Here is a 288,358-nt window from a genome sequence, read left to right as displayed (position 1 = left end):
AACCTGTCCAACCCCAGGCAGAAACGTGATTAAGGATGTTGGCAAGGAGCAAGCATATTTTTCTTTAGGAAGTTCCAATTTTGCTCCCAATCTCCGTCCGGAAGGTTCACACTGAGTACATTTCCAAAGACGTCAGATATTAGAACTTGGAGACAAGACTGATGCTTAAGAACCTAGTAATACTACAGTGAAGCCTGAATTCACCTTTTGTACATCAGCTGATAGAATTTCAGGCTTTCCCATTTCCCAAACTGGTTTCCTCACCTCCTCCCAAGGCCTAAATAAGATGGCAAGGATATACTGGATCAGAGAGCAGGCAGGCTCATGGAAAAGTCAGGACACACTCCTAGAGAAGCAGCATAATGCAGTGGATAGAGCCCGGACCTAAGAGTCAGAAAAACCCGGGTTCTAATCCCTGCTCCACCACATATCTGCTGTGTGACCTTGGGCAAGTCATTTCACCTCTCTGTGCCTCATTTACCTCATCTGTAAAATGGGTATTGAGACTGTGAGCCCCACATGGGACAAGGACTTTGTCCAATTCAATTTGCATGTATCACCCCTGCTTAGTACAGTACTCGGCACTTAGTAAGTGCTCAACAAATGCCATGATCATTATTACTCATGACATTACAATGTACACATCCCCAAACTACTGCTTTGCAGCCCTTTGGTACTACACTTTGTTTTTCCCCTCTGTCCACTTTGTTTACTGGCTGATGAAGAAGCCTGCTCTCAACTGATCAATCAGTGGCATTTATTGAGTGCTTATTATATACAGAGTTTTACACTAACACGGTGAAAAAACAAATAGTTACCATAATTCTTTTGGATTCTGATTTGCCTCTGATGCACATAAGCTAAAGGGTCCTGGGCTTTTCATGAAGGTTGTGATATTTGTAGGGGTGGAGGGCACTTTGCCATTCATCTGGGATTATCTGGAGTCATAAATAGCCTCCTTATAATGTCATTCCCAGAAATACCACAACCAGAAGTCAGTGCTTCAGGGAATTAAGTTACTACAGAGTCCAGTAACTTCTCTAACTCTAGAGAGATAAATCCAGGAAGTATCACTTTCGGAGTCAGGATTTGAAGGAATGTCATCTTGAATGGTGGAACCAAACATACCTCTTAGATCTCCTCGAGTACAAAATGTGACTAATTTATCTGTCCTTTTCAGATAAAAAAGAGTAATAATCTATGTCTTCTTTTCCAAGGGATTTCAAATTCCTTCATAGAATATCTATAACCACCAGGTGACTCAATGTAGCCACTCGCCTCTACTCAGACACAGATCTGGGTTTGGCCCTCCAGGATTCACAGCTTCTGAGAATTTTGCCATCCTCAGTGAAACTTCTTTTTCACTGCATAGCAGGGAGCACCTAACCATAAATGTAATTCTAAATTATAGAACCCCTCTCAGGTTCGCACCCGGAGAGTGTCCGCTATTCTACCAATCTCAACTATGGGAGGAAGAGTCAAGCAGAGGGCTACCCATTCCATTCCTAGCTTGGACAGCGGCTAGCGAGTGGAAGGCAACCTAATACAAGTCAAAACTCACCTGTGTGAGGCAACAGTGGCATGAGAGAGAGTTGAGGGCAAAGACTCAAGTTTACTGCAGATAAGGAGGCAATGGTTAACCACTTCTGTATTTTTACCAAGAAAACTCTATGGATACACTACCGGAACGATTGCAGGTGGAAGCGGGGTGTTCTGGGAGAGATGTCTCCATGGAGTCGCCACGGGTCGGAGACGACTCAAAGGCATAAGACAGTACAATTTATAGAAAGGAACTTTCTAGAGAAGCAGCATGGCTCAGCGGAAAAGAGCACGGGCTTGGGAGTCAGAGGTGATGGGTTCAAATCCCGGATCCGCCACCTGTCAGCTGCGTGACTGTGGGCAAGTCGCTTTACTTCTCGGTGCCTCAGTTACCTCATCTGTAAAATGGGGATTAAGACTGTGAGCCTCATGTGGGACAACATGATTTCCCTGTATCTACCCCAGCACTCAGAACAGTGCTCGGCACATAGTAAGCACTTAACAAATACCAACATTAACTTTCTGGGAAAACAGTGCATTATTTACAGGGCATTATTTGGCAAGCAGCATGGCCTAGTGGAAAGAGCATGGGTCTGGAGTCAAAAGACCTGCGTTCTAGTCGTGGCTCTGCCGCTCACCTGCTGGCTCACTTTGGGCCAGTCCCTAACTTCTCTGTGCCTTCATTCATCACCTGCAAGATGGGGATTCAGTACCTGATCTACTCCTACTTACTCTGTGAGCTCCAAATGGGACCTGACTATACTATATCTACTCCAGGGCTCAGGACAGTGCTTGGCATATAGTAAGCACTTAATGTATCACAATTATTATCATTATTAGTTAGTCAATTGTATTTATTGGGCACTTACTGTGTGTAGAGCACTGCACTAAGCACTTGGGAGAGTTCATTAGAACAGTAGCACAGACATATTCTCTGCTCACAGTGAACTTACAGTTAAGAGGGGGAGGCTGACAATAATATATATAAATAAAATTACAGATATGTTTGTAAGTGCTGAAGGTTATGGGGCAGGGGGACCAATAAAGGGAACAAATCAGTGTTGTGCAGAAGGGAATGGGAGAAGGTGAAAAGAGGGCTTTATCAGGGAAGGTCTCTGGAGGAAAAACATAAGAAAGCATCCTGGATGTGGCTCAAATATCTATTTTGTTGGGATGAGGTGCGTTTTAGCAGGAGACAAGAGTGGGTAAGTAGGAGAGGGAGTGTGGACTGAGGAACTCAAAGTGAATGGTCAGGAGTTTCTGCTTGATGCAGTGGGATTAGATAACAAGTAGAGGTGTGGAGATGTGCAAAAAATCTTTTGGAAAAGAATGCTCTGGACAGCAGCATGAAGTATGTACCTAAAAAAGGGAGAGACTGGAGGCAGGGAAGATCAGGGAGGAGGCTGAAGTGATAGTCAAATTGGGATATGACAAGATAAATGAATCTTGGAAGATTAGGGAGAGAATAAACAATAGTAACTGTGGTATTTGTTAAGTGCTTACTATGTGCCAGGCACTGGACAAAGCTCTGGGATAGATACAAAATAATCTGGTTGGATACAGTCCCTGTCCCACACAGGGCTCACAGTCTTAATCCCCATTTTACCGATGAGGGAACTGAGGCACAGAGAAGTTTAAGTGAGTTGCCCGAGGTCCCACAGCAGACAAGTGTCAGAGGTAGAATTAGAACCCTTGACCATCTGACTCCCAAGCTCGTGCTCTATCCACGACCTCATGCTGCTTCTGTAAACACCTTGAGGTCAGGGATCATGTTTGCTTCTGCAGTGTACTCCTAAGCACTCAGCCCAGTGCTCTGCACTCCTTTAGGCACTCAATAAATGCTATCTATTGACAAATGCAGTCATTTGTCTTATACCGCATGTTTTCACCGCACATTTTGGGTCCGAAGATAAATAAAATCCAAGTGCATACCTGAGTAGAGCTCACTGTAGTGTTGGAAGAATCCATTGAGTGTGTACCTATATATGACATGCGAGTATCAGAATCTTTCAGAATATATACCCCTGATTCATTGATAGATTTCCTTATCAATCAGTGAGTGCTATTTACTGAGTGCCTATGGAGCACTGCACCATGTTCTTGGGAGACTACAAGCAGTGTGCCTTAGAGGAAAAATTATGGATCTTGGAGCCTGAAAACTTAGGTTTTAATCCTGGTTCTAATGTGAGCCTGCTGTGGGCAGGGATTGTCTCTATTTGTTGCTTTCCAAGCACTTAGTACTGGCTCTGCACACAGTAAGTGCTCGACTGACTGACTGACTGACTGACTGAATGAATGAATCCTGCCACTTGCTTGCTGTGCAACTCTGGGCAAATCACTTCCCTTCTCTTTGCCTTAGTTTTCTCATTTGGAAAATAGGGATTCAATAACTGTTCTCCCTCCCTTTTAGTCTCTGAAGGCCTTGTGGCTTAGGGATTGTATCCCACCTCTTTATCGTGTATCTATTCTAATGCTTAGAACAGTGGTTGGCAGACAGTACATGCTCAACAAAGACCACAATTATAGTACAGTAGAGTAGATGGACATAATCCTTTCGTTCATTCATTCAGTAGTATTTATCGAGAGCTTACTATGTGCAGAGCACTGTACTAAGTGCTTGGAATGTACCAATCGGTAACAGATAGAGACAGTCCCTGCCCTTTGACGGGCTTACGGTCTAATCGGGGGAGACGGACAGACGAGAACAACAGCAGTAAATAGAATCAAGGGGATGAACATCTCATTAAAACAATAGCAAATAAATAGAATCAAGGCGATGTACATTTCATTAACAAAATAAATAGGGTGATGAAAATATATACAGTTGAGCGGACGAGTACAGTGCTGAGGGGATGGGAAGGGAGGGGGGAGGAGCAGAGGGAGATGGGGGAAAAGAGGGTTTAGTTGCAGAGAGGTGAAGGGGAGCGGTAGAGGGAGTAGAGGGAGAAGGGGAGCTCCTACTAGGAGCTTATAACTGAGTGAGAGAGATAGTTACTGATGCAGGGTTCACTGAGGGAGTGACCCCCCCCCCAAATCATAGCAGAACTAACATTAGCCCTGTAAGAGCAGTAACATCCTTTAAGAGCAATAGCAGACTGAGTTGTATTCCTAGCTAATAAGGGTCTTGTATACATCCGTGGAGTTGAAAGAGGAGAAGCAGCATGGCCTAGTGGAAAGACCATAGGCCTAGGAATCAGAGGACCTGGCTTCTAATCCCGATTCCAACATTTTGCTGGGTCACCTTGGGTAAGTCACTTAACTTCTCTGGGACTCAGTTACCTCATCTATAAAATGAGGATTAAGACTGTGAGCCCTCTGAAGGGCAGGGACTGTGTCCAACCCGATTACGTCTACCCTAGCGCTTAGTACAGTGACTGGCACATACCGAGCGCTTAAAAAATACCAATAAAAATAAAGTGGTTTGGGACTGGTATGCAAATTCCAGTATGCCCGCTTGACCTTCTGTTATCACCTGCCTCTTCTCAGTTCTCTCCGCATCACGTTCTCATCTTGGAAGCCCAAATACCTTCCAAACTGCCGCTCTTTGCTGCTGCTGTGGTTTGACACTTTAGTGAATGCCAATCTTCTGGAAGAGCTTGCCAGAATATTTACAGTATTCTATATTTGAAGACACTCTTTGGCCTTCCACTCTGGCAGAGAGAAATGTTCCCAACATGCTTTGAGGAGATAGTCTGAACCTGGATCCCGATCATCGGTAATGACCTTTGCTGTGACTCTTTAAAATGTCTCCAAGCCAAAAAGAAGGATATGTTACTTCATGTGATTTGTTAGTGCTCCACTACATACTTGGTAGAAGGTTATTTCCAATGGAAACAAGACAAGTCCTACCTCCTAATGAATATGTAATTCAATGTAACCGGTTAAAACATATTTGTCATTACTTGTGTATTAGAAATGTCAAAGAACTGTGTATTAATTTAGTTGCTCATTTTGTGAGGAAGTAGTCTACAGATAAAGTAAATGTAAGAGAGAAGACATTTAATTTGGGAGACTTGGACAAAAGTATTCCTCTCTTTGCTTGTTTACTAAAATCCTATCATGGAATAAGCTCATACCATGATGTGGCAATATACTTGTTAATGTCATAATCTGTCAACTACTAATTTTTTTCAGAAAACCACATTTTATTATATGTAATCCATTAAAATCGCAAGGCAAGACAGTAGGGATAATCGATTAGTGTCTACACAATGAAAATAAAGTTCAAATGAACGGAAGCGGTTACGTGCTCAATGGAAACAGATTCTCTTGAGAACTCGAGGCAAAAATTCAGGTTTCTGCTTGGCGCCTCAAAGACTGTTTCTCCTCCATTTTAGATATTCTGTGTGGATAGAAACGTAATTACGTCTCTGGTTATCTCACCCCTAGAGTTTAGCACAGCGCCTGACACGTCGTGAGCACTTCATAAAATACGAATTCAGCTATAAATAAAAACTATATTACAAGAAGTAGAGTAGCAAGTCTAGGTGAGGTAGCTCTATTTTTGTTCCAAGGTTTTCAAGAGAAGGGCGGGGGGGCACACAGGAAATCAGATCCTCAGAACTGAAGTGAAAAGAGGGTGGGTGGTAGTACTACACCAGATGAGAGCGGAGGCAGACACCATTAGTTCCACCTCTGAGTCTGTTCAAGTTATCCTCACATCACCGCTTCTCTCTGACTGAATGGGAGCACTTGGATTGCCCTCCCTTCACCCCTGCTCTCTGGGGGTGACTTCCAGACAGACCTAAGTGTCCGGAAGGAGAGACAGTTTTGGGGGGGATTCTTTCATTCAATTCTATTTATTAAGGGCTTACTGTGTGCAGAGCACTGTACTAAGCACTTGGAAAAGTACAATATAACAACAAACAGTGACATTCACATCCTAGAAGATATATAGGCTTGGATGATTTTCTTCCCAAATTAGCAGTTGTTAAGGGCACCTATAACTAGGTCTTTTTTTTTTTTGGTATTTATTAAGCACTTACTATGGGCCAAGATACTGTACTAAATACTGGGGTAGATTCATTCATTTATTCAATCATATTTATTGAGCACTTACTGAGCTCAATTTTGGGAGAGTACAACATAACAATAAACGGACACATTCCCTGCCCACAATGAGTTTAGAGTCTGGGGGGGAGGCAGACATCAATACAAATTAACCAATTATAGATACGTATATACGTGCTGTGGTGCTGGGAAGGGGGAAGAACAAAGAGAACAAGTCAGGATGATGAAGAAGGGAGTGAGAGGAGAGGAAAGGAGGGGTTAGTCTGGGAAGGCCTCTTGAAGGAGACGCACCCTCAATAAGGCTTCGAAGGGGAGAGAATAACTGTCAGACTTGATGAGGGAGGGCGTTCCTGGCCTAAGACAGGATTTGGAGTAGGGGTCGGTGGCGAGATAGGTGAGACATTCATTTATTATTTATTTATGTATTTCTTTTATTGAGCACTTACTGGGTGCAAAGCACCGTACTAAGTGCTTGAGAGAGTACAATATAACAATAAGCACATTCGCCGCCTGCAACGAGCTACAGGCTAGTCACGTTGGATTCAGTCCCTGTCCCATAAGGAGCTTACAGACAGATGAGGGAACCTGGGTACAGAGAAGTTAAGTGACTTGCCCAAGGCCCCAAAGCAGACAAGTGCAGGAGCTGACTCCCAGATCTGTGCTCTATCCACTAGACCATGATGCTTCTTTTAGCAGGAGAGGGACACAAACAAATGTCACGACAGACCCATCCTCTTGCTTCCATCAGCCTTAACTTGAATTGATTTTAAATGAAATAAAAACCACCAGCTGTCAATCTTCCATTTGTTATATTGGAAACGAGGCTTAGGTAGGAAAGACTGTGAAGGAGCAGACAGGATTCCAATTTCTTTAACTGCTGCACAGCTTATTTGTTATTCTACCTTATTCAGGTGAAACTGACAGACCTTTCTTCTGCACAATTTCGTGCTGTAAAGGAAATTTCTTGTTCAGTCAATAGCACTGTTATGTGTCTGTGTTACCTCTCTTCTCCAAAAGGTGCTTGCCCGTGTTTTGATAAGTTTTCTGAGATTAAATTGAAATATTCCAAGTAGGTTGAAAATTTCAAAAAAAGATGTTAAGAGATTTAATAGTATTGTATTCCCCCAAGTGCTTAGTTGACTGCTATTCACACAATAAGCACTTCATAAAATACTACTGATTGATTTAACAGTTACATAACTAGTTACATGGTCTCTGAACAAGTCCTATTAAAATCACATTCCTCCCAAAGGACTTCCCTAACTAACGCCTCATCTCCTTCTCCCTCTCCCTTCTATGTTGCCTATGCACTTCGATCCGTATCCCTTAAGCACTTCTGCACTTATTCACCCCACACTCTTCCCTTCAGGACTTCTGTACTTACCCATATTTTATTTTAATGTCTGTCTCCCTGTCTACCCTGTTAGGTCCTTAAAGGCAGGGAATGTGTCTACCAAGTCTTGTATTGTACTCTTCGGAGCTCTTTGTATAGTGCTGTGCACATTGTAAGCGCTCAATAAATATAATTGGTTGATTAAGTATAATAGGTTCATCTTTACAATATTCCACAGATCCACATTTTGTAAATGCTTTCCATCCTTGGATCGTGAAGCTTAATTGCTTAGTAACTTCCATTTCCTTGTGATACATTGTTAAAACTATAAAGCGAGCTGATTTGGAAACGTGGAAACGTTTTTCTATTTGATTTCACTAATGACAGTATTTTAATTGTAGAATCCTTAGCACTGGAGATTTGTGCAGAAACAATCATCTACCCTGAAAGAATCACACACCTTAACCAAATGCTAGTTGACATTTTCTTTATTTATAGTGGAACTTTCAAATTTTCTCATCTTTTGAAGATATCCACACAAAAATACTGTTTTGGGTTTACATTAGAAAGATGCATTTCACATATATATGCATATATATATGTATATTTATACGCATATATATAGTACATATATATATGTATAAAGAGCAAAATATATAGCATTAGGCAGTTTCATTCTCTTAACAGAGTTAAACCCGAAGGATTTAAGGAAGCAGAAGTTAAAAAGATGTAAAGTCCCCGTAACTTATTTCTTCACTGTTCTCGAGATTTGAAGACTAAAATGCAGAAAGAGTCACCAGAAGAAACAAATTTGCCAAAAATATAACTTAAACATTGAAAAAAGCTACGTTTAACACCTTTCTGTCAAAAATGGTATCATAAACATCAAAAGCAAAAAGCGATCGTTAATGCGACGATGAGTTTTAGTTAAATACGTTTTCTCGTAAAGTGGCAAAAGAGTGTTCAGAAATATACAATTCCGATGAAATCTTTATATACAGATTGCCCGAACTTTAGCCATCTGCCTCCCCGTTTGAAAGATCTTGCTATCAGGCAGCTGGGGCGGGAGGGTGTGTGGGAAAGCAGTAGCTGGATTTGGACTCCACAGTTCATAGCACGTGATAGATGAGCCTGGAGTTAGGGGCTCCCGGTGTTCCTGGCTGGGAATCAGTGCTTGCAATTGGAGAGAGGGAGGCATGGTCCGGGAGAGGAAGCCCAGGCTGATCACATGAGGAGATTCGATCCACTATGCTGGATAAACAGTCCAAGCTGGATAATGCGGAACTTTTGTCTATGGAGTAGACTGCAGAGAGGCAGAGAGATAGACAATGTAATGTTTGTCACAATAGATCTTGGTCGCTGCCTCTTGAACTCTCTGCCCCCTCTTCTGATGCTCAAATGCTATATTTCTATGGCAAGGTCTTTGAGTTGATTTAGAGCAAAACAACAACAACAGAGCAAACTTTGGTGACTCAGGAAAAGATTTGTTATTTTATTCCCTAAATTTCAGAAACACTCTCTTTGAGTCACATGGTCATCATGGGGAAAGAAACACAGTACAGAAAGGTGATAATTGGTCTGCACGTTTTCAATCTGTTAAACTTTGGACAGCTTCATGACAGATCAGTCGACAGAGACCAGGTGAAGTATCCTGCTATTTGCTGATACAGCGTAGCAAGGGACCCACATAGCAGAGGTTATGTGATTCAGGTAATCCACTCGGAAATTGAGAAGCAGGGTGGTCTAGTGGATAGAGCACAGGACTGGGACTCCAAAGGCCTGGGTTCTAGACCCGGCTCTGCCACTAATCTGCTGCGTGACCTTGGGCAAGTCATTTCACTTCTCTGTGCTTCAGTTACCTCATCCGTAAAATGGGCATTAAAACTGTCAGTCCCACGTGGAACACGAACTGTGTTTGATTTGATTAGCTTGTATCTACCTTAGTGCTAAGTACAGTGCCTGGCACGTAGTGTGAGACACAAAGACCCCAAAAAATCAGATTCAGGATATTCACTATTGAAGTTTTTTCCAGAGAGCTCCAACTTAATTCAATTGCGCAAGAGGAAAAGAGACATAGCACAGAAGGGAGGTGGGCATAGACGATCGGCGCAAGATGAGAAGAAGCCAGCTGATTTTCTCCAAGGCCCAGGCGGCTCAAAGAAAGGACATCATCAGGCCTTGGTTGAAGAGCCAGAGAGAGAAGAGAAAGGAACGAGGAGATGTAATTCAAATAAAGGTTGAAAAGGGATTAAAAAGAAATAGAAAGGAAGAGAAGAAGGGGTGTATCAAGGAGCTACATAAGCAATGACAGTGGGAAAACAGAGCTCTGGTTTTGAAGGGAGAAGAGAAAAGAGGAGGTGCAGAATGCGAGATCCTAAAAGCCTTGACAAACAAGCGGTGCATAAAGAGGGTCAGAGAGGGAAAGAGAAGAGGAGAAGAGAGGGAGGGGGACAGGAGCCGGGCAAGGAGAGGGTGCAATTAATAAGACAAATACTTTCAAAATAGAAAATATAACTCAAATGCCTTAGAGCAGAATAGATTGAGGAACTGATTTGTTGAGGGTCACCACCAGAGTAAGGTATACACTCAGAGGCGTTGCTCTCAGCAAAAGGTCTTTCTCCCCCCAAAATCTTTGTAAACAAGCAAATCCGCAAAGAAAAACAGAGAGGGAAACAAGGACGCTGTCCCCAAAAGCCTTTGCAAACAAACTAGCGGGGCATGCTAGTGCTAATGCTGATGGGCTCTTGGAGTCACTGGGCTCACAGCTGAATGCTGCCGCCTCCCTGCACCTCCCCCCAAACCCCATCTCCCCGACTCCTGCCTTTTTGAAAGTGTTTTCGTTCCTCCCTCCTCCTCCTCCTCCCGCTGAGTATGATCAACGCCTCCTCCCCCCCCACCCCCCAGTTTGCTTTAGCTTTGTTTACTGTGGGCCTTGAAACAAGAGTGTGGTCCTCTGAGCTACTTACCCTACGACCTTTTGTGGAGGCCCTACCTGGGATCGGATGCCTTCCTCTGGCCCTTCCCGGCATAAACAACTCTGTATGCGTTGTGATCCTAGAAGGTTTTAACTGTATTTTTCCATTCTGAAGAACTCTCTTTATTAGCAGCAGCATCCTCTCCCTCTCCTCATTTCTGAGAATGAGCACACCCTCCATCCCCCAGCTTTGCCAAGATGTTGCAGTTTTCCAGACAAATGTCGGGATTAGTTTCCTTAAGCATAACCGACCTCAGTGGTTCTTACCGTTAGGAATTTCTGGGCAGTAGGAACTGTCAAAGCTGCTGTTTCTCCTGGACCAGACGGGACTGTTGCATTCAGTCTGAAACAAACGAGGGCAAAAGTTTGCATCTGTCGGTCACAATGGGGTACACTGAACTGGTTCCCTGAGCCTTCCACATTCTCAACCCCCTGATTAAACATCTTCTATTCAGGTCTCCCAGGCCCAGGGTAGGCCTGGCTCTGAGATGGGCTCGGTTTCAGTGATATAGAACATGATGTGAGAGAGTCAAAGAAGCAGAGAGGAGAGAAAGAAAGGTGAAGCCCGCAGCTCCACGCACCAATTAACCACAAAGAATGGATTGGAGCCCGGAGGAGCCCACATTAATTTAACAGTTCTGCACTTTCTCAGGGCAAAAATAGTGTGAAAAACTGGCACCGAAGGAGCCAGCATGTTGAGGAAATAATTCATTCAATCGCATTTATTGAGCGCTTTCTGTGCGCACAGCACTGTACTAAGAACTTAAGAATGAATCCGCTGTCCCTTCTCGGCCGGGATACTGCAGCGCAGGGGCTGGGGGTAAAATGAGGATGTATTTTTTTTTTCCATTTCTTCATCAGACTATAAAATGTGGGCATTCGAAGTGACATTTCCCCTTCCCTCATTCTCCATGGGTGGCAGGGCAGGTGACTATTTTGGAAACGAACCGTAGTGGAGAAAATATCTAATTACTCTCGGAAAGCCACCTGGAGTTCGGTAACTTAAGCGACTTTCCTTCTCGGCAGTGGCTTCACGGAGTTGCACCGTTTGATCGAAAAGCTCTCCCTGCCCTCCTCTCCCCACACCACAGCATAAGCTGCCACTTCATCAAGTCCGTGGCAACTTCCCCTTTGGAAGCCGGCTGCAGTCTGTGCAGATTCCTGGAAATATCACTAAGTTCGGGGCCGCCGGACCAGTCGAAACTGCTCAGTGGTCTTAAAAGGGAAGGGGGACGAGGACCGAAGATTTGCCCCATCCCTCTCCCATTCCTTACCATCCCGTCGGAGCAATTGGAGGTGGGGCTGGTGGGTTCGGAGCAGCTCTGCCCCGGGAGGCTGTAGTAGTTTTCGACCTGTTCTCTCAGCAGGTCCTGCAGGCTCTCGATGTACCGGATGGCATTTCTGAGGATCTCCACCTTGGGCAGTCTCTGGTTGGGGTTGGCCGTGGTGCATCGCTTCAGCATCTCAAATGCCTGGTTCACTTTCTTCAGCCTCCTCCTTTCCCGCATGGTGGCCGCCTTCCTCCTGTCCATGGTGGTGGACTTCCTCTTACACGCTTTGCAAGCCCACATCAGGCAGTGGCCCGCCTGGTGGTGGCCCACGGGGGCCCTTACGTGCTCCTCTTCATCCGAGCCTTGGAGGTCCACTTTGTGGGCTTCGAACGTGGACATTCTGGGTTCAAACCTGTCCCCAAACTCACCCTCGGGGGAAGGGATGCAGGATCTGTCATAGAAGAACTCAGAGGGAGAGAACTGGCAGCCATCCATCATCTCCATTCTGGCCCAGGAGAGATATGGTTTGCGCCTGAACCGGAGAGAGCGAGTCTAAAGGGAAAATCACACCGGCGTTCCAACTGGGCAATTTCCTCAGTAATTAGTGAGCCGGGAGGGCTAGTGTCCCAAGCACAGATGCACGGGTTCCTTATATATTCATGGAGGGGTAGGCTGGTCCACAGTGGCTACTCATTATTAGCATATCCCACTGCAACCCCTACTGGGGACTGTCTGGGTAAACCTCAACCTCCAGCCCCAGGAGACGGTTTGCTGTTTACTGCTCCTTTTGACTACTTAATGATTTTACTGCATTGCTTTTGAGTGGAAGGGGATTTTTGCTTTCTTTTCCTCAGTTCCTCTAATCTCTCACAGGTTAACCCAGACAAGAGATTAATGCCGGGTGAAAATCTGAACAAAGAAACTTTATGAACTGGAAAGTTTAGGCAATTTTCCACCTCCATGAAACTGGCTACTTTTACAAGCACCGATGGAAAAACTAGATATTCAGGGGGCCTGAATGTCTCGAGACACGTGCTAAATACCTAAACTGGGATGTTTCTTTTTCCCGGTTTCCTCAGTTCTAGGGAAATAGATTGAATAACTTGGGTTCCATCAATGGACATTGATTAGGGGTTTTCCCTTTCCTTATGTGGGTTTGGATGAGCCAGATTCTACTATGTCATACTGGGAAATGTATTCCTTTCTGAATGAGAAGAAAGGGACAGTATTCAATGTCAAAAGGAGCGGTAGGTAGGGAAAAGGGAGCAGAGTGGGATGGAAGAAAGTAGAGGACTATTAACTTCTTATCTGAAATCCAGGGAATCAAGCAAAAAAAAAGTGTGCTCCCATAAAAGCCCCCCACTTCTAGCTTCTCGCCCCTTTACTGCTCTGACCTGGTATTTCTACAGACAAAACAGTGGAGCTGTGCTTAGAGTTGGCTAATTTTCTGCTTTCAGGCAAACTTGCACCGTTACAGATGTGTCCCAGCTGCCAGAGAAAGCCCTCCTGCTAGTGTAAAATTTCTAACCCCACAATCCCTGAGTAACTTCACACACTTCGGTGACAAAAGCCTGCCAGAAAGCTAGCCGCAGACCACTGAAACTGTGTTGAGGAGAGAGGTTCTTGGAGAAGGAGGGCACGTCATTAAAGTGGTAATGAAACCATTAACAAGCATTTGTCAGAGCACAAGACCCTTTGACTACATTCATTTACGTTTTGGGCTTTTTTGTATTTTTTTATTACTTTGAGACTAATGAGTATTTGAGGGTAAAAATTAATTATGGGCACTATATGCCAGAAGTCCAGTTTCCCGGGTTGCTCTGCAAACCTAGAAGAAGCGGGGATGACTCGCTTAACAGCCATCCTGTCCAGTAAGTGTTCCTTCAAGAAGTTTTGTTTGGAGGATTTTGTTTTTGTTTTCTCAAACTCTGTTTTCCTAAAAGTGCCTGGGCCTTGGGGGGGCTCCTTCATCAGAAATATCGAACTACTGTTTTGTTCTGGTTTTCTTTTTTTTCTTTGAGAGTCAAATCTGTGAGGGCGGTACACGTTGCCAGAGAAGAGGTTATCCAATTCCAAGTTATTGTCAACCTCAGGGCTTCCACTAGCCCAAGCGAAGCAGCTCCTTGCCCAAGAGAGAGCCACTCCAAGGGTCATGCAATCCTCTGGCTTGTTGGGACTACATCTGCCGTTTATTTAGGGCTGTAAAAAGGGACTGGGCCTTTGAAATGAATCCTGTATTGGGGGAGCATAAATCCGATAAAGGAATAAAGTTACAGAAAACCAAGCGTTCGAGTTCAGCCTGTTCCCTAGAAGTCAAGAAGAGCAAGAAATGGGCTCCACGATGTTTGAAGTCCTCGAATGAAGTTCCCGGCATTTCCCAACTGGGGATCATTGAGCCCCCCCCAAAGTGATTCTGACTTGGCTGCTCTGCTGGATTGTGGATCCCAGAAACACTGATTTAGCACGTGCGACTGAGCTGCCTATAATTTATGCTGTGGGAACTAACTGGCTTGATCGTTTAGCTTTAAGCCTGGGCCACAGTTCAGGCTTCCGGCTTAGTCACCTTTCAGCAGGCTCCTCCTACCAAGTGGCTGTATTGAGCACAACACTAAAATCTCAAGATTCAGAATGTTTTCTGTGTCTTCTTTCATTTGGAATGTGAATGTCCTGTCTGCAGGTGAGAGAGCCGTTTAGATGGGCAGTCACTTTAGAGATTTGGGAGATCTTTCTTATTCTTCCTCCTCCTCACCCTCCTTGCCCTTTTCCTCCTCCTCCTCCTTTTCCTTCTTCTCCCTCTGTTTCCTCCTTCCCCTTCTCCTCACTCTCTCCTCTCCCTCTTCCTCTCCCTCCTCCTCTTCTTCTGCTTTCTTCCCCTCCTTTTCCTCCTCTTCCTTTCCTTTTTCCTCATGTTCCTCCTCTCCCTCTCCTCCTCTTCCTTCCTTTCGTCCTCCTCCTCTTTTCCTTCTCTTCTCCTCTTCTCACTCTCTCCTGCTCCTTCCCTTTCTCTTCCTGCTCCTTCTCCTCATCGCTCACTCTCCTGCTCCTTCCCTTTCTCTTCTTTCTCTTTCTCCTCTATCCTGCCTGCTCTTGGGGTTGAGAACCCAGGGTGGGTGTGAGGTTGGGGGAAGGGAATTGGGGAGGGGAGTTGGGGAGGGCTGAGACACTGTCACTCAGAGGTTGTGTCATTAGTAACCCTCAGAGAGTACAGCTCTTTGGTAAAATGATCCCACAACAAATTTGCCAAGAGTACAGTGGGTGAGGGAAACTCAAGGAACAGAGCAAACACGAACCCCAGCCTGGTTAATGGGACTTGGGAGCTTTGGAAGGGGAAACAGAGTCTGAGGCTGCAGGACTCCAGAGACCCAAGTGCTGAAAATGGGATGGCAGGACACCAAAACAAGCCCTAGACAAAACTTTAAACTGCTGTCGAAAGCGAGTAGAGAAAGAGATCAAAAAATAGGAGGAAATCTTCAAAGGAGAAAAGAAGCCAGAATTTCAAAGACAGAGGGGCTTTGCAGCATTTTGCCTCTCAAGGGATACATTAAAAAGGAAGAAAAAAAATGGGGGAGTTGTAGGTTGAGCAGAGTTTATTTTTTAAGTGTATTATATGAACCATCTCTTTATTCCAGACCTTGTTCTTGTTTCTTGTGAAATTGTATGGTGCTTTCTCTCACTAAAAAGAAAGTGTTATTTGGATGAAGCTGACATTCATTCAATCAAGTCAATCTTTTCCTGTAGGAAAACAGCAAAAGAGTCCTGCCACTGAGTTAATCGAAAAATGAAAAGCTCAAATGCATCAAAACTGCTACTTTTGAGTAGGAGAGAACAGGTCATGTGGCGAAGGAGGCACGAAAAATGACTGTTGTTTTATTTTGATGGCCTGATACTTTTTTTAAAAAAATAAGGCATTTGGGCAATTTTTTAATTTCTAAAAAGTACATGATTAAAAGAAATCTGATTCCAATAAGAACCCTAGAGCTGTATACTATGAGGGTACCTACGTGTCTAGAATATATTAAAAAGTCTCAACTTTCACTAGTAGACTTTGGGCTTCAACATTAAGAAATATATCTCCCTGTGCTAGCTCGGATATTGTTTACAACTAATTTTTGGTGATGTTTGGGAATACTTCCAATGCCTTCTATTCCAAAAAGCCCCCACAAAATTTGGTAACCGGAGAGAAGATTAGTCCCCTGATTCTTGTAAAGGAAAATGTCAAAATGTCAAAAAAAAAAAAAAGCTACCGAAAGCTTTGGTTGGTTAGGTTGGTTAGGGACAAAGGTCACTTCAACCCCTAAAAGCAGAGTGACAGCCCTCAGAAATATAGAGAAGGAACAACAGAACAGGAAAAATAGATCTGTTCAAAACTCACTAGAAACTCCACCTACTGAGTCAAACCTTATTGGGGGAAAAAGAAATATGCATCATTTTGATGGTATTAGAGAATTTCAAAATGCCAAATTGTGCTAAACTTTTGGCTCCTTCAGGCTCTGGGAACCAGAGACACCTATGTAAACACATTAGTACCTGCAGGAGCTGCTGGAAGAATTTGTGGAGAAGACAGCTGAAGAAGGCATTGGCCTCTGCTTGGATACTGGGACTCCCAAGAGAGATCAAAAGAATTAGGACACTTAGCAGCCTTGAGAATGGAGAGAGTAGCTAGTTTCTGCTGAAGAATCTTGCGTAAGCACATGGCACAGTATTCAGTCTCTTCCCAAAGCACCAGAATCTGGATTCATTCATTCAATCATATTTATTGAACGCTTAATGTGTACAGAGCACTATACTAAGTGCTTGGAATGTACAATTCGGCAACAGATAGAGACAATCCCTGACCAAAAACGGGATTCAAACTAGACAAATCTTCAACTGTAACCGAATTATCAAGGAAAAAAATAACAGCATTTGATCTCTTGCCACTTTGTGGGGGCTAAGAAAAAAAAAGAATCTCAGTCTTTTTGGGGAGTATTACTTGTCAACCTAAAACATTCTAGAATGTGAATTAATGAATGTGGAATGTACAGAAATGAATTGAGCTCCTTATTCCGACACAGGCAGAAATGAGTTCGCAGAACAATCCCAACTCCACCACTTGTCTGCTGTGTGACCTTGGACAAGTCACATACTTATCTGTGTCTCAGTTACCTCATCTGTAAAATGGGGATTAAGACTGTGAGTTCCATGTGGGACAGGGACTGTGTCCAATCTTGTATCTACTTCGACGCTCAGTACAGTGTCGGATACAGAGTAAGCGCTTAACAAATGCCATTAAAAAAAAAAAAGAAGCTACCGAACCTTAGTTGGGTGGGTTCGCTAGGGACGAAGGTCACTTCAGCCCCTTAAAACCAGAGTGACAGCCCTCAGGACTATAGAATGTCATCAGGGAATGAAAGCCGAGTAAAAGTGTCAACCTGGAAGCTGAATAGGGATCGGATTTGTTCAAGTGATAGAGAAAGAGGCAGCTGGGAATGGATTCAAGAAGCTGGGGTTCATCTATTTGTTTTTTTGAAGTTATTGATCTAGAGCAGAAAGAAAATCCCTTCCACTGCTTTAAACTTGATAACTTTGCACCTCATCCCCTCTGGAAAGAGACTGAGATTAAATCACAAACTTCTTATCTTTATCGAGTGATATTACTTCTTGATTTTCATCTTCCAGAGCCCAGTTTGCTTTGGTTTGGATTTGGTAAAGATTATCATTATTAATATCAAGCAAAAACATTTAAATTGCAACCACACTGAGAACTCTCACTAGAAAGCCTTATATGTCAGCTACAGCCATGGGGGTCATTTAAGAGTCTTTGGGAAATATTTGCTTTATTTAATGAAGAACCTTCTATAAAGAAACTTAGTCCAAACAATTTCTCATGTTGCTCTGCTCCTGGAGAAAGAGTGGATTTAATTTGCAAACGTAGAACCAGAAGACCAACTTAAATCCAGTAGCAATAATAGCTCTCTTACACGGGACAGCATAAGAGCCCTTTCACGTGTTAGACTTACAAAAACTTTGGAGAGTAATCTCAAGAAAGAATTCTTATCCGTTTGAACTGCTAGCCTTCATTTACAAAATAGGGTGTCTCGTCTTAGATGTAGGCCAGCAAGGTGAGTCCACTCTATTTCCAAAGGAAGAAATAAAAATATATGCATTTAGATATATGGTTTGTACATTCCCTTTGCTTCTTTTACTGCAAAGACTGATGCATTAAAGAGACCCTTGCCATTTGCCCTCTAGTTGGCAGCTTGCAAACTTCTCACTCTTGTAAGTTTGATAAAGTGCTTTATGGAAGCACTTATCAGGGAGAGAAAAGTTCTCACATATTCTCTTGTCAAATGACTATTCCCCTACATGAAGGGGGGGGGGGGGGAAAGTGTTTTTGAATTTCTTCCCTTCCACAGAGAGATTACGAGTATCACCATGTGTCCCAAACCACCTTAATTCAGTTTGTTTTTCATGAGGCTGGTCTTTAGTACTTCTGCTTTTACTGCCTCTAACACTCTGAAGCACTGTAGGGTTGGATGAGATGACCCTCAATATTTTCTGAAAGGGAGCTTTCTGGTTTTATCGCTAAGACTTTGAATTTTTACTGCAGGATATGGATCCTGAAATGTTCTCCTTCATGAAATTATAAGCAATCTGGTGCAAAGCATTATATTTTGAAAGATGAGAATGTTGGTGACAGAGGATTTGAGGAGGCAGCTGACAGGGGGCAATGAAGACCACCACATCCACACTTCTCCTTAGAACTACAAGCAGAGGAAAATGGAATCCAGAGCCCTAGATTTCTCAATCTCTCTCCTTATTGCTGAATTGTACCTTCCAAAGCTTAGGACAGTCCTCTGCACACAGTAGGGGCTCAATAAATATGACTGAATGAATGAATTAGCAGATGCACCTCACAAGATGATGTGCTGACAGGAGAATATAAATATAATGATAATAATAATAGTTATGGTATTTGTAAGCACTGTGTGCCAGGCACTGTACTAAGTGCTGGTTTGGATACATACATAAAAGAGCTGAAATTGCTGGTATTTCTCCCTGCATTATGAGCAAGTATTTTTCTGGTAAGGGAGTCGGGGAGTGACAGTAACAATCTAAGGAGACAAGGATGTCACAAAATGGCAAAGACGATCCCTACATCTTCACTCCCTCATTACCCCAGTTTATTGGTGGTCATTTTTTCCTGAGATTATAAACATATCTGACCCACACTATTAAATCCTTACAGAGAAAAGTTCCTGCAGTTTCCAATCCTCACTCAGGCTTTGTAGTTTGGACCCGCTGAAGGGCTTCATGTGTTGATGCTTTTGTTGTTGCTCTTTCCTTTCAACAATTAACTCTTTCTTCTCCTTAAGATGTCTCTAAGAAGCAACATTCCCCCCAGCCCTCTAATTTCCTTTTCCTTTCCCTGCAGCCTGGAGAGGCTGACTTCTCAGATCCTTTGATTTCAATTGTATTAGGAACTAAAATGTGTCAGACTTTGGCTGGGTTCAAGTTCTCTAAGAGTCTAGCTGAATTCAAGAATAATAATAATAATGGCATTTGTTAAGCATTTACTATGTGCCCAAGCACTGTTCTAAGCACTGGGCTAGATACGAGGTAATCAGGTTGCCCCACATGGGGCTCACAGTCTTAATCCCCATTTTACAGATGAGGTAACTGAGGCACAGAGAAGTTAACTGGCTTGCCCAAGGTCACACAGCTGACAAGTGGCTGAGCTGGGATTAGAACCCACGACCTCTGACTTCCAAGTCCCAGCTCTTTCCACTAAGCCATGCTCTTCTCTTAAAACCTAAAAAACCTACAAAAAAAACCTGAAAAGGAAAAGAAAAAGAACACCTAAAAGAGACCTAAAAAAACCATAAAAGAGGAGGCAGGGAGGTGGGGCAGATATTGAAAAGTGACGGGTAAATAAGACTGGTCAGTTGTTCTGTAAAAGTGTAATCATCTAAGAAATACAACTACAGAGAGTTCAGTTAAAGGGTTGGCTAAGGAATCGTGCAAGCGAAAACCGGTGAGACAGTTTGTGGCTGGTGGAGCTGTGAATTCCTTGATCATTAAGGCATATTGGCCTTACCAGAGGCAGTATATGTTGTAACACCATGTACGAGGCATGCTTCAACTTTGGCTCGGGGTAACAACCATAGCATAATAACTGTGGTATTTGTTAAGAACTTACGAGACACCAAGCACTATGCTAAGTACTAGGGTAGATACCAGATTATCAGGTCAGACACAGGTAACAGGAATTGAATTCCCATTTTACAAATGAGGAAACTGAGGAATTGACAAGTTAAGTGGCTTGCCCAGGGTCATGCAGCAGGCAAGGAGTGGAAATTAGTGGAACCCAGAACTCCTAACTCCTAGGTCTGGGTTCTTTCTGTTAGGCCAGGAAAATCCAGGAAGATATAGATTCCCAATTTTTCTCGCTGCAGTTCTAAGCAGGAAATCATCATATTCCTGAGGAAATTTATCAAACATTGAACTAATTCCATTACGTAGGTTTATTCAGAGCCCCTCAAGTCACTGTGATCTAGGAACCAGACTGAATCATGGTGGAAGAGGCAAATCTTAGTAATGGAAATCCATTTAATTTCAAAACACAAGAATCCTCTAGCATTGTACGTTCAATCCCACATTGCACATTTTCAATGTATTTCTCGTGCTTACAAAAAAAGTACTAAAATTATTTACAAAAATACAAAGCCATTAAATAACACTAACATTGAAATATAACTTTTCCACTTCAGTTTATTCAGGAATGAATTTATCTTTGTATATGAGACAAAAATATATTATCATGACAAAAGTAAATATATCAAATAAAAAAGACGTTAAGGATAGTCTATGCGAATGAGGTTCCAAAGATAAAAATCGGAGGCGTCGATCTGAATGCTCACAAATGTTTGAGGAAATTTTCTCTTCATAGGACATTTCAGATCTATTCAGCTTTTTGTCAAATTTTGCGGACAATTTCCTAAACGTTGGCTTAGTACTTCAGAGTAGGAAAAAGCAACCTGTCTTCTGCATTCAAAATAGGACCAGAGCCCAAGCAGATTTACTTCTCCACCACATCCTCCATGCTAGGTAACTTAGGGTCTTCAGAGGAAATACTGTCCACTATCGAAGAGAGGCAGCGGAGGCTGCTGGAGCCCGAGGATTCAACCACAGAGCCTCCTGATATAAGGAAGAACAATATTAAAGTGAGGCAACAAGTCCCACTGAACTGAACAACAGGCTAAGCAAGTGAAAGAGATCTCGATAACTCCACACTCCAGGGCCTTATTAGATTAGGAAGTTTTAAATTAAGGGGACGTGAAATATTTCACCCATTTAATAATGATGATAATGAGCCTGAATCCTGGCTCTGCCACTCGTCAGCTGTGTGACTGTGGGCAAGTCACTTAACTTCTCTGTGCCTCAGTTCTCTCATCTGTAAAATGGGGATTAACTGTGAGCCTCACGTGGGACAATGTGATTACCCTGTATCTACCCCAGTGCTCAGAACAGTGCTCTGCACATAGTAAGCGCTTAACAAATACCAATATTATTATTATTATTTTTAAGCACTCACTATGTGCCTAGCACTGTTCTGAGCACTGGGGTAGATACAAGGTAATCAGATTGTCCCATGTGGGCCTCAAAGTCTTAATCCCCAGTTTTACAGATGAGGTAACTGAGGCACAGTGAAGTTAAGTGACTTACCCAAGGTCACACAGCAGACAAGTGGCAGATCCGGGATTAGAACCCACATCCTCTGACTCCCAAGCTCATGCTCTTGCTACTAGGCAATTTCTCTTCCCTTACCGATCCCCCGTCCCCAGATACGTGAACATACACGTGCGCGCGCGCACACACACACAAACACACACACACAGAGTTTTACTTTACCTTCCTTGGGCCTGACTGCTAGTACTCTGGAATGATCCGAAGCATTTTGCCAATCAGAGTTGCAGGTACTCAGGAAATCAGAGCCAGAGAGCTGGAGTAATAATCATAATATTGCTAATTAGTAATTATGGTATTTGTTTAGCATGTATCAAGCACTGTTCTAAGCACTGTAGTCGATGCAAGTTAATCCACAGTCCCTGTCCCAAAGGGGCTCAAAGTTCAAGTGGGAAGGTGATCAGGTATTGGATCCCCATTTTACAGATGAGGACAAGGAGGTACAGAGAAGTAAAGTGACTTGCCCAAGGTAACACACACAGCAGGAAAGTGGCAGAAATGGAATTAGAAACCAGGGCCTCTGGTTCCCATGCCTGTGTTCTTTCCATTAGATCACACTCCTAAACGAAAAACGCAAAAATCAGGGACACAGTCCCTGTCACAAATGGGGCTCACAGTCTAAGTGGGAAGGTGATTAGATATTAGACCTTATTTTAGAAATGAGGAAAATGAGGCATAGAGGAGTGAAGTGACTTCCCCAAGGCCATTCATAAAGCCGGGAATTGGCAGAGCTGGGATTAGAACCCAGGTCCTCTGGTTCTCATGCCTGTACTCTTTCCATTAGTTCCTAAAATAGAAAGCACACACACAAAAAAAAACAACCACCCCAGACCAGTGATTAGACACGTGGGGCTCAACAGTTTTAATCTCCATTTTACAGATGAGGTAACTGAGGCACAGAGAAGTGGCTTGCCCAAGGTCACACAGCAGACAAGTAGCAGAACAGGGATTAGAACCCACGTCCTCTGACTCCCAAGTCAGGGCTCTTGCCACTAAGCCATTGTGGATGATGGCAAAAGTAGCCCTGCTCTCTAAATGGGAGGTTCCTTTCCCCATTTCCGAGACTAAGGAGCCCTTCCATTTGTCATTATCATTCCCTCCTGGGAACGGGCGGGAAGGGGAGGCAAGTGGAAGGAGAGTGGCCTGAGCGGCCAAATTTAAGCACAAGGCAGGGACGCGGCAAGAGCGTGGTCTTACGTTTCCGAGCTTGGGGCTGCAGTTGAAGGGATCTCCCCCGGCCTCCTGCATCTTTTCCTGCTGATCGAGCCGGTGGAGCAGGTCCTGCAGCCGCTCGATGTAGTTGATGGCGCTCCTGAGGATCTCCACCTTGGGAAGCCTCTGGTTGGGGTTCGCCACGGTCCGTCGCTTCAGGGCCTCGAAGGCCTCGTTGATCTTCTTCAGCCTCCTCCGCTCACGCAAGGTGGCCGCTTTGCGTCGGTCCGTGGGGGCAGACTTCCTCTTGCACGTCTTGCAAGCCCAGATCAGACACTGGCCAGGGCAGTGAGGGGTCTGCAGGCCAGGAGGGGCCAGGACGTGCTCCTCTCCCCCGCTATCGCTCCCGACCTCGGGGGGCATTTGGTCCTGGCAAGGGGACAGGGGCCCATCGCTCCCCGGGTACAAGGGCGAGCCCTCTGCCATCTCCAGCTGCTGCAGAGCTCCATTTTCTCCATCCAAGTAGAAGAAATAGGAACCCGTTTCGAAAAGGTCCATCATCATGCTCTCCCCGCTCGCCTGTAGGTCTGTCTGAGTTGGGTGCTGGGCTCAAAAACCCAGAGGAACCACCCAGATGGCATTTAATTAGTGCGGTGACATAAGTCCCCTAGCTTTATATATAGTAGCGGCTGAAACTCAATCCAGCTTTTAGCTGTTGCAGTGTATCACCCCTTCCCAGCCTGATCCACGACCCTTGTCTCCCCGGCGCTCGCCCCGGGAAGGAAACTAGGACTCTTCGTCGACCAGAACTAGAAGCAAATCTCCACCACTGAAATTCCAAAGCCTGACAAGCCACCGGATGGATCCGCTCCCAATTCCAAAGGATTTGAGCACACTTGCTTTGCTGAGCGACCCTAAAACAGTCAGGCCTCGAGCCCTGTCCCTCTCAGCCCCATCCCCCGTGTGCCTGCTAAGTATAGGTCAACACAGAGAGGTTTCAAAGGCAATAACCATTACTTCAAATAGACCCAGATAATATTTTCAGAATGGTTCCATCTATCTTCTCCCTCCCCCTCCCTTTGAAAGATGCCATTCCTGTGATTAAAATCATTAGGCTCCTCCCAAGGTTAGAAATTTTGTTCCGATTTCGGCCCCATTAACAGAAAATAAGTCGCTCCTCTCTCTTCCTAATAACTGTGGTGTCTGTTAAGCGCTTACTATGTGCCAGGCACTGTAATAAGCACTGGCATTGATAACCGAGTTGGACGCAGTCCCCGGCCAACATGGGGTTCAGACTTTGCCTCAGTTGCCTCATCAAGGGATCCAAAGAGAAGTGCCTTGCCAAAGGTCACACAACAGCACATATGTATAAAACTATAGGTAACGTATGTATATAGGTTCCTTATTTATATGTTTATTTATATTAACGTCTGTCTTCCCTTCTGGACTGTGAGCTTGTATGGGCAGGAATGAGTCTGCTGTTATATTGTACTCTCCCAAGCTCTTAGTACAGTGCTTTGCACGGGGTAAGCCCTCAGTAAATATGATTGAATGAACGGCAGACACGTGGCAGATGTGGGATTGGAACACGGGTCCATCTGAATCCCAGACCCATACTCTATCCACTAGGCCACACTGCTTCCTAGGATTGGTAAATGACTTAAGGACTCTGTCGTCCGTAGAATTCCATTCATTCAGTAGTATTTATTGAGCGCTCACTATGTGCAGAGCACTGGACTAAGCGCTTGGAATGTACAAATCGGCGACAGATAGAGACAGTCCCCGCCCGTTGACGGGCTTACAGTCTAGTGTGACGTGTCTTCTTGACACCTACAAGTGAGGTGAGTATAGGAAGTGGTAGTTATGGGAGAATTAGGAAGAGACTAGGAAGAGGGGAATCAGCTACATTTCTGTTTATTCATGTCCAAAATGCTTCGGAGTCTTGTACCCGGTGGCTGGGGCAGGCAAGAAGGGGCTCTCGAGCAGGTGTCAAGATGGATATCCTCAACAGCTGAGTAGAATCTATTTTTCAAATGTCTGTAGGGATTTCACCTTAGTAGCTACCTTTACACAAATGCGGGAGGGCAGGAAGAATGTGAGTTGTCCGAGATGCTCAGTGGCTAAATGACAGACTAAAAACTCAGGTAACTGGGAATCTAATATACACTCTGCTATTAATATCCTTTGTGACCTACAACTAATAATCTGCCTTCCCTTTTGATTTATCAGTTGAATAAAAATCTCTGAAGCAGCATGGCTTAGTGGAAAAAGTACAGGTCTGGGAGTCAGAGGACCTGGGTTCTATTTCTGGCTCTGCCACTGGTCTCCTCTGTAACTCTGGGTATGGTGTACTGGATAGACCAAGGGTCAGAATGAATCAGAAGGTCATAGGTTCTAATCCCAGCTCCGCCACTCGTCTCCTGTGTAACCTTGGGCAAGTCACTTTACTTCTCTGTGCCTCACTTATCTCATCTGTAAAATGGGGATCGAGACTGGGACCCCCATATGGACAGGCACTGTGTCCAACCTGACTTGCTTGTAAGTACCCCATCACTTAGTACGATGTCTGGTAAATGGTAAGCGCTGAACAAAACCCATTATTATTATTATTATTATTAACTTCTCTATTTTGCTATTTTGTTAATGAGATGTACATCACCTTGATTCTATTTATTTGCTACTGTTTTAATATGTTCTTCCCCTTGACTATTTATTGCCATTGTTCTTGTCCTTCTGTCTCCCCCGATTAGACTGTAAGCCCATCAAAGGGCAGGGACTGTCTCTGTTACCGATTTGTATGTTCCAAGCGCTTAGTACAGTGCTCTGCACATAGTAAGCGCTCAATAAATACTATTGAATAAATACTATTGAATGAATGCCTCAGGTTCCTCATCTGTAAAATGGGACTGTGAACCCCAGGTGGGACAGGGACTGAGTCCAACTTGATTATCTCATATCCACACCAGCACTTTGAACAGGGATTGACATATAGTAATAATAGTGATGTCGGTATTTGTTAAGCGCTTACTATATGCAGAGCACTGTCCTAAGTGCTAGGGTAGATACAGGGCCATCAGGTTGCCCCACGTGAGGCTCACAGTTAATCCCCATTTTACAGATGAGGTAACTGAGGCACAGAGAAGTTAAGCGACTTGCCCATAGTCACACAGCTGACAAGTGGCAGACCCGAGAGTCGAACCCAAGATCTCTGACTCTGAAGCCCAGGCTCGTTCCACTGAGCCATGCTGCTTCTCTAGTAGCAGTGCTGGGATTAGAACCCAGGTCCTTTTGACTTCCAGGCCCACTCTCTGTCCATTAGAATGAAACAAATACCATAATAATTATTATTATTTTGAAAGGCTCACCTAATCTAAGCGCCCAAGAACCGTGGAACCCAGAAACCTAGACACAGTCATCTTTGGCAATGGCGGAGCTCCATTAACCTCTCTCGATGGCTTTCTAGATTTTGCTTGTCTTTCATTATACTTTTCCGGAGGTCTAACGGTTGGAATTCTTCCACTTCCTCCTGTGATGTTTGAGGAATTTTCTTTTCATAAGATTCCACCTCCTCCACTAGACGTTTCTTGAAACAGTTCAAATAAGTACTGCCCTGTTATCACTAACACCCGAACGCTGAAACACTACAAAATGGGATCCGAATTACCAAGCCATTGTTTTGGTATTTCGATGACGCTCAGAGGAGTGACACATTATAAAAGAGTCTCAGTGTGGACATGCCTACAATGGTTGCGTGTGGCAACGTCAGCCCCTTTCACCTCCTTCCCCTCTCTCCCAGCTAAGGAGGCCAGAGAAACATCTGGCTTTCTGATACAACCTGCTTTGTACTTTGTTGTAATTGTTTATTGGGTTCACTCCCATTTTGGATGGTCTCAAGCAGCTGAAATGCTGGAATGGGAACAATCTGTAGAAACATCTAAACTTGACTGTACTGGGGCAAGCATGAGTCAAATTAGTTTCAACTGACCTAGAATAAACAAAATAGAATTCCACCTAGGAAAGAAAAAAACAAAAATAAAAAGGAATTCAATTTGAATGGAATTGGCAGATTTATTTGACGCTAGTCTTCTCAGGATCTCAAATAACTCTAAGGATAGGATTGATTTATTCTCCATCAGCGGTCTGAGTAAGGATTATATACAGCTATTCCTCCTTTTGCATTATGGGCAGAGAACGTTTCTACCAATTCTGTGATATTGTACTCTCTCAGGCATCTAGGAAGTGCTCAATAATTAAGATTGATTGATTGATTTCATATGGGAAAACTAAGACGCAGTTAGTGACTCGTTCAATACCACATAGGACTCGGGTAATAGAGTAAGACGAGGAATCGGATTTCTTCAAAGAGGAATCGTGAAAATGGAATAAATTGATTTGGCGGGGTACAGTAAGGATCATTAAATTATTTTAAGTTCCTACATTTCATTCATTAAAAAGCAATCGAGACCAAATCAGTAATTAAATTGAGCTGCTATAGTTTTAAAATATCTATAGCCATATTATTCTAACTTTAGGTTTAGATTTGGAAAATGCGCTTTTCCAACATGTCGAAGGCAACAGCTTCAGTGAAACTAACCAGGACTCATTAAAATTTTGTTTTTCATTTGAGTGAAAAAAATAACAGTAGGACACCATTCTTTTCACACTTTCTAAAAACGAACTTTTCTGTGTTTAAGAATACAGAGAAATTTCAGACCAAGAGGATTTTTCCAAGGGGTTATATTTTTCCACCTGGAAAAATGCTAGAGGAACTTTAATCTCTTCATAAATAATAATAATATGCATAGCGCAAAATATATAGCCCCCTCCATGACTAGCTTTTTACAACTTTAGCTGAGTTCAGAAATCTTATACCTTTATACGATGAATGTTTTCCTTATAGTTATGACCTTCTATGTTTACATGTGCACTTACTTAGTAATTACAAAAAGTATGCATTTGTTTTCAGTGGTTTCTGTTAGGTGTGTATATAGCTATCTGAATCTTTATATTTATTCAGGAGAATTCTTATTGGAAGATGTTAAATCATCATAGAAGTTCATCTTTGGAAAGATTGGCACATTTGAAAATAAGGTTATCGTAGATTCTTGTTAAATATATCAGAATTTTTTTTTCTTTATTGCTTTTACATTTATGCCTTTACGAACTTCATTTAATTTACAGGTTCTAGTCGTTGACTAGAGGTGCTGCCATTGAAGTGAAGTAGATGTCTCCAGTCTGGAATGATGAGTATTTCATTACCTCTCTTTGTTTGGGTAGTTATGACATATAGAGTCCTCAGTGGCAGATGCTATACTATCTGTCAAGGCTGCAATGGCAAATAGTCACCCCTGAAAAAACACATTTATTTCCCTAAAGTTTTTCTTTTGGGAATCATGTATCCCATCAGACACAGAGAGCAATCCCACTGCCTGTTACAGAAGGCAGATCTTTTTTTCTTATGCTGAATGCACTATTTTGGCAAGTTGAAGGTAGCGATTAGTTTTATTTTCTTTAGAAAGGGATGTATACAGGACGCTAAAGATATTTTACACATGTTCAATAAAAACCTGCACCACATATGCTGACAGGGGATAAAACAGAAAATCTTGTTGACTTTGTCCTTTTCTGATGCCTGTTATCAGTCTTAAGAGCTACTGTTAGTTTTTCCGAATAAATACAATTTTGTTATTTATTTAAACTCAAATAAAACAATGTGAAATATTAAAGGACAAATGTAATGCCCTCACTAAATGATTCAGATCCATTTTTCTACCCAAGGCACTTATTTAAAACCTGAAATTTTGCTTAAAAAAAGAACTTAAAGTGATTTTTTTCTATGATATTTTACAAAACTGAGGGAATTCTGAATTTTGACAGGTGGTTCTTTTCATAAAAATACCCGTATGCTGTTTTCCACAGGAGTAATTGTCATACATTACTCAGCTCAAGAACTATGCACTGTGGCTTTTTTATGACTTTGCAGTGTGGCGCTCTAATTCAGAAGAGAAACAAATTTAAGTTCATAAAAATCACTTTAATCATCTTGGTATAGATGCAGCATGGTTTAGTGGGTAGAGTACAGGCCCCGGGAGTCACAGGACCTAGGTTCTAATCCCAGTTCTGCTGCTTGCCTGCTGCGGGACCTAGGGCAAGTCACTTCACTTCTCATGGCCTTGGTGTCCTCATCTGTAAATGGGGATTCAATATCCGTTCTCCCTCCTGCTTAGACGGTGAACCTCATGTAGGGCAGGGATGGTTTCCAATCTGATTATCTTGTATCCAGTACTTAGTACAGTGTTTGGCACATGATAGAGTCTTAACAAATACCATTATCATTATGATATATCAACATATAAAATATACCTATGTAGTATGATACTAATACTAATAATTATTATAATGCTTTGATTTATGCTGTTAGCAAAATTCCATGTTAGATATTAATTTGGGTTGACCCTTTATAATAATGATTGTGGTATTTGTTAAGCACTTACTACGTGCAAGGCACTGTGTAAGTGCTGGGGTAGATACAAGCTAATCAGATTGGACAGTTCCTGTCCCACATGGGGCTCACTGTTTGAATCCTCATTTTAGAGATGAGGAAAATAAGCCACAGAGAAGTGAAGTGACTTGCCCAAGATCGCACAGCAGATAAGCAGAAGGGGAATTAGAACCCAGGTCCTTCTGACTCCCAAGCCACTGCTGTATTCATTAGGCCTTGCTGCTTCTCATAATTCACTGTAGAAACTAACTTAGAATATGGGCTGTAACCCTAAGTTTATGCTTAGCACAATAAAACACGTTTTGCCATGACTTTTTCAAAACAGAGTGGTCTTTCTGTTTTTTATTTTCCTGGAGACTGTGGTGTAACCACCCCCAACACCTCTGTAACTCGTGTTTACCTTTCTATTGCCTGTAATTTATTATAAAGCTATCACACTTAGATTTTAAATTCCTCCGAGGGCAGCAGATCCTGTCTGCTTAACTAATTCAAACGCATTTATTTACTGAACACTTACCTTGTGCAGAGCACTATACTATACTAAGCACCTAAGCACTAAGCAATATAACAATAATCAGACACAATCCCTGCCCACCATGAGTTTACAGTCTAGAGGGGAAGGAAGACATTAATATAAATAAATAAATTAATTACAGGTATGTATATACGCGCTCTGAGGTTGGGAGTGGAGGTGAATAACGTACACCTCCCCATGTGTGCACAAGAAGCTGCTCAATAGGCCGCACTGATTGATTGAGTGATTATTCTCCTAAGCAACTAATAATCACAGTATTTATCGAGCATCCAATCACTGGTGTGAAAAGCACTATACTAAGCACTTGGAAAGTAAAAGATAAAGAAGTGAGTTCTCTGTCTGTACTCTCACTGAGGAAATGAGACCCTGATAGAGTCACCGCTCACCTGCCCCTCACCTCCTTACCCATATGCCAACACTACAGGCCTTCCCTTTACCACTTCATAGCCAGAGATGGGCAAGAAGGCAATTGCTGTGGATGAGAAAGGGGACACAAAGAGAATGCTGCAAAAGCAACTGTTCTAAATCAAATACAACCCTTGAGCTGATTCAGCTTCTTTTCTTTCGATGTTCTCCTTAGTGTCAGTTTCAGTACTGACCAATTCATCAGTTGTTTTCCTGCAAAAATCTCCTAAAATAACGAGGTGCATTTTGCTGTTTCCTCTGCTGGCACAGATTGTTAGGGGTTTGTTAAGAAATCAGTATGATGATATGGAAGCATCAATCTTCAGCAGTAACTCCACTTTGCTGGTTTGGAAACAGCATGTATTAATCATAATTTTGAACAGACATATATGCGTATAATTATAGTATGATTTACACCTATGTTTTGTTATGTTGATTAGGTTTTTTTCCTCACTCTTATTTTATTCATTATAGCTCAACAAGCCAATAGTATTATATCGCAGGCCAAGTAAGTGACGATCCCTCTCTCAAGCACACACATGAGATCATATAATACTGTGGAGGCAGATTAAGGTCCTAGTGGCCCCAAGTTAGTGAAAGCTAAAAAAGCCCACCAGGCTAAAATGTTTTATTAAAATATAATTATTTTGAATTCAGACAAGCAGTCATCCACTTGAGCAGTTTCTCAAATCTTGCCCTTAAATGCTTTCTGCTTAAACCTTCTTCATTCTTTCAATCCCTTTTGCCTGACTCTTTGCTTTCCTATCCCTCCCTGTTATCAGTCAATTAATCAATCAGTAGTATGAATCGAGCACATTCTGTGGGCTGGGAACTGTACTAAGGAAGCACTAGAATTAGTACATATGATCTCCGCTCATATGGAGTCACAATCAATAAATTACAGATAAGAGGGAGAAATACATACAAAAATGCTGTAGGGGATTGTGAGTATTTAAGGGCATGGAAGGGCTAAAGAAACAAGCATGGCCTAGCGGATCGAGCACAGGACTGGGAATCAGAAATATGTGGGGTCTAATTCCGGCCCCGCCACCTATTTGCTGTGTGACCTTGGACAAGTCACTTCACTTCTCTGGGCCTCAGTTATCTCATCTGTAAAATGGGGATTAAGACTATGAGTCCTTGAGAGACCACTGTTGGGCAAGGTTTGTCTCTATCTGTTGCCGAATTGTACATTCCAAGTGCTTAGTACAGCGTTCTGCACATAGTAAGCGCTCAATAAATACGACTGATGAATGAATATGGGAAAGGGACTGTGTCCAACCTGATCAGGTTATATCTACCACACTGCTTAGTATAATGCCTGGCACTTTGGAAGCACTTAATAAATACCATAAAAAAATTGGTTGTATCTCTTCTACATATTTTTGGCAATAAACGAACACACCAGCACAGCACTGCTATTTTTAAGTGAATATGTTTGGGGAACTTACATGAGACAAGAGTATGATCTTTAGGAAGAGTGCTGAAAGGCAAGAAGGAAGATAGAAAGTAAAGGCAGCAAGAACTAACAGAGGAACAAGGATAGAAGGAGAGAGGTAGGAACTAGGAGACCAAAGCAGTGGAGACAGTGGGTCGGGGAGAGAAAATGGTACCGAGAGGGGACAGTGAAAAGGAGAGGAGCAGAAAGATGGACACACACGCGCACAAACATACACAGGGAGACATTCACTAATATGCATCCTTATGGGACATGGACTGTATCCAACCTGATTATCTTGTATCTCTCACAGTGTTTAGAGCAGTACCTGGCACATAGTAAGCACTTAACAAATACCATAAAATAAAATGGGGATTGCCTACCTCTTTTCCCTTCTACTTAGACTGGGCCACATGGGGTACCTGATTACCTTGTATTTACTTCAGCTCTTAGTACTTGGCACATAGTAAGCACTTTCGTATTCTTGTTACGTGAGGCTCACAGCCAGGGGCAAAGGGAGGACAAGTATTGAATCCCCAGTTTACAGATGTAGAAACAGAGGCACAAAGACATTTAAGTGAGATACCCTAAGTCACACAATAGGCTAGGGGCAGAGCCTGGATTAGAACTCAGGTCCTTTGACTTCTATACCCGTATTCTTTCCACTAGACCACGCCGGTTCCTCTAGAAGCCTTCTTGGACCACTTGACCATAATGGATGTGGCCATATTTCTGGGCTCGAATGGCCTCTGTGATGAGAAGAGGAGCCAGTTCCAAGTGTTTGTTCTAGAGAAGGGCAAATCTTAGCCTGGAGGGCTTTTTTAGCTTTCACTAACCTGGGGCCACTAGGACCTTAATCTGCCTCCACAGTATTATATGATCCCATGTGCGTGCTTGAGAGAGGTACTATCACTTACTCGGCCTGTGATATAATGCTATCGGCCTGTTGAGATTTTGCATCACGTTACAAACTCAGATATGATTTACTGCTCGCTAACACCGCTAGGTTTCTTTCAGCGTTTCTCCTTTTCATGTTTCCTTGGCTCACCAAATGTTTCAGGTTACTTGCCTGGGAGGGCGTTAGATTTTTATTTTTCCAAGGTGAATTTCATTCTGCCGCTTCTTTAAAACACTTATTTTCTCTAGTTCTCAGATGACACCAGGATCATCCTTCAATTGAGTTTCCCATTTTATCTGTAAAATTCTGTGTGTTTGACATTGGAATGCTGGTGAAATTTGTCAGCAGGAGAAGTAAGAAGAAGTGGTCTGAAGAGACATTGAATTTCTTAGGAAGTACTTAGGAAGACATGTGATCTGAATACTGCCTTAGAAGGGATCCATTTGGAAAGGATCACTCTATACGCGGTGTTTGTCTCCCTGATTTGTAGTTCACCTCATTGTTGAAACGAATTAGAAGGGAAAATATTTTCCCCGATAACCCAAACAATCTTTCTGAGGTTGCATGGTCCTGTCTTGTTCAAGAAAACCAAGGAAAATGAACTCTAGCTATTTGAACGTTTGTTATAATGACTTTCACGATTTGAAATGTCTTGAGGGAGATATAAGAGCTGAAAATGATATTCCAAATTTAAGCTTTGAATAAAAGCACCTATTATAATCCCGATTCTCTTTCGTAATGACTCTCTGAGACACAACAAGACCAGCACAAAAGGTTAGACCGATTTTAATGCTGTGACAAGAGAACACTGCTTTTAAATCCAAAGGTTTTACAGACAAGAATCAGGAAACACTGAACTCTACATTTATCTTTCGCTAGTGTGGAAATAGAAAATGCAACCTTTTGTAGGTTTTGGGGGGAGAAAGCAGGGTGAAGGCTAAGCTTTCTCTCCATACGCAGGTCAGATGGCTGTTTTTTCTGACTTCAATCCAGGTTTCAGCCGATCCACCTCCTGGAAATGGCAGCTGGGATCTGAGGATGCTGTGGGGGTGGAAACGGGACTTTGGAGTGGCCACCCTATGCACAGTGCGTGCTGCTGGGCCACGGGCAAATCTTTGGGCAAAGCTCCATGTGGGCATAGAGACCCCAGAGACCCTGACCTCTGGGGCGAATGGCAAGAACTTAAAGGGTGCAGATCTAATTGCATAGGTGAGACAGAAGGAAGAGGAAGTAGGGGAAATGAAGGCTTAGTTGGGGAAAGCTTCTAGGAGAAGATCTGATTTTATTAAGTCTTTTAATCTTCAAAGAGCACTGGTCTGTCACATATGAAGGGTCGCTGTCACACATGGGGTTCACAGTCTAAAGTGGAAGGAAACAATGGGATTTAATCCCCATTTTACAGAAGAGGAATGTGAGGCACTGAAAACTTAAACCAGCATTAGAACACAGGTCTCCTGACTCAATCAATCAATCAATGGTATTTATTGGGCGCTTACTATGTGCAGAGGACTATATTAAGCTCTTGGCAGGTACAATACAAGAGAAATTAGCACATTCCCTGCTAATAATAATAATGTTCGTATTTGTTAACACTTACTATGCGCAGAGCACTGTCCTAAGCGCTGGGGGAGATACAGGGTAATCAGGTCGTCCCACGTGAGGCTCACGGTTAATCCCCCTTTTACAGATGAGGTAACTGAGGCACAGAGAAGTTAAGTGACTTGCCCACAGTCACACAGCTGACAAGTGGCAGAGCCGGGAGTCGAACCCAAGACCTCTGACTCCGAAGCCCAGTGCTCATTTCACTAGGTCACACTGCTTCTCAAGAAAAGGGACAAGAACTATGCTCTATCCTCCCAGACTCGTGGCTGATCTAGTAATAATAATAATTGAGGTATTTGTTAAGCACTTACTATGTGCCAGACACTGTACTAAGCACTGGGGTGGGTACAAGCAAAATCAGGTTGGACACGATCCCTGTCCCGCATAAGGCTCACAGTCTTTATCCCCATTTTGCAGATGAGGTAGCTGAGGCACAGAGAAGTGAAGTGATTTGCCCGAGGCCACGCAGCAGATAAGTGGCAGAACCGGGATTAGAATCCATGACCTTCGGACTCCCAGCTCTGCGCTCTATCCACTAGGCCATGCTGCAAAGTCTATGTCAGGCTCATGTCCTTAGTTGGAGAGAGCTCACACGTTCTCTACATCTCCTTGAGAGACTCCCGGGCCAGTATTTTCATCGACTTGGTTTATGGATTCATTAGAATCACTAGTTCAGCATAGAAAAACATGTCCAGTATTTGATCTTCACCAAACCGAAAACAATCCTATGCCCTCCACTTCTTACAACTACAAAATTCTCAGCCAAATGTCTGGGCTGTACTACTTTGTGATGTTAAAACATTAGACAGAATTCAAAAGGTTTTCTCCATTTTCTTCAAGACACACTTGGATCGAAGAATCAGTAATGCCTCTGAGGGGGGAGCTACTTTATGAATTCAGTTCAAAGAAAAAAAGAACGGATTCTCCGCCGTCGGATACCAACAAAATCGGGGCCTGGTGCAGCCCATTAATACAGCATTCTTTTCCACTAAGCACGTTAATGCACACTGTGACAAGCATGACGCCTATGATGGATTTTTGGGGTAAAGTATGAGACTTTTTTCATCGAGACAGGGGCTCTATTAACATGGTTTCCTCAAGTCCGCTTCTAACTTTCAAATCCTCCAGGCATTGACACCAACTGTCCACTCTGACACTTGCTCATTATTTTGCTTTCAATGGGCCTATTCTCCTTTTCTCAGCTGTTGCCGAAATGTTATGTTTTACAACGCCTCCCGATAAGACTCTCTGTTGACCGTCCTTTCATTTTTCAGACACCCAAATAACCCAAAGCCTAAAGTATTTCCCAGATTCATTAGAGCAGTTTACCTCTTGTTCCAAGCCAGCCCTCACAAAGGAAAACTTCCGCTCGAACCCTTGAAAAGTGAAAAAAAAACCCAAATCAATTAGTTCTATAGATCAAGGCTTAATGGTTCCGACAAGAGTAAATCCATGTCATATTTCCTTTCCCAACCTGTATCCTATCACACCCGACTCCAGAGAACTGAATAGATTTGTGGAATTTGTTAATCCTGGCACATAGTAAGTGCCTAATAAATGTCATTTTAAAAAAGCACTTACTTTGTATCAAGCACTATAATAAGTGCTGGGAAAGATACAAGACCATCAGGTTGGACACAGTCCATTGTCCCGCATGGGGCTCAGAGTCTTAATCCCCATCTTACAGATGAGGTAATGGAGACACAGAGAAGTTAAAAGACTTGCCCAAAGTCACACAGCAGACAAGTGGCAGAGCAGGGATTAGAACCCAGGTCCTTCTGACTCCCAAGAGCCTCTATCCACGAGGCCACTTTGCTTCTTAATAGATTTTCAGTTCTAAAGCGTCCACAGAAAACCCTTGTTTCTTTGGGGATAGTTGTGCATGTGGGGACATGAGATCACTTGACAACATCCCTTGGGTGAATGAATATGTCTTTGAGCAAACAAAGAGTTGTCATTTCATTCCTGTTTGATCAGCCAGCCTTACTCATTTTGCCCTCATGATTGTGAAGCCCTGTGCATTTTGAAGTGTGCAAGCATGAAAACTGATCATTCTGCTTAGAAAAATGTCAATAAACTTTTTTTTAGATAATAAAAAGTTTAATAAGAGATAGAAAGCAAAGTGATCCTTTTGTGCGGAATAAAGGTGATCATTATGGCATTTATGAAGCACTTACTAGCTGCCAATAACTGTGCTAGCTAGAGGCTGGTGTAGCTGCAGAATAACTAGAATGAAACATAGCGCCTGTCCTTCAAGGGACTCAATTCTAAAAAGTAGCTTGAGAAGCACTGTAATGAAGTGGGTAGAGCATGGGCCTGAGAGTGGGAAGGACCTGGGTTCTAATCCTGGCTCCTCCACTTTTCTCCTAGAAACTTCTCTGTGCCTCAGTTATCACATCTGTAAAGTGGGGATTAGGATTGAGAGACCCATGTGGGACAGGAACTGTGCCTTGTATCTACCCCAGTGCTTAGTAAGCACTTAAAAAAATATCATTAAAAGAAAAAAAACGGCAGGGGTAACAGGAATCAAAGACCGCCTGACTCCTGAAGTCACATCTCCTCCAGGAAGCCTTTTGTGATTTGTTTTTCATCTTCCAATCCTATGTGGGGAGATCTATTTATTGCCATTGTTCTTGTCTGTCTCCCCCGATTAGACCGTAAGCCCGTCAAAGGGCAGGGACTGTCTCTGTTACCGATTTGTCCATTCCAAGCGCTTACTACGGTGCTCTGCACATAGTAAGCCCTCAATAAATACTACTGAATGAATGAATGGATGATTGTAGTGGGGCATCCTGGGGACTGACAGGGGACCTGCAGCTGCCGCCCCGGTCAAACCGGAGAAGTTGGTGGGCGAGGGGGCACGGTCTTACCGCCCTGTGGTCCAGGCAACCAGAGCAATCCTCCTCTCAGGGCATCCGTAGCAGAGCAGGGAGCGCGTCCCTGCTCCCCGACACTGCCGTCACCACCACTGGTGGACGGCCCACCCGTACCCCCTCTCCCCCAGGGTCTAGCCACGACCGGAACCGCCGAGAAAACTCCCCACTTCAGCTTCTTTTCCAGGGCCTTTTGGGTATCCTCCCATCACTCAGTTCCTTCACACTCCCACCCTGCGAAGCTGTGTTCAGGTGAGCATTGCTTAAATGCTCAGAGAATGATTTCATTCCAGTTGGGTGTTTCCATCCGGCCTTGCTCCTTGATTTTGGCTTGGCCCTCGAGTGACAGTACTGGAAGAGCTCCCGAAGCTGGATGGGGTTTTTGTACTGAGTCCAGGCCCCACCACCTTAAAGAAAGACAAGAAGGCATTACAGTAACTATAAGGCACTGAATCGACACTCGAGCACAGGTTTGGGAGTCCGAGGATGTGGGTTCTAATCCCGGCTCCGCCACTTGTCTGCTGTGTGACCTTGGGCAAGCCACTTAACTTCTCCGTGCCTCAGTTACCTCATCTGTAAAATGGGGATCACGACTGTGAGCCCCAGACAACATGATTACCTTGTATATATCCCAGTGTTTAGGACAGTGCTTGGCACATAGTAAGCACTTAGCAGATACCATAATTATTCTTATTATCCCTCTCCCACTACATCTCAGTTTGCACCTTTCGAGCCACTCATGGCCACCTGGCCACTGTGCTTCTAATGGTAACAATATTAATGATAATAATGATAATGATAATAACATTTATTAAGCACTTACCGTCTGCCAAGCACTGTTCTAAGTGCTGGGGGAGATACAAGATAGATCCCACATGGGACTCATAGTCTATGTAGAAGGAATAACAGGTATTTGATCCTCATTTTACAGATGACGAACTGAGGGAAAGAGAAGGTGAGTGACTTGTCCAAGGTCACATAGCAAACAATTGCCTAGTGGCACATATCAAGTGCTTACTATGTGTGAAACATTGCTCTAAGCACTGGGGAAGACATCTCATTGATCTCACAGCCTAAGTAGGAAGGACAGCAGGTATTTAATCTCCATTTTACAGAAGAGGAAATTGAGGCATAGAGAATTAAGTGACTTGCCCAAGATCACACAGCCAGCAATTGGCAGAGCCAGGATTACATCACTAATCCATTCATTCAATAGTATTTATTGAGCGCTTACTATGTGCAGAGCACTGTACTAAGCGCTTGGAACGTATAAATCGGTGACAGATACAGTCCCTGCCCTTTGACGGGCTTACAGTCTAATCGGGGGGAGACGGACAGACAAGAACGATAGCAATGAAAAAAAAAATACATCGTGGCCTTTCTCACTGCCAACCTCTCACTCACAACCTCCCTTCTTCTTGGTAATCCTCCGTGCTTCACATCTTGCAGGCTACTGCTCTCCCCATCGTCAAAGCTCTTCTGAAATCACATCTCCTCCAGGAAGTCTTCCCTGATTAATCTCTAGTTGTACCACTCTATTTCCCAACCTAATACCAGTTCAGGCTTCCCCGCACCTAGGCACACACGTCCTTCCCCCTCCACCCTCTCCCTACTATAGTATTTAGGTATATATCCTTACGTTCTGTTGCTTCTACCTATAATTTGTATGTGTCCCCCCCCCACATGCTTAACAAATACCATAATTATTATTATTATTTCAAGCTCCTTGAGATCAGGGATCATGTCTTTTACCTCTATTGTGCACACCCAAGCAGTAGTACAAATTTCGGCATACTGTAAGTACAGAGCGTAAATGTTATTAACGGATAGATACCACGATGTAACCTTCGGTGTGATCTGAATAGTAATAATAATCATGGTATTTGTTAAGCGCTTACTATATACCAGGCACTGTTGGAACTGCTGGGGTGGATACAAGATAATTGGGTTGGACAGAGTCCCTGTCCCAAATAGGGCTCACAATCTTTATCCCTGTTCTACAGATGAGGGAACCGAGGCACAGAGAAGCTATGTGACCTGCCCAAGGTCACACAGCAGACAAGTGGCAGAGCTGGGATTAGAACCCATGACCTTCTGAATCTCAGGCCCGTGCTCTATCCATTAGGCCGTGCTTCTTCCCTAATCATAATTGTGGTATTTGCTAAGTGCTTACTACATGAGGAAGCAGATTTTACCCAAAGTTCCACCGTCCCCTCAGCCCTGTCCAGATTTTGCCCTTGGCTTCCATTACCCTGCTTACTCTCTGCTCTTCTATGGAGCACATGAATGTGAAGCGGCCAGGGAGGACTGGGGTTTCACTGGGAAGCAGCGTGGCTTACTGGAAAGAGCCCAGGCTTGGGAGTCAGAGGACACGGGTTTTAATCCCGGCTCTGCCGCTTGTCTGCTGTGTGACCTTGGGCAAGCAGTTTCACTTCTCCGTGCCTCAGTTATCTCATCTGTAAAATGGCGATTAAAACTGTGAGCCCCACACGGGACAACCTGATTACCTTGTATCCACCCCGGTGCTTAGAACAGTGCTTGGCATATAGTAAGCACTTAACAAATACCATAATTATTGTTACTATTATTGTTGGATGTGAATTTGGTAGGCATCAAATACAATAGAAGTTTCATCTCAAAGTCTTACCTTGCTACCTACAGTTAAAATGCTACCTAGAGTTAAAGGCATGCTGTGTTTTTCAAGCTGCCATTTGAGAAGCTTTTTTATGGTATTTGTTAAGTGCTTACTATGTGCTAGTCACCGTACTAAGTGCTGGGATAGATACAAGCTAATCACGTTGGACACGGTCCACGTCCCACATAGGACTCATAATCTCAATCTCCATTCTACAGATGAGGTAACTGAGGCACAGAGTAGTTAAGTGACTTGCCCAAGTCACAGAGTAGACAAATGGCAGATCTGGGATTAGAACCCAGGCCCTTCTGATTTCCTGGCCTGTGCTCTATCCATCAGGCCACGCGGTTTCAATACTTCAAGCGTTCTAGGAATTACTCCCCGGGTGTAAATAAAATAACGAGAAGCACCTGCAAAATTCTTCCATATGATTTGTCAAAATTGGTTTAAGTACACGGACACTAAAGGAGCAACACTAAAGCTCCAACACGAAATTGGAGCTCCGGAGAATGATTTGCCAGTGATTGGAACAGCTGTGTGACTTGCCTTTCTGGCTCTGCTTTAGAACACATTTTTGTCCATTACATTTGTAGTTGAAATACACGGTGAATTTTCCTGCAAAATCCTTTGCCAGCTACTCATTAAACCCTCCCCTGTTTATAAAGCATGACGGTTCATGACCAATTTTCTACTAAACTCCATCAATTTGATAAAGGAATTCAGGATTGGAGAGCGAGAGGAATGATAATCATAAGGGCTTGCCTGTGTAGTGTCTTTTGGCTGGATTAAATTGCGTATTACTTGGCATGAAAAGTTCCGAAATTTTCAGCAAACACTTCAGAAATTGGAACATGAGCACATTTAACCCATATCGCAGTCTTGAAATAGCAACTTACTATTCACCTATGGCATGCAACAACCTACATTTTACCACTAGTTACACCTCGCTATGGAGAGCAATCAGCTTTTAGCAAATTTTCTGGGCTTCTACACGTTTCACACTTTTTTGGAGGCTGATATTGTTAACATTATAAATGCTCTTCATCTTTGGGTTTAGAAATTAAAGACGCTAATGACTAAGGAAGGATAATAACATTATAAACACAGGCATGAAGTGTGTACGCCAACGAAGAGTTGAGTTCCTGCTCAAGATAAGGGCCATCTCCCCATCCCCATTCTAACACAGCCTCATGGAAGGCATACATCTAAATTTAAAATTCACTCCATCATCTTCCCGTACGGCACAGGGCAGGAGAGGCAGGGTTTGCCTAGTGGAAAGATCCAACAGGCATGGGAGACAGAGGACCCGGGTTCTAATCCCAACTCCAGCACTTGCTTGCTGGGTTACCTTGGGCAAATCATTTCATTCCTGGATGTCTCTGTTTCTTCACCTGAAAAATGGGAGGTGAATACGTATTCTCCCTCCCCCTTAGACTTTGAGTGGCTCAGTGGAAAGAGCCCGGGCTTGGGAGTCAGAGGTCATGAGTTCGAATCCCGGCTCTGCCACTTGTCAGCTGTGTGACTTCGGGCAAGTCACTTAACTTCTCTGTGCCTCAGTTACCACATTTGTAAAATGGGGATTAACTGTGAGCCTCACGTGGGACAACCCGATTACCCTGTATCTACCCCAGCGCTTAGAACAGTGCTCTGCACATAGTAAGCGCTTAACAAATACCAACATAAAAAAAAAGAACAAGGAATGTACCCAGCTGGATTAATCTGAAGGTACCCCAGCACTTAATACAGCTCTTGACACTTAATTCCACAGTTTTTAAGTGACTTCGCCAATGTCACACGGCAGGGCTACTATTAGAACCCCGGCCCTCTGATTCCCAGGTCTATAGGCTCTTTCCACTAGGAAACACTGATCTTCATGTACCTGCTCTTGCTGCTCATCTGGAAGAACCTCTCCTCTATTTACATAAAGTGAATGAGGTTGTAGACGCACTAGACACTTTCCAGACCTCTTTGGTGCTGCTGTTACTGAAACATAATTCCTCAAACTGATTTCTTTAATCATTGTCAGCTCAGGGACTCAGGAAATATTCCATTACCATTCCTGAGATGACGATCAATGTTAATCAGTGGTATTTATTGAGCGCTCACTGTGAGCAGAATACAGTACTAAGCACACTAGAGAATACAGTAGACCAGAGTTGGTAGGATTCTTTAGGAGCTAATATGAAACAAGTGGCTAAGGTTTAGCTTAAAAGCCCCTAAAGAAGCTATAAAAATGCCCAAACAATCAAAATATGACTACATTTTGACCTTCTCACCTGTTAGGATCAGGAAAATACAAGGAAATATATAAAAAAAGTATATCACATTTTCAGTGGGCTTCAATCCAGGTTCCGTATTGACACAAAGACAATTTCACTTTGTATAAAAATTGCCTAATCTGCAAACCATTGTTTTAAATCTAACTACATAATTTTTCCAAAATAATTTTAAATAACAGCACATTAAAACTCCATGAAATTTCATTGACTCATTCAGGCCTAATAATTGAATTAGTCTTCTATTACAGAATAACTGGATGTTAAAAAAATCCAATTTTACTATTCAGTATCCAGATCTGCATTAACTAATGAGAGTCTGTTAAGCATTATCCATGACTGCATGCAGCAATGAGCATCAATTTGGGGGGAAAAGGACTAAAAAATCTACTTAGATTTCAAATGATGCAGAAACTACTAAACAGTGATACTATTCTGAATTGACATTTAAATCTCAAATATTCCAGGGACAGAGGAAAAACAACAAAGAATAATTAGGTTCTAAATTCATTTGTTTGTGTTTCTTGTCAAGGTAGCAGAAGAGTTTTGTGGACTGAGCATGGGCTTGGGAGTCAGTGGACCTGGGTTCTAATCTCAGATCTGCCATTTGTCTGCTGTATGACTTTGGGCAAGTCATTTAATTGCTCTGTGCCATCGGTAAATGAGGACTAAGACTGTGAGCCCTCAGTGGGACATGGACTGTGTCCAAACTATTTGCTTGTAGCTACCCCAAATTTTAGTACAGTGCCTGGCACATAGTAGCACGTAAGAAATGATACTTACAACAAAAAAGAGCAAGGCAGAACCAGTTGGGCTGCCTTTGTCTGTACCTGAGGAGAAGCCAGTTTTAGGAGAGTTTAGTCAATCAGTTGTATTCTGAACCAAGTTGTCTACACTTTCTGTTCTTTGTCCCGGTTCTGGAATAAATGTGCTTTTTACATAGTTTTTATATTGCTTCTCTCTCTCCTGTTTGTAGTCCAGGCTCTGTTAAATACATCTTTCTTTAGGTTTAAGCAATAAATGGTGGGATTTATTGAATTCTTAAAATTTAGCACTAACCCTTTTTCCCGACTATTTATATTTTTGCTAAATTTTATAGTCATTCAATCTTCAGAATATTTCTATTCTTGTTTTAAGATTAAGGCACTGATCTAAGATTAATAAACATGAGTAGTCATTACTATAAATCCCAGTTCCCAGGATTTCTGATCCCTGGAAGCCTAGGCTTATTCCAGTGTCCAAAGTGATATGTGAACATCAATCAATCAATAAACGGAATTTACTGAACCTCCTGTGGCTAGGAAACATGTCTACTAAATGTTATACTGTACTCTCAAGAACTTAATACAGTGCTCTCCCCTCAGTGAGAATTCAGTGAAGACCACTGATTGATTGATTGAGCATTTATAGTGTACAGAGCACTGTACTAACCTCTTGGGAATGAATAGAGTTGCGAGTCACAATTCCTGCCGTACAAGGAACTTACAATATATTTCTGAATCTGTATTGGTTCTCTTGAAGTTTACCACTGACTCTATGACATTCTGATACATTGGTTGTGTTTCCACTTCCAGGTTAGTGAGGGAAGCCTTCCTGGAAGAGATGTCACTTTAGTAGGACTTTGAAGATGGGGAGACTGGTGACGTGTTACATGTGAAAGGGGAGGGAATTCCCAAAAGGAGTGAAGGGTGAGCAAACAGTCTATGGTGAGAAAGACTAGAATGAGCTGTCATGTTAAAAGACAAAGTCAATCAATCAATCACATTTATTGAGCGCTTCCTTTGTTCAGGGCACTCTACTAAGCACCTGGGAGAGTACAACACAACAATATAACAGACATATTCTGGGCCCACAATCAGTTTAGAGTCCAGAGAGGGAGACAGATGTTGATATAAATGAATAAATAAATGATATGTACCCAGTGCTGTGGGGTTTGAGGGGTAATGGTGAATAAAGTAAGGAATTCAGGGTGATGCAGAAGAGTGGGAAAAGAGGAAACGAGGGCTTATGGAAGGCCTCTTGGAGGAGATGAGCCTTCACTAAGACTTTGAAAGGAGGGAGAGTAATCGTCTGTTGGATATGGAATGGGAGAGCGTTCCTGGCCAGAGGCAGGATGTGGGTCAGAGGTCAGAGTCAGAGGAGATTGAGGAACAGTAAATAGGTCGGCATTAGAAGAGCCAAGTGTGCGGGCTGGGTTGTAGTAGAAGAGTAGTGAGGTGAAGTCTGAGGGGACAAAGTGATTGAGTGTTTTAAAGCCATTGGTGAGGAGTTTCTGTTTGATCCGGAGGTGGGTGGGCAACACCTGGAGGCTCTTGAGGAGTGGGAAAACATGGACTGAACGTTTTTGTAGAAAAATGATACGTACAAAGGTATGAACTTTGTCCTCCATTAAAGGGAGGCCTGAGTTTCCTTTTCAAGTTGGGGAATGTCTTTCGATCCCCATTTCGCTGAAACACTCCCTTGTAATTGAGGGTATCAATATATTAATTTCCTTAAAATAATATTGTTACATTTTAAAATGATCGTTTTAGTTGTCTACCACATGTCTAAACCCAGTTCCACCATACTATGATACACATTTTGGCCACAAATTTTTTTTTTAGGGACTTAGGATTCCTAGTCCAAGAAGGTGAGCCCGTCGGGACAGAGTATGCTATGTCACAGTTCATGAGTATTAATGGTGAATTTTCTTTAGTGCACATTTTGGTGACCAGCATGGCCTAGTAGAAAGAGCCCGGGACTGGGAGTCAGAGGTCCTGGGTTCTAATTCAACTCTGCCACTTGTCTGCTGTGTGACCTTGAGCAAATCACTTCACTTCTCTGTGCCTGAGGTTCTTCAACTGTAAAATGGGGATTATATGCACATTCTCCCTCCTACTTAGACTGTCAACTCCAAATAGAAGAGGGACTGTGTATGACCTATGCTTACTACAGTGCTTGCCACACAGTAAGTGTTTAACATATATCACTATTATTATTATTATTATTATTATTACAAGAGCACAATCCCAAGCAGCGTGGCTCAGTGGAAAGAGCCTGGGCTTCGGAGTCAGAGGTCATGGGTTCAATTTCCGGCTCTGCCACTTGCCAGCTGTGTGACTGTGGGCAAGTCACTTCACTTTTCTGTGCCTCAGTTACCTCATCTGTAAAATGGGGATTAACTGTGAGCCTCACGTGGGACAACCTGATTACCCTGTATCTACCCCAGCGCTTAGAACAGTGCTCGGCACATAGTAAGCGCTTAACAAATACCAACATTATTACCTTATTTGAGAACTGGATGTTCTCACCTATATATGAATAGTGTGAAAGAATGGTCAAAAATATTTTCCATTCTATTTGGCACATCAGGTATTTGAAAAAACTTCCATTTGCATGGTTCTCCTGAGTGATTTTTACGGAGGAATCTATAACACCATTTATCATTATAGCATGTGGTTTCATGAGTGCTAATAAATGACCAAATTAGAGAAGATTTGAATAATGCTATGTGTTTTCAGAATCTGGAATTGCTCTTTCCTGTCATCACCTAGTGTACTGTATTTTATTAAGAGAAAGGAGTTTTAATCATCAACACAAGCTTGAGAGTTAGAAGGTCATGGGTTCTAATCCTGACTCTGCCCTTGTTTGCTGTGTGACCTAGGGCAAATCACTTAACTTCTCTGAGCCTCAGTTTCCTCATCTGTGAACTGAGGATGAAGACTGTGAGCCCCATGTGGGACAGGGATTGTGTTAAACCTGCTTGACTTTTATCTACTTCAACAATTAGAACAGTGCTTGGTACATAGTAAGCACTTAATAAGTACTATTATTATTAATAATAACAATCATGATCTAAGTGTCAAAGATTTAATCAGTTCCAAGTACCATTATTATTATAATTATTAGTACTTATCAAGATCTAAGTGCCAAAGATATAATCAGTTCCCATTTTCTTACAGGATTCCTAGCTCAGTCTTCACTATTAGCAAAAACCCATGTAATTCAAGGAATTTAGAATTGACCTAAATCCTCACTGAATGGCAGGCTACTATTGGCTAGGCTGTTTCAAGCCATTGGTGGAAGAGAAAAACACTATTTGGATAACATTTTTTGGAACAACATTATGGTAAATAATAAGTGTACAAGCAAATGAATTTTGTTTGCTTTCTTTTATGGTATTTGTCAAATGGTTAATATGTTCCAGGCATTGTAATGAATGCTGGCGTAGATCAGGACACAGTCCATGACCTACATGGGACTCACATTTTTAATCCCCATTTTACAGAGGAGGTAACTGAGGCACAGAGAAGTGAAGTGATTTGCCCAAAGGTCACACAGGAGACACTGTTCTTCTACACCCATGAATTCTATATTCTTCAGCTATGATGTACATAATCTATACAAGATATGAAGTAGTTTTACTTTCATACATCACCAAGTACATTGCTGTAATTCTATTTTCTGGGTGAAAAAGATCAAACTCTCACTTTGGTGAGAATCCTATATACAAAATTATTTTAAATGAGACTGAGATATTTTTAAATTAGTTGAGAAGAGTAACCCATAAAATGAACATTGCCTAGTATAAACATTGCATTTATTGGTCATGAAAAATTTGCCTGTATGTATATTACAGCATCTTTCTAAAATGGAATTTTTAATGGAAAGTTTTTAATGACATTTCCACTCAAAATACAGTAGCATGCAGCTCACATTAAAATGACTGAACAAACTTTAATATATTTGCAGTTCAACAAATTCAGGTTACTAGTTTTCACAAAAAAACCCCGCTTCTTAGGAGAAACTAAGGACTATATAGAACAGCTCCATGATAATACCATGCAAGCCTGAACCTGGTGCAATGGAGCAAAAAAGACCATTACTTTTGCATCTCATATTTTAAAATCTATGTTTTGCCATGAAAGGTGAAGCTCCTCACTTTTGCTCCTAACACCCTGGAGCATTAACACTAAGGCATCCAGTAGAGATGATTTCATTCAAACTTTTCTCATAATCTCTTTGGCACTACCTGAGCACATTAGATGATTAAATCAAGATTATTAGTGTACAAATATATACCACACAATACAGTTTATTATTCCTTCTGTATATTTCTGCAGAAATTCTTCAAAAATATTAAGAATAAACCCTAAACACAATGTATAGCACTCCAATAAATGCACTTTATACATGAAATATACAAGGAAGCAACTAATGGTTAAAGCTGAAAAGTGATAAAAGTTCATAGGAAGGAGAGATCCTCCTTTGTCACTCACAATGTGCAACTGCAAACACTTTTTTTTTTCCAACGGGTGATCACAAAGCAGTTTAAATAGCCCAAAGTGTCCCTAAAGAGCTACTGTGTGTTGTGTAAAAGCGGAATAATCCCTGAAGTGTCAGGGGGTAACAGCTCAGCTGTTCAGGATCAGGAGATATATCTCAGTACTCATAAAATAGAAGATTCAAAACCTAAGAACATACATTTAAGGAAAGATCATTAGGCAGTACTGGAAGGAATTCACCAGAAATGTCAACAACCTGGCAGTCGAAATATCTCTACTGGATGATGTTGATCATTTTAACTTTAAAACCAAGCCCAAAGAATAGGACAAATTCACACTGAATAATTCGTGTTAAGATGACTTGATTTATTTGGCTTGTTTTTAAGATTTTAGAAGACAACTGCAAAAAACCCCACTTTTTTTTCAGAGAACCCAATCTCCTAAATATATATCGTAGAAGCTGGGCGAAACATCCTAGACTATGTGCAAAATTCCTTAACCCTGCAAGAAGTTTCTTATCTGAACAGTCTCATTAATGGATATTCCATTTACCAAGGCACATTAAGAGAGGATACATTTGCTTCTTTTTAAGTTGGTGAATACTTATTCAGATTAACTGGGAAGTCATTTTGGCCCATAAAACTCCAGATGTTTTCTCTTCCTGAAAATTTACATAGTGGTTTCTTCCCATTCGAGCTCAACGTCACCTAGAATAGAAAAAGAAAGCATTAAAAGATAGATCAGATGTGAATGTTTCCAATATTTTCAGTGATTAAAAGCACATAGAGAGCATTGCTTCAGCCCTAACTTAGATGAAAAGGAAACAAGGTTTGATGATGGTCCTGGTTTCAATGCTTGTTAATGTGCACTTATGGATATTGAAAATGAATAGACCTGTTTGGGGAAAAAGTTACACTGGAAGAGTCTGTCTCTGCATACCCTCCATCGCGTCCAGTGAATCCATCTTCTGAAGTGCAGAGTAATTTACAAAACAGATGGACTGGTTGCTTCCTTTGCTCGACAACAGATCCAAAATGCACTGGTGCAAAAAAATATACTGGGCCTAGATGTAGAAGAAAAGATAGAAATTATCTAGTTGGTTGGGCTGAAGGAAACTGTCACAAACTGAGATAATTGGGATATTTAAGTGCTTACCACGTATCAAGTCCTGTTCTAAGCCCCGGAGAAGATACAAGATAATCAGCTTGGGCACAGTCCCTGTCCTACATGGGGCTCATAGTCTAAGTAGGAGGGAGAACAGGTATTGAATCCTCATTTTACAGAAGAGGTAAATTAAGGCACAGAGAAGTTAAGGGACTTGCCCATTGTCACACAACAGGCATGTGGTAGAACAGGAATTCAAAGTCAGGTCCTCTGACTCCCACGCCCTTGCTCTTTCCACTAGGGAACATTGCTCCTCAGATTAATTAAAAAATATATACACAGCCTAAAGTTACTGGATTCACGTGTAAGTATATGATATATACAATATACAATATATGATATGCAAGTGATAAATTTGTGCTAGTGTTACACTATTATAATCGATCTCTTTGACGTAACGAAGGCAAATCTGGGAGCACGATCTAGTAACATCTGTCTTTACAGACATATCCTGATGTGAATGTTTCTTCCTCGGTCGGACATGATGATTAGAAAGAGGTTAATCACATTAATCCAAATGCATACGTGTTTCGCCGGTTTAGTTTTCCTTGAGAAACTAAGGAAAGCTTTCTAATTTTGTCTAGGAGAGATGTGCTAATTATAGCACAGAAGCATGAGATCGGGCCATGTGAAGTAGTGGATCCTCCTGGAAAAAGCATGGGCCTATGAGTCACAGGACCCGGGTTTTAATCCTAGCTTCACCACTTGACTGCTGCAAGACCTTGGGTTGGTTAGTTAGCTGCTCGGTGCCTCTATTTCATTCTCTGTAAAATGGGGATTTAGTACCTGTTCTCCCTAATGCTTAGACTGTGAGCCCCATGTGGGACAAGAACTGTGACTAATCTGAATATCTTGCACTTACCATAGCATGTAGTACAGTGTTTGGCACATGGTGCTTAATAAATATTATTATCATTATTTTCGTTGTGGTTATTATTGGGATCATGCAGTGCATAATCCTTGCAATGAACTTATGAATAGAACAATAATACTATACAATAAAATGCAAGTATGCATTCCAATCTCACATCAGGCTATGTAAACACAGCATGCCTTCCCCATGTAAGAAGCACTATTTTATTTTATTGAGTGATATCATGTCCATGACAGAGTGTCTCGCAGAGTTAAAAGGGTGCAGTGTTTTATTGCCATTGTTCTTGTTTTATTGCCGCTGTTCTTGCCTGTCCCTCTCTCCAGATCAGACCGTAAACCCGTCAAAGGGCAGGGACCGTCTCTATCTGTTGCCGACTTGTTCATTCCAAGCGCTTAGTACAGTGTTCTGCACATAGTAAGCGCTCAATAAATACTATTGAATGAATGAATGAATAGCTCGTCACATCAAAGATGTGGCAGGGGGTGGATGGACGTCAGTCAGTCAATCGTATTTATTGAAAGCTTACTGTGCGCAGATCACTGCCCTATGCATTTGGGAGAGTTCGACACAACAATAAACAGACACAGTCCCAGCCCATAACAGTCTAGATGGAGGAGCCCCTTAATTCAGCTTCAGCTCTGCTGGAAAACCTCTAGGAAGAGAAGAAAGCAAAGAGGGAAATTTGGTTTCAAGCTAATTGATTACAGAGTGAAAGGACACCAGAAGTCACGGCCATCATCTTTAGCTCAACCACAGCAGATGGCTGATGTCACTGATTTCCTGTTTGAATTAGCGATGAATGAGTGCTACTGGGAAGTTGTGTATTCTGTGTGCTCTACGCACAGTAAGCGCTCAATAAATTTGATCGAATGACTGAACATATCTTTGAAGGGAATTTACAACCCAGGCCAGAGGACATATTTCATGTTATTCTTTCTCACTTAGTATGTGCACTGTACCCGGTGGCATTCAAAACACGTGACCTAGTGGAAAGAGCATGGGCCTGTGAATCAGGAGGACCTGGGTTCTAATCCTGCCTCCACCACTTGTCTGCTGTGTGACCTTGGACAAGTCACTTTTCACTTCTCTGAGCCTCAGTTTTCCTCATCTGTAAAATAGGGATAAAGACCATTAGCGCCATGTGGGGCAGGGACTGATTAGGTTGTACCTACCCTAGCACTTAGAACAGTGCTTGACACAGACTAAGCACTTAAATACCATCACTATTAAAGCACATCAACACTATTACCCACAGGCCATGGTTTGAAATGTCCTGATGTCATTCCTAGTGTATGACTTGAAAATCCACCACAACACAAACAAAAACCCCTGCACTTATTCCCGCTCTGTCCTTTTTACTACAATATAATACAATATTTTACTATAATACAATAACCCACTTAGCTTTTTTGAGGTACGTTTTATTCAAAGGATACATATAACAATGACTATAAGTTTTCTTTATAATAAAATTGTGCAAATCAAAAGCTGTGATGGCCCATCTGCTCTTAAACTGTCCACTTCTTATCCTGCTGGAAAGGAGAGTTATAGAGGGACAAAGCCGGGAAGATGGGCACCTGATGGTGACAAAGAACATGCAGACAGGAGAAAATTGGCAGCTTCTAAGTGTGGTTTTGCTCGTTGATGATAATAATTCTGATTTAGCTAATTGTTCCCTTTGCATGTGTTGGTGCGTGTGTATGTGTGTTTGTGGGCTCGTGTATTTGTTGGAAAAGGGGGCAGGAGTAGGAGGGGAAGAAGAAAGGAACACACAGAAAAATAAGGAAAGCAGAGAGCAGTTTCATTTCCAAACATAATTCATTTGGGTTTTTTTGTTGGTATTGGTTAAAGCACTTACTCTGTGCTAGGCGTGATGCAGCTGATAGGGATATCCTATTTATGTGTGGGAGTGGGGCTGAACTGGCCATCATGTGACCAACAGCTACTTCCCCATAATTAGTTCTCAAATTTGCATTTTTCCCAGGGCTCCGTATAGTACGTTGCACCCAGTAGGTGTTGACTAAATATTATTTCTTCTACGACTACAATTTGGGTAAGTAAATCATGTTCTTTGCTGAGCTGACACCTTATTGCCTGCAGGGTCTGTAGCCATTTTAGAGACTGCTTCTCCTATTCATTCAGTCAGTCATATTTATTGAGTGCTTACTGTGTGCACAGCACTGTACTAAGTGCTTGGAAAGTACAATTCGGCAACAGATAGAGACAATCCCTACCCAACAGCTGGCTCACAGTCTAGAAGTCCTATTGCTTCCCAAAGTCTCTGCTCAAAAAAAGCAACCCAACTCCTGATTGCCGGGGGTCATTTCAGCGAAACACCACGTTTCCAGGAAGGATGAATGAAGGAGAGACATTCGTGCTGTAAACTGTTGGGAAAATTCTGTACTTTTTTCTCTTTACACACTGTGAAAGGGGGAAGGAGAATGGGATGGCCTTTCTGTTCTAAGCCATCTTGTTCAACAGCATTTTTCAAATGTCTGATGCACAATTATTATTAGTTTCTGTTTTGGTCTTTCCCTCTGGACTGTGAGTTCCTCCGGGCAGTTCAGAGACACACAGAAAAAAGTGAGCAATTAACATGATTCAGCATGGCATAATGGATAGAACATGGGCCTGGGAGTCAGAAGATCATGGGTTCTAATCCTGGCTCCTCCGATTGTCTTCTGTGTGGCCTTGGGCAAGTCACTTCACTGGGCCTCAGTTACCTCATCTGCAAAATGGGGATGGAGACGATGAGCTCCACATGGGACAGGGACTGTGTCCAGCCTGATTTGCTTGTATCCATCCATCGCTTAGTACAGTGCCTGGCACAGAGTAAGCACTTAAATACCATAATTATTATGATTCAGAACAAGGAAAGAAAAAGTAAAATCAACAACATCAGCCACAACAAAAGAAAAATTAGTTAGTTCCTAAATGTTCTCTGGTTCCTCACCACTCATATTGGGAGCCCCTAGAGGGCCAGGAATTCTGTCTAATTCTCACCTGGGTTTCTCTCCCAGCTTAGTACTCTGCTGGGTACATAGTAAGCACTTAAGTAGTACTACTGCTGCTGCTCCAGGGAAATACTTATTTGGAAGAAATTTCCACAATAAACCTCATACATTTTGAATATTTAGGAAGGAAGGGGTTTCAGCCCCATTGGAGGCAGGTCTGCCCCCTGGTGACAGTGAGTTGGGAAGGAGGGAATTGTCCCGGTGTTCAGGGTGTTTCGCACTATGGATTCTGCATCTCTGGTAGCCAGGGCAAATACTGCTAGTCCAGGCTACCGCCTGGTTTGATGATCACTTCAAGATCATTTGTCACACCAATTCCCAGGTAAGCGTCTGGACGGCGGAAGCTTTTATTCCTACAATACGCTCCCAAGAGGCTGGAACAATGCTCTGCACAGAATCAACACTCAATAAATGTTGCGCTGCTGCTGCTGCTTAGAGTGCTCTGCACACAGTAAGTGCTCAATAAATACAGTTGAATGAATGAATGGCTATGAGACTGGGAACTGCACTGGCTGCTTTTCAGGGGTTTGTCAGTCACGAGGCGCAGCTGAAAGTAACTTACATCCATCTGCTTGGAGATGTTATTCTCAATCAAAAGTATTTACTGAGCACTTACTATGTGCAGAGCACTGTACGAAGAGCTTGGGAGTGAATGTACAACACAACAGAATTAGCAGACATGATCTCTGCCCATTAACGAGCTTGCAGGCTAGAGGGGGAGACGTACGATAATATGCCTGAAGAAGGAATTTATAATATATAATTTAAAGGTATGTACATAATCGCTGTGGAGTTGGGAGTGGGGAGAATAGCAAATGATCATAGGTCAAGATCCAAGTGCACAGACGACACAGATGGGCGAGTAAGTGGGGAAAAAGAGGACTTAATCGGGGAAGACCTCTTGGAGGAGATGTGATCTTAATGATGCTCTGAAGGTGGAGAGAGTGGTGATCTGGTGTATTGAGAGCGGGAGGGAGTTTCAGGCTAGGGGGAAGATGTGGAGAAAAAGGTGGGTGGCAAGTTAGATGAGATCAGGGCTCAGTGAATAGGCTGGCACTAAAGGAGCAGGGTGTGCAGGCTGGGCTGTAGTAGATCAGTGAGGTGAGGTAGGAGGGGGTGAGTTGATTGAGTGCTTTAAAGCCAATGGTAAGGAGTTTCTGTTACATGTGGAGGTGGATGGGCAGCCATTGGAGGTTCTTGAGGAGTAGGGAGACATGGACTGAACATTTTTGATGAAAAATGATCTGTGTATCAGAGTGAAGTACGAACTGGCGTGCAGAGAGACAGGAGGTTCGGAGGTCAGCGAGGAGGCAGCCAAAGCAGGAAGGTGTAAGTGTTTGGATCAGCATGGTAGTTGTTAGTATGGAGAGAAAAAGGGTGGTTTTTAGCAATGCTGTGAAAGTAGAACTGACGGGATTCGGTGCCAGACTAAATACATCATTATTGAAGGCACAACTCCTCCAAGAGGACTTCCCACACTAAGCCCCACTTTTCCTCATCTCTTTCTCACCTCTGTGTCACCCCGACTTGTTCTCTTGGCTCTTCCACCCCTTCCCACCCCCACAACACTCATCTTTGTATCTGTTATTTATTTATTTGTACTGGTGTGTTCTAGACTATGGTCAGGGACTCTGTGTCCATTTATTGTTGTATTGTACTTTCCCAAGCATTTAGTACAGTGCTCTGCACACAGTAAGTGCTTAATAAATATGATTGAATGAATGAGAGAGATGAGTCAAGGACAATACCAAGATTACAGACTTGTGAGATAGGGAGACAGCGGTGTTGTCTACAAGGATGGGAAATAACGGGGAGGACAGATTTTGGATGGGACGATAAGCAGTTCAGTTTTAGACGTTTAGTTTGAGATGTCAGCAGGACATCCAGGTAGAGAGATCCTGAAGGAAGGAGGAAATATGAGATTGCAGGAAGGAGAGAGGTCAGGACTGGAGATGTAGATATGGCAATCATTGCATAGAGATGGCAATTTGAAGCCATGGGAGCTTGCTTCTCCCGAAATTTGGCTTTTTTAAAAAATTTTCCAACACTATGCTTCATTGTTTTGCACACAGTAAGCGCTTGATAAATATGACTGAATGAATTGATTTGCTAAAGATGGGTAGAAACAGAAATATTATCCCGGGAGAAAGAAAAAGAGGTGAACCGGGTTTTGAAAATACTTATTTAATGAATGATAGTGAAATCTATCTAAGAACCATTAAACAATGGACCAAAAGTCCCAAAATGTGTGCTCTACAAGACCTAAGAGTCTCTAGAGCCATATTTTGACTATCTCTGATCTTTGCTGTTGAGCTCCTTAAGTAAAATTTCAGTTTGAAAAATTACTCTTTTCCCCAAAGAGTGTAATGATAATGAGTTCATCGCTTCTAATATCTTACCAGATTCTGTACCATGCACATTCTTTCACTTCTCAGTTCAGCAACAAGACCATATATATCCACAAAATCATGGTCATTTATATGTTGGGTTAAGTGGTCCAATGCGATAAAAACCCCAGTTCGTCCAACTCCAGCACTAAAAAGAGGAAATAAAATATATTATTAATGCTTTACTTTTCAGTACTCTTGCTATAAATACAGTATGATCTCAGTAGATATTTGAGCGGGAAGAAGGAAGGAGACAAACACACATCCTGAACATGCTAAACATGCTACCCTGTATTTTTTTGAAGAGTTAGCCGGGAAGTACGTCTCGCCTAGGCTTTGAAATAATATTAAGGATCTTCTCTTTTTCTATTCAGACACTGAAATTACAATTGTTTTTCCTGTGGGTCTTGAAGGCAGAAGACAGTGATGTCTAAAGATAGTCTGATTCAAGGGCTAAAATGTAGTAGGTGCTTAACACAGAGACATGTCTAGGCTCCATTCTCTCAGTCCACAAAAACAATATGAAGTAGAGGGCGAAAATCTAAGGTGAAGATGAAATCCCACCAGAAAGAAGCATAAAGCAGTCGTGTCAACAATCTGGCCATCAGTGGCCATCACCAGCTGTCTTCAGGAAAGTCTGGGGCGTGAAGTGAATTCTGAAGAGAAGTTTGAAGGAGACTAGACTAAAAGATTAGGAGAAGCAGCATGGCCTGGTGGAAAGAGCTTGGATCTCGGAATCAGAGTCAGTCAGTCGGTCAATCGTATTTATTAAAAGTTTACTGCATGCAGAGAAGTCTACTAAACGCTTAGCAAAGTATAATAGAATATATTGTACAATACGATATATTGTTTGTATTCACATCAGCGCTTAGTACAGTGTCTGACACATGGCAAATGCTTAAATACCACAATTACTATTATTGTTATTATTATTAATAGAACAATATGACAGATACATTCACTGCCACTAGTGAGCTTACAGTCTAGAGGGGGAACCCAGAGGCCCTGAGTTCTAATCCCGGATATTACTTGCTGTGTGACTTTGGGAAAGTAACAATAGCAAGTAATCCCAGCTATTACTTGCTGTGTGATTCCAAGCGCTTAGTACAGTGCTCTGCACATAGTAAGCGCTCAATAAATACTCTTGAATGAATGACTTTGGGCAAGTAACAACTTCTCTGTGCCTCAGTTCTTCTGTTCTACCTCCTACTTAGACTGTGAGCCTCCAGAGGGACAGGGACCGTGTCCAAACTCATCAACCTGTATCTCTCCCATAGCTTAGAACAGGGTTTGACATTAACCACTTTTTTTTTTTAAAAGGAGCCTGCACATTTGGAAAGGGGACATGCGCTTCAGCAAGCAAAGAACTATATAATCAGAAAAAGGAATTGGAGAGGGGTGAGCATATCAACCTGCCCCGTGGGAGCACCCGAGCCATTAGATCCTGCCTTTCCAACCCACTGAAATATAAGAATGTTGACAAGGCTGAACCGAGGACTGGGTCAGTTCCCTCACTCATTCATTCACTCAATCGTATTTATTGAGTGTTTACTGTGTGCAGAGCACTGTATTAAGCACTTGGGAGAGTACAATGCACCAATAAAGAGAAACTTTCCCTGCCCGTGACGAGCTTTACAGTCCTGGCACTCGAGGCTTCTGAGGATCCTACCTCCTTGGACTTTTCCTGTGGGAGGTTCTTCGCTTCTGAATTATGTGTTTGTCTACAGTCTTTCCCTTTATCCAGGGCTTTGTCCTCCCCAGCCTAGTTTGCAAGCCTCTCTTGGATTGGTAACTGTGTCTGAACTATTCGATCTGTATATACTACAGGGCTTAGCAGTCAGTTGGCACCTCGTAATTTACGAGGATGACATCCAGAGTCTTCTTTCTTCATCTGGATCCATTCAAAAAGCTGTGGAACCAGCACAATTCACAGTTCCAAATTCTTTCCTTCCTGTTCTTCCCTGAAGCCTTTTGGCTTTAAATGGTAACGGTGGTGGTAAAAGCCCATCTCTTATAATGAATAGAAGCAGCATAGCTTTATGAAAAGAGCATGGCCTGAGAGTCAGAGGGTCTTATTCGAATCCTGACTCTGTCTCTTGTCTACTGCGTGACCTCTGGCAACTCACTTCTTTGTGCCTCAGTTACCTCACCTATAAAATGGGGATTAAGACTGTAAACCTCATGTGGGCCGTGGCCTGTGTCCAATCTAATCAGCTTGAATCGATCCCAGTGCTTAGTTCAATGCCTGGCATATGGGAACTACTCAAAGAATACATAAAAAAAATCCAGTCCCCCAAGGGAGGTGCTTGTTACTCATGAGCTGGACAGAAAAAACATCTCTTGACTGTAAGCTCCTTGTGGGACAGGAACTTATCTCCCAATTCTATTATATTCTATTCTCCTAAGCACTTAAAGTGTTCTGCATGCTGTCAGCACTCAATAAATACCATTGCTTGATTGATCAAGCTTGTGGCAATGAGTAAAACTTGACTACCTGATGAAGGGTGCTCACAGGACATGGTTGCAACTTCTTCAGGAGAGGCCTCCCCTTTCCAGAACTACATAACTCAAATGTGGTATATGCCATCAGACAGTCCTTAATAATCAAGGCATGGGCTCGGACTGTGTCTTGCAACTCTGTCATATTGCACTCTCCCAAGTGCTTGGTACAGTGCTCTACACACAGTCAGCCCTCGGTAAATCCAATTGATTGACTGATCTAGCTCTTCTTACGTGCTAAGCACTGGGATAGAGACATGATAATCAGAACAAATACAATCTCTGTGTCACAAGGGGTTGATAATCTAAGAGAGTGAGGAGAAGACTAAATATCTAGTCTTTGAAATAACTTAAAAATGATATTATTGATAGAGTGTCCAAGAATTTAACCAAATCCTATTAAAACCATTAATATCTTCTTTCACAGCTTTCTTGGGGTCCTAATTTCCCAAAGCAACCCACACACTACGTGAAAAAAAATATTTCCTTGACTGTTTTGAAGTGGCCACCTGCAGGTTTCTGTGCACATTTCCTTGTACTACTTCCATCAATTACAACCTGACATTGTCAACCACAATTCATTCTAATTAATCATCTTTAAAGTTCAGCTACATAGAAAGTTCAATAATGTCTCTGACCTGGAACCCCCCTCCCTACCTGCTTTCCAAATCCACCAGACTAACACTTTCCCCGCTTTCAAAGCCTTCATCTCCTCGAAAAGTTCTTCCTTGATTAAACCCTTTTTCATTCAATCGTATTTATTGGTGCTTACTGTGTGCAGAGCACTGTACTAAGCACTTGACTCCCTCTATCCTCTAGGTCATATATGCACTTGGATCTGTACCCTCTGGACCCTTGCTAGTCAACCCAACTTCAGCCCCACAGGACTTATGACCATATCCGTGACATTCATATATATTATTAATAATAATTATAATATTTGTTAAGCACTTACTATGTGCCAAGCACTGTTCTAAATGCTGGGGTAGATACAAGGTAATTAGGATCCCCCATGTGGGGCTCACGGTCTTTATCCCCATTTTACAGATGAGGTAAGAGACACAGAGAAATTGAGTGACTTGCCCAAAGTCACACAGCAGACAAGTGGCAGAGCAGGGATTAAAACCCACGTCCTCTGCTTCCCAAACCCGTGCTCTTCTCCCCTAAGCCACGCTGCCTCGCCCTCTAAACTGAAGGCTTCTGATGGGCAGGGAATGTGTCTACTGCTCTGTTTTATGGCACTCTCCCAAGTGCATATATCAATGCTCTGCATACAGTAAGCAGTCAATAAATACGACTGACTGATCAGTAACGTGCCTGCCCAGTTTTGTCCTTCCTGACTGAAAAATCTGCCTCTGTACATTCAACTGAAAATATGGAACCACTACGTAGTCCCTGAATATTACTAAAAATGCCTATTTAATTTGAATTGTTACATAATCAACATTGGAGAAATAAATTAATGGACATACACAGAATTATTTTCTATCGCATTTGACTTTTTGATGGTAATTGTTAAGCATTATTTGCCAGGCACTGCACTAAGTACTGGGATAGATACAAGCTAATCAGGGTAGACACAGTTCCTGCCCATGCGACGAGGCTCACAACCTTAATCCCATTTAACAGATGAGGTAATTGAGGCACAGAGAAGTGAAGTGACTTACCCAAGATCACACAGCAAATGGCAGAGCCAGAATTAGAACCTTCTGACTTTCAAGCCTGTGCTCTCTTATTTAAGCCACGTTGCTTCCCTATTTTGATTTAACTTGATTATCTTGTTACAGACATACTGATCCTTAGTTTATCTATTCCATAAACACCACAGATGGACTGAGATGAAGGAGTGATTGACACCGGATAGCTTAGTTTCCGTTAGTTGCATTTACAATTTATTGAGGATAGTGCAACTGTGGAAAGCTCCCTGTGGTCAGGGAACCTGTCTCTTCTTTACTTTGTATTTCCTAAGTGGTCATTACAGTACACAGCACCAAGTAGACGCTCGCTAAACGCTACCACGGACAAAATTGAAAATACACATGTTGCAATTCTGCAGGATTTTAATGGTGACTATTTCGGGTCACTGATTAAGAAGTCAGCAAGGCCAATGTCATCTTTAAATCCGAAGCTAAAGTAGGTATGCTTACCTGCAGTGGATGATCATAGGTGTGGTGTCATGGGCTCTGTTTGCACGAATCAACTTCACAAAGTGAATTAATGGCGTGCTGTTTTCAGGGACCCCATGTTCGGGCCAACCTGTGAAGTTACACTGGCGAACCATCATACAATCCCCATGCTGGAAAACATATGGGATTTTTAAGTATTACAAACGTCACACAATGAAAGTGACAAGACTTCAACTACAGTAGATAGAACTGTGCACTGCAAACTGCCCCCTGTTTAGAAATGCCAAACCTGCTCCCAGGTAGTTTTCATTCAGTCATATTTATTGAGCGTTTACTGTGTGCTAAGCCCTGTACTAAGCACTTGAGAGAGTTCGACAGAAAAACAGACACATTCCTGCCCACAACGAGCTCTTAGACCAACCTACACTTCATGGACTAGACAATCTCAGGGAAGTCTGGGTAAGAGGCCACACAGACATAAGTAGGAACTAGAGGGAGGGGTGGAACTCCATCGATCAATCAATTAATCCTTCAATTGTATTTATTGAGGACTTACTGGATACAGAGAACTGTACTAAGCGCTTGGGAGAGTACAATATAACAGAGTTGGTAGGCATATTCCCTGCCCACAAGGAGCACGAGGGTCCCCCGATTAGACTGTAAGGCCGTCAAAGGGCAGGGACTGTCTCCATCCGTTACCGATTTGTACATTCCAAGCGCTTAGTACAGTGCTCTGCACATAGTAAGTGCTCAATAAATACTATTGAATGAATGAATGACCAATTGATAACAGGAATCCTGAAGTGGGCTCTGAGATGTGATTGGTGGTTCATGGCCAAGAAAACATCTCCTCTGTCTGTGCAGAGCAATTCCTGATATTACTAGTGGAGCACCAAAGGTTAGGCACGGAAGGTGTGTCTAAGAAACAGTTCCTTCCTGTTCAAATGTCCTTCCATAATATTCCTAGCTTGGGAATTTTGGGACGTGATCTCATTGAAGACTCTTGATATCATTTCAACAAAGGGAAACTATTTTCTCATAAAGCAGAAATAATTGACTTGTATTCACTCATTCGTATGTACTGAGCACTTACGGTGTGCAGAGCACTGTACTAAACACTTGGAAATGCAACTCAGAAATAAAGAGAGACAATGAATGCCCATACTGGGCTTACTTGTAATCAACCCAGCACTTAGAACTGTGCTTTGCACATAGTAAAGCACTTAACAAGTATCAGAATTATTATTATTATGATAATGATTACAAGATTACTTAAAGCAGCATCTACTTTTTTTATCCATAATTGTGATGTAGGAAGGTTATGGGTTGAAAATCAGAGAAAGAGTGCTTTGGAGAAGGAATTTTAATGGAAAAAAAAACTGTAAACAAACTAGACATGCATTGATTATACCTGAGGGTTGATTTGTAAAAATTCTACTGAGTATCAAAAATTCAGTGTTTTAATAAGGTAAAATGAATCTTACAGCTTCATGAATGGATTATTGCCTGGGTACATATTTATTGAGAGGCACATGGCTGAAAAATAGCACACAACCTTCATTTAAATATAACTTGTATTTAAATAAAGGAATTTAAATACTATTGAAAGTTTTTATTTTATACTGCTTTCATTCCTTTGAGAATTCACCCTCAGCTATGTGGGTGAGAAACATTAAGAAGGGGAGCAGAGAAACATTGAGGAGATCTGAAATTTAGCACTACCTCAAAAAAGCTTGGTGGAAGTGATGCTTAATTTAAAAGAAAGCTATTCAAGAACAGCTGTGAGGAAATACTTTTACTTGAGACCCTCTCCCCCGCCTCTCCCAACCCATTTATTTTATGATTTCAGGTTTTATTTTTTACCCTTTCAATTTTCAGATCTCTGATGGTCCAATCTATTTGGATATCTTCCAGTAATTTAGTAATCACTATATCTCCAAAGACTGTTACTGGTTTGTTATCTTCTGGCCAGTACTGGTGACATCTGATCTATATTCAAAAGAAAATTATCGGTCATAACAGTAATTCAGAACACCCCTTGTAGTTTTATCACAGCAAAACGACACAAGGAAGTAGAAGTGCTTTACACATTTTTAAAAAGTAGTGATAATGTACTATTTGTACACCCATTCATGAAAAATAAAGACAAAGAATTCACATCTAACTTACCCGTCCTTTTTCAAAGCACTGTGTGAGCATCACTAAGGTTTTTGCTCTAGTTTCCCAAACCATTCTCCAAAAATCTCCTACAGTTCCTGGCAATGGGCCTTGGGTAGCAATGAATTCATTTGGACATAGGTAGCCCTGGAAATTGTGAAATGAAGACTGACAATCATTGAAAAGACTTATAGAGAAAATCCAGCTCTTTTGTGCTCTTACCTACCTTCTTAAAATGGCCTATATTGAAAATTGCACATTTAATTATATATAGATGTGGGTAATCCCTCATTTCCTGTTTTCCCACTCTTTTCTGCATCGCTCTTGCACTTGAATTTGCACCCTTTATTCACCCTGACCTCAGCCCCACAGAACTTTATTCATTCAATCGTATTTATTGAGCGCTTACTGTGTGCAGAGCACTGTACTAAGCTCTTGGGAGAGTACAATACAACAATAAACAGACACATTCCCTGCGCAGAATGAGCTTAAAGTCCAAGTACGCATTCATACTTTATATTAATGACTGTCTGCCTCTCTAGACTGTAAATTCCCTGTGGGCAGGCGAAGTGTCTATCAGCGCTGTTATACTGTTCACTTACAAGCACTCAGTATGGTGTATTGCACACAGTAAGTGTTCAATAAATATGATTGATTGACTGACAGAGAAAAGGAGAGTTGCTATTCATATACAGAAATATTGCTCCTGATGGTGAGAGTTTAATCTGAAACATCATGGGCAACTAACAATCCTTTCTCATGTGTGTACAGGTAGTCCCTGGCTACATTGCTGCAGTTGCCCCTTACACTTGCAAATTTTCAAATCTGTTTTCTGAAACCATGGTCACCCCACACCTAAAGGAGGTCTATCTTAAGTACAGAGTGGACTAAGTGCTTGGGAGAGTAGAATAGCATTTTACAATCTAGTTGGGAAGACAGATTTTAAAATGAATTTTAGATAGGAGAAATCTGCAGAGTATGTTCCTAAGTGCTGTGGCGTTGGGTGAGGTGCGGGTGGAAAGAAGAGGAGCATGCATAACAAAGTCTTTGATTTTTCTGAGAATCTGGGACATTGCAAGTGCCTAGATGAGCACTGTGGTCATTTGGATGGAGATTCCATGGATTTAGCAACAGACTAAATGAGCAAACAATAAGTGCTCAACATATATTACCGATTGAATTGAAAAAAGCATAGAGTCAAATATAATTCTGAAGCTCAGAACCTGGGAGGATAGTGGTGTTGATTGGGATAATAGGTGGGTTAGTGGATTTGGAAGGAAAGATGAGAATTTTTGTTTGGGATTTACTGAGTTTGTGATGCCAACAAGATGTTCTAGAGGCAGTAGTAAATGTAAGATTGCAGAGGGGTGTGAGGTCAAGGATAGTGAAAAAGATATGGGCATCAGCTGCATAGAGGTAGTAGAAGCCATGGGAGGGGTTGAGGTGCCCAAGGGAGTTGTTCTTAAGTGAGAAGAGAAGAGGACCCAAAACAGAGCCTTGAAGGATATGCACACTTAAAAGAGGGTGGGAGGCAGAGGAAGAACTGGTCAAAGAACCTGAAAAGGATCAACTGGGAAGGCAAGAGGCGAACCAGGTAAGAACTGTTTCAGTAAAATCAATTTTAGATAGCTTTTCCATTGGAGAATAAAATAGTTAACACTGAGGTGCCCCTGATGGGGGAGGTTCCCACTTTTCAGGGGGAGCAGTTTCCCAAAATAATAGCAACAAATTGTATCCTGTGTAAGTGCTGGGGAATACCTGGAGACAGTGCACAGAAAGACTCTCTCATGCCAACTGGAAATCAACCAAGAACTCCCTTGTGATGTATCACGTATAAACTGACCTGTCTCACCATGGTGACAGGACACGATCGGTGACAAAGATGGCAATATTTACATAACAGGAGACTCATTTGAATGGGCATGCCAAGTGCATGTGGAATCAAGGGGATGAGAAGGGATGACAAATATCACTACACCCTCTCTGGGAAGTGCTCATACAAACGGTGGGCAATAAGACAAGAGCCAGATGCGTGACAAGGTTTTTGTTTTTTTCAGTCTGTATGCACAGCACTGTACTAAGCATTTGGGAGAGTACCGTGTGACAATAAACAGACACATTCCCTGCCCATAACAATCTCTCTATTTGGATGTCACCTCAAACCTGACATATCTAAAACTGAACTTCTTATTTTCCCACCCAAACTCTGTCCTCCCCCTGACTTTCGCATCACTATGGATGGCACTACCATCCTTCCTATCTCACAGTCCCGTAACCTTGCCATTATCCTTGACTCCTCTGTCTCCTTCAACCTACATATTCAATCCACCAGAAAATCCTGTCGGTTCCACCTTCACAACAGCACTAAAATCTGCCCTTTCCTCTCCATCCAAAGTGCTACCACGTTACAATCACTTATCCTATCCTGCCTTGATTACTGTAACAGCCTCCTTGCTGACCTGTCAGCCTCCTGGCTCTGCCTACTCCAGCCCTACTTAGCTGCGAGGCCCAGATCATTTTTCTACAAAACCATTCAGGCCATGTTTCCCCTCTCCTCAAGAACCTCCAGTGATTGCCCATCCACCTCCGCATCAAACAGAAACTACTCATCATTCGCTTTAAAGCATTCAATCACCTTGCCCCTTCCTACCTCACTTCCCTACTCTCCTTCTACAACCCAGCCTGCACACCTCCCTCCTCTAATGTATCAATCATGCTCAACTAAAGAGAAGACAGAGTTACAGCCAGGAAGAATGAATTTAAGGTTCCCTAAGTAGGCCTTGTGCCAGGATTTCCACCAACAGATCTCCAAAGCAGGGAGAATGTACACTGTGGAGATGATTCAGGACTGGGATGTGGGGATATGAGATCAATGGAGAGACTGGAGTGTGAGAGAGCTGATTCTGGTATGGAACATGAGGCTGAGGGAATGCAATTGTGTTAGCAGGAAAGTGGGGATTGAGTAAGGAGATGAAGTGAAGTTCAGATCAAGTGAAGTTCATATGATGATCTGGGATATGCGTAGAGGGTCTAGAGATGAGAAATCTCTGTGAGCATACAGAATAGCTTTGAAAAGAGAGAATGTGGGAGAGAAGGCAGAATCAACTCTTGACGTAACTACCCACCCTGTATGGGCTAGCTGTCTCAGGTGAATCCAATTTGTTAGAAATGCCTGAGCCCAGTTAGTTTTGTGCTATTAATGTTCCTGGCATTAAATTGGTGATTCTGAGTCAATTTATCAAAGTTTCATTTTTAAAGTGCTTCTGAAGGAACATCTCCCACACTGTTGTTCAGCCCCCTAACTGGCTCAATATATTTAGTTAGTAGAGTACTTCATTCAGCAGGAATGGGAAAGTGGAGAAAACTATGAGTTTGGCTCACTAATAAGTGAACTGTACAAATTCAGCTGTATAATGTAAGGGATGAGATGGGGAGACCAGAACTATAATTGAAATAGTGCAACTCAACCATAGTTAATTCTGCTACTACTATTACTAAGTTAACTGTTACTAACTTGCACAGTTGAGTCTGAGAAAACTTTTTATTGCCCTTTAGCTTTCTACAAAGGACAGAGGTAATGCTATTCACTTAACTCATGTTAAAGAAAAACAAATAAATTTTCTAAGTCATTTCAAAACCCTCTCCAATCCCCAAAGCATTTTGCAAGGATGAGATCATTTCAGAAGTTTAAAAAACAATTTTGTCTATATTGGGCATATGTTAATTGGCTTTTCTTTTTGAAAAAAGCATATCACATCCAAAATCAGGTAAGATTAAGACATTAAATACTTTGGGAGCAACAAGAATTCTACAGCTTAAAAACGACCTATTGTAGCACACGACATTTAGAGGCTTGAACTAAACATTTGCATGACTATAAATGGTAACTTACAGAAACATAGCTGGCATTGATATAATCGGATCCTGGTATACTTGCATCAGCCAAAAGCTTCACCCTGTTATTATTATCTTTCAAAGAAAAATACAGAGAATTAAGGAAAAAAATAGAATTCACAATTACAGAAATTAGCCTTCTAATTATTTAAATTCAAGTACCCATTTTTCAATCTAAGTGTATCAAATAATCAAAACTATTTGCATATAAGAGGAAACGGAAAGTTTAGGAGGAAATTCCAAACTGAACTTGAGCCAAATAAGGACGCTTGAATAATTTCAAGTTCTTAAAAACGAATTGCCTACGTAACAGTTGATAATATTTCTAATTGGCCTTCTACCCAGGTTACCTCAGTTGAATTGCAAAGCAGTCAATCGATTAGTTGTATTGAGCTCTTACTATGTGCAGAACACTGTACTAAGCACTTGGGAGACTATAACAATCAACAGACACATTTTTTTGCCTACAGCGAGCTTACAGGCCCACCAGTCTGCCACTTTTCCCCCAATTTGTGGTGCTAATTAAAATTTGGATTCATTAACTTAGAAAAACTCAGGGAGGAAGGAAGGTATCAACAGGTGTTTTTAATCACCATTTCACAGTGGGAGAGAAGGGTGAGGGGAGAGCCATCGTGGCAAAGAGAAGCTCAGCAACTTGCCCAAGATCATATAGTGCAGCTGCAAGTCCCTTAACCCACATCTAATGCTCTTTTCACGAGCCTTTGTCTCACATACTAAAGGTATTACTGAAATAACTGCCGCTGCCCCAAACAAGTAACTCTTTCTTCTATCTTTTATTAATTTTGATTATCACCGTCAAACAGGTAGAATATACATCTGATTCTAAAGCCGGCTTTACCCAATACACCAGAATCCTACCATTCTAAATTTCTGGAGCATAATTGAAACTAACAGATTATCAACAAGTACGAATGGCTGTCATCTGTAAGTCACAATATAGAATATGGGTTGACTTCAGGAGTAGATACTAGGAACAGCTGTTGGAAAAATTTAATATCAGAGTATACCTACATTAACGGAGGAATGTTTTGTAACCCCTTTCACATCTCTGTTAAGTCTTAAAACAATAATGGCATTTCTCAACTTATTAACTGAAAAATGAGGCAGTGTTGATGAGAGAGAGAGACAGATTCCTGCTTCCTTTGATAAAATCTATCCTGGCTTTTGAAATCATCATGCATTAATCTGAGGTCTTTAATGGAAGTGAAGGCAGCACACTTGTAAGGAGCCAAAAGAAAGCATCACTACGCTGCTAGGGAAAACTAATGAACACACATGTCACATGTGGATTTTACACTTAAGAAAACCTTTCTCTTTTCATTTGGGGAAAAGCCAGAGAAGAATGTTAAAGAGGTTAGTTACTTGGGTTAAATTACAAAGCTAAGAAACTATTAGGTCTACAGTTTCTTGCACCTGCATAACTGAAGTCTGGGGAGCCAGTTAAAAGTCATTTACATATCCTAAACTTTATTCTCCACTCCATGTTCAATGAAAAAAACAGTATTTGGAAATCATTGTTGTAAGAACTGTATCATTATAATTTGTATTCATTTAACAACTTGTCTTTTTTTAAAAAAAAAATAAGCTCCAGATTAGTGAGAGAAGAGTTGAAAAGCAAAGGGAGACTTGATAAACTCACATACATGGCTTAATGTTTGGAAACCGATTCTTTGCCCTGTTCCAGGGAAGATCAGCATCTGTTGAAGAGAGATCCTGGAGGAATTTGGGGAGTTCCTATGGAATATATTTATTTAAAGGTTTACAATTATGTAAAATATTTACATTGACAGAACAAACAGACTAACCCAATACTATTCTATTGAGGGAACAATTTTCTGGCCTAAATATTTTATTTACTTGCACAGATGGAATCATTAAGAAGCATTTCACAGTCTCATCCACCTTCATCACACTAACAGTGTCAGAGACAAAGCTGTCAGGTTGAACAATATGAGCTTACTTGAACTTTCACCTTTAAAATCTTGGATAAAGTCAGACTATCACCTTCTGTGAGGTTTTTTTAGTCTTCATGAAGTCATATAATGTGGTAACCAGGTTAGCAACTCCAGTCTTCATCATGAATAATGTCTTTTCTCAGCTTCTGTAGCTTAAGAGAACTCTTCGCCACACCATGGTGATTACTAAGCATTTTATCAGACAGAGACAACTGGCAATTATTTAATGCCCAGTGATCAGTCTGGGAAGGAAGGGACTAAGTGATTTATTTGTTTTTCCTCCTCGGGCAGCTTGGTTTTATGGCTGTTACAGTGACACTATCCTTTGCCAATTATAGCAGATAATACCATCAATTTTTTGTACTTGCATCCCTAAACTGAAAGAGAAATACTTGTTCAATCATTGGACCCACCAGATATCAAGTCACTTCACTTCTCTGTGCCTTAGTTATCTCATCTGTGAAATGGGGAATAAGACCATGTGCCCACTGTGGAACACTGAGTCCAGCCTGATTTTCGTGTATCTACCCCAGGATTTAGTGCAGTGTCTGGCACATAGTAAGCACTTAAAAACCATAAAAAATGAGCATTTTGGGGTAAGTAGGACCTTCTCTGTTTTCATGTTTATGTGTAAATTAGAGTTATTAATGAATGTTGGGAGAGGAAACATATTTAAGTTTAAAAACCTGATATTGATATAATTATAATCATTACTTTTCTTCATGCAATTAAACTGTCTACCTATCATCAATCACCATTTACTCAAGTGACCAACTAGCCTTCAACCTAGGTTTTTTTTAGAAATTGGCAACTTCCAAGTAAAACATGAAAAAATTCCCATAGAATGCTAAGGTTTAACTTTTTTTAAACTGTTTTGCTTAGCTTGGACAGTGGGACCTTCAGACAATCAATCTGTAATATTTACCGGTACTGGAGAGGCAGTGTGGTCGAGTGGAAAGAGCATGGGTCTGGAAGTCAAAGAACCTCGGTTCTAATTCCTGCTCTGCCACTTGTCTGCTGAGTGACTTTGGCCAAGTCACTTCACATAGTAAGCACATATATAATAAAATAGTGAGCATTCACTGGTTTCAGAGCACTGTTCCGAGATCTTGGAAGAGTATGATACTGTAGAGGTGATAGATATGGTCTCTACCCTCTAGGAATCTAGTAGAGGACCTTAACATCTACTGCAAAATCTTCCTTAAGTTCTTTAACCAGCTTAATTTCTATTGAGTAGTGCCATTTGGTTATGGGAACTTCATCAGTAGCTACAGAGTGAAGACAGTCAATTACAGAGAGGAGAAGAGACACATTCTACGATCTCTACTTGCTTACAGTGCGATCGAGAGATGATGGAGGAAAATCCAACAGAAGCATAAGATGTACATAACTAGGTGAAAAGTGTCGAGCTGAATACTTTCTGGGTGAGGAATCAGGTGATGGGAGGTATGCTGGCTTTGAGAAAGTTGGAGGATGGATAAGAGGCTGTAACTTCTATGAGCTCCCAAGTATAGTGATCCGGCATTTGAAGAGAAAATCCTTGTTTTGGCAGTTGGGCCAAAAGAGTAAGGGAAACCATAAGGAATATGGTGCAGACCAGACGGACGGACAGGAGGGAGTCATTGTTCGGTTTTGATAAGTGTGAACCGTGACTAAAGTAGTATGAGAAGATGAATTTATCAGCAGCTTCTAGTAATGCTAGGAAGGAAAAAGGACGGAGGAACAGAGGACAGATAAGCAAAATTAACAACAGTGTTGCCTAGGTGATAATCAGGACCTAAAACATGGCTGATATCAAAATTAAGATTGAATTTGCAATTTTTGTTGCCTAGGTGATAATCAGGACCTAAAACATGGCTGATATCAAAATTAAGATTGAATTTGCAATTTTGTTTAACAATGACCGGATTTAGAAGTTGAGAGGATAGGGCAAAGTGGAGGAGGTGGTTCTGAAGTTGCAGATCCAAGGTTTCAAAGCCAGTGGTAAGGAAAATGGACAAAGGGGAAAGTTCAGTGGGAGGTCAAGTATATCCATCTTTCCTATAGTGTAAATGAGAGACTGGAATTATTAATAATTGATCATAACTACTAATTGTTTGACTGCTGTGTGACCTTGGGCAAGTCACTTAACTTCTCTTTGCCTCAGTGGGGATTCAAACTGCGAGCTCCACTTGGGGCAGGTACTGTGACCAACCTGAAAGCTTGTATCTACCCCAGTGCTTAGTACAGGGTCTGACACATAGTAAGTGTTTAACAAACACCATTTGAAAAAATGAAAAGAAAAAATTAAGGGCCACTCCTACCAAACATTTTGTCTCACTATGGAGAAACTTTATCTGATAATAAATTTGATCAATCAGTGATATTTATTGAGCACTTACTGTGTGTAAAGCCCTGTACTAAGCACTTGACAGAGTACAGTGCAATAAAGTAGGAGGACATGAACCCTGTCGAACTGTAGCTTGCAACCAGCCTACATCTTAGAAAGCAGCTATTGATGGGAAATTAGCGTATTAACTTTATCACATACAGTAAAAGGCACTAGATATCTGTGTTGATACTAGTTTAGGGTAGCCCCTAAAAGGGAATAAGACTATTAGACGATTTCTCTCACAGACATTCTCTCATATGAAAGTACTGAAAATTTTCTGAAATAAAAAGACGACAGTGGAAACAGTAAACTTGTCAATTGATGCGACTATGGATAAACACCAAGTGGAAAAAACACATGAGGTACTGAGAATATCATGAAACGCCCTTGATCTGGTTCATAGATGGCATATTTCAAGTATACCAGAATCTGCACTGGGGTGTGTTGCTAGTAACAGCCAAGGAATGTGACCCACTCTCAGAACTCATCAATCTACAATTTAGCACCTTCTATATTAGAAACCTCATACTTCTCTCTATCAGAATACACCCAAGCTAACAGTTTTTTTCTTTAATATAAGCTCAATACCCCAAATGAGGATATAATAATGGAACAGTTTCATGCAAGATTCACAAATCATTGCTGGGAAAACTAATACTGGGTAAAACATACCCTTTAATCTCTATATTGATGAAAATTATAATGCTAAAAAGCAGTACCAGAAGTTTTCCTAATATTATTAAGGTTAAACATACTTTGGAGCCCCCACACTGTATGGAAATTCTAGTGCTAAAAGTAGCTTTAGATGATTTCCCCAATATGTGAAGATGTTATTGCTAGTAAAACTTTTCAACCACTAAGTCATAATGTAATCGTAATCTCTCCTGTTTTCGTGAAAGTACACTTCTAAGCCTTAAAAAAAGAAAGTTCTTCCTGCATTACTGCTAAGAAGAATTTTATGGTACCACTGGTTTTATAAGTCCAGATTAATATCACTAAAGTGGCATAACCAAAAAGCTGTGGGAAATGCCATTAATCTTCTCAGTTGTGTTATCATTCTGAGAGGCTGAAACATGATAAATAGCGAGTAGAAAAGTCAATTATTTGATGCTTCAGTTTCATAAGTTCCAATAAGCAATCTGCGGAAAATAAAATGAACCATCAGTGAAAATTTTGGAGATTGGAACTTTTTTTTAGGGAAAGTGGAGGGGAGTGGTAAAATCCCAAAGATACTTAAAAGATATAGGAGTCAAAATATCAGATAGCTACATTAAAATGAAATAAAATAAAAAAATACAAAGTAACAAAAATAAAATAAGATTTAAATATGACCATTCTATTTGAACTTTATGCTTTGCCCTTATAAACACTGAATACCAAACTATTGTAACCTGAAGTATTTTAAAGCCATAAAGTTGGCAGGTTTCTCAATCATATAATATACAACCATCACACACAAAATGTCCTCTTTCCCTTTTTCCCCCCTCCAAAAGGAATGACATATATTTAATCAAATATCACAGTTTTTGGAAGATATATTGAATGAAATTTGGGGTTGAAATACACATACCCTGAATCTCCATGATGAAACCCTTCAAAACCAACCAAAACATAAACGGAAAAGAAGATTAAAGGCAAAACTAAATTGCAAACATTAACCTGCAGAAATAAGAAGAATGTGACTCAACGAGTGGGTGCTGCAGTCGCTTAAAGTGTACAGAAGAATCACAAGTATGCTGTCATTGCAGGGAGGTCTAAAGAAGATCACCTTTGCTGACACACTAGGTGAATAATTCTGATCAGGTTGCAGTAAGGACTGCACAGTCCAAATCAGTGTAACATTACTATCTAAACAATCAACCTGGTAATTGGGTATTGATTATCAAGGCCAGAGTCCTTCATGCCCTTGCATGCTTAAAATGGACATGAAATGTGTCACATGAAACGACTGGAAGCCTTGCAATGTTGTGACAACTGCTAGTAACATACCGAAAATTCTTCTTGAAACTTCAGGTTGTTGTTTGTGCAGAGCTCTTCAACATGTTGTAGGAAGGATTTCTTGCTTATTGGCCTCAAAGTAAAGAAAGAGATAAAATAGACATGTTTCCAGTTTCACTTGAATTATACAGTCTGCTTGAAAATTGCAAAACAGTGAGTCTGTATGAGTTTAATGCCGTTTCACCGCATTTAAGAATGGGTCTTGTTTTCTTCCTATGTGATTCAAAACGTTAGCTTCCATGCTACAAACAAATAGTCTATGTAAACCTGCAAATAATTTTAGTTTAAAAACTTAATATTCCATCTCCCTTTCTATGTCATTATAAATGCATAAAGTTATCACTGAATCTAAAGTACATAATACCTCTCTGACACACAGAAAGCATTTTATACATTACAGGGTTTTAGAAGTTATAAAATATTGCAGTGACCTCATTCTCATAATGACATGGTTTTTAAGCCCCAACGAGTTTAAATATCCCTGTATTACTTCCCAAGCTAAAACACAGACATGCAGGCTTCACCCCAGAGAGAGAGAAAGCATTTCTCCAGTTACCATGCAATTAGTCATGCTTTTATGATTTATACCCAGTGTGGAAGTTTCTCTAATAAACATCCCAAGAGGAACCACACATTTAGATTCATCAAATCAGCGAATCCAAGCCAAAGTTAATATATTTAATCAACTTACTTGATGGATTTTCTATAGCTAAGTAACCTGTAACAGAGATTATGTTAATGGATAAGGAGTTGGTGTAATGTGGCAATAGTTTAGAGGTGAAGCAAAAAACTGTAAAGAATCAGAACTAATCTGCAATCACAGTTAAACATATTGGCTTCATAATTCAATTCTTGAATAAAAATATATTTTACTGTATTCACCTAAGTAATACAATTGTAGGGATGTGCATTATATAGATATATTCCTCTGCCTTTTGATAATATATTAAGTATATATACTGGCATTCCAATGCCACTGTCCAGAAATCGAAATCCAGTATTTTGGAAGCACATTTACTTTGTCAGAATGGCTTAGGCCTCTGTTTAACTACATGAAATGTACAGAAAATACCCACAAGTAAAAATATTTAATGAAGTACCTGAAAGTGATTAACTATATCAAGTCCAAAATGAGTTCTCTATTTCAGATATAATCACCAATATATTTCATTTATGAAACAAGACAACCTTGATGAAAGTGAAAATCATATTCATAAAAGTTCTCCTGTTATTATATTTTGCTACAACTGATTGATTTATCAAATACAATGTGCTAAGCATTCTGCAGTGTAGTGATACAATACGGCATGTGTAATGTATTTCTGAAGGGTTTTTGATTTTGAAATTTATTAGAGGAAGAAAAAGTGGCAGGGTGGCACTCTCTGCTCTTCTCCGTTTGAGTCCATTTCCAGGACAAAATGGATTTATAGGTGATATTTGAATTCAAGCTAACTAATGCACAGTTTCAGTCAAAGAAATACCGTTCACCACCATCATCATTGATATTTACTGAGTGCTTGGACGGCAATGAACTTAGCACTCAGCAGAGTACAGTAAAATAGAGTTGGCAGGCACGTTCCCTGCCCACACTGAGTTTAGAGTCTAGAGGGGGAGACAGACATTGAAATAAATAAATAATTTATAATATAGAACTTAAAGACTTTTACGTAAAAGCTGGAGGGTTGAGGGCGGGGTGAATATCAAATACCCAGAGGTCACAGATCTAAGAGGTTAAGAGAGGTTATATTATGTTATGTTAGTTATGTTGAGAGATTATGAACAGGAGGAGAGAAGGGGCAGGAAGAGAACAAAATGATTCGAGAACAGCTTCACTTGTTGGGAATGAGAAAATGCGTGGAGAATATGGAGAGATTTTGAGGTAGTGAAGTCAGGATAGAACTGGAAGAAGTTAGAATCCAGTGCTGTAAAGGGAATTTGCTTTAGGGTTGTAATTCAGATGTAGAATAGGATTTCAAAAAGGAAAACAATATTCAAAGCCAATGAGTGGGAACAGGAAGAAGAAAGATTGAGATGGGAAGGATTTCTTGTTCATTGAGCTCAAATGCAGTAGAGTGGAGGGCGAGGAAGAAGAAAGGAATGAGGCATATGAGGCAAAGGAATGAGGAAGAGAGAAAATCGGCAACCACACAAAATCAACAATATATGCTGACGGGGTGAGAAGCCGGGGAGATGAGATTAAGAAGAAGAATAGAAAAGTTAAGATTTACTGACCTTCAGAAGCAGTGAGTGAATAAAGTTTATAAACAATGAATTTTTGATAAATTATTTTGATATTCGTGTACCTTTTGACTTTATTTTTTTTACAGTATTTGTTAAGCGCTTACTGTGTGCCTGGCACGTTTCTAAGTACTGGGGTAGAAACTAAGTAATCAAGTTGGACACAGTCCATGTCCCACATGGGGCTCAAATCCCCATTTTACAGATGGGGTAATGGTGGCACAGAGAAGTGAAGTGACTTTCCCAAGATCACACAGCAGAGCCGGGATAAGAACCTACATCTTTCTGACTCCCAGGCCCATGCTTTCCCCACTAGGCCATGCTGTGTCTTTTCATTTTTAATAAATACTTAGAAGATAGCACCAAGACATTTCAGGTTGTATACCAATTTATTGTAAAGTAGACAAAGGGTGATAATGAAGTGACCATCGCATTCCCTTGTCACAACTTACTTTTACATGTTAGCTATTTTTCTGCCATCTTATTAACTACCTGAGCTTATTTACAGCCACGTTGGCACTAATGTATATGTTTATTTATTTTGACTCTTCTAGTTGTAAATATTTTTATTCTTGCCAACTCATTTGAATAGAAAGCCCCATACTGGGAGGCGATGTATTACAGTGCTATTTGGTAATAATAATGTCGGTATTTGTTAAGCGCTTATTATGTGCAGAGCACTGTTCTAAGCGTTGGAGTAGATGCAGGATCATCAGATTGTCCCACATGGGGCTCACAGTCTGCATCCCCATTTTACAGATGAGGTAACTGAGGCACAGAGAAGTGAAGTGACTTGCCCACAGTCACACAGCTGACAAGTGTCAGAGCTGGGACTCGTACCCATGACCTCTGACTCCCAAGCCCGGGTTCTTTCCACTGGTACTTCCCAAGCACCTAGTATAGTGCATAGTACCAAGTAGGCACTTAGTAAATGCTACTAAGATTTTCCCTTATAGGATTGAAATTCCTTTGGCCTGCTACCTGAATACATCATAATAAGAGGTGAAGAGGGTGTTAGAGAATAATATAGGATAAAATGTTTTATCCAAACAAAATATAGTCAAATGCCATGGACAGTTGCCTGAGAAGATTTGGTAATGCTATACCCAAAGTTTCACTCAAGTGTACTGGTTCAAATTTGAGCAGTTTACTGGTATATTCAGAAGTTCATGGGAAATAATTTAGTGCTCCAAGCTCAATTTCTAGTTCCTATATTAAAACCTACACTATTTTCCTTGTTGGTGTCACAAAAGAAGAAAAAAAACCCACTAGATTTTGATTTGGTATGAAGTCACTGAACCTGCTCTATGACCTTGGGCAAATCACTTAACTTCTCTGAGCCTCAGTTCCCTCATCTACAAAATGGGTATTCAATATCTATTCTCCCTCCTACTTAGACTGTGAGCCCCAAATGGGACCTGGTTATCTTGTATCTACTTCAGCACTTAGTACAGTGCTTAACAAAATGTCGTGATTATTTTTAGTATTCCTATAGAAAGCAGTAAGAGGTAGTGTTCACAGTCAGAAATCTCCTCTTTGTGCTTGAACATCAGTTGGTCAATTATGCTTTTCAGAGGTTTTGGGAAGCCAGATATCCAAAATGTCCTGATTGCTAATCATATATCCCAGTAATGTCACTCTGAAGAGGGACTTTCTTGAAGGTGCATCCAGCACTCTATCTCTGTGAGTAGTATTAAACTCCCCAGAGGCAGGAATTGTGTTTACTAACTTATATTGTATTATCCCAAGGGCTGAGGACTTTGTAAATATTATCGTTGAATTGACTGATTGGTTTAGTTCTGCTGAATGTCACAATGTTGACTTATCTGGTGAGTTTAGGAGCATCAAGTAGTATTGTGGTTTGAGTAACTATTTTTATCACTGTCAAGTAATGGAGAGACATTCTTGTGGTTTTCTTTTTAGTCATTGGTTTTCCATTTGTTACAGTGTAGCACATTGGCAGTGACTATATTGAATCAAGATAGCAATCAGTATAAACAATAGCACTGGGGAACTTAGCTAGAGAAATGACTTTTGTCCTTTCCAATGCATCTATAATTCATTATTCAATCAGTTGTATTTATTGAGCGCTTACTGTGTGCAGAGTACTAAGCACTTGGGAGATAAATAAACGGACACATTCACTGCTCACATTGAGCTTACAGTCTTGGGGAGGAGGGGAAGGAGTCAGACATCAATGTAAATATATAAATTACAGATATGTACATAAGTGCTGTGGGACTGGGAGTGGGAAAGAACAAAGAGAGCAAGTCAGGGTGATGCAGGAGGGAGTAGAAGATGGAGGGAGGGGCTTAGTCTAGGAAGGCCTCTTGAAGAAGATGTGCCTTCAATAAGGCTTTGAATTTGGGGAGAGTCAGATTTGAGGAGGGAGGGTGTTCCTGGACAGAGGCAGAATGTGGGCTAGAGGTCAGTCGCAAGATAAGTGAGATCGAGGCACAGTGAGAAAGTGAGCACTAGAGGAGTGAAGTGTGCGGGCTGGGTCGTAGAAAGAGAATAAAGAAGTAGGTGTTTCTAAGATCCTTGATTATTCTCTCCTTTTTGATTCTATACACTGTACTGAATTTCTATTCAATCATTGAATTAAGATAGCAAGGCTCTTGGAATTGTGAATGTAATAAGTGCTTAGTACAGAGCTCTGCACACAATAAGTGTTCAATAAATACGATTGAATGAATGAATGGAGAAGAAATCACTATGTTCAAGATGACATAGGAGATTTTTGACTGTGAATACTACCTATAGTTCTTACTGTTTTGCACAATTATATATGGATTTTGTTAAACTCTTATCCATGCTGAGATAGCAAAAGCTAAGAAACCAGTTGAGAAATCAATATATATATGGAGACATTTGGTTCAAGCCATATCACTGAATAGCAACCCACTGCATTCAGTTGCATTCAGTAAAACTGGGTTCATTGAAAAATTTTATATATTTTTAGAATTAAAAAAAGAATATTTGGGACTCCTCAATCTGTCAATCATGCCAATATTACTACATCGATGTGCCCATTCCCATATGTCAATGGTAAAAGTTAATATTTTAAATCAAAAAGGAAAATAAATCTATAATAAAGAAATATTAGCTTTCCTAAATCTTGATATTTTTTAAAAGGCAGTATCTCATGTCTGGGACTTTGTGTTTTAAATCCATCAAAAACCCAAATTCCACTCAGATTACTCCTGATAGATCTAGTAAGAAACCATTTATTTATGTTGGCAGTGGTGATTGAAGACTATATTGTCACAGACTCAGCTTTCTCTCAAGGTCAATCACTTGAAATCCATGGGGAACTAAAATATGATCCAAATAAATAGCAATGATAGGAGCCAATAGGAAGAATGCATTGAGCTTGGGAAAAACTAAACACCTATTTAATCCATCAGTTATATGGGTGTTCAATTAATTAAAAGCAAATAAAAATGATTGCTTAAACAGTGATCTTAGATAAATTTAATGAAATAGAATAGTAAGATTGTATTCCATTGGTAAGGACAAGATTTTTGCCAGAAATGCATTTTCCTGCAAATCTCATTAATCAAAGTAGAAGAATATTATCTTTTTTGATGGAACTTGTTAAGTACTTACTATGTGCCAAGCACTGATCTAAGCGCTGGGGTGGATGCATGTCTATCAGGTTGGACACAGTCACTGTCCTGCATAGAGCTCACAGTCTAGGTAGGAGAGAGCAGGATTTAATTCCCTTTTTTACAGATGAGGTAACTGAGGCACAAAAAGTTATGTGATTTGCCCAAGGTCACACAGCATACAAGTGGAAGAGCCGACATTAGAACCCAGGTCCTCTGACTCACAGGCCTGTGTTCTTCCCACTAGGCTACGCTGCTTTCCTCTGTTCATCCCCATTCCTTCCATTAATCAATCAATCAATCATACCAACACCTAAACAATTCCACGGAAACTTCCTGATTCAGTACTGATTCAGTAGCTGATTAACTACTGATTAACTACTGAAATGACTTTTGTCCTTTTCAACACGTCTATCCAGATATGTGCTTTTAAGATCCTGTATTATTCTCCCCTTTTTGATTCTATACACTGTACTGAATTTCTATTCAAAGTCTGTCATTTAACATCAGTATTTGAGCATTTTCTCAAATATCTTATACTCTCCATCTCTATAGCATGAGACTTTATTCAAACTTTTCTTCTTTTTCCATTCTATCTATATTCATGATTTATTTTTATCTCTAAACTCGAAGACAGGTCTAAAACCAAACTTCACTAAAAAGTTTTGAACTTTGAAATGGACTTATTCTTCTCTTTTTCATTGAATTACTGGATTCTAAAAGCTATTTTATTTCCAATTCAAGAATTAACAAAATATTTTCTTTAAATATGATTTCTCTTTAGAATCATTCATTCATTCATTCATTCAATAGTATTTATTGAGCGCTTACTATGTGCAGAGCACTGTACTAAGCGCTTGGGATGAACAAGTCGGCAACAGATAGAGACGGTCCCTGCCGTTTGACGGGCTTACGGTCTAATCGGGGGAGACGGACAGACAGGAACAATGGCAATAAATAGAGTCAAGGGGAAGAACATCTCGTAAAAACAATGGCAACTAAACAGAATCGAGGCGATGTACAATTCATTAACAAAATAAATAGGGTAACAAAAATATATACAGTTGAGCGGACGAGTACAGTGCTGTGGGGATGGGAAGGGAGAGGTGGAGGAGCAGAGGGAAAAGGGGAAAAAGAGGGTTAAGAAGAGACCAGGATATAGCTTACTCTCCAACTCCTTCAAAACCTTGAATGGTTGCCTGTCTACCTCACGTTAAACAGAAACTCCTCACTCTTGGCTTTAAGACATTCAATCAGCTCCCTCCCTTCTACCTCACCTCAGTGACTTGCTACTGTAAGCTAACCCACACACTCTGCTCCTCTTACAACAGACTACTCTGTACATTGATCTACTCCACCATCAACCTTACTTTTTCTCTCAGGCCTGGAACTCCCTTTGCCTTGCTACCCAAGAGTCCACCAAATTCTCTTTCAAAAGGCACATCTACTCAGAGAGCTCTTCCTAATCTAAAAGCTTTATTTTTCCTATTCACCCTCTCCTCTGGAGCGACTGTGATCTTCAGCTCAATCAGTTCTCTTCCTCCTATTTACCCTGGCTCCTCTGCTACTTCATCCCAGGCTCACTTCACTTGTCTAACAGCCACCTATTTACTGTGTCTTTCTCTCATCTCTTACCATCAACTCCTTGCTTAGGCCCTCTCCATTTCCTATTCCTCCCCCATTCCTATCTGGCAGACCACCACTCTTCCCATTTTCCAAATCCTACTAAAATCATATCTCTTCCAGGAAGTCTTCCCTGACAAACCTCTGATCTTCCTACCCCCCCCAGTATTTCTTCCGTCCACATCACCAATGCCTTTAAGTCCATACCTGACTAAGCATTTGGGTACTCACTTGGCCCTCAGCCCTTTGACCCTTATATGTACACATCTTTATACTCTGTAGTTTAACCGCTACTTGAAATTGAGCCCAGGAAGTATTCATTCATTCATTCATTCAATAGTATTTATTGAGCGCTTACTATGTGCAGAGCACTGTACTAAGCGCTTGGAATGTACAAATCAGCAACAGAGACAGTCCCTCCCCTTTGACAGGCTTATAGTCTAATTGGGGGAGACAAGTGTCAGTAAAATACCACTGACTAATTGTTTGAGAAAAAGAGTCTAAACTATAGAGGTTTTCATTTTGAAGCCCTATCCTAGTTACCTGGATATTCAGGGAAATAGATGACTCATTGCTTTTAATTAATTTTTCAGAAAACATGACCTTAGTCCTATGTTGGATCAGTGCTATAGCAGTCTTCAATCAATGATATTTATTGACTACTTACTGTGTGCACAGCATAGTAGTTAGCACTTGGGAGAGAACAATATAACAGAGTTAGTAGACCCATTCACAGTCGACAAGGAGCTTACAGTCTAGAAGGGGATATAGACGTTGATATGAACAAATGAATTACAGGTATGCACATAAGTATTGTGGGGCTGAGAGAGGGGTGAATGAAGGGTGAAAAGCCAAGTGCAAGGATGAGGCAAAGGGAGTTGAGAGGAAGTGAAGTCTTCGTAGTGGGAATGTCTCTTGGTGCAGAGGTGTTTTTAAGAAGGATTTGAAAGTCAGGAAAGTGATCATCTGTCAGATATGAAAAAGGAGGGTGTTTCAGGCCAAAGGCAGGATGAGGGTGAGAGGTAGGTAGCGAGATAGATGAGATCAAAGTACAGTGATTAGATTGGCACTAGAGGAGTGAAGTGTATGGGCTGGGTTGTAACAGAAAATCAGGGAGGTAAGGTAGGAGAGGGCAAAATGATTGAGTGCTTTAAGGCCTCTGGAAAGTAGTTTCTGTTTGATGTAGAGGTGGAGGGCAACAATTGGAGGTTCCTGGAGATTGGACTGAACATTTCCGTAGAAAATGATCCAGGCAGCAGAGTGATGGATGGGCTGGAATGGGAAGAGACAGGAGGCAGGTAGGTCAGCAAGGAGGCTGATGCAATAATCAAGGCGGAATAGGATAAATGCTTGGATTAATGAGACAGCAGTTCAAGTAGAGAGAAGAGGGGCAAATTTATAAATGCTGTGAAGTTTGAACTGACTGAATTTGGATACAGGTTGAATATATGGGTTGAATGAGAGAGATGAGTCCAGGATAATGCCAAGATTACAGGCTTGTGAAACAGGAAGGATGCTGCTGCTGTCTACACGAATGATGGTTCAACCTAATCCTGTCAGTTGTACCTTCACATCGCTAATATCTGCCCCTTCCTCTCCATCCCAGTTGGTACCACATTAATACAAACACTTATCCTACCCCTCCTTGGTTATTGTATCAGCCACCTTGCTGATCTCCCTACGTCCTATCTCTCTCCTCTCCAGTCCATACTCCATTCTGCTGCCCGGATCATTTTCCTTCAAAAATGTTCAAACCATCTTTCCCCACTCCTCAAGAAATTCCAGTGATTAGCCATCTACCAGTGCGTCAAACAAAAACTCTTCACCATTGGCTTGAAAGCACTTAATCACCTTGCCCCCTCCTACTTCACCTCGCTACTCTACTATAACCCAACCCGCACATTTCGTTCATCTAATATTAACCTTTTCACTGTACCTCGATCTCATCTATCTCACCACTGACCTCTTGCCCACATCCTACCTCTGGCCTGGAGCACCTTTGCTCTTTGTATCAGACAGATAGTAATAACAGTAATAATGATGGTATTTGTTAAGTGCTTGCTATGTGCCTGGCACTATTCTAAGTGCTGAGGTGGATACAAGCAAATCAAGTTGGAATCCATTCCTGTCCCATGTGGGGCTCACGGTCTCAATCTCCATTTTACAGATGAGGTAACTGAAGCCCAGAGTAGTGAAGTGACTTGCTCAAGGTCACACAGCAAACAAGTGGTGGAGCTGGGATTAGAATCCATGACCTTCTGATTCCCAGACCTGTACTCTAGCCACTTCACTGTGCTGCTTCCCCAGCATACAGATAATTGCTCTCCCCCATTTCAAAGCTTTATTGAAGGCATATCACCTTCAAGAAGTCTTCTGTGACTAAGCCCTTCTCTCGCCTCCTCCCACTCCGTTCTGCATAGCCCTGACTTGCTCCCTTCATTCATCCTCACTCCCATCCCCACAGCACATAAGTATATACCTGTAATTTATTTATTTATTCATTTATATTGACGTTTGTCTCACTCTGTAGACTGTGATCTCGTTGTGGCAGGGAATGCCTGTTCATTGTTATATTTTACTTTCCCAAGCACTTAGTACAGTGTTTTGCACACAGTAAGCACTCAATAAATATGATTGAATGAATGAATGAAGATGGGAAAGTCACGGGGAGGACAGGGATGTGAGGAATTCTATTTTGGACAAGTTAAGTTTGAGTTGTTGGCAAAGGCATTCAACTATAGAAGTCCTGAAGGCAGGAGAAAATGTGAGATTGCAGAGAAGTAACGATATCAGGCCTGGAACTGTAAATTTGGGAACCATCTTCCTAAAGGCAAGTTCTGACCACTTGGGTTCATTTTTATTTTTCTGACTATCCTTGCCTCACTGGGCAAAGTTTTTCCTAGATAATATGTAATACAGCATATGGTAAATTTTGAGATGTATTCAAGTTTCAAAAGAATAATGGTCATGATCTTGTAATCTACAGTGGAATAAAGAACTCAAAAGATGTAAAATCTAATAACTATTCTCAGTAGACAAAATACGGGAAATCTGGGATATGTAAAATGATACAGATTGGATAGACATTACATATAATTTAAAGATACACATTTCAAAGGCAAAATAAAAACTGCTTTAAAAATTGGTGTGAAAATAGGAAAAACATCAAAAATACAATTTGGTGCCTCATTGGATACTCACAAATATACTAAATTCAGTCAAATTAATTTTAGTTTAGCTGCTCAATCTGTAGAGTACGAAACACTAAAAGTGATTTCTTGATGCAGTGTTGAAGTGAAACTAAGATTTAATAATGCTAAATTATTAAGCAGAGTCCATACTTGCAGATATGGTCACTAACATGAATTGTAGCTATCCTAGAATTCATATTACTGAATCTGAAGTTCTGTAACTCATTCTAAATGCTTCATGATATAAGGAAAAGAGATCATGTCAAAACTCGGGTAGCAAGATGGCTTCTACCACTAATAATCTCACAGTCAGTGTGACTCCATTACCTAAACAAATGTAAATGGTCACAAAACACAGCAGACAGATTTCCAAGGGCAACAGTGGTAAAACTCTAACTCATACCATGGACATTTCTTCCTCAGAATATTTGACAGACACTTTATTACCTTAACAACTGATTTCTGAATTTCAAACAGAGGATACATACTAAGATATCTCCAGGGGCAGAGGGCAGAGGCTGATCCACGAGTTGATGGACAGGATGACGATTCCGCTGACAGAACTGTTTCACCTATTGGATGTGCTAACAATGAAGGTGAAGAGGTGGACATGAAGTCTCTCGGTGAGAACTTAATGAAGAAGAGCTGGGTGACATATGACAGCCCCAGGAATCAGCGGGAGTCAATAACTGGGGTTCTTGGCCATCTTTTAAGAGTCTTATTGCTCCTGTCTGGATGCAATGCCTTTCCTGAAGCTGACTCCTCTCATAGGAAACCAAAGATACGGAAACTCTTATGAACTCTCTGATGTCCTCAATTGGAAGTTTTAGGGGTAAACTGCAGAAGCACCATGGCCCAGTGAGATCACAGGCCCGGGGGCCTGCAGGACTTGGATATAATCCCTCTTCTGACACGTGAGTTGTGTGACCTTGGGAAAGTCACTTTACTTCTCTGTAACTTAGTTAGCTCATCTTTAAAATGGGGATTAAGACTGTGAGACCCATTTGGGACATGGATTGTGTCCAACTGATTTGCTTGTACCAACCCCAGTGCTTACTATGATGCTTGGCACTTAGTAAACACTTAACAAATACCATTAAAAAGAAAGAAACTACTTTAATTTGGATGACTTTCAGATGGCATATAAAGGACCTGACAAACTAAAAGTGTGCTTACTGTAGCCTATAATATATACTCCAAAGTCCCTAAGAGTACCTTGGATGAAAAATTCTCATACCATGCACAATCTATTCATTATAATAATCTCATTCAAATTCACCCATAATTTGAAGGTGGTAGAGTGTGAGGGAAATTTAGATTAATAGTGTTTCATTTGTTAAGTGTTTACTAAATGTTAAGTACTGTTCTAAGTGCTGAGCACTATTCTAAGTGCTGAACACTGTTTTAAGTTGCGATCTGGGTAATTGCATGGGGCAGAGATGCTGAACACAAATAAGTCATCCCATATCTAGTGTACGGTACCTTTGCCACACTCAATTTCGTAGCTTTAATTTGCACATCTTCAAAATATGGGAAGATTAAAATTCACTTCAAACTGCTCGATAATTCAACCATATAACTATCAAACAAGCTGGCAACCCAACAACAATCACAGCAAGATTCTGCAAATGCTCAATCACTTACTGAATGACAAATATCTCCTTGCGTCTAAAGAAAAATGAAGAGTATCTGGAAATAAAGATCCATTGTTGATTGAATGCACAAAATTACTATACTGTTCTCTTTCAGTCTGTGAGAAAGCTTGCTGAAGTACTACTTCTCCCGGACTTGTATGAAATCCAACGTCGGATTCCCGAAACACTGATCATTTGTAATAAGTGAAAATTCTGAGACCCAAATGAAATGATCAAGTCTTCAGATTATTCAGAGATCCAATTCTAGTTCATGCTCAAAAATATATTCCAAAATGTTTCGGTCATCGACAAGCACTGACTTATCATTAAGAAACTGAGATGCCATCGAAAAACATTGTGCAAAAAGAAGCTCTTAAAGAATGCTCTACATATTTGATGATTCCCCAGTGTGGTCAGCTGGAACTCTGGGTGCCATGCGGCCATTTTGGCCCGGTCATTTGAACTAGTTTGAAAATAAAGTCATCTTTTTATATCACAACCCAGAAACCTAAATATTGGGAAAACAAAGGGATCGATAATGTCAGATTATCTCTTGAAGTGGACTCATTATTTACTTTGGATTGCAATTTTCACTTTGGAAGTATATAACACTGTACTGCTCACTAAGGAAATGGCCAGTCGCATGATTTCATATCACCCAATGTGACGTAGTTTTTTTGTTTGCTTTTTTTAAATGGTATTTGTTATGTGCTTACTATGTGCCAGGCACTATACTGAGCACTGGGGTAGATGCAAGCTAATCAGGTTGGACACAGTCCATAACCCACTTCGAGCTCACAGTTTTAATCCGCATTTTGCTGATGAGAGAACTGAGACACAGAGAAGTGAAGTGACTTGCCTAAGGTCACAAGCAGAATAGCAGAGCTGGGATTAGAACACAGGTCATTCGGACTCAAGGTCCGTGCCCTATCCACTAAGTCATGCTGCTTAACACAGTAAGACATATTTATGACTTTCAGCGTTTCATTTTATTCACAAATAATGTTCGGGGTGAGCTTCTGAGGGTGAATAGAATGCCATACTTCTTTCTCCCAATTAAAATATGCAAATCTGAAAGATCTCTGCGAGTCTTAAAAGAAACGGGCTGAAGTTTTAAGAGGCTTTAAATAAAATCTGAAAGGGTGACACTGCCTTGCAAGTTTGCTGACATCAGAAGAGTCACTGGTGAAATGGGATTGGAGGACAAATGCTTTGCAGGCTGAAAACGTTCTTAATTTATCTGTAAAGCTCAGTTAAGTTTATATTTTCAAGAGGGGTAATTAATAATTTGCACTTTATGAGCAACTGAGTTTTTCTAAAGCAAAACCTGTTTTAAGAGACTAGCCACAGGATTAGTCTAAATCACTGCCTATGAAAGTAGGATTTAACCCAAATGTCTAGGATAGTTCAGGAACAACATTGAGGAAATATGGATTTTTAGATCTACAAAATTGTGAAAAAAGTAATTTGTGCATAAGCTAACTTGAATCTTAAAATCTGTTGATGCCTAAGTTAAATAATTTTCCTTGACTGAGAATTAAAAGTTAGAAGAGGCACAAAAGAACTCTAAGATTACCAACAACAGCATAATGAAATGTAGCAAATAGCTAGTACTGATTTTTAGAATCATATTTATTTGATGGAGTACAATCCTTTTAGGGTAAACTAAAAATTTATTTTTAAAATTAGAGAAATGATACATTCACCACTGTACTCAAAAGCATCCAAAATTTTCTCTATCTGGCAACTCTAAATGTTTGATTTTATATTTTTATGCCTATTGTTATTCATAACAAATAACCACAAAAACATAGGCTGAAGAGGAAATTTTAATAAAAGCAGACTAAAAATAGTGGCTTATGAGTATCTGAGTAACTTTGAGAGAAAATAATTGTATATAATTTTACAGCTGCACAGGCCACTGGAGTTGGGTCAGGGTGGCAAATACCTGAATAAGCGATCATTTATAAACAGCTATCTGACAGGAGCTCAGGTAGAGGTTACAAATGGAAAGGATAAGCTTCTTCCTAAGGTGAATTACATAATAGAAAAATCCCCTGGGCTTTCGGTAGTGCGGGAAGGTTAGCATTTAACCAGTAGAAAACAAAATTCAGTACGGTCTGCTAGGATACTTCCCTGAGTAGAAATTGTTGAGTATATATAATCACCTAAGGTGCTTGGAAATTCTCAATCTACCTTTTCATATGTGTACAATGTTGTCTCTTCACCCTAATATGTCTCATTTTGTATCGTAAATGTCTATCTAGATTTTTTTTAAGATTTGAAATGAAATAGTATTTAATAATGAAGACTTCAAAGTGTACATTTGCATTAATAGCTTGGTCAGCTTTCTCTGCAGCAAAAAAGTAACATGAACAAATAATTACCGATGGAATACAGCACTAAGATTGCAGCTCTGTATGGGTCAGATGTCTGAAACCAAATATGGGTCCTGAGCCTTTTAGGACAATTTGAGAAATTTTAACAATTTGAAAACACTCTCAACTCTCATATGAGCAGAATACTCCCAAGTTTGTTTTTTTCCTACTCTAAAAATCAGAGAGATTAAGTGATTCTCTGGACAGTGGTGAGGAGTGTGTAGAAGCGAGAGGTCATCCTTTGAAAGAGGATCTCAATGACCTGTGTAAATAGAAGCACCACAAACACTTCCAACAAGCGTAGGTCAGGAGTGGGTCATGGCTACAGACTCTTTGGACTACTGTTGGACCAAAGGAGAATGCTTACCTAGTTAATCTCTCATCCTGCAATTCCAAGTCTGCCACCGTGATGAACTGATCCAGCTTGAATTTAGTGTCAATAATTTCTGCATCCCGAGGGGAATATGTGCCTCCCTCTTTCTGTTTCTGCCGGATTCTAAATGAGAATAACAACAGAAAGCATTGTATACAGAAATTCTATGTTTATTTTAGTAAGAAGTGAATGTTCTATCATGGAAGACCATTATGGGATGATATGGCTCTTCAAAATAGTTGAGGAGAGGCAAAATTAAATAGTTAAAACAGAATTTCAGAAATTAGGCCATTTATTTCAAGGCAAAATGCTGGGCAGAAGTTATGACGATTGTCTATACAATTCATTAAAAAAGACATTTTAAAAATATAATAATGTTACACAGAGGTAAAATCAACAGGTTGGAATTGCTATTAGTAGTATAAGGCTTTAAAAATACTAGGAAGCCAAATAGATAATTCAGTGAATATATATTTCTCTTGGGATATATAGTACAATGTTACTTTGATAATAATAATATTTGTTATATTTGTTAAACACAATATATGCCAAGCATTGTAACAAAACCTGGGACAGATACAAATTAATCAAATCCCACATGGGGCTCACATTGTAAGTAGGAGGGAGAACAAGTATTGTATCCCCATTTTGCAGATGAGGGAATTGAGGCTCAGAGAAGTGATGTGTCTTGCCCAAAGTCACAGAGATGGCAAGTGGCAGAACTCGGATTAGAACCCAGGTCCCCTAACTCCCAGGCCTCTGCTCTTTCCACTAGACCACACTGCTTCTCTGATTCAGTAATGCCTCACACCTAGCTCCTCAATGCTCTAATTGAGAACCAGCTCTATAGAGTTCTTCAGTTTTCCACAAGTCACAGATCAGGGAAATGGGAATTAGGGAATCCCAAGTTTTATTGGGAGTGGGGAGTATGAAAGTAAGAGTAGGCGCTGAGAGAGCCCTCTCCAGCTCCCAAGAAATCAAGGAATTAAGTCAGCAGAGAGAAAAATTGAGGTATCCTTTACTGAATGAAAACATGAAATTTGATTCACATCAATGAGTGCCCTTCACCTCTGGTAACAGACAAAAATACAAAGCAGCAGATATTATAATGTGTCAAAAAACCAACAGGTGGACCATCGATACGGTGAGTCATTAAGTTCAATGCTTCTGTAATTCATTCAATCGTATATATTGAGCGCTTGCTGTACGCAAAGCACTGTAATAATGTAATGCATCAAAGTAATGCATTAAAAGGAGGTGAGTATATTATGTAAAATCTGTGAAGTGATCTGTCCAGTATAGTGGGCAAAGGTTATCCCCACTTTATTGTCCAAATAAGTGACTCACATCTTCACAGTTGCCAATAATTGAGCGGTCTAGAGGAAGGGAATGTATAGAATTAAATCTATGAAAAATGACAAGTGGAGGATTATTTCATCTAAAGTAGGTAAGATTGTAGGATAAATTTAATGTTTACTTGTGCAAAGGTTGAATTAGCACATCTCCATTTCTTCAAGAGAAGAACTGGACTGGTTAAAGAAAAGATGGCTTGAAGGATGAGGATAGGGGAAAACACATATAGGTATTTCTTCTCCCCTTTGATTTTTTGGGGGTGTTTAGGTTGTTCCCTTTAGCACAAAGGGGAGACTTAAACTTGTTTGGTAGGCTGTACAGAATTCCCTTTTGGATGATTATTGTATTGATAGGCATGAAGGTAAGAATAAGAACATGCACAGCATCACATTATACCTAAAATAAACTATAAATCTATCTTACCTTGCAAATGCATAAATAGCTGCCCCAAGAAGAATTATGGAAAGGATACACAAAGTGACTGACAGAGTGATTTCTACCGTCCTTTCTGATACTCCATCACCTGCATGGGAAAGAAGAAAATTTTGATATTGAAAATAAATTCTCAGGGGATTTATGAAAAAAGAAAATCATATTTCTGCTAGTTAAGCTTATTGCCTTTAAACAATGCTGTGGGGAATGTAGAGTTTTCCAACAGCAGTCATTAACCCTTCTATTAAAGTTTTCTAAGATGGGATCAGGAGAATCTCATTTTTTTTTCTCTTTGGACTACAATACATGCTTGGAAAAAAAAAAAGCAAACAACAAAGCACCATGTGGAAAGGTGGAAAGGGTTTTGGATGGCTATGAGGTTTTCTGGTGATAGATTTGGACCTTAAAATAGACAACCACCATTGTCACGTGGTTCTTCCAAACGGCAATTCAGTTCTATGATTTTACAGCAAATTGTAGCTTTAAAATATGGCTATATTTTGATATTATAAATCAATCAACCAATATCATTCATTATATCTTCAGAAGTGTGAATCACATAGAGATGTGAAGGGGAGAACTTATTAATGGTGCAGGCAGGAGACATCCTAGTAAGGAAGTTGGGATTACATAGTTCAGGGTTTCTGGCCCTCTTCTCCTTCTGAGGGTGGGTAAGACTTCTCCCCTTCCCTGCTGGGCACGAGGGAGAACATCCCTGGTTACTGGGGCTCCTCTGCAGATCCTGAAATCCCAGTGGCACGGAATTTGAGATTCAGTTCAAAATACTGCAACTGACCTGATCTTGGAATTTTTTTAAGGTGCTTGTTAAACACTTATTATGTTTCAGGCACTGTACTAAGCACTACGGTGGATTCAAGCCAATCAGATTGGACACAGTCCCTGTCCCACATTGGACTCTCAGTCTTAATCCCCATTTTACAGATAAAATAACTGAGGCACAGAGAAGTTTGGAGACTTGACCAAGGATACGCAGCAGAAATGTGGCAGAGCCGAGATTAGAACCCACGTCCTTCTGACTCCCAGGCCCATGCCCTATCCAGTAGGCTACACTGCTTCTTTCACAAATATTGCCAAAGAATTCTAGAGCTGGAGGCGAATGGCTGTATCATTCAATCCAATAGAGTTCTAAGAATCTGTTGCCCGCTTCCCATTATTAAAAAGTTATTTCTTTGGTGAAACAAATTCTGTCCATTAGAAATATAACCCATTTATACTTGTAGTTATTTGAGGGTACAGCATACTACTGTCTTAATAAAGAGGAATACCCTCTGGCCTGTGACCTTATTGAATTTAATTCTGTTTTTATGGAGCTTTTTTTTTTTACAAAATATCCAAGTTACATTTTAATTTTACAAATAATAATAATAATGTTGGTATTTGTTAAGCTCTTACTATGTGCAGAGCACTGTTCTAAGTGCTGGGGTAGACACAGGGGAATCAGACAGTCCCACGTGGGGCTTACAGTCTTAATCCCCATTTTACAGATGAGGTAACTGAGGCACAGAGAAGTTAAGTGACTTGCCCACAGTCACACAGCTGACAAGTGGCAGAGTCGGGATGCGAACTCATGACCTCTGACTCCAAAGCCCATGCTCTTTCCACTGAGCCACGCTGCTTCTCCTGTCTAAAAAGGGAAAAGCTCTTCAGAATGAGAATAAGATAAAAAACGGTTTTCTGACAACTAACTGTACAGCTAACAAGGAAAAATAATATACTTGGATTATTGCCAGGAAAGGACAGGATCTAGTGAAAGAGTTGTATATGTGGGAGAACCAGTCTTTAGTAGTGGCTACCAACCAGTGACAATTCACACTTTTCCTGGGCCATGAAAGACGAAGAGGGACCCCAAAGCCAACACTAGGCAATTTACATTTATAAAAAGAAACTATGAAAAAATGTCAATTTAAATTATGATGTAGTTAAAAATGTTAGCTAAAAAAAAGTACTTAACTAGAACTCTGGAAGCTTTTTAAACATGCTCACTGTCTTACAGGCCCAGGTAAACTGTGTGCTATTGAGACACGGACACCGGAGACCAAACAGAAATCCTGTATAGCTGCATAGTAGGGCAAAGAATGTGTCAAAGAGAATATATCATCCTATCCTGAGAAAGTTCACCTGACTAGGAAGAACATGAAGGTTCATAAACAGTGACATGGTGGGTCAAAACAGACTTTGAAGAATACTTATTCAAGGCATGTCAGAACTAAAAACAAAAGACTCTCAAAATAGATCAGTTTATCTACTTAATCATGGGGCTACACAGGGATGGAAAGGAGATAGAAAAGAGGCTCAATGAATTAGTTCCATCATGCCTGGAGAAGATGTGAGAGATTTCCCACTCGCAAATTGTTTTTGGTAGCAGACAGGTCAGAGGGAATTGGATCAGACTGTGATGACCACACAGAATGTTCTACTTCATCAAATTGGTGTAGAAAAGAAAACGCCAGGACTGGCTGACATTTAAAGTTTTTGAAACAGAGGTTGGAGAACTCCTTGGCAAGAGTATTGCAATAAAATTACAACTCCTCCAAGAGGTTTTCCCTAAATTAAGCCCTCTTTTTCCCTACACCCTCACACCACCTTCAGCCCCACAGTACTTAAGGGTGTAACCAAAATATATTTAGATATATCTGACTCCCCCTATTGAGTATCAACTCCTTTGGAGCAGGGAATGTTTCTGCCAACTGTGTTGTATTGTACTCTCTCAAGAGCTTAGTACAGTGCTCTGCACATGGTAAGCACTCAATAAACAGCATTAATTGACTGATTAATAAAGTACTGCCACCAACAGCAATGAGCTTAGAGAATGATGAATTGCCAGTGTACCTCCCTGAAGTGATCCAAGGAATTTTACAGACTGGTGAGTTTTACTCTTCTGTACTTGAACCATTAGTAGGATTTATAATTAGATTCCCAGATCCTCCTCTTGGTCTCCTCCAGATGGCTCCAACACTAGGCCAACTATACTTAACTTTAATACCCAGATCATTTTTCTACAGAGCCACTGAGTCCATGTTTCCACACGCTTCTACAACCTCCAGTGGTTATCCATTCACCTCTGCATCAAAACGAAACTCCTTATTATTGGCTTTGAAGCACTCCATCACCTTGCTCTCTCCAACCTTACCTTGCTGCTCTCCTACTATCGTCCAGCCTACACATTTCACTTTTCTAATTCCAAACTACTCACTGTAAGTCAATGTTATCTATCTTGTCTCTGATCCTTCACCCACATCTTGTCCCTGGCCTGGAACTCCCTCCCTCCTCCATATCCAACAGACAATCACTCTCCCCATCTTCAAACCCTTATTTAAAAACACATCTCCTCCAAGAGATCTTCCCTGATGCACTTGGATTTATACCGTTATTCACCCCACCCTCAGCCCTACAGCATAGCATGGTGTAGTGGATAGAGCAGCGGCCCAGGGGTCAGAATGTCATGGGTTCTAATGCTGCCTCTGACACTTTTCTGCTGTATGACCTTGGGCAAGTCACTTCATTTCTCTGGGCCTCAGTTACCTCATTTGGAAAATGGGGATTAAGAATGTGAACCCCATATGGGAAAACCTGATTATCTTGTACCTACCTAGTGCTTAGAACAGTGCTCGGTATATAATAAGTGCTTAACAAATACCATAATTATTATTATGTACATTTCCTTAATTCATTTATTTATATCAATTTTGGTCTCTCTATCTAGACTGTAAGCTCCTCGTGGGCAGGGAAGTGTCTATCAACTCTGTCATATTGTATTCTCTCAAGCACTTAGTACAGTGCCCTGTACACAGTAAATGCTCAGTAAATATGATTGATTGATTGGGAGAATACAATAGAATTAGCAGATGTGATTCCTGCTCTCAAAGTGTTTACAATCTAGCTGCGTACAAAGACACCAAAATTAATTACAAGTAGTGAGCAGTAACAGTGTAAAAAGATATGAACCCAAGTGTTATGGGTTTGTTTGAATACCCTACAGTACCTTTCTTTCTCAGTCTATATTTCACTCTGTTTTCCTGATCATTTTTATAAAACACAGTTCTACACATATTTCCATACCTCAGAACCTTCAATGGCGAGCTATTCTTCAGCACATTATCAAATAGACATACAGCCACTGGAATAGCTCTCTCTTAATCTCTAATAATAATAATGATGATGTTGGTATTTGTTAAGCGCTTACTATGTGCGGAGCACTGTTCTAAGCACTGGGGCAGATACAGGGTAATCAGATTGTCCCACATGAGGCTCACAGTCTTAATCCCCATTTTACAGATAATAATAATAATAATAATAATGTTGGTATTTGTTAAGCGCTTACTATGTGCCGAGCACCGTTCTAAGCGCTGGGGTAGACACAGGGGAATCAGGTTGTCCCATGTGGGGCTCACAGTCTTAATCCCCATTTTACAGATGCGGTAACTGAGGCACAGAGAAGTGAAGTGACTTGCCCAAAGTCATACAGCTGACAAGTGGTGGAGCCGGGATTCAAACCCATGACCTCTGACTCCCAAGCCCGGGCTCTTTCCACTAAGCCACGCTGCTTCTCTACCTGTCTTCTCCCACTCCATCCCAGTTTGCAGTTCTCCATCCTCCCAATCAAACTTTCCCAGTGTGTTTTGTTTCCAACTCTGATATCCAACCCCTATTCACAAGCTTTCTCCTCCCCAGCACTCTCTCCCTCTTCAGATCCACCAGACCACAGCTCTATCTATCTTAAAAGCCCTTCTGAAATATCTCATCCAGGATTTCCCAAATGATTTTTTTTTCCCTTGAGGTCCTATATTCCCAACTAATCCTGCTGCCTATGTAGTGGTAAGAGCAGCTCTCTTGGATCATAGATTGTGAGCCCCTCGAAGGACAGGGTTGGACACAGTCACTGTCCCACAAAGGTCCCTTGTAGACTGTAGCTCCTTGTGGGAAGGGAACGTGCCTACCAACTTTGTTATATTGTACCCTCCCAAGTGCTTAGCATTGTGCTTCATAAGACATCTGGAACAGAGGTTGCAACGAATTGCTCAAGTTTATAATACTAAATTCTTTGATTGATGAATGCCATGCAGACGATAAAATGCAGGTAGATCTAACAAAGCGAAGGGAGTAGGATGACAAATGGCAGATGAGAGCAACTGCAAGATAATGAATCCACCTAGGGAAAATAATTCAAATTACAACTACCTAGTGGGGAACCCTGAGCTATCCATCAAGCCTCAATAATGAGATCTTTGAGTAATTGTTCACTTTTACACAAATCAGCAGCCTCCAAAAATGCTGGTGTCATTAGGAAATGTATAGAGGAAAAAATAAACGGCCTGCTTTACCACAATATTAACACGGTGGTGCCCTGAACTAGAACACCATGTGCAATTCTGGTCACTGAATTTTAGGAAGGCTCTCTACCCTTTAAGCACTTCATACTCACCCATCTCCAGCCCCACAGCAATTAAGTACCTACCCTTATACCCTCCCATTTCCCCTATCTGTCATCTATTTTAACGTTTGTCTCTCCATCTAGACTGTAAGCTTCTCGGGGACAGAGACCGCGACCTACCAGACTATTGCACCGTACCTCCCTAAGCTCTTACTACAGTGCTCTACACATAGTAAGTGCTCAGTAAATTGAGTAATAGCATTTCTTCTGCTACTGTCTTTCAAGTACTAGCAACTCAAATTAGAACTGTGGAATAACACGAATCCTCCTGCTCATTAAAAGAAAACTGTATCCAAGTTCTTGAACAGAATGATTCCTATATAAATGTAGGCACGGACTTGCATTTAAGCCTGGCAAGGCTTAAATCATTCCATGTACTTACATTTCTCCTTTTTTAGGCACAAGACATTTTCCCTGATACAGGGTAATGTACACTGGGAGTGTCTCCCCTATCTGATTGTAAGCTTCTCAAAGGCAAGGATGATGTGTACTTCCTCTGTGTACTAAGCCAAGTGCTTAGTATAATGTTCATCACACAATAAGTGTTCATAAATACCACTGACTGATTTCTCAATCATACACAGTGATGTGCATTATGTTTTGGCATTGTTCTTACATATTAAAATTCTAACTGGAAAATGAATCGTCTAGACCATTCCTAAATCTAAGCCCATACTATGTCTGAGACTGCAATTTTAGAGAGGAAGAAAGAGGCACACGTGGTTGAGACCAGTATTCTCTTGGCGGTCGAACAGGACTTAATAATGTTGGTATTTGTTAAGCGCTTCCTATGTGCCGAGCACTGTTCTAAGCGCTGGGGTAGACAGAGGGGAATCAGGTTGTCCCACGTGGGGCTCCCAGTCTTAATCCCCATTTTACAGATGAGGGAACTGAGGCACCGAGAAGTTAAGTGACTTGCCCAAAGTCACACAGCTGGCAAGTGGCAGAGCTGGGGTTCGAACCCATGACCTCTGACTCCAAAGCCCGTGCTAGGACTTCAGTGACAGGGGACGTCATAATAATAATAATAATAATGATGGTATTTGTTAAGTGCTTTCTATGTGCCAAGCACTGTTCTAAGCACTGGGGGAGATATAAGGTTTATTAGGTTGTCCAGGTGGGGCTCGCAGTCTTAATCTCCATTTTCCAGATGAGGTAACTGAGGCACAGAGAAGTTAAGAGACTTTCCCAAAGTCACACAGCTGACAAGTGGCGGAGCCGGGATTAGAACCCAGGACTTCTGACTCCCAAGCCCATGCCCTTTCTGCTAAGCCATGCTTCCTGTGCCCTTATTTGTAATGGAGGCAATGAATTCACTATAGCAGCTTCCTATTTGTTTTGGCTTCTGGGAATGTCTAGGTACCTATTTATTTCTGAAAACTAGGTGCCTTCTAGTGGATAGAGCATGGGCCTGGGAATCAGGAGGGTCTGGGTTCTAATCCCAGCTCTGCCACTTGTCTGCTGTGTGACTTGGGGCAAGCCAATTAACTTCTCTGTGCCTCAGTTACCTCATCTGGAAAATGGGGATTAAGCCTGTGAGTCCAATGTAGGACAGGGACTGTGTCCAACCCGATTAACTTGCTTCTACCCCAGAGCTTAGAGCAGTGCAAGCACTTAGTACGGTGCTCTGCACATAATAAGCGCTCAATAAATATGATTGAATGCTTAAGAAACAGTAAGGGCTTAATGAATACCATCATTCTTTTTCTTTAGGGTCAGAGGGAATACATAAAGGGAGAAAAAACGGGAGGAGAGAGATCTGATCATGGAGTCTGAACTTTAAGAGATCTAGGACAAAGAGGGCAAGAGGATGGTAGAGACTAGCAACATCGATACGCATCAGACTTCCCTTCGGGGTTCCTCCTTACCCTTTTCAGGTATCGGATGTCTCTTATGGATTAATCGCTTTCCCCTGATGACTCCCACCCCTGAAAATCCTTCTGTTTGATATTAAAGCTCTGGGCTTCTTGGGTATTCCTTCTAAAGGACTTAGTAGGGTTAGTCCAAACATTTGAGTAGCAAGATGTATATTCCCACTGAAACCACGTGTTTGATCTCTCCTTCTGTTTCATTATAGACCACGTAGACAATCTGAATGGATCAGGGAAAGACAGTCTTGGAAAAATGAATTCAATATGCTTGGATTTACTTGCATTCTGTAAAATTCTTCCACGAAGGGTGGGTGATATGGTATTTGTGATAAATATTCAATCTCTCTATAAACACATATCCCCGATAAAAATTTTCCATAGAGCAAATGAATTTCCCCGTGGGCCTCTGGTTTTCAAAAAGACATCAAGACCATTCAATATTCAAACAAGAGGTGAAACAAGAGGTGTTGTCTCAAAAGAAAACAATCACAGAGGGCCCTAGCCATAGGGTGTTGAATTTCCTCTTGTTCAGATCTACTGCACGTTTAATGAGAGCTCTACAAGGTGTGGAAAAGAGGATCTGTTTTTCACATCAAAAGCACTCTACTATATCCTGGCTATGTGACCTAAACAACAACTAAAAGCAGGGGCTCTAAATTCGGTGAACTACAGAAGATCTTAAATACCACTTGTTTTAGACATAATGTTTCTGTGCAAACAACTGAATGTTGTATGCTGTTTGGAACTATATATTTCACAAACAGAAGCAAGGCTTAAATACTTCCTTTGTGTCTGAATGAATAGCATAACATCTAGCAGGAATCAGTGACTTGCAAATAGAACTGTAAACTGCATGTAGTCAAATAAGGAGAATGATAATTTGGAGGAGAAAGCCTATTTAGAAACCTGCAGTTGATTTAATTTATAGGCTACTTACTGTGGTTAATTTTAACAAACGTTTATATGGCAAATTTCAAAGAACTATTTCATTTTCCCATGAGCCATAAAGACCAGTTTTCCTTTACTAAAATTCTACTTGCTTAGATACTTTGTGGAAGGGATTAAGGTGACACTTATTACAATGCCATACCAATAGTATTGTATTTCTGGAAAAAGGGCAATTGTATGCATAGATGTATATAATTTCACACACCTGAGAACAAAAGTGTATTTCTCCCAAAGTACATCAAAAGTATAAAACTAGTAAATGTAATGATATATAATAATGGCTTTTATTAAGCACGTGCTATATTCTAAGCACTGTGCTAACAGCCAAGTATTCATTCTAAATTTTGTTCAACTCAAGTGACAGTAAAACCACTGATTGGAGCATGAGCCAGAATATTTCCTTTTATTTCCAAGATTTGAAGTATGGCCTAGAAATAATTGGACCTGGATTCTAATCCTGACTCTAATACGTAACTGCTATCTGACCCAAAGTAAATTACTTAACTTTTCCATGCCTTCCTTTCCTCATTTACTCATGATAGTGGCATTTGTTAAGTACTTACCAAGTGCCAGGCACTATACTAAGCACTGGGGTAGATATAAACTAATTGGGTTGGACACAGTCCCTGTCTTAATGGGACTAACAGCCTTAATCCCCATTTTACAGATGAGGAAATTGAGGCACAGAGAAGTGAAGTGACTTGCCCGAGGTCACATAGCAGACAAGTGGCAGAGCTGGGACTAGAACCCAGGTCCTCTAACTCCATCCAGGGCCATGCTTTTTCCACTAGGCTATGCTGCTTCTCAAAATGGGAATAAATACCTGTATTCTAATAGTCTGAACTCTTGACAGGGACTGGGTCATTACTGTTTATCCCAGCACTTAGCATAGTATTTTGCACATGGTAAGGGCTTACCAAATAAAATTATTATCTTTACTATTATTAACGTTCTAAAGAGCAAACAAGAATTAATGGGGTAAAGATCGAGAAATATTTCATAATACAAACGTTTATCTAAAAATGGATTTAATTTCAGAAGAGGATATGCTGTTTACATATCTACCATGATTGACACCAACATTATCCTCCCCTTAAAATGTACTTAGTCCTCTCATTCTATCCCTCCCACCTACATTTTTCTGTGTAATACACTACAGGTTCACAAATTCCTCAGTACCTTTCACAGCCATAATTTAAATCAAGCTCCTATCCTCCTATCCTCCAATATAATGATAGTCTTCTTGTGGATTTTCCCACCACTGTTCTCTCCCTTCTAGAGTCCATCTTATGTAGACAAATGCAGATAATATTTCTGAAATGCCAGTTAGATTACTCTTCATCAGTCAGCTGTGTGACTGTGGGCAAGTCACTTAACTTCTCTGTGCCTCTGTTACCTCATCTGTAAAATGGGGATTAACTGTGAGCCTCACGTGGGACAACCTGATTACCCTGTATCTTCCCCAGTGCTTAGAACAGTGCTCTGCAGCACATAGTAAGCACTTACCAAATACCAACATTATTAACATCAATTGTTCACGTTCTACTTAATCTCCTAAACGTTGGATTCCTCACACCTGCCTGACCTCTTCTCCCTAAACCTCAGCTCAACACCAGTCATTCATGCAATCATATTTATTGAGTGATTACTGTCTGTAGAGCATTGTATGCTTGGAAAAGTACAATATAAAAATAGACACATTCCCTGCCCACGAGTTTACAGTCCTCATAAGCCTCGCTCTGAATGCCCTTCTCAAACCATTCCACTTCAACAAATAACGCCCATCTTCTCTTCAAAACTCGACTAAATACCTAGCATTCAGTTGAAGCCTTCTTGATTAACCCTTGGTTATACCATCTCTTAACAAGTGAACAGAAAGAACATAACCACTGCATTATGGAACGTGTGACTGTACTTAACGACAGCAAGCTTTTTTTCAAAAGAATAGCATTCACCATTTGTGATGTGGAAAGACACAACAGTGCTTAAAATATGGCATTTAAGGAAGCTACAAGACCTATGTATTGCTCTCCCTAACAGATTTGGGGTGCACTTCTGAAAAGTCACTTGAAGCTTGGCTTTGCAATCCTTATTCTCTGATTTCCAAAATCTGCCCAATGCAGTCCTGATTAATGACTTACATGCTGTCTTTAAAGCAAAATGGCTTTCCTATGATAGCTGGCATATATGCTGCTCAACTGACAAATTGAATGAAGCTCATAGACGGCAGGGATGGTTACTACCAACTATACTGTACTGTCCTCTCCCAAATGTTTAGTACAGTGCTCTGTATGCAGTAAGTGCCTAATAAATGCCATTGATTGCTTGATCTAGGAGAAGATTATTTTAGAATGTAGATGAAATCATTATAAGAGTTTCTAAACAATCATAACCGTGGGTTCCTGATTCTTAGAGCAGTACTCTTTCCACTGGACTAACTACAGGACTGGTAATATATGAAATCCTCCATTGTGACTTTGCAGGTACAACTTAAACTACCCAGTGAGTTTGGAAGAATAGCTTTCTCTTTTTTAATGGATAAATATCAAAGGCACAAACCGTTACGCAAAATCCTTTTAAAGGTGTGTTAGAAAGCCGTGACTACTGAAAAACTTAGTCCAAGGTAATTTAAGACTAACACATATTTCAACCAAATCATGTTTCACAATTTTCTTCTCAATATGAGGTTTCAGCAATGATTTACCTATCTGGACCATGGGTTTCATGAAATTTTCACAAACAAGCATGAATCTCAGATATGTTCTTCTAAATAAAGCATTAAATATATTGTTTCTTCTAATTAGTTGTGATAAACTTAGACTATCACATTAATCCTTATAAGTAAATTATGGAATACTGTAATAATACAGATTCATGCTCAGCATTTAAAATTGAAAGTAATTTAATATGCACATAGGTGAGTGACCAAGGCATTTTCCTTTGAAAACTTTATAAATAAAATTTTTCTTACCCAATGTTTTGACAGGATCGGAGTATTCAGAGTCAGTAAACTGTCCTTTAATATTTGTGGCTCTAAATTTAAATCTATAAATGATTAAATGAAATTATTAGCCATGACTTTATAACAGTCCTTCATCACTTTGAAAATAATTAACATAAAAATCAGTTTACAGCATGGAACCTTAGAAATCATCAGAATGATATGTGTACTGATACATTTAAATTTGTTGTGTTTTGAAAGAGTTTTTTTTAATGCTTACTATTTACCAGGCACTGTGCAATGTACTGGGGTAAACACAAGATAATGAGGTTGGAAACAGTCTTAATCCCTTCTTTGCAGATGAGGTAACTGAGGCATAGAGAAGTGATTTGCCCAAGGTCACACAGCAGACATGTGGTGGAGCTGGAATTAGAACCCGTGAAGGAAAACCAAATGGTACTTAAATGAGGTCAAATAAATACCTTTCTTTTTCTATAATACAAGAGATTACATCTATGAAAGTGAAGAATTTCCTTTTTAAGATAAATGAACTTGCTCTTTAAATCATAAACCTACCTGCTGAGTGACCAACTGGGCTTGCAGGTGTGAACAGAGTGCTCTAAAGCAGTTGATGCCTGAATGAAAGACTATGTCCATTAAAACTGAACAACTAAATACAAAAAGACCCTTTGGCATGATTGTGGGACTCCTTTAAACTGTAAGCCTGCAGTAGGCAGGGAATGTGTGTTTATATTCTTGTAGTGTACTCTCTCAAGCACTTAGTACAGTGCTCTGCACACACTAAACTCTCCATAAATATTGACTAACTTCCATTTCTGTGCTTCTATGACATATATATCAAGAGTGAACAAAAGCAGATAGGTATGTATAGAACTGAGGTTAAACTGTAAATCTGGTCATAGTGTGTCTGCTTAAAAGGGAAATCTTAACTTTTAAGTGACAAAAATGCAACATTTTAACCTGGAGAATTGCTTCAGTTTTACCATTCACTTTGTTATTCATTCATTTATTGAGCGCTTCCTGTGTGCAAAGCACTGTACTAAGCGTTAGTGTGGGTTAGTGGAAAGAGCACAGGCTTGGGAGTCAGAGGATGTGGGTTCTAATCCCGGCTCCAGCACTTGTCTGCTGTGTGACTTTGGGCAAATCATTTAACTTCTCTGTGCCTCAGTTACCTCATCTGTAAAATGGGGATTAAGACTGTGAGCCCCAAGTGAGTCAACCTGATTACCTTGTATCTAACACAGGGCTTAGAACAGCGCTTGGCACATAGCAAGCGCTTAACCAATACCATCATTATTATTATTAATAGTAGTAGTATAACCCTAGCTTAAGGGCTAGAGTAATTAACTTGCAGAATCATTATCATTATTAGACCAGCAGATACTCAATCCATTATTCAAATGAGGAAATAAAAAGCATGTATCACTTAAAAATCTCCCACGGACCTAACCGTATTCTCTATAAAATCCTGATTTTGCTTCAGCTGAACTTTATCCACACATTCAGGAAAAGTTTGAAGCTTCAAAGAAACTCCATCTGCAAGTACCTTCTTCAGCGAGTTTCAGAAGGAGCAATACAACAAAGTACAACTCAAAAGCACGGTGTATGTCACACTTAAAATGAATCTTCCATGTGGACAAAATAGCAGGCCTGTGGTACTCACAAATACTGTTTTTTAGGTTTCAGGGGGCCATTGCAAATTTGGTCTTCATTCCCCGGTATCATGCATGCGTGATCAGCGCCTATGACATATATATCTTCTTTGCCACTCAGTAGACTTCTTCCTTCCAAACATGGTGGGTTTGGAAAGCCTTCGTTTGTAAAATATGGCCTTGGTTTCTTGAAGTAGGCATCATACCACTTCGTAACATTTCCATCATGCTGAACTGATTCCATAAAATCAAAGAGGCATATAAAATCATACAAGTTGAATGTGACTGTATTTTTTCCTTATGACGACTATTTTGGAGAATAACAACTATTTTAAGAACTAGACCCCTATTTATATGAAATATATATTCTTACAGTGTTTTGTCCTGACTAGTTTGGGGTATCAATAACAAGCCTCGATATTCATGATGTCTTCATTAATAAATGAGAAACACAAAACCTAATTATATCAAAACTGAAAAATCACTCCTCTATTGTAAATGGCTGAATTCAAATGAATAGACTCCTTTCTTCTCTCTGCATCTGCTACTATCGCTGTGATCATTCAGACACAAGGGGGGAAAAAGCTTTTCCTTTTTCCTCCCTTCTTTTTAGCTCCAATTCCATTACACTATTTCACAAGTTTCATCAAATCTCTAATTGGGAAAAAAAGTGGTGGCTATTTTGACTAACTCTGAGCTCAACTTCTAACTGCAAATTGGCCTCCGTATTCCTACCCCAAATCCAACATAGCCCTTCTAAAATCCCACCTCACCAAACAAGACCACCTTGATTAATTCTTAATACCACAACCGTGTGCTTATTCTCATCCTCCACACTTATGTACATACACATATTGAATTGTATACTCAAGTATTTATTCTTATTCCTCTATTTGTAAATAAGTTTCTGTCTACCTTCTATATTAAAGTATAAATTCCTTGAGGGCAGAGAACATGGATTTTTCTACTATTTATTATGGTGCACTGCAGCCAATGATAGTTCAAAAAATACAACTGCTGCTTCTACTATTACAAATGGCAGATTTTTGCACACATCCAGCTGTTAGTACTGGCCTCCACTTCTGCACACTGTAATTCCCATCACTTCAGGGGTATACATCTAGGTACACTGTTCCTAAAGTTCAGCAGCTAAATATTCTGGACCAGGTTACAGAAATCGACTATGCCTTACAAGTGTAACCAAGATGGTGACCAATCCATACATTGACTCTGACTAGACCTCATCATTCCAGTCACGAACCCTAGTACGGAGCGGTTAACCAGCCTGTTGAAGGCACTGGGCTAGTGAGGCCTTCTGCGACTTTATGGCAGCCTGCTTTTCCCCTATGGAAAGGGGAATCAATCAATCAATTGTACTTATTGGCCCTTATTGTGGGCAGAGCACTGTTCTAAGCACCCGGGAGAATACAATATAACAGAGTTGGTAAAAAAAAAAATAATGATGGCATTTGTTAGGCACTTTTTATGTGCCAAGCACTGTTCTAAGCGCTGGGGTAGATACAAGGTCATCAGGTTGTCCCACGTGGGGCTCACAGTCTTAATCTCCATTTTACAGATGAGGTAAATGAGGTCCAGAGAAGTTAGGTGACTTGCCTAAGGTACATAGCAGACAAGTTGCGGAGTCGAGATTAGAACTCACGACCTCTGACTCCCAAGCCTGGGCTCTTTCAAATGAGCCAGGCTGCTTTAGAGAATGTTGGTAGAAACATTCCTTGTCCAACAAGCTTACAGTCTGGGGGGGAGAATTAGATCCCATACTTAAAAAAGCTCTCAGCATAACATCTAATAAGTTATAAGACAAAAATCATCGTTTTGGGTACCTCCTGCCTCTGCTACAAGTACTTGTATATTTTTGATCGGTCCGTGGTCATCATTGTAGTAACAGATTGGCATCTTGATCGTGAGAGTTGTCGAGGTAACAAGTAGAGTTCCAGATGTATCATATACAGGAATGGGTTTATTTTTGGGCTGTGCTGGCGCTGTAACAGAAGAGAAATTCAAACGGTGCTTTCTGGTGTGTTAGAAAACAAAACTTCTAAATGTGTGTTTGTGGAAGGGATGATGTCCACGAATTCAAAACATGAAATGAATCATTTCAATATCAAAATATTGAAGATATTTAAAAACCAGTTCAGATCTCATCATGTCTGGCCTTAGAAGTAACAGTAAGGGGAAGCAACAGAGGAAAGCAAAGCAGCAAAGTATAAAATAAAAATATCAATAAATGGTGGTATTTGTTAAGTGCTTACTATGTGCAAAGCACTGTTCTAGTGTAATAATAATAATGATAATAATAATAACAATAATAATAATAATGGTATCTGTTAAGCACTTACTTTGTGCCAGGCACTGTACTAAGCACTAGATAGGCTAGTGTCATAGGATATATTAAGAATGTGAGCCCCTAGAGGGACAGGGACTGTGTCCAACCTGATTGCTTGTATCCATCCCAGCTCTTAGTACAATGTAAGTGCTTAACAAATACCACAATTATTACTATTATATCACTAAGAGATAAAAAAACAGAATCTGTGGTATTTGCTGAGCACTTACTCTGTGCACAACACTGTACTAAGCTCTTGGGAGATGGTACAGTAGGGTTAGTAGACACGATCACTGTCCACAAGGAACCTATGGTCTAGAGGAGGAGTCAGATATTAACATACATGACAGATACATACATACGTGTTGGGATGAAGCTGAGGTGAATATCAAGTGCTTAAGGGGAACATATTTGACTGCATAGGTGACAGAGAAAGGAGAGGGAGTTGGGGAAATGAGGGCTTAATCAGGGAAGGCGTCTTAGAGAAGATATGATTTTAATATGACTTTAGAGGTGGGAAGGGTAGTGGCCCGTCGACTACGGAGAGGGAAGGAGCTCCAGGCCAGAGAGAAGATGTGGGGGCAAGGGGTCGGTGGCAAGACGGACAAGATGGAGTTTCAGTGAGTAGGTTGGGATTAGAGGAGTGAAATGCGTGTGTTAGGGAAAGGAACCTAATTAAACATGGAACTGTTAGAATCTTCTAGTAGCAAATTACAATCAACAGTCGCTGCTGCTCATGAATAAAAATGTTTTATGCAAAAGATTGATTTACTCCTGAGGGTGGATGGATTAACCTAAAAAAGAATCATCTGAAGGGTCCCTAAATGCAGGGAAAGGACTGGACACATTATTTAGTTGCCTTGATTGATCAGAGCCTGAAAAGAGTCAGTGTGACCTGGTTACTCAAAAATTTCAAGACTGTTGTTTACCAGAAAAAAAATAGAAAAAGTTGAAAAAAATTAAGTACAGGGGTAACTACTAGACAGAAAATTAACCTTTCTCAATCTGTAAAACAGTGTAAAAAATTTAACTGGAGTTTTGAAACCCTAGTAGGTTTCTTCACTAAAAGTGGATGAACAAATTTAACAATCTATCATATTTATTGAGCACTTACTGTGCGCAGAGCACTGTACTAAGACCTAGGGATAGTAAAATATAACAGAGTTGGTAGACAAGTTCCCTGCCCATGATGAGTTTACAGTCTAGAGGGAGAGATAAACATTAATATAAATGAATTATGGCAATGTGAAAAACCATTTAAATGTATCAAGGAACTATAGTTAAAATAATAATATTAATAATAATGGCATTTGTTAAGTGCTTACTATTTGCCAAGCACTGTTCTAAGTGCTGGGGGGTACAAGATAATCAGGTTGTCCCACATGGGACTCATAGTCTTAATCCTCATTTTACCGATGAGGTAACTGAGGCAGAGAGAAGTTAAGTGACTTCCCACGGACCCACAGTTGACAAGTGGTGGAGCCAAGATTAGAACCCTGATCTCTGACTCCCAAGCCACTGCTCTTTCCACTGAGCCACGCTGCTTGTCATAATATTCTAAATAAAATGAGGAGAACTGTTAAAACTGTACGGAGTTCTTTATTCTGCTTTTCCCAAGGATCTTGGAGAGTACACTGCACCAAGTGGTCACTCAATTAATACCGACACTTCTACGATTTGTAGGGAGGAGGATAACCTGATTTAGCCAAGAATAAGAAATCATGAATAAATAGTGAAACAGAAATCACTCAATAATCATTGATGTCTACAAATAACAAATCTAAAAAAACAACAACAAACCTGTATCTTTTCATATTAAACCTTGTTCCTTTCCAAAGCTAATCCTAAATTGTGAATATGTGTTGAGATTAAAAAAGAGGTTTATTGGTTATGGGCACACTGCATCATATATTTCAAAACGTACTTGCTGTTGCATTTAGAAAATTTCAATAACCAATAAAAGGTGGGAAATGTTTGCAGAGATTACACATTAAGATAAACTATAAAGAAACCAATGAATGAGGTTCAGTCTGGATGTGTCACAAAGGAAATTAATTTATCCTTTGAGGGATTAGATCATAATTTACTGTAATAGATAGGATATTTTTCAAGGGTAATTGGCTAACAATGTCTATTACCCTGAGATTAGACATATTAGTGTGAATACATGGGGGTCATTTTGGTTAAGAAAAACATAAGAGTGAGAGATGTTTTGTATGTCTCACAATACAAGTGTATGAGTGTAATACAAATTGTACAAGCGACGACGTACAAACCAAAATCTTATAAAGCAAATCAAAAATGTTAAAGTTGCCTGCATGAAGTTGATTGGGAAGTAGTAAAGACAGAAATGGAGAGAAAGAGGGAAGTAGAATTAGAGAGAAGCAGCACGGGATTCAGAGGACTTGGGTCCTAATACTGACTCCATCACATGTCTTCTATGTAACCTTGGGCAAGTAACGTAACTTCTCTATGCCTCAGTTACCTCATCTGTAAATGGAAATTAAGATTGAGAGCCCCCTTGGGACCGAGACTGTGTCCAGGTTAATTAGTTGTATCTACCCCCGCGCCTAGTACAATGCCTGGCATATAGTAGAGTGCTTAACAAATAGCATTGAAAAAGTAGTAAGATCAGAGAAGCAGCGTGGCTCAGTAGAGAAGCAGTGTGGCTCGGTGGAAAGGGCATGGGCTTGGAAGTCAGAGGTCATGGGTTCAAATCCCAGCTCTGCCACTTGTCAGCTGTGTGACTGTGGGCAAGTCACTTAACTTCTCTGTGCCTCAGTTCCCTCATCTGTAAAAAAAAAAATGGGGATTAAGACTGTGAGCCTCATGTGGGACAACCTGATCATCCTGTATCTACCCCAGCGCTTAGAATAGTGCTCTGCACATAGTAAGCACTTAAATACCAACATTATCTTAGTCCATTATGGGAATTGGCATGTAGTATAATATGGAAACTATTTTTAATTATGTATTCCTTCTCAAATGTAATTATTTCAGTTGCCTACGTTTACAAAATGCTTCACACCGTCTAAGGGAAGCAGCATGGCCTAGTGGAAAAAGCATCGGTCGGGGAGTCAGAGGACCTGGGCTCTGCCACTTGCCTGCAGTGTGACTTTGGAGAAGTCACTTAACTTCTCTGTGACTCAGTTTCCTCAACTGTGAAGTGGGAATTCAATACTAGGTCTTCTTCCTACTTAGACTGTGAGCCCCATGAGGGACAGGGACTGTGGCAAACCTGATTAACTTGTATTTACATCAGTGCTTAAAACAGTGCTTGACATATAGTAAGCACTTAAAAAATACCAAAATTAATCAGTTGAAGTATGCCGTACTAAATGTCATTTCCTGTAGTGAAATGATCCCGAGATATTTGTGATACGACCAAATGGTTTAAGTTGCAAATGGGATAAAAATAGCTAAAAATAAATTTGGATCCCTATTTAGCACTCAAACTTTGGTGAGATTAAATTTGTGGTGAAAAGTTAGAAAGTTCTCCAAAAACTTTGGAAATCAAATCATTGAGAAGAAAGATACTTAATAAAGACAGGTTTGTCTAAATTAAAGAGGGATGACAAAGTTAGATTTTAAAGTTTGAAATATTGGAAAGATAATGCTATAGTAATATGATGAGTAGATCCAAGGTTACATGAGGATAAAATGAAAAAAAGATCTACAGAAGGGTAAGGAAACATTTATCATTGTTTCATACTGAGAAAAATTAAACAAGCTTAGATGAAATTTTGGGAAAAAAAAGTATCCTAAAGGAAGATGAATGAGTTTATCCTACGTACTCTACAATAAAGGTGAAAATGGGAAAAATGGCTTAAAGAAGTAATAAGAAAATGAGAAAGAAAACGATCTTTGAAATTGTCAGGGTTAAAAAGCAGTCTGAAAAGCTAAAGGAATCATTCAAAATGTAGACTTATAAGGGGAGGAAATGTATAAATACAAAGTTAATTTTACTTTTATTTTCCAAAATAGACTCCATTCCCCTATAACGGGAGATTGAGTTAACACCGTTCATGAACCCATTAAGGAAAACTTGAGTGACAAAATGCAGTCTTCAATCTACTTGTGCACAAATATTTCTTATGATGTTGTGTCCTATTCAGATAGACATATATCGTCCAAAACAAAGTAATGAAAAAGAACTGCATTAACTTCAAGATGATTTTAGGTTCATAGGTCAATCTCCTACGAATTAGGAAAGTTCCAGAAGAAGTCATTTAACCGAGACCATCAACCCAAGTAGAGAAGTGTAAGAGAAATGTTCACTGGTTAATATTGAAGGTAGGTACACATTAACATTTTTAAGGTTAGTGCTCACTATGTGCCAAACACTGTTTTAAGCACTGGGTAGATACAAGTTAATTAGGTTGGACATATTCTCTGTCCCACATGGGGCTCACAGTCTAAGTAGGAGGGCTTAGTACAGTGCTCTGCACACAGTAAGCGCTCAATAAATACAACTGAATGAACGAGGGAGAACCGGAGAACTGAAGCACAGAGAAGTGAAGTGACTTGCCCAAGGTTAAACATAATAGGCAGAGCCAAAATCAGAACGCAGTTCCTCTTACTCCCAGACCTGTGCTCTTTCTGCTAGGCCATGCTGCTTCTCTCGATTCTGGTTTAATAAAAGGTGCAAAACATGCTGTTTGCTTCTCATTGAAAGGCCAGAAAACAGAATGAACGTGTCCCGCAGGACTGGATCAGTGCAAAAGCTTTATTAATAATAATAATAACAATGATAATGATATTTGTTGTGTTTACTATGTGCCAGACCCTCTAGTGAGTGCTGGGGTAGGTACAAGCAAATCAGGATGGATACAAACCCTGTCCCATGCGGGGCTCACAGTCTCAATCCCCATTTTACAGATGGGGTAACTGAGGCACAGAAAAGTGAAGTGACTTGCCCAGGGTTGCAACAACAAACAAGCGGAGGAGCCAGTATTAGAACCCATGACCTTCAGACTCCAGGTCTGTGCTCTATCCAGCACAACATGCTGCCACTTGTGTGGCCCTGCCTCTAGTTCTGCCTTGTTCCCTCCCTCCTGGGCACAGACCCAGTTATGGGAATGGAGACAGAAATAATTGGGCAGGCTGGGAGCATTTGTTACTGCCACTGACACCATTTTTTTAATATGGTATTTGTTAAGCACTTACTATGTGCCCTAAGTGCTGGAATCAGGTTGGACAAAGTCCATGTCCCTAATGGGGCTTGCAATCTTAATTCCCACTTTACAGATGAGGTAACTGAGGCACAGAGAAGTGAAGTGACTTACCCAAGGTCACACAGCCTACCAGCGGCAGAGCTGGGATGAGAAACCAGTTCCTGCTCTCTCTATCCACTAGGTCATGCTGCTTCTCACCCTTTCTTTTCACCTGGAGGATGGGGAGTCTGAGGAATACGGGGGCGACCTCTCCTGACTCTGGGGTCTGTGGACCACGACCAGAGCTGGGCTTCTGTAAGGAAAAGCTTCAGAGTCTGAGTCCCTACCTTTTGGATGGATGGGGCTAAGGTCAAGTTTCCCATTCTAGGGTATAATTGGCACATATATTATCTATCAACATTTTTAGGCATTTTGTTTTAAAGTGTTGACTTTAAGCTTAATTTGAATTGAAAAGTTAGAACAGAGTTCATTTTTCATGAGGATTATAGGCATTTCAAGGAAAAACTCATGGTACTTACCCTTCATGTCCATTGTTATTTTCATCTGAACTTTTGGCCCTGCGCCTGCACTATTGACAGCATATACCTGCAAAGATGAACCATGGCCTTTTAATCCTGAAAATTCCATATTTCTATGACTTTTGAATATGATATATGTGCTGAATATAGTTTTACCAGAAATATACTTGACTATAAAGATGAACACAACAAAATCCAAAATGTGTTATGTTTATAATTCAAATAGAGCTTTTGATGATATGCGATAGAATCATTTTTGCTATCTAAATCCTTAATTAGACAGTAACCTTAATTTAAAACTATCCAAGGTACTGATTTTTAAATTCAGAATTGAGAACTTTTCAATTAATGTAATCATCGTCACAAAAATTACCATGATAGTGAATGCTAAAAATGCTTGTTATACATATGAAATCTGTTAAGAGCATTTTCTGGCAGAAAGACTTAACAGCGGAGGGAAAAATAATAAAACAGGAACGATTATGAGGATGACTATTACTCATGAGAATGTCTAAACGACATTAGCCAGAGGCGAACGTTCCTCCAAAAGTAGGTTACAGCTCCCTTCCTCTGACTGGAGAGTTCTCTCACTCAATCAATGGCATTTATTGACTGTTTGCCATAAGCTCGGCACTATACTAAGCACTCCCGAGAGTACAACATAACAGAGTTGAGAGATATGTTGCCCACAAGAAGCAGCCTGGCCTAATGGATGGAGCATGGGTCTGGGAGTCAGGGGACCTGGGTTCTAATCCTGCTCTGCCACTAAATCTGCCAAAGGGCAGGGACTGTATCTGTTACCGATTTATACATTCCAAGCGCTTAGTACAGTGTTCTGCACATAGTAGCGCTCAATAAATACTATTGAATGATCTGCTGCGTGACCTTGGGCAAGTCACTTAACTTCTCTGTGTCTCAGTTACCTCATCTGTAAATGGGGATTAAAACTGTGACCTCTGTGAGGGACAGGGACTGTGTCCAACCTGATTACTTTGGATCTATTCCAGAGCTTAGTACTTAGCACATAGTAAGCTCTTAACAAATAGCATGAAAAAAAAGAAGAAAAAAAAGCTACACTAACCTCACAAATTTTCTTAGCAAGGAAGCCTCAATATGGCAGCTGTGTGTGACCCAATCAATTAAAACACCTTATTTTTTATCTTGAATAATATTCATTAAGTATTCTAAGATAAATTACCCAGTAAACATCAATCATCATTATTTTTTGTTTGGGTTTTGTGTTGTTGTTTGTTTTCTATAGTATTTGTTAAGGTTTTACTATGTGCCAGGCATAGTACTAAGGGCTGGGGTAGATATAAGATAATCAGGTTGGACACAGTCCATGAACCCAGGCCTTCTGACTCCCAGGCCGATATTATTTCCACTAGGCCAGACTGCTTCTTTGCTTGTACATGGCATTTGATGGTATTCATAAGTTCGTACTCTGTGTAGATCACTGTACTAAGCACTTGCAAAAGTACAGTACAACAGAGTTGGCAGATAATGTTCCCTGCCCAAAGCGAGCATACAGTCTAAACATCCACAGAGTTACAAGCCATCCATGTTTTAATAAGATAACAATTGGGGAATTTCACCTCGATACCCTCATTTTCACCTAAGAGGTCAAGTAGAACATCAGAAAATAATTGGAAATGTAATTCCGCTCTAGAAAGAATGTACATAAGATTGAGCTGATGCATAATTTTCTAATTTGATAATGAAAATCTAACCATCGTATAACTTACACTTATGTTATACGTATGCCCTCCTTTTAGCCCCTCTAACATTGCAATGACCGAAGAGTTTGTCTTTTGGATAATACTCAGGTTGTGAATCTGGAAAGTAGTAGCATCATCATCTCTGTATACCATAGCTTGGTATACTTGAATATTTCCATCAGATTCAACTGGAGGAAGGAAGGTTAGCTGAAATTTTGTAACTTCTCCTGGCATCTTCTGATAGGTCATGTTGCTAGGTGGCTCTTTGGGCACTAAAATGAAGTAGGAGAGCAATTACACTAACGCAAGCAAATTTCTATTCTAAATCAGAAAACAGTATAGGTGTGAAACAGATTGTTATATAATTTTTATATTTCATTTGTTAAGTGCTTACTATTTGCTAAACACTGTGTTAAGTGCTGGGACAGATGCAAAAAAATCAGGTCCCACGTGGGGCTCATAGGCTAAGTAGGAGGGAGAACAAGGATTGAATTCCCATTTTGCAGATGAGGCAGCCGAGGCACAGAGAAGTTAAGTGACTTGCCAAGGTCACCCAGCAGACAAGTGGAGGAACTAGGATTAGAACTCAGATCCTCTGACTTTAGAATCACAACAGCCGTCACCACCACTTACTCCCTACTTCTCCTCCAAAGCCAAATTTGGCCAAATGAAGTGGAAAGTCGAGGCAATCATCCAGATGACTGGAACCATCCAGTTTGGCTGGCTGTATTCATCAGATACACTGGAAAACTCTCCACTTTATTTTGCCTGGTTATAATGAGAATGAACAAGCACAAATATAAAATGAATGTTTTCTCCACGCTGGGAGAAACTGTGCCTTAGTGTATAGAGCACAGGCTTGGAAGCTGGAAAGACCTGGGTTCTTACCCCGGCTCTGCCATTTGTCTACTGGGTGACCTTGGGCAAGACGGTTAACTTCTCCATGCCTAGGTTACCTCATCGTTAAGATGAGGACTAAGATTGTGAGCTCCATGTGAGACATGGACTGTGTCCAACTTGATTAGCTTTTATCAATACCAGAGCTTAGTAAGTGCAGAGCAATAGTAAACACTTAACAAATACCACCCCCTACAAATATGGTTTGTAACAGTTTCATTTTATTTCATATGTGTTTATTATTGAATCATTAGTTCAGGAAAAACATATATTTCAAGTTTAAGGTTTTAATTTCTTGTTAAATTGTAAGCTCCTCTCCCGTAAGCTTCTCGAGGAAAGGAACCATGTCATATTCTTTAATTTCATTCTTCCAAGACCTTAATACAGAATTCTGCCCTCATGAGAAGCTCAGTAAAATCTAATGAATGACTGAAAGGGCACAAATGTAGAAAATCAGAATAAGGACATTTTACATTATATAATTATAAATAATAGCTTACCTGTTTCCAAAGTAGACACGATTATTCTAGCACTTGACTTGCCTTCTATGTGTGCTGCACTGACATTTCCAGTAAAGGCAGTGATTACTACAGAATATCTTGTAAATGCCTTTAAATCAGTAATTTCTATGGTTTTATTATCCTTATTTTCTTTGATGAAGGAAACATTATAATAATCACTATCTACCTGTAGGGAAGAAGAGCCAACATTGAAGAAAAATGAAATCTACAGTAATCAATGACCTCTTGATCATTTTAAACAAACATCAAACTCTAAATTTTGAATAACCATTCAGACAATTCATTTCAATAGCATTTATTGAGCACTTACTATGTGCAGAGCACTGTACTAAGCACTTGGAATGTACAATTCGGCAACAGGTAGAGACAATCTCTGCCCAGTGACGGACTCACAGTCTAAAGAGGGGAGACAGACAGCAAAGCGAAACAGAACAAAACAAAAACAAGACAACATCAACAAGATAAATATAATCAAGACATATAGACACAAGTGCTGTGGGGAGGAGGGTAGAGCAGAGGGAGTGAGTCAGGGGGATGGGGAGGGGAGGAGGAGCAGTGGAGACAACATTATCAGCGTTTGTGTGTGTGTGTGTGTGTGTGTGTGTGTGTGTGTGTAATTCCATTCATTCATTCAATTGCACTTATTGAGCACTTACTGTGGGCATAGCATTCATTCAGTAGCATTTATTGAGCACTTACTGTGTGCAGAGCACTGTACTAAGAGCTCTGAAAGTACATTTCAGCAATAAAGAGAGACAATCCCTGCCAACACTGGACTTAAAGTCTAGAAATCACTTACGAAGTGCTTGGGAATGTACAATACAACAACAAACAGACACATTCCCTGAATGCAGCGAGCTCACAGTCTAGAGAGCTATTGCACATTCACTTATTTATTCTGATTACTCCATTTATAAATATATTTAGAAATACACTCTTCTCTCTTGTTAGAGAGTAAGACCTTTTTGGACAGGAGATTTGGTGCTCTGTTGTATTTTCCTGCACCCTTAGAAAAGTGTATTTTATCAAGTAGGCACTCAATTCATTCATTCAGTTGTATTTACTGAGCACTTACTGTGTGCAAAGCACTATACTAAGTGCTTGGAAAGTACAATTCGGCAACAGATAGAGACAATCCCTGCTCAACAAAGGGCTCACAGTCCAGAAGGGAGAGGACGGACAACATAACAAGTAGCCAGGCATCAACAGCATCAATATAAATAAAGAGAAGTATAGATCTCTACACCTCATTAATAAAATGAATAGAATAATAAATATGTACAAATATACACAGGTCCTGTGGGGCTGGGGGGCAGGTGGAGCAGAGGGAGGGAGTTGGGGCGATGGGGAGGGGAAGAGGAGCAGAGGAAAAGGGAGCTCAGTCTGGGAAGGCCTCATCTCCCTCCCGTAATACTGTCCCACCTGAATAGCTTGGACCCCAGTGCTTATTACAGTGCCTGGCACATAGTAAGCACTTAAATACATTAAAAAAGAACAATAAATGAACACCATTAATACTCTGACTTCTACTACCTCGACTACTATGACTATCACTACCATTACTAGTCTACTATTATGAGGCCTATTACCACTACTAATATTGCTCCTAGGATGACTACTTTTACCACTAGTTTTACTGCATGCATCATGTATATATTAATATAAGGTATTTAACTTCTGAAATTTTCATTTGATGTTATTTTGGACAATTAATTCAGGCATGGCACATGGCAATTATAACACTGATTTGTTTCCAAGTAAAAAGGGAGGAGTGAACAATTTTATAATTTTCGCTGCAATTTTTTTTTAAAGTACACCCGGTGGGCTTAAAAATGTGTGTTCTCTAAAGACATTAAGGTAGCAATACAGTAGTTTCCCTAGTGGGTTAAATGTATATTAAATGCAGCTGTTAAAGAATTATGTTAGTTCAAGCATACTTTTTCTTTGACAGATGTGTTTTCTATTCCCACTGAGAGTTAACCTTAACTCAAGTTCCTGATGCATGGAACAGGCATTCATATCCTGAGCTGACCATCAAAAGACAAAGTACTTCTTCATATCTCACTATTAGAAACATGGCTTGAGACATTTACAAGCAGGCTGTAAATACAGCAAGTATTAAAAATGCTTTCTGGTCTACCTCCCCAAAAGCATCAAGTACGTCATGATGTAATGGGTAAAATGAACAACTGAATGATAATCTTACACTCCAAAAACATGAATGGCAAATGTTTATTACGACAAAATCCAGATTTACCACATCTGGATTTCTTTTTTCCCCTTGGTAAAACCAAAAAAGACAACAAAATAATAAGTAGAACATACTGACAACAGTGAAGTGGTTATGAATTTGAAATCTTACTACCTGATTCTATGATGAGGACAATTCATTGTGCCGCAGGCAATTCAGAAGAACTTACATCAGTATATCACTGAACAAAAGGCATTAACCGGAGCAAGAGGTAATTTCTGGCAAATAGCACGGTAATATGAAACATTATTTGCTTAAAAACTGAGTCAAGAGTCTGGAATTCCAATCCGAGCCCTTCCTCGAACTTACACTACATGTGGACAAGCGATTTCCCTTCCTTGTGCATCCATATTTCTGAACTAACTTGTCAGTAAAGAAACCCCTTCCTCTCAAACCGGGAAACTGTGAGGATAAATAAAATAGCAAAAATGAAGGTCTCTTCAGGAAAATTCATGTTTAAATAATCTTGGCACTGCCCAGATCTAAGATCAACTGTGTGGTTGTTTTGCACCTTTGTCATTATTTTCAGAGCTCCTGCCTTTCCTAACCACATCTATGGTAGCTGTGCAACACTTTCTCAGTGCGGCTGGAAGAGTTGATGACTATCTGCTTGAAGCAGGTGTATAAGCTTTCTTCAAATAGGGAATAAGGAAGTAGGCATCATCCCTGATGTGTTGCTGAGTGACAGGCTGCTAATCAAACTGCCCTGAGCCACAGCCCTGGACAAAATATAGTCTGATTTGATAAAAATGCCCCCAGATTTAGAAGTGATGTGAATACAGATCCGACTTTTACTTCAGCAAAAGTAAACAGTCATGTCAACCTTCCCAGAACTATGGAGCTGGTGACCAGATACTTCCCTCACTACTCCCCCTCCCCGACCCCTCACCACCATACACCATTCCACAGCCTCTCTCACTCTGTTCCCTCCTACATTGCAACCACAGTTTCAGAAAAACATTTGTCCCAGTTTCCCAAACACAACTCCCCTTCACATCTCCATCCCCAGTGACTTGAATCTTCTCCCATTCTCCCGGACTTTTCCCATCCCTCCATCCTGAAAGTTTTCTGAATTTCTTTAAGATGTGCTACATGGGCCAGGCAGCCCTCTTTTTTGTACTGGCATTTTTTAAGCACTTACTATGTGCCAGGCACTGTACTAAAGGCTGGGGTAGATACAAGGTAATCAAGTTGGACACAGTACCTGTCCCGTGTGGGACTCACAGTCTTACAGATACGGTAACGGGCACAGAGAAGTTAAATAACTTGCCCAAGGTCACAGCAGACTAATGGCAGAGCTGGGACTAGAAATCCAGGTCCTTCTGACTCCCAGGCCCGTGCTCTTTCCACTAGGCCTTGCTCCTTCAATCCCTTCCTTGTTGCATCTTAGAAACACCAACACAGGTGTGAAGATGGGGCCAGGCTGGGTTGGGATGGAGAAGGGGAAGGGGAGGTCAGTCCCCACCAAGAGTGGTCATCCAGCCTATCCCAGCAGCTGTGGGGGTCCTGGGGAGGGACCAGCTGTGGCTGTGAACCAGAAATAAGATTAGGGCTGGGCAGGGAGGAAGGGGCTCTTATGGGAATAGTGGTGGGGGAATTCTGGGGCTGGGAGAATTGGGAGGAGGCATGGAGGCTGTGGGAAATGGGGAAAAGTGTTTAAAGTGGAGGTGGAGGGAGATGGAGTCGGAAAGGCCGGAAGAAGCGGAGGGAGCAAGAGTCCAGTTGGCAGCCATGGATGTTCTAGTGGACCAGCGTGGCTCCTGTACTTCCTGTCGTGGAGCAGATTAATAAATTCATTGTGGGCCAGGAGTGAGTCTACCAACTCAGTTATATTGTTATATTGTTTTCTCTCCCAAGTGCTTAGTATAGTACTCTGCACATAGTAAGCATTCAAAAAACATGATTGATTGATTGATTTCATTTGGATATGAAAGAATTCTGCAGGATATCAAAAAAAACCCAACAAACCAACAACCAGATGCCAATCCAATATGGGCTACTTTCCAGTGTAAACCTCCACCGGTATTAGAATCTTGAAGAATGTCAAAATTCCCGGATTTCCGGTTTATATGCTAAGAGCCAGAAGTAGGAAGGGAAAGTTTTGCTTAGGTGTTAGCACCGGCTCTTCTTCAGCATATGACAAAACGAGGAAATGACTCAGGATTTCAAATCCTATTTATTTCTACATATAAGAAGAAAGGGCAGAGATCCGATGGCATAAACGATTGTGGGATTTCACTATTCTCTACCATGGCAAGATATGAATTGGATTCCTCCTGGATCGACTCCCGAGGAACATAGCTACCTAGTACTCCCACAGTTTGCCACGTGCCTTCCACACACCATTAGGTTCAACAGAAAGACCTCTGCTGAACTTCAATTATAAGACTAGTTCTGAGAACAGCATCAGCCCTCATCTGGTTTATCCACAGGTCTTATTCAAGCATCTGCCATCAAGAGTAGACCTGGGCTTTGGTAATTACTAAAAAACACTGGACAACCTGAGAAGTTTAGGGAAATGCTGACTAGCAGTGTGGCCTAGCAGAAAAAAACCCACACGTTTGAGAGTCAGAGGACTTGGGTTCTAATTCTGGCCCTGCCTTTTGCCTGCTGTGTGACCTTGGGCACATTACATAACGTCTCTGGGCCTCGTCCCCGATACATTATCTATCCACTCCTTCCTGCTGTAACTGAGATCTGTCTTGCTTCTGATGAGCCTGCAATTCCTACTACTCTTTTTCAAAATGCCTTCTCCTACTTTTAGCAATTCACATGGAAGGACGGAGGAATCAACTTCCCTCTCCCTCTTAAAATACTTTCACACTATACCACCACCCATCCTTTGCCCAACATTCAAAGCCCTTGTCATCTGCCTCTACTCACCTACTTAACAACTAGTCATTGTCATTCTGATCCTACCTCTGCACTACTCTATGACTTTAATGTCTTTTTTTCTCTTTCCTTCTGTCACTCATCACTGCTCTTTATTATTATTTTAACAACAATAATAGCAATAATAGTATCTGTTGAGTGCTTATTATGTGCCAAGCACTTTACTAAGCACTGGGGAAGATTCAAGATAATCAAATCAGACCTAATCCCTGTTCCTTTCCCACACGGGGCTCACAGTCTAAATAGGAGTGAGAATAGATAATGTTGACTTCAATATCCACAATGATGACACCGTGGACCTGTGGCTGCCTGTTTTCATACACTAGTCACCTCTCCTGATTTCTTCATCTGTACCCGTCAGCTCTCTAAACCAATTTGAACCCAGACTGGATCTCATCTTCACCAGGTACAGGTACACAAGAAAAAGGTGCAAAATTTCTGTCCTCTGCCACTATAACTACCACTCAACCAATCGTATTTATTGAACACATACTGTATACAGAGTATTCTACTAAGCACTTGGGAGAGTACAATAAGACAATGTTGGGAGATACATTTCCTGTTCACAAGTTTGTCTAGAGGGAGTTGACTCCCAACTGCAACCTCTAACGGACCATCTCTTCCAGATCACTTTACCCTCAAAAACTCTTTTTGCCCCCACCGAGACCGCAGACCTCTGGACTTCTCCTAAACTATCATCCTTTTCCTGGGCTTCTTTCCTTTCCCTCAATGCAAAAACCCATGGCCTCACCACCAATGACCAGCCCTGGATCACCCTATATTCTGCTTCTTTGGCTCCTATATTTATGAAGCTGAGCACTGCAAGTGGGATACTTATGGAGTCTCCCAGTAAGAACAATGGGTAAGCCTCAGTCCTGAGTATGAGGATTGAAAGCCTGAAAGAACTGATAATGGTTTCATGAAACCACTTGCATTTTCTCTTCCCAGAAACATGAACAAGTAAACGTGGTAATCTAGAATCTACGCCAACTTCTGCCCCGAAAAAGTTCTCAGAAGAGAATACACAGTGGGAATTAGATGAGGTCCCTTTACCTCTGGGGGTTTACAATCTCAGATTATAAATGGGGAGAAAGGATTGGGGACAGACACATCAGGAATGAGGAATCATTAAAACACAACAAAGACAAATACACAATATAAGAAGAAAATCAGTAGGGTGTTGGGGTTAGAGGAGCAGGGTTTTAGCTGCCTCAGGATTCAGGGCACACCTACAGCCACCAGTTTTCCCAGGTTTTTATGGAGGCTTCATGCTATGGCTGTGTGTGGGAACAGATTATATTCCTGCTCCAGTGAATACAGAGTGTGCCCACAGCTGGGAACCTTGGTGGGGAATGGAAGGTAGCGGTTACCATAATGTGTTTCTTAGCAGCGATGGAGGGGTCTCAGAGGGCACAGCAGCAGCTTTGAACCCCCGCCTAGTTCACACAGTGAATCCTGCAGCAGGGACCCTGTGTCTGACCTGATTTTCCTGCATCTTTCTTAGCACTAGGCATATAATAAATCCTTAACAAATGTTTTAGATTATGAATTAAACCCAGGCATCTAAATTTGCAATAAGTAAATTCCATTTAATTTTTGTCAAAGAAATCTAGCCTGTGCAGTTCAGACCCGGTTAGTACCGCTCTGCTCCAAAATTCATTTTTAGAAGCACATTGAATCGGCACACAACCACCATGTATTTTGAATAGAAATAGAAAGCTTAACCTCTCCTCTTTTGGGCCTAATGATATCGGATCTACTTTTACAGGAATGCAAGTTTCAGAAATAGCCAGTCATACCCTGACATTATTGGGTGAATAAAAAGAAAAAAATGTCTTACTGAGCTAATATCTATGAGGTAGAAAGTTGGTCCTGTTATGATTGTGGGTTCATTCCAGGTGATGTTAATGTTGTGAGGTGATGTAGCCATTACAATTACATTTTCCGGAGGACCATCTGGAGCTACAAAAACAGAAACACAGTTACTGAATGTGCAGCACAAATTGCCCACCATCCTCACAGAAGATAAAATCAGCCATTGTTATCACACCAAGTTTAAGCAAAGTTTCCATACTTTCCCAAGGTACAGAGGGAACCGTTGAAACTTTAAGCTGCACTCATTAAAAATTAGCTACACCACACTGCAAGACACCAGAGCTTCCACATGGGAGTTAAGCTATGATGGAGGCACATGATACTTAAAAGCCTTGAAAATATGGATTTTTCATGCAAAAACTATACCCGGATAGAGAGATTCCCCCTCCCCCACCCTTTCCATGTATAAAAAGAGCAGTTTTGGCAACATTCCCTGTAAAAATGGCTTGGGAACCTAGTTGAAGGAAGTAATCTCCATTGAGATTAGGGAGAGTGGCAGAATCAATCAACTGATCAATAGTATTCATTGAGCAGTTACTGTGTGCAAAGCGCTGTACTAAGCATTAGAGAGAGAACAGTATAACAGAGTTGGTAGACATGTTCCCTGCCCAAGAACCAACTGGTGCCATGATTAGACTGTAAGCCCATCAAAGGGCAGGGACTGTCTCTGTTACCAATTTGTACATTCCAAGCACTTAGTACAGTGCTCTGCAAGTGCTTCCTTAGTAAGCGCTCAATAAATACTATTGAATGAATAAAGCATCTCACCTCACTTCTCTCCTACAAGCGAGCCCACACACTTTGCTCCTCTAGTGCGAACCTTCTCACTGTGCCTCTATCTCACCTATCTTGCTGCTAAACCCTAGCCTACATCCTGCTTCTGGCCTGGAACACCCTCCTTCCTCAAATCCAACCGCCCCATGTGGGACGGGGACTATATGCAGGCCGATGGAGTTGAATCTACCTCAGCGCTTAGAGCAGAGTAGTGACTACTAACACTACAACTCACAATGACAAATGGTGCAACTCTATGTCCACAGGAGTATCAGTCACTCAAGGGTATTTAGTGAGTGCTTACTGTGTGCAGACCTGTACTAAGCACTTGGGAGGGTAATAATAATTAATAATTATGGAATTTGTTATTATGTGCCAAGCACTGTTCTAAGCGCTGGGGTCGATACAAGGTAATCAATCAGGTTGTCCCATGTGGGGTTCACAGTCTTAATCCCCACTTTACAGATGAGGTAACTGAGGCACAGAGAAGTGAAGTGGCTTGCCTAAGGTCACATAGCAGACAAGTGGTGGAGCCGGGATTAGAACCTACTTCCTCTGACTCCCAAGTTTATGCTCTTTCCACTAAGCCACGCTGCTTCTCAGTGTAGTGTATACTACAGTGGAGTAGGTAGAGACAATCTCTGCCCACTAGGAGCTTACAATCAACGGCCTCAAAATTGAGCTGTGGATTCATTTAACTCTAGATTCACATTTCCATCAGACCCCAATTTTGACTCTGCAGGCAAAGGCTGGGCTCAGCCTGGGCTATGAGCAAGCTGGGGGAAAGGAGGACAACAGGTCTCTGGTCCATGTAGGATTCTGTCAGTTCTGCAATTATAAAGGCATAAGTATTGGAGTATGATAAAATGGAGAAGGTCATATATTTTGGAATTTATCCATTTAATGAAAAATACTTTAGCAGATGAGAGTTTATCATTTTTAATAAAATTTAATTGGCTTATAAATAATACTTTTTCATGGGTTCTGTATTGCTACAAAATAGCTTTTCTGTTTGAAGGTTTATTTGTCAATTTTTTACCCAGATTTTAGCTTAGCTGACTGAATTCTCAAATTTAAAAGTGCCTTGTTTTTAATTAAAAAAAACCCTGACCCCATGAATTTTCAAATTTCTTTTCATATTTACATACCACTTAAGTAATAGATAAGTTATATTTTATCCATTTAAAAGTAGCAGGAACAATTTCCACATTGCCAAAAAATTTCAGAATGCATTATGAAATAAATGCAGTCCACATTTATTTCACCTACTCCATCTGGGAACATTCCCAATTTTTAAATTTCCATTAGACAAAAATATTTCTGACTATATTAGAATATGTACATGAATTTTATTCACATAACATTTTGAAGACCTACTGAACCGCTATATAAATGGAATAAAAAGTTAGGGATTACTTCCCTTCAAAAAAGTCTACTTGTAAACTGAAAATGGGAAATTAGGTTGCTCTTAATGCTATCCCCCTACTAGACATTGTTGAGAAACTTTGTTTGTCTCACTGGAAACTGTCAAATATTGATTTAAGATTGTTTGTGAAATGAGTCTGGTCAGTAATGGGGTAAGATATCACGATACCCTTTCTCTTATAAATCACAGCAATTTGCTCAGTAGGAGTGACCTATCCGTAGTCTCTCATTCTCTCATAATCCAATCACTTCCTCTCCTAAGCACTTTTCTCCTGGTTTTCACAATAATGCATTTTCTGTAACTAACAACCATCATTTCCTGATTATCATGCTTCTATCCTTGCAGAGGAATGTGGGTCTTATGTGGGTCAGGGTCATCTTTGCCATCCATCTGCGTCTTGATGCGAAGGCAGCAGTTAAATGTGTTAGCAGAAAGGTGAGTTTGGATAGTCCATCTCTGGAAAGAGCTTCTCAAAATCCTGATGATCTAGAATGATTAAGAATTACGAATCCCTGAAAGGTTTAAAACTGCACTTTATATAAAGTATATTGAAAGTCTTCTTTCAGTAGAAATAAAACTTGAATTGGAATGTTTCTGTTTTTGTCTAAAGCTCTCTCTCTCTCTCTGTATATATATAATCTCTCTCTCTCTCTCTATATATATATATATACACACACACATACATTTGCACATTTGTGTGTGTATTTATATATATATAAATAAATAAATAAATAAAAAAAAAACATATATATATACACATATAATAAGCACTAGAATTAAACACTCTAAAAGCAATGCATGTGGTAGAGTGAATAGGGCACTGTATAGATACAATTCCTATGATTGAGAAGTTGGGTCATTTCCATCATGAAAAACATTTAAAATGTGCCCTTGATAATCACATAACAATTGCAGTCAAGAATTTCTCAGATAAAGTTATTACTTGTTGAGTGTGGAAAATGATACACACTATTAGTTAGCATTAGATCTGTTTTCATGTCAACCTTCCTCCATGAACTGAGTTTGTGTCCCAATCTATTTTACAAAGTAAGTGCTCAACAAATACCAACATTATTATTCTTATTATTATTACATGGACAAAATCTATCTTTCATTTCTGACATAGCTAGTGTTGAATGAGTGATCTAGCCATGCAAAATCATGTATTATATGGTTGGATAATTAAACACCAAAATCATAATATCATCGAGGTTCTTTCTGGATGCACACCTACCATGTGGTAGAGCGGCTTTGGGGTTACAGAGATACTTTCTTCATGGCAGGTAACTTTCCAAGACTCTAAGCAAGCATCTTATGACTTTTTCTCTACAATGGGACTCTGGGAGAGGATCATCAAATTTAGGGATTCACTCCAGAATTTTTTGGTCTGAGTTGGAGAGGATTTTGGTAGCTCTGAAACAAATTGAATTCTGGAGTTTTCTCTCCCCCTTCATATCCTTTTCGTCTAGACTGCAAGCTCCTTGTGGGCAGGGATCGTTTCTTCCAACCCCATTGTACTGTACTTTCCCAAATGCTTAGAAGACTGCTCAGCACATTGTAATCACTCAATAAATACCATTGATTGATTAATATCCTATTAGAATACGTAGACAGGTTTTTTTAAATCTCCTAAGTGTTCAGCATAAAGCATAAACTCAAGTTAATTGCTATACATTGAATAATTAATTAATAATCAGTCATATTCATTGAGCATTGACTGTGTACAGAGCACCGTCCTATGCACTTGGGAGAGTAACTACCACCTCTGTTATATAGTTTAGTAGGTGCCAACTTTGTTATATTGTACTCTCATCATCATCATCATCATCATCATGATTGGGGTATTTAATAATGTTGGTATTTGTTAAGCGCTTACTATATGCAAAGCGCTGTTCTAAGAGCTGGGGGGATATAAGGTGATCAGGTTGTCCCTCATGGGGCTCACAGGCTTCATCCCCATTTTACAGATGAGGTAACTGAGGCCCAGAGACGTGAAGTGACTTTCCCAAAGTCACACAGCTGGCAAGCAGCCGAGCCGGAATTAGAACCCATGACCTCTGACTCTCAAGCCTTGGTTCTACCCCCTGAGCCACGCTGCTTCTCGTTTGTTAAGCACTTACTATGTGCCAAGCACTGTACTAAGCAATGGGGTAGATACAAGATAATCAGGGTGGACACAGTCCCTGTCCCACATAGGACTCACAGTTTTAATCCCCATTTTATAGATGAGGAAAGTGAAGCACAGAGAAGTGAAGTGACTTACCCTAGGTCACGCAGCAGACCAGTGGCTGAGTCTGAATTAGGCTCATGCTCTTTCTACTAGGCCACGCTACAGTGCTTTGCACATGGTAAGTCTTCATGTACAATTGATAGATTGATAAAGGCTTAAGAGGTCACAGCAGGGAGATGCAGCTTGTGCCAGAGATGGTAACAATAGAGAACTGTTACTGGGGAAAGATAGGTACAGACTTATGAAACATGAAAACATCAGAGAGGCCAAGTGGGCACGATATGAAAAGAATGGAAGGATGGACTCTCCCCATCTAGACTGTAAGCTAGTTGTGGGCAGGAAACCTCTGCTAATTCTGATGTACCGTGCTCTCATAAGTGCTTAGTACAGTGCTCTACACATAGTAAGCACTCAATAAATACTACTGATTGATTCATAAAGATCAAATTATGAAGTGGGAAGAACAATCTGATTCACAAGAGGAATGAGTAGTTTTGAATGGGGTGGCGAAGAACTGGCAGGGAATGGTCAAGCTTCAGATCAATCAGGTAATCATATTTATTGGACACTTACTGTGTGCAGAGCACTGTACTCAGCTCTTGGGAGAATACAATATGACAGTTGGGAGACATGTTCCCTGCCCGCAATGAGCTTACACCTTTACATGATGAAAGCATGGATTCTATCGAACCCTGGCAAAGACACTTACCTCTTTCCTGCTTACCACCACCATTACCCACTGCCTGAGACACATTCTGGATCCCTTTCTGAGTTATCTCAGCTGAACCAGTGGATTGCTTTCCCTGAGTAAGCACGCTGCTTTCACAGACAACTCAAGGAATAGGGTTGACTTTTTTTTTTTTAAAGAGGAAAGACTTTTCTAAATCTGATAACCAACCGCCAGAGTGTCTCTTGGTGGCTAGGGAGTTTGCTCCTGTAACCTTTTGTTGAATAGAAAGAGATTTCATTTAATGTTTTACACCACTCACTGTGGATGGATTTCTCGATTATTGAGTTTCCTCGCATCCATAGACGCCTGTAGAGTAATGTCAGAAAACTCATTTGGAATCCAGCTTAAATGTTTAGGTTGCCATTATATGGGTCTATCTGTGCTTAGATATCGACAGAGATGTCTTGGTATTTATTCTCAAGCTGCCTGATTATTTTCAAGTTAGAATAATAGTGATATTTGTTAAGAGATTACTATGTACTAAGGAGTGAGGTAAGCGTTGGGGTAGATAAAAGGTAATCAAGCCACACAAGGGAATCCCACTCTTAGTAGGAGGGAGAACAAGTATTGAACACCCATTTTTCAGATAAGGGTACTGAGGCACAGAGAAGTTAAGTGACTAGCCCAAGGCCACACAGCAGGTACCTGGAGGGGTTAGGATGTCAGTGGAGGGTCACAGCTGACCCTAAATCAAGATGTTTTTTCAATACCTCTTTCAATTTTAAAATTTTATCAGTTTTTTTGTGCATTGGAATTGGTAACCAAAAAAAAAGTCTTTACCAGGTTCTTTTCATCATTTCATTCTTTGTGATGCTATCAATCACTTGGAATTTAATATAACATTGGCATTCAAAAGTATTGAGTTATTCTAAATTTCTCATAGAGCCGCAATAGGAGGAAAATCACAGAACTACTGAATAGAAAGAGAAGCTGAAGATTTGAAAAGAGTAGAGAAACTAAAACATGGAACGATTGGGTGAGGCTTATTTGAAAAGGCAAAATTCCCATGAGGAAAGAATAAGATGATGTTTCTGATTATTTAAAATTGAGCTTCCATGGGAAATGATGGTAGAATGCAAGTAAAGCTTTTCTAATGTGGAAGGATTTAGCTGAGGTGCCTTCTCCCAGAAGAGTGATCAAAGTCAGGGGCAAGGTGGGAAGTCAAAAAGTGCATGGGAATCCAGAACAGGCCCTCTAACGCCCTCTGAATGGAAATATTTTATAGCATTTACATGATTTAATAGGAATACAGCTAATGTTCCCAGAGTAAATCATTTCCAATCTCACCGCTGGCGGCAGCAAATAGATCCTTCTCGGGTTTCCTGGAGGTGGAACGACAGAATGAGGCTTTTCTGGTTGTGTATTTTTCTTTTTCAATAAGTCAATTGATGCACCTCTTTGCATTTATCTTTTGAATTTATATTGTAGTTCCTCCAGAGAAGGGGTCATCTCATCTCCAGGATTTTTAAAGAGTTACCTCTATTGTATGGTTCTACTACATTCTAATTTAAAGTATGGCTATTATTAATATCCATAAATAATTCTTTTGATACTTCTTTTTTTCTTGTCCTCAACAAAATAGAAAGCTCTAGGACAACTTCTTTCTGTTTGGATTCTCTCCTTTTTAGATCATGAAGTTACATTCCTTAGAAACTTCTTTGATGAGACATGTTTTGTTGAATTTTTTACCCAACAGATGTTTGGGTAGTTAAAATTCCTCATGAGTATGGTATCCTGTGGTGTTCACAACCTCAAGTGTTGCTCCAGGAATTTTCCCTTGTTTCTGTCTTCCAGTCTTGGTGGTCCATAATAGATTCACATCAGATTTTTTTTTCACACCACATTTCACACCTAAACTTCTCTCTCTCAAGATGTACAGGTCCTTTAAACTATAAATACTTCTACTCTACACTGGACAGGGATCCTACCAATTATTCTCCCTTTCCAATTTCCACCATTATTTCATTCAAACCAGTAAGTTTGAAGACTCCAAGCTTGGTAAAAAATCTGCTCTCAATAGAAAATTTCTATCATTAAATCATATTTTAATTTTGATGGTGTCTACACTTGATCCTGGACATCTAAAAGTTTGAGTCCTTAAATATAGCTTTTCCAAAAGTTAATTTTCCTTTGAACTCCTTTCATAACTTTAGATGAACTCTCTACTCTGGAATATTAAAATGACCATTTAGGTTAAACAAAAATGTCTTGTCTTTCCATCTGTGTAAAACCCACAAAATTCCTGATAATTTGTTAAACAAAATGTGGTCATTTCAATTGAGAAGCAGTATGGTCTAGTGGATAGAGCACAGACATGAGACTAGCTCTGCCACTTGTCACCGTGTGACCTCGGACAAGTCATTTAACTTCTCTCTGTCTCAGTTACCTCATATATAAAATGGGGATTAAGACTGTGAGGAGGGACAAGGACTGTGTCCAACCATATTAGCGTATATCTACCCCAGTGCTTACTACAGTGCCTGGTACACAACAAGTGCTTAACACGTACCATAAGAAGCCTAAAAAAAGAAACCTGCATAACCAAATGGATTAGCACAGAATGCATTCAATTTCTTCTGTTAGAGTCCTTTGTTGCTGATGTTCATTTTTAATAATTTTTAAAAATATTTTTAAAAATAAGATTGATCATGATTTTTGCACCCTCACTTTGCGACAAAATACCAGATACATGGCTTTTTTCTTAATCATTAATCTCTAAACAACTTTTCTTTTTTCAGGTCACTTCACTTGGCTATGTTTATTCCCTTCTTTGTTAAGTGCAAAATATTGAAGATCAGTGAGATTCTGTGTGCAAGTAGGCTAAAAATAATATAATAATGTTGGTATTTGTTAAGCACTTACTATGTGCAGAGCACTGTTCTAAGCGCTGGGGGAGATACAGGGTAATCAGGTTGCCCCACGTGAGGCTCACAGTTAATCCTCATTTTACAGATGAGGTAACTAAGGCACAGAGAAGTGAAGTAACTTGCCCACAGTCACACAGCTGGCAAGTGGCAGAGCAGGGAGTTGAACCCATGACCTCTGACTCCGAAGCCCAGGCTCTTTCCACTGAGCCACACTGCTTCTCTGTGTATACTAATATACATAGTTATATAAATATATATATGTATATATGTATATACATACCCACACATACACACATATGGTACTCTCCCAAGTGCTTAATGCAACGCTCTGCACAAAGTAAGCACTCAATAAATACGATTGATATATATACATATATATGTGCAGGTCTATGTAAATACATAAATACATACACACAACATACACACTCTCACACACAAATGTGTATATATGTCCTTTGTTTTCCAATATAAAACAATGACGGTGAAGTTCATCTAGGAATACGAGCGCAGATAAAAAGGCCAATGGGATGGTCCCAGACAAACTGGAACCATAAAAGGGTCATCCCTTGTTGTATGCAATTTGCGTTTGCGGCATCTGGTGCAGATTTCTCTTTGGCCTCATTATCTCTGAAGAAATTGATGTGACTGACGTCCTTCCGCACTGACTGCAAGTAAAATATTTCTAGAGCGCTCAGGACTCCTCTTACTTTTCAAATTTCTTGTTTAACGTAATACTCCTTACCTTGTCAATATCCTCCATTCTCTTTTTTCCAAACCAATCTCTTAGGGATTATGAATCCCTAATCTTTGAACCAATAAACGGTCATACAATTCAGAGAATGATTACACCTGCCATAGCACTCATGTATATATATTGTGCCCTGAATTATTCATTTGGACAACTCAAGTTATATTTTTATAGCTCTCTCCTCCATTGGAATGTAAACTCCTTGAGGACAGGGAACATGTTCTATCTTTATTTTGTACTTCCCAAGGATGAAGCAAAGTATACCATACTAACCAAATTTCAATACATGCCTTAGCTATGTATTTGATGACTACCTGCTTAGTGTGTCATGCATCTATTGTAAGGTTACTCAGATATAGATTCCAATGAAACAAAGAGGCCCCTTTTAAAATGTCTCATCAATAATCGTAATGTTGGTATTTGTTAAGCGCTTACTATGTGCCGAGCACTGTTCTAAGCGCTGGGGTAGACACAGGGGAATCAGGTTGTCCCACGTGGGGCTCACAGTCTTAATCCCCATTTTACAGATGAGGTAACTGAGGCACAGAGAAGAAGTGACTTGCCCACAGTCACACAGTTGACAAGTGGCAGAGCTGGGATTCGAACTCATGACCTCTGACTCCAAAGCCCGTGCTCTTTCCACTGAGCCACGCTGCTTCATTACCTGCAGCAACCAAGTGCAGCTCACTGTATTGGGTCGGGTAGACCCCCACAGTTTACTTTCTCTACCCACTCACTGCTGATGAACAGTTTTGAGAATGTAAAGAGAATGACTCGATAAAGAGCCATGATGGAGAACTATCGGGGTATGTGTCATCACTGAACAGCTCATGACTGCCCATTCCCATCCCTCAATCTGTTCTATGCCCAATTTAGAAAAATGCTTGGCAGGCTCTCTCTGCTCTAGGATGAGAAAAACATGTATCCACTTCAAGAGGATTGGACATGTGCATCAAACTCACCCATCCATAGCTGGACAAAGACACGTACAAAGAAAATTTTCACTGTTCCTTCCCCCTGCTTTTTTATAATAATTAAATTAAAGCATTGCCAGGAAACATGAAAGGAAAGGTAAGCAGAGGCAAAACGTCTGGAACATTTTGGCCTCAGGAATAAGAATATGATTTGGGAAAATGAGGTGCATGAAGTTAAAGAGATGGCTAAGATGTGCTATTAGGGACTATTCTATTCTCCCAAATAGAGTATCAGACACACTCAGAAAGTCAAAACTATACATCTGTTTTTCTCTATTACCCTCGAGTAAGTACCTTAACAGTTTTTTGTTGATAAAGAGAGTGAAACTTTTTAATCAGTGGCTATTACTGAATTCATGTTGCTTGGACTGACAGCCATTTATCAAGCACATAAATGGATCACGGGGTAACGGGAGATGAGTTCAGTGTCATGCTGCAATTCAGCAAAATGTTCAGAAGGCCATTTTGTTGCGTTAGTTACAGGATTTAATCTAAAACTTTCAAGAACTGTCCCAAACTAATTACAGCCTAGCAGGAAAATCTTGTAAAGCTAAAAGGGAACAAAGATTGAATCCCACTTACACGGTTCCACCCACATTCATATTTTCTCAATGTGCATATTTTTCTGTGCCTGAGTTTAGCACTGGGAAGTCCTGAAGCAATCAAAACAATTTTAATGTGCCTTTGAAGGGATTCCCATTGTAAAACAGCCACAAAAATTTTGTTATACTTAATAAAGAGCACTGATAATCACCATAACAAAGCTCCAAAAACATGATACATACATTCCACCATTTGGGATATGGTTAAAGCGAAGGCCAGAGTGAATATATATATATGTTCTTCTACATACATATATATATATATATATATACTTATACATAGACATATATGTATATTCTTATGTGTGTGTGTGAATGTGTGTGTGTCGTGTGCGAGCGTGTATGTGTGTGTATACATATACTGAAGAATGTTTTAAAACGTCACTTACAGCCAGGTAAAGTTTGTGTAGAAATCCAAACTGAGTTGTTTCCATAACCGGCATTTGTGCTCGCTGCTACTTGGAATCTATACCATCTGAATTTCTTTAGTCCATGTACTGTTTCCTCTTCAAAGTCAACTTCAGACAGGTATTGGTTTTCCTGATATTCAACACATTCTTCAGATTCCCAGTCATCACAGTGGAGGGATCTCAATTGTATAGTGATCTTATAGTTTTGAAAATAGCCAAGAATAGTTTCAGGTTTGAGCCAGGTCAAAGTTACACTAGTTGATTGGATGTCGGAAAAAGCAATATCTCTGGGAGCACTGGGAACTGAAAATTAAAACATACAAAATTAAACAGGATATAATTAGGTTCATCAGACATTTTATAAAAATCTCTCTGCAAATACAAAGCAAAATTAGTTCCATTACCTCTAATTTTAAGAGATTGTCCATTACCTATGTATTAAATTCACTATTACATTCTAATTTAAGAAAATATTGCACATGTACACAGTTAACAGGATATATGGTTGGATAAAAACAAAATTTTGAATAGCACCAATGCTTGTGTGTCATTCCTTCCATTTGGGACCTTCCTTTCTTTCAGGAAATCTCAAATGACCTAGAATCTTTAGGTCATTTAGAATCCTTTAGAATCATTTAGAATCTTTAGAATGCAGTTTTCCAGGAAATACCCAGTGGTCATATAGCATTTTTCTAAACCCTGTAAATTGTTATAGTTTAAATGTATGTGGAGGAAAAATACATATTCATGAGGGTGCGTAAAAAAACAAATATATTACTTTTTAAATCAGTAAAGGTGATTTAAACTGTATAGAAAGTCAGAAATCTAGTAAGACGATCATGGCATAAGCAAAGAACAAATTGTTTTCATCTGTGTGCGTGCATATGAACATACAGTACTTTGCATATCATATTTATTTTAAGCCAGCAGAATTCTTTCCATCACTGGAGCACATGAGATCTTGTTTAGTGACAAGAATTTATCCAGTGAACCAATACCATGAGCGATAGGTACTATATGGTAAACATGCTGTGTTGTTTTATCCTCTTGTTCTCGCATCCTGAAGACAAAGTCTAAGTGTGCAACATTGGGATAGAGTACGGGATAAAATGAAAGATACAGGAAAGAGAAACTGTGAAATAATAACTATGAGAGGTAATAATTTCATGTAAACTGTATGCTAATATCATACTTAACTACACTGGGACCACCTGATGATTTTATAAATGATTGCAATTCTCTGCAATTTCCATGTTTCTCTGTCACATTCCCCATGGAAATAAACTAAAATTCTCCCCATGACATAATCTCAAAACAGAAATAAAAGTATTCCTTCCCTCACCTAAATTTGTAAAAGTCACTGCTGAAATGAACCCATGACACTCATAAATTAAGAAGGAAATCTCAAAAATCCATAACAAATGAATCATGACTTTCTCCCTAACTTTGTTCTTCACGATGACCGATTTATATACAGTTAGCCTCAGGATCAAAGACAACATTCCTAATGATACTTTTTCCCTCACCGAGACAGTCACCCCAATTCTGATTACTAGAAGTCAAATGTGGTGCTAGGGCAAATCCAGGTCTCCCAGCAACAGAGAAGGTTTATAACAACTGCCCTGTGTATCCTGAGTTTGGTCAGAAGCTTGATAACAGGCTGGTATTACATTCTATTATTTAAGATTCCCCATGGATACACTGTCCTTATTCCTTTAATTTGCTATCCCCCTTTCTATCCATGAATTGCTGGACAGGATGCTACCAAAATAATTCAATTATAGCAGCTAACTCTGTGCAACTGCTGTCTATCCTTGATGGCAGATTTGTAAAATGCCTTGGGCTTCTCTATGCTAATTGTCAGTTCTAATACTCGGATTCTTCTGAGAAGCTGTTTCCAATCATCTGCTTGTCTTGTGTGTTTGCTTTCAGAGCACTGAACACAACGTGTAGGAGTTCCTATATGTGATTCAAGAATTGTGATAAGGCTCTCAGCCTGTTAAACTGAGTTAGTCTCTCTGATGGCGAGGCTAGTCTGACACCAACTTTCAGATTTCCTTGTTGCTTTAAAGGAGATCAGGGCCAGCTTCATATACTTGACCAACCCAAGATGGAGATATCCTTATAGTTCACTATTTCCCCTATTTATCATTTATTTTAATTTCTATCTGTCCCTGCAGATGGTAGGCTCCTTATAGGCAGGGACCATGTCTATCAACTCTATGTCACTGAACTTTCCCAAGCGCTTAGTTCAGTACTCCGCCCCCAGGAGGTGCTCAATAATTATTACTGAGACAACATTACACAGTGCTACGTATGCATGATTTCACAAGATATCACTTCATTGTGCTGCATGTTCACAGAGCATATCATAATGACATCACATACAACATTTTGGGTTACTCTGTCAGAAGACTGTTTCTCCTCTCCTGCCCCACGTGGGGCTCAAGCAGATTGGGTTGGACCCAATCCCTGTCCGATATGGGGCTCACAGTCTCTATCCCCATTTTCCAGATGAGGTGACTGAAGCACAGAGAAGTGAAGTGACTTGCCCAAGGTCACCCAGCAGACAAGTGGTGGAGCTGGGGTTAGAACCACGACCTCTGACTCCCAGGCCTGTCCTCTATCCACCTCACCGTGCTGCTTCTCTAGTACAGTACTCTATGCATAATATGAATGCAATAAATATCATGGATTGATCATTTATAAATACCACAAAGAGGCCCTGAATTTCTCCTATCTGAATTGCGGTAAAGACATCCTCTGAGCCCCATGGTCATCTGATGCCAAAGTGGAATTCTGATAATAATAATAATAGTAGTAGTAATAATAATAATATTTTAAGTGCTTACTATGTACCAAGCACTATATTAAATGCTGGGATAGTTAAAATATAATCAGGTCCCACAAGAGGCTCACAGTCTAAACAGGAGGGAGAAAAGTTATAAAATCCCCATTTTGCAGTTGAAGGAACTGAGGCATAGGGAGGATAATGACTTCCCAAGGTCACACAGCAGGCAAGTGGCAGAGTCAGGATTAGAATCCGGATCCTCTGGCTCCCAGGCCTGTGCTTTTTCCACTGTGACACCTTGCATCTTATAATAATAATAATGTTGGTATTTGTTAAGCGCTTACTATGTGCAGAGCACTGTTCTAAGCGCTGGGAAGATACAGAGTAATCAGGTTGTCCCACGTGAGGCTCACAGTCTTCATCCCATTTTATAGATGAGGGAACTGAGGCACAGAGAAGTTAAGTGACTTGCCCACAGTCACACAGCTGACAAGCGGCAGAGCCGGAATTTGAACCCATGATCTCTGACTCCAAAGCCCGGGCTCTTTCCATTGAGCCACGCTGCTTCTCTGATTATCTTATGGTACGTGATAAATGATATTATTCAGTAAATGGTTCAGGAGAACTCTACCTCACTAAAGAGTAATAAGATTCCACTATAGCTTCTGGGTCAACAATCTCTTCCTTCTTGAATATGGTGATAATGATGTGTGAAGTCTTGTGACATTTTCCCAGTAATTAATAAACTGACTTCAGCCCATGCTGTCAACTGATGGGAGCATTTTCTCTTACATGTTTCATATACTAGTTTATAACAGCTCAGAAAGTATATCGTCCAGCTCAGGAGCTTTGTAATTCTTCAAGTTCTGAATCGCATTCTTGGTAAGCTCACCGTGGGCCGGGAAGTTGTCCACATGGAGTGTCTTTATTTTTGTCTCCCAAGCACCTAATACAGGGCTCTGCACTCAGTAAATGCTCAATAAATCTGACTGAACGATTTCCAGTGGAAGAGTGACACATCGCAGACTGGCAATCAGTATTTATTTATTTGAACCCGATTGTTTTCCTTTTCCACATGTTTACAGATTGAATTATAATTTGCTAATGGGTAACATTTAACATTTAATTAGAACGTACCCGATATAGAACATTATTCCTTGGGGAACCAAGGAAGAGGTAAGAGCATCCCTCTATTCCACCTCCCCTTAGTCTCCATTTGAACTCACTTTAGGTCGCTGTTTCTAGTGGGGAATGGGCACCTTTTCAAATGATGTTTTACAGTTGCCAGACAGCCAAGAAGTTGTATCTAATGTACAGTGAGCTTGGAAAGCCATGGCCAGGCTGGGTAGGAAAACAACATCTTGCTTCCGTTGAAACATCATCCCAGGTCAGGAACAAAAGAAAAAGTGGGGATGAAAGCCAGCTTGTTCAAGGATGCCCAAATCCCCACAACCTCTGAATCCCTGAGTAGGGTTAAGCTGACCTGGGCTGAGCTGAATGAAAGTACAAACTACGTCAAAGGCTTAATGGGGAAAGAATGAGATTTTGTAAGTAAGAAGCAGCTGGGATGGAGATGCCCTGGTCCTCTAAAGATCAGACTGTAAGCCCGTCAGTGGGCAGGGATTGTCTCTATCTGTTGCCGAATTGTACATTCCAAGCGCTTAGTACAGTGCTCTGCACATAATAAGTGCTCAATAAATACTTCTGAATGAATGAATGTCTGGATAATAATAATAATAGTAATAACGACAATACTAATAGGGGTATTTGTTAAGTTATTACTATGTGTCAAGACTGTAAGCTTCTTGTGGGCAGGGAATGTGTCTCATTGTAATGTTTACTGTTGCTCTGCACTCAGTAAGTGCTCAATAAATATGCTTGAATGAATAGATGGATATATTAAGCACTGAAGTAGATACAAGATAAGATACAAGATACAAAGTGCCAAATGGGGCTAAAAATCTAAGTAGGAGGGCGAACAAGTCTTAGAACCCTTAAGATCAGGGTGGGCAGGGAACTGTCTACCAACTCCGTTGTATTGTACTCTACCAAGTGCTTAGTACAGTGCTCTGCACACAGTAACTGCTCAATAAATATGATTGGTTTTGCCGATGAGGCAACTGAGGCACAGAGGAGGTGAGTGACTTGCCCAAAGTCACACAACAGGCAAGTGGCAGAACTGGGATTAGAACACAGGTCCTTTGACTCCTAGTCTCATGCTCTTTCCACTAGGCCAAGCTGCTTCTCGTCTGCATTACTCAAGTTGACTAATATTGTTCAGTACTGTTTAATGTGGAAAACCTTTCTTGGTAAATAGAGGTGTGCCAAAAAACTTTCATGTGCTTACAAGGAAGATGATAGGCCAACATTAAATAGTCCACTGGGAATTCAAGACTCCCCAGCTTTAATCACCACTCTCTCCCTTTATCACCACATATATGTTTCTGTAACTCAATATAATAATAATTGTGGTATTTGTTAAGCACTTACTATGTGCCAGGTACTGTACTAAGTGCTGGGGTGGATACAAGCAAATCAGGTTGGACACAATCCCTGTCCCACACTGGGCTCATGGTCTCAATCCCCATTTTCCAGATGAAGTAACTGAGGCACAGAGAAGTGAAGTGACTTACCCGAGGTCAAACAGCCATCAAGTGGCAGAGGTGGAATTAGAACCCATGACCTTCTGACTTCCTGGCTCGCACTCTACCCACTATGCCATGTTGCCTCTAAAATGATGATGATTGAAGTCTTCATTGTAAACAACAGATGACCTTTGGTCTAGTCATGAATACTTCAGGACCGAGAACCTATGCAAAGGAATTGATTGAGGTGCTAATGGTTTGTGAGAGCGCAACCTGCTGAAATTATCATTGGATCTCAGTCCTGCCAGTCATGTTCCCAACAGGGCAGTGAGTGGGCAAGGCAAAGAGCTCAGAGACATTCAGTGAAAATGATGTGTCTTTCTGAATGAAAACAGCAATGTTCTCATGTACGTAGGAATGCAGAGCATACTGACCATCAATGAAGAGCACGCTGATGAAATGTCACAACTCTAGCTACTGTCTGAAAACAATATAGGTATCTATGTTTTCCTTTGATTCTTCTGGATTGCTGTGATCACAGGCAGCTTAATTTTAAAGCCAATATCAAAAACATGACAGTGCAAAAGACAGTTTAGTCGCATTGGATGGAGTTATTCAAAGTGTGCATGTGCATGCACACACACACACACACACACATATGCACATAAAAAGCAGCATGGTGGAAAGAGAATGGAGCTGAGAGTCAGGAGATTTAGATTCTAAACCCAGTTGTGCCATGGATCAACTTGCAGTGTGACCCTGGGCAATTCCCTTAAACTCTCTGAGCCACAGACTCCTCATTCGTAAAGGGGGAAAGGATACCTACTCTCCCCACTTCTTAGATTGTAAACCTCTTGTGAGATTGGGGCTGTGGCTTAACTGATTATTGAGATCTAGCCCAGTACTTAGCAGAATGCCTTATAAATTCCATTATTACCTCCCCAACCTGCTTCCTTCACTCCCGTGCACGAACTACAGAACGCTGCTGGCGGAAATCCAGATATCTAGCTGCCCTCATCTACTACAAGTTCTTCCTTGCCTATTTTAACTGTGCCCACTCTACTACCAGGCAAAAGTATTCCTCCACTTTTACTGACTCCCATGCCCATTGTTCTCACCAGCTGTTTGAGATGTTTTACTCCCTCCTCCAACCCCTCTCCCCCGTGCCTCCCCCATCTCTTGCCCCTAATGACTTGGACACGCAATTTATTGAGAAAATTGAAACCATCAGGCATGATCTCCCTAAAATCTCCCCTGCTGCTCTCCAGTTCCTCCCTCCTATTGCCCCTTCTTCAACAATCCCATCTTTCCCAGCAGCATCTCAGGACAAAATCTCCTGTCCTCTTAAAATCCACCCCCTCCACCCGTGCCTCCAATCCATCTCTTTAGCATCTTATCAAAGCACCTGCCCTCTCCTTTCTTTCCTCTCTGACTGCCATTTTCAACTGTTCACTCTTCAGTGGTGTTTTCCACACTGCTTTCAAATTATACTTATGTCTCCCCTATCCTAAAAAAAATCCTCCCTTGACCCCACAGCTCCCTCCAGTTATCATCCTATCTCCCTTCTACCATTCCTTTCCAAACTCTTGGTCGAGTTGTCTTTGACCCCTCTCCAGTTCCTCTCTCCAATTCTTCCTTAACCCCTTCCAATCTCACTTCCAACCTACTTTACTCCACAGAATCTGCACTCTCAAAGAGTACCAATAATCTCTTTCATGCCAAATCCAGCAGTCTCCATCCTAATCTTCCTCCACCTCTCAGCGGGCTTGGACAATGTCAACTTCCCACTTCTCCAGGAAACATAATCCAACTTTGTTTTCCTGACACTGTCTTCTCCTGGTTCTCCTCCCTTTCTCTCTGGTTGCTCATTCTCGGCCTCTTTCATTGGCTTCTTTTCTTCCTCTCACCCCTAATTGAGGTAGCTCCTCAGTTTTGCAGCCCCTTCTATTCTCCATCTACATTCACTCTAAGAGAACTCATTCACTACCATGGCTTCAAGGACTGTCTCTATGTGGATGATTCCTAAAAAATAATAATGTAATAATGTTGGTATTTGTTAAGGGCGTACTATGTGCAGAGCACTGTTCTAATCGCTGGGGTAGATACAGGGTAATCAGGTTGTCCCACGTGAGACTCACAGTTAATCCCCATTTTACAGATGAGGTAACTGAGGCACAGAGAAGAAAAGTGATTTGCCCACAGTCACACAGCTGACAAGTGGCAGAGCCAGGATTCAAACTCCCACTGCTTCTCCATCTACAGTCCTGATCTCTCTGCTGTACAATCTCACATTTCCACCTGCCTTTAGAACATCTCTCCTTGGATGTTCCACCATCACTTCAAATGTACCTTGTCCAGAACAGAACTCCTTATTTTCCCACCCAAGCTCTATCCTCCCCATGATCTTCCTATCACTGGGGGTAGTATTACAATCCTCCCTGTCTCACAAGCCCATGACCTTGGTATTATCCTCAACCCATTGCCCTCATTCAACTCATATATTCAATCTGTCACCAAATCCATTCAGTTCAAATTTTACAACATCACTAACATCCAACCTTTTCTCTCCATCCAAACTGTTACCATATCAATCCAAGCACTTATTCTATTCTACCTTGATTCGGACTTCAGCCTCCTAGATGACCTCCCTGCCTCCTGTCTCTCCCCACTCCAATCCATACTTTACTATGCTGCAAGGATCATTTTTATACAAAAACGTTCAGTCTATGTTTCCCCACTCCTCAAGAACATCATGTGGTTGCCCATCCATCTCCTTACCAAACAGAAACTCCTTATCCTAGGCTTTAAAATACTCAATCACCTTTTCCTTTCTTATGTTACCGCAATGATTTTCTACTGCAACCCAGTTCACATGCTTGGCTCCTCTAATGCCAACCTACAAACTGCTCCTCAATCTCAACTACCCCACCACCGATCTCTTGCCTATGTCCTCCGTCTGGTCTGGAATGCCCTCCCTCTTCATATCCAACAGATGATCACTCTCCTCAACTCCAAGCCTTATTAAAAGCACATCTCCCCTGAGTAGGCTTCCCTGACTAAGTCCTCAATTCCTTTTCTCTCCCTCCCTTCTATATCACCTTTGCACTTGGATTTAAATCCTTTATTCATCCCTCCCTCAGCCTCATGGCACTTATGCATGTACCTGTAATTTATTCAAATTAATGGTTGTCTCCTACTCTAGACTGTAAGCTCACTATGAGCAGGGAATGTGTCTACCAACTCAGCTATGTTGTACTCTCCCAAGCACTTGGTGCACTGCTCTACACACAGCAAGCACTCAATAAATATGAATAATTGAATGACTGATTTTTAAAAACTTAAACTAAAATGGTCACATGAAGCACTCAAATAAGTTGGATTGATTAAGAAATGTCTTGATCAGAATGAATGTAAACAGTTGCCTCTTGTAATCTCTGTTCTCATGCATCAGATGCAATTTCAATATTTTCTGTTATATCAAAGGTAGTCAAAACATATTCAGAGAAAAGCATCTTTCAAAAACAAATATTAATTTCATGAATTACTAATTGTGATGATGAAAACTCCACAGGATACCATATATTCAGTTCAGTGACATCTCCCAGCAGTATTTCTAACAAATTATCCTCATAATCAAATGCTATGTTTTCTTATATAGAGACACCCAGCACCTAAATTACTCTCTGACTGAAAATTACATTGCTTCTGAAGATGCCCTTGAAAGTAGTTTGAAAGATTTAATGCAGTAGCCAATGAGACATACTAATAAAGTACAATTGGCTCAGTAGATGGTAATGAAAATCTGGTAGACGAGTAAGTCAAGTAACAGCGGAAAATATATTTGTTTCTTCATTTATTTAAAAAAAAACCACATTTCTAATTGTCTTGGCCCATCTCTGACAATTTTATAATGACCATGTCTCTGTATGGAAAGGAATTTTTCTCCAGCAGCAATGGAGTAAAGCAGAAATATATATTAGGGTCAGTCTTTTTTAATCTTTCCTATGCAACCATGCTTGAAGCCATCTAGGACTTGGTGTCAGAATACAATTCCAACTTTCTAGGAAATTCTCCCAAGTCTAAAAGTTGACAGCAATATCATGTAAAGCCCCCAGATCCATAGGACAAAGCACTTACAAGATGACGTGAAGATAATTATGATCCATTTTTGAAAAATTCAATGTTGTTGCTGAATTATTTGATCCCTGCGTGGAACAGGGACTGTGTCTGATCTGATTATATTGTACCTATCCCAGCACTTAACAAAAGCCACAGTTACCATTATTAGGCTACCTTTTCCAAGGCTGCAAGGATAGGCAAAGGAATAAAGTGGAATGACAAAGGGCATGTTCTTAGAGGCAGACATTTGTACATTCCAAGCGCTTAGTACATTGCTCTGCACATAGTAAGTGCTCAATAAATACTATTGAATGACCATAACGGGTCCCAATGTGGCATCAAATGGGATATCCATAAAACGATACCCCTCCTATAGGAATCACTCCTCACTTAATTCACAGCACCTCCAATTGCATCCAATTCAACAGTCACACATAGAATTTGGGTATTTTACTCCTATCCTCAGCACTAGTGGACATATGTATATTAAGTTGTATCAATAAGTTATTCAAGTATTCCCTCCTGATATGTTCCCAATACTCTATGCTATATATTAGCTTGTTCTTTCTTCTGAACTCACTGATTGAGAAAATCCAGGATTTTATTAGCAGCTTTCTAGGGTTCATGGCTACATTGGTAATGTCGAATAGATAGTGGCTGCCAAAATGACTAGGAGAGATCATCAAAATTACATTAAACACCACAAGGTAGTGTCACCTAATGGAAAAGACACAGGCCCAGGAGTTAATAATAATGATAATGTTGGTATTTTTTAAGCACTTACTATGGGCAGAGCACTGTTCTAAGCGCTGCGAGAGATACAGGGTCCTCAGGTTGTCCCACGTGAGGCTCACATTCTTCATCCCCATTTGACAGATAGAGGGAACTGAGGCACAGAGAAGTGAAGTGACTTGCCCACAGTCACATAGCTGACATGCGGCGGAGTCGGGATTCGAACCCATGACCTCTGGCTCCCAAGCCCGGGCTCTTTCCACCGAGCCACGCTGCTTCTCTTGAACATACAACTCTTCCAAGAGGCCTTCCCTGACTAAGCCCTCTTTTCCTTTTCTTCTACTCCCTTCTGCATCGCCCTGACTTATTCCCTTTCTTCATCCCCCGTCCCAGCTCCACAGCCTTTCTGTATAAAGCCAAAATTCATTTATATATACTAATATCTGTCTCCCCTTCCAGACATTAAGCCCCTTGTGGGCAGGGAATGTGCCTATTAAATTGTTATATCATACCTTCCCTAACTGCATTCATTCATTCATTCATTCAATAGTATTTATTGAGCACTTACTATGTGCAGAGCACTGTACTAAGTACTTGGAATGTACAAATTGGCAACAGATAGAGACAGTCCCTGCCCACTGACAGGCTTACAGTCTATTCGGGGGAGACGGACAGACAAAAACAATAGCAATAAATAGAATCAAGGGGATGTACATTTCATTAAAAAAATAGCAATAAATAGAATCAAGGGGTTGTACATCTCATTAACAAAATAAATAGGGTAATAAAAATGTATACAAATGGGTGGACGAGCACTGTGCTGCGGGGAGGGGAAGGGAGAGGGGGAGGAACAGAGGGAAAGGGGGGGAAATGGGAAGCTTAGCTGAGGGGAGGTGAAGGGGGGATAGAGAGGCAGCAGAGGGAGCAGAGGGAAAAGGGAAGGTCAGTCTGGGAAGGCCTCTGGAGGAGGTGAGTTCTGGGTCCTAATCCTAGTTTTGCCACTAGCCTGTGTGACCTTAGACACGTCACTTAACTTTTCTGTGCTTCAGTCAATCATATTCCTAGTGTACTTACTGTGTGTAGAACACTGCACTATGCACTTGGGACAGGACAATATAACAGAGTTATATGGACACATTCCTTGCTCACAACAGGTTTACAGCTAAGGGGAGTGGATGTGAGCGAGAGGTCAAAGATGAGATTGAAGTACGGTAAATAGGTTGGCAAGAGAGGAGTGAAATGTGTGGGCTTGGTTGTAGGAAATCAGAGAGGTAAGGTAGGAGGTGAGTACTTTAAAGCACGTGGTGAGAAGTTTCTGCTTGATGCAGAAGTGGATGGGCAATCACTGCTTCTCTGAGGCTGAAGCACTAATCAATCAATCAGTGGTAGTCACTGAGTGCTTACTATGTGCAGAACACTGTACTACAAGCTCTTGGGAGAGAGCAGCCTATTATTACTGTATCTTTAAAATATGGTAAAACACTTTCTTTGGCCTCTTAGAGTGAGCATTTCTTAAAAGGGAAAGGCGTGTCCTACCATCAGTAGGATATATGATGGAATTGTTTTTGCAGTAGTGGTGATGGTTTGCATCGTGATATCCACACTCTCGTACCTGGTTCCCCTTTACTCTAGACCGTAAGCTCTTTCAATCAAATCGATAGTATTTATTGAGCACTTACTATGTGAAGGGCTCTGTAATAAGGGCTTAGGAGAGTACAAGCGGTATGGCCTAGTGGCAAGAGCATGGCTTTGGAAGTCAGAGGATGTGGGTTGTAATCAGAGTATGTGGGTTGTAATCCCGGCTCCACCACCTGTCTGCTGTGTGACTTTGGGCAAATCGCTTAACTTCTCTGTGCCTCAGTTACCTCATCCGTACAATGTAAAATGCCCCACTTAAGTCAACATGATTACCTAGTATCTACTTCAGTGCTTAGAACAGTGCTTGGCACATAGTAAACACTTAAATACCATACTTATTATTATTATGACAATACAACAGAATTAGCAGACACATTCACTGTCCGTAACAAGCTTACAGAGAATAAATCTACCAAGGGTGTAGTATTGTACTCGCCCGAGCACTTAGTAGAGTGCTCTGCACACAGTAACCACTCAATAAATATCATTGATTGATTGATTACTCACAGAAAGCATTGGGAGAGGGCAGGTAGGGAAAAAGACGTGGACCGTGATCACAGAACAGAATGCGCTGGTAAGGCCCTTTTGAATATGGTGCTCAGATTAGCCTAGTAATGTTGGTATTTTTTAAGTGCTTACTATGTGCAGAGCACTGTTCTAAGCGCTGGGGTAGATACAGGGTAATCAGTTTGTCCCACGTGAGGCTCACAGTCTTGATCCCCATTTTACAGAAGAGGTAACTGAGGCACAGAGAAGTGAAGTGACTTGCCCACAGTCACACAGCTGACAAGTGGCGGAGCTGGGATTCGAACCCATGATCTCTGACTCCCAAGCCCGTGCTCTTTCTACTGAGCCACGCTGCTTCTCTAAGTTAAGAGTAAGTTAAGGAAGGTCTTTTTGACTGTCTTGAAAAAAGCCTAATTCAATCCTATATTCCCATTAACTTAATAGCACTCTTAAAATGAAACTGAAAGCACATTCAACATTGATAATGTTGAATACACAAAATCATTAACACTTGAACATACCTAATAATAATAATAATTGTGATATTTGGTAAGCGCTTACTGTATACCAGGAACTTTTCTAAGTGTGGGGTAGACACAAACTAATCAGGTTGGACACGGCCCCTGTCCCCCAGAGCGTTCACAGTCTTAATCCCCATTTTATAGATGATGGAACTGAGGCACAGAGAATACATGTGATTTGCCCTAGGTCACACAGCAGACAAGCAGCAGAACTAGAATTAGAACCCATGTCATTCTGACTTTCAGATCCGTGTTCTTTCCATGCTGCTTGTCTAATAATGGCCATATAGGAAACATTTTCTTATGTATTCCAATCTATAAACCATGTTGATTATGATCATTTCCTTAAATAAAATTTAGCATAAATACCAACTTGATCAGAGAATTTCCTAAATTGATTCTTTTACAGGGTGAAAAAAATCCTTCAAATGGAATAAAATGCATCACACAACAATAAATACATTAAGGGATTAATGTATAATAATTACTGGGTAGGTTTCTGTCCATAAGTCATTCAGTGGTACTTAATGAGTGCTTACAATGTGCAGAACACTGTACTAAGCACTTTGGAGAGTTCAACAACAGAGTTGGTAGACAGGGTTTCTAATTGGCCAGACTTTTAAAATATTTTATTTTAATTTACCTAAAAACTCTACTGTACAAATGCCTAATAATATTTTAGAAGAAATGGGAAGCAGTGTGGCCCCGTGGAAATAACTCAGGCTTGGGAGTCAGATGGACCTGTGTTCTAATCCTGGTTCCACCGCTAGAATGCTGTGTGACTTTGGGCATGCAACTCAACTTTTCTGTGCCTCAATTACCTCACCTGTAAAATGGGGATTTTATTTAAGATAATGATAATAATCAACATATCTTATAAATTGTAAATATGCCTACATATTTGTATATACATGCCAAATTATATATATGAAAATGATTCCCCATATGGCGATTATTAGACAAGCAGCATGGCGTGGTGGAAAGGGCATAGACCTGGATGTCAGAAAGTCATGGCTTCTAATCCCAGCTCTGTCACCTGTCTGCTGTGTAGCCTTGGGAAAGTCACTTCACTTCTCTGTGCCTCTGTTACCTCATATGTGAGTCCCATGTTGGACAGGGACTGTGTCCAGCTCCATTTGCTTTTACCCATCCCAGCGCTTAGTACAGTGCCTGACGCACAGAAAACGCTTAACAAATACTACAAAAAATTTATGCTGACTGACCAATTCCTTTGAATAATTAGGTAGAATCCATTTAACCTGATCAATCATTTAAATAGATCAATCTCAAGTACATAGTTACACAAAGGCTGTATTAGCAATATAAAAATGAGGCTATTTAGAGTGCACTTCCAAATGGCAACAGTGACCCTCACTGATTACAGCATCTTCTTGCTTTGATGGACTGCATGTTGGACCAGACTATTTCAAACAAGAGCCCTATTGGGTTACAGATTCAAGCAGGATTACACCAACATTAGCATGGAGAATCAGATTTCCATTCTTCAAGAATGACTAAAAAAATCCAATCTTTTTTCTACCCACAGATGGTACTAATTTGAAGACGTCATTCCATGCTTCCTAGAGTAATCATGCAGCTTGTTTAGATTTTCTAAACATGACTGAACTAAGATGAAGCGATCAAGGTTCACTGCGAAGGAAATTGACAAGTTTCTCCTTCAGAATTGATCCTCACTACTTACTTGAATCGGAGTTAAAACAAAGCTCTTTATATTAATTTACAAATTATTGTTTCCATTTTCACAGATCGGCCGTAAAAACACAAATGAAGGGGCATAAGCTTTGTTTCTCATTTTCTCTTCTAAACTTCCTGAAGAATTGCACAGATCTATGTGAGGGGAGAAAACGCTCCTTCTCATCCCTTGCCAGTCTCTATTTCAAAACAAAGTAAAAAGAAGTTAATAGTATGCGAATTTACTTACGCGCAGGTCCGATCGTTACGATGGTGATTGATGTTGGTATTTGTTAAGCGCTTACTATGTGCAGAGCACTGTCTAAGCACTGGGGTAGATACAGGGTAATCAGGTTGTCCCATGTGAGGCTCACAATCTTAATCCCCATTTTACAGATGAGGGAACTGAGGCACAGAGAAGTTAAGTGACTTGCCCACAGTCACACAGCTGACAAGTGGCAGAGCTGGGATTCGACCCATGACCCTTGGCTCCCAAGCCCGTGCTCTTTCCTGACTAACTGACCCTATAAAACTACCCACATACAAAGTCCATTCAATTGTGTGGCCATAGGTGCTTCCCTGCTTTCTTGTCTTTCTGCACCGCTGTCCATCTTTGGGCTGCTTTCCCACTCCAGAATCCGGGCACCGGGCAGAGAAGTGGAGAGAAGCTCCCCTATCCCCACAGCTCCGGCTTCACCAACCCACTGTGGGCAGGGAATGTGTCTGTTTATTGTTCTATTGATCTCTCCCAAGTGCTCAGTACAGTGCTCTGGACAAAGTAAGTCCTCAATAAATACGAGTGACTGGCTGACGGACACGCTTGGGTTTCAGAGGACAGTGCTTGCGTGGCTTAGTGGAAAGAGCGTGGGCTTGGGAGACAGAGGACGTGGGTTCTAATCCTGTCTCCACCACTTGTCCAACGTGTGACCTTGGGTAAGCCACTTAACTTCTCTGTGCTCAGTTACCTCATCTGTAAAATGGGGATTAAGACTTTGAGCCCCATGTGGGACAACCTGCTTACCCTGTATCTACCCCAGCGCTTAGAATAGTGCTTGGCACATAGTAAGTGCTTAACAATTACCATCATTATTATTATTACCCAATCCACTCCAGTGCACAAGTCCCTTCCTTCTATGAAGCTTCACAGAAAATCCCACCTTCTACTTTCCGGACTCCAACCCCTGCTTGGAAGATTGGGTAACCTAGTAATTTCAACTGTGAGCCGATCAAGCAGTAGCCATTAAAAACCATCCATCTGCCATATCATCTTGTAGGAGTTCAACTGAATAAGACTTGGTAGATAGAGCAAAATGTGCCAAGCTTTCTTCAAAGCAGCAAGGTCTAGCGGAAAGAGCCTGGGTGTCAGAGGACCTGGGTTCTAATTCATTCATTCAATAGTATTTATTGAGTGCTTACTATGTGCAGAACACTGTACTAAGCGCTTGGAATGTACAATTTGGTTCTAATCCCTTTTCCGCCCTATTCCTGCTGTGTGACTTGGGGCAAATCACTTAACTTCTCCGGGTCTCAGTTTCCCCATCTGCAAAATAGGATCCAATACCTGTTCTCTCACCTACTTAGGCAGTGAGCCCCATATAGGACAGATTATCCTGTTTCTACCTCAGCACTTAGTACAGCGTTTGGTACACATTAAGTACTTAAATAACATTTATTTTATTGTTATTATGGGGCCATTGAAAGGTTCTTGAAGAGTGTTCACCACATATACAACTTTAATAAACATGGACTATGATAATGACTGGCATCAAAAAAGATGAAGCAGTGGCCTAAATTATCAATGGCAACAAAAGCAATCCACAACACTATAAATGAATAAACACAACTAACCTCGTTTGGTGAAAATAATCAGATAATCAGATAAAAGTCCTCCATAATCCACAGGGTGAACACTTGAGGGCCAAGGACTGGGTTTATTCTTTCCCAGCACATAGTACAGTGTATTGAATACAATAAGAGCTTAATTACTATCTCTACTAATATTTTGGCATATAAAAACTTGACTGAAAGGAAGTCAAAGAACACTAGATATTCAAATAAATGTAATATAGCTGTCTCAAATGCATGTCTCTAAAATTGAAGGCTCAGGACTACACAGAATAATAGCATTCAATATTTCAGTATAAAATGATTGTTTGACAGCCATGAATGTCACTCAATAAGGAAGACGGTATCATTTAATCCCTTGAATTTCTTGTTTCTTGAATGTCAAATCGCTATAAAAATTGTAATGTCTCTGCTTCTACTAACCAAAGAGTAACTGTGCATACAAATGCAGAATAAAATTTTAAAAATATATTGCTATATCCACCATGATTACAGAGGTTTTGTGAATAAGGTGAAGAATTAGGGCATTTTGAGTTTCTTCTTCCTAAAGAACATAATTTTCACTTCATTTCAGCTACTAAAATCAGTGAAAAAAAGAGTCCAATTGTCTCTAAAGTGCATAACAGAGCTCTTTGGAAAAAAGGTGTGGAATTTCCCACTGAAATTCTGCAAGCAGATCGACTATTTCCAACTTAATTTGCTATTGCTCCTTCTCCTTTATCCTTCAATGCCCTTCCACTCTGCTTTGTTTTTCTTTTCCTCTTTCTTCTTTATTGCCCTTTGAGCTATGAAATTGCCTTGAACTCATGAGAGTAAGGTGCCTTTTAAAAGTCCCACAAAGGAAGGAATACATGCAGTGACCTCTAAGGTAGTGGCTTTCACAGGGAAATCCTGTTTCTTTAAGCTTGTCTCCTCTCAAATAACTGGAAGATTCTAATCACCCCAAAATATCTGGATTGATTCCAGGTCATATTTTACAATTCAGAAACAAATATCGACATAGCAAATGAATTAGTTATTCCGGTAGCCACATTCTGAAATAATAATAATAATGATGGCATTTGTTAAGCGCCTACTACGTTAAGCACTGGGGGGGATACAAGGTGATCAGGTTGTCCCACGTGGGGCTCACAGTCTTGATCCCCATTTTACAGATGAGGTAACTGAGGCACAGAGAAGTGAAGTGACTTGCCCAAAGTCACACAGTTGACAAGGGGTGGAGCCAGGATTATAACCCATGACCTCTGACTCTCAAACCCATGCTCTTTCCACTGAACCACGCTGCTTCTAGGCTAGCCCCGTCAGAGATAGCATGACTGCAAGTAATAATTAGAAGTATTTATAAAATGTTCACTGTGTGCCAAGCTCTGTACTAGTGAAGGGGTTAGACATAAGAAATTCAGGTCAGACAACTCTGAAGTTCTGAAATAGCATATTTTGCATCACAGGTTATGATTCATAATGCTGTGAGATTTTGAAATGTAGTTTAAGGTTCTGCCAATTTTGCCACAGTTTTTATCATCTTTTGTTAGAACACTTTTATTGTTCATCCACCCATGTTTCAGTACACCCGGAGATTTAGGAAACATACAAAGCATGATCCCAGCCCCCCAAAATCTTTGTAATCTAATGGGGAAAGTGAGGAGACACATATTGACCCATAGTTCACCGATAAATCAACAGCAAAACAACGTAAATATGTGAGTGTTCGCAGCTTGGAAGAAGAGCATAACCACAATGGTGCACGAGCAGTGGGGGAATATTTCGTGGTGAATGATACTTTTTGAAAAGCTAAAAGTCCAGTGTGCTTTTCACTAGGCCAAAGAGCAAAATTAGTTTTTTTAGTCATTTTTCATGAATGGGAATTTGGACACAAATTGATTAATCAACTTGCTCCAGGTCACTAACCAAGTAAATGCAAAGACATCACAGCAATTTTCAATCAATAAATCAATTGTAATTACCGCGTGCTTACTGTGTGCACTTGGAAGAGTGCAGTACAATAGAGTTGGTAGAAATGATCCCTATCCTCAAGGAACTAAAAATAAAATCAGTCTGTGTTTCTTCTGATCATTAAATATTGAAGCATTTTGCATACTGCTACTATTAATCATTGCATTATTCATTCATTCAACCATATTCAAGCACTGTACTAAGCGCTTATTCGTTAAGTTCTCACTATAAAGTATTGTACTAAGCTCTGGAGTAGATATATGATAATTAGGTCCCACATGGGGCACACATTCTAAGCAGGAGAGAGAGCAAGTATTAAATCCCCATTGTTCAGCTGAGGGAACTGAGGTAAAGAGAACTGAAGTGCCTTGCCCAAGGTCACACAGCACACAGAGGCAGAACAGGGATTAGAATCCAGTCCTGTGCTCTATCCACTAAGCCATGCTGTTGCTCCTAATTATGAGTTTATAATTCTTTGTTGTCATATATATGTGTTTCTTATAAATGAAAACTTGTTCATTATTGGGCACTTTCTATATGCTGAGCATCAGCTCTAGGGTGAATACAAAATTGTCAAATTCAGACCTGGACCCTGCTCCAAACACAATAAATTCTAGCCAGAATCTTTACATTGCCACAATATCAGTAATGCTCACTTTAAATATTAACTATATTTCCACCTACATGTATAGAAATAGCTTTCATAAAGAAATTATATCTTATTGAATCTATCAATAACTTGGTCTGTTAAAAAAACAAAGACTGACCTACCATGGAAAAGGCAGAATTCTAGACATATGTAGGCACATCAATACAATGAGTCACAGAAGACAAAAGGATCAAGAGACTGTGGCTAACATTGAAGATTTCAAAATAAATGAGATGATGGTCAAAACTGCTCTGGAAAATACTGACTGCAGCTGGACCGGACAGGAATGGTAGACAGAGTAATACGATATGCTCCAGTTCCTAAATAAGTTAATAAAAACTCAGCCTACTGAACAGCTGGCTTTATCTGGAGTTTGGATGAGGAGAACAGTGGCAGCCTGTGAGCCTGGATAGTGGTATAATGGCATCATTTGGGGGTTGAAAAAATAGAGTTATAGCATCATGGAAAATGGTTTTCAAAACGAATTTGGATTTTCTAGGTTTTTTTGAATTTGTATGTTCTGAAGATTTGCTAAATAAAGTTCAAATTTCTAAGCTGACATCTAACAGTGAAATGAACCGATAAATCAGTGCTTTGGACACAGTAAGTGCTCTATACACTGTGAGCACTCAGTAAATACCACTGAATGACTGGCTGATGTAAATGAAGAACTTTCTGCAGATTTTACTGTATCTGAGTTTAAATGGTTTTGGTGATGGAATAGAAGATTTTAGATATATTTGCATAGATTACCTATATTATTACCATCACAACCACCAAAATCCACCCTTTCCTCTCCATCAATCATACTCAACGCTTACTGTGTGCAGAGCACCGAACTGAGCAGTGGGAGAATATGACATAACAGCGTTGGTAGACCTGTTCTTTGCTCATAAGGATCTTACAGTAACCGCTATCACAGTGATCCTAGCACTCATTCTATCCTTCCTTGACTACAGCATCAACCCTCTTGCTGACCTCCTCGCCTCCTGTTTCTCCCCACTCCAGGCCATAACTTCACTCTGCTGCCTGGATCATTTTTCTACAAAAATGAACCCCACTCCTCAAGAATCTCCGATGGCTGCCCATCCACCTCCGCATCCAACAGAAACTTCTTACCTTTGGTTTTAAAGCACTTGATCACCTTGCTCTCTCCTATCTTACCTCTTGATTTCCTACTACAGCCCAGGACGATTACTTCTTTTCTCTAATGCCAGCCTACTTGCAGTATCTTGATCTTATCTGGCTCACCATCAACCCCTTTTTTACATCCTGCTTCTGGCCTGGAACTTCCTCCCTTTCTTTCTCCTTCACAGCCTTATGAAAATCACATCTCCTCAGAGAGGCCTTCCCTGGTTAAGCCCTCATTTCCCCTACTCCCTCTTCCAAGTGGAAGGGCAACGCAGAAGGAACTGTACCCTTTACTGACCCCACCCTCAAGCCCTCAGTATTTTTGTACATATTTAGAACAGTGCTTGTTACATAGTAAGTGCTTAACAAATATCATCATCATCATATTTGAAATCTATTGTCTGTCTTCCCCTCTGGAGTACGAGCTCCCTGTGGGCAGGGATTGTGTATACCAACTGTGTTATACTCTACTCTCCCGATGCTTCTCGTAGTGTTCTGCACACAGTAAGCACTCAATGAATATGACTGAATATTCAGAAAACTTATGAATGCCTTTTCAGGGTCTCGCACAAGGTATACTCCGAAATTACTTGATGTCTAAAGAAATCTGTCTATGAGCAATAGACTACCCTAAATAAGCAGTTAAAACAAATGACTTTACTATTAAATCCAATAGTATAAATACTAGTTAAGTTTTCGCTTCTCTTCCTCAGCCTCTTCGGAACACAAAAATGCAGCCTAACAGCACAGGGGAGAATTCCTTTTCTCCACTCTCATCTTGTATTCTTTGCTCGAACCTGGCCTCCATCCAGCTGGCTCACATAATGAATTCCCTCCTGGCATCTGCCACCAACCTGATCGTCAGGAACGCCGTTCAAAGGGACGCATATGGAAGCTGTCGTACAGTGAGGCAGAGATGCATATGGGAGTTGTCATTCAGTGAGCAGCTGGGGGCTTTGGGATTCTCTAGGAGCAGTAGTCTGCCTCCCTTCCTAGCCGCCATCCTACTCCAAAATGGCTCATGCCCTGAGGCTTGCACTGGATTTTGGATCCCGGCTCCACCACTTATCAGCTGTGTGACTTTGGGCAAGTCACTTAACTTCTCTGTGCCTCAGTGACTTCATCTGTAAAATGGCGATTATGACTGTGAGCCCCACGCGGGACACCCTTATTAACTTGTATCTACCCCAGAGCTCAGAACAGTGCTTGGCACCTAGTAAGTGCTTAACAAACACCACCATTATTATTATTCATGCTCAGAGATCTTCCACTTTCTAAATGTCTCCACCTTTAGAAGAAGAGAAGCTAGGCATAATTGTTCCTCAAATGTACCCTCAAAATGTCACTGCCTTTGCATTAACGTAAGCCTACTCTCTCTATTCTGCAGATCAGAGATTGTTCTTACCGTATTGGTAAGAAGCACGAGAAGCAGCGTGGTCCTGTGGATAGAGACAAAGCTGGGAGTCGGGAGGACCTCGGTTCTCATCCCTGCTCCACAACTTGTTTGCTGCGTGACCATGGACAAATCGCTTAACTTCTCTGGACCTCAGTTAACTCATCTGTAAAATGGGGGTGAAGACTGTGAGCCCCATGTGGGACAGGAACTATGTCCAACCAACTGTATGGCAAGTCACAAACCTCTCATGTACCCTCATAGCCATGTCAAAGGGGGGCATGTTAGAGTTACTGGATGGGAAACCTAGAAACCATCACCAAATTTCCAGCAGGAATGCTGCAAGGAACAATAATCTGCCCACTCCTTTACTAAAGTAACCAGCAAAGCAAGTGCAAATTTGGGGCTAACAATTACCATGTGAAATACAGTCAATTGGGCCAAAAATAGCACCTTTATTTAAGTCCTAGAATAGGGAATCCCATACTTGCAGCATCTAGCACTAGACAACAGAGCCAACCATAGTTCAGTGCATTTGAGGGAAAGAGGCAGCCACAGTGCAGCCTTTTCCAACATTTATTCATTCATTCAACTGTATTTATTGAGCGCTTACTGTGTGCACAGCATTGTACTAAGCACTTGGAATGTACAATTTGGGAACAGATAGAGACAATCGCTGCCTAACAACGGGCTCACAGTCCGAAATCAATATCGCCACACTGAATTATTGACAGCAAAAGGGATGAGCTTCCTGCTATTTCCACCTCTTCCAGCATCCTCGTCAGTAGCTAACATTTTGTATTTGTAAGTAGAATGAGTAGTAGTAATAGAAAGAAAGCGTTTTATTTTGTGCCCAGTGAGTTCAATGCATCACACTAAATGATTAAGAAAGATTTTATCTTCATTTTACAGATGAAGAAACTGAGAGACAAAGAGATTAAGTAATGCTCAGTGTCACGGAGGAGACTGGACTTGAACCTAGATCTCCTGATTTGCAGTTCTGTGTCCTAACCATTAGGCAATTCTGCCCCACATTGAGTGAGAATGAGTGTGCGTGCCAGTGCTTTGGTCAATGCTGCCTGCATCTATTTCTTTCTCTGCATCATTTCTTTCCCTTTCTGTCTCTTTCTAGGATTTATTCTTTGTGGTGCTGCTTGTTTTTATTTCTGGCTTTGGCACTTTCTCTCCCTTCATCTTCTCTCTCTTCTCTTCCTCTCCTCTTTTTCTCGCTCCTTCTCTCTCAGTTTTTCTTCTCTGACCATTCTGTCTCTTTCTATTTCTTTACCTCTGTTTTCCTAATCTCCCTTTTTTTAGACCATCCTCCAAAAGGCCCTGTCCAGAAATATATGATCACTTAAAATTATTCTCTGCATAGTGGGGCTCCAGAATGATTCATGTACGTGGTCACCATAAAACAAAGGTTTCAGGTCTGAGCTCATGTGATAATGTGACATTAGACTATCACAATAAATGCTCACCCATCTTTGCAATGGATTAGGTATTCACGGAGCACAGATATTGGCTACCATACTGTTAGTTATCTGATTATCAAAAAACCCAGTGAGAATCTTGTTTTGTGGGTTAAAAAAAAATGGAATAGTTATCCTATTTTTTGTGTATTTTATTTCTTGTTGTGGACAGGGAATCTGTCTGTTATATTGTTATTCTGCACTCTCCCAAGCGCTTAGTACACTGCTCTGCTCACAGTAAGCCCTCAATAAATATGACTGACTGATTGATTTAAATGGGAAGACAAAAGGAGCATGAACTGAATCTGAACCCAAATTTCCATGAAAAAACAAGTACATTTTGGTAGATATTTGAACAAAATAAACTCTTACTGCATTCCCATTAAGTCATCTTGAGCTGTCGCTACTCTCCTGGTTCACCATTTCAGGAAACAAAGATGAATAAAAGTCAAGAGTAGCCAAATGAAACACAACTTCACAACTTCAAGAATGCATTTCATTTCTTTCAACTTTTAAATGGTACTAATTTTCTCTGGATTTTTTTTCTAAGCAATTCAATATTGAAGAGCATATTCCATTAGGAGGATTTTTTTTAATACAACTTAAATTTCCAAACTTTCAAAGATCTCAAATTATACGTGGATTATTATAGCTCTTGGATCAATGCCAAATCTTAAAAGTCTAGATCATTCCTACATAAGTATTTACTACTTGGTCTTTTTTGGCACATATGTAACATTTAAACCTAAAATACTGTTTCAGCTACCCAATCTGGAGTTTACTTAGTCACAATCAATCCCTTCCTGGTTTAAGGTTTTACTGTGACAATGGAACTGACTTGGATACCAAAGACTAATCTCCTCATAATTCAATCTTCACGACCCATGCTTATAGCTGTGCTCAGATAGAACCAAGTTTACATTAAAAATCAAATAATCTTTGTGAAGAATGTTAAGGTCAGACACTGTGCAATGAGACAGTGAACCTAATTTGATTTCACTTTATGTCAAAAATAAATGCATTGTCAGTGACTCAATGCTGGCTGTATGTACCGTGACTAATCTCAAGTAACCATAAATAAAAAGTTGACAAAAGCTATAAAACTGCTCTCATTTCCAATAACAAATCTCCAATACCTACTTGTTGCTCATCAATGAATAATGCGAATGTAGAACCCAGAAACAGTTCATTTAAAAGTAACTATATCATAAATTTGGCTGAGCACAAGTTTTGATTTCAACATTTTAAAAATATCGCTAGCTAAAATTCTTCAATTTAGATGCATACTTGATGTTCTAAATCAGCAATTCTCTGACAGTTTAGAGGACGCAGAACATTCATTCTTCTAAGTAAATATCCATAACTGCTTGGTGGAAATTTGTCAATGAAGTACTTGTGAAAATGTATTATTTTTGAAAATGAGATTTCAATGAAATGTTAAACGGGACGTGTGCCACACACAAGGTGAAAAGTTGGGATTGGCAAACTGTCTATGCAGAAGAGACAACAAAATGAAACTCCTGAGTAACTGGTGCACAGAGAGTCAACACAGTTTATGTATCAGCATGTGACACTGCAATGGCACAATGTGATAATAACGCTAGGTTGCGCACAGCAGCTTTCAGAACGGCAGTGTGACCCACTGGAAAGAGGACAGACCTGGAGTCAGGAGATCTGAGTTCTACTACCAGATCTATTACTTTACTGTTATTTGACCTGTATCACAACTTTTCCAGGCCCCAGTTTTCAACCTGAAGAATGGGGATTAGATACCTGTTCTGCTTCCTCCTTAGTCTGTGAGTCCCAAGTGGGAAGACAAGGGGGAAAGTATTTGGTATTTGGTAAGCACTTAATATGTGTAAGATACTGTACTGAGCACTGGGGTAGATACAAGATAATCAGGTTGGGCACAGTCCATGTCTCCCATGGGGCTCTCAGTCTTAAACCCCATTTTACAGTTGAAGTAACTGAGGCCCACAGAAGTGAAGTGACCTGAAGAATGGGGATTAGACACCTGTTCTGCTTCCTCCTTAGTCTGTGAGTCCCAAGTAGAAGACGAGGGGGAAAGTAGGGTGGAGTAGGAGGAGAAGGAAAAAGGGGAGGAGGAGAGAGAGGTTAGGGAGAGGGTGGGAGGGTAAAGAGGAGTAGGAAGAGGACGAGTAGGAGGGGGAGGACAAGGGGAGGACAAGGGGAGAAGGAATAAAGGGAAGGAGAAGAAGCCAAGAGAAGAGAGAGCAAGAGAAGGTGAGGTGAGGGGATGAGGAGTAGAGGAGGAAAAGGAGAAGGGAGGTGAGAAGAGAAGAAAAAGGCAAGGGGAAAGGAGGTGTGGAGAAGGAAGATAGGATGGGCAGCAGGCAGGCACTGCCATTCATTAGTCTGCTCCCCATTCCATTCCCCTTCCAGCACCGCCCCTTGCCTCCCCTCACCTTGGACATGCGAGAGGCCAGTGTGCTCAAGTCAGCAGCTAGGCCCCAAAATGTAGCCCCTCCCTTGTCTTAGGACCGCCAGAGAAGGGTAGGAGCCCCCACCCCTGCTCAGGTCCCCATCCACCATGGGGCTACACCAGTATGGCATAACGGTTAGAGACGGGCCTGGGAGTCAGTAATCCTGGCTCTGTCACTTGTCTGCTGAATGACTTGGGCAAGTCACTTCATTTCTCTGGGCCTCAATTACTTCATCTGTTAAATGGGGATCGAGACCATGAGCCCCATGTGCACTGGGACTGTGTATAACTCGATTTACTCGTGCCCACCCCCGCACTTGGTACAATGCCTGGCACATAGTAAGTGCTTTACAAATATCACAATGATATTTATTATTAGAGACAGGTGGGTCTCGCTCTTCCCAGCTTAGATTAGTTTCCTGCCTCTCCCTGATCCGCTCCCAGTGATAAGTTTAAGCCGTGCCACTCTGGCATGGGAGGAGGAGGGCTTCCTGGGGCTGCCTGGGGGAGTCTAAATGCTGCTCTTCCACTCCTGTCCTTGCCCACCACACTCCCAGCTCCGATGTGCTGCCAAGATACCAGAATGGCTGGGGATTCTCCTCTGGAAAAAAGGAGGGAAAGCTTTTCCTTGGTGGAATGGAGAGAGGATTCCTCAAATCAACAAGACTGCAAGCTCATTGTGGGCAGGGAATGTGTCTGTTCATTGTTGTACTGTATTCGCCCAAGTGCTTACTACAGTGCTCTGTACAAAGTATGTGCTTAATAAATGTGATTGAATGAATGAACAATGCTGGGTGAACAGTCCAAGCAGCAGTGCCTTGGGTCTCTCTGAGATTCTCCTCTGGGCTCCAGAGCCCCTGATCCAGGGCCTCTAACGCAGAGTGCCGGGCAGTGATCTTTGGAGGACGGTGCTCATTCACTCCTATTGGCTGAAGGGAAAACCTTGCTGGCTCCTCCCAAGCACCCTGCCTCTTTCCCTCCCCACCAGTAGCTATGGCCTGGACCGAGCCCAACAGCTCCACAACATCAGCACATTATGGGGTGTTAGGCAAGTGTCCCCCAACATTAGACCGAGGCTCCACTGGAGTCACATTTAGCTCCAACAGAGGCCAGGTAAGAAGCACTGTGGCCTAGTGGATAGAGCACGGGCCTGGGCATCAGAAGGACCTGCTTTCTAATGCTGGCTTGCCACTTCAATCAATCAATCGTATTTATTTAACGTTTACTGTGTGCAGAGCACTGTACTAAGCATTTGGGAGAGTACAACTTAATATAACAGACACATTCTGTTGTGTCTGCTGTGATACTTTGGGCAAGTCACTTCACTTCTGTGGGCCTCAGTTACTTCATCTGTAAAATGGGGTTTAAGACTGAGAGCCCCATGGGAGACCATCTCTACGCAGATGACACGCAGATCTACATCTCCGCCCCTGTCCTCTCCCCCTCCCTTCAGGCTCGCATCTCCTCCCGCCTCCGGGACGTCTCCACCTGGATGTCGGCCCGCCACCTAAAACTCAACGTGAGCGAGACTGAGCTCCTCATCTTCCCTCCCAAACCCGGTCCTCTCCCAGACTTCTCTATCACCGTGGATGGCACGACCATCCTTCCCGTCTCTCGGGCCCGCAATCTCGGTGTCATCCTTGACTCGTCCCTCTCGTTCACCCCACGCATCCTATCCGTTACCGAGACCTGCCGGTTTCACCTCTATGATATCGCCAAGATCCGCCCTTTCCTCTCCACCCAAACAGCTACCTTACTGCTACGGGCTCTCGTTATATCCCGGCTAGACTACTGTCGGCCTTCTCTCTGACCTCCCTTCCTCTCTCGCCCCGCTCCGGTCTATTCTTCACTCCGCTGCCTGGCTCATCTTCCCGTAGAAACGATGCGGGCATGTCACTCCCCTTCTTAAACAACTCCAGTGGTTGCCTATCGACCTCCGCTCCAAACAAAATCTCCTCACTCTAGGCTTCGAGGCTCTTCGTCACCTTGCCCCTTCCTACCTCTCCTCCCTTCTCTCTTTCTACCGCCCACCCCGCACGCTCCGCTCCTCCGCCGCCCGCCTCCTCGCCGTCCCTCGGTCTCACCTATCCCGCCGTCGACCCCTGGGTCACGTCCTCCCGCGGTCCCGGAACGTCCTCCCTCCTCACCTCCGCCAAACTGATTATCTTTCCCTCTTCAAAACCCTACTTAAAAATCACCTCCTCCAAGAGGCGTTCCCAGACTGAGCTCCTCTTCCCCCTCTACTCCCTCTGCCATCCCCCCTTTACCTCTCCGCAGCTAAAGCCTCATTTTCCCCTTTTCCCTCTGCTCCTCCACCTCTCCCTTCCCATCCCCACGGCACTGTACTCGTCCGCTCAACTGTATATATTTTCGTTACCTTATTTATTTTGTTAATGAATTGTACATCGCCTCGATTCTATTTAGTCGCCATTGTTTTTACGAGATGTTCTTCCCCTCGACGCTGTTTATTCCCATTGTTCTTGTCTGTCCGTCTCCCCCGATTAGACCGTAAGCCCGTCAAACGGCAGGGACTGTCTCTATCTGTTGCCGACTTGTTCATCCCAAGCGCTTAGTACAGTGCTCTGTACATAGTAAGCGCTCAATAAATACTATTGAATGAATGAATGAATGAATGAGACATGGACTGTGCCCAATCTGATTGTCTTGTATCTACCCCAGTGCTCAGTACTTGTAAACCCGTCAAAGGGCAGGGACTGTCTCTATCTGTTACCGATTTGTATATTCCAAGCGCTTAGAACAGTGCTCTGCACATAGTAAGCGCTCAATAAATACTATTGAATGAATGAATACAGTACCTGACACATACTAAGTGCTTACCAAATACCATAAACGACAACAGATAGAGTTCAAGACCTTGAGTTGACAAACTCTAAGGTAAATTATAGCATTTTTCTGGGTATATTTATGTTTTCTTCTTTAAAACAATTCGACTACTATCCATTCCAAATAAAGAAAAAGATTATGAATGATTCCCTTTCCCATTTTTCCCTTTGACTTGAACCCTTATACTCTGTCAAGCACTTAGCACACAGCTTTGCACACAGCAAGCTCTCATTGTAAGCCCACTGTGGGCAGGGAATGTGTTTGGCTATTGTTATATTGTACACTCCCAAGTGCTTAGTACAGTGATTTGCACACAGTAAGCACTCAATAAATATGATTGAATGAATTGAATAAATACCACTGATTTATTACCTGGAAGGGAAATTTTGGTAATTCCCTGGGATTAAAAAAAAGAATTGTATGTGGGTGCAAGGAATGTGACCATAGCCAGGGCTGAAAGACAATGGAATACAGAGAAGATGTATATTCCTCAGAGGCTATTGAGAGAAATAGGGACTTTTTAGCAGATTCAGTGACTTTTTTTGCACAAGGTATCTATTTCTTTTTCAAAAAAATTTTCCCTAAGGGTAAATATTTTAACAGTGCCATCTGGAAAACAAAATGTAAGCACCACTTCATATCAGTCCCCAAGAGGAGAGCCAAAATGGACTTCAAAAATGTAAAGGAGGATTAAGATTGGATATTTCTCAGGACCTCAAGTCCAGGTTTTAAAATAAGGCATAAGAAGAAACTGGCAGAATTATATATGGTATCAGTTCCTTCTGTAATGCTACATTATAAAGGTCACATTTTTTTTTTAAAGTTAATCAATCACTTATTGAGTGCATACTAAGTGCACAGCACTGTACTAAGTGCTTGACAGAGTACAATACAACAGATTACAACAGGATTAGGAGATATGTTCCCTGCTCAAAATGAGTTTACAGTCTTAAAAATCAAAGCTGATGACCCTAGGGAAGGGCTACATGATGGGGAATGGAGGTACTGGATGATCCAGAGGTGAAGAAGGGACTGGGGGCCATTGCTTCTGAGAAAATGGAGCTTGGGTACATGCAACCATGGGATAGAATAATAATAATCATACTCCCCTTTTAGACTGTAAACTTACTGTGGGCAGGGAACATGTCTACGAACTCTCTTTTACTGTGCTCTCCCAACTGCTTAGCGCAGTATGCTGCACACAGTAAGCGCTCAATAGGTGTGATTGATTTACTGAATGAAATAACACCACCACCATTAATAATTGTTTTCAGCATTCACTATATGTGAAGCTCTGTTCTAAGCACTGGGGTATATACGAGTTAATCAGGTTGGACACAGTCCCTGTCCTATGTGGGGCTCAGTCTAAGGGGGGAGAGTTAGCGGGAAGGAGCAAGGTAGGAGGTGTACAGAGAGCAGAGAGCAGAGTTAAACCAAGCTGGACTCTCACTGCTTGAGTCAAGGAGACAGGGCCTGGATCCAGGTATCCAGCCAAAGGAGAAGCAACATGGCTTAGTGGAAAGAGCGTGGAACTGGGAATCTGGAACTCTGACAACTCTGATTTCTAGTCCCTGCTCAGCTACTTGCCTGCTGGGCAACTCTGGGCAAATCAATTACTCTATGCCTCTCTTTCCTCATAATAGTTGTGGTATTTGTTATGAGCTTACTATATGTCAAGCACTGTGATAAGCACTGGGGTAGATACAAATAATCAGATTGGACCTAGTCCCTATCTCACATAAGGCTCACAGTCTTAATCCCCATTTCATAGAAGAGGAAACTGAGGCCCAGAGAATTGAAGGGACTTTCCTAAGGTCACACAGAGGACAAGTGGCAGGTCTGGGATTAGAACCCAGGTTCTCTGACTCCCAAGCCCATGCTCGTTCCACTTGGCTACATCACACTTAGATTGTGTGAGCCCCGAGAAGGATACAATCTGTGTTTAAGCCAATTATCTTGTACTTACCCAAGGTTGAGCCCTGTGCTTGTCATGTGGTAAGTGCTTAATACATGCCATCACTACGAGGCGGACACATGTCCAAAGAATATTCACTAATTCTGTTGCACTTTTCATCTAAAACCTCAGGGTGCCAACAAAATTTCTGGCAGAACTGATTCTGTTTTGTCTTTCCATATAGTTTGGTGAAGTATGTAAGGGTTTTTACTTTTTTTCTTATTCCCCTGGAATTCTTTTTTGTGGAGATGGTGCTCATGTTAGTGACATCAATTTCTCTGCTGACAGCACACAACAGGTTTTTTCTTTTTCCACCCTCCCTTCCAACTAAAACACCAGAACACGTTGATATCATGAAGTGGCCTACTCCAGTTCCCAAGATACCCATATATACACCTTAGCCAGGTAGACTAGACCATGTTAATTGGACATTTTACAAATTACACTCTTTCATTTGCTCCAAAATGACCCAAATCTCTCCCATATCTAGCTCTAGGCAGGCAAAGTGTCCTTCGAAATTTTCTTTGGCATCAATCATCGAGATATTCTATAACAAAATGTTATCATCAGTCCAGAAATTCTGCAAAAAGGAAACTAAAAGTATCAGTCTTTTCCAGATGATGTCAAACATATCTGTTGATGGGATATTTAATAGACTAAATGCAAGTACTTATGAATAAAAGATAAGGTAATTTCGCAACAAGTTACCTGTTTCATATAATGTGCTGGCATTGCATATCCTTTCTTTGCCTTCCCCGGCAGATGTTGCAGCTTTAATATTAAATGTATAGGAGGTATTTGCTAGAAGTTCTCTGAAAGTATACTCATTATCTTGAGAGTTCACTTTGGAAGAATTTCTTTCAAAGGCTAGGACGTAATGAATAATTACTCCATTCGTCTTTTTTGGTGGATCCCACCACACCAGAACTGACTGCCAACTCGTTGCCATGCACTGAAAATTCTGGACAACATCTGGAGCTTAAAAGAAAAATGAATACCGAAGATTAACATTCCTGTATATATGAAAGGGCAGTAATCATGTTATTTTACACCAAGAGTGGGCACCCAATATTTATGAGGAGGAGGAGGAAGCAGAAGAAAGAAGAAGAAAGGAGGAGGAGAAAGAAAAAGGAGGAGAAGGAGGAGGAAAGGAAGAAGGGGGAGGAGGATGGGGGGGAAAGGGAGAGGGAGGAGGAAGAAGAGAGGAGGAGGAGGAGAGAGGGAGAATAATAATAATAATTTGGTATTTATTAAGCGCTTATTATGTGCAGAACACTGTTCTAAGCGCTGGGGGAGATACAGGGTAATCAGGCTGTCCCACGTGAGGCTCACAGTTAAGCCCCATTTTACAGATGAGGTAACTGAGGCACAGAGAAGTGAAGTGACTTGCCCACAGTCACACAGCTGACAAGTGGCAGAGCTGGGAGTCGAACCCATGACCTCTGACTCCGAAGCCCGGGCTCTTTCCACTGAGACTTGTTAAATGCTTACTATGTGCCAGGCACTGTACCAAGTACTGGGATAGATACAAGATCATCAGATTGAAACCAGTCCCAGTCCCTCATGGGGATCACAATTTTAATTCCCATTTTACAGACGAGGTAACTGAAGCCCAGAGAAGTGAAGTGACTTGCCTAACGTCACGCAGAAGACAAGTGCAGCGTGGCTCAGTGGAAAGAGCACGGGCTTTGGAGTCGGAGCCCATGGGTTCGAATCCTGGCTCTGCCACTTGTCAGCTGTGTGACTGTGGGCAAGTCACTTCACTTCTCTGTGCCTCAGTTACCTCATCTGCAAAATGGGGATTAAGACTGTGAGCCCCACGTGGGACAACCTGATTCCCCTGTGTCTACCCCAGCGCTTAGAACAGTGCTCGGCACATAGTAAGCGCTTAACAAATACCAACATTATTATTATTATTAAGTGGTGGAGCCAGGATTAGAAGCCAGGTCCTTCTGACTCCCAGGCCTGTGCTCTATCCAATAGGCACATTGCTTCACAATTGAACACTTTATTCAATTTCAGGAAAGAGGTTGAAACTCTCACGAATACTTTCATGTTCACAAGTTAGTTTATGACTGTCAGCCTGTCTTCCACTGTCCTCATGAAATTGGTCATAATCATGATAACTGAGAGTCACCAATGATCTCTTTCTTGACAAATCCAATGATTTCTACTCTGTCCTAATCCTCCTCAACTTCTCAGCTGCTTTCAACACTGTCACTGTCAACGTCCCCCTTCTCTAGGAAACATTATCCAACCTCAGCTTCGGTGATACTGTCCTCTCCTGGTCTGTCCTCCTTTCTTTCTGGCCACTCAGTTTATTTTGCAGGCTCCTCCTCTGCCTCGCACCCCTGAATTGTAGGGGACCGTCAGGCTCAGTTGTGGTTCCCCTACTCTTCTCCATCTACACCCGCTTCCTTGGAGAACTCATTTGCTCCCAGGGCTTCAACTACCCCCTCTACGCAGATGATACCCAAATCTGCATCTCCAGCCCTGATCTCTCTTCCTCTCTGCAGTCATTATTTCCTCCTGCCTTCAAGACTTCTCTATTTGGATGTCCTCCTGTCACCTCAAACTTTCTAAACCTTTTTAGCTTTCCACCCAAACCCTGTACTCCCCCTGACTTTCCCATCACTGTAGACAGTACCGCCATCCTTCCTGTTTCACAAGCCCATAACCTTGGTGTTAGCAGCATGGCTCATTGGCAAGAGCCCGGGCTTGGGTGTCAGAGGTCTAGGGCTCGAATCCCGGCTCTGCCACTCATCAGCTGTGTGACTGTGGGCAAGTCACTTCACTTCTCTGTGCCTCAGTTACCTCATCTGTAAAATGAGGATTAAGACTGTGAGCCTCATGTGGGACAACCTGATTACCCTGTATCTACCCCAGCACTTAGAACAGTGCTCTGCACATAGTAAGCGCTTAACAAATACCAGCATTATTACTATTATTATTATTATCCTTGACTCATCTCTTTCATTCAACCCACATATTCAACTCATCACTAAATCCTGAAGGTTTCACCTTCACAATATCACTAAAGTCCATTCATTCATTCATTCAAAGGTATTTATTGAGCGCTTACTATGTGCAGAGCACTGTACTAAGCACTTGGAATGTACAAATCGGCAACAGATACAGTCCCTGCCCAATGACGGGCGGAAGCAGCGTGGCTCAGTGGAAAGAGCACGAGTTTGGGAGTCAGAGGTCATGGGTTTGAATCCCGGTACTGCCACTCGTCAGCTGTGTGACTGTGGGCAAGTCACTTAACTTCTCTGTGTCTCAGTTACCTCATCTGTAAAATGGGGATGAAGACTGTGAGCCTCGCGTGGGACAATCTGATTATCCTGTGTCTACCCCAGCGCTTAGAACAGTGCTCTGCACATAGTAAGCGCTTAACAGATACCAACATTATTATTAATCGACCCCTTCCTCTCCATCCAAACTGCTAGAACCTTACTCGAAACACGTATCCTATCCCACCTTGATTGCTGTACCAGCCTCCTTGTTCATTTCCCTGATTTCTGCCTCTCCCCACTCCAGTCCATACTTCACTCTACTGCCCGGATAATTTTCCTACAAAAGTGTTCAGAGCATGTTTCTCTACAGTGCAAGAAACTCCAGGGGTTGCCAATCCACTTCCACATCAAACAGAAACTTCTCACTATTGGCTTTCAAGCACTCAATCACCTTTCCCCCTCCTACCTCACCTCGCTACTCTCCTGCTATCCGCAAAAGCCTGCACACTCCTCTCCTCTAATGCTAACCTTCTCACTGTAACTCGATCCCGTCTATCTCACCACTGCTATATCCTATAACAACCATTCGGCACCAAAAAGTAATTTTGAAGTTACTGAAAGAGATTTCTAAATTCTTCTAACAATAATACTAAAACATCAAATTCAGTCATAAACTTTCTCTATGCGGAGATATTAGGAGACCAAGAGAGAAGCTTCTCTGAAGAAACAGAGATTGATGTAGAGCTACTCATTTAACAAACATTAACTGATGACAACAATCATCAGGGCATTTCTCCCAGTTCAGAAGGGCAGTTTAAGTCACCCCCAAAGAGACATAGATAAAAAACAAGGCACACTAAAGCACAAAAATCTTGCATCACGTACATGTACGTGATACAAAAGACAAGCAGTTAATTAAGCCAAGTGTATTCCACAACATTTTCCAGATGTCACAAGTGGTGAGTGATGGGAAATCTGAATGCTTAAATAAGTGACCGGTTTTTTGCAACTTCATTACTCGTAACTCCTCTCGTTTAAAAAAAAATGCTTTAGCTATTATTTCAGAAAATAAATCAACTTGTTAAAAGTGGCCGCTTGTCCATTTTCCTCCCTCATCCAGCTGTTCTTAGGGGACAAATTAACTTCATTCCTGAACAAATCTCCTACTTCATCTCTTTCATTTCAAAAAAGAAATATGTTTTGTTCTGGATTTCTGAAAACAAGAGACAACCTAATTTGTAATCCTTGAATGAATTAATTAATGAATTAATGGTCAATTTGACTGCAGTGCTTTTAAGCCATTTAAGTAAATATCTGTTCTGACTCCTATGTAGACTGGAAACTTAACTTGTCCAGAACTGAACTCCTTATCTTCCCTAACAAACCCTGTATTCCCCTTGACTTTCCTGTCCCTGTAGAAAGCACCCCTACACTCCCTGTCTCAGAAGCCCATACCTTTGGCATTATCCTTGATTCATCTCTCTCCTTCAACCCACCTTTTCAATCTGTCACCAAATCCTGTAGGTTCAAACCTTCACAACATTGCTAAAATCCACCCTTTCCTCTCCATCCAAATTTCTACCACATTGATCCAAGCACTTATCCTATCCTGCCTAGACTAGTGCATCATCTTCCTTGCTGACTACCCTGCCCCCATCTCTCCCTATTCCAGTCCAACACTTCACACTGCTGCCTGGATCATGTTTCTACAAAAACATTCAGTACATTTTCCCCCCAATCCTCGGGAACTTACAATGGTAATAATAATAATGTTGGTATTTGTTAAGCACTTACTATGTGCAGAGCACTGTTCTAAGCGCTGGGGTAGATACAGAGTAATCAGGTTGTCCCACGTGAGGCTCACAGTCTTCAACTCCATTTTACAGATGAGGTATCGGAGGCACAGATAAGCTAAGTGACTTGCCCACAGTCACACAGCTGCCAAGTGGCAGAGACGGGATTCGAACCCATGACCTCTGACTCCCAAACCCGTGCTCTTTCCACTGAGCCACGCTGCCAGCCCTTCCACCTCCGCATCAAACAAAAAGTCCTTACCATCGGCCTAAAAAGAATTCAGTCATCTTGCCCTTTCTACCTTACCTCCCTGAATTCCTACTACAACCCTGCCTGCACACTTTGCTCCTCTAATGTGGGCAGGGAATGTACCTGTTCACTGTTACACTGTACTCTCCCAAGTTTTTAGTACAATGCTCTGCACACAGTAAGCACTCAATAAATACAACTGAATTAACAAACCTTCTCCTGCATCTTGTCTATATCGCTGCTGACTTCTTGCCCACATCCTGCCTCTGACCTGAAATGTCCTCCCTCTTCATATTTGGCAAACTATCATTCACGCCTCCTTCGAAGCTTTACTGAAGGCACATCTCCTCCAAGAGGTCTTCCCTGACTTGGCTCTCATTTCCTCTTTGCCCATTCCCTTCTGAGTCAACCTTATACTCGGATTTGTACCCTTTATTCATCCCTCCTTCAGCCCCACAGCACTTATGTACCTATCTATAATCTAATATTCATGTCAGTTTCCCCCTCTAGTCCATAGGATCATTATGGAGAGGGAATGTGTCTGGCAATTCTGTTATATTATACTCTCTAAAGTGCTTAGTATAGTGCTCCGTACATGGTAAGCGCTCAATAAATATGATTGTTTGATTCATTGTACCCTATCTGGGAGTGCATCCAACCTGATTAACTCGTATCCACCTCAGCATTTAGAACAGTGCTTGACATATATATAAACACATAATATAATTATAATAGTAATTATATTATTATTATTTAAAATAATAGCCATAATCATAATAGTCTAAGGGTGGAGGAAAAAAAAGAGAAGAATGTTTTTTCACAGAAAACCTAAGAAAACTGGATCTCACCTGATTCTTCTGTTGTGAATCTTATAATATTGCTATATTGGTTGCCATTCCCCACTCTTGTAAAAGCTGATACACTGATAGAATAAGTATTCACTGGATCCAATCCAACAAGTTTTCCATCAGTTTGAAAACCTGAAACATTCTGAAAATCAAATCAAGAATTATTTTCATTTGTTTCTTAACATTGGAAAATAATTATTGGCATGCAGGAGTCAGAAGGATCTGGTTTCTAATCCCAGCTCTGCCATTTGTCTGTTGTGTGATCTTGCACAAGTGACTTCACTTCTCTGTGCCTCAGTTACCCCATCAGTAAAATGGGGACTGAGACTGTGAGCCCCATATGGGACATGGACTGTGTCCAACCTGAAAAGTTTGTAATCTACCCCAATGCTCAGTATAGTGCCTGGCACAAAGCAAGCCCTTAACAAATATCAAAATAACAAATATAAAAAAGTTGACACAGATAACCTCAGTTCATTAAGCATAATGATAATAATAATAATAACTATGGTATTTGTTACTTAGCTTACTATGTTCCAGGCACTGTACTAAGCTCTGGGGTAGATACAAGCAAACTGGCTTGGGCACAGTTCCTACCCACATGGGGCTCACAGTCTCAATGACCATTTACAGGTGAGGTAACCCGAGAAAGAGAGAAGTGAAGTGACTTGCCTAGAGTCACGCAGCAGACATATGGATGAGTGGCGATTAGACCCCAGGTCCTTCTGACTCCCAGGACTTGTGCTCTTTCCACTAAGTCATGCTGCTTTTCCAAGGGTTATTCTTCCCTGAACAGGAACTTGAACTCTGGACTCTATCCATTTTGATTTTTGGCCTTGGCATTATACTTGGCTATCTCCACCAAAACCTGTCAGTTCTTCTATCAAAACACTTCCAGGATATGTCTCTTTCTCTCCGTCAAGACAGTCACCACACTGTTGTAGGGATTTGTCTCATATCAGTGGATTTGACTACTTAGGCTTCCAATGACCCCCCTGTCTCCAGGTGCTCTCTTCTCCAATCCATATTTCAAATTTTGTCTAGATTATTTTTCTATAACAATATTCTTATCATCTTTCCACTCCTCAGAAGCCTTCAAATCATTGCCCATTCCTCTTTACAACAAACAAAATCTCCTGAATATGTAGTTTAGGTCAGTCGAAACGACTTTCTCCTTCCTACTTACTCATTCTCTTCTCTCACTATTCCCCAGCTTGCAATCAGCATTCCTCTTAAATAGACTACTCACTAAGCCTCATTCTCATCTTTCCCTCTTGTCATACACTTGCTCATGCCGTCCCCATTGACGCTCCCCCTACCTTCACATCGGCCAGACCATAGCTCTCCCGATCTTCAAATCCTTTTGAAATCACAGCTCTTCTAGGAGGGCTTCCCAGATTCCTTTCTAATCTCCCCACCTTTTATCCTCCAACTCCTACCTTGACACTTTGACACCATTTAAAGCCTAAAATACATCTTATATAATCTACTACCTTCTCCCATCTGTAATTTACTTCGGTGTCTGTTTCCCCCTGGATATTGAAAGCTCCTTGGGAGGAAGGATCATATCTATTGATTCTGTTGTTCTCGTCCAAGCAACTATTAACCGAGCCTTGCACATAGTCAATGTTCTATAAATTATTAGTATCATTAGTAGCAATAGTTGTAGTAATATGGCACACATTAAGAGCTTACTACATGTCAAGTGTCATTCTAAACACTAAAGTAGATACAAAGTTTATTACATTGGAGACAGTCCTTGTCCCACATGGGACTCACAGTCAAAATAGGAGGGAGAAGTTTCCTCAAATGTGAAATGGGGATTAAATCCTACTCCCACCTATTTAGACCATGAGCTTCATGTGGGACAGGGACTGTGTCCAACCTGATTAACTTGTATCTACCCAGCACTTAGAACAGTTCCTGGAACATAGCATTCAACTAATATCATAAAAATAAAAAAACAGTGCTTGACACATATTAAGCACTTAGCAAATATTATCATTATTATTAACAATAGTAATAACAGGAATTTATTCCCCATTTTACAGATGAGGAAACTGAGACACAGAGAAGTCAAGTGATTAGTCCAAGGTCACACAGCAAGCAATTGGTAGAGCTGGGATTAGAACCCAGGTACTCTGACTCTCGGGCCCATTCCTTTTCCACTAGGCCATGCTTCTCTTGACTGATAACTGAAAGATGACTAAAATACAATGCACGTGAAATACGGCCAACCTACCTGATAAGATACAGTTTCACTTCTGTTTTCATAAATTTTAAAATTGTACATAATGACAATACCACTGGGCTGAGGACTCGGTCTCCATTTGAGCCACACGGAGTCTGCAGTGTAGTTGACTAAAGTCAAATTCTGCGGTGGAGCTAGTGGCTCTAGGGTAAAACACATTTGAAAAAAGTTAATCTCCCAGAAATGAAAAGTCAAACAATGCCTATATGAGGAGGACATTAAATACAAATGGGTGGTTCCAATATATTTTAATGTAGTCAAACTTAGTCAAATGATTTACCTCTATTTGGGATTTTTAACTTCATCTTTCAAGCATAAATGAGATGCAAACAGTCTCATTACATTGTGATTGTGTCTTTGCCAAGAAAATTCAGAAGGTCCCTAAAGGAGATTTAAGCAGAACCCTGGCACTGAAGTGCTGCTCTTAGAAAGTAGGTGCAGGCTGCATTAATAATCCCATTGCAACATGACAATCAAATGCTATTTGAGTTTCCCTGTTTTTTTCCTGCAAAGATTATACTGAAATAATAAAATGAGATTTAAATCACAACTTACCAGACTCATCAGTATAAAACAAAAGTGTAGTGAATGGACCAAGTCCCTTTATAGTTCGTGCGGCAGCGAAAAAACTATACAGTGCAAATGGTGAAAGATCTTCCAAAATTATATAGTTATCAGAGGTATTAAAAGAATACTTTTCAACTGATCCATGTAAATTTAAATCATAACTTATTATGGCACCATTTGGCTGTATTGGGGGATCCCAAGATAAGAGAACTGAGGTAGAGGAAAGATTTTTGAAAGTGTTGATTACTGGTGTAGTCTCTGGAACTATGAAAGAGAAGGGAACAGAAAACAAGACAAGAAGAAACTTTGGTTAAAAAATATTAGACAACTCTCTCAGCCTGGAAACTGATTTTTAATGATATCATGATAGCTTAATGAAGAATCAATCAATCAAGTGGTAGCATTTATTGATCAATTATTAAGTGCAGAACACTGTACTAAGTGCTTGGATCAAAATGCTACCATTTGTGATCATGGGAAGGCTTATTCCTTTCCCACATTGGAATTGGCATAATTCTAATAACACCATTCTCGTCAAAAATACCACATCCGTTCAAATGCCAAATAAATATCTGCTTTAGAGACAATAAAAATTTCCTAAGCCTACCATCTTCTTCAGTTTTGATGTGTAGCTTTGCCGTACACATTTCAGAGAATCCTTTCTCTGTCGATGGAGTAATTTTAAAAATATAATCAGTGTATTTTTCCAGGTTGTCAAAATAAATGCTTCTCTCATGAGTAATTAGAGATGGTTGTTCGTGGGTTGGTAGAGTATTCTGTAAGCTCAGTGAAACATAGTAGAAGACTATACCATTTGGTTGAGACGGCGGAAACCAGCTTATATTTATGGCAGTTGAAGACATAGTTTGATAGGTCATATTTTCAACAGGTCCTTCTGGTACTATAGCGTATAATGAGCAAAATATGAAAAGCAATGTTATTATGATTGAGAGGAAGCAATTCAATATTTAGATAGTTTTGGACATATGACACATTACAACTGTAAAGTCATTGCATTATATTTTGAATGGATATTTGAAAAGCATCGTGTGCAAATTATCTTGTCAGTCATGGTTTAATGGCATTCAAAATACATCAAATCCTCATATGGAATTTGAAATGGGTGCATATGTTTGTCAGCTTGCTATTTTTCAGGATTTGTAGTAAATGGAACATATTTTTAGTATTACCAGGACAAGAAATACTATATTCACGATCTGAAAAATGGAAGCCCACCCATAAACGCTCAACTTATTCCATGCCCAAACAGGTGGGGGGAACCATTTGGAAAAAGAAATGGAAGTCAGTCTATTAATTCAAAATTGAAATGGGTAACAAAATTAGAAGCCAGATTACTGAAAACAGTACATCCTCTGTTAATCTATCTAGCTCCTTTATATGTATCTCTAACACTTCCGAGTAGAAAGGAGGAGAAACATTTCCTGCCTCCTCTGAGACAGGGGAAATGTCATAGCCATCTTGACTGTAACTGCACGGAAAACTCTGAGAAAACTGCCTATTTAAGCTCATTTCACATTATCCTCTACAATACCTCTGCACTGTACAGTAACTCTAATTGTTTCAAAGGTAAATCAGAAGTGGTATGTATTCTAAGATTTAATATTCCTATGACGGAGTAGGGCCAACTGGAAAAAAAATACTACACCGAACTGAGAAGGATGCATGAGTGGGAGATGTGCATCCATTCTTTTTCACCAACTTCCTTCCGGATGGCCAATTGTCCCAACTCTAAGATTCCATTCTAACAGATCTGCAGTCTCAACAATACATCGTTATTACCTGAGCCCCACAGTGGAAACCAGAAAATGCAAGTTGTGACAGTGTAGGTGTGTAGGTGGCCTCACACCTATATTCACATGCCCACACATCCAGACGCACAGCCTCGTCGTGCACAGACACACCCAAAAGTGTGCCGCAATAGGGTGCACTTGGGCCTGACCTGCCCTTCCCTCACCTCTAACTTCTCCATTTTGGCCCCAACCATCTCCTTCTCTGTAACCACTGTTGCTTGCCCTGACGTCGCAAGTGTTTCTGTTCAGATTGAGGTGCAGCACTGGCAGCCACAGCAGGAACAGCAGCACATGGGCGCAATGTGCTTTGCCTTTCTGCGGTTCCCCGCCCCCATTCTATTTCTTATTGTCGATCTCGACTTCCTCCGTCACAAGAGTCACGGTAGAAATGACTTTGAGATCAGAGGACGGGATCGAGCCTGGGCCGGGGAGTCAGAAGTTCATGGGTTCTAATCCCGGCTCGGCCACTTCACCAGGCCTCAGTTACCTCATCTGTAAAATGGGGATAGAGACTGTGAGCCCCATATGGGACAAGGATTGTGTCCAACCCGATTTGCTTGTATCTACCCTAGCGCTTAGTATATTGCCTGGCACATAGTAAGTGCTTAATAAATGCCATAATTATCATTACTATTATTATCAGCGGCGGAAGGGGAAACAGGACGATAGAAAAGTAATGAAACAGACATGGCACTGCCTTCTCTGGTTGGGGAGGCCATCGCTCTGGACTGAGCTCCTTGTAATAATAATAATAATAATAACAATAATATTTGTTAAGCACTTACTCGGTGCCAAGTTCCTTACTGTAGCCACCGCAGTAAAAATGGTACCCAGATGAGTCCAGGTAGCCAGGGGTTTGATGGCAGGATGGGTTGTTTTAAATGGGAGGTAGAGGGATCACGATAATATTAACTGTGCCATTTGTTAAGCACTTACAGTGTGCCAAGCACTGTACCAAGCGCTGGGGTTAGATACAAGATTATCAGGTCCCACATAGGTCTCATTCATTCAGATATTCGCTCAATCATATTTCATTCAATTCAATCATGTGCAGAGCACTGTAAAAAGCACTTGGAAGGTACAATTCAGCAACAAATAGGGATAATCCCTGCCCGACAATGGGCTCACAGTCTAGAAGGGGTGGGCAGGAAGGAATTCTAAGTAGGAAGGAGGCAGGGAATGTGTCTATTATTACATTGTACTCTCCCAAGCGTTTATTATAGTCCTCTGCACACAGTAAGCGAGCTCAGTAAATACTGCTGAATGAACCGGTATTGAATTCCCATTTTGCAGATGAGGGAACTGAGGCACAGAGAAGTTAAGTGACTTACCCACAGTCACACAGCGGGTAGGTGGCACAACAGGGATTAGAACCCAGGTCTTCTGACTCCCACACTCCTTCTCTATTCCCTAGGTCACACTGCTTTGCCTAGTGAAAAGAGCATGGAAGCACTGAGGGAAATCTAAATACTTCACTTCTGAGGAACAATGTCTCCTATTCAAGGACTGTGGAGCTACAGGGAGGGTGGGAGGGGAAAATTACTCCATTGGAATCAATAGAAACTGCAAAAATGTGGTCTGGAATTCAGAGGTTTTCATCATACTTGCAAAGATGATTCATCTATTTGTATAGCAAAATTAGCCACTCCATTATGTAAGGGTCAAATCATTTGTCAGTTCAATTCACTTCCAGTCAAATGTTTCTGAATGTGAAAGTGTACACATATTTTGAATTGAGATATTATGTCCATTTTTAACGACACCCAGTTTGTATTTTTAAAAGCATTTTCATGTTCATCGCAATTTTAAGTAGCGATTTGGCAATAGTTTCCACATCCTAGGCAAATGTTTCTATTTGCTAACATACGATAATGAGAGGAAAGAAAAAAAAAAAAACATCCCAGAATTATGTGCACTGAAGAATAAATCAACAACATTCCTAAACATGAGAACTGTTTAAAACTCCTTATCAAGCACCATCTTGAAGAAGAATACTAAAAAGATCAATTGCCCAGGGCCAGCACAGGATGTTACTGAATGTAACCTCTGGAATCCTCTGGGAATGGGACACTAGAATGAAATTTCCTGTGAATAGAGTTATGTTTTGTATTGTCTGCAATGCTGGTTTTATTGAAAAAAGTCAGAGAAGGAAATAAAAGATGAGTCTGAGGAAGGAAATTCTACGTGGTGTCCGAAGGCACTGAAAAAAAAAATTAAAGACTCCTATGATACAAATATAAATTCCAACTGCAGCGGCTTTTCTTGAAAATGATGGGTACAAGTATAATCTCATGCATGATATCTATTCTTTCCAAGAAAATATTTCTGCTGAATAATGCAAAAGGTATTTCAATCCCATCTCTTAATTTTTGATGTCCTTCATATCCTTAAAGGAAGATGTAAATTTACATTTTCTATTTTATGCCATTTTAACTTCTGAGCTATTTGCAGAATGAACTATAAACTTCAAATATGAAATATATTTTCCACATAATTTTGCCATTCACTTCAAATAATGAGAGAGCAAAACAAAGGAATACCCCATTATTTTACATCACTTTTGAGGTTACATAGAACAACAGTGATTTTTCCATTGTTTATATTAATCAAATTCATTAATAATAATAATAATAATCATGGTATTTGTTAAGTGCTTATTATGTGCTAAGCACTGTTCTAAGCGCTAGTAGATACAAGGTTGTCAGGTTGTTCCACGTGGGGCTCACAGTCTTAATCCCCATTTTACAGATGGGCTAACTGAGGCACAGAGAAGTTTAGTGACTTGCCCAAAATCACATAGCTGACAAGTGGCAGACCCGGGATTAGAACCCTCGATTTCTGACTTCCAAGCCCGGGATCTTTCCATTAAGCCATGCTGCTTCTCATTAATCTCAAGCTTCCCAAAATTTGATCTAAGTGAAAGGTATAAGGATAAAACTGTCACAAATCAAGATGAAATGCCAATTTTCATTACTGACAAAATGTTTGGTCTTTTAATTTTGTCAAAAAAAAAAGGACAATCAAGCATTCTTGTATAAGGAAATCCTTTTTCAAAAATTTTCTATCAAAAGAATTCCAGAAAATCTAGGAAAAAAGGTTAAGGGAAAATATTGCTCACAAGTGAAATTATTTCTTTTTGTTTACATACTGTCTTGGTCTGTGAAAACATGTATCATGTCACTGGTTTGGTTCCCGTTTCCAAAGGCAGTACTTGCTGTTAGCCAGAATACGTAGTAGCTGAAAATTGCTAAATTTTCAATTACGGCGGATAAGGTTCCATTATCAACTTCACTGCTTATTTCATGGAGTGTCAAATTCTGAAAAAAAAGAATTTTATATTATTAAACTACAGCTCTCTCCTAATATCTTCACAGTATATTGAACTCACACTACTTTTTATTAGTGGAATTTTTTGAGCATCCACTTGTTGCACTGCACTATATTACGCAGTTAAGTACAAAATAATGATGCGACGCATTCCCTCCTCACAAGGAGCTTACATTCTAATGGAGAAGACAAATATAAAAATATTTACAACTAAAGAGATGAATAATAGATGCTCAGGAAGATGTAAATATGTCTATAATTGCTAAAATTGGTCAAAGGGATGTTATTCATTCAATCATTCATTGAGCGCTTACTGTGTGCAGAGCACTCTACTAAGTGCTTGAAAGTACAATTTGGCAACAAATAGGGACAATGCCTACCAAACAATGGGCTCACAGTCTAGAAGCGGGGAGACAGAAAACAGTACAAAACAAGTATATTAGTAGCATATGATATGACTCATGGTGATGAGAAATTAACTGTAAAAGCATGTTGGAAGAGATGGGATTTTAGGAGGATTTGAATATGGGGAAGCAGTGTGGCTCAGTGGAAAAAGCACGGGCTTGGGAGTCCGAGGTCATGGGTTCTATTCCCAGCTCCACCACTTGTCAGCTGTGTGACTTTGGACAAGTCACTTCACTTCTCTGGGCCTCAGTTACCTCATCTGTAAAATGGGGATTAAGACTGTGAGCCCCATGTGGGACAACCTGATTACTTTGTATCCCTCCAGTGTTTAGAACAGTGCTTGGCACATAGTAAGTGCTTAACAAACGTCATCATTATTACTATTATTATTCTGAAGGGAAAGGGAGAGAGTTCCAAGCCAAGGGAACAGCGAGAGTAAATGGAAAGGCAGAGAGGTTGTCTAGGGAAGAATGGAAGCTATGCAGCCTTAAAGGAAAGAACATGGGTCCGAGAGTCAGAAAAACCTGAGTTTTAATCCCACTCCCCTAATTGTCTGCTATGTGACCTTGGGCAAATCACTTCACTTCTCTATGCCTCAAATTCCCTCATCTTCAAAATGGGGATTCCATATCTTTCTCCCTTCTACTTAAACTATGATCTCCATGTGGGACCAGATTATCTTGTATCTGCTCCAGTGTTTAGTACGGTGCTTAGCATAGAGTAGGCACTTAAATACCACAATTATTATTATTACTGCTATTAACATAGCAAAGTGGAGAATAGAGAGAGAAGGCAGAAGATTGGTAAGGTGTAGCCTGAGGGTGGGGAGTCTTAAAGTTGAGTGTAATAAATTTGTGTTTGATGTGAAGGAGACACAAGGTGCCAGGGACAGTTTTGAGGAAAGGAAAATAATGTGGGCTGAATAATTTTTCAGGAAGAAGATCCATTCAGTAGCACAAAGTGGGAGAGGAGAAGATGGAGACTGGGAGACCATGGTAGAGGCTGATATCATAGTCTGCTGTGGCAAAACCAGGGTTGGTGTCAGACTGATAGAAATTTAAGTGGAGATTATGGGATTGGGTCTAAAAAATAATAATAATAATTATGGTATTTGTTAATACAAGCTATGTGCCAAGCACTGTACTGAGCACTGGGGTTGATAGAAGTAAATCGGGTTGCACACAATCCCTGTCCCATTTAGGGCTCACTGTCCCAATCTCCATTTTACAGATGAGGTAACTGAGGCCCGGAGAAGTGAAGTGACTTGCCCAAGGTCACACAGCAGACAAGTGGCCGAGCCGGGATTAGAACCTATTACCTTCTGACTCCCAGGCCTGTGCTGTATCCACTAAGCCATGCTGTGCAGGAACAACCGGGTGGACTTATAATACTCCACTCAAAAATTATTTGAGTTCAAATTAGACTGAAAGTTCATCTTCTAGACTGTAAACTCATTGTGAGCAGGGAATGTGTCCGTTTTATTGTGCTCCGCACACAGTAGGTACTCAATAAATACGATTGAATGAATACCATAGTTAAGTCCTTTTTTTGGATAATTTCCGCTAACTTGAGACAGGAGGGGGGCTATTACAAGGGGAATTAAGAATAACAATAAGGGGAGTGGGAGAATAAAAGAAGGATAGAAAGGATAGGCTAGGAGAATGAAGAGGAAGGTGAGAGGGAACGATGAAGCAGCTCTTACTTCCACTGCACTCTCCAAGTGCAGCCAAGGCCCGCTCTGAGGCCAAGAAGTACGCGGCTGCCGCCCAGCCCAAAATATCAGTCTAATGTCACCAACAATCAATCCATCAGTCCATGAATGGTGTTCACTGAGTGCTCGCAGTGTGCAGAGCACTGTACGTAGCACTTGGGAGAGTACAATATAACAAAGTTGGTAGACAAGCTCCCGTCCCATAACGAACTTGCAGGCTAGAGAAGTCCCCGAAACTGACACCTCCAGGGTCAGGATATTCAAAGTGGACACAGTCCCTGTCCTACCTGGGACCCAAAGCCTAAGGAGTAATCTTTGGATGCAGGCAGTGTGATTGGGACAACAAATCCTACTGGCTTTTTTAAAGTACACACCAACCCTGAAGGTCATATGCATATAGGACATGTGTAAGATGACAATATTTAGCCTGTAAGTCACATGTGGGACAGAGGCTGAGGCCAACCTGATCATTTTAATAATAAGAATTTTGTATTGACCCTATCGCTTGGCACAATGCTTAACAAATACTATTTTAAAGAGTGCTGGGAGAAGTCTTTCCTAAATTACAGAAAATGAACCGAAGTTGATCACAGATACATAGTTAACTAGAAGTTATTTTTTGCTGATGTTCAGAATTTGGTACAGAAAACAACCCAAATGAGAAAGATTAAAAGGGACAATCAGAATACAAGCCTGAGTGAAGCAAAGAAAAGGCAGAACCAGGACAAAGGCAGATGTGGGAAGGAGGAAAGTGGGGCAACGCTTCTGGCTCCCCCATTGACTAAAGGCACATGTATTGAAGATCTTAGTGAAGAGACATCTCCTCCAAGAGGCCTTCCCTGACTAAGCCCTCCTTTCCTCTTCTCCCATTTCCTTCTGTGTCACCCTGACTTGCTTCCTTTATTCATCCCCCCCTTCCAGCCCTACAGCACTTACGTAGATATCTGCAATTTCTTAATATTAATGTCTGTCCCCCCCTAGACTGTAAACTCACTGTGGGCACGGAATGTATCTGTTTCTTGTTTGTATCGTACTCTCCAGGGCACTTAGAACAGTGCTCAGCACACAGTAAGTGCCCAGTAAATATGACCGAATGAACAGATGAATTAAAAAAATCCATTCTAGTGTTAGGACATTTCCCAGCACCAGCGTGACCAAATAAATCCAGCTTATACTGAGGTTCTGCCTCAAGTATGTTAGCTATCTTGTCCTCAAGAGAGTAGCAAAAGCTATCTCAGGTTAAAACTATCTATGGACAGTTGGGGAGACTGACTGCTCTGTAGTTGTGGCATGGTGGGCTGGAGTAACCCTCCTCTGAGAGTATGATTGAGAAAACAAAAAAAAATTAGGAGAAGAAAATGGGGGAAGAATTCCGATTTTTTTTCGGCGGGGTATTAGTTAATCTCTCTTTAGACTGTGAGGTTGTTGTGAGGAGGGAATGTTTCTGTCTGTTATATTGTACTCACCCAAGTGATTAGTACAGTACTTTGCACACAGTAATCACTCAAAAAATACAAATGAATGAATGAAGCACTCATGTGCCAGACACTGTACTAAGTGCTGGGGTAGATATAAACTAATAATAATAATAATGTTGGTATTTGTTAAGCGCTTACTATGTGCAGAGCACTGTTCGAAGCGCTGGGGTAGACATAGGGGAATCAGGTTGTCCCACATGGGGCTCACAGTCTTAATCCCCATTTTACAGATGAGGTAACTGAGGTCCAGAGAAGTGAAGTGACTTGCCCACAGTCACACAGCTGACAAGTTGCAGAGCCAGGATTCGAACTTGTGACCTCCGACTCAGAATGGACACAGTTCATGTCCAACATAGGGCTCAAAGTTTTAATCCCCTATTTACAGATGAGGTAACTGGGGCAGAGAGAAGTGAAGTGGCTTGCTCAAGGACACACAAGAGAAGTAGCAGATCTGAGAATGGAAAGATGATCCGGGCAGCAGAATGGAGTATGGACTGGTGTAGGGAGAGAGAAAGGAAGCAGGGAGATCAGCGAGAAGGCTGAAAGAGTAATCCAGGCAAGATAGAATAATAATAATGATGATAATAATAATGTTGGTATTTGTTAAGCACTTACTATGTGCAGAGCACTATTCTAAGTACTGGGGTGGCTACAGGGAAATCAGGTTGTCCCATGTGAGGCTCACAGTCTTAATCCCCATTTTACAGATGAGGGAACTGAGGCACAGAGAAGTTAAGTGACTTGCCCACGGTCACACAGCTGACGAGTGGCAGATTGGGAATTCGAACCCGTGACCTCTGCCTCCCAAGCGCGTGCTCTTTCCACTGAGCCATGCTTGCATTAATGTGGTAGCAATTTGGATGGAGAAGAAGAGGTGGATTTTAGCGATGTTGTGAAGGTAGAACTGACAGGATTTAGTGATAGCTCGAATATATGGGCTGAATGAGAGAGAGTAGTTAAGGATAAAGCCGAGGTTACGGGTGTGTGAGACAGAAAGGATGGCGGTGTCGTCAACAGTGACGGGAAAGTGAGCAGGAGGACGGGGTTTGGGTGGGAAGAAGTTAATTTTCCTCCCTGTGGCTGATTCTCTCCTCTCCATGCCCTCCCTCCCCCTCCTCCAGCCAGGGTAAATACTACACTTTTCTAAAATGTACTATAGCTTGTAAAATGTTTTTGAATACATAGTAACACTTAACCGGCTGATATTTTCAAAATAAATTTTAAAATGAATGTAACGCATAGGAATACAATCTGTTGACAACTAGGAAAGTTTGATAAAGCCATAAACAATAACTGATACGCGATTGAAGTGTGTCAGTTCTATCGTTTAAATTCATTTCATAAATTGTAATCTTGACTTCTACATGCCTGCTATTACCGCAATCCAAAATTAGGTAATGACTATATCGCTGCTGTTTGTTTAATTTTAGAAAGGAAAGAGACCAGTGAACTTTCAGGAATATGAGACTATATCTCTGAATCCTTTTTAATATACCCGGCTCATGTATTGTTGCAGCTGTCCCTTCAAAGCATTCTTAAAATTATTTGAAAACTTTTGCGTGCTACAAAATTAGACAATAGCGAGTGGTATCACTTGGTTTTCAAAAAAGACAGAGCCCAGAGTGTAGGCAGCAACTTCTAAAAGCGAGCTGAAGATATTTACATAGAACCCATGGTTTTTTCATAGTAATATTGTTACTCTGATTTTCAGGAAGAATCATAATGGGTTAAAACATTAACATGGATAACCCAAATCCGGGATAAGCGACAAAATGGGCACCATGAATTATACTATGCAAATCGAGCGACTGTTTGCACTAATTACTCATAATTTCTATGAATAATATTGCAGTAGAAGACACAACTGATAAAAGAGACACAAGGTATATAAGGAAGGCATAAAGACAAAAAGACTGTATGCTCATCATGGGCAGGGAATGTGTCTGCTAATTCTGCTGTATTATTCTTTCAATCATTTATTGAGTGCTTGCTATGTGCAAAGCCCTGCACTAAGCACTTAGGAGAGTAGAATATAATGGTGGTATTTGTTAAGCGCTTACTATGTGCAAAGCACTGTTCTAAGTACTGGAGGGGGGGGGGTTACAAGGTGATCAGACTGTCCCACGTGGGGCTCACAGTTTTTAATCCCCATTTTTACAGATGAGGTAACTGAGGCCCAGAGAAGTGAAGTGACTTGCCCAAGGTCACACAGCAGACAAGTGGTGGAGTCGGGATTAGAACCCATGACCTCTGATTCCCAATCCCGGGCTCCTTCCACTAAGCCATGCTGCTTCTCCAACAATACACAGACACGTTCCCTGCCCACAATGAGCTCCCAAGTGCTAAGTACAGTGCTCTGCACAAAGTAAGTGCTCAATAAATATGATAAAAAAATAGTTGGTCTAAAAGTGCAGAATTAGCAAGTGTTTGTTATAGAAATGTCAATATGTGAAATAAAGAAACACAGACCCCAGGGTGCTGGCCTATGGTAACATCAATGTTTTTAATGGTATTTATGAAGTGCTTACTATGTACCACGCACTGTGTTAAATACTGGGCGGATAGAAAATAATAAGGTTGGGCACTGTCTCTGTCCCACTATCAATCAGTGGTATTAATTGAACACTTAGTGTATATGGAACACTGTACTGCGTGCTTGGGAGAGCACAATAGGGTAAAGTTGGTTGTCAAGATTCCCGCCGAGAAGGAATTTACAGTCTAGAGGGCTAATAAATAGTGGATTTCCTTCTGGCTCACTCACCCACTCCAGTAATAATAATAATAATCATAATAATCAGTAATAATGATAATGATACTAATAATAAGGTATTTGTTAAATGGCAGGCACTCTTCTAAGCTCTGGGGCAGATACAAGATCATCTGGTTGGACACGGGTCCTGTCCCACAATAAGGCTCACAGTCTTAATCCCCATTTTACAGATGAGGGAACTGAGGCTCAAAGAAGGGACGTGACCTGCACGAGGTCACACAGCAGACAAGTGGCCAAGTAGGGACTAGAACCTGGTCCTTCTGACTTCCAGGCCTGTGATCTATCCACTAGGCAACACTACTTCTCATCAGTACAACGTGAACCGCAGCATCCCATCCCATCTTCTCTGAGATGATGGAGGGCCTTCTAGCCTTTGCAGAACGGATAATCCAAGCCCACTCCCCATATAATTTAGCTCTTGTTGCTGTTCAAGGGCTGGGGTGGATCTCCCCTCCCCAACTCCCTGCCCCACCCCTGATCTCTCTCCACAGGACCTATCTTGGATAGTTGTAGGGAGCCCAGTGACCAGCCCTGCATTGGAGACAGCAAACGGATTTTCTCCTCCTGTACGTTTTCGATTAGACTGTAAACCCATCAGTGGGCAGGGATTGTCTCTCTGTTGCCGAACTGTACATTCCAAGCGCTTCGTACAATGCTCTGCACATAGCAAGCGCTCAATAAATACTATTGAATGAATGAATCTTAATCCCGGCTCCACCACTTGTCTGCTGGATGACCCTGGGAAAGTTATTTCAGTTCTCCGTGACTCGGTAACCTCATCTGTAAAATGGGGATTAAGACTGAGCCCCATATGGGATGGACCTCATGACCAGTCTGACAGAAAATTTCCTCCAGAGTTTCCTAGCCATTTGGGGAGTCTGAGTTTGCTCTCTACATGCGGACCAACTCTCTCCCCAAGAGTCTATTGCACTTTCATCTCTTTCAGTGGACAACCTGCAGGCCTTAGATTTATGCTGTGCTCTAGAAAAGTCTACCCTTTCGGGGATAGCTAGGTGCTCAAGAGGTCCTCCAGAGCACAGTAAAGAGGAATAGAGGGTTAGAGACATGTCTTCTAAAGAAGCAGCATGGCCTTATCAATGAATCATCTGTATTTATTGAGCACTTACTGGGTGCAGGGCACTGTACTAAGCATTTAGTAGAGTACAATACAGCAGTGTTGGTAGACACGTTCCCTGCCCACAGTGAGCTCACAGTCTAATGGAAAGAATAAGGGTTGGGAGTCAGAGGATCTGGGTTCTAATCCTGGCTCTGCCACTTGCCTGCTGTGTGATTCTGGGAGTCACTTAAGTGCTCTGTGCTCAGTTTTCTCAGCTGTAAAATAGATATTCAATGCCTGTTCTCCTTTCCTTTAGGAGAATCGCTGTACAACCTGACTACTTTGTATTTCACCCCAGCTTATTAGTCAGAACTAGTTACATAGCCCTTAAATAGTACAAATTATTATGCTATCATCTTCCTGATAAACAGATAACTAGCCCAGTTGGACTTCCATAAGCTTGAAAGTTCTAGTTTCTCTTATTTCCCCACTAGATCGCAACTTTGTGTTCATCAAGGGCTGGTTTTGAAAAAAGAGTTCTACAGAATTGTGGCTTAGTGGATAGAGCACGGGCCAGGGAGTCAGAAGGACCTGGTTTCTAATCCCTGCTCCTCCACTTGTCTACTGAGTGACCTTGGGCAAGTCACTTCACTTCTCTGGGACTCAGTTACCTCCTCTGTAAAGTGGGTATTAGACTTTGAATCCCATGTGAGAGAGGGACTGTGTCAACCTGATTAACTTGTATCGCTTAACAAGTACCATTCTTCTTATTATCATTATTATTCATAACTTCACCAAAATATAACAAATGAAGTGTTACCTTGATAAAAGTTCCTGAATTATTTTTGTAATAAACTGTATAGTGTTGTATAATCCCATTAGGCTTTGAAGGAGGTTTCCAAAATAAAATTATTGATGAGGAACTGAGGTTGGCATAATGGACATCTTTTGGTGGATCACTTGGTGCTAGAAAAATATCCAGAAAATAACTTTGGTCAGTCAAACTTCTCTTTGCAAAGACATTTTTCATACTTTCTAACACTAGATAAATGATTCTATATCTTTAATATTGAGAAAGATACTACAGTCTCTATATAATTTAAAATATACAACTGTAAGAAAAGCACCTAAGATGGGATAAGATACATATAAAACAAATGAAAGTTCAGAGTAAACCTGATCAGATCTTGTTTTGAAGAATTATAATTGGCCTAAGATAAAAGACATTGGATTAGGCAGTATTTGGACTCTCCATTTTACCTGGGAGGAAATGCACTTTTAATATGACATGTTTCCATAGAAACTTACCTCCTTCAGAAGTTTTGAAACTAATAATGCTACTTTTCATTTTTCCATCACCAAATCTGGTGCTTGCTGTTACATATGCATTATATTCAATGTTATTTTCCAGGTCTGTGATTTCCAACGCCGTTTCAGTCGTATTAATAGTTCTGGGAGGTGAACTGTCCCTGAAAAGCATTAAAATATATTCTTTATGTAAATAATGATACACTAATCTTTGAAGTTGCAAAATTTCAAAATTCTCAGCAGTTAATTATTGAGCAACCACCCTCCTCTCCGCCCCCGGCCCCAGCCCCGAGTAGACAAGAGAGAGATGCAAAGGATGAACTGAAAATTGCCCAAGTTTTCAAAGATCTCATGATATAAAAAATAAGATAAATTCAAATACGTAGCATAAATATATATTATATACATCTAGATGTGGGAGTGTACATGTCCTCTGTGTTCAGATACAATGTTAACGTCCAAATCCCAGCATACAAATGTGACTGCAAAGATTCCTACAGTATCAACAAATTCTCCAACACCGCTTCCAAATAAGGATAGATCTTTGTTGCCCTAATAATTCCGTCCCAGGGCCTATTTCTGTTTTCCACTCTGCTTGCCTATCACTCTATGGCATTTATTGAGTGCTTACTGTGTGCAAATATTATATTTATTAAGTGCTTACTGTGTGCAGAACACCATACTAAACACTGTCCTAATCGCTTGGGAGAGCAAGGTAAAGAGTAAACTCAGCACACAGTAAGTGCTCAATAATACGACTGAAATACGATTGAAGGAATGGTATAACAAAGTGCACTTGGATTTGCGTCATTTACTGATTGACTTACATTAAGCTCACTGTGGGAAGGGAACGTGTCAAACAACTTTGTTGTAGTGTATTCTCTCAAGCACCTAGTAAGGTGCTCTGTACAAAGTATGGAAATAAAATACAAAAAAATACAAACACACACCCCTTCTTCAGTCCCACAGCACAGATCTGTAATTTATTTATTCATTTATATGTCTGTCTCTCCTTCTAGACTGTAAACTCAGGGTCAGAGAATGTCTCTACCAATTCTGTTACACTGTACTCTTCCAAGAGCTTAGTACAGTGCTCTTCATAAAGTTCAGTGCTCACTAAATACCATTGATTGACTGATGTTCCCGTCCACAAGGAACTTACAGTCTAGAGGGGGACAGACATTTAAATAAATTACGGATATGTTCATAAATGCTGAGGGGCTTATGTTCTGATCTTCATGAAGATTTCCACTCTAGGAGAGTAAAACCCTCTACCGACTCGAGCTCGCTGGAGTTGTCTCCTGCAGTGGTCTCTCGGTAGTCTGCTACCATGTCACTTTGTTTGAAACCGTGCTTCATCATATTTTAAAATGTTTTTGCAAGCAGCATGATAGAGCACGGGCCTGGGAGCCTGAAGGTCATGGATTCTAATCCCTGCTCTGCTACCCGTCTGCTGTGCGACTTTGGGCAAATCACTTCACTTCTCTGTGCCTCAGTTCCCTCATCTATAAAATGGGGATTGAGACTGTGAGCTCCACATGGGACCGGGACTGTATCCAACCCGATGTTCTTGCATCCATCATCCCAGCACTTAGTACAGTGCCTGCCACGTAGTAAGCGCTTAACAAATACCATAACTATTATTATTATTCCCATGGTGGCGTGTGCATCTGTCCCCTTTGTGAGTTTTGAATACAGCAGCTGTTTGGCAATCCTACGGCAATCCATTCTCCTCACATGTCAGGCCCAGCAGAGCTGGTAAGATGACTACGTTTCAAGACGTCATTGTCTGTCTGCTCGATGTTAAGCCCCTAATATGGGTCGAAAACTGTTCTAAGTGCTGGGGTAGGTAAAGTTCATTAGGTCAGACATAGTCCCTGTCCTGCATGGGTTTCACAGTCTGACTGTTGGTGATCCCATTCCGCTGTCTGATGTTGAGTGAGAGATTTGTACATAAAGCTAATGACCTCCAGGACCTGGATGCACCTCATAAGTCTCACAGTCATACAAAAAGTCAGGCTCCTTCAATTGGCATCCTTCAATTTGCCAGGCACTGTACTAAGCATTAGCGTGGCTCAGTGGAAAGAGCCCGGGCTTGGGAGTCGGAGGTCATGGGTTTGAATCCCAGCTCTGCCATTTAGCTGTGTGACTGTGGGCAAGTCACTTAACTTCTCTGTGCCTCAGTTGCCTCATCTGTAAAATGGGGATTAAAACTGTGAGCCCCACGTGGTGTCCCACCTGATAACCCTGTATCTCCCCCAGAGCTTAGAACAGTGCTCTGCGCATAGTAAGCGCCTAACAAATACCAACATTATTAAATTGGGTTGGACACAGTTCCTGTCCCAAGTGAGGCTCACAATCTCAATTCCCACTTTACAGATGAGGTAACTGAGGCACAGTGCTTGGCACATAGTAAGCACTTAACAAATACCATCATCATTATTATTATTATTATCCCACCTTGACTACTGCATTAATCCCCCTTTCTGACCTCCTTGCCTCCTGTCTCTCCCTATTCCAGTCCATAGTTCACTCTGCTCCCTGGATTATTTTTTGACAAAAATGTTCAGTACATGTTTCCCCACTCCTCAAGAATCTCCAATGGTTGCCCATCCACTATAAATCAATTGTATTTATTGAGTGCTTACTGTATGCAGAGCATCTTACTAAGCCCTTGGGAGAGGGACTCAGTTACCTCATCTGCAAACTGGGGATTGAGACAGTGAACCCCATGAACACAGGGACTGTGTCCAATCTGATTTGTTTGTATCCACCCAGATTGCTTAAGATAGTGCCGGCACAAAGTAAGCAATTAACAAATACCATTATTATTATTCCCACACAACAGTATAGAAGACTCATTCCCTGTCCACAATGACCTCCATATCAAACAAATGCCTTACCATTGACTTTAAAGGACTCAGACACCTTAACCCCTCTTACCTCACCTCACTGCTCTCATAGTACAACCCAGCGCAGACACTTCACTCCGCTGATGTCAAGGTACTAATTGTATCTCAATCTCATCTATCTCACCACTAACCTCTTGCCCACATCCTGCCTACGGCCTGGGACACCCTCCATCTTCATATTCAACAGATGATTACTCTCCCCACTTACAATACCTTACTGAAGGCATATTTCCACCAAGATGCCTTCCCTGGCAAAGCCCTCATTTCCTCTTCACCCTCTCCCTCCCGCATTAACCTTGAATTTGGACTTGCTCCATTACCCCTCCCACAGCCCCATAGTACTTATATACATATCCATAATTTATTCATATTTCATGTCTGTCTCATCCTTTAGACTGTAAATTAGTTATGGGCAGGGAACATGGCTATCAACTCAGCCACATTGTAGTCTCTCAAGCCCTTAGTACAGAGCTCGCACACTGTAAGACCTCAATAGGTAATGGGTTCTAATCCTGGATCAACCCTGTCTGCTGTGTGTCCTTGGGCAAGTCACTTCACTTCTCTGGGCCTCAGTTACCTCATCTGTAAAATGGGGATTAAGACTTTGAGCCCCATGTAGGACGGGGTTGATGTACAACCTGATTTGCTTGTATCCACCCTAGTGCTTAGTACAGTGCCTAGCACATATTAAGTGCTTAAATACCATAATCACTATTACTATTGTGATTATTAATAAACATGATTGATTCTCCTCTAAGGGGCCTTCCATGACTTAGCTCTCATTTCCCCTATTCACCCTCCCTTCTGCATCACCTATGAATTTGGATCCATATCCCTTTAATACTTCAAATTCACTCCACCTTCAGCGCCATAACATTTAGGTATATTTCCTTATATTCCGTATCTGTAATTTATTTTGATATCCGTCTCCCCTTCTGGACTGAAAGCTCCTTGTGAGCTGAGGTAGTGTTTACCAACTCCATTGCATCGGTAAGCATACAATAAATACAATTGATTGATTAGTATTAGGGAACGTCTGGAGGCATGATAAACTCTTTTCAGGACTCCATTAAGCTTGATCAACAGCTCTAAGTAAAAACAGTAACCGTGGTTCCATGTCTTGGAGTTGTGATCCAAGACATCTTGAAAAACACAGAGCAACTAGTTCCAAAACAACAGAGTTGAGTAAATTGTGGAAATTCTGACAAGACTATGTAGTATATCATTACAAATGGTCATGACATGGGAGGATTTTCAGTTTCCTGTTGTAAATCCCATCTATAAAAAAGGTTCCAGAAAGCTAGTTAGTTTCCCTCCTACACCTCTCTGATTAAGGGATTTAACAATTAAATTTAGGATGAGTATGAGCAAATGCATTGTATTGCAGCTTAAGAAAAATGATCCAAAATACAACTACAAGAAGATGATGGTCTTTCAGTCATGACTCAATAAAGTGACATACATTTGGAAATATATGATGTTCCGTATGAGAGGTAGATGGTTGATATGGAAAATGTGCTTTCTTTCAGTGTCTGTATCTTAGACTGTGAGCCTCCAGGGGCACGGGACTGTGGCTGAACTGATTATTTTGTGGTTTTCCTAAAGCTTAGCCCTTAGTAAACACTTCATAAATACCACCTTTAATAATATTGGGATGCAAACTTTTGTAGTGGTGGAAAATAGGTTTCAGGCCCAAATATTGTCAATCCATTGAGGCAGAGGTCTGTGTCTTCCATCTCTATTACATTGTACTCTACTCCGTAAATTTTGAACCCTGTTTAGGAGAGGGATTATGTCCGATTTGATTATCATGAGTGTACCCCCAAACCACTCAACAGATACCATTGATTGGCTAATTAACCAAATTTGGATCCCTTCAAAATCAAGTTTTCCAATTTTCTAGATGTTTTGTGAAATGAATATTTCTATTTCTAAGGAATTAGCATAAATTATTATAGGAGAAGTCAGCAACCCATCATTTTAGCACTTTAATAATTACCCTCAGTACTGCTTCAAAAAATGAATCTTACCAGATATAAACTGTGTAATAGAGGATAACTCCATTTGGCTCCAAAGGTGGTTGCCATGACAACTTCACAGTGACACCAGACAACTGTTCAACTGAAAAGCTTTGTGGAGGAGAACCAGGAGCTAAAAAGTGAGAGCACAGGTTGCAATTTTTTATTAAAGATCATGATAAGAGTACAAAAGATATCTTTCAGTGTCTTTACTGATTGCTCTAATGAATGCATCCTCTGCGATGTGGTAAATAGGCTTGTTTCCTTTTTTGGCCTGATTATGATGAAAGATTATTTTGCACGGTGGGGTTACAACATCTGCTTCTGCGATTCAATGGAAAAAAATATTGCATGAGACCACAGAACAGCAGTCCTCACAGTGATTCACCTACTGATCAAGGACATTCCATTTAGCATTTTTTTTCCAATGATAAAAACAAAAGCTTTATAGGTGTGAATAAATGTAAAATACAGTAAACTAATTTTCCAGACCAAAGAGACTTGACAAAAATTAATAAAGTGCATGAAGTTCAAAAGTGACACTCAAAATACCGAACGATGCTAGAGAAACCAGGTGTTGGTTCAAACCTCAAATAGGAAACAAACATTTTCCATTGGTCATAAACTCATGAAAGTAATGAAAAGAAAAATTCCATTATTACTAAGTAATTACATTCTCAGGAAGTGAAGAGTTTACATAAGACATTCAATTTCATCCCATTTAAAATATTATGCATTTTGGGGGTAGATTGACACCTTTTCTGCAATATACTAAAGATACTCTATTTTGGGTTACTATATCTTTCATTTGCTGGAAAGGAAATGACACTGAAAATAATAATCTGTTTTTCTTGTAAAACTTAATGGAAGAAAGTAATGTATTTCTAGATAGCGGCATCGACACATGATTTGCTATTAGCGTAACTATATTTATTTCAAACATTTACTATAAAATGATCTAATACTTTAGGTCACAGTTGTAGTCATGCGTGGAAATTGAAAGCATTGTATGGTTATTAGAAAATCTGTGAAACATTTGTTCTGATTTCTGAACAGTGTGTACTCTGTGGAAAGGCATATGTGTAGTGTTGTGAACAGTGTCTTTCCAAATTATTTGTGCTTCACTCACACTTCATTTCTATGAACTGGCTTAAAATGTGCATGTTTCAGCATTGGGGTAAGGCCAGATTTTCTAAAACAAAGGTTCATTGAAATCGGAAAATGTCTATAATTACAAACTGAAGAAAGATGGCAGCAGCTGTAGTAGTATTTTAATTTTATGTTATCCTCAAAGGCATTATAATAAAACTGCTATCAAATATTGAATGTCACCAGACACTGCATCTCTTTTTGGGCATCTGGTTTCTGAGATATTAGTTCCCTGGCTCTGAAAAACACTATTTCAAAATAAAAGATCAGAAATATTTGCTTCTTTGAAAGGGGTGAATATTCATGAAATTATGTTCCTAATAAATTAGAGGATTTCAATAAAGGAGGATTTTTGTTTGCTTAGAAATGATATGCATTTGAATTTATATGGAATTATTAGTATAAAATGAGAGGGAAACATTTCTTAAGAATACTATGACTATGGTCACATTAGTAAACTAACTCAGCTTGTTATAAACTTATGTCCAGTCTTCCTACATACCTGAATAGTTCATTTAGATCAATCAATGGCATTTACTCAGCACTTACTTTGTGCAGAGCACTGTACTAAGCATTTGGGAGAGCACAATTCACCAGAGCTTGGTAGACACATTCCTTACCCACAACAAGCTTACAATAGATTAAAACATTTTTAAAGAATCTCTGCATGACTATAGGTGTAGATCATAATTAAGCTTTCTTTGGGGTCTCCTCTGCAAAAACAGAGGTTGTTAGAAAAGAGATTTTTCATCTCTAACTTTCTTCCCCATGCTTTTATGCTCAGTGAACACCCTCCCAAGTATTTCACAAGTTCACTTAATGCAGCAACTGTTATTCAAAAATAACCAGATTCAAAATCACTCTTGCCTGGACATCTACCCACACCTTTACTTCCCTCCATCTGTGTTCATGTATCCAGTGCTGCATTTCCAAGGCAAGCATCTGAGCTGGCCAATGTCCAAAAGAAAGAGCTTGTTCTGATCAAAACAGCATATTCCTTCTCTGAGAAGGAATAATGACATAATGATCATAATGATCATAGTAAGCTTTTTCTTACTATTCTGAACCTGAGTATTTTAAAGATTCTGACATAATCGTTCCTGACTACTTACTCTCTGTAAATTTTTTAGCCACCTGCACATCTGGGGAACAATTTGAATGGAAGAAAGGTGATTGCTGAGATGAAAAGTGACTTGCCAAAGTCCACATCAGCCAAGCAGAAACGTTTTCTCAAGAAATGATTGAAGTTTGGGTTTCCATTCATGCAAATTAGCCATACAGGAAACTATCTGTTTCACCCCTTTCTCAGCCCCCAAATTCAGTCCTCTATCTCCAGAATCAGGATCTTCTCTATTCAATAAATATTCCTATGACTTTTATTATTTAATTTATTTATTCAATAAATATTCCTGTGACTTTTATTTACCGCATCTATAGCTCCAATGCAATGGATATCACTAATGACTGTAAGCTCATTGTGGGCAGGGAATGTTTCTGTTCACTGTTGTATTGTACTCTCCCAAGTGCTTAGAACTAATGTTGCCCTCTTGGAGCTTGTCAGTGCCCATCTTCCAAAGCCACAAAGTCAGAAGGCTAGGATCAAACTAGGGTGGGGAAATCGAGGCAGAGTGGATGGTAGACTTGGAGGAAGAGTATGTTGCATGCGTAGAAGCGGTGCTAAAATGGTGGAATGCTGAGAAGATGAACTGATGCCCTCACCTCTTCTCCCAACCCCTTCTGCGTTGCCTTTATTTCCTCCCTTTATTCATCCCCTCTCCCAGGCCCACAGCACTTAACATACAAATCTGTAATTTCTTTATTTATATTAATGACTGTCTCCCACTCTAGACTGTAAACTCATTTTGGGCAGGGAATCTGTCTGTTTGTTATATTCTACTCTCCCAAGTGCTTAGTACAGTGCTCTGCACACAGTAAGCACTCAAATACAATTGACTGACTGACTTGAGCACAACTCACTACCCATTGGTCCAGAAGGTGAATGAGATTTTAAGCGACTGAAAGAATGGCAAAAAATATGTCATACTCCAGGGGTAGGGGGGGTGATGGTACAATTGTGTATGTTCTTAATGGGTCTCCAGAGAAGTTGGAAAATCAAAAAGCTTTCTCCTTTTCCCGTCCTCTTTGCCTCCACTGTTCCCTGATGGACAGGAAGCAGTGGTTTATTCAAATGTGAAACATAAATAGCAGAGAAAAGGTCATGCTCATCTTAAAAATGAATGGGGCATGGAGAGATGGAAAATATCATTGATCCAAAAGTGCAATGAGATACCAAATTTGAATTGTACCTTTCCATTGGAACTCTCTTGGTACAGAATCTACAGTTAGCCATGAGCCTATCATCCTACAGGGAGGAGTAATTTACCAGAAGCCAAAGGACTGTTAAATGTATTTTTATCACTGAGTGGTAGGAGAATGATCATGGCAGGAACAGCAGATTAGTATATAGACTACTGAATGGAGCTAGAACTGCAAAAGAGAAAATTCCAATTATTAACTGAAGTAAACTCTACTAAATTAGTTCAAATAGTTCAGTCATAATTGGAAAGATTTACAACTTGGAAGAAATAATTGCAAAACAATAGTTAAGGCCTGCTATTTTTTGCATATCTCATCACCAACCTCTCACCCACATCCTACCTCTGGCCTGGAATGCCCTCCCTCCTCATATCAGACAGATAATTGCTCTCCTCCACTTCAAAACCTTATTGAAGGCACATTTCCTCCAAGAAGCCTTGCTGACTAAGCCTTCCTCTCCTCTTCTCCCACTGCCTTCTGCACCGCTCTTATTTGTTCTTTCATTCATCCTCCCTCCCATCATCAAAGAACATATGTATATATCTCTGTATATATCTGTAATTTATTCATTAATCTTTTTATATTAATGCCTGTCTCCCCTCTAGACTGTGAGTTCATTGTGGGCAGGAATGTGTCTGCTTGCTGTTATATTGTACTCTCCCAAGTGCTTAGTACAGAGCTTTGCACACACTAAGAGTTCAATAAATGCAATTGAATGAATAGAAAAGTCCCCCTTTTCCTCAGCTCTTCCTTCCCCATCACCCCAACCTTCTTCCTTTGCTCTACCTCCCCTGCCCCACTTGTTTATATATGTACATATCTATCCTGTTTAGACTGTGAGCCCGTTATCCTTTTTAGACTGTGAGTCCATTATTGGGCAGGGATTGTCTCTATCTGTTGTCGAATTGTACATTCCAAGCACTTAGTACAGTGCTCTGCACAGACTAAGTGCTCAATAAAACCTAATGAATGAATGAATGATTCTATTTATTTATATTAATCCCTGTTTACTTGTTTTGCTGTGTATATATCTTTAATTCTTTTTATTTATATTGATGCTATTGATGCCTGTTTACTTGTTTTGATGGCTGTCTCCCCCTTCTACATTGTAAGCCTATTGTGGGCAGGGACTGTATCTCTTTGTTGCTGAAGTGTACTTTCCCAGCGCTTAGTAAGTGCTCTGCATGCAGAAACCACTCAATAAATGCAATTGAATGAATGAATGAAATAGAGAAGCAGCATGGCCTAGAGCAAAGGCCTGGAAGTCAGAAGGACCTGGGTTCTACATTTGGCTCCACCACTTTTCTGCTGTGTGACCTTGGGCAAGTCACTTAACTTCTCTGTGCCTCGATTACCTCATTTGTAAAGTGGGGATTAAAACTGTAAGCTCCATGTAGGATGAGGTCTGTGACCAACCTGATTAGGTTATATCTACACCAGTATCTAAAACAGTGTCTGGAACATAATCAGCATTAAAATACCAAAAAAAAAAAAGTCAACGACAGGATAAAAGCATAGCAATGACACTAGCATTAACCAACCCTTTAGCATCTTTTATACATACCATCTTCTTCAGTCAGGATAGTTACAGGGGCGCTTTCAGCTCCTTCACCTTTGATTGTACTAGCAGATACTCGAACCAGGTAGTGGGTATATCTCTTTAACCCTAAAAATAACACAATGAATAATTCCTCTTAAAAACATTTTCTAAGGCACAAATTACAATCAGCAGATGAAATAATCTTACAGATAGGTTTCATTGCCTACTGTGAGGAAAATGAATTATAATGGCAAAACAGAGAAGGGAAGATTCAAGGGGGTATTTGGGATTCATAAAATGGGATTTCAACACTTTTGTGATCAATTTCATGCTTGAATACCCATATGAGAAAGTAAACAGTGCTTAATACAAAACTCTTTCCATTTACTTGAAATTAATGAAATCTAAATTAATTAAATCTACTGGAAAACTTTTTTTAATTGAAGGTACCATGAAAATGTGATCACCTCCAATTTTCTGTGACAGAGAAGTAGTATTTATAATTCTCTCTTCATTTTCCTTGTTCTTCCTGAGATATATTGTATACTTCAGAATTATTCCATTGGGAACAGCTGGTGGAAGAAATGATAACTCTATTTCCGTAGAAGAAATATTTCTGTAGGTGATATTTTCTGGAGGACTATCAGGCGCTAAAAAATGAAATAAATTTGAATAAACATTAATATTGTCAACATTCCTCATTCTCATGAAGGAATTCAGCGACATGGAAAATTTAGGAGAAAAATAATGTTGATTATGATGGGATTCCAGTGTGACACTTGAAAGAAACTGGTACAAATTTAGAAAAGTGAAAAAGGCCCACAATATGATATTGTCTGGGAAGAGATACATTGGATCAAAATGAATTTTATAACTTTTTTATATTCCTTGAGCACAAAAAAAGGATGGAGTAAATATCTCTAAAAATATTTTCTCTGGATTTCACTCCACCACACAGCTGACACTGCCTTCTCCTCCTCCTATTCTTGTCTAAAATCAGGTTTCTGTCCTCTTTACTCTGAGGTCACTCTTTCAGGAGCCTCATTCTTGCCAAATGTAATGGTCCCTATTCCGACTCAACTTTCAGGTCTCTCCCTCCTACTAGAGTACTACTGTACTTTCTTTCTTCACCGCATCCCAGATCACCATCTTCCTGTCTTTCAAGCTAATTTCCTGTGCCCAGTTCTCATCTCTTCATTCTACGGAAGATTGATTGATTGACCGAAGTATGCCATAAGACCACTGCTGCTGCCAGAGGAGCATTTTACAGTGCCTGCCTGTTTTTGAGATTGCCTTTTGATGCTGATTGTTTAATCTTTCACTTAAGAATCAAGGCCTGGTATTTATTGAGCTCTTACTGTGCTCAGAGCACCATACTAAATGCTTGAGAGAAAGTATAGTATCCACTCTCTCAGGCTCATCTGGCTCCTGGGATATCCACCAAAGATACATTGCCCTGCCTGAGACTGTGCTTCAGCATCAAATAATCACTTAGTATAGAGCTTTGCACACACTAGGAGCTCAATAAATACAACTGAATGAACAAATGAATAGTATTTACTGAATGCCTACTATGTGTCCCGCACTATTCTAATAAGCATTTGGGAGAGTAAAAGAGAGTTAGTAGAAATGATACCTCCCCTCAAATATTCCTTCTTCCTTCTGTGCATGCCTTCTCTGTTCAACAGTTAAACAGATGCCTTGGAATCATCATCATCAATGGTATTTATTTAGCACTTACTGTATGCAGGGCATGTAGTAAGCACTTGGGAGAGTACAATACAAAAGAGCATTGTGAGAATGGGTGTCAATAAGGATGAAGAAATAAGTTTCCAGGCAAAGGAGAGAGCATATTCAAAGCATGCAAGGATAAACCTGAAGTGGGCGAGGTTGGACTGATATCTAGATTTTCGCCTCAGTAAATATCATTGATTGTTCATAACTAGACAGTCTAGAGAGATGGGTTTGAAGTCTAAAGCTACAGTTTGCAGAGCTACAGTCTTTGGAATCCTAAATATGGTCAATATCCCCGTCATTAAAGCCTTAATATCCACCCCATCCTCATCATCACAGCACTCATGTAGTTATCCTGAATTTACCCGTGAACTGAAAAAAATTAAGAGAATACCTACATCTTTCTCTATGTATTTTAATATTTTTGTTAATTCCCTTTATTTAATACCTGAACAGGATGCATTTTTAAATAAAAAACTCAAAGCTAATTAAGGTTTTAATCCATAATGTCATAGTTTTTCTGCATCCCAAAATATAGATAGAAGTAAAACCATTCTAAAAAATTAGATGTGCCAAATGAAAAACCACAACATAGCAAATTAATTTTCTTTTATAGAGATTGCATGTGTGCATTAATGGGTCTACCATCAGCTAACCTTTAGCTCGTTAATTTGGGAGGAATATGCTATATGTCATTATAAATGAGCATTATAGATCTCAAAAAAATTAGATTGAGCCAACAGAAAATGTCTTGGCGTGAGACTTTTTTTCTAATATACACCTCAACTCAGCAGAGACCCAGGTTCGTCAGAAGGTGCGTATTAGGAAAAAAATTTATTGGCAAAACAATATCTGCTAGCTCCAACTAATTTCTTTGAGCCCTATGGTGCTCAAATATTACAAATTATAATAGTAGCACATTCCTCTAAAATAAACTGCCTAAAAGTAAGTCACTGTTTGTCCCATTAATGCACACACGGAATCATAGATGCTCACGTTATGTACTTTTCCCCTCTTCCTGCACCTGACCAACCTCCTGACCCAGTAGATGGCAATGGATTAAGTGTTTTCTATTTTCTCTGGGAAATAGACTCCAACTGGACAAACACATTATGCTTCCAATAGGAGATAATATCCAGTCACTAACAGAACAGTTCTCTAGCCAGATATGATAGATGAACTGAATTGATTTTTCTTCCATCAAAACCCCTTTTTTTTCCTCTTTACTCCTCATCCTTCCTGTTTGGGTAGAGGAAAGTCATTCGGAGGAGGGAACAGGAACAGTAAAATATCTTTAATCAGTCACTTTGGCAGCCTTCTTACCATCATGCTTTTCTTAGAAAGAAAACTAGTCCTATAGGTTTTAAAGACATTTATCCCGTTTACACAGCACAATCCACAATCCTGTTGGATTAGTGAGTCGAATTTAGATGTGTCCTGGGTAGATTCAAATGTCTACCTCAGAATCACCTTCCAAAATATTCTTGCCAATGCAAGTCACAGAACGGGTAAAATAGTGAACGATTTATTAATAATAGGACAGCATCAGTAATCTATGGTGCTTTTTAATTGGAGATATTGTTAAAAAATCTTACCAGTTTCAGATGTTCTTACTGACAATAAAGAAGAAATCTGATTCCCATGGCCAAGCCTTGTATATGACCGGATAGAAATATTGTAAAGAGTGTAAGGTTTTAGGTCGCTTAAAATTGCACTGGTTGTTGAAATGTTTTTAGTAAGTAACTTTTCCGTATTTCCATAAATTACTTCATAGGCAATGATTATTCCATTAGGTTTTTCAGGTGGTGACCATCTCAGGTTTATTTCTGTTGCAGTAATATCAACCAATTCAACATTCTGGGGTGGGGATTCTGGTTCTGTACAGAGAGTAACACAAAATCAGTGTCTTGAATTACCCTATAATAATTGAAAGGTTGAAAATTAATAAAACCTTCTTCAGGTCAGTGATAGTGGGCTAGAGTAGAAAGCATTAGACACTGAGAAATATCTCTATCTAGACTATAAGCACCATGTGGGACAGGGATGTTTTTCATCTGATTTTATTATAAATACCCCGGCGCTTAACACGATATTTGGCAAATAGTAAGCTCTTACTAATTGTAGCATGACCTAGTGGATAAGCATGGGCCTGGGGGACAGAAGGACCTGGGTTCAAATCCTGGCTCTGCCACTTGTCTGCTGTGGGACCTTGGGCAATTCCCTTCACTTCTCTGTGCCTCAGTTCCCTCATCTGTAAAATGGGGATAAAGGCTGTGAGCTCCTTGTGGCACATGGACTGTGTTCAACCCAACTGTCTTGTATCTACCCAGCACCTAGTACAGTGCCTGGCACATAGTAAGTGCTTAACAAATATTGTTTAAAAATCCACAATTATTAGTATTATATTATCATTTAGGATAATAATGATAAATTTGAGCTGAGTGCAATTTTTGCTTCATTCTTTAGGAAAGCAAATGGTGTCACAAGTTCCTATAATAATCCAAATTCCCCACAGCATACAAGAACAGCTGTCCGCTCTGCCAAATAGATTCTAGGATAACATTTGATACATCTGCTCCTAACAGCCAAGATTCTCCCCCAGCTCTCCCCTTATTATGTTTTTGTTTTTTACCTGCTACATTCCAGCTTAAGCCTCCTTCTTTATCACACCTCACTCATTCCTTGCCCACCCTCACTACCCATGCTTTCTTCCCCATGTTCAAAACTCTCCCCTTCCTTCAAAACTGACAGGCCACAGTCTTACTCACCTTCAACTCCCTCCTAAAAACCCATCTCCCTCAGTAGGCATTCCCCAATTAATGTCCAACTGCTCTGATCATATCACCCCAACGGTCCCTTTTGGCACTTAGGTTTCAATCAATTTACATACAAAATGTGATTATTCATTTTTTTCATTTTTCTATACTCCTGCTGTTATTGATTGTATCATCAGTGAATTGATTAATAGCATTTATTGAATGTTGACTGTGGGCAGAACACTGTACTAAGTGCTTGCAGATATGCAATAGAGTCCAGCGATATGATCCCTAACCCCTAAGAATTATGATCTATATTCTTACTTCACCTCCAAATGCATTATTAATATTTTGGTATTTGTTAAGCACTTAAAACATGCCAGATACTGTACTAACCGCTGGGACGAATACAAGCAAATTGGGTTGGGCATAGTCTCTGTCCTATGAGGAACTCACAGTCTCAATCCTCATTTCCCAGATGAGGTACCTGAGGCCCAGAGAAGTGAAGTGACTTGCCCAAAGTCACACAGCAGACAAATGGAGATTAAAAAATGTGAGCCCCACGAGGGACATCTGATTACTCTGTATCTACCCCAGAGCTTAAAACAGTGCTCTGCACATAGAAAGCACTTAACAAATACCATAATTATTATTATTATTATTGTTACAAATGGCAGAACCAGGATTAGAACCCATAACCTTTGGATTCCCAGGCCCGTGGCTCTATCCACTACGCAATGTGGCTTCCCCACTGCATGTACACGTATGTGTACTTAGACGGAAGCTGTTGTCTTAGTCTGCTATCTGGCAGGGAGAGCCACAGAGGGCTTTCCCAAAATGGCAGCAGGCAGGCCCTTCTCAGAGATGGGGCTGTGGGCCTTCTCTCAGGTTCACTTTCCTACTCAGAAACACTGGTGCGGCTGTTCGCAACCAAGAAGACCACTGCTGTCTGGTGATACTGTGCTTGTCACTCATGGCAGTCATTCATCTTCTTTCAAAGATGGCAAGATGGCTACTAGAGGGAAGCACTCGGTTATCGGAGCAAAAGTCAGGGTCTTGGAGCTGAACTGCCCAGGCATTCACACTCAGAACAGCATGGCCGTGAGGATAGAAGGGTGTGGGGCTAATGGCCCACACGGATCAAGATCTATAGCACCTCTTATTTTCCTCTGATATTAACCTCATTGAAAAGCATAGGATATTGAAGCAGCTACTGAAAAACACCCCAATTTTGAAATTCATAAAGTGCCCAATAGCCTTACCATCTTCAGGAGTTCTCACAAAAATATCATTTTCATCTGACAGGGAGCTTTCACCTACATTGGTTGATGCTGCCACTCTCATTTTATAATTTGTATATTTCTTCAGATCTAAAATTATGACAAATAAAATAAAAATGAATCATTATAAGAAGATTACTACTGTACCAAGTTTTTAGCATAGCCTGCCCACAAGGAGCATTCAGTCTAGAGGGGGAGAAAAACATTGAAATAAATTGCGCAAATAAGAATATATGACTAAACTGTATACTCACTGTGGGCAGGGAACATGTCTACCAACTCTTTTGCAATAATAATGATAATGAAAATAATGATGGTATTTATTAAGCACGTTCTATGTGCCAGGCACTGTACTAAGTGCTGGGGCAGATACAAGCAAATTGAGTTGGACACAGTCCCTGTCCCATGTAGGGCTAACAGTCTCAATCCCCATTTTACATATGAGGTAACTGACACTCAGAGAAGTGAAGTGACTTTCCCAAGATCACACAGCAGATAAGTGATGGAGCTGGGATTAGAACCGATGACCTTCTGACTCCCAGGCCTGTCTATCCATTAAGCCATGCTGCTTCTCAATCTCCCAAGTGCTTAGGACAGTGCTCGGCACATAAAAAGTACTCAATAAATACCATCAATAATGATGATGATGGATGAATTACTGAGGAGTTCATTCAATAGTATTTATTGAGCATTTACTATGTGCAGAGCACTGTACTAAGCGCTTGGAATGTACAAATCGAGTTGAGGGTAGAGACTATCAAATGCATACGTATACTTCATATTAATGTTTGTCTCCCCCTCTAACTTTAAGCTCGTTGTGTGTAGGGACTATGTCTGCTATATTGCATTGTATTCACCCAAGTACTTGGTACAGTGCTCTGCATGCAGTAACCACTCAATAAATATGACTGATTGATTCTTTAATGATAAGTGTTTGGATCATCACAGAAGCAGTTTGGATGGAGAGGAAAGGGCATATTTTAGCAAATGCTGCAAAGGTAGAATGCACAGGATTTAGAGACAGATTGAATATGTGGATTGAATGAAAGAGATGAGTCAAGGATAATGCCAAGGTTAAAAACTTGTGAGACAGGGAGGATAGTAGTTGTCTACCGTTAAGGGATAAGGCACAGGGACAGGGAAGATGAGAAGCTCTGTTTTGAACATGTTGAGTTGAAGTGTCAGCGGGACATCCAAGTAGAGATAACTTGAAGGCAGAAAGAAATGCCACACTGCATAGAAAGAGAAAAGTCAGGGCTGGAGAATCAGATTTAGGAATCATGTGTGTAGAGGTGGTTGAGGCCAAGGGAACAAAAAGAGTTCTCCAAGGGAGTGGGTGTAGATGGAGAATAGAGGGGGACCCAGAACTGAGCTTTGAGGGACTCCTGCAGTAGGGGGTGTGAAGCAGAGGAGGACCCTGAAAAATAGAAAGACAAGAAGTAGACAGAAACATAGGAGGAGAACTAGGAGAGGGCAGTGTCAGTGAAGCTAAGGTTAAATAACGTTTTCATGAGAAGGGGATGGGCCACAGTATCAAAGACAGTGAGACGTGGAGGAGGAACAGGAGGGAGTATAGGTTGTAGGATTTGTTAAGAAGCAGGTTACTGTTGACTTGAGAGGGACAGTTTTGGTGGAGGGAAGGGAGTTGAAGCCAGATTGGAGGGTGCTAAAGAGAAAATCGGAGGAAAGGAAAGGAAGTGGAAGTGGAAGCAGCAGGTGCAGATAACTCGCTCAAGGAGTTTGGAGACAGAGGAATGGTGGGAAGGAGATGAGGCAGTAACTGTTTTTCTCTCTCCCTTCCCTTGGAGCACAAACTCTCCTCTGTTTGAAGCTTGCCAAGATCCGCCCTTTCCTCTCCACCCAGACGGCTACCTTACTGCTACGGGCTCTCGTTATATCCCGGCTAGACTACTCTGTCGGCCTTCTCTCTGACCTCCCTTCCTCCTCTCTCGCCCCGCTCCGGTCTATTCTTCACTCCGCTGCCCGGCTCATCTTCCCGCAGAAACGATCTGGGCATGTCACTCCCCTTCTTAAACAACTCCAGTGGTTGCCTATCGACCTCCACTCCAAACAAAAACTCCTCACTCTAGGCTTCAAGGCTCTCCATCACCTTGCCCCTTCCTACCTCTCCTCCCTTCTCTCTTTCTACCTCCCACCCCGCACACTCCGCTCCTCTGCCGCCCACCTCCTCACCGTCCCTCGGTCTCGCCTATCCCGCCGTCGACCCCTGGGTCACGTCCTCCCGCGGTCCCGGAACGCCCTCCCTCCTCACCTCCGCCAAACTGATTCTCTTTCCCTCTTCAAAACCCTACTTAAAAATCACCTCCTCCAAGAGGCGTTCCCAGACTGAGCTCCTCTTCCCCCTCTACTCCCTCTGCCATCCCCCCTTTACCTCTCCGCAGCTAAAGCCTCATTTTCCCCTTTTCCCTCTGCTCCTCCACCTCTCCCTTCCCATCCCCACAGCACTGTACTCGTCCGCTCAACTGTATATATTTTCGTTACCCTATTTATTTTGTTAATGAATTGTACATCGCCTCGATTCTATTTAGTTGCCATTGTTTTTACGAGATGTTCTTCCCCTTGACGCTGTTTAGTGCCATTGTTCTTGTCTGTCCGTCTCCCCTGATTAGACCGTAAGCCCGTCAAACGGCAGGGACTGTCTCTATCTGTTGCCGACTTGTTCATCCCAAGCGCTTAGTACAGTGCTCTGCACATAGTAAGCGCTCAATAAATACTATTGAATGAATGAAAGCTTGCCAGAGGGGCCTGCCAGTTGCTCTGTTTGTTCTCTCCCATCATTTCACTGTTTCCCCTGGCCTAGTGGAAAGAACACAGGCCTGGAAGTCAGAAGGACTTGGGTTCTAATCTTGGATTCTGCAGTATTTTGTGCTGAAGCCATAGAGTGATTAAGGAAATGCATTGTTATAACACTGTAAAACCACAGTTCTCTTAATTATGCTTATTGAAAAAAAACTCATTTTCTAGAGTTTTTTTAAATGGATTACCAGTTTACTCTATGTGCCTCAATCTCATCTTGCCACTGACCTCTTTCCCACATACTTCCTTAGACCAGGAAATTCCTCTCCCTTCATATACTGCAGACCAATACTCTCCCCACCTTCAAAGCCTTATGATAATCGCATCTCTTCCAAGAGCCTTTCTCAATTAATTCCTCTCCCTTTCAAATTGGCCATGCACTTAGATCTGTACCCTTTGGGCATTTGGAATTCACCCTACTCTCAGCCCCAAAGCACTTATGTACATAACCACAGTTTATACAGAAATACAGTCTAAGCTCCTTGTGGGGAGGGAACTCATCTACCAACTCTGTTGCACTGTACTGTTCCAAGCACTTAGTACAGTGCTCTTTACATTGTAAACACTCATTAAATAACATTGATTGGCTATGTAAAAGAATAGCTCTTAGGGAGGTTCAAATAGCCTGGAAAGCAACATATCAGGAATCATTCCTGAAGCAGGAATAGTATCATGTGATTTTAAAAACATTATATCTCACTAGTATTCGTTTAGCACTGATTTGCTTTCATCTATAAAGTTTCTGGCAAAAATATCCTCTCAAATAATACATTTGACCCCATCAGATTGCTCTAGTAATTAACTCAAAGGTCAGTTATTGGACACTCAATGGAGATGAAAGTTTTGTCCGAAGGGCCACGGAGCTCAAGACAATGTGCAGTTATTTTTCATGGCACAATATCAGTTTTTTTTCACAAAATCTTTTCTTACCTGTTATAAGGAATTTGTTATCTTTAGTAGTCATTTGAAAAGCTCTGTTTGAATGTAATTCCATTGCATAAATAGTATAATGAGTTATTTTTCCATTAGGATATTCTGGTGGATCCCAGTATAGCAAGATAGATGATGAACTAATATTTTTATAGTTCATATTCTGCACTGCACTTGGAACTTTAAAAAAACATAAAGGGTTATTATGAATGAGGGAATTTTCAGTCATTCTAAAGGTCACTGGGTAAAGGGATCACTGACGAAGAGATCTCTTCCCTCTTTCACTTTACCTTGCTCTTGGGTCCTGACATTAAGAATAGTTGGTGGTCCTTCGCCCATAATGGTGAAAGCAGACACGGTGATTGTATATTCGGTGAAAGGTGTAAGTCTCTTTACAACATACGACAGCTGTTCAGCTGAAATGTTAATGGCATACTCCTTCCCTGTTTCTGGAAATCAGAAAAAATTCCACTCCTTAACCACAAAATTACTTTTATTTTCACATCACTGAAAATATGATTGATTTTCAACCAAGTTGTATCTAGTCTATATCACACTAACTATCCAGGCTTACTTTCTGTACACTAAATCTATTTGTGCTTCCATTTTGTCAGTTATGAAATTGGAATTTTATGAAGAATAATCAATGAAAATAATTACCTAAATAAAAATACATAGGCGAACACTGACCATAATAAAACAGTTCCTTAAGTGTCAAACTTGGGAAATTAGACTTGAATCACAGAGGGATAGCTACAGACATCTCATAACTAAAATCCCACAGACATAAAACTTCTGAAGATGAGAAATACCTTGAATTATAGGATTTCAAATAGCTTCATATGGTACTGATGGTGAAAGCCGAAAGACTTAAGATTCTTTATGGCACTTTTTATGTTACCATAAGTCACAGTAGAGAATGCTAACAATGAATTTACAGACGATGTCTCAATCTCTCTATCCAGTTTGTGGAAAATGGTTATGCACATAAAGCCTAATGGAGGCTGAAAATGATGCTCTCCCCAGGGGAAAAGCCAGTGCTAGTGTTTCCCAGGTGAAAAGATTGCTGGGAAGCTGTGTGGTCTATTGGAAAGAGCACATAGGCCTCAGAGCCAGATGACTTGGATTCTAATCCGGGCTCCTCCTCTCATCTGCTGTGTGACATTGGGAAAAAAAAAATCATGTAACTTCTCTGTGCATCAGTTACCTCATCTGTAAAATGGGGATTTAATCCTCCACCCTCTGATTTAGACTGCTATATGGACCAACTTGATTAATCTACCCTCAAAATTTAACTCAGTGCTTGACACATAGTAAGTGCTTAACGAATACCACAATTATGATCACTATTATTATCATTATCCATTGGTATCTAAGTCTGAATAACTAGGTATTTTTTCAATCCTAGCATGTTAATGAGGTGTATATCTCCACGATTCTATTTATCTTGATGATGTTGTCTTGTTTTTGTTTTGTTCTGTTTCACTTTGCTGTCTGTCTCCCCCTTTGGACTGTGAGCCCGTCACTGGGCAGGGATTGTCTCTATCTATTGCTGAATTGTACATTCCAAGCACTTAGTACAGTGCTCTGCACCTAGTTAGTGCTCAATAAATACTATTGAATGAATGAATAACTGGAAAATAAAAAGCAGGAGCAAAGAAAATAAGGACATTATTAAACTTTTTGAGAAACTGACCAAGTTCTTTGCTACCTTAGTGATTTTAGAATTGTCTTACTCTCTCCTAGTAATTTGGAATCAAAATCTAATAGGTGATCCCTGCTGCTTGGAAATAAGTGATTAATAAGCTTTGCTTATGATAGTCTTTTCATCCACATACATTTCAACAGGCAGGCCTCAACTTATCACTTGGAGTTACGGTTAATGGCGTTCCAAGATTTCTATATTTACACCCTGTTTCAGGTTTTTGACAAATCAGATTTGGCTTCTCAGCACCAGTCTTATCAAGTAAGTAAAGCCCACCCTTTTCTTGGCACTGGTCCCCTCACCCAGCCCTACTCAAGGCCTAGGCCCCCAGCTTTAGCACATGATTTTCCAGCTCTCATTCTCTGTCCTGAATTCCCCATCCTCCTCTTTCCCCAACACACACACATACACCTCTTGCCCTCTAAAGCTAACAGTAATAACGATCATAATAATGATTGTGGTGTTTGTTAAGTTCTTACTATGCACCAAGTATTGTATTACTCATAGATACAAGATAATCAGGTCAGACACCATATCTGTTTTCCATGAGAATCCATCTAAGGGCGATAGAGTCCAGGTATTTACAGATGGACAAACTGAGGCACAGTGAAGGGACTTGGTCAAAGTCACACAGCTGGCAACTGGCAGAGGCAGGATTAGAACCCAGGTTCTCTGATTCCAAACCGATGGGACAGGGACATGGACTGCCCAAAGTTGTTGCAGGCTGTGGTAGAAGGGACTGATGATGGCAGAGGCATGAGTTTTGGCAGCAGCTTTCAAGATAAAAAAAAAGAAATTCAAAAACCAAAGAGAAGTAAAAGAATCAAACAGAATAGAAGAGAGGGAGGTGGAGGTGTCAGGTGGAGGTGGAGGCGACAGGTTCAGAGTGCTGAGAAGTGGGCAGGCAGGAAAGGGCTGGGGGCTAGGAAGCGTATCTTCATTCAGGCACCAATTCCTTACTTATAATATTGTTCTTTTGATTAGATTTGTTGCTATTATGATACTTGTTAAGCACTTACTATGTAGCAAATACTGTTCTAATGGCTAAGGTAGATACAAATGATTGCATAGTACAGTCTAATAATAATAATGTTGGTATTTGTTAAGCGCTTACTATGTGCAGAGCACTGTTCTAAGCGCTGGGGGAGACACAGGGGAATCAGGTTGTCCCACGTGGGGCTCACAGTCTTAATCCCCATTTTACAGATGAGGGAACTGAGGCACAGAGAAGTTAAGTGACTCGCCCACAGTCACACAGCTGACAAGTGGCAGAGCTGGGATTCGAACTCTAAATTAGTGGGAGAACAGGGACTGAATCCCATTTTACAGTTAAAAAAACTGAGGCACAGAATAGTTGTCTGACTTGCCCAAGGTCACACAGCATGCAATCGGCAGAGCAGGGATTAGAATCCAGGGCCTCTGATTCCCAGACCTATGCTCTTTCCACCAGGCCATGCTGTTCTGATAGTGTTTCAAGTTAAAATGCAGTTTTCATGAACCACCTATGAATGAGGACTACTTATATATAGCCTGGAGGTTTCAGTTTTGGTCTGTTCAGAAATTTCACTTAAAACACAAACGCTGTAGGAAACTAGTTTTCCTCCTGACCTAACTTTCAACAGAAAACCCAAGTCTCTTAGCATTTAGATCAGTGCTTAGTTCTATTTGAAAAATTAAAATGTAAGCCTAGGTGATGAAAATTGATTAAAATATAATTTCAGAAAAAAATTAAAAGTATACGCCGATCATCTTGAATGGATAATGATTAGTTATCAGAGAAAGTAAGAAAACCGAGAGAGCTAAAAATAGGGTCTGCTGTTTAAGTACTTTCTGTTAGAAATTCAGAGATAAATCAAGACAGTTTCTGTCAAACAAATCTTGTTTAATGTGTCAAATACCTACACTCACTTAAGAAACAATAAGTTCCATTGACACTGCAGAACAAGTGTATACACTAATGACATCATCATGTCACAGGGGTCAGCTCCACCTGTTTGTCAGCCACACACTAGAGTTGTAACTTTTTGACCTATTTACCTTCAGTGACATTTGAAAACCTATTAGTCAAAAGCTGCAGAGAAAACGAGGCCTGAGAAGGATTTGAAGATACGTTAATCCCCTGCCATCACACCTGCTTTGGGCAACTGTAATAACTGATTGTCTATGCGGCTCGGCTGATGACTCTACGGTGCTACTTTCTCTGGGAGGAAGGGTCACATGGGTGCAAATGTCTGCCTGTGTGGCATTCTCATTTGCTGGATGAGGTAGTAAAGAATCTGACTCCGGCTCATGACCCATTCATAATTTAATTGAACGCCATGCTCAGGTTCACGCTTGTGAGTGTGGTAAGCGTCGTTCGGATAAAATTAAAAGGAAAAAAAAGAGATACCCGTTGTGGAATAAAGTTCTTCGACTCCATTCACTATGGGAATGTGATCACTGGGAAGACTAGGAAATAGAATCGGAGACTCTGCTTTCTCCGCGGAAAACATCTCAGCTGAACCTTCGTATAATCCAGCCACTGCTTCCTTCGCGTTATTTAGGAAAGGCGTTTTAGAATTTCCTTTCCACATATCCGGGGCCACAAAATCATTTTTATACTGAAATAAAAAATATGAATACATAAAAGTAGATTTAATAGTTACTTTACATTAAATGTTCAGGAAAAAAGGCTGAATATTTAACTAGTAACAGACATATCAGAAGGTTGGTGGATTTCTTTCCAGGATCTATTTTTTTTTTAATCATACATTTTTACATGTCATTCGCCAACTTCTTAGAAGAAATGTTACCATCATACTCTCCCATTTTACCTATCTGTAATTTATTTCAATGTCTGTCTTCCCTTTTATAGACTGTAAGCTCCTTATGGATAGGGAATCTGTCTACCAACTCTACTGTATTGTATTTTCTCAAGCACCTACTAGTGTGTTCTGCACAAAGAGAGCATTCAATGAATACCACTGATTGATTGATTGAAACATGTCTTTGGGATTAAAAGAATTCTACAAAGCAGTAAACTCCATTTTAAGAAGGTAAAGTCCTATGGTCCAGATGCTACTTAAATTATTTTTAAAGTGTCTTTACTTATCCACAGTTGAATGCTGTTCCAAAGTCATATGGAAAGTTGACAATTATCTTAGGAATTTGGGCTATGTGGCCACTAAAGATCAATCATATTTATTGCATGCTTAAATTTTCCCCTGAACACTCAGTTATAATTAGTTGAAGAATGTAGGTGCTCAGGCTTTCCATGCTATTGATCATAGACTATAAGCCTGTCAACGGACAGGGACTGTCTCTATCTGTTGCCGAATTGTTCATTCCAAATGCTTAGTACAGTGCTCTGCAAAGTAAGCACTCAATAAATACTATTGAATGAATAACATGAATTTTAAAAGTTTTATCCTAGGTTAACTGCTTGGCCAGCCCTAATTTACTGACTCACTTCAAAACTCTGTATTTTCTACTTCACTTATCTATTGTTTTTATAAAAGGAAAGATCAATAGGATTTTTAAACACTTATAATGTAATATATTTTATAATACATAACATTTCTTGGACCCACTGATATGATTCTCATTTTATAGGCCACCGAAACATAGAAAGGATCATGAGCTACTGTATGGACAGTAGCAAACTCCTAACATTCTGAGAAAGTCAGCATCTGTCAGAAGTTCAGCAAAGGCAATACTCAGGCCAAAATTTAAAAAAAATCTCATTTAAAATACAAAATGCAAAATTGGTTTTAAAATGATAACATCTAAGATAGTTCCAAGATGTTACTGACATATTTTTCTAACTCTAGGTTAGTTGTCTAGGAAGCGGTGGTCAATGAAATTTGACCCTCTGGATCTTTGTATCTATTTACGTAATTACTGTTTTGAACAATAAAGCTTTGCATGCAAGTGTCACACATCAGACCATTCATTCTGTAAAACAGATATTGTACAATACTAGGTAGATTATATCTACTAAATCTAGTTGGTTTATTTATTTGGATTGCCAATATGACCAACAATGAAAATTACCCTTTCAGGTCATAACCAATAAGGCAACATTGAACTCATTGACCCAGCCCTCCCATGATGGGATATAATGAGATAGCGCAGCTCTAAGGAATGGTTTCTGTAGCTTCTCCAGGTTATTCCAGTGCTAGAGATTTGAGTGCCAAAAATAGTGCTAAAGCAGCTGCTAGGTTTAATGCCAGCGAAAACAGCGAATGAATCGCTCAGTCGATGGAAGGCGTTTATTGGGTCTTTCTGCATACAGAGCCCTGTACTAAGCACTTGGGAGAGTATAATAACATTGGTAAATAAGAATAAATTAGTACATCCAGATCTCTTATGACATGAGGGGTGCATTTTTGCAAAACCCCATTCTAAGGAAACCTGACATAATATTATCTCTTCTAATGGCATGTGTATATATGAACATGTGCCATTTCTTCTGAAACTGAAACCACAAATATTTCCTAACTCCCTAAAAATTTTCTAGCCAAAACATATAGTAAAAGCAGGCACTATGGGAGAACTGAATGTATACATAAATGAAAACAAAGTACCTCAGCTTTTCCTGTGAGAATAATATTTTCCAAAATTACTCCTGTTTCCCTTTCAAGCACTTTAACTCTATACTGGTTAATGATTCCGTTTGGTTGTCGAGGTTTCTTCCAGGTAATCCGTATTAATGTGGCTTCTACTTCTGTTAGTTGCAAATCAAATACAGCACTTGGAACTTAAAAAAAAATACAGAGAAAGACTCAAAATAACTTGTCACAGTAAAATTTCATTACCCTCTAAATTTTCAAATTTAATCGATTTCACCTGCCAGGACTAGAAGAGAGGGAAAACGACTGAAATTCAAATTAAACACAATATGAGATGTTTCAACCATGATAATTCTTCCAGTGATTTCTATAAGTACACTCAGCATTGTACTAGTAAGGAGGCATGCAATACAATAAAAGCAAAATATTTTCATTTCTTTTTAAGGTTCTTAGGAAAAACTAATGGAAAGTTGTTTTATGAAGACATTCAAATTAAAGAAATAGATCTCAAATGAAATGTTATCGGTCTTATTAAACAGGGCGTACCTACACACCACCTAATTAAAAAAGTCAATGTATTTGGGAAAATGACCAATAATTCACAAGCTAATTCTTATTTTTAATATAGTCTCTTTATATTTTATTTCAATTTAATTGTCTTGTTCTTCCCTTTTTACAGATTATTTAAGACTCCTTAAACAAGCACTTAATGTTTGTGTATTGGACTGTGTGTTGTGCTATATGCATGCATTAGCCTATGGTCTGCAACCTGTTTCTTCATCACATCTACCCTTCTGGAGCCTTGTCTACCTCTGGTGATGCCAGAGGCTGTTCTTCAGTGGCCTCCAGTGAAGTTCCAGTTCAGCTTTTCAGGCACCTGTGAGGGGCCTGATTTTCTGCCTCCACCAGGTCTTCCTAATCTTTCCAATATCATCAGCAACTGGCTGCGGCTTCTCCGACCTCTGATTTTCTATGACCAGGATAATTACGGTGATAACTAATTATTCCACTCTAGCAAACTTGTGACAGGATTTCATTAATGAGATTTTAATGGTAGTGATATCCCATGGATCTTTAAATGGCTGAATACAAGTAGGCAAAATCTATTACGTGTGGCTACGAATCATGGAAGTGTGAACCAAGTCCGAAGATAGAATAAAGCTAAAATGATCTTAAATTCTTTATTCACAAAATTCACAAATCTATTACCAAATCCTCTCAGTTCAACTTTTACAACATTGTTAAAATCCTCCCTTTCCTCTCTGTCCAAACTGCTACCATGTTGATCTAGGCACTTGTCCTATTCCATTTTGGCTACTGCATCAACCACCCTCCCCCCCCACAACCCTAGATTGTAAATTCATTACGGACAGAGAACACGTCTGCTAATTCCGTTGTATTGTAGTTTCCCAAGTGCTTAGTACAGTGCTCTGCAATGACTGCTTGATAACTCTCCTTGCTGATCTCCTGTCTCCCAACTCACCTCACTCTGGTCCATAATTCACTCTGCTGCCTGGATTGTTTTTCTACAAAACCATTCCGTCTATGTTACTCCACTCCTCAAGAACCTCCAGTGGTTGCCCATCCACCTCTGCATCAAGCAGACACTCCTCATCATCGGCTTTAAAGCACTCAATCACCTTGCCCCCTCCTACTTTATCTCTCTGATTTCTTACTACAACTCAGCCCACACATTTTATTCCTAACACGAACCTATTTACTGTACCTCAGTCTCATTTATCTCACTGCCCATATCCTGCCTCTGGCCTGGAACTCTCTCCTTCTTTATAGCCAATGGACCATCACTTTCCCCATCTTCAAAGCCTCATTAAAAACACATGTCCTCCTCCAAGAGGCTTTTCCGGACCAATCCCTCATTTCCTCTTCTTCTGCTTCCTTCTGTGTTGTCCCTGCACTTGGCCTTAAGCTCTCAATTCACCCCACCCTCTGCCCAACACTCATGTACATAGCTATCGCTTACTTATTCATATTAAATATTATTACAGTTATTATTATTGTACTTGTTAAGCGCTTACTATGTGCCAAGCACTGTTCTAAGTGCTGGAATAGATATATACAAGTTAATCAGGTTGGACACAATCCCTGTCCCACATTGGTCTCACACTCTTAATCCTCATTTTAGAGATGTGGTAACGGAGGCCCTGAGAAATTAAGTGACTTGCCCGAGTCACTCTGTAGCAGAGTTGGGATTACCACTCAAGTCCTTCTAACTCTCAGGCCCACGCTCTATCCAATAAACTTCTCATTTTGGTCTGTCTGATTTCTCCCCCCTACACTGTAAACTCCTTATAAGCAGGGATTGTGTCTATCAAGTCTATTATACTGTACTATCCCATATTTTTAGCACAGTGCTCTTCACACAGGAAGCACTCAACAAATACGATTGCTTGAGTGATTCTCATTCCATGTCATGTGTCTCCCAAGATGTTAGCCACTTCTTAATATGCGTAAAAATTGCAAAAATGCTAGCTTTACTGAAGGATGGTATTTGAATACATTTCTACTGTAGTGCCTTTTTCGGTATCCTTTATATAGAGATATCATTAGGAGTTCAACAATGATCACAAGTCCCATCTTTGGTGGCACAGATCTGAAATTTAAGTCAATCCCCTCAACTGACTTTAGAAGCTTACATCTGTGACAACTTAATGTTCTTAAAAACCTAGCAGGAGCTCTCTGCACTTATGTACAGATCTGTAATTCATTTCAATGCCTGCTTCCCCTTCTAGACTGTAAGCTCCTTGTGGGCAGGGAATGTGTCTACCAATTCTGTTGTACTGTACTCTCCCAAGCACTTAATACAGTCTCTGCACACAGAGCCCTCATTAAATAACATTGATTGATTAATTATTATCCCCCAGCTTTTCAGAATAGTCAGTTGAGACAGCTGCACACTTGAGCTAATATGACGTATGACAGAGGAATAAGCATGTGTGCCCATGTTGATGTAGGGAAGGAGGGTAAAAGAGGCAAGGAAGGAATCCCACACCAAACCTACTTCTCTGTATAATTAAAAACAAGGATCAAAATTGGCCAATGCAGGATCCAATTAGTAGGCCCCAGTTGTCTATGTTTGAACCAGATTCACAAATAAAACATGATCAAAGTAGGGATTGAATTAATATCACAAATTGGAAAAGTTAGCAACAGAAAATTACAAAAACAAAGTTGGGGGTAATATTCACAGCTACTGAGGATATAATGGTTGTCAGGAAAAAAAATCCTGTTTAATCTGAAATAATGATCAAATTACCTTGCTCTGCATTCTTTGTACCTCAGGTGTATCTTAGGTCAAGAGAGATTCAGTGTACAACATGGAGTTCTCCTCTGATGGGGTTTCTGGGGAGGAGACAGGCACAAACCTCATAGCCAATATGAAACTCCTAAGCTCCCGTCTTCACTTTGCTCTGGGTTCAGGAGAACTCAATAGTATTTATTGAGTGCTTACTATGTGCAGTGCACTGTACTAAGCGCTTGGAATGAACAAGTCGGCAACAGATAGAGACAGTCCCTGCCATTTGACGGGCTTACGGTCTAATCGGGGGAGACGGACAGACGAGAACAATGGCAATAAATAGAGTCGAGGGGAAGAACATCTCATAAAAACAATGGCACTAAATAGAATCGAGGCGATGTACATTTCATTAACAAAATAAATAGGCTAATGGAAATATATACAGTTGAGCGGACGAGTACAGTGCTGAGGGCATGGGAAGGGAGAGGGGGAGGAGCAGAGGGAAAGGGGGAAAAGAGGGTTTAGCTGCGGAGAGGTGAAGGGGGGGTGGTAGAGGGAGTAGAGGGAGAAGAGGAGCTCAGTCTGGGAAGGCCTCTCGGAGGAGGTGAGTTTTAAGTAGGGTTTTGAAGAGGGGAAGAGAATCAGTTTGGCGGAGGTGAGGAGGGAGGGCATTCCGGGACCGTGGGAGGACGTGGCCCGGGGGTCGACGGCGGGACGGGCGAGACCGAGGGACGGTGAGGAGGTGGGTGGCAGAGGAGTGGAGCGTGCGGGGTGGGCGGTAGAAAGAGAGAAGGGAGGAGAGGTAGGAAGGGGCAAGGTGATGGAGAGCCTCAGAAGCCTAGAGTGAGGAGTTTTTGTTTGGAGCGGAGGTCGATAGGCAACCACTGGAGTTGTTTAAGAAGGGGAGTGACATGCCCGGATCGTTTCTGCGGGAAGATGAGCCGGGCAGCGGAGTGAAGAATAGACCGGAGCGGGGCGAGAGAGGAGGAAGGGAGGTCAGAGAGAAGGCTGACACAGTAGTCTAGCCGGGATATAACGAGAGCCCGTAATAGTAAGGTAGCCGTCTGGGTGGAGAGGAAAGGGCGGATCTTGGCGATATCGTAGAGGTGAAACCAGCAGGTCTCGGTAACGGATAGGATGTGTGGGGTGAACAAGAGGGACGAGTCAAGGACGACACCGAGATTGCGGGCCCGAGAGATGGGAAGGATGGTCGTACCATCCACGGTGATAGAGAAGTCTGGGAGAGGACCGGGTTTGGGAGGGAAGATGAGGAGCTCAGTCTCGCTCATGTTGAGTTTTAGGTGGCGGGCCGACATCCAGGTGGAGACGTCCCGGAGGCGGGAGGAGATGCGAGCCTGAAGGGAGGGGGAGAGGACGGGCGGAGATGTAGATCTGCGTGTCATCTGTGTAGAGATGGTAGTCAAAGCCGTGAGAGCGAATGAGTTCACCGAGGGAGTGAGTGTAAAAGGAGAACAGAAGAGGGCCAAGAACTGACCCTTGAGGAACTCCAACAGTTAAAGGATGGGAGGGGGAGGAGGCGCCAGCGAAGGGGACCGAGAATGACCGGCCAGAGAGGTGAGAGGAGAACCGGGAGAGGACGGAGTCCGTGAAGCCAAGGTGAGATAAGGTGTGGAGGAGGAGAGGATGGTCGACAGTGTCAAAGGCAGCAGAGAGGTCAAGGAGGATTAGAATGGAGTAGGAGCCATTGAATTTGGCAAGAAGGAGGTCATGGGTGACCTTAGAGAGAGCAGTCTCGGTAGAGTGGAGGGGACGGAAGCCAGATCGGAGGGGGTCTAGGAGAGAATGGGAGTTAAGTAATTCTAGGCATCGATTGTAGACGACTCGTTCTAGGATTTTGGAAAGGAAGGGTAGTAGGGAGATAGGGCGATAACTGGAGGGGGAAGTGGGGTCGAGAGCGGGTTTTTTTAGGATGGGGGAGACGTGGGCATGTTTGAAGGCAGGGGGGAAGGAGCCCTTGGAGATTGAGTGGTTAAAAATAGAAGTTAAGGAAGGGAGGAGGGCAGGGGCGATGGTTTTAATAAGGTGAGAGGGAATGGAGTCCGAGGCGCAGGTGGAGGGGAGAACTCAGCTCTGTCCTCATGGGAAGGAGTTCCCCTTCCGCTATTGGCAGAGGAGCCAGCCTCCTCCCAGAGGGATATCTAGCCCTCTGCCAGGCATGTAAACCTGACCTAGCGGAAAGACCACTGGACAGGGAATCAGGAATCAGAAATCAGACTTGAGTCTTGGTCCCAAATCCACAACTTGCCTTTTCTGTGACCACAGGCAAATGATTTGACTGCTTTGTGCCTCAGTTTCCCCATCAATAAGATGGGGATAAAGTACTGGCTCTCCCTCTAAGACTGTGAGACACATGTGAGACAGAAATTATGTCTTATATGATTATTATATATCCTGATTTCTGCCACTGTCTCATGGACAGTGCTAGCAAGATCATTAATGTTGACAATCTGATACTTAAGGGTAGGATAAATGACGTTCAATTATACATGCTTCACAAAGGAAAACACGCATGGTTAAGTCAACCTAATAGTTAATTCAGTATTTATCTTAGCAGACAATGATCATGGACTACCAAAACAATTCACATAAAGCAAAATTATTTTTGGAAATATTGGTGGTGAGGCACCATAATTATCACTAGAAAAATCACCCCTTCAGGCTTTTAAGTACATACGATGTAAGAAAAAAATTCCAAACCAATAATTAATCTGACAGAATTTAAATGGATGAAGAAAATAAGTGAAAGGCATCAATTTCGTATTTAGAAAGTCATTTGACATGGTTACCAAGCCCAGGCTAATAAGGACTCTAGGGAACTGTGGATCAGAGCTGACTACTGGAATAGTGATACAAAATTAACAAGGAAAAAATTGGGTACACAAATAAATTATTCATGGTTCACTATTCATTTTAAAGGTGTTGTGAGTAGGGAATAGGTAACTTTATTTCAAGTTAATATAAATATGCATTCTACTAACTACTCAGAAGATGGATAATTAAATAAAGGAAACTGTAAAGTATTCAGAATGGTTTGGATCATTCAGTTGAAAAACAGTACATTCTATGAACCAGAAATATGAAGAGAAAAAAAGAAGAGTTTTGACTGAAAGCTCATTGTGGGAAGGGAATGTGACTACTAACTCTGTTATATTGCATTCTCCCAAACACTTAGTATAGCACTCTGCACACAGTAAGCACTCAATAAATAAAACTGAATGATTGATTAGTAAAACCTAAGGATACATTTTTTTGATAATAATAATAATTATGGTATTTACTAAGCACTTACCATTTGCCAGGCACTGTACCTAAGCTCTGGAGTGGATACAAGCAAATCAGGATGGGCACAGTCCCTGTCTCACATGGGGCTCAAAGTCTTCATCCCCATTTTACAGATGAGGTAACTGAGGGCAGAGAAGTGAATTGACTTGCCGAAGGTCACACAGCAGACAAGTGGCGGAGCCAGTCTTAGAACCCATGACCTTCTGACTCCCAGGCCCTGGCTCTATCCTCTACACCATGCTGCTTCCCATAATATGATATATTGAGTAATTGACTTTCCTCTAAAACAAATTATGAAATACATTTTGGAAGAGAAGCCATAATAGCTTGCCATGCAGTTTGGCAAAGATGACATTCTTCCTCAATCAATAGCAATCATCCTTTCCTCTTCATTCAAACTGCTACCAATTAATTCAAGTATTTAACCAATCCCACCTTGACTACTGCATCTGCCGCCTTGTTGACCTCCGTTGCTTCCTGCCTCTCGCCATTTCAGTGCATACTACAATCTGCTGCCTCGATCATTTTCCTAAAAAAAATTGAATCCACCTTTCCCCACTCCTCAAGAACTTCCAGTGGTTGACCCATCCACCTCTTCCACATCCTCCATCTGACCGGGAACTCCGCTTTCCTCTAAACAACAGACCACTACTCTCACCACCTTCAAAGATTTGCTTATTTAAAGCACATCTCTTCCATAAGGCGTTCCCCAATTGAGCCCACATTTGCTCTAATAATAAGAAGAGTTGTGCTTGTCAAGCACTTACTTTTTACCAGCCACTGTACTAAGCTCTAGGGTAGATACAAGCAAATCAGTCCCTTTCCCAAACAGGGCTCACAGTCTTAAACCCCATTTTACAGATGAGGTAGCTGAGGCATAGAGAGGTTAAGTGAATTGCTCAAGGTCACCCAGCAGACCAGTGGCGGAGCCAGGATTAGAACCCAGGTTCCTCTGACTCCCAGGACAATGCTCGAGCCACTAGACCACATTCATTCTGCATCACCCTTGGACTCGGATTTGTACCCTTTAAGAATTTGATGTACACTCTTTCCTCAGCTCTACAGCACTTATGTAGGGATCTGTATTTTATTTTAACATCTATTTCCCCCTCTAGACTGTAACGTCTCCTTCGCCAATTTGTAGCCCACTTCCCATGGATCTGTCAAAGGGTGGTGCAGGGCAGGCAGACAGCTATGAAGGAGCAGAAAACCTGTGCAAGCAGCGGCTAACAGAGAGGGGAGGGCAGAAGGAAGGAGAGCCGAAACGGGGAAAAGGGCTTACATACAGGGCTAGAAGCGTAATCAGCAACACATAATGCAAGTCACTGCAGCAAGAACTGAATGACCAGCTGCTGTGGAACTTAAAATACTTCACAGGTCAAAAAACATGACAGAGAGGGATTAATTCATCTATTTTTCATCACTGCTTCAGAATATGGCATGTTAACTGTCGCCAGCATCGCCATTCAGATGGAGGAAGTGGGAAACTAATCACAAGGTGTGTGTGTTTTTTTTTTTTTAAAAAAAGTATCCATCTTTTCCATGACACTCTGCACAGTGTATTTCTAAGTAGAGGCACATAACAGATATTTGAATTCACTACAAGAATTGTTCTCCATGTATGGTAGGCAAACGCAGAATATAGTTTCAAACTGGATGAATGAATAACTTCTCAGTGGACGTTAAATTCACTGATAAATGCCAGCAGTTTGCTAAAGCTGTGGCTGACTGTTAAAGGAAACGTCTTTGTTTGTAAAACCTTTACTTCATCTTATTAGTGTAGAAAGGCTGTAAATGAAACCCTACTGGAAATGTGACAACCCTATAAAACTAGGCAGGTAAGCAGGTTTAAGGTTTGGTTGCTGAATTTGGAGAAACGATCAACTGTAGACTTACAACGGGCTGTTCAGGCTATTTACGGATTAATTTAACTAAGAATTGTAGAGAATAGACAAGAAAACATTTTATAAAGTTTCTAACTCCATTGTAAAAATGAGTTTAGAAAAAATGCATCTCAGAGGTAAACAAAGGAATTTCATTTATATAAAATGCTAGAATCTATAAAATATATTTAGACTCACATGACCCCAGAACTTACTACAGTGCCTGGCACATAGTAAGCACATAACAAATACCATTAAAAAAAAATCACAAAAAAATTCCCAATTCAATTTGAACAAATTCTCAGTATTTTGGGTGTGAAATCCCAAATGTCTCAGTTTCTGTTTTTTACTTCAATTCCACTACAAGCAAAAGGAATGGATCACTGAATGATTTTTGAAATGATGTTGTTCTTCAAAAAGGTGTGGACATAAGCCTTTTTCAAACAATCAATGATATTTATGGAACATTTACTGTGTGTAGAGCACTGTACTAAGCAATTGGGAAAATCCAATACAGTACACTTGGTAGATACTATCCCTGCCCATTTTGGAGCTTACAGTCTGCATGCTTTTCTTAAGAGTCTGTTTTGTTCACTCATTCAAACAGTGAATCTAAAGTAATAATAATGTTGGTATTTGTTAAGCGCTTACTATGTGCAGAGCACTGTTCTAAGCGCTGGGGTAGGTACAGGGTAATCAGGCTGTCCCACGTGAAGCTCACAATCCCCATTTTACAGATGAGGTAACTGAGGCACAGAGAAGTTAAGTGACTTGCCCACGGTCACACAGCTGACAAGTGGCAGAGGCAGAATTCGAGCCCATGACCTCTGACTCCCAAGCCGGGGCTCTTTCCACTGAGCCACGCCGATTAAAGTGAATGGCTTTGGATGCTTTTTATAAAAATTTACCACACTAATAAACCTTACGTTTTATAGTTAAATAACCTTGTGCCATTGTCACAAAAGAAATCACCAAGAAATCATAAGAAATTTCAGAAACATATGATATAAATTCTTTAGTAAAACATCCTTACTCCTAAGCAATGACTTCCTAATACCTACTGCCATCTAATGGCCAACACTTAAAGGTTTTCATTAATTCATTCAATCGTATTTATTGAGCGCTTACTGTGTGCAAAGCACTATGCCAAGCACTTAGGAGAACACACTATATCAACAAACAGACACATTCACTGCCCTCAACACGCTCACAGTCTAGATGGGGAAATAGACCTTAAATTGCCTGTAATTTAAAAACTTCTAGGCATTTTCTCTCAATAATTTGAATTATGTTACTCATTTGAATAGCATTCACTGGAAATTTTATGTGCCTCCTAAAAATACCACATTCTTCCATTTTATAACTTGTCTTACCTTCTGGAGGGGTGAAAACAGTGAAATTGGATTTAGGTCCAATGCCTGCACTCGTCTCAGCAGCCACAAATACATTGTACGTTGTAAAAGGTGTTAGATTTGTAAATGTAAACTTGAGCTCTTTTGTACTGTTGTCCAGAATGTGACCTAAAAAAATGCAAAACAATCTAATTGCTTCATATGGAATAAACATTCGTTATTGAGCATATGCTCTGTAAGTTCAAAGTGACAATAAATTGGACAGGGCTATAATACTTCGGAAGATAAAAATGAATGCAAAGTGAATTTAGAATATCTAATTGGTCCACGAAAATCAGGATATAATTCAACAGGGAGACTTTCAGGTGAAGATTTAGGAATATCCAAAATCATAAATTCCGGTTGGGGAACGAATGCATCATCATCAGTCGTCATCATCAGTGGTATTCATTGAGTGCTTACTGTGAGCTGAGCACTGTACTAAAAGCTAGGGAGAGTATAATACAATAGAGTTGGTAGACATGTTCCCTGACCATGACAGGCTTGCAGTCTAGAGGGGGAGAGACATTAATATAAATGATATAAATTATGATGTAATGTATAATATATAATTTATAATGCACAAGTATGAATTAATTAAATATGGCTGCTCATTGTAGGCCATAAGGTGAAGGTGAGTCAACCATTTAGTGTCATCATTTAAAAGTGATTTAAGGTGCCAGATGGCTCAAGAGAGGTCTGACTCAGAGAAGCAGCATGGCTTAACGGAAAGAGCCCGGGCTTGGGAGTCAGAGGTCATGGGTTCTAATCCCAGCTCTACCACTTGTCAGCTGTGTGACTTTGGGCAAGTCACTTAACTTCTCTGTGACTCAGTTGCCTCATGTGCAAAATGGGGATTCAGACTGTGAGCCCCATGTGGACAACCTAATTACCTTGTATCTACCCCAGTGCTTAGAACAGTGCTTGGCACATAAATAGCACTTAAATACCAGCATAAGTGCTTAGTACAGGCTCTGCACATAGTAAGCACTCAATAAATATTATTGAATGAACTTGCTAAAAAACAAAAGGTAACTGATCCATCAGTAATGGTTTTGGGCCCAGACAGGTCCAGAACATTCTATTGGGAGCAATAAAGAAGGGGTTTAGGGGATGGGAGGCAGAGGAGGAGCCCCCAGAAGAGACTGAGAATGAGAGGCCAGAGAGATGGGAGGAAAACTGGGAGAGGACAGGGTCAGTGAAGTCAAGATTGGATAATGTTTTCAGGAGAAGGGGGTGGTCGACATTGCCGATGGCCACTGAGGGATCAAGGAAGATTAGGATGGAGTAGAGCTATAATTATATCTGTCTGAAATAAATGTGGAGAGAGATTCAGGCAGAAGGGAGGACATGAGCAAAAGGGTCAGGGGTGAAAGAGACAAGATCAAGCTATAATAAGTTGGAGTTAGAGAGGCAGCGAGGCCTAGTGGAAATAGCACGGGCCTGGGAGTCAGAGGAACCAGGTTCAAAATCCCAACTCTGCCAGATGGCTGTTGTGGGACCTTGGGCAAGGCATTTAACTTTTCTGTGCCTCAGTTCTTCTGTTCTCCTACCTAGTTAGACTGAGCCCATTGCAGGTCAGGGACTTTGTCCAACCTAATTAACTTGTATCAATTCCAGTGTTTAGAACAGTGTTTGACACAAAGTAAGTGCTTAACAAATACCATAAAAAATTTAAAAGGTGAAGTGTGTAGCCTGGGTTGTAGTAAGAGAGGAGCAAGGATAGGTAGGAGGGAGAGATCTGATTGAATGCTTTAATACCAATGTTTACTAATTTGTTTGATGCCAAGATGATCAACCATTAGAGGTTTCTGAGGAGAGGGGAGATGTGCACAGAAAAATATTTTAGAAAAATAATCCAGACATTAGACTGAAGCATGGACTGGAGAGGGCAGAGGCTGGAGAAGGAAGGTCAGCGATGAGGCTAATTCAGTAGTCAAGGTGGGATATGATAAGTGCTGGGATCAGTTTAGTCACAGTGTGAATGGAGGAAGGAAGAGAATCTAAAGATATCGTAGAGGTTGAACTGAGAGGATTTGGTGCTGACTGAATATGTGGGTTGAATCAGAAAGATAAGTTGAGGATAACACCTACCTTGTAGGGTTGTTTACAGCAATGGGAAAGTCAGGTGGAGAAGAAACTTTGGGTGAGAAGGCAGGAATTCTGATATGTTAAATGGATGTCCTGCCAATGCCTCACAAGTTGAGATGTCCTGAAGGCAGCAGGAAATACAAGATTGCAGAGGAGAGGGGTGAGGGATGGAGAGGTAGGGAAGCAGCGTGGCTCAGTGGAAAGAGCCTGGGCTTCGGAGTCAGAGGTCATGGGTTCGACTCCCAGCTCTGCCACTTGTCAGCTGTGTGACTGTGGGCAAGTCACTTCACTTCTCTGTGCCTCACTTACCTCATCTGTAAAATGGGGGTGAACTGTGAGCCTCACGTGGGACGACCTGATTACCCTGTATCTCCCCCAGCGTTTAGAACAGTGCTCTGCACATAGTAAGCGCTTAACAAATACCAATATTATTATTTATGAATCATCCCATAGAGATGGTAGTTGAAGCCATGACAGCAAATGATTTCTCCAAGGAAATGGATCTAATCAGAGAATTAGAGGAGAGAAGGTAGAGGTGGCAGATGAAACAATTTGTTTGAGATGTTAGAAAATAAATGATAGGAAGGAGCTGGGACAATACCTGGAGGTTGCAATGAGATCAAGAGGGGTTTTTTTGTTTGTTTGCTATTTTTGTTGTTGTTTTTTAAGGACAGAGGCTATGCGGCCATGTTTGAAAGCAGAGGGAAAGGAGTCATTGGAGAGTGAGAGTGAATCACTGAAGAAGATGATGGTCTGAGGGGAAGAAGAGAGGGATCAAATATTTTAATACAGTGGGAAAGGTCAGCTTGATGTCTGGATTTCTTCCAGTAGAGCTACATAATCGGAGGAAACTAAGTGGAGAAGATCCAAGATGGAGGGAGTTAAATTCACAGGTCGCGGTTGAGTTGAGGGCATGGATTTGTGTGCTGAGATGGTAGGCTGTGTAGGGTAACTGAATGTTGGTATTTGTTAAGCGCTTACTATGTGCAGAGCACTGTTCTAAGTGCTGGGGTAGACACAGGGGAATCAGGTCGTCCCACATGGGGCTCACAGTCTTCATCCCCACTTTAAAGATGAGGTAACTGAGGCACAGAGAAGTTAAGTGACTTGCCCAAAGTCACACAGGTGACAAGTGGCAGAGCTGGGATTCAAACTCATGACCTCCGACTCCCAAGCCCGGGCTCTTTCCACTGAGCCACGCTGCTTCTCTAATGATGGTTTGGGATAATTGGAAGGGGTTGAGAGATAGTGTTTGCAAATCTTTATTCCCCTTCACAAAGCTGTACATTATTAGTAATGGTTGGTTTTGCTTTTATTAGATTAAAAATATATATTGAGAACATAGGTTAAAAATAACAAGGTAGTCACACACAAACAGAATGGCTTTAAAACTTTGCAAATGTTTCTATTGTTGCAAAGAATGTCTATATGTTCATGTTTCCCCTTGCCATTAGAAAAACCAGTTATCATTCACTGAACAAATTTGCAGTGGAAGAATTAACCAATACAGCCACTGAGGTTGCCAAGCTTCCTTATTGCTTCTGTTCTACAGGTAAATTAATCTTTGTCGAGAAAAAAAGCAATAAAAACTGATTCAGGCTTACCTGAGGGTCCGTATAACTCAACTCTGTAACTAAATTTTCCCGTTACTATAGTGGGTGGATCCCAAGACACTGAAAAGGATTTTCCTGTGATATTGCCCTTTGCAAAATTTTGTGGTGAATCTTCAGGCACTGGAATCATTAAAAATAAAGCCGTGAATTCCAAGTTGTTATGCACACAAAAGCAAACGGCATTTAACTTATTAAAATCTACATTAACCCCAGCTCTGAAACTTACATGCTATGCAATCCTGGGCAAGTGACTTTATTCATTCATTCATTCATTCACTCAATTGTATTTATTGAGCGCTTACTGTACTACGCGCTTGGGAGAGTACGCTACAACAGCCGGCACATTCCCTGCCCACAATGACTTCACAGTCTACAGGAGGACAGATTAATATACATAAATAAATAAATTACAAATATATACATATGTGCTGCGGGGCTGGGATGGGAGGATGAATGGAGGGAGCAGGTCAGGGTGACTCACAAGGAAGTGGGAGAAGAGGAGAGGAGAGCTTAGTCAGGGAAGACTTCTTGGAGGAGATGTGACTTCAAAAAGGCTTTGAAGTGGGAGAGAGCAATTATGTGTCTGATAGAAGGGAGGGCATTCCAGGCCAGAGGCAGGATGTGGGCAAGAGGTCGGCAGTGAGATAGATTGTGCCTTCCCTGTGCCTCAGTTTGCTCAATCGTATAATGGGATTCACTACCTATTCTCCCTCCAACTTAGGCCATGATCCCCAAGTTTAACCTGGTTACCACAGAACAGTGCTTGACAGATAGAAAGACTTTGACAAATAATGTAATCATTACTATTATTATCACTTTCAATTCCAGCGGAAGGACTATATGTGAGCTTATGAAATACTGGAGGCATTACTAGAAGTATATTGTAGTAAAATAAGAAAATATTTAGAGACGGGACGGGATTGAATCCAAGGCCGATTAAACTGGAAGAGCCATAGAAGAGAAAGAAGAAAAATAGAGATAATAAGAGAGGTGAAAAATGGGATGCAGGAAAAGGAGAGAGGAAGAGAGTGAGAGAGATTGGGAAGAAAAGAAAAAAAAGAAAGGAACAAGGTGAAGTGAAAAAAATACTTCCTCTGCTGTACCTCTGTACCTCTCCCACCTTGACTTCTGCATCAGCCTCCTTACTGACTTCCCTGCCTCCCGCCTCTCCCCACTCCAGTCCATACTTCACTCTACGGCCTGGATTATTTTTCTACAAAAACATTCAGGCAGTGTTTCCCCACGCCTCAAGGACCTCCAGCGGTTGCCAGTTCACCTCCACATCATTCAGAAACTCTTCACGATCGACTTTAAAGCCCTCAATCACCTTGCCCCCTCCTATCTTACCTCACTGATTTTTTTACTATGACTCAGTACGGTCACTTTACTTCTCTAACGCCAACCTACTCACTGTATCTCGATCTCACCTACCAGGCCACCAAACCTTCACCAACATCCTGCCTCTGCTCTGGAACTCTCTCTCCCTTCATATCTGACAGACCATCACTCTCCCCTGCTTCAGAACCTTACAAAAATCTCATCTCCTCCAAGAGGCCTTCCCTCTCACCCCTATCTGCATCACTGTGGCACTTGAATTTTCTCCCTTTATTCACTCTCAGCCCATACCACTTATGTATGTATCATTAATTTTATTTATAGCAATGTCTGCTTCCCCCTTGAAACTGTATGCTCATTGTGGACAGGGAACGTATCTACCAACTCTGTTATATTGTACTCTCCCAAGTGCTCTTCACATAGTAACTCATCAATAAATACCACTGATTGATTGTCTCTGCCACCCCCAGCCAATCACACCTGGGGCACTCAGCTCAGAATAGTCAGAGGACAGTGTGAAATACAGCTCAGAAGATGCTCCCTGGATGCTAAACCCAGGCACCTGCCTCCCAGCTTATTACTTTTGACAGTCTAATAATAATAATGACAGAGGGATTTGGTAAGCGCTTACTATGTTCCAGGCAGTGCACTAAGCACTGGGGTAGATACAAGCTAATCAGGTTGGATACAGTCCCTGTCCCACATGGGGCTCACAGTCTTAATCCTCATTTTACAGATGAGGTAACTGAGTCCCAGAGAGGTGAAGTGACTTGCTCAAGGTCACAGAGCAGACAAAGGGTGGAGCCAGAATTAGAACCCAAGTCCTTCTGACTCCCAAACCCATGCTCTATCCACTAAGCCACAGTGCTGTTGGAATATGCTGGGTTCTCAGCTTTCAATCAATCAGTGTACTTACTGAGCACTTACTGTGCAGAGCGCTGTGATAATAAGTGCTTGGGAAAGTACAATACAACAGGGTCCACACTGAACTCTGGAACCAGGGAAGAGGAAAGTCTCCTGCCTGATAAGGAGTCCAGAAGAAACAACAGAAATCTTTCCTGGCACTATATCCAAGACCGGTTGCTGGCAAGGAGGCAAAAGTTCCAGTCAACTTGGGTCTCTATGGGCTGGGGCCTCTTTACGGCATAAAACATGGGCGGATAGACGTGTCTAGCCTGCCTTGCCCAGAAAGACATGGGGGAATAACTCCTCTGCATGGAGCAGCATTCCCTGTTATCCCATGGAATTTGTGCCTCTGACAGATTTCCTCAACCAAGGTGCCCTTAATCCAGCTCCACATACAGAGTTAACAAAATGACACCAAAGAAAACACCTTTAGAAGACTCTATCCTCCTACTGGCTGTATGTTTCATTTAGTGCTAGATAAAGGAAACAAGTCTTAAAGATCAGTAGTGGAAAGTATCATTCAGATCTCTGTCATTAAGGACATCAGGGATCTTAATTAGAATATCAGGTTGAAATTTGTTTGATATTTTAGAAGGCTCTTTCCCCCCGCCACACACGGTTTGATTTTTTTGTTTGCTTTTTCCCGGTTCTCTCGGGAAGAACGCATACCTGACTCTGGTGTTCTGACAATTGTACTGTCAATGTAACCCGCTTCAGTGGTAACGGCTGACACCTCGAAAAGATACGTCGTATACGGTCTCAGGTGAGTCACCACGAAACTGATAGGTTCGTTCCACACAGAGCTTATCTTACTCAGTGCCAATGAACTTGCTGCATATGGAGCACGGGAGGGAGATGTAGCTTTGCCAGAAGTTGGTGAAGGACTAGTTGTACTCCACAAAAAAGATTCACTGTTCTCCTATTAAGACAACCAAATGAACGGTCAGTGGAAGAAGCTGCATATGAATGTGCAGGTGGATGTATCGTGAATGGATGTCAGTCAGTCATATTTATTGAGTCCTTACTGTGTGCAGAGCACTGTACTGAGTGGTTGGGAGAGTAGAAAATAACAATAAATGGACATATTCCCTCCATTTTCCCACAGACTTACACACACAAAACATATTGTTAGACTCTCCCACTTCCCCTACCAATAACTTATTTTAATGTCTGATTATCTCTCTAGCTGGAAAGCTACTTGAGGGCAGGGATCATGCCTACTAACTCCATAAGCCTCATGTGGAACAGGAATCATGTATGATAATAACGCTGGTATTTGTTAAGCGCTTACTATGTGCAGAGCACTGTTCTAAGCGCTGAGATAGATACAGGGTAATCAAGTTGTCCCACGTGAGGCTCACAGTTAATCCCCATTTTACAGATGAGGGAACTTAGGCCCAGAGAAGTTAAGTGACTTGCCCACAGTCACACAGCTGACAAGTGGCGGAGCCGGGATTCGAACCCATGGCCTCTGACTCCCAAGCTCGGGCTCTTTCCACTGAGCTACGATAGCCTATCTACCCTAGCATTAGCACGGAGACTGGTACATGATAAGTGCTTAACAAATACCACAGTCATTTCTCATAGTTAGGTTCCATTTCAGAACCAGCTCAGACACGACCTAAACGTAAGTAAAAATTACACTGTAGGTCACTCCTCATGGCTGCCCCTCTTAATACCCTCCACTGATCACAGGAACCTAAACCCCCGTGCACCCCAAATTAAACAATCAGTAGCTTCTACTAAGTGCCTACTGTGTAAAAAGCACTGTGCTAGGACCTTGGGAGAATAAAATTGAAATTAGGATAGGTAGAGGAGTCTGGTTCATGGGGGGAGATAGACAAATAAATTGATAATGATAATAGTAACTGTGGAATTCAGTAAGTGCTTACTGTGTGCCAAGCACTGTTTTCAGTGCTGGAGTGGAAACAAGCAAGTCGGGGTGGACACAGCCTCTGTCCCACATGGGGCTCACACTCACACTTTTAATCCCCATTTCACAGAAGAGGTAGCTGAGGCACAGAGAACTGAAGTGACTTGCCCAAGGTCACGCAGCAGACAAGTGGAAAATCCGGGATTAAAACCCAGGTCCTTCCGACTTCCAGACCCGCGCTCTATCCACTAGGCCATGGAAGGAAGAAAAAGAGTACACACAGTTTCTTGGTATTTACTGGAGGTGGGTTACAGAAACCCCGATGAAAGGGCTGAAACTATTTGTGCTCTATCCACTATACCAGTCATGCAATGGAACACATGATGGCTGGTTTCTGGTTATCATAACATTGATCTTGGGTCTTGCAGTGCGGATCAAATCATAACGTTTTTCATGATCTGGCCTGGGAATCTGAATTAGTCGTGGTCACTGGAACCTAGTGGAAGGATCATAGACCAGGGACTCGGAGGGCCTGGGTTCTAATCCTGCCTCTTCCACTTGCTTGTTGTGTGACCTTGGACAAATCACTTACCTTACCTAAATTCTAGTTTCCTAATCTGAAAAATGGGGATTCATACTTTTGTTGTGTTTTTTTTAAATGTACTAGGCGCTGGGGTAGATATTCAGCCACTTAGCTCCTACTTAGATTGTTAAGCGTTGTGTGGGACAGGAACTGTGTCTGGTCTGATCTGCTCTTCTCCAGCATTTAGTATAGTTCTTGGCTTCCATTAAGCACTTAACAAATACCACAATCATTATAATCGTTGACTTTCTCTGAGGCCTGGCTGGATCTTTCTTGAATCACACCGAACATAGGGTGGATTCTTCTTCAATCTCAAGAAGCAAAAGTTCTGAGTTTAATATTCTTACCATTTTTTCCTTTATTTTATCCAATTTTTTATTCCTGATAGCCTGTTACCACCAATCCCATGATAACTCAGTTAAAACGTAATCTTTAGAAGTTGGGAACTGGGTCAAAAGTCTTTTTTTAAAAAAAAAAACACTTGCAGAGAAACTGAGATGAAACTAAATGACACTCAACTTTCTGGAAATCTAAGATCTTTTACGACACTTACATTACATTCGGGCAGTTTTCCATAAAGAATGTCCTCCACTTTAATTGAGACATCTTTCACCACTATCCCACTTCTTGCATGTTTGACACTAATCTTGAAACTGGTAATCTTGCCGTTTGGTTGTCGAGGTAGGTACCAGATCAGATTTACTGCAGAATAATTGAAGGCTTCAACTGTAAGATTCACCACTTTACCTGGAGCTAAAAGAAAAAGGAATTAATTAAAAGAAAATGCATATTATACAGGAATTTAGGAGTAGTTCAGTTTCCATATTATTTGGAGCTAATTTTGGTATGAATGGGTAAATATGATGAAGACTTATTGAAATCATTTTATAAAAGAGGTCTACTTAAAAAAATCCAAGAGTGGAATTGAGACCAAGTGGCAATTTTTAAGTGCTAGACTAGATTCAAATAATTTTAGAAATGAAAGGCACCATGCTTGGGAGGAAGGGTGGTATCCTGGAAAGAGAATGGGCTGCAGAGTAGACCTGAATAATCCTGGCTCTGTTACTTGCCTGCTGTGTAACGCTGGGCCAGTTACTTAACTTCTCTGTGTCTCAGTTTCCTCATCTATAAAATGAGTATAAAATATGTGTTCCTCTCCCTCTAAGATTGTGAGCCTCATGTGGGACAGGGACTATGTCTGATCTAACTTTTATCCATCCCAAGTATTTAGTACTTATCCCATAGGAAGTGCTTAATAAATACCCCTAAAAATCAGTGGTATTTATTGAGCACTGTACTGTCTCTATCTGTTACCGATTTGTCCATTCCAAGCGCTTCGTACAGTGCTCTGCACATACTAAGCGCTCAATAAATACTATTGAATGAATGAATGAATACCAAGTGCTTGGGAGAATACTCTACAACTGAGTTGGCAGACACAGTCCCGACCCACAAAGAATGCTATTATCATTATCATTACTGTTATTACTATTATTTTAGTAATCATAGAGCTGATTTTACAATTTTCCTTTAATGGTATTTATTAAACACTTACTCTGCATCAGGCACTATTCTAAGCGCTGGGGTAAATGCAAGTTAATCAGGTCAGACACAGTCCCTGTTCACATGGGGTTCACAATCTAAGTAGGAGGAAGGACAGGAATTGAATCCCCATTTTGCAGCTGAGGAAACTGTGACACAAAGAAGTTAAGCGACTTGCCCAAGATCACACAGCAGGCAAGTGGTGGAGTGGAGATTAGAACCCAGGTCCTCTGGCTGCTAGGCCCATGCTTCATACACTAGGCCATGCTGCTTCCCAACCTGAAAACAATTAGGTTTACCTCACTTAATCAAGCCTCACCCAGGAATGTTTTTGTCAGGTCAATGCATTGGAATGCTTTGGAATTCCCTAAAAATGATAATTTAGGACATGTATTGTACAACAAAAATAGAATTACTAAGTTTAAGCAGTTTATTGGTTATGATCATGGTTTTGTTTCAGTGCCTCTGCTCACTAAATGTGTTCATTTGAATAATTCACCACTCTCCAGAATTCGGTGTCTTTCTAAACACACCTAGGAAAGCAGTTTCTAACTACGCTTTTCAACACTTTAAATTTGATGCCCTTTAATTAGTGTTGCTATTTCTTTCTTAAACATAAGGCTTTTATTGTGAATGGAGAAACAAAGCAAATGAAGTGAAGATATTTGGGGAAATAATTTTGGAAAAAGGCCACTGTGACTATTTTTCAGCATTAAACAGGAAGGAGTGATGAGAAAGAAGTATAAATTTAATTTTCCCAAATTGAAATCAGGGTGAAACAGTTCACCAGTTTAAAAAAAAATAGATTACTAAAATATGGAAAGGGATAACAAAAGAAATCAAGCTATGAGAAGAAAAATGTGAATGAAGAATTAATAAGGAATGTTGTGTGAGAAAGTGGGAAAAGAGTATATGAAGTATTCCCAAAGGGAAAGTATGCCATAAAGTTTAAGGGATGTGAGAAGGAGGCCTAGAAGAAGTTGAAATAAGATTTTCTTTGATACTTAAGCCACCTGGAAACTAGGAGAAACATATGCATTTTGTCAAACATAAGTAATTCTGAACTATCAAAGGAAAATAGGAAAAATATGTTTCAGGGTCAAATGATGGGAAATATAGATGGAAGGGTTTCTGATTTGGATGTTTTAACCAAAGAACTCTGGGAACTAAAATCCTAGGAATTGGGGCTTTGATATATAAACAGGATCTGGGTTTTGAATGATTTTAGTAGAAATTAAGTAGAATCTTTGACTAAAAAGACCCTGAAATCATAATTTAACCAAAATTTGGAATAAATCTGCAGACTAACCCTTCCTTACAAAATCTACAGTACAGAGCTCTTGGAGACAGACACACCCACGACACCCAATAGAGCCAGTCCCAGAAGACACTGAAACACATGTCAGATTCTTTCATCAAACTATATCATCCTTGGCTCAGATGCAAAATACTGAAAATGGTCAGAGGTGAAACGCACTTTTATATTCTTTTTAGAGGGGTGCTGAGGCCTGGATTATATTTTTACATCTCAATTGGAAATTGGACATCTAAATCATTGTCTTCTCACACTAGATAAAAATAATTGTTGCTGAAATTGTGATACAAAAGGTCAAATGAATCTGTGACCTGGGAAAATGATTTAGCACCTAGTGATCCTTCACTGACCAACTCCCATTTCTATTTTAAAACAGACTCCAGTCCGTTTTCCTTGCTCTCCTTGACTCCTGTCTTCTCCAGGGCAACTTTTGGGGGCACTCTTTATGTGTCTGAGGGCAGAAGGTGCAGATGGAAGATTCAAGACACTCCTTGCTGGACAATTTGTAGAGAAGCTCTACACAAGAGTTGGACCAGTGAGATTCTCCTTGCCCTTTTCCTCTATCCATCCTTTCCCTCTATCAGCTGGTAATTTATCTTTTTAAGGTGGGCTCACGAACGTATTTTGAGCATGAGTGTAGAGTATATTCTCTTTAGGTTCAATAACAGAAAAGCAAAAATGAAATAAACCAGACTGTGAATCTCATGTGGGACAGGGACTGTGTCCAACCTGATTTGCTTGTTTTCACCCCAGTGCTTAGCACAGTGCCTGACACATAGTCAACCCTTTAAAAATGTCAATTATAATCATATATATATATATATATATACACATTGATATTATAAGGTAGAAATGCCTGCCAAATGAATAGGAAAATGCGATATTATCAGTGAGGGAAAGAAATATCTATAAAAAGATCATACTTGTCCATAGGGATCAGTATTTCTATTCTATATAACCACTGCTATTAAATATTTTATATCAACATTAAGGGGCAAGAAAGCATGAAAAATATGCTAAGTAGATAATTTCATTCAGAATATGACGCTTCAAAATGTCAGAACAGAACTTCTATATCATTATTTAAGCTGTCAAAAAATAAGCTAATAGTGAATTTGGATGATTTAAGAGCATTACCACTTTCTGCAGTTTGAAAGAGAAATGGATCACTAAATATTCCGACCCCAGCACTGTTTTCCGCAGCCACCTAAAATAACCCAAAAGAATTTCCGCATCATTCAACAGGTTAATACTCTGACTTTCTCACAAAATAGAAGCTAAAGAAATTCAAAGTTTCTTTTCCTTTTGTAATTATCCCAACAATATGAAAGGAAATGTTGAAGTTACAAGAGGTGAAATGGCTTGCCTAGAACCTCACAGTGAAGAAACGTAGAACCAAATTTAGAATTTTTGGTGTCTCTTGATTCCTACCCTTAAGCTCTATCATTAGAAACTTTTCAGGCAATATACATAGAAATATATGTGCAATAATATATATGCATTAATATTAAAAGATGAAAATTGTGATTTTACCTACATATTATCTAATATATTTGTGTGTTGGGGGGATGTGTGTACGTATATATAGATATGGAATATATGTGGGAGTAGGAGGGTGTGTATGTGTGTGTGTGTGTGTGTGTGTGTGTATGTGTGTATATATATATGGAATCCATTATATGAACAGATTTTCAGTAGGTCAAACCTCTCTTGGGAGTCTACACTGGCTCTTCCTTAATCCAATAGGAGATGAACATCATTTACAAAGATGAGGGATGAAAAGCATGAACAGGAGGCCTCCCTCATAGCTTCAGGGGTTGCAAGAAAAGACTCTGAGAATGGCTCAATATTCTTAATAGTCCCTGTCCACATCAGTTCCTCAGATTGGCTGCTAAACATATCCAAGGGAAAAAATGATCTTCTAAAGTTATGACCACAAATGAGTTTTTCTTTTCAGCTTACTCTGAATTTGCTTTTTAAGGGAGCCAAAAGGAGGCTTTAGGTCTCTATGACGGGCAGGGCCATTTTTCTATTCCAACGTTACATTACTTAAAGGATATATAATTTGATGACCCCCTTAAGGAACTCTTTACATTTCATTCAACTCCTTGGTGTGACTAAATCCATTCTTGTTTTAATAGTAAACGTAGAAGAGGTAGCTGTAAATTTTGAAAAGAAATGTACACTTGGGAGTTTTACATATCTCCTTGAAGTTTATAGGATGATAATTCCAAAAGACATAAAATGTAGAGACAATCTACCAGTTATTCCCAAATATAGGGGAAGAGAATAGCTAAAGTAACTCTATAGAATTTGACAGAATAATTTTTCATTTTCTCCTATGACTTGCTTCACTCAGAGATTTACTAAGCAATATGTTGAAACAGTCCAGGTAACATTCTGGTTCGAACACAGATGGGAGACTCTTCATTGATTTTCCTAAGTTCTCTATCTTTCAGTAGATGATTATTTTTTGGGTTGGTGTTAGGGTCATATATAATTTTGGGATTTTTTTTTTAAATAGCCTCCTTAAACAAACAAAATGTTTTAAATTGCACATATTTGACTTAACAAATGTGAAAAAGATTTCCATGTCTCTAAAACAATATATCAAAAATGTATGTTTAATTCAAGAAAAAATGAAATAATTGATCTCACATCTTAGAACATCTCACTCTATGAAAAGTGCAATATTATAATATGACACCACATCATCAAGAAGGAAAAACAAATATGTTCAATAATTCACTGACCAAAAGATGAGCAAAATTTTACAAAATATGGTAAGAACAGACACTATTGATAACTACACCATTTAGCAAGATCTCCAGAAACAAAGGAAAAGCCAAGAATGAAATTATTAAATTCATTAGTAATCTCTCTTTTGGCTGAAGAGATCTGTTTTTGAACTGGCAATTATTTTGAAAAGGTGCCCAAATATATTACTTTTATGATAAACTAACATGAAAAATTGAACTCTTAAAATATGGGAAACCAAAAAATAAAAACTACCTTAATTTCATAAGTTGTTCCAGGATTAAGATTGGTAAGAAGAACTTCCAAACTATCTGGTTTTGCTGTAACTTGGGTGTATGTCATTTGCATCCATGGACAAACTTCCTTATATTTAACAATGTAAGATATAATTCTCCCATTGGGGTTAGGTGGTGTATTCCAGGAAAGAAGGATTCCAGCAGATCCAACTCTTTCACCTGCAAGGAACACAGGAGGCCCTGGATCTGGAAAACAAAATGCCTTTAATGTCAAAACGCAATTTGGGTATTTTCACAGTTAATATAGACAGAAAGTATTTTCCAGTGCAGGCTTTTGAAGTTCCCAAAGACTAATGGAGTGTTAATGTAAGACTGTTCTCCCTAGAGCTCTGCTGCACGAAATGATTAAATGTTTTGGGGAATACCAGAAACATTCTTGTACAAGAATTTCTACAATGGAATGTTCAAAACTTCAAAGGCCAAAGAGGTAGATACCAAGTCAAGGAAAACCCAAATAAAACCAAAATGCTTATTTTGATGAAAGACAGAATTCCAACCTAAAATTGGACAAGGGCATAGGAATATTTAGGATGTTTTTCTCATCCTTCGGAAAATTGATATTCCAAGAGAAGCAATGTGGCTTAGTGGAAAGAGCATGGGCTTGGGAGTCAGAGAACATGGGTTCTAATCCCGGCTCTGCCATTTGTCTGCTGTGTGACTTTGGGCAAATCACTTAACTTCTCTGTGCCTCAGTCACCTCATCTGTAAAATGGGGATTAAGACTGTAAATCCCACGTGGGACAACCTGATTAGCTTGTATCTACCCCAGCGCTAAGAACAATGCTTGGTACATAGTAAGCGCTTAAATATGCTAATTATTCTAATGTTTGGCATTTTCATCATTCAAATTTCCTAACAGTAAGAACTTCTGAGACTGTATAAACCACTGAAATTTATACATTGAGAGAGATAGATATATGCATGTATAGTCTATATGTGTGTATATGTATAGATACACATAGATATAGATATTTACTACTGTCAATAAAGTAAGATAAATAATTAAAGTGCAATTATAACGGATCACAGTCACAATACCATTACTGGTTTCATGTTTATAAACATAATCTCAGCTGTCGAGAGGATGAATATTCCAAAAATGTAAATTATTTTCTCAGAACATTCATTAGTATTTTTCAGAAATCAAAAACAAAATAAACATCTTATGTCTTCTCAGCTATACCTACCCAAAAACACTTAATACAAATATATTATATCATATACTCACTGGTTACATTGGTGGTCACTGTTCTACTGGCAGGTGAACTGTATGTAGTCGCTGAAACTGAAGAAACTGTTACATTGTACCTAGTACCGGGAGTTACACCAGAAACATCACTCTGAAATATCAAGTAGAAATTATTATTTCGATCATATCTTAGCAAGCAAAGAAAAGCATCGTCATCTACAAAGCAAAGACAACTCTTGATCAAGACTGAATCATCAGAAATATAATACTACTGCAACAAGGAGCAGAGCTTGCTGATAATTTTCCAATTTCAATGTGATTGTCATCATAGTAGTATACATGACTTTATTCAAAAAATATAATACAGTAGCAAATCAAATAAAAAATAGTCTTCACCATTCGGGCAATCGGAAAGAATAACTTTACAACTCATTATTCAGTGCCTTTTGCCTGCTACGTTTTGAAATAAACCCCTGCCTTTTAAGGATGTAGGCAATATACCTGTGTCTTTGAAGTTCCAATAAAAAGTAAAAGAAAAAGAAGAAAAATCATTATTAGATTATTCCGACGGTGTAATCACACCGATGGCTGTGCAGGGAAATGCTGCCGGCATTAATGATTTAAGTTTAGCCCTTCCTGGCAAGTACACAATTAATGAGCCTGTATTAACTCAATAGCCCCGTTCTGCCCTTCTTTTGTTAAACTATTCATGAACCCTTGGATGACTGGCTTCAGGGCGATGGCAGACTTGAAAAAAAAAGCTATAGTTGTCGTTAAGGTAACAACCATAGATGTTGAAATTGAATCCTCAATTTGGCATCAGCACTTTTGCTTTCGTTCTTCGTAACCACACTAAAGGAGCAAGCTTCACAGTGGGTCAGCTTTGCAGAGGATTCTCTCATTGGTTCTACACGTAAACAAAAGTTGGCCATCCACAAACCATAATGAAAACTATACCTGATACTCCCCACCTCCAAGATCTCTGATAGTAACAAAGCCACAGTCAGGAACAAGATCCACTTGATACCTTTCCACGTGACCATACGGTAGTCTCCAGCGAAGAGAAAAGGAATTTGATGAAATATTGAAAACTTCAAGTTTCTCGGGCTTTTGGGGTTCTAATATAGGAAAATTAAATTTCAAATAGCATGATATTTAAAGTTTCAGCATGTGAAATAGAAAGCAGAACTATGACCAAAACAGGTTTAATTAAAAAAAAAAATTAGTTGCCAGCCTCTACACAATCAGACCGAGCTTCTGTAAACTCTAATTCTCTTTTGTTTTATACTTAGCGTACCCACCTAAACCTACAATTCATGTTCTTTTTTCATGGAATGTAAGCATACATCCACCTAACCATTTACTTCAAATTCTTAGCACCTGCCTGATTTCTGTCATTATGGTTTTGTTCAAAATTATCTCTTAAAGTACTGGATCAAAATGGAAAGATTGAAAAATTATAGGCAACTCTCATTTGCTCAATGCCTCAAATATGCAGCAGAGGGAGCAAGGAAATGAAAAGCTTGCTTAGCACAAGCCCCTAGTTTAACACCAGCCTGTCCATTTTCTGATTTCGGCGCAGTTTTTTAGATTAAAAGTTTGAAGAAAAGCAATTTCAAGCTACTGGGGAAAAAAGAGGCTCGAGGGAATTATATTGCATTTCATTTTGTGCTATGAATCAAAACAGATGGTTGTTGGTACTGCATAGCTCAATTTGTCAGAATGCTAACATGCTGATTTTCTGAAAATCTTTTACTGTGAATAAGGCTGAAAAGTATTATGATTTCTGATATTTCCTACGGATTTTTAAAAATAGCCCGATTTCCTTGACACCCAACTTTGGCGCCGCTATTTCCCTGTAGCTGAGTACGTCTCCAGGATACACCTCCATATTTTCTACTAAACTGGAGTTCCAAAGAGAATGTCTGCCGCTTCTGTAAAGGGCATGAAGAACAGTAACAACCACAGAACCTTCAGTAGAAAAAAAGTCACACACTTTCCACAGTTTTCAAATCACATTTAGACTCAATTCAATAGGGATCTTCATCCTGATAAATCTGAGCAGCAATGGAAATAACTTCCACAAACTGGGTTCCTGAGTAGATCCTTCTAGTAAGAAGACACCCTTTAGGAAGAAATGGGCACTTTTTAACAAATAACTGATAATCCATGTGCAAAAGAGTAAGATATATCAAATGTAAGAAAACGATGTCAGAAAATCAACCTTTTTATTATCAGAACTCTTGATGAAAACAACGTTTTTATTACTAGAATTTTACAAAAGAGAAAGTGAAAATTTTATTTTCTTTCTTTTACATTTCCAATTGGATTTGAGTTCTTTAGCCCTAAAGGCTTTGAAATAAGGAAGTAATATTTTTTTCTTGTTTTCAATCACTCATTTCTTGACAAAAGATCATTTCCTGCATCAGGATCTATCTACCCAACATATCTCATTTAAAGAAATGTAATTTTATCAGTCTTTATTTTAAAAAAAATAGAGTAGTGTATTTTGCTTCACAAGTTTCCCTATGCTTTCATTCATATTTATTGAGAGTTTACGTGTGCAGAGCACCATACTGAGCGCTTGGGAGAGTACAATACAACATTAAACTGATATATTCCCTGCCCACAACAAGCTTACAGTCTAGAGGGGACTTCCCCAAGCAAATACCTCTGAAATTCAAATTTCTAAAGTATGACTTCTAAATTTTGTGCCTGTAAATTTGGTCCCCTTTCTTCACTGTTGCATTTAAAATCTACATTGATTGGGGCCATTTTTGTTCCTCTTTATTTTTGTTGCAGTCTTTCCAAAATCTCTATTCTGAGATTGTCACCCAATTCGTTGAATACCCAGAGCTAAATGTGTGTCTCGACTGAGGCCTGGCTCCTGTGGATTGAGCCCCGGCACTTTTAAGGATGATTCCCGATCCCCACCACTTATATCTGGAACCTCTAGCCTCAGAGTTGGAAGGATTATTGCTGAGAGAATGATAGTAGTCATAGTAGTAATAATAATAAATATCATTAAGGCATTTATTAAGCACTTACTGTACTAAGTGCTGGGGAGGATACAAGCAAATCAGGTTGGACACGGTCCCTGTCCCACATGGGGCTCACAGTCTCAATCCCCATTTTACAGATGAGATAAACAGGGAAGCGAAGTGACTTGCCCAAGGTCACACAGAAGACAAGTGGCAGAGCAAGGATGAGAACCCATGACTTCATGACTCCCAAGCCTGGGCTCTATCCACTACGTCATGCTGCTTCTCATAGCATTAGTACTACTAGTATTAGTAATTATAGTACTTATTAAGCACTTACTTTGTACTAAGCACTATATTAAGCCCTGGTAAGTAATAGGTGAGAATTAAACCTTGTTCTTAGCCCTCAAGGGTCTCACAATGAAAAGGTAGAGGAGACTACTCTGCCAGGTGCTTCGTACAGAGCTCGCTGCACACAAAGTGCTCAATAAATACCACTGATTGATTGATTGGGAATGGTCACCTACACCTAAAGAAAGATAAATAATATCTACAAAAACAGCATAGGAGAGGAGGGCAGGAGCACATATAAAGATAAAATTTAAAACACAGTTAAGATACTGTGGCTAGAAAATCAGAGTTTTGGGCTTTACAGATTTCCTACTATAATACAGTTTACTTACTTTGCTTTTCTAATGTCAACCTACTCACCGTAGCTTGATCTCATCTATCTCATGAGCGATCCCTCATCTGTGTCTTGCCCTTGGCCTGGAACTCTGTACCCCGTCACATCCAACAGTTATTTTGTTAATGAGATGTGCATCACCTTGATTCTATTTACTTGCTATTGTTTCAATACGATGTTCTTCCCCTTGATTCTATTTATTGCCATTGTTCTCGTCTGCCCGTCTCCCCCGATTAGACCGTAAGCCCGTCAAAGGGCAGGGACTGTCTCTGTCTGTTACCGATTTGTACATTCCAAGTGCTTAGTACAATGTTCTGCACATAGTAAGCGCTCAATAAATACTATTGAATGAATGAATGAATGAACATCTCCTCCAAGACGCCTTCCCCAATTAAGCTCTCATTTTCCATGGGACCTGCACACTGACTTTAACCAGGGAAGAGAAGCATCACGGCCTAATAGAAAGAGCATGGTTCTGGGAGCCAGAGGACCTTCTTTCTAATCCCAGCTCCTCCTCTTGTCTGCTGTAATAATGTTGGTATTTGTTAAGCGCTTACTATGTGCCGAGCACTGTTCTAAGCGCTGGGGTAGACACAGGGGAATCAGGTTGTCCCACGTGGGGCTCACAGTCTTCATCCCCATTTTACAGATGAGGGAACTGAGGCCCAGAGAAGTGAAGTGACTCGCCCACAGTCACACAGCTGACAAGTGGCAGAGCTGGGATTCGAACTCATGACCTCTGACTCCAAAGCCCGGGCTCTTTCCACTGAGCCACGCTGCTTCTCTGTGTAACCTTGGGTAAATCACTGCCCTTACCTGCCTCAGTTACCTCATCTGTAAAACGGAGAATAAGAGCCTAAGCTCCACGTGGGACACATGTACTGTGTCCAACCTGATTGCTCCGTTTCAACCGCAGCGCTTAGTACAGTGGCTGGAACATGGTAAGTACATATCAAATACCATTTGAAAAAAGAAAATGAGCACTGGATCAGAGGTACAGATTCTCAAAGCTCTTATGATGCCACATCTTGTTATCTTTCAGGTTGTGAACCTGTGGAGGCCTGGAAGCAAGCAACACTAATAAACGCTACGGATCTGGGGGATATTACCGATTGGGGGAGGGATCTCTCTGATCTGTACTTTCCTTCATGTGAAGAGAACACCTATTAAACATCTTTCTAAACTCTATGGATACACTACCAGAACAACCGCAGGGGGAGGTGGGGTATTCTGGGAGAAATGTGTCCATGGCGTTGCTATGGGTTGGAGACGACTCGATAGTATAAGACAAGGCACACACTAGAGTAGAACCATTAAACTCTAGACTAATAACAATAATGTTGGTATTTGTTAAGCGCTTACTATGTGCCGAGCACTGTTCTAAGCACTGGGATAAATACAGGGTCATCAGGTTGTCCCACGTGAGGCTCACAGTCTCATTTTACAGGTGAAGTAACGGAGGCACCGAGAAGTTAAGTGACTTGCCCGAAGTCGCATAGCTGAGAGGTGGCGGATCCGGGATTAGAACCCATGACCTCTGACTTTTATTTATTGCTATTGTTCTTGTCTGTCCTTCTCCCCCGATTAGACCGTAAGCCCGTCAAAGGGCAGCGACTGTCTCTGTTACCGATTTGTCCATTCCAAGCGCTTAGTACAGTGCTCTGCGCATAGTAAGCGCTCAATAAATACTATTGAATGAATGACTCCTAAGACCACGCTCTTTCCCCTGAGCCACGCTGCGGTATGTTAATTAGTAGTTAGCTCTAGTCTAGGAGGACTAGACTCCTCCTTTAGTCTGTAAACTCACCGCAGGCAGGGAATGTGTCTGCTTTATTGTTGTATTGTACTCTCCCAAGTGTTTAGTACAGTGCTCTGCACCCAGTAAGCGCTCAATAAATGTGATGGACTGATTGATTGACCACTATCCCCTTACTACATTCCTCCTTGATCATTTCTCTTTTAGCCAGACTTCTGAATAAACTTCTTACTGGAAAAAGTTTTGCTCAAGCTCAGATTGATCCTTGGGTTGATCATTATTCTAGGCCTCAGTGTTTAAAGCAGCGTAGATTTGTGGCAAGAGCACGGGCTTGGGAGTCAGAGGACATGGGTTCTAATCCTGGCTCTGCGACTTGTCTGCTGTAGGACCTTGGCCAAGCTGCTTAACTTCTCTGTGCCTCAGTTACCTCATCTGTAAAGTGGGGATTAAGACTGTGAGCCCTACGTGGGACCATATAATAATAACGTTGGTATTTGTTAAGCGCTTACTATGTGCAGAGCACCGTTCTAAGCACTGGAGGAGATACGGGGTAATCAGGTCGTCCCACGTGAGGCTCCCAGTTAATCCCCATTTTACAGATGAGGTAACTGAGGCACAGAGAAGCGAAGTGACTTGCCCACAGTCACACAGCTGACAGGTGGCAGAGCCGGGAGTCGAACTCATGACCTCTGACTCCGAAGCCCAGGCTGTTTCCACTGAGCCAGGGCTGCTTACTATGACCACATGATGACCTTGTATCTACCCCAGTGCTTAGAACAGTGCTTGGCACATAGTAAGCGCTGAACAAATACCATTATTATGGATGAACTGCACTTGGATTTGCATCCTTTATTCACCCAGCACTCAGCCCAACAGGACTTATGTACATACCTGCAATTTATTTTAATGTCTGTCTCCGCCTCTAAACTGTAAGTTTTTGTGAGAAGGGATTATGACTACATTGTATTCTCCCATGCATTCAGTAGAGTGACCTGCACATAGCCAGCACTCAGTAAATATGGTTGATTACGGAGATGGCAAAAAAAGAGAAATATTTTACCAACCTGCAACCATCTTGATGGATGTGAGCAACCCTTCCACATCTCCTCTTACTCTCTGAACTGTGATATTATACGTGCCTCCAGGAATCAAGTCTATTATTGTGTAATCAGTCTTGGTTTTCATAACCTTATATTCCTTTAAGAATGTATTATTTGATAGACGAATCTTGTAATACGAAAAATTGGTCTTTGTTGGATTCCATATTAAGGTCGCAGAAGAAGTGTTTACCTCTTTTAATAACAAGCCACATATTCCAGCTGGTTCTATTTGAAACAAAAACATACATAAATATATATATATATATATATATATATATATATGATATATACAAAATTGTATAAAAATTGTTTTCGTTAAGCACTTACCATAAGCCAAGTACCGTGCTAAGGTCTGAGGAAGATACAGTACAATCATATGAGACACAGTCTATGTCCTACACAAGGCTCACAGTCAAAGGGGGAGGGAGAACAGGTATTTAACACCCATTGCATAGATGAAAAAACTGAGGAACAGGAAAGTCAAGTCACTTGTCCAAAGTCACACAGTAAGAGCACGGTTCCTGGAAAGAACAGAATGGGAGTCAGAGATCAGGAGTCTAATCCTGGCTCCATATCTTTCCTGCTGTGCATCTTTGGGCAAATCATTTAAGTTCTCTGTGCCTCAGTTCCTTCATTTGTCAAATGAGGAGGAAATACCTGCTTTTCCTCCCCTTTAGACTGTGAGACTCATATGGAAAAGGGACTAGGTCTAATCTGATTATACTGTATCTTTCCCAATGTTTAACATATAGTAAGTGCTTACCAAATACCACAATCACTATCAAGAAATTATTTATGGAAGGTTATAACTGAAGAGATTGAGTTGTTTGTGCAAATGGTGTAAAAGTCAACATTATCCAATCTCTATCTTCAGGCTGTTGAAATGCCATATAAATGAGAATCAATATTGTTCCAAAATGTCATTCATTCATTCAATCGTATTTATTGAACACTTACTGTGTGCAGAGCACTCTACTTAGTGCTTGGGAGAGTACTATACAACAATAATAATAATAATAATAATGTTGGTATTTGGTAAGCGCTTACTATGTGCAGAGCACTGTTCTAAGCGCTGGGGTAGACACAGGGGAATCAGGTTGTCCCACGTGGGGCTCACAGTCTTAATCCCCATTTTACAGATGAAGTAACTGAGGCACAGAGAAGTGAAGTGACTCGCCCACAGTCACACAGGTGACAAGTGGCAGAGCCGGGATTCGAACCCATGACCTCTGACTCCGAAGCCCGTGCTCTTTCCACTGAGCCACGCCGCTCCTCAATAAACAGACACATCCCCCGCCCACATTGGGTTTACAATCTAGAGGGATATTCATGGCACTTTTTAAGCGCTTACTATATGCCAAACACTGCTCTGAGCGTTGCGGTAGATACGGGTTAATCAGGTTGGACACAGCCTCTTTACCAATATTTTTAAGCAAAGGGATTATTCATGCTAACTGCTTACTTGTAGTTACTTCTTTCTCCACAGGCACACTGAAATCTTTGCCTCTAACTGTCTTCACTTGAAACATGTAATCCATTCCAGGAGTCAGGTTTTTGACTACTGCTCTGTTACCGTAAGTACTCATTTTAAACAGTGTTTTGTTTCTGGTCAACAAATAGTAACAGATCTATAGAGAGATTAAAAAAAACCAATTAATAATGTTGGTATTTGTTAAGCGCTTACTATGTGCAGAGCACTGTTCTAAGCGTTGGAGGAGATAGGGGGCAATCAGGTCGTCCCACGTGAGGCTCCCAGTTAATCCCCATTTTACAGACGAGGTAACTGAGGAACAGACAAGTTAAGTGACTGGCCCACAGTCACACAGCTGACAGGTGGCAGAGCCAGGAGTCGAACCCATCACCTCTGACTCCGAAGCCCTGGCTCTTTCCACTCAGCCACGCTGCTTCCCCTGACAGTGACAATTTAAGGTCACTGTGTTCCCTGCCAGAATTACTCATTCATTTATGAATGCTGATATTGGCTCAAATATGAGCATCATATAGCGAGTCCATTTTAAAAGGTGAAACTTTTAAAACTGAAAAAAATTCTCCAGATTACACCCCTGTCTAACCCTGCTAACAATATAATTAGGTAGTAAATTAACAATAAAGGATTAGCTTTTACTACACGGTCGTAATTCAACGCAGAGGGAGTTTGTACAGATCTTTTTTCTTTCTGTTGGACAGAGGGGGAGAAGAGTTTGCATCATTTTTCGGGCAGAGTCTATTCAGTTGCCACCCGTTGCCCTCTGCTTCGTCCTTCTCACATCACCTTAGGCAAACATGGACCTGACGACTACCATGAGGATCTCCAAGATGGGGACAAGAAGGTAAGAAGAACAGAAACGGGAAGATTTTCCCTTCATCTCACTGTAGGTAGGGAACATGTCTACCAACTCTGTTGTATTGTCCCCTCCCAAACACTCAGTATAGTGTTCTGCACACAGTAAGCTCTCAAAAGATACCACTGATGACGATGATTTCTCAGGGGAAATATAAAGTAGAAATGGTAGGTAGCTCCAAAAATATTAGCCCCTCTCTGAGTAGCTGTGGTATTTGTTAAGCTTTTACTAAATGCCGGGAACTGTACTAAGCGCTGCAGCGGATACAAGCAAATCAGGTCGGACATAGTATAGTGAAATCTCCACCAATTCATTCATTCAATTGTATTTATTGAGCAATTGCTGTGTGCAAAGCACTTGGGAGAGTACAATATAACAATAAACAGGCACAATCCCTGCCCACAACAAGCTCAATGTGGCTCAGCGGAAAGAGCCCAGGTTTGGGAGTCAGAGGTCATGGGTTCTAATTCCGGCTCGGTCACTTGTCAGTTGTGTGACTGTGGGCAAGTCACTTACCTTCTCTGGGCCTCAGTTACCTCATCTGTAAAATGGGGATTAACTGTGAGCCTCACGTGGGACGACCTGATTACCCCGTATCTCCTCCAGCACTTGGAACAGTGCTCTGCACACAGTAAGCGCTTAACAAATACCAACATCATTATTATTATATTTACCCAGCTCCAACTTCAATCAAAATATAATTTCTTATGGAAATTACAATCCACCCACTGAATTTCATTCAGCCAGTGTTGGGAAAAAGGTTGTCTTTGTCTCGCATTGTATTCTCCAGACTGGCATGGGCAGCTCCTTTCAGACACAAGTCCATACCACAAAGAATTCACTCGTCTGCAGCTCCTGGATTTGCCCAAAACACACTGGATTAGAACTTTTTTTAATGGTATTTGTTAAGCGCTTATTACGTGCCTGACACTACTGTCCTAAGCACTGGGATAGCTAATCAGGTTGTACACAGTCCCTGTCCTGCGTGTTGCTCACAGTCTGAGTGGCGGGAATAGGACTTAACCCCCACTTAACAGGTAAGGCAACTAAGGCACAGAAGAGTTAAGTGTCATGTCCAAGGTCACACAGCAGATGGGGATTAGAACGCAGGTCCTCTGACTTTCAAGCTCATGATCTTTCCACTAGGCCACACTGCTTCCCATGCTGCTTGAATTGGACATTTTGGGCACCTAAAGCCAATTCAGGCTTTCACTGGCTCTTGAATTAGGTTTCTGAGGACAAAATTGAGGTTTTGAGAGCACATCACCCACAGTAAACTCTATTCGGGCCAGGCCTATAACATCAGCTGATTAGGTATGCTACTATTGCCTATTCTCTTCGCATACCCCACTCAACTAAGGTTGGATTTGCACCCTTTATTCACCCTACCGTCAGCCCAAAAGCTTTTATGTACATATCCATAATTTTTTTATATCAATGTCTGTCTTCCCCTCCATATTTTTAGCTCGTAGGGATGATAGGGATGGTGTCTATCATCTCTGCTGGATTGTACTCTCCCAAGGGCTTAGTACAGTGCTCTGCAAACAATAAGTGCTCAATAAATACGACTGATTGATTGACTGGCCCATTTCTGGAGAAACTAAACTCCCCAACTTCCCTCATTATAAGAAGCACATTTAAAGCTTATTTTTGGAAGCTTATTTGATGTAAACTAAGCAGAGTATGGGAAATTCTTCATCTTCTCATTGTAAAAGTAACTCCAATCAATCAACAATACTCATTAAGCACCTGTAGACAGAAAAGTGAACTAATCCTTGGAAGAAGACAACAGAATTATATATGGACCCTTCCCAAAGGTTTACAATTTAGTGGGGACGATAGATGGGGAAGAAGCAGCATGGCCTAATGGACTGAGGACAGGCCCGCAAGTCAGAAGGGACCTAGGTTCTAATCCCAGCTCCTCAACTTGTCTGCTGTGTGACCTTGAGGAAGTCAATTCCCTTCACCGCCTAAGAGTCTGATCAACCGCCTAGGTTCCTTGGAGCACAAATCGATTGATCAATCAGTGGTATTTATTGAGCATTTACCCTGTGCAGATCACTGTACTAATTGCTAGGGTGAGTATAATGCAACAAAGAAGATAAACATTCTCTGCCCACAATGAGCTTACAGTCTAGAGGGGGAGACAAATATGAATATAATAATGTTGGTATTTGTTAAGCGCTTACTATGTGCTGAACACTGTTCTAAGCACTGGGGTAGATACAGGGTAATCAGGTTGTCCCACGTGAGGCTCACAGTTAATCCCCATTTTACAGAAGCACAGAGAAGCTAAGTGACTTGCCCACAGTCACACAGCTGACAAGTGGCAGAGCCGAGATTCCAACTCATGACCTCTGACTCCCAAGCCCGTACTCTTTCCACTGAGCCACGAATATGTTATGGATATGTACCTTAGTGCTGTGGGGCTGAGGGTGAGGTGAATATCGAGTGTCCAGAGGGTACTTATCCAAGTTCACAGATGATGCAGAAGCGAGGGAGAGTTGGGGAAAAGTGGGTTTAATCGGGGTAGGCCAGTTGGAGGAGATATGACAGACTGTGAGCCTCATATAGGACTGACCTGATTGTCTTGTATCTACTCTGATGCTCTACAAATACCATAGTTATTATTAGCGTTAGGGGCTGCTCCAACTGGCTTTTTCCAAAGCAGAAAATGAAGGGAGAGGGCAAAAAAGTAGTTGGAGGTACAGAAAATAAATGAAAAGGCAGGACTAACTCTAGATGAAAGAAAAAAGGAAAAAGAGCAGGAAATACGGATGAGCTAAAGGTACTTGTGGACAAAAATTGGATTATTTTTCCATTTTCATTTTTTAAAAATCAATCAGTGGTATTTATTACATGCTTTCTGTGTGCTGAGCACTGTACTAAGTGCTTAAGTGAGTGCAGTACAACAGAGTTGGTAGACATGTTCCCTGCCCACAAGGATCTTAGTCTTGGGAAAAATATGTAGTCGGGGGGCATTAGAAATTAGGGAAATATGATGTAAAGTCTAGATTCTATGAAAATCAAGGAAGTTATGCTGCCCTTCTATGAACTCTGTGGGAAACTAGGGCTTCTGCCCAAGTGACATTAACCAATAATGAAGACTTCAAATCTCATGCCTGTCAATGGACCAGTCCATAAGGGATTGGTCAGATCACCAGCTATTTAGGCAAGGGCTAAAGTCTTAATAGAAAGGAATCTCTTAAGGTTGTAGATCCAGCCCTACTTGCCCAAGAGGGTCACATCCCTGACATGTACATTAGACTACTAAATCATGTGGATCGAAAAAGTTGTTAAAGATATTTCTAAGAAGAGTCATGAAAAACTATTCCTTTGAAAGCAGAGTAGACACAAATTCGCCCCCGCTGCCCCTCCCAGTCAACATTCTACTGTTTGTTTTATTTTGTAAGCTTAACATGGAAAGATGGAAATGGGGAATGATTAAATTTAAATGATTAGAAAAATGATTCCAATTATGCAGGTACACTTTGCTAAGCAACCGGTATTCTGATGCCTTTCTCATTAAACTTTAATAGGTGATCTCAATTAGAAAGAACATTCTCTAGCACTGTTGACAGAGCTATGATTTGCTTGAAAAAACAGTATATGGTAGGAAGTAGTGATCCTGATAGTTGTTTTCTACCCACTAGTAGTTACGCCTTTCCAAAAATCAGAAGAATCGTATATTAATTTCATAGAATATGATATTTTCATCCAGTTCATAAATAATTTCCAGTGGGCCTCGTCCCCATCAAAATGACTGACAACTGAGAATGTGGACAGATACATGGTAGTAAGAAATGTGTACTAAAAATGTTGTTTTATCAGTTAATGGAAACAGTTTAGGCCTTTCAACATACTTTATCAGTGTGAAATGATGATGACGATGGTATTTGTTAAGCACTTACTATGTGCCAAGCACTGTTCTAAGCACTGGGGTAGACACAAGGTTAGCAGGTTTTCTCACGTGGGGTTCACAGTCCTAATCCCCATTTTACAGGTGAGGTAACTGAGACCCAGAGAAGTTAAGTGACTTCCCAAAGTCACACAGCTGACAAGTGGCAGAGCTGGAATTAGAACCCTCAACCTATGACTCCCAAGCTCAGGTTCTTTCCGCTAAGCCACGCTGCTTCTCTATGTGGAGAAGGGTTTGAAGGCATATGGGTTAGTCAAAATATTTTATCTAATGGATCACTCCCTCTATCCTGACTATCCTGCTGCGTACCCTGGGATAAGGAACTCCCAAAGAGAAAAGATAATTAGAAATGACCACACAGCAAGGCTAACGGTACAATAATGCTATGAGGCATTATTATGAGGCATTATATGAGTAGTGTTGCCATAAATGATGATAAAAGTGACTCGGGCAATAGGTTCTACATGTCTCCAGGAATCGAAAACAGTCTTGGGGTGATTTCCTCCAACCTAGAGTTTAGCCAGGAGCAGGAAAACCTGCAGGTTCCATGGGATACAAGCCTGTGTGGCTAAGTGTGATCAGGCAGACAACTCCCTGGTCCTCCAACACCTCTCGAGGGCAGGCACGGTGGGGCTAGACAGAAAGTCCACCGCATGGCCTAGTGGATAGAGCACGGGCCTGGGAATCAGGAGGACCCGGGTTCTAATCCCAGCTCCACTACTTTTTCACTGTGTGACCTTGGGCCAGTCACTTCACTTTTCTGGGCTTCAGTTTCATCATCTGTAAAATGGGGATTAAGACAGTGAGCCCCATGTGGGATAAAGTCTGTGTCCAACCCGATTACCTGGTATGTACCCAGTGCCTAGAACAGTGTCTGCCATATAGCAAGCGCTTACCAAATATGTAATTACTATTCTCTTGCTCAAACACCAATCTCATCTAAATTACAAGCCCCTCGTCATATGTACAAAGGGTTTTCCAAGAGTACAGAATTACTGTTTCCCTACCTTAAAGGTCAGAATACTTTCTGAGTAACTCATCATATAAAGAATGAGGAGATACTGAGTAACTTAGCATACAAAGAGTGAGGAGAGGAGTCACAGACTTTTCTAAACCATGCAGGGCACACTATATGCTGTTATTCTATCTTCTGTCCTTTCAGTCATAATCACGTTCATCCCTTTGGTTTCAGCGGTTGACTCCATCAGCATTGTCACGCACAACTAGCCCCCGAACCTTATGATTTGACTTGCCCCCACACTCAAATAATTCCAGAGACAATTGCTTTTGTGCCTTTATAAAATAGAAGGCCCAGAAAAGATGCTTTCAAAAGCCAAGGGAATGAAAACAAATGATTTTAATCACCTGAAACTTTTCAAATCCTCCTTGTGGCAGTTTCCAAGACAAATATAGAGTGTTTTCTTCCTGTCCAAAAAACTGTAAATCTGAAGGTGGATCCGGATCTGGGTAAATTTACATATGAGAAAGTTAGATTAAAATTGTAAATTTTACTATAAGACATTGATTCCGATCACCGTGTTATCCCTGTTGGCAATTCCATGAATGAAAAAAGTAATTTTTGTTTTTAAATATCACTACTCGGAATGAAAGTGTTGCTATTAGTGTTCTGATATCAATTGTGGACGAATCTTGTCTTGCACTTTGATGGAGCTGATTTCTCCTCTTGAAAGCCAATGACTTCCTTTTACCTGCCCAGGATTTTGAGGGAAAGCCTTCAAAGAATGATTTCTCTGCTGATCAACCTTCTGGATGAAGAATTATAGTTCTTTAATTTTAACTCCAAATTTATTGATCAGTGAGCTCGCACTTACCATGTGCAAAGTTTTATTTCATCTACAATTAGATTTTGCAATTTTAGATTACTTTAATAATTTCATGTACTCAAGCCATTTTTTGCTCAAGCCCATACTGTTATGTCTATACATTCTAGCTGTAGTCAATGAAATTTTCCTAAAAAATGTACGCTATGGACTTTGGTGAATAAACATTACTTTTTCCCCTTCCTCCCTTTCCATCATTGATTTTTAATTTCGTTTTTTGTCTATCTTTTAATAGAATTCTTTGTAAATTTGTAGGCATTAGCAAAGTTAAATGGTTTGATTCTTAACCAATGGTATTTGAGCACTTATTGTATGCAGGGCACTGTACTAAGTGCTTGGAGACTTTTCCTGCCCACAGTGAACTTACAGTCTAGAGGGGAGACAGACAATATAAATACATAATTTATAGATATATAGAAAAGTGCTATGGGACTGAAGGTGAGGCAAATATCAATTGCCAAAAGTCACGGATGTTTATCCTTCTTGATTTTTCGGCTGCCATAGACCCTGCCTCCTGCTTGAAACAATATCAGACCTTTGTTTTATGGATATGATACCCACTTTGTTCTCTTCCTACTACTCCGACTGGTTCTTCTAAGTCTTGTTTGCTAGCTGTTCTTCTATCGCTCATCCCCTAACTGCCGGAGTCCTGAAAGGATCTATTCTAGATTCCATTCTTTTGCTTTACCCTCACCTTCTTGGGGAGTTCATTTTTACGCTTGATTTCAACTGCTTTTCCTTCTCTCCCCAGCCCCCACCCAAAGTCTACTTTTCTTCCTTGTCTGTCCGTCTCCGCCGATTAGACTGTAAGCCCGTCAAACGGCAGGGACTGTCTCTATCTGTTGCCGACTTGTTCATTCCAAGCGCTTAGTACAGTGCTCTGCACATAGTAAGCGCTCAATAAATACTATTGAATGAATGAATTCACTCTTATATTTCTACCTGCTTCCAGGACATCTATGCTTGGATGACCAGCTAGACTACTAATTGATCATGTCTGAAATGTAAGTCCTTATCTTCCCGTCTGAGCCCGTTACTCCCTCTACCTTACCCATCTCTGCCAATAATACCACCAATTCTTCTCTGATTCAGAAACAGCCCACAAACTTCGGTGTAATCCTCAAGTCACTGTTTTTCAGCTTTCAGAAACATCGTGGCTTGGTGGAAAGAGCACGGGTTTGGGAGTCAGAGGATCTAGGTTCTAATCCAGGCTCCGCCACTTGTCTACCGTGTGACCTTGGACAAGCCACTTCACTTCTCTGTGCCTCAGTTACCTCATCTGTAAAATGGGGATTAAGACTGGGAGCCCCATGTGGGGCAACCCGATTACCTTGTATCTACCCCAGTGCTTAGAACAGTGCTTGGCACAGAGTAAGCGCTTAACAAATACCATCATTATTATTATATTGACTCAGCTGTTAAATCTTACCAGTTCTTCTCTCAGAAAATTTCCAAGATCTACCCTTTCCCCTCCATCCAGCCTACATCCACTCAGGTTCCTGCTCTCCTGTTTCTCTTGGCTATGTTGCTACACCAGCTCTTTCACTCATTTTTTCAGGCTCTGGCTTCCTGCCAAATTCAGTCGATAGTACATGCTGTTGCCCAGATTAACTTTCTTTTGTATAATTCTGTGCAAGTGTATATTTGGTTTTTATTCAATTATTTCAACCTGACATCTGTTATCGTAGTATTTATATTGATTCCTATAATTCTTTGTAAATTTGTGATTCATCCCTTTTGTCATTTATGGGTTAGTAATTAAAACCACGAATACAGGCATGATAAGTTTTAAGATACTTCTATTGATTACTAACATTTTAACATCTCTATGTCCATTAAGGATATCTCAATAGAGGACTATATTTCATGATACACCATCATTATAAATCACTAACTCTATTGTTGTAAATTACACAGCCTGGGATATCAACCTCTTTCTCTCTTTGTTATCCCAAAATTGAATGGGGATGTACTTACAGGTACTAATCTTGAGAACAGTAGGTTGACTTTTCTTTGACCTTTTGGTGGTAACAATTTTAATTAAAAAGTCAGTTCCTTGCAAAAGCCTGTCAAACTTGAACCTCCTAGAAATAGATATAAGAAGCAGGTTATAGTTAAAATTAATCCCAGATGTTATTATGAAAGCAACATTAACGTCTCAAATTATCCACTGAAAATGAGTGTTAGATCATCATCAGTGGTATTTATTGAGCACTTTCTGTGTGCAAGAGCACTGTACTAAGCACTTGGGAGAATACAACAGAGTTGGCAGGCATTCCCCAAAAGCTTGAAAATACTAACAGAAACTAATATTCTAGAAGTGAACCATAAAATACTACTATCTCTTAGAACATACTAAACACTGCACTTTCACTGAATTTACTGAAAGTTCAAAGGGCGTAATGGGATTGGTGAAATTGAAATTACAGCAGAAGAGACTTGGGGAAGTTGCATACAAATTTCCCCAAAATTATTTACTAAAGGAAAAGTTAAAAGCCCCCTCTCTCAATTGGGAGTTTTATTCTAGAACATGTAATACACATGTAAAACTGTAATTGAAATAAAGATATTCAAATACACACCTTTCACTGGAAGGAACAACTTCTTCTTTTGAAAAACCTTCACTAGTTATTGAAATAATATATCCATCCAGTGAACTCTGGGCTGGAGGCCAACCAACAGATATTGATGTTGACTCTCTGCTGTGATTCATATATTCAATGGCACATGGTGCTGAATCAATAAAAAAAAATCCAATTAAATTCCAGGCAGGAGGGAGGGTTTGAGATAGGGGTTAACAGTGAAAGACAAAAGAAAAATTGAGGCACAGCAAGTAGGTTGATGTTAGGAGACTGAAGTGTGCAGGCTGGGTTGTAGTGGGAGCGGAATGAGGACAAATAGGTGGGAGGAAGCTGAGTGCTTTAAAGCCTTTATTTGTAAGTTTCTTCTTTATGTAAGGATGGATGAACACCACTGGAGAGTTTTGAGGAGTGGGGAGATATATGCCCAGAACAGTTTTTTAGGAAAATAATCTGCAAAGTAGAGTGAAGCGTGGCCTGGAGCGGGGAGAGGCTGGGGGGGTTGGGAGGCCGATGAAGAGGTCGATGCAGTAGTCGAGATAGGATAGTATATTGTACTTTCCCGAGTGCTTAGTGTAGTGCTCTGCACATAGTAAGTGCTCAATAAATATGACAATGAATGCATCAGGTGTTTGGACCAGCATGGTAGCAGTTTGAATGAAACTGAAGAGGCGGATCCTAGAGCTGCGGTGAAGGTAGAAATAACAAGATTTGGTGACTATGTGCATTTAATGAAAAAGATATATCACAGCATGAGTTTTTGTCCTTTATTAGGGCAGGGATAATGCACAGAGAACCTTACTTAAATCAGGTAAATAGTTAAAATATCAGGATCATTTACAATTGAAGAAAGTAAACAAGTAATTCAAGGATCAATTGTTGTTTTCCTAGATTGAGGGATTGCAACTGTTTTATGCAGAACAGCCAAAGAAATGAAACTTTTGAGCAGTTGGTGTGCAAACAGTTTAAAGAATTCTGTTTAAACAATTTAAACAGAAGGGCAGGGAAAAGAATGTGAAGGAAAGAGTGTAAGAAGTGAGAAGAACAAACTTATTCCTGGTTCATTTGGGAAGGGAATGAGGGTTGGTGCCAAATGGCAAAACACTACCCCGGGGAATGGTGGGAATCCCACTTGTCCCAAGGCTGCTGAGTACGGTCACAACTTGCAAGATGGGGTGCAAGGAGTGGAGCAGCCATCTTGAATCTCCTCAGGCTCTTTCTGGCTCAAAGGGTGCTGTGTGTAATCCAAGTTGTAGAGAAAAGAGAATGGTAAAGCCCTCGTGCTGCCAGGTCCTCCCAAACAGCGAGCACCTTTACACAAGAGCCACATCTGATATGAATAATAATAATTGTGGTATTTGTTAAGTGCTTACTACGTGCCAGGTACTGTACTAAGTGCTGGGATATAAGGTAATTGGATTAGACACATTCCCTGTCCCACGTAGGGCTCATAGTTTTAATCCCCATTTTCCAGATGAGGGAACTGAGACAGAGAGAAAGGGAAGTGACTTGCCCAAGGTCACAGAGCAGACAAGTGACAGAGTCAGAATTAGAACCCAGTTCTTTCTACCAGGCCCATGCTCTATCCGCTAGGCCACATTGCTTTTCTATGAACCCAACTAGGTTTCCAGATCTAGGGGAAAGCAAATATCTCAGTACTAAAAGTAAACACCAAAGCTTTACCTGTCTGTATTTTTTTTATAGTGGAGTTGCTGTCTTTGAAACCTTCTTTTTCTGTTCGAATTGAGAAACTGTAGACCGTGGCAGGAGCCAGGTTAGAAAACGTTGCTATTTCCTGCATCACCTTCTGAACCTATTTATCCAAAAAAAATTTGAAAAATGACTTGTATTTTTGTTGAAATGCATTTAAACCGAGCAAAAGCAAAGAAAAACAGTTTCGCTTCTGTTCCCACAGTGCAACATTAGTTTATGTGTAGAACAATCAATACATGAATCAATGGTATTATTGAGAGCTTAGGGTGTGCAAAACAACAACAAAGAGTACAACACAACAAAGTTGTTAAACAAGCTGCCTGACCACAATGAGGTTAGAGTCTGAAGGAGGGGTTTACAGACCAGGAATAGCAATACTTCATTCGTGAACGGGTGTTTTAAATCATACCTTGAATGCACCAGCACAATTTGTGCATGTGATCTCATAATGCTGAAAATGTCCATCAACTCGTTCCCACAGAATTTCTATACAAGTGTCTGTAACTTTACCTTCCCAGATATTTAACGGTGCCTTCAGACCTACCAACACACACGAAACCAACATGCGTCAGTTACGTTTAAACTGAATTCTTTTCTTTTGCCATTCTCATCAAATAGCCCAAAGAGAAATAGGTGGAAGGGAGGGAGAAAGTACGCGAGAGAAAATCAGTTTGTATATAGGAAAAGTGAAAGTAGATTTTTGGGAAGACAAATACAGTGAATTCCACAGTGCCCAAGCTCAGATATTGGATCATCATTTAGTTGGAGGGTCGGGAAATTGCAGAACAATGAAATTGTGGTCTAATGTTGTAGTGGGGTGTGAAATTCTCAGGAACACTTCCTTATTGCGAAGGCATTCAAACATGTTGTCTGATAGGGATACAGTGGTCGGAATATGACACTATAAACTGGCAAAAGAACCTGGAGAGAGAAGTGATGAATTTATAAGTCTGGAGAATGAATAATCCTGAAAGCAGGCATGTAAGCTGAAAACAGCACTCCTCAAAGGGGAGGAAGGATGACATTCGGCTAACTCCAAAAATACTGATTTTCATTGCACGGGCCAATCTCTAATCACGTTAGCTCTTGATGAGTTTGTCTTGGGTCGATTTCAGCCAAGAATCAGCATTTTCTGCAGGAAAATGATCTTCAAATATTTCCTTGGCAGAAATAGCAAGTTAGGTACCTCAGGGGGTTCTAAGTCACTCTTTCAGATCATTTAGTTGTAAACTGTGTGTCTCCTAGTCTCCGTTTCCGTGTTCTGCACGTAGTAGTTTCTTAACAACTAGTGTTGATGATACTGCTGACATTTTAGTACAATGCTGCGATGGTCTGACAGAATACAAGTTCCTCTTAAAGAGCCTAACTGATTATCACTTGAATCCTATGAAAGTCAGTTTCCAAAGGTCAGGGACAATATTACCAATTTTACAAAATCAAGCTTGATTAAACTGTTCAAAGTAGCTGGCCGAGAAAGTCTTAGATATTTTTCTATGATACTGAAACCAGTTCATAAAGGAAAATTCATATTCTACCTTATATAACTTACATGTTTTCACTGTAGGCACATGGAACATAGTGCTTAGCATGTTTCCACTGACCGTGGAAACAAAAAAATCATATTCTGTGCCTGGAATTAAGTTTTCAATAATTAATTTGTCATTATTCAAAGGTAGTGTCATATTGGGTCCTCCATTACTTGCAATATAAATGCCATCAAATACTCCACTCTCAGGCATTTGAACAAACAAAATGACAGAGTTACTGTGAAATTCAAAAGGAATAACAATTTGAAGTGGTTTGGGTTCTGAAAAAAAGAGAACATATTTCAGTTTATTTTATAAAGCCCTTTTGTTTAGTCACAGTGTAATGCACATTTGCTTAGTTTTGTTCCAAACTAATAATCATTTTAATGTGCTCCTAGACACTTTACATCTATATTGTTTTACCTCCGTAGTTTAATGAAAAACTATCTCTTTTAGATAGATCAATCAGTGGTATTTATTGAGTGCTTACTACATACAGAGCACTGCAATACAGCAGAATTAACAGAAACATTCCCTGTCCATAATTAGCACACAGTCTGCAGTGCCAATGGGAGGCCATGCCCAAAATTCATCTCACATGTTCCACTTTATATCTGACGAGTTGCCCCTTCAGCTTTTCCATTCCGCCTAAACATCTCCTATAGGTAGGCACTTAGGTATACACTTTATGCCCTCTATTACTTCTCTCTCACCCGCTAGATTCTAAACTCCTTGAGGACAGGGATCATGTATTCTAATTTCTGTTGGAATTCTTCCAAGTATTTAAAAATCATGTTCAGCACACAAGAAGTGGTCAATAAATACTAATGATTTGATGAGTTGACTGATGACACCAGAGGCAAAAGGCATCGTCTTTGCCTTCAATGGACCTTCAAACTAATAGGGGAGGCAGACTAAAATTTTTGACAAATAGGGGAGCAAGAGGAAGAATAGGACATATTAGCTGCTACTGGCCTTCTGCATGACCCCGGAAAAATCACTTATTAGCCATCTGCCCACTTATTTCCTCATCTGTAAAATACAGAGACATTTTCCTATTCTCTATATTTCTTAGACCATGAGTCCCCTGTAACAATTAAATCAATGTTATTTACTGAGCACTTACTACGTGCAAAGCACTGTACTAAGCCCCTGGGAGAGTACAATACAGAGTTAGCAGATACGTTCCCTACCCACAATGAGCTTATATTAGTCTAGAGGGGAGTCGGACATTAATATAAATAATTTGCAATAAATAATTTAAAGATATTTACATAAGTGCTGTGGGGATGACAGTGGGGAGAATATCAAGTGCCCAAAGGTCATAGATCCAAGTGCAGAGATGACACAGCAGAGAGAGGGAGAGATCTTAATTGAAAAAGTGCTCTCAGAGATGTGACCTTAGAGAAGGGAATGTGTCTGATATCTGTTATTTTGTAGCTATTCAAGTACTCTGCATGGTAATTTCACACATAATAAGCACTTTATAAATACTACGATAACAGATGTCAGGTTGAAATAATTGAATAAAAGCCGAATATACACTTGCACAGAATTATACAAAAGGAAGATAATCTGGGCAACAGCATGTACTATCGACTGAATGTGGCAGGAAGCCAGAGCCTGAAAAAATGAGTGAAAGAGCTGGTGTAGCAAGAAAGCCAAGAGAAACAAGGGCAGGAAGCTGAGTGGATGTAGGCTGGATGGAGGGGTAAGGGTAGATCTTGGAAATTTTCTGAGAGAAGAACTGGTAAGATTTAACAGTTGAGTCAATATAATAATAATGATGGTATTTGTTAAGCGCTTACTCTGTGCCAAGCACTGTTCTAAGCACTGGGGTAGATACAAGGTAATCGGGTTGCCCCACATGGGGCTCCCAGTCTTAATCCCCATTTTACAGATGAGGCACAGAGAAGTGAAGTGCCTTGTCCAAGGTCATACGGTAGACAAGTGGCGGAGCCTGGATTAGAACCTACATCCTCTGACTCCCAAACCCTTGCTCTTTCCACCAAGCCACGCTGTTTCTGAAAGCTGAAAAACAGTGACTTGAAGATTACACCGAAGTTTGTGGGCTTCTGGATCAGAGAAGAACTGGTGGTATTATTGGCAGAGATGGGTAAGGTAGAGGGAGTAACGGGCTCAGACGGGAAGATAAGGACTTACATTTCAGTCATGATCAATTAGTAGTCTAGCTGGTCATCCAAGCATAGATGTCCTGGAAGCAGGTAGAAATATAAGAGTGAATAACTGGGGAAGAAAAGTAGACTTCGGGTGGGGGGTGGGGAGAGAAGGAAAAGCAGTTGAAATCAAGCGAACAAATGAACTCCCCAAGAAGGTGAGGGTAAAGCAAAAGAATGGAATCTAGAATAGATCCTTTCAGGACTCCGGCAGTTAGGGGATGAGCGATAGAAGAACAGCTAGCAAACAAGACTTAGAAGAACCAGTCGGAGTAGTAGGAAGAGAACAAAATGGGTATCAAATCCACAAAACAAAGGTCCGATATTGTTTCAATAACGTTGGTATTTGTTAAGCGCTTACTATGTGCAGAGCACTGTTCTAAGCACTGGGGTAGACACAGGGGAATCAGGTTGTCCCACGTGGGGCTCACAGCCTTCAACCCCATTTTACAAATGAAGCAGGAGGCAGGGTCTATGGCAGCCGAAAAATCAAGTAGGATAAACATCTGTGACTTTTGGCAATTGGTATTTGCCCCACCTTCAGTCCCACAGCACTTTTCTATATATCCATAAATTATTTATTTATATTGTCTGTCTCCCCTCTAGACTGTAAATTCACTGTGGGCAGGAAAAGTCTCTAAGCACTTAGTACAGTGCTCTGCATACAATGAGTGCTCAAATACCATTGGTTGATAAGAACCAAACCATTTAACTTTGCTAATCCCTACTCTTCATTCCACTATTTGTAAATAATTTCCACTCTGCTCGCCTTCACCAGTAGATTGTAAGCACCTTGAGGGGAAGCGCCTTATCATTTACTACTATTGTACTCTCCCAAGTGCTTAGAACAGTGTTCTGCACACAGGTGAAGGTGAGAATTATATCTATAGATTGATTGACCTCAACCAGAAAGGACAGCCAAAAAACCCACATGACATCTGTTCCTGGTTACCAAGATTTGGACTGCTTCCTGTCCACCTCAATGGCGATGGAGCCTCACAGGTGTGGAAAGGAATGTGTCTGTTGTTATATTGTAGTCTCCCGGGGCTTAGTACAGTGCTTTGCACACAGTAAGCGCTCAATAAATACGATTGAATGAACAGTCCCCTGGTCACCCCTGGTCTACCCTACCCATCTCCCTCAGCTTCTCCACACTCAACCAGTACTTCTGAGGTAAAATGCTCACCACCATTCATCAGGTTGCAGCAGCTCATAATATATCCAAAAATGCATGTGGCTGAAATGAACTTGTATCTGAGTTCTTACTTTTCAGATAAAAGATTAAAGTTGCTTTTTGTTCCTAATGCCCCAAACCACCAAGCATTTATATTAATCATTTATAAAACGATTTCTTACTTAGAGTACACTGAGTGGTTATCAGTTCACTCATATTTCCATTTTTCACTGTTGCCACTCCAATGTCATAAGTCATTCCAGGAGTTAGCAATCCAATCTTAAATTTATCAGTGTTTTTCACTAAGTGCTTCATTGCTTCACTTGCACCCGAAGTAGATTTGACTTCAATGTAGAATTCAAAGCTCTCCTGTGGAGGTTCCCAGTGAAGAATTACAGTATCCTCACCCACGTCTTCAGGATTAACATAAACACTGCGAGGAGGATTAACACCTTAATTTAAAAAAAAAAATTACACATTAGTATTATTCAGAAAAGCACATTTTTTATTGTTCACAGAACCTCTTAATGCAGAACTTACATTTTTTAAAACAGAAAAATTAACCAGAGTGGAATCATTCTACTATAAATTTTTAACTTTGTGGGGAGGGAATGTGTCTGTTTATTGTGGAATTGTACTCTCCCCAACGCTTAGTACAGTGTTCTGCACACAATAAGCACTCAATAAATATGATTGAATGAACTTTCTACATTTTTTCAGACACATAAGTCTGCTGTGTTCTTTAGTGCAGTTAGTCATAAAATCATTAAATTATAATTAGAATACATAGTAAAAAAGTTGTTTGTTATAGCTTATACATTTCTGTAACATTATTTTGACCTTCTGAAAATAAATGGTCACAAAAACACTGACTTCAGCAAAGTCTTGGCATAATTTCCAACACATTAAATAGTGCTTAGTATGCCTATACAGATTCAAGTAAAAGCACAATTTTCTTCTGAAAAATTATTTTCACAAAACACATTTGTTCTGTGACATCGGAAATATCCTTGAAATCTAATGCACTTAGTTTTGGATCTAAGGCATGTAGAAAAATTTTGATCTGAAACTATATATGCTAGTGCCTTTGTTCGGTGCTGATTTCCCAGGGTAGTTTTCCCCACGGAATCATCAGCCGACAGGCCAGAGAATGCCCCGGAACCACACATTTACCTCCCACTTGTGACTCACATTCACTTCCAGAAGGGAGCTGGGTGTTTATTCACATTATACACACTTCACAACTAGGGGAGGTTGACTGGGGCAGAAAGGGGAGGGTTTGCCAAATCGCCTATGGCCAGGTAGCCCTTTTGCACTGAGTAATAACCAAAAGCATGGCATTCACAGGTATATATAAAATTTGCAAAACTGAACAAACACAAAATAAGACCAAAGGGCCTGGATTGATAAAAATGGTGCCACAGTTTCAAAGTTACCTATTCTAAAAAGAAGATGAATCAAACAATTGCCTCAAAGTAGGGCAGATAGCATATTGACCATTTTAAAGACGAAGACTAGAAAATTCCCTCCCAAGTCCGTTCTAAGAACCCTAGGATTCAAATTGTGTTTTTGCCTAGCAGTGGGCTCACACTGCCACCTACAGCTACAAAAGTGGAGCATTTATTGAAATGTTCTTAAAATAGATTTAAACTTTTCCGAAGTACAATACAGGCAGTTCTCCCACAACGTGTGTTTTCTCTATGCCCTTTGATACAACACTGTTGGAGAACTGGTGGACATCATTCCAACAACATTCATCTGCTTGGATGCAACACAGTGAGGTGTTACAAGGAACATGAGGCTTTTCTTAACCCTGGGCTCTTCGCCAGCCATATCCTCCAGTGCTGTAGGAGAACATAGTTCTGGTATTACTGTAAAGAGTTTGAGTTAGTGGCTATCTTTCCACTTAGGGCAGGGTAGGGGAGGTGCTAAGTTGGAAGAATTAAGGGAAAATGCGGCAAACTCCTCCACACACATACAATCGTAATAATAATGTTGGTATTTGTTAAGCGCTTACTATGCGCCGAGCACTGTTCTAAGCGCTGGGGTAGATACAGGGTAATCAGGTTGTCCCACGTGAGGCTCACAGTCTTAATCCCATTTTACAGATGAGGGAACTGAGGCACAGAGAAGTGAAGTGACTTGCCCCCGGTCACACAGCTGACAAGTGGCAGAGCCGGGATTCATATATATTGAGCACTTACTGTGTGCAAATTCCTGCATTAAGTGCTTGGGAGAGTACATTCATTCACTAGTATTTATTGAGCACTTACTATGTGCAGAACACTGTACTAAGCGCTTGGAATGTACAAATCGGCAACAGATAGAGACAGTCCCTGCCTATTGACGGGCTTACAGTCTAATCACTATTACAATATAACAGAATTGGTAGACGCGTTTCCTGCCCACAGTGAACTACACACGTCTTCATAGAAATCTGATGAGATTTTTGGATTTAGAACCCAATATTGAAGTTTTGGAAAAACACGCTCAAATCATGAACAAAATATACTGAAGTCATTATTTCCCTTAAACAGCAAATATCATTAAAAGTGTCAAAATGAAATTAAAACCTTAAGCTGAGAGTTCAAAATATACTTTTGAGATTACCTGTTATGATTAATATCGGCTCATCGTTGCAACTTAGAGATCCTCTTTCTCCTACACTGAAGAGATGTACCAGATACTGATGATAGGGCTTAATGTTTCCAATTTTTGTTGTTGTAGCAAATTTTTCAACTAACAGTGCTTCTGATCTGTTGGTTTCAATATCAAAAATAGTCACAAGGTAATGATGAAAATGTGCATTTGAAAAAACATCTGGAGGATCCCAATGTAAAATTATCTCTGTTGATGTTACATGGGTAGCTACAAAACGTTGAGCTTGTAATGGCCCTTGTAAAAAAAAAAAAAATCAAAAACTCCAGATGAAATAAAATGTTTGATCTAAATAAGAGGGTACACACAAACCTCTAACAACTAGGCTCTGAATCCACTAGATCCAACTTTTAAACTGACATAGGTCTCTCATATTATGGCAAACTGTAATCATGACCTTTCTACCCGAATTAGAGGGCAATGATCACAAATGTTTGACCACCACCTGCTACCCAAAATACGGCTTGGAGGAAAGCAGCATGGCCTAATGGATAAAGCATAGTACTGGACGTCAGAAGGGCCTGCCTGTGTTCTAATCCTGCTGCCAATTTTCTGCTGTGTGACCTTGGGCAAGTCACATAACTTCTCTGGGCCTCAGCTACTTCATCTGTAAAATGGGAATTAAGACTGTGAGCCCCATTTGGGTTTCTGTGTCCAACCTGATTAACTTGTGTCTAGCCCAGTGCTCAAGTCAGTGCCTGGCACATGTTAAGTGCTTATCATTTTAAAAAAGCAAGAATTCTTGCAGTTGACAGCTTCACAGAAGAGCAGGATATCGAGGAAAACTGATCTCCGCATCTTCCATCTCTACTGCCGCGCATCTCACTGCTGCCTATTGATTCTGCCATCATGTCTTCTGTGGTGACATCATTTCCTGTCAATCTTCCTCTATCCTGGACTCCACCTCCCACCCCGTTATGGCCCTAAATAATCAAACAGTGGCATTTCGCGAGTGTTTACTGTGTTCAGAGCACTGAACTGAGTGTCTGGAAGAGTTTCCCACTTGAAACTCATACAGATGTAGTCGCCTCAACTCACGAGACGTAGGGTGACCTAATGTAAAGTGCACAGGTCCTGTCATCTCAGTGACCTTGGGCAAATATTACAACTGCTCTGTGCCTCACTTTCCTCATCTGTAAAATAAGTATTCAATTCCGGTATTTCCTCCTACTGAGATGTGAGCCCCATGTGGGACAGGGGCTGTAACTGACCCGATTGTCTTGTATTTATCTCCAGAGCTCAGAACCATGCTTGGCACATAACAAGCACTTAACTAATACCATTATTGTTATTATCATCATCATCAACTTGGATAGGTGGCAGGTGTCCACATGTATGTGTATGAATAAGTCAGCTTCCTTGCTGATTTCCCTGCCTCCTGTCTCTCCCCACTCCAGACCACACTTCCCTCTGCTGCCTGGATCATTTTTCTACAGAAACACTCAGTCCATGTTTCCCCACTCCTCAAGAACTTTCAGTGGTTGCCCATCCACCTCCACATCAAACAGAAACTCCTTACAATTGACTTTGAAACACTCCATCACCTTGACCCTCCCACCTCACCTCGCTGCTCTCCTACTACAACCCAGCCTGCACACTTTGCTCCTCTAATGCCAACCTACTCACTGTACCTCGATCTCATCTATTTCGCCTCCCACCTTTCGCCTAAGTCCTGCCTCCAGTCTGGAACACCCTCCCTCTTCATATCTGACAGCCGATCACGCTTCCCACCTTCAAAGCCTTATTGAAAGCACATCTCCTCCAAGAGACCTTTCCTATTTCCTCTTCTCCATTTCTTTTACCGCTTCCTTCTACATTGCCCTTGTACTTGAATTTGCACTGTTTATTCACACCCCCTTCAGCTCCACAGCATTTATGTACATGTATGTAATTTATTCATTTATATTAATGTTTGCCTCCCCCTCTAGACTGTAAGTTCATTGTGGGCAGGGAATGTATCCACCAACTCTGTTATACTGTACTTTCCCCAGAGTTTAGTACAGTGCTCTGCACAGAGTAAGTACTCAATACATATGATCGATTGATTAGGAAGACATCTGCATTCAGTTTCAACAAAAACAATATTTATCTTTCAATATCGCATTACTACTTACATTTCAATATTCATGAACTCATAATTCTGCAAATATCTTAAACAGCGTTAAAACGTTACCAGATTATTCAAAACTTACTTGTTTCTATCCTAAGAACTGGACTTAAGGTAACGTGTCCCTCTATTGAGTTTCTTGCTAAAAACAAAAACCTGTAGAGGCGTCCGGGCGACAAGTGTGCAATCGTTGTTTGTGTTGTATTAGCCGGCACCTTTTCAAAAAGGTATTCTTCTGTAAAATCCAAATAATATTTAATGACAAGCTCATATCTCGGTTTCAGCCAGTTCTCCAAACTATTCCAACCAAATACAACTTCTGTTGTTCTGACATCCTTTACAAAGAACACGAAGTTTTCAGGTATCGAAGGCACTGGAAGACATTTTGGTTAAACTATCAAACTTTAGCAAGAGTAATTCATTCACCAAATATAAAATTAGTAAAAACAGTAAAATTTAGTTTTAAAAAATGTGGTTGAAAATGATTACATTCATATGAACAAAGGTACGGTAAAGGAACGTAGCAGAAAAATCCTGTGAAGAAATAGTTTGGACCGGTCGCATTTTGCTGCAAAGCATAGCAGTTTGTTTCATTCTTTGGTATCACTGGCAAAGGAAGGACATCAGCTTTCTTAAGACTAAAAGAAGATCCATCAGTCCACAGCATGTGACCTTCTTTCTGTAATAAATAAAAAGTGAAGATGAAATTAATTTGAAAGGAAAAGAATATTCATATACTACATTTTTTAAACTATGCCATTCATTCAGGTTTCCAGCAAGCAGGTTCTTTCTAGGTAGCATTTCTGCCATACAAACTCATCTGGTATAACCTACTCAGTAAATCTTCAAATGTCTTTGTGGTTCGTGTGCTTATGCTTCAGCAGTAAGTGCACTAGATCCAAAATCTAGGAAATACGAAGTCTGGCAAAGGAAGTAAAAGCTTAATCTACTGAATACTCTGCTCCTCCAAGAATTTCCAAGGATAATAAGGAGTTTTTTTCCCCCACACTAAATAATCGATCAATGGTATTTACTGAGTGCTTTCTGCATTCAGAGCACTGTACTAAGCACCTGGGAGAGTATAATACAAGAGCTGGTAAGCATTCTGTGCTCACAGCAAGTTTACTGTCTAGTGGGGGAGAGACAATGATGTAAGTAATTTACAGATAAGAAACAAAGACCATCGGAAAAAGTCAAACTTTACATTTGTATTTAACAGAACAAATAGGAAAATCTTCCATTTGCTCATAATAGTTTCATTTCCCACTAATCATTATCACTTTTAGACTGAAAAAAAGCAACACTGATTTCTGAAATTCTGAACAAGTTACTACTGTTCTTCATTTTCTCCATTTCTAAAACTGGAATAAAGAGTAAGAATATGAAGACTGCACTGTCTCATTGGAAGTCGACTATTTTAAAAGGACCCAAAATCTGCTTATGGACTGCAAAAATAGAGTAAAATTTATGTTATTCTCATTTTAATCACACAGGCCAAATTATCTTCTCAAAAATTAACAGGTGGGAGTACTATACATTCATTGCTGAAAGTACCATTACAGAACAAGTTTTTAGTCACAATTTCTCCCTAGAAAAGTAAACTAAAAAGAAAAAAAACACAATAGTAATAATTATGGGACTTTTTAAGCACTTATGTGCCAAGAACTATTCTTAAGTGCTGGGGTAGATACTAGTTAATTAGGTTGGACACAGTCCCTGTCCCACATGGGGCTCCTGCTCTTAATCCCCATTTTCAGGTAACTGAGGCCCAGAGAAGTTAAGTGACTAGCCCATGGTCACACAGCAGACATGTGGCAGAGCTGGGATTAGAACCCAGGACCTTCTGACTTCCAGGCCCGGGCTCCATCCAATATACCATGCTGCTTAAAGTATTAACATAATGTCTTTAAATATTTAAAAAGCCAAATTCCTTCAACCAATCAGCATTTACAGTCTTTCAGGGGAGACAGACCCTGAAGTAAATTACAGGTAGGAGGAAGAAGTGAGTTATGAAAATATATGCTAGGTGGGGTCAGGGAGGTAAATATCTTTCAGTGACACAAAAGTGGCATTTGGGGGGTGGAGGAAGTAAAAGGGTGTAGCATGAGATCAGGAATAAAATTGAACCATTTTCTAATGAGATCACTCCAATGCTTAACAAGTAAAGTTTATGAAATGTCAAAAATTTCAAGAATCTTTACATTTCATTTGTATAAACTACCAGTCTCACAGAACTGGATCATGGAAAATGTAAAACTTTTCAAAGCCCCTACTAACTTCTGTTCAGAATTAAGTACCGACCTTTATGTCATTAAGACCAGTCCATATCATTACGATTTGATTAATTGTCCTGAGATAGGAAGACAGAAATATAAATTCCTCCTCATTCTTTATATCCACAAGATGTGCAGGCATTAAGGATGATTGACACATTTGCTGAGCCCTATTCCAAGGTTTACTTTCTCTGTTAATGTTATAACAGCTTTTTTTCAGTCCTAGCCATCCTTGTGAACAGGAGCCTGCAAGTGAAGAAATACATTATGTTCAAATACTTTCAGCACCACAAAGGCTAATAGTTGTATAATACCCCATAGCATGTTAATATGGTGGATGCACAAGCGAGGAAGGTAATGGATATGCCTCTGCTGGACTCTCCCTCCTGTTGCCAAGAGTACTGGAAACTCTCCCAGTGTGATTCTGAGAGGGATTAACTACTTCTATCCATATTAGAAGAAAGCAGAAACCAGAGTGGGGGGTTATCTAGTAGTCAAAGGTGTCTCTCAATGGTATTTATTGAATGCTCACTTGGTGCAGAGCACAGTACTAAGTGCTTGGGAGAGAACAACATAAAATTGGTAGGCACATTCCCAGCCCACAAAAAGTTTACAGTCTAGTGGTCATAAGGAACAATATTTATACATATATATATACATACACACACACATACCTGTTTCAATTTGCACCTCCAGTTTCTGGAATACATTGATAAAGTCAAAATGCACCTGTTTAAACTCAAATGTGAAATTATATAAGGTTGCTGGCTCCAACCGATCCCACTCATGAAACACAGCATTCCTTTGCATGATACGGGAAGAGTTATTATGTGATATTGACACTGACAATTCAATGGGCAGCAAACGCCAGTTAAAAGACACACTTGTACTTGTCACAAATGTTTTAATGCTTCTCTCTGAGATCCCACCTGAAAGAACATGAGAAATAGCATTAGACTCCACTGAAATAAGTATAAAAACAGAGGCAGGTTTGTGTCTGGCCCTCATTAGAAAGAATTATGTAACAAATCACCAGAGAGTCACTGCAGTGAAAATATTACCTGACAAATTAGGAGCTTGGAGAAATGACTGCTTAATGGTACAGTTAAGGCTTAAATAAAAGAAATTTGATAAAAGTTGTAGGTGGAATTCACGAAAGACTCTGGAAGCACTGGATTTTTCTTAAAGAAAATTTTTAAGAATTTATTTTGGAATTCACTGATTTTAACAGAAGCTTTCAATCGGGGACTCGATTTTCCCTGGACTAGCGTGGTCCTGGGTTTGAAAATAAACAGCCCTGAGAGGAAGACTACTTCACTGTGGTGAAGGTCTTTGAGAAGATCTCTTGCACACTCTGTCCACGAAAATAGAGCTGGGTACCTTTTCTGTGGCCAGTTAAGTTGAGAACTGCTCAGACACCAGTGATTCATTCATTCAGTCATATTTATTGAGTGAATACTGTGTGCTGAGTACCACGCGAAGCGCTTGGCAGAGTACAATACAATAATAAACCAAAACATTCCCTGCCCACAGCCATGTCACACTTCAAAGCGGCACAAGATTTATGGCCATTACAGTTACAGCTCCCGCCATTGCTGAGCTGCTTCTTGTTGGGCTCCCTGACCGGTTGACAACTTTGGGAGCTCTGCAAGAAGCACCCGACCTGGCTTAGACCGGCTAATGGAATGGAGGGTATAAACAGGATCACCACAGCAGAGACACGAATAGGGAGATTTGACAAACCAGAGGAAGGCTTGGGGTTCAGGATTAAGAATGAGAAGGTAAGGGGACTGGTGGTGTGGTCAAGAGAAGATGGTATCGGTCAAGAAAGGATTGCTTGGTATCTCCCCTAGGCCACAAGAAAGTAAGGAAGCTTTCTTTTATATTGTTGGGTTGTTCTCTTCCAAGCGCTTAGTACAGTGCCCTGCACACAGTAAGCGCTCAATAAATAGGATTGATTGATTGACTGCAAGGAGAAGGTTTTAAAAATGGCAGGCTGGTGGATTTGTGGTAATGATGACGATGATTATGGTATCTGTTAAGCACTGTGTGGCAGGTAATAATAATAATAATAACGTTGGTATTTGTTAAGCGCTTACTATGTGCCGAGCACTGTTCTGAGCGCTGGGGTAGACACAGGGGAATCAGGTTGTCCCACGTGGGGCTCACAGTCTTCATCCCCATTTTACGGATGAGGTAACTGAGGCACAGAGAAGTTAAGTGACTTGCCCAAAGTCACACAGCTGACAAGTGGCCGAGCCGGGATTCGAACCCATGACCTCTGACTCCAAAGCCCGTGCTCTTTCCACTGAGCCGCGCTGCTTCTCTAACTGTACTAAGTACTGGGGTGCATGCAAGATAATCGGGTTTGACACAGTTCCCGTCCCCCGTGGAACTCACAGTACTGATCCCCACTTTACAGATGAGGTGACTGAGGCACAGAGAAGTGAAGTGACTTGCCCAGGGTCACACGGCAGACAAGAGAAGCAGCCAGGATTAGAACCCATGCTCTATCCACTACGCCATGCTGCTTCTCTTATGGCAGGCGTGGAGGCATGCGTGAGGATGGTTGACAGCAAAAGGGAAGGGAATTTTTTTTAAAAAAAGTTTGGCTTAACTGGTGCAGGGTGATTAAAGAAAGAAGATATTCTCTGCCACTGGCAGTAGCAAATTAGCCAATTTGACATGGGTGTAGGTGGTGGTTTGTGTTTGGAGAGGAAGGCAAAGTTTCAGGACCTTTATCTGCTCCCCTCCCCAAACTGAGGTGAGCAGTGACCCTTCCTTAGCTCAGTGGAAAGAGCCTGGGCTTGGGAGTCAGAGGTCACAGGTTCGAATCCCGGATCTGCCACTTTTCAGCTGTGTGACTGTGGGTAAGTCACTTCACTTCCTCTGTGCCTCAGTTACCTCATCTGTAAAATGGGGATTAAGACTGTGAGCCCCACGTAGAACAACCTGATTACCCTGTATCTCCCCCAGCGTGTAGAAAAGTGCTATGCACATTGTAAGCGCTTAAATACCAACATTATTATTAAATCCTGCAGCAGGAGGGTATGTCACTCCCATAGGGATCTTTTCAGCCATAATCACCCTGCAGGGGAAGACCTCCCCCACAGTAACACCATTTTAGTAATAATTGTACTGGTTAGGTGCTTACTATGTGCCAAGCACTGTTCTAACTGCTGGGGTGGATACAGGTTAAGCAGGTTGGACACTGTCCCTGCCCCAGGTGGGGCTCACACTCTTAATCCCCATTTTTCAGATGAGGTAACTGAAGCCCGGAGAAATTAAGTGACTTGCCCAAGGCCACATAGCAGATGTATGGCAGAGCGGGAATTAGAACCCAGGTCCTTCTGACTCCCAGGCTCATGCTCTATGTGCTAAGCCACGCCGCATCCAATACAAAGGACATTTAGCTATGGTATACAGGAGGATGTGTGTGTATACATACATTATGTAGGAACTGTAAAGCTATGAATTTTCAAAAAATAAAAATAAAAATTAAGAGCTGCCCATTCCGCTGAAATCCCAAATTCTCTCTCCTAGAAACATTCACAAAATTACTAATATTACTGTGGCCTGACAGCGATTAGAGATTTTTGTCACAATAAAAAAAGTATCCTACATGCATTCCTTAACTTTCTGAGCATGCCCTGTTTTAGCAGAATGCTGCTAGCTGAAATCCAGTCACCAGGCCAACCTCCTCCATTCGAAACTTATCCTCACCTGTTTTAACTCTATCCTCTCCTCCTTTTGGCAAAAATACCTCTCCAACCTTATCTGACTTCCAAGCCTGCTGCTGAAATCAGCTCTTCACACTTCTAACTCCTGCCGCAAACCCTTTCTCCCCTCATATCCCCTTAGCCCATCCACCTCTTGTTCCTAATCAACTAGCCACGTACATCATCAATAAAACTGAATCCATTAGATGCTATTTCCCTAAAATCTCCCCTGCTCCTCTCCACAGTCCCATCGTCTCCTCGCCCCCATCTTCGACTCTCCCATAGCACTCCAGCAGTATCTCAAGAGATCTCTCACCTCTTCCCCAAAATCTACCCTCTCCACCTGCATTTCCAAACTCATCCCTTCAAATCTTATCTAAACACTTTCTCCCTAGCTTCATCCCTCCCTGACTGCAATCTTCAACCACTCATTGCCAAAGACTCCCTCTGCACTGTTTCAAACATCGCTTGTAACGCTTACCCTTTAAAAAAAAAACCCCTCTCTTGAACCCATGACTCCCTCCAGTTATCACCTCCATCTCCTTCCTTCAATTCCTCTCCAAACTCCTTGGGTAAATTGTGTCTTCACTTCCTCTTCTCCAATTCTCTGCTTGATCTCCTTCAATCTGAATCCATCCCCCTTCACTCCATAAAATCAGACCTCTCTAAGGTCATTCTTGCCAAATTTAATGGTCTCTACTCCATCCTGATCTTTCACAACCACTCAACTGCCTTTGAAACTGTGGACCACCCCCCTTCTCCTGGATACGTTATCCAACCTTGGCTTCACTGACACTGTCCCCTCCTGATTCTCCTCCAATCTCTCTGGCTGCTACTTTTCAGTCTCTTTTGTGGCCTCCTCCTCTGCCTCCCCTCCCCTAACCAGGGGAGTCCCTCAAGGTTCAGTTCTGGGTCCCTTTCTATTCTTCATCCACACCCGCTCCCTTGAAAAATTCAATCACGCCCTGTCCTCGATTACCATCTCTATGTGGATGATTCACAAACTTACATCTTTTCTGAAGCAGCGTAGCTTAGTGGAAAGAGCACAGGCTTAGGAGGCAGAGGTCGTGGGTTCTAAACCCGGCTCAGCTACTTGTCTGCTGTGTGACCTCGGGCAAGTCGCTTAGCTTCTCTTGACCTCTGTTCCCTCATCTTTAAAATGGGGATTAAGACTGTGAGCCCCACATGGGACGACCTGGTTAGCTTGTACGTACCCCAGCTCTAAGAACGGTGCTTAACAAACACCATCATTATTATTATTCCTTCTCTGCAGCCTCACATTTCCTCCAGCTTTCAGGACATCTCTAGTGGATGTACCACTGACATCTCAATCTAAACACATCCGAATAGAACTCATCTTCCCTTTCAAACCCTGTCTTCTCTCTGACTTTCCATCACTATCTCACAAGCAGTGTGGAGAAGCAGCATGGCCTAGTGGAAAGGGCACAGTCCTGGGAGTCAGAAGGACCTGGGTGTGAATCCCAGCTCTGTCAGCTGCTTGCTGTGTGACTTGGACAAGTCACTTAACATCTCTGTGCCTCAGTTTCCTCAACTGTAAAATGGGGATATCTGTTCTCCCTCCTACTTAGACTGTGAGCCCCATGTGGAACAGGGACTTTTTCAGGCTAATTAACTTGTAATAATAATGTTGGTATTTGTTAAGCGCTTACTATATGCAGAGCACTGTTCTAAGCGCCGGGGTAGATACAGGGGAATCAGGTTGTCCCACGTGAGGCTCACAGTCTTAATCCCCATTTTACAGATGAGGTAACTGAGGCCCAGAGGAGTGAAATGACTTGCCCACAGTCACACAGCTGACAAGTGGCAGAGCTTATCCCAGGGCTTAAAACAGTGTTTGACACATAGTAAGCACTGAACAAATACCCTAAAAAGCCTCAAACCATGGCATTATCCTCGACTCAGCTCTATCATTCATTCCACGTATTCAATTTGCCACCAGATCTTGTGGGTTCTACCTTCATGCCTCTAAAATCCATCCTTTCCTCTCCCAACTGCTATCCCACTTATCCAAGCACTTTTCCTATCCTGCCTCGATTGCTGCATATAACTTCCTCGCTGAACTCGCTGCCCCGTGACTCTCCCCACTCCAGTCCATCCTTTAGCCTGATGCCTATGTCGTAAAACGAATAAACTCGGTCCATGTCTTCCTACTCTTCAAAAACTTCGACTGCTGCCCAACCACTTCTGCCTCAAACAAAAACTCCTCATCATCGGCTTTAAAGCACTCAATCTGCTCTCTCCCTAACCTCATAAATCTCCCACTACAATCCAGCCCACACATTTCACTCCTTTAACACTAACCTATTCACAGCACCTCAAGCTCATCTATTTCCCCGACAACCTTGTGCCAGATCCTCCCTTTGGCAGAGAACTCCATCCCCCTTCATATCTTACAGACTACGTCTCTCCCCACCTTCAAAGTCCTTCTAAAATCGTATCTCCGACTAGGCCTTCCCCCCGCCCCCAGCCCCGCAGCACTTATGCACATATCAGTAATTCATTTTAATGTCTGCCTCCCTCTCTTGATTGTGAGCTCCTTATGAGAGGGAATGTGTCTTCCAACTACACTGTCTTGTACTCTTCCAAGTGCATAGTACAGTGCTCTGCACACAGTAAAATCACAGGGAAGCAGCATGGTCTAATGAAAAAAGCACAGCCAGGGAGTCAGAAGGCCTGGGTTCTAATCCCAGCTATACCATGTACATGTTGGGTAATCCTGGGTAAGTCACTTCACTTCTCTGTGCCTCAGTTCCCTCATCTGCAAAATGAGGATTCAGTAGCATTTATTGAGCGCTTACTATGTGCAGAGCACTGGACTAAGTGCTTGGAATGCACAATTCAGCAACAGATAGAGACAATCCCTGTTCAATGATGGGCTTACAGTCTAATCGGGGGAGACAGACAGACAGACAAAAACAATAGCGATAAATAGAATTAAGGGGATGTACATCTCAACAAAATAAATAGGGAAATAAAAATATATACAAATGAGCAGACGAGCACAGTGTTGAGGGGAGGAGAAGGGAGCCTGATTATCTTGTAGCTACCCAACGCTTAGTACAGTGCTTGCCACATAGCCAGCACTTAAATACAATTATTAGTAAATACTATCGATCGATACAGCCTTCATCCCCTCGATTCTATTTATTGCTATTGTTCTTGTCTGTCCGTCTCCCCCGATTAGACCGTAAGCCCGTCAAAGGGCGGGGACTGTCTCTGTTACCGAATTGTACATTCCAAGCGCTTAGTACAGTGCTCTGCACATAGTAAGCGCTCAATAAATACTACTGAATGAATACAGCCCTTCGCTGACTAAGCCCTCATTTCCCCTACATGCCTTCCTTTGTATGTCACATAGGCGCTTGGATCTCTTCATCCTAGGCACCCACCTTCAACCCATCTTCTAACCTCTCTAGACTGTGGTAGACTCTAGACTCTAGGTTGTCATACCATACTCTCCCAAGCAATGCTTAGTACAATGCTTTGCGCACAGCAAGCACTTAATAAATATGACTGAATGAATGATCACTTGAGTCAACCCCCCTCAGTCCCACAGTACATAGCCTTTCATTATGCCATTTCTCCTATCTTAGTCTACTGTCTGTAATATGAGTCTGTTGCACTGAACTCTCCCAAGTGCTTAGTAGAGTGCTCTGCACAGTCAGTGCTCAAATACAGTTGACTGCTTCTCTTAAATATACATATATACACACACTGGTTACTTACGTGTCCTAAATGATTTCGCATTCAAAATTTCCCCTTTTTTTACTGATTCTATTGAAACGTCATACTCCTTATTTTCCTCTAGGAATAATATACATTTCTGTTGCTTTACTTGTCCTGCAGAAATATTTTTTGTATTCTGTAAATTGAGAGTAAAATGAATTATTTCAATAATTATGAAGTGATACAACAAATGACCTCACTTTCCTTCTTGGTCATACTTTATTTCACGAAACTAATATCAAGGGAGACTCGGACTTAACATAGAACACAGTCTTCTGAACGTGAAATAAACACACTGCAGTAAATTCTACAAAATACAGTTTTTAATTGACCGATGAAATGGTTAGTCTGTCGTTCATTTGTCAAAACCTTAAATGAATAACTTTCAGACTTATTTATTGAATCATTAAAGCATATTATTCTGATTTGTTTTGTACCATGCCCTCTTAGCAATTTTGTCATGAACAGTAGTGACACAACCTGTAAAATGGAAGGTTTATGGAGAACAGCAATGCAGGTTCTGCTTGAATCAGGTAGGCGTCGACTTCCCATACAAAATAAAGAGTTGACAGGTCCTTCTCGTTTCTTTATGGTACCTGTTAAGTGCCTACTTTATGCCAGGAACTGTTCTAAGGGCTGAGGTAGGTATAAGATAATCAGATTGGACAAAGTCCGTGTCCCACGTAGGGCTCACAGTCTTAATCCTCATTTTACAGATGAGGTAACTGAGGCACAGAGAAGTGAAGTGATTTGCCCAAGGTCACGGAACAGACAAGTGGCAGAGCTCTAGGTGTGTCTACAGAAGCAACTGACTGGAGACAAGGACCCTATTTGGATCCAATCTGTCTTTGTTGAGCTCTTATTGGGTGCAGATCACTGTATTAAGTGGTTAGGAGAGTACAACACAACACAGTTGGTGGAATCACCTGCCCACGAGGAGTTTACAGTCTAGAGGGATGATTCAGAACTGTATACAAAGACAATAAAAAAGGATATTCACAATGGTAATGTTTATAAAGATGCCTTACTTGATTGATATCATTAATAGCTTGATATTTTATAATATAAAATTCAGGCTTTCCTCCTTCAGGAAACTCATGCCATTGAGCAAATACCACAGCAGTTGGTTTTTCCATCTGCCCACAATATAAACTCCTTGACACCTGCAAAATAGAAACCTGGAATTGAAAGGTTTGAAAAAGAAAGGGACTCTGAGGAAATATTTCTATTCTTATTCAAAAGGGATTAACATCAACCATGCCCAAACCTTCCTCAAAAGGTTTTTTATTAAAAGAAAGAAACAGTGTGCCTTAGTGGAAAGAGCATGGACCTGGGAGTCAGAGGATCTGGGTCGGATCCTGACTTGCTCCAGGTCACACAGCAGGCCAGTGGCAATCACAACTTCTCTGTGCCACAGTTACCCCATCTGTGAAATGGAGTTAAAATAGATGTTCACTCTTCCTCCTAGACTGGGATCTGAATAACATGACTGAATAGAATGTTTGAAGTCAGAAAAGAAGTATTCAAAGAAGAGAGTATTTGAAGATAGCAACGCGAGGATGGGAACAGCATTTAAGAGATAAGAGGGAATGGAGCCCAAGACACAACATAAAAACAATTCTATTTTCCCAAAGTAGCATATCTTGTCCCATCATATAGTAGCAGAAAGTAGGACTCTCTTTAGGACAGCAGCAGTCAGACAAAGTTGATGGGCATCAATAAGAACTGTGGTGGTTCACACTGAACAAACACTGCGAAGCCTGAGAGAGGAGGGGAAAGGCATTGATTTCCACCGATTCGAAGCCTGATTTGTTACAATTCATGTCATCGGTCAAGTCTTGATGTTGCTTTCACAGAAAGTGTATTCTCATTGGCAACTGCTTTTATTTGTATTAAGCACAAGATAGAATCCAGAATTCAGCCACTATATACATTTGCTATAATAATATAACAAGAAATTTTATCATCTCTTATAAACACATGTTTCCACCTTGAATTGTGGGAACCCTGTAGGGCAAGTATTTTGTCTGATCTTAGGGTACTGGATCTAACCCAGGGCTCAGGGCAGTGCTTGACACATAGTAAGCACTTAATAGTAATAAATTGCCCACATCCTCTCTACAGCCGTTTTGAAGAGGTGAGGCTGCTGAGATACAGGGGAAATAACTACCATCTTAACCAGAAGCAGATCTTTAGCAAATCAGAAACCCATATCACCTGACACACGGACTCCCGCTTGCACTTTTTTCCATTGCCTGGAATTGATGTGAGCCCTCATACCAGAATTGAAAGCAAAAATGAAGAACTGTGACCAAAAAAGGGCCAGTTTTATGATGTTCAATCACATTTATTGAGTGCTTACCATGTGCAGGGCACTGTCCTAAGCTCTTGGGAGAGCACAATACAACAAATATACGATAATTATTTAAACATGTGGGGCTCACAGTCAATCCCCATTTTACAGATGAGGGTACTGAGGCACGGAGAAGTTAAGTGGTTTGCCTAAGGCCACACAACAGACAAGTGGCAAAACCGGGATTAGAACCCACAAACTCTGACTCTCAAACCCATGCTCTTTCCACTAAACCACGCTGCATAGTGAGAGGGTGGATTAGAGGATTAATTAGAGGAGTTAAATGTGCAGGTTGTGTTGTAGTAGGAGAGTAGCGAGTTGAGGTAGGAGGGGGGAAGGTGGAAGAGGGAAATCAGTGGTAAAAATCTCACAGAAGCAACAGCCCTTAACACACATTTACTTTTCAAGACGTCGATTTCTATTATTCGGCATTCTGCATTCAGTACATTTGATAGAGCGCTAACAGTTCTCATTTTGTTATTCTTTAAATTAACCTCATAGAGGCCTAAATTTAAATTTGCAAGTCAATCTAGTTTTAACAAATGTTGCACATACTGATTTAGGGATTCAAAAGGCACTGTAAACAGAACTGCCTGACCTGTGGTCACTTGAAAAGACTACAACAGGAAGATAATCCACTGAAAGCACTCTGCTCAAGTTCAGTGATTTTATCTGTAATACTTTCAGAAACAACTGGAAACAACCAGTATTCAATTGTTCTGTGGTTTTGCTGTTAAATGTAAATAAAAACTCTCTCCTGTTGAAGAAGGTTAAAAGTCTGATTCGTTTAGCTTTCTGAAGTGCTGTATACTATCATACAGACAGTGCCAAATCTTGTAACAGTAAAATTTTAAACTGACACAAACATCCTCTCCCATAAAACTGGGAGCCTGGGCCTCGTGAAAGTGGGACGTACCAGTATCGTCTGTGTGGGATGTGTTCTTTCAGAAGGAATTTTGAGTCAGAGAAACATGACTTGGTCCCAAGTCTGCATGAGATGACTCAATGCCAACCTCAAGTCAGTGGATCTTAGACGAGGTAGATGGCTCAACATTTTGGTGTCAAAGACTCCAGCCTTCAAAACTATTATGGGGAACATCAATGTTATCAGCGTGGCACAGTGGAAAGAGCTTGTGCCTGGGAGTCAGAGGACCTGGGTTCTTATCTGGCCTCTGCCAGTTGCTTGCTACATGACCTTGGAGAAGTCACAATTTCTTTGTGCCTCAATTTCCTCGACTGTAAAATAGGGATTAAATCCCACTCCCTCTTAATTAGACTGTGAGCCCCATGTAAGGCAGGAACTGTGTCCAACCTCATAAACTTGTATCTGCTCCAGGGCTTAGAACAGTGCTGGACACATAATAATACCTTAAATACCACAAAACAAATATGAATCCCTGATGGACAGAAAATTTAAGAAATTTTTGCCCCCTACTTAGTTCTGATCCTTCATCCCACTGTTGCCCTAAATGACTTTGGGTTTATTCTCAGAGTCCAGAAGCATCTGGGCAACAGCTTTTAACTGAACATAATAATAACAATATTGATATTGTAATGATATAGTAGTCACATTAAGAGTGATATGTGTTAAACACTTAACTGTGTGCCAAGCACCATAGTAAACATGGAGTTGATATAACATAAGCAGGTCAGACACAAACCCTCGACATGGGCTCACAGCAAGGCCCTAGTTTCGGTCTCCCGGCAAAGATGATGAATGCCTCGAACTGGGAAGAGCCGATGCCTTTTTGGCCCTCCAAACCATATTGCCGGTAAAAGTACTGCTGTTCCTCTTGTTTCCAGGCTTCTGGGGAGGATATAATAAGCACCAGGGCCACTAGAAAGGCAGTTCCAATAAGGAACATATTGAGAATGTGGAGAAACAAGTTCCAGGATCCAAGTTTTAGGAGAATCCACCTAATTTGACCCTGCAGTAGTGGTTCAAAGGCCAGTCCTGAGAGTAATCCCTCTTGGGCCCAGTCCAGGGGAGGAGGAAGGAAGTGATTTAAGGAGCAGCACAACAACGCTAGCCATTTTGCCTCCTTTCAAACCCTCTCCTCCAGAGTGAATCCTGCAATGCCCTAATGTCCCGAGCCCTCCATTATCCATGGACTGTCCAAAATAGTTCAATCCAAATGGACCCTAACTCAAGGATTCGAAAAGGCTTTACCTCTGCCTTGATGGGCTGGGCACTAAATCAGTGGTATTTATTGAGAGCTTACTGTGTGCAGGCCACTGGACTCAGTCTTGGGCGACTACACATAACAGAGTTGGTAGACAGAGTCCCTGCCCACAAGGAGCTTACAATATGGGGGACACCAGACTTACAGTATAGACTTGGGGGCCACCAAGGGGCCCCCCGCCTCCTTGGGGGTCAACCTCTTAGGTTCAGATGTCAGCAAGAATCCCCCTCTGGGTTAATATGGACCAAAGGAGTCCAACCACCCACTTTTCTCTTCCTCCATGCTGCCTAATACAGAATACAGAATCAACTCCTTGAGGACAGGAATAGCATCCACTTTACAGTACTCTCCCAAGTACCAAGTTGACTGCCCTGTAAGAAGTAAGGGCACAATAACTACCACTGATTGACTGTGGAGGGGTTATGCTTTGTGACTAGGCAGGAAACTCAGGGCCCACCAAAACCCTAAATATCTCTAATGAGGCTGTCTGATAAAAAATAAATAAATAAATGGTGGTATTTGTTAAGCGCTTACTATGTGCAAAGCACTGTTCTAAGCGCTGGGGGATACTAGGCGATCAGGTTGTCCGACGTGGGGCTCACAGTCTTAATCCCCATTTTACAGATGAGGGAACTGAGGCGCAGAGAAGAAGTGACTTGCCCGAAGTCACACAGCTGGCAAGCGGCGGAGCTGGGATTCGAACCCACGAACTCTGACTCCCAAGCCCGGGCTCTTTCCACTGTGCCACGCTGATGACTCTCCCTCTACAGAGTGAGCTCCTTGTGGGCAGGGAAGGTGTCTGTTATTGTATTGTACTCTCCCGGGTGCTTAGTACAGTGCTTTGCACACGGTAAATGCCCAATAAATATGACTGAATTAATGAATGACTCACAAATGGCTATAGGTCTTCTCTGGAGAGATAAAGCCAAGAATTTTAAGATCTTAGATGTTACAGAAGTCCATCAATAACTATCATGATTGATGGAATTCTCCAGGTTGATTACTGTGTTAGATTTAACATAGCCAATCCTTTAGATAGTTAAAAAAAAGTTCTTACCTGAAAAAGACAGCCCAAGCAAAACAGCAAAAGGATTGTTTTGTCCATCGGGTTTTACACTTCCAGTTCCACAACGAATTGTTGCTCTATGGCCCTATGGCAAAATTACGTTGGATTATTTTGGGCAAATTGGGCAGAAAATAATCACAAATTACCTAAGTAACACAAGAACAATCACTTTAGACAACACATCATTTGAAATCTTCTACCAACTCCACTGTATCGTACTCTTCGTAGAGCTTAGTACAGGGCTTTGCACACAGTAAGCGTTCAGTAAAAACTACTGATTGATTGACTGAAACGCAAACTGATTCTTTATACAGTGAAAGTTACACTGTGAGCCCTGGGTGAGACAGGAGCTCTCTGATTTCAATACCTTATACCTACCCCAGTGCACAGCATATAGTAAGTGCTAACAAATACCATCATCACTTTGGAATTCGGTCGGTTGCCATCAACAATCTGGTATCAATTGAGCTATTACTTCATTCAGAGAATCGTACCAAGGGTTTGGGAGAATACAATAAACAGATACAACTCCCTTAACCTTACATCCACAATCAAATCGATGCAAAGCTGAGCAAACCCTAATAGAAACAGTTTCCTTCTAAAAACTGCATACTAAAATAAAGCATTCCGAATTAACAGATAATTATACAAAAATTCAGCACATTGTGCAAAATTGTTAAACAAATTAAAATAATTCTACACATACCCATACACTGTAAGCCCGTCAAACGGCAGGGACCGTCTCTATCTGTTGCCGACTTGTTCATTCCAAGCGCTTGGGACGGTGCCCTGCACATAGTAAGCGCTCAGTAAATACTATTGAATGAATTATGTGCATATTTCACTAGAAGTCACTTTCTAAGATCACAGCATCATTTAAAAAAGTAAATTTTAAAGGCAACATGCTTCAGCTGTGCCTCACATTACAAGTGAAACATTTAGCAATAACCTAGAGATTCATTTTGAAACCTCAGGTCAATATTTTTTGGTCCTGCAAACAAAAAGCTTAGTGGATCGAGCACAGGCCTGGGAGTCAGAAGGTCATGGGTTCTAATTCCAGCTCTGCCACTTGTCTGCTGTGTGACCTTGGGGCAATTCATTTCACTTCTCCGGGCCTCAGTTCCCTCATCTGTAAAATGGGGATTGAGACTGTGAGCCCCAAGTGGGAGGGAAACGGTGTCCAACCTGATTTGCTTGTGTTCATTCCTGTGCTTTGTTCACTCCCTGGCACATAGTAAGCAGTTAACAAATACCATAATGATTATTATTTAGTGTCAAAGAAAGTCGTAAATCAAGTAAAGCAAATTAACCAGATATTTAGACTTCGTTTTCATAGTGAACATGCCATAAGATTTGTGTAAAGGTATTCAGAAATGTCCTCTTACGAGAGGGGTGGAAGATGCACAAGGGATGAAGAGGGGTTAGATGGAAATGAGCTGATGGGGGCTGGATTGTGGGGAGGAAAATAAGGAGGGGGTGCGCGGCGAGAGGTGGGACGATCAGAGGAAGGGGACGGAGAGCACATGGGATGTGGTGAGGGACTGTCTCTATTTGTTGCTGGATTGAACTTCCCAAGCGCTCAGTACAGTGCTCTGCACGCAGTAAGCGCTCAATAAATACGACTGAATGAATTAGGGAGGGGGCTAGGGCATAAAAGAAGAAAAAAAAGTCCCGAGCTGCAGGAGTCGATCTGTACCTCTCTGTACCTCAGTTACCACATCTGTAAAACGAGGATCGACAGTGAGCCCCACACAGGACAACCTGATCACCTGGATGACTCTGGGCAAGTCACTTCACTGGGCCTCATTAACCTCATCTGTAAAATGGGGATTAAAACTGTGAGCCCCACGTGGGACAACCTGATCACCCTGTATCCCCCAGCGCTTAGAACAGTGCTTTGCACATCGTAAGCGCTTAACCAATACCACCATTTATTCATTTATTTACCCCAGCGCTTAGAACAGTGCTTGGCACACAGTAAGCACTTAAATACCGTAATTATTATTATTTCCTGAGCCATCTCTCTGTAACTCCATGTACCCCACGTACCAAAATGATTATTTCCAGTGAAGAAGGCAGGTTCTTCTAGGGGTTGGTGTTTCAGCACCTCCTAGAAGGGGGTGGGAGGAGGAATCCACAAGTCTGAAATTACAATTAGCGGGTCATTAGGGTGACTACGGTGAATGGAGGAATGTTATTAAGTCATGAGATGGGATGGGTGAGTGTTCATACGTTGTTACCGTTTTGGTGAGTCGGGGTCCACCTGCTTTGGAGGGCAGGTGAGTGAGGAGGGGGAATTGGAGACTCCTTCCTCCTGCAGTCCCAAATCCACGTGTACGACTGCGGCGGGCGATGAGAGTGTCAGCGTTTCCACCCCGGGGATGGCAGTCAATCGTATTTATTGGGCGCTTACTACGGGCGAAGCGGCGTGGCTCAGTGGGAAGAGCCCGGGCTGGGGGGGCAGAGGTCATGAGTTCGCATCCCGGCTCTGCCACTTGGCAGCTGTGGGACTGGGGGCAAGTCACTTCACTTCTCTGGGCCTCAGTGACCTCATCTGTAAAATGGGGATGAAGACCGGGAGCCCCACGTGGGACAACCCGATGCCCCTGTGTCTCCCCCAGCGCTCAGAACGGTGCTCTGCACATAGTAAGCGCTTAACAAATACCAACGTTATTATTACTAAGCGCTTGGGAGAATGCAATACAACGATAAAAGGACACATTCCCTGCCCACAGTAAGATTACAGTCTAGAGGGGGAGACAGACTGATTTAAATCACTAAAATTACAGGGGTGTACCTAAGTGCCGTGGGATTGGGAGAGGGGATGAAAGCAGCGCGGCCCAGTGGAAAGAGCCAGGGCTTGGGAGTCACAGGTCCTGGGTTTGAATCCCGGCTCTGCCACTTGTGTGACTGTGGGCGAGTCACTTCACTCCTCTGGGCCTCAGTTAGCTCATCTGGAAAATGGGGATTAAGACCGTGAGCCTCATGTGGGACGACCTGATTACCCTATATCTGCCCCCAGCGCTTTGAACAGTGCTCTGCACATAGTAAGCGCTTAACAAAATACCAATATTATTATTAACGGAGCAAGTCAGGGTGACGCAGAAGGGAGTGGGAGAAGAAGAAAGGGTGGGTGGGTTTCTCTGGGGGGGTGGGAGAGGGGAATGAGGGTGCTGGTTTCACGGATGGGGGCCGGGAGGTACGACCCTTCAAGTGGAAGCGTCTTGAGGACAAGATTTAGATTTAAATTTAAAGTCCCCAAGCGCCTAGTATGTATGTCTCTACAATAATGATTGTGGTATGTAATAATTGCATTATTAAGCGCTTACTATGTGCCAGGCACTGTACTAAGCACTGGGGTGGATACAGGCAAATCGGGTTGGACACAGTCCCTGTCCCACATGGGGCTTCAGTCTCAAACCTCAAACCTGTGTGACCTTGGCCAAGTCACTTCACTTCTCTGGGCCTCGGTTCTCTCATTTTACAGATGAGGGAACTGAGGCCCAGTGAAGTGACTTGTCCAAGGTCACACGGCAGACAAGAAAGAGGCAGAGCTGGGGTGGGAAGCCATCGTAAGCAGTCAGTAAATATCGTCGATTCATAGAAAAATAGAACTGAGAAGAGCGTTTCTGGTAGCTGATACGTTCATTCAACTGTTAAAATGGGGACTGAGACTGTGAGTCCCACGTGGGACGAATACTGTGTCCGATGGGCTTGTATCCGCCCCAGCGCTTAGTACAGTGCCTGGCACATAGTAAACACTTAAATACCATTATTACTATTCATTCAGTCGTATTTATTGAGGCTTACTGGGTTCAAAGCGCGTTGTCACGGACATCGCACAACTGAACGTGAAACACGGAATTCAAAATGCACGAGACACAGAAAAAGCACAACACAGATAAGCTTTTCCACGAGGGGAGCGGGCCCTGCGCAGGAGGGGAGAGAAGGAGGGGCAGTCCTTTAATGGGTTAATAATGTTGGGATTTAGTAAGCGCTTACTATGTGCGGAGCACTCTTCTAAGTGCTGGGGGGAGATACAAGGTCATCAGGTTGTCCCCCGTGAGGCTCACAGTCTGAATCCCCATTTTCCAGATGAGGGAACTGAGGCCCAGAGAAGTGAAGTGACTTGCCCACAGTCACACAGCTGCCAGGTAGAGGAGCCGGCTTTCGAACCCATGACCTCCGACTCCCAAGCCCCTGCTCTTTTCACTGAGCCACGCTGGTTAAACTCAGGCCTGGCAATCGTGGTCATGAGCTCTAATCCATCATTGATTATCCATCCATCCATCCATCCATGATGACAGAAATGCCATCATCATATTATTATCATTATTATTATTAATCGCAGTGGAAAGAGCCCGGTCTTGGGAGTCAGAGGTCATGGGTTCGAATCCCGGGCTCCGCCACTTGGCAGCTGTGTGACTTTGGGCAAGTCACTTCACTTCTCTGGGCCTCAGTTATCTCATCTGTCAAATGGGGATTAAAACTGTGAGCCCCACGTGGGGCAACGTGATCACCTTGTATCCCCCAGCGCTTAGAACAGTGCTCGGCACATAGTAAGCACTTAACAAATACCACCATTTATTTAGAGAAGCAGCGTGGCTCAGTGGAAAGAGCCCGGGATTGGGAGTCAGAGGTCATGGGTTCGAATCCCGGGCTCCGCCACTTGTCAGCTGGGTGACTGTGGGCAAATCACTTACCTTCTCGCTGCCTCAGTTACCTCATCTGGAAAATGGGGATTGACTGTGAGCCTCACGTGGGCCAACCTGATGACCCTGCATCTACCCCAGCGCTTAGAACAGTGCTCTGCACATAGTAAGCGCTAAACAAATACCAACATTATTTATTTTAAATGGGACAGGGGCTGTGTCCAACCCATCCTACATCTATCCCAGTGCTCGGAACAGTGTTTGGCACCTAGTCAGCGCTTCCCAAGTACTATTACTACGTGGCTCAGTGGAAAGAGCCCGGGCTTGGGAGTCAGAGCTCATGAGTTCAAATCCCGCTTCTGCCACTTGTCAGCTGTGTGACTGTGGGCAGGTCTCTTCCCTACTCTGGGCCTCAGTGACCTCATCTGGAAAATGGGGATGAAGACTGGGAGCCTCACCTGGGACAACCTGATGACCCCGTATCTCCCCCAGCGCTTAGAACAGTGCTCTGCACATAGTAAGCGCTTAACAAATACCAACGTTATCATTATTATGATTACTATCGTCGCCTCCGGGCGTGGGAAAAAAAAAAGTGACAGTCCTTGCGCCTGCGCAGATCCCACCCGCTTTATTCCCTTTAGAATTTAGCGCCCTGCGCATGCGCTCTCCGCCGCCGCAGCCCGGGGACCGTGGGAACCGCAGCCTTCGGGGCACCGAGCCCGAGCCCAAATAATAATAATAACAATAATAATAGTATCGGTTAAATACTTACCGTGTGCCAAGCACTGTTCTAAGAGCCGGGGGCAGCTACAAGGTAATTAGGTTGTGTTAAGCACTGGTCTAAGCGCTGGGGATAGAGGCTAAACCCTCTTCTCCCCCCTTTCCCTCTGCTCCTCCCCCTCTCCCGTCCCATCCCCTCGGCCCTGTAAAATAAATAAATGTTGGTATGTGTTAAGCGCTTCCTACGTGCAGAGCCCCGTTCTAAGCGCTGGGGGAGATACGGGGGAATGAGGTTGTCCCACGTGAGGCTCCCAGTCTTCATCCCCATTTTACAGATGAGGGAACTGAGGCCCAGAGAAGTGAAGTGACTCGCCCACGGTCACACAGCTGACAAGGGGCAGAGTCGGGATACTCGTCCGCTCAACTGTATATATTTCATCACCCTATTCATTTTGTTAATGAGATGTACATCACCCTGATTCTGTTTATCTGCTATTGTTTTAATGAGATGTTCTTCCCCTTGACTCTATTTATTGCCATTGTTCTTGTCCGTCTCCCCCGATTAGACCGTAAGCCCCTCAGAGGGCAGGGACTCTATCTGTTGCCGATTTGTCCATTCCAAGTGCTTAGTACAGTGCTCTGCACATAGTAAGCGCTCAATAAATACTGTTGAATGAATGAATGAATGGAAAGAGCCCAGAGGTCATGGGTTCGAATCCCAGCTCCACCACCTGTCAGCTGTGTGACTGCAGGCAAGTCACTTCACTCCTCAGTGCCTCAGTGACCTCATCTGTAAAATGGGGATGAAGACCGGGAGCCTCACGTGGGACAACCTGATTCCCCTGTACCTCCCCCAGCGCTTAGAACAGTGCACTGCACATAGTAAGCGCTTAAGTACCAACGTTATTACGATTATGCAAGGTTAATTAGGTTATCCCACGTGGGCCACACAGTCTTAACCCCCATTTTCCAGATGAGGTGACTGAGGGCCAGAGAAGGGAAGTGACTTTCATTCATTCATTCGATAGTCTTTATTGAGCGCTTACTATGTGCAGAGCACTGGACTAAGCGCTTGGAATGGACAAATCGGTAACAGATAGAGACGGTCCCTGCCTTTCCACGGGCCTGCAGTCGAATCGGGGGAGACGGACAGACAAGAACAATGGCAATAAATAGGAGCAAGGGGGGGGGGGGACCACACAGCTGACAAGGGGAAGGGGCGAGATTAGAACCCAGGACCTCTGACTCCCAAGCCCGGGCTCTTTCCACTAAGCCACGCTCCTTACCTGCTCGGTAGGGCAGGAATCGTGCGCTTCCACTCTGCGCTTCTGACTTGCTGCTCCTCCTGTGGCTGCTCCTTCTTGCCCTATCCGCCCTGCCCCTGGCCACCCTTTCTCTTCGTTGGGCCTGGGGGTGGAAGGGAGGGGAAAAAATCACCTTGGAAACGGAAAGGGAGGGAGGGAGGCGAGTGGGAGACGGAGCCAAACTTAATCAGAAGCAGTGGCAGGGATGGGAGGGAGAGGAGGGGGCCGCGGGAGGCGGAGAGGCTGGGCCTGCAGAGTGGCATTCCTTGGAGAAAAGCCCAAGGTGGCACTTCTGATGCTAATCCGCAAAGGGTTGCCACGAGAGGTTGGCAGTGAACGCTTAGTACATTGCTCTGCACACCGTAAGCACTCAAGAAATACGATAAATCCCATCCCAGCGTCTCTGCGAAGTTTACGTAATAATAATTGCGGCGTTTAAGCCCTGATTACGGGCTAGGCACTGTACTCATCGCAGAGGTGGATGCAAGCAGATCAGGGTGGACACGGTCTCTGTCCCCCATGGGGCTCACAGTCTCAACCCCCATTTTGCAGATGAGGTAACTGGGGTGCAGAGAAGCGAAGTGACTTGCCCAAGGTCAGACAGCAGACAAGTGGCACAGCTCGAATTAGAACCCAGGACCTTCTGACTCCCGGGCCCATCCCAGCTCCCTTATCCTTCCCATTTCCTTTCTTTCAAACCCAATAATATCCGCCCAAACGCAATATCATGAGAAGCAGCGTGGTTTAGTGGAAAGAGTACGGGCTTGAGAGTCAGAGGACATGGGTTCTAATCCCGGGTCCACCACTTGGTCTGCTGTGTGACCTTGGGCAAGTCACATAACTTCTCTGTGTCTCAGTTACCTCATCTGTAAAATGGGGATTAGGACTGTGAGCCCCACGTGGGACCACCTGATCACCTTGTATCTGGCCCAGTGCTTAGAACAGTGCTTGGCACATAGTAAGCACTTAATAATAATAATGTTGGTATTTGTTAAACGCTTACTATGTGCAGAGCACTGTTCTAAGCGCTGGGGTAGATACAGGGGAACGAACAAATACCATAATTATTATTATTATCCACCTACTCTATATACTATTCAGTCATCTACCACCCCTTGGGCTCCTCCTCCAACTTCCTGAACAATTTGGATCCATTTTTCAAATTCCTTGTCTTTCTCCATCACTACAGTGATCCTTGGGCCTTCAGTGCCCATGTCCCTTGTCAGCTGTGTGACTGGGGGCAAGTCACTTGGCTTCTCTGTGCCTCAGTTCCCTCATCTGTAAAATGGGGATTAAGACCGTGAGCCTCACATGGGACAACCTGATTACCCTGTATCTACCCCAGCGCTTAGAACAGTGCTCTGCACGTAGTAAGCGCTTAACAAATGCCAACATTGTTATTATTATTAATTATACCCGGCAACCCTCCCGCGTCCACCTCTTCTCATTCCTCTACTCCAACGACCTCCTGCTCCACTCTACCTCACACACTCATCAATCTGGGCACACACTTGAATTTATAATCTCTAGAAAATGTACAATTTCTGAATTCATCAATTCGGAAAATTCTCAGACCACAACCTTCCCAACTGCTCTCTTCCCCGTACATCCACCGCCACAGATTCATTCATTCAATCATATTTATTGAGCGCTTACTATGTGCAGGGCACTATACTAAGCACTTATCTGTCCTGGTCCCCCAAACAGATCCTAGTGTTCTTTGGACAGCCCCCATAATGTTCTTCAGCCATCCTACCCCATTTGGTCTCCACGCCCAAATTGTCTTCTCCTGATACACAAATTGACACCCTCAACACCACCCTCTCTACTGAACTCAACTCCCTGACTCTCCTGACCCTTCACCTGCCTTATACGACACTGGATCACCTCCACAGTCCACTCCCTCTCCTCCTGTGCCATTGCCGTTGGTGGAAATCCAGACATCTCTCTGACCTTGTCCACCTTAATAAATTCATCCCTGTCTGTTTCACTTCAGCCCTCTCTCCTGCTTGCCAACAATATTTCTCCTTCCTAATTCCCTCCCATACCCACTGCTTCACCTAAGGACAAGGGCTTCTCCCACAAGCCCATAAATTAGCCATTGCCCTCACCACATACTTCATCAGCAGAGTTGAAACCATCGAGTGTGATTTCCCTAAATTCTCCCCTACTCCCCTCTAATCCCCCACCCTCTTCCACTCTCCCTGTAGTTCTTGCAGTAACTCAAGAAAAGACCTCTCACCTCCTTTCTGAGTCGCTCCACCTGTGCTTCTGACCTCATCCCTCCATACCATTATAAAGCACTTGCTTTCTTCCCTCTTTGACTGCCAGCTTCACCCGTTCACTTGCCAATGACTTCATTCCCCATTGCTTTCAATTATGCTTAGGTATACCCTATCCTAAAAAACCCTCCCTTGATCCCACAGCTCCCTCCAGTAATGACCCCATCTCCCTCCTCCCATTATTCTCCAAACTTCTTGAGAGAGCTGTTTACATCACTATCTCTCCTCCAATTCCCTCCTTGACCCCCTCTAATCTGGCTTCTGCCCCCTTAGCTCCACAGCAGTAGCCCCTCTGAGGTAACTATTGACATTCTTCGCTCCAAATCTGACTGTTTCTACTTTATCCTAATCATCCTAGACCTCTCAGCTGCCTTTGATGAGGTAGACCACTCCCTTCTCCTTTAAACTTTATCCAACCATGGCTTCACTGACACTGCCCTCCCTTGCCCTCCTATCTCTCTGATTGCTCCTTCTCTGTTTCTTTTGCTGGCTCCTCTGCCTCCCACCCGCTGACAGTTCTAGGTCCCCTTCTGTTCTCCATCTAATCCCACTCATTTGGAGAACTCAGTTGCTCCCATGACTTAAACTACCATCTCTATGCAAATGATTCCCAAATCTACATTTCCACCCCTTGACTTCTTTCCTTTCCTGCAATTTTGCATTTCCTCCTGCCTTCAGGACATCTCTACTTGGATGTCCTGTCCACACCTTAAACTAAACATGTCTAAAACTGAACACCTTATCTTCCCACTTAACCCTGTCTTCCTCCTGTCTTTCCCATCACTGTAGATAATACCACTCTCCTCTTTCTCTCACAAGCCCAT

The 288,358-nt window shown here is 41.1% G+C and overlaps 3 protein-coding genes across 3 annotated transcripts; all 3 read right to left on the bottom strand.

The window, feature by feature from the left end:
- Positions 1-8,991: 8,991 nt before the first annotated feature.
- Positions 8,992-12,631, bottom strand: MYF5 (myogenic factor 5). The gene is made up of 3 exons (XM_001505372.1): positions 12,131-12,631; positions 11,124-11,199; positions 8,992-9,185 (listed from the first exon to the last, which is right to left on the bottom strand). Exons 1-3 carry the CDS (start codon positions 12,629-12,631, stop codon positions 8,992-8,994), a joined length of 771 nt encoding a protein of 256 aa, XP_001505422.1.
- Positions 12,632-21,185: 8,554 nt separating this feature from the next.
- Positions 21,186-23,569, bottom strand: MYF6 (myogenic factor 6). The gene is made up of 3 exons (XM_001505341.2): positions 23,051-23,569; positions 22,019-22,109; positions 21,186-21,304 (listed from the first exon to the last, which is right to left on the bottom strand). Exons 1-3 carry the CDS (start codon positions 23,567-23,569, stop codon positions 21,186-21,188), a joined length of 729 nt encoding a protein of 242 aa, XP_001505391.1.
- A 23,178-nt stretch (positions 23,570-46,747) lies between these two features.
- On the bottom strand, positions 46,748-278,659 carry PTPRQ (protein tyrosine phosphatase receptor type Q). The gene is made up of 61 exons (XM_039914120.1): positions 278,568-278,659; positions 274,003-274,137; positions 272,975-273,110; positions 266,183-266,437; positions 265,537-265,754; positions 263,725-263,914; positions 263,321-263,608; positions 261,081-261,365; positions 258,653-258,922; positions 255,143-255,400; positions 254,003-254,133; positions 253,564-253,693; positions 251,884-252,034; positions 251,279-251,385; positions 248,826-248,923; positions 242,662-242,827; positions 241,164-241,424; positions 235,635-235,795; positions 234,717-234,828; positions 233,448-233,674; positions 231,573-231,642; positions 228,132-228,331; positions 225,792-226,041; positions 222,873-223,001; positions 219,160-219,306; positions 209,360-209,532; positions 207,184-207,394; positions 203,380-203,538; positions 203,090-203,269; positions 199,325-199,432; positions 196,902-197,183; positions 194,040-194,222; positions 193,597-193,698; positions 188,580-188,700; positions 183,638-183,798; positions 183,150-183,295; positions 174,730-174,898; positions 170,378-170,671; positions 169,759-170,034; positions 169,195-169,346; positions 166,953-167,094; positions 161,534-161,803; positions 130,539-130,862; positions 119,764-119,885; positions 112,760-112,946; positions 111,390-111,634; positions 109,645-109,711; positions 103,450-103,608; positions 101,620-101,842; positions 99,966-100,039; positions 88,715-88,814; positions 86,933-87,061; positions 71,885-71,966; positions 67,213-67,303; positions 65,547-65,623; positions 61,667-61,801; positions 61,361-61,486; positions 59,519-59,667; positions 54,885-55,020; positions 48,373-48,496; positions 46,748-48,140 (listed from the first exon to the last, which is right to left on the bottom strand). The coding sequence occupies exons 1-61, from the start codon at positions 278,613-278,615 to the stop codon at positions 48,103-48,105; spliced, it is 10,140 nt and encodes a 3,379-aa protein (XP_039770054.1). The 5' UTR covers positions 278,616-278,659; the 3' UTR covers positions 46,748-48,102.
- Between the last annotated feature and the right edge of the window lie 9,699 nt (positions 278,660-288,358).

The sequence above is a fragment of the Ornithorhynchus anatinus genome, chromosome 14, assembly GCF_004115215.2.
Source record: "Ornithorhynchus anatinus isolate Pmale09 chromosome 14, mOrnAna1.pri.v4, whole genome shotgun sequence".
Classification (NCBI taxonomy): Eukaryota; Metazoa; Chordata; class Mammalia; order Monotremata; family Ornithorhynchidae; genus Ornithorhynchus; species Ornithorhynchus anatinus.
Note: the sequence above shows the minus strand (reverse complement) of the source record. Positions and strands in the feature narration are given on the sequence as shown.

Excerpts from the sequence above, each read along its gene's own strand:
- PTPRQ (XM_039914120.1), bottom strand. The coding sequence starts at position 278,615 with ATGGACAAAACAATCCTTTTGCTGTTTTGCTTGGGCTGTCTTTTTCAG. Across the intron at positions 219,307-222,872 it reads TGAGTTATACGGACCCTCAG|GTCACATTCTGGACAACAGT; the intron begins GTAAGCCTGAAT and ends GCATTTTTTTAG. Across the intron at positions 203,270-203,379 it reads TGTCAGGACCCAAGAGCAAG|TTCCAAGTGCAGTGCAGAAT; the intron begins GTAAAGTGAAAG and ends GTTTTTTTAAAG.
- MYF5 (XM_001505372.1), bottom strand. The coding sequence starts at position 12,631 with ATGGAGATGATGGATGGCTGCCAGTTCTCTCCCTCTGAGTTCTTCTAT. Across the intron at positions 11,200-12,130 it reads CCAATTGCTCCGACGGGATG|ACTGAATGCAACAGTCCCGT; the intron begins GTAAGGAATGGG and ends CGTTTGTTTCAG. Across the intron at positions 9,186-11,123 it reads CTGCCCAGAAATTCCTAACG|TCTACTCCATAGACAAAAGT; the intron begins GTAAGAACCACT and ends GCCTCTCTGCAG.
- MYF6 (XM_001505341.2), bottom strand. The coding sequence starts at position 23,569 with ATGATGATGGACCTTTTCGAAACGGGTTCCTATTTCTTCTACTTGGAT. Across the intron at positions 22,110-23,050 it reads GCAGCCCCAAGCTCGGAAAC|CTCTCTGGCTCTGATTTCCT; the intron begins GTAAGACCACGC and ends TTATTACTCCAG. Across the intron at positions 21,305-22,018 it reads AGCAGTCAGGCCCAAGGAAG|GAGGCTCTGTGGTTGAATCC; the intron begins GTAAAGTAAAAC and ends TCCTTATATCAG.